The following is a 288,358-nucleotide window of genomic DNA, read 5'->3' as shown; positions in this document are numbered from 1 at the left end:
ACTGTTAACCTAGGTTTTAGAATTCAAATATGAAAATGGCGAGGAGCTGGATTATTGTGTACAGGAAACTGTGGGCAACTGAGACAGCCCTCAAGAATTTCTGATTATTCTGTATCTAAAAAGCTCTTTTGCTCTTGTGAGTAGAAGCATTTCATTTTGTAGTATTGACACGTCTTTATTTCACATCCCAGAAGATGGCAGCAGTCCCGCAGCATTTCATGGATTTTAGAGACGCTGTTTGCTCAAGCCTGGTTGTGCTTTTTTACAGTTAATTTTATTTAACCACTAAAGAAGTAAATATTCCTTATTATCATGTTGCTGCTAACAGTGTTTGTACTTGACAATTTACCACCTATTCACAGTTTTTTTACATTTACTTTAATGAAACTGAAATGAAACTAAACCCACTTGTACTAAAACACCATTAATGGCTTTCCACAAGGACATGCAATACTATTTATTTACTATTTGCTGACACCGAGGCGATATTAAAAAATACGAAAAGTTCTGTGCTTCTCTTAAGCATTACATTCTGTTTCTCCAACTCTCCCATAGAGGTTTAATAGAAGCCTGAGAAAACTGTGAATACCTAATAAAAAAAAAACATTTTCTCCTATTTGCAGTGAAAAAGCATGCACTTTGTTTAAGCAAAGCTCATTCGTTACTTTTGTTTAAGGAGGAATAGTTTACATTAACAGAATATACAATATACAGCCTGTAACAGATCCCCACAGTGATGTCTCCCATCGCTGTTCTCCTTTTCACCCTAACCCACAAGCTCTCTGTTGACTGCTCACCTGTCCCCAGACAGAGTTTCATACTCTCCAGCCTATCACTGACATAAATGACTACTCCCCCTCCTCATCTGCCTGGCCTGTCTTTCCTAAAGAGCCTGTAACCTTCCATTCCAACACTCCAATCATAGGAGCCACCCCACCATGTTTCTGTGATGCCAATGACATCATATCAGAATAGAATAGGCTAGAATCTTACATAACCATCTATGATACATAACATATAATAATATATAATATCTATATTGAAGCAATTACACTTTTCATATCATGAAAGAAGGAATAAAATGTCTATACCATGTATGACCTGTAACTATGACAATCTTAGCACTGCCTATATTTCACCAGTGCTAAATAACAATAAGATACCAAGGCAAGGACAAGTGACAAAAAGTAAAAGTAAGTGATCATCTCCTATTAGCTGCTAGATGGGTCTGACATTATTAATAGAAGTTATTTGTTTGAAGAAGATACATGTCAGTTATCTTCAGTCTTTCTCATTCACAAAGTATAAATATTTTCACATTTTATAATCAGTCAGGAAAATTTCTCTACCACTTCATGAAATCACTTAGCACTAGATAAATTTTTACATATTATTTTCAACACAGAGAAATATTTGGCAGTTATACAACAGCTATCTTACTTACCACTTAGAACTGTTGACATCCTGATACATCAGTTTTACCCCACTAATTGATATGATTAAATAGCATAGTCAAGGGGCTTAACATGAAATGTCACTGTGAGCTACACTAATCATTATTCTCAAACTGAAAGTCACACAGAAGGATTTTTTCTGTCCAGATTAGCCTGAAATTAATTCTATACTGAAGGTACCTTACAAGCGTTTTATCTACAAGAGAGTAATGTAATGCTTCTGCTTGGAATCAGAGGGATATGATAGGGATGCAGATCAATTTTAACAGCTAAAATGTTAATTTTAACACATCCAAGTCATTACACTATTACCAAGCAGAGATGTCATTAAAGTAATGGGCAAAACAACTTTAAAATTGCGAAAGCACATAGAGACTATTCTTTTACCATGTTTCCTTTCGTAGCGAAGTCAACTTACAAAGTTCCTGCTACTCAGTCCTCTCAGCCCTATCTTTCCTTTCTCGTGCAGAAGCCTGTTCCTTACCAGATGGGCTGGTACAACCCTTATGGAGCACTTTGTCATTGCAATTATCTCCATTAAAATAATCCATCCTCAAAAGCAAAAGTGTTATTTTAAGCTGTTCTTTGCACCAGTTTTTTATACAAAAACAAAGAAAAAAAGACTGCTGCAAATAATGGACAGCATACAAAAGACAGCATACAAGTAGGTACCGCAGGAAATTATGTGCCTCTAAAACTGCTTTGCTGAAAATCAAACCATGTTGTGTAGCTCTATGTAATAGGTCATATTTCCTTATCAGTGAGCTCTATGTAATAAGTCATATTACCTTATCAGTGAAAACCAGAAATAGCATTCGCAGTCTGTTTTCTCAGGGAATAGCTTCAATGAAGCCAATGTAGTTGAACTGGTGTGAAAGTGGAGCGATTTAAAAATCATGTAAGTTGAGCTTCTAAATGAGATCATAATCAGTGTGCTTTAGCTTAATCTTTTCAGCCATATGCTCAGCTGTAGCTTTTTACAAGGACAAAATCAGGTCCCCTGAGAAATGTGTAAGCAGCTTCTGGCCCTGGGTACCTATGTGCCACTGGACAGGTCTACGTTGTCCAACAATGCCAGCTACAAGAGCTACACAGCTGCAGTGATTCTGCAAGCAGAGATTTCTATGAACTGAAGACAACTCTTGAAACCTTGCTAGCATCCCATGAAGTCCTGGGATGGAGGACACCGCCATAGCGCCTTATCCTACTCACATTTCAGACTGAATGCATGATCTTGACTTTGCCTTCAGTGAAAGCCAGGTTAGCACCAGGTTATGCATCTATTGCATGCCATTATTCCCACAAGTAAATAAAACAGTTATAAATTTATATATTTCATATTGTGGATACGGTTTTGAGGAACCGTCTGGAAAGAGACAGTTTCATAAGAGCAGCTGTGGGGTTCAGTTACCACAGTCCTGGCCCCCTCAGCACTCCTTTTCTCTGCTGTGCTTTCAACACTGCTTCTTTCTTGCTGGCTCCAGCATTCAGCAGCCTGTAGTGAGCCATTCCAGACCATTAACAAAGCAGAACAGAATTATTCTCTGTAGCTACACTTACAATGTTTAAAGATGGAAAAGAGATTGAAATGAGCTTCAGAGCTTAAGCGCAATACCCACAGTCTCCATTCTCTCTCTATATAGAGAAATCTAATTTTAAACTACTCTTTACAGATCTGCAGAGAACCCACTGTCTTACTTGATTTCAGTTGTTGATAGGCTGCATTCCATAGCACATGCAGAAATAGAGAACTATCGTGAGTACTTGATCTCTTCATAACCAAAACCCCTCAAACAGTTAATCTTTTCAACTTAACTGCAAACTTCATCACTTATATTAGACTTTCTTTCCAAACATTGATAAAATCATTAAGCAGTAGAGGCCAAAGAACTGATCTCTGCAGGGTGTCATGAGAAATACAATCACTCAGTAATGATTTCTTATTTATAATTACTATTGGGACTTGTCACTTTAATCAGTCCTAAATTCATTAGTGCCATGTTGATTTTGTATCACTCTGGATAATCGATCAAGATGCCATGCAACACTAAGCCTTACAGGAACAAGCCTGCTACATCAAAAATATGACCTTTATCAACCAATCCTGCAGTCTCATCAAGAAGTTAACTCCACAAGCAGACATTCTATCACTTTGTCAAAGATCAATCTTATAGCTGATGGACCTCCCAACATTGCTGGTAGTTCTCATCTCCAGCAGCCTGGTTTGGCCTCTGGTCCTCCTCCCTCAACCCACCCCAAGTAATTCTACCTGCTCCTGAAGGACTCCCTCTCAGGTGTCTTTGGGCCACCCCTGGGCCAGCTGTGTGCCGACAAAAGCGGATGCCCCCTCTTATCCTTTCCTGGGGCATTGTGACTCCTGCGTTGCCAGGTGACATGGAGGTGATGCAGACCCCATGCACAGCTTTGCCTGCTGCCTCTCCACTCAACCTCCTTCCGAGGAAGAGCTTTGGGGTGCTGGCCCTGAGGCAGTGCCTGTGCCCAGGAAACAAGGGGACAGTCCCTGCCCTTGGTGGCCATGTACTGGGCACAGCTGCTGGGTGTCCCTGAAGCATCCTCTGCCACTTGGCTCCCAAGAACAAACCTAGTGCTGTTACTCTTCTTTCAGACCATGGCAGAAACCACCCTGCAGCCAGAAACCACCCCTATTAGTTATGCCCACTCTGCCAGAGTTAATGATCATGAGGTCACGCAGTGACAACCACCAAGGACTTGATCTGGCTGGACACAAACCCTTTTCCAGGGATGCAAGAGGGAGATTTCATTAGCTGCAGGCTGGAAGAAAGTCAAAGTGTATCCAGAGCCATATGTTGGGATGGATGATGCCAGGAGACCACCATGGAAATAACACAGGCTTTGGAAAACAAGGGGACAGAGATTAAACTGGTGTGGTAGAAAGGCTGGTCATTTTCAGACATGGTGTAGAATAAGGGAAGATTGAAATAAGGCAAGCAGGATTGTAAACATGCTGAACTGACTTACACTTGGGCTGTAGACAAATATATATCATACTGTTGTTTTGACTTATGTGCTTGACAAGTAGAACATCTGTCTTCAAATACAGGCCTCTGACAGACTAAGGCACCCTACTGGATGTGCTTGAGATTACTGAAGTAATTTGAAGCACAGTAGTGCAAGTAAGCCTGCGTGAATCCCTAATAAACAGGCACAAAACATCAGAATAAGCGACCCTCTAGCATGGATCAAGCTCAGCAGTGCCTGCATCCCTGCTTGTGTGCCTCTGCCCAGATGCTGCTTTCAGGATTCCCTGGTTGGCAAGGTAATGAAACTAATTTCTGATTTCCATTTCATCCATGGTTCTGTGAATGTTCCTGCGCTGGCTCACACAGCCATTATCACTACCCCAACTGGAACCTCATACACAGTGAGGCAGGCTTGGCACTTCATCTCTGCTCTGGTTACAGCAAAGCACGCCTGCATGGAGTCCAGCAGGACAGCAGCATCCACTGATTTCAGACGTGGTGTTCCACTTCAGGAACAGAACATGCAAGTGTTCAGTGTTAACCTGGGAACTAACCACGTTTAAGAACCAAGCGTGCAGCCATGCTCTGCCAGAATTTGTTCCTTTGACAGGTACACACGTTTTTGCAGGCAGCACGCCTTCCTCAGGGGAGGAGTTTGCTCAGGCTCAACTCTTCTGGAGTCTGCCCCATCACAAAAACTGCAATGACTCCAGAAGCAATAATGCCAGTTTTATTTAATGCTGTAACATTAAGCATGTTTGAACAGCCCATGGAGTATTTTTTTTTTTGCTCAAAGCCAACTGTGAATATGCAAAAGAGCTCCCGAAAACCCATCCTGTTGCAGCTCTCCTGTGCAAAAATCTCTCTCTGATTGCACTTCATTACAAATAAGTTCCTCCCTGTGAGGGTGGTGAGGCCCAGGCACACGTTGCCCCTAGAAGCTGTGGCTGCCCCATCCCTGGCAGTGTTCAGGGCCAGGTTGGACGGGGCTTGGAGCAGCCTGGTCTACCGGAAGGTGTTCCTGCCTGTGGCAGGGGGTTGGAACCGGAGGATCTTTAAGGTCCCTTCCAACCCATTTTGTGACTCTGTGAATTAATGAGCAAATCTAGGGGGGGAAATATAATAAATAAAAAAATAAATAAAAAATAAAAAATAAAAAAACAGCCCATACAACAGCTACGAAACACCGCACATAAACCCCTTCCACTCCAAACCAAAAGACGACTGATTTGAACCGCTGATTAACACGCCGGGGCCGGGAGACTGTTCGTGTACCAACTGTACCGGGGACAGGTCGAGGCGTCTGTGCACGGCTGGAGAAGACAGAAGGGGAAAAAAGGGGGTTTCTTTTAAATCTCTGTAACAGACTCGTATGTCGCAACTCTCCCGGTATTTAGAACACAGGAGGAAACAGAGGGTAACGGCCAGAGGGGGCGAGCGATGGCTCTGCTGTCCGCTCGTCAAGGCTGCTATAGGCCGTCTTCCGTAGGCGGCCCGTCACGGTAGCGCCTAATCTTGTCTGGATCCAACATGGCAGCCAACGCCACCACCAACCCGTCCCAGCTCCTGCCGCTTGGTAACCCGCGCTGCCGTCGCGACGCTTACACTCTCTCGCGGTGTCCGGGCGGAGCTGGCGGGGGGGGGAGGCGTCGTCTGCCGGCCGTCTGCCGGCCGTCTGCCGGGAAGGGAGGGAGAGGCCGTCTGCAGGCTCCTCCGGCCTGGCGGGAGGTTTGAATGGGGTAGCGCGGTGGAAGCCTCTCTCGTCAGGCGGGTGTTACTTTGCTCAGCCCTGGGCGGGGGGTATCGGCGGGTGGAGAGCGGCGTTTGGGGGCCGCTTAGGGGATCCTCTGGGCCGTGGCTGGGGACGAGCGCTGGTGCTCAGGCGTCCCCCCGTAAGGAACCGCGCACTGGCGGCAGGAAGGAGCGTGTTCCTGCAGCGTTCATCCTGCTGCCTCGGGAAGTAGTTTATCTGCTAGCAGCAGAGTGTGCGAATAGACTCTTCAAATATGCATTGTTAGTGTCTTTTTAGGACAAAAGACTGCGGCCTCAAGCTGCTCCAGGGGAAGTTTAGAGTGGATAGTGGGAAAAATCTCTTCACGGAGAGGATGATCAGGCACTGGAACAGGCTGCCCGGGGATGCTCAGAAATCTTGTAGATGAAGCCCTCAGTGACATGGTTTAGCGGTGGCCTTGGCAGTCCTGGGGTAATGGTTGCGTTTGAGGTCCAGCCTTCAAGGTCTTTTCCAACTAGTTGATTCTGTGATTTAATCTTTTCCCTATTTTTTTTGTGTGTGTTTTGGTTTGGGTTTTTTTGTTGTTCTGTTGTGTTTTGGTTTTTTTTCACCAGTGTCTATGGCAATCACTTATTTGCCAACACAGTGTCAGGGGGTTTGTCCTAAAAAATGTGCATTCTATAAAATGATCTCTTGTACATGTCAAATCTTTTGTCTGTTTTAATTGACAGAGCTTGTGGACAAATGCATAGGTTCACGCATCCATATTGTGATGAAGAGTGATAAAGAAATCGTTGGAACACTTCTAGGATTTGATGACTTTGTTAGTATCCTTTGGTGCAAGTGCTTAAGGCCATCTGCTTTATGCTTTAGCTCAATTTATATATTGCTTTTGAGAGGTTTGAGTTCACTGGATAGAGCCTTCTTGTCTGGGTTAATTGTGTTATTCTTATATTTTTATTTTATGGATAAAATCACAGTTCAGTATAAAATAAAAATAACATTAAATACTTTAATATTTTAAAGTTCTGGGCCTTATTTTCCTTGAAACTGGATTTTCAGATATGGTGTTAGAAGATGTTACAGAATTGTAAGTACTATTTCTGCCTCTAGTTGCTATTTAGTGGTTTGTTTCCTGAAGATAAATCCTGTGCAAGACCTGTAAGCAAAGTGTTCTTATATTTTGGAAATTTGCTAGCTGAATAGTTTATACCTTGCACTTAAACTGTAGAGAGTGATCTATTTCAGACAGCCATGTCACAGAGTAGCTGTTGCGTGTTTTATAGTTGTAGTCAGGTTCCTAATTTGCAGCCTTAATTTTGCATGGGTTGTGTGATGAACTTTCCAGTAGTTTGTTTGCTTTCACATTTCCTTAAGGTCTGGGCAAAGATCTGAGAAGGTGGCAGACTTAAGGGTGAATATTCATTACTTTTTCAAGCCACACTGTAATTTGAAACCTATTCAGAATATTGGTGGTATTCAAGAAATTGCTGAGATTTAGAAGGTAAAATTGGTATCTTTATGTACTGAGCAGAAAAGTACCATGGATCTTTTTATTTGCCGGGAAGCTGTCTCTGTCCAGGTGGTCAATTTATGAAGATTGTGCTGCAGTGTAGCTAATTTATCTATTAGTTCCAACAAATGCCATCTTAATGCAGAGATTTATATCAGTTCTGCAATTAAAACTGTAATTGTTGTCCCTTGTTATGTGTTCTTACTTACTTTTTCTAATGCTACTTCAGTGAGATTACACCTGAGGGCAGAAGAATCACGAAGCTAGACCAGATTTTGCTAAATGGAAATAATATAACAATGGTAAGTTGTCATTGCTAAAAGGCTGCATGCATTTATTTTCTGTATCTGTGAATCGATAAAACAGTTGAGTTCCACCACTTCAAGCTGAGCTTTCCAGATAGTTCCATGACATAAGCTATTTTCAAGTAGCTTTCAGGGCATATATGTGTGTGAACAGTGCTGGAAAAGCAATCTTACTGCTTTTCTTGGTACATAGTACAGTAAACATGAAGAGAGCATGGCCCTGAATTTATTTGGGTGAATAGGTTTCTGGTCTTCAGGTGTGCAAGGGAATTGCTGACATTGTTGTTCACTGTAGGCTGGTTCGTACAGTGGCTTTCAACTCATGAGCGTTTGCAAAAGTATGTAGGGTGAAATACATCTACATTCATTATCTCATGTATAAATATTTTTGCAGAAGTTTGAATGCGTACAAGCTCATTAAGGCATTCGGCATGTGATGCCCACAGAGCTGTACCTTTTACATGCTATGAAAAACAAAAATCTGGAGATCTGTTGGATTATACCAAACTGGAACCACTGTGATTTTTTTAGTGTATTATGTGCTTATGTATGTATAGCAGTACTGAAACCGTAATTGAATATTGTAATTCTGCAGTTGCTGAATTCTGCAATTTCCTAAGCACCACAAAAGCAGACCCACGGTAGTTTTTTGCTTGTGTGCATAAATGGCTACAAAATGTGGACTTCCTACATAAAGGCATTGCTAATTTTGTGGGAAGAGAAGAGGAAGTCTGTCGAGCCTGTCAGCTCTGTATAAATGAAGAAGAATCTCCATTTTGCTGTCTTAATCTTCCTTGCACCTGAGCAAGTGCCATCTTGACTTAATTTCAAAGCCTTTTTCTGCTTTGGTTATTGTTCTGCATCCTTGAAAGGACTGTGCACGTTCTGACATCTTGTATGGGGTGGAATTATTATCACCCAGTTAAGCTGGTGGTACAATGTCCTTGAAGCAGAAGCTGGTGACTTAGAGTGCAAGTTTTCAGCAAGACATAGATGTGTTTCTATATTAGATCTTATGTCTCTTCCAGAGACATATCTTCCCACATCAGGAAGACTTTAGACTTTTTCTTAACTTCACTCCCCAAAGCAGTGAAGGTCTTTGTCGTTAGAAATGATCAGCTAATTATTAAGAATATATAAAAAAGGAAAAGGAATGGTTAAAATTGTTCAAAAAGAATGTATAAAAAGGAATAGTTATCCTCTTTCTTTTTTCCCTTATTAATGTTTTTCCTTTTCTGTTGTTCAGTTCTTTACTTTCTTTGCAGGAAGGTGCTACTCCCTGCTATCTGTGAAAGGGTTCAGGCTCTTTCTTAGTTTTTGGGCTCTGCTTAGCAATAGGAGTTGAAAAGAGGAAAACAAACTACCGGTATAGCAACAGTCTGGAGAAGAATCAACAATTAGAGAAATTCTTCATGAGAGGAAGCATAATCTTTGTCTTTAAAAACAAGCTGTAGTGTTTCTAGACAGAATCATCTCCTTAAATTGAATAACAAAGACAAAATCCAAATGTCTGTTCCCTAGGATCTCCTTTAGGTTTTGTTAAACATTCTTCCTGTTCTGGAGATTTTTTTTGGCCTTTGCTTCTCTGTCAGCGACTGACTACTTCTGTTTGGAGAGGAAGATAATATTGGATCTAAAAATTCCTTTTGTGGTCTACCATAAAGCCTTCATCTGCCAAAGTATTGTAAAGCAAGAACATGTGGGTTTGTAGAACTGAAACCTGTGGTACTAACATAAAATTGTCTTATTCTTTTATAGCTGGTTCCTGGAGGAGAAGGACCTGAAGTATAAATTGATACAGTGTGTGTACATATATTGTGTATATATTCTAAATAGAGCCTTTGGGATATGGGTGTCAGTGGGGCTTGGTGTGGGTTGGTTGTTGGGTATTTTATTTTTGCACTCTTGCAGTTGACGTTTGATAAAAGGCAAGGATTTCACTGTCAGGAAAGGTACATTGCTAATGGTAATGCTGACTTTGTAAGTTGAATCATGACTTTTTTGTAAAAAACATACCAGTCTGTTCTGAATAAAAGGCTTTCTTTTTGCTAGTTATTGTGTTCTGTTATGTAAGTGCACAAGTTGGATAGTTTTAGAACTGGTTGATGGAATGGAAAAATAATAGTTATTTTTCAATTTCTGTCAGTCTTCAGTTTTTCTACATCTGTTGTGTTTGGTTTTGGTCCATGTGCATTTGGTTTTGGCACATGTCTATCTTATGATTCAGATCCTAAGCTGCATCATTTGTTTGAACACGCCTTCAGGCTATGTAACCAGAAACCATGTGTGATTCTCAACAGCCTTTGGTTCTTCTGGCCTTGAGCTTCAGCTCTCTTGTGCTTCCACTTGGTAGATGTACTTTTCTTATAGTAAAGGCATTGTAATGGTATTTGGCAAGCGAGGATAGACAGACCAGACCTAGTTCATGTTTGGGGTCTTGAGAGGGGCCGGTGTGAAAACTTGTCATTCTTATCCGTGTTGACTACACTTTCACCACTAAGTGGTGCTGCGTATACTTAATTAAATTGGGAGCTGGCTATACCAGCTTGCATAATTCAGAGTAGTCATTTTAGAGTAAATGTTCTTTTAGCTGCATCTCTGTTCTTCCGTGATATAAAAACTTGACAAAGATTTGGAGCAACTACTACTTTAGAAGAATTTCCATGAAAGAATTGCTGGGGGGCATTGTCATGATGGACAAAAATGTAACAGATTCTAAACCATGTCCAGTGCAGCTTATGCTTCCACAATACACTATTCAACTGATTCCTAGCTGTAAATGTCTGAAGAATAATCACAGGTGCCTGCTGTTACCTTAGGGATAAGCAGGGTGCATTATGGACTCACAGGGACAGGAAGTGCTTTGCCTTCCTATCAGCAGAAGAAAGAAGAGTTGAAGAGGGCTCAGGAGCAAGAGACTGTAAGGACGTTGCTGTACTAGATCCTTTTTTCTTGCTTTTTCTGACAGAAAAGATGCCTTCTGCTAAATGGTCTTAGCTCAAAGTCCTGGGAGAATTTGCTTTAGCCTGCTAGAGAAGAAAGAAACTCCTTCCTCAGTCCCAGGGAGTGTGCTACTTTGGATTTATTTGTTCTGAATCTGCAGTTGCATAGTGACAATATGTCGTGGTTTAAACCCAGTCAGGTAACTCGTTCACTCACTTCCCCCCTTTTCTTGCCCTCCCCCTGCTCTCGGAGGGACGGAGAGGAGAATCGAAAAGAATGCAACTCCCACGGGTTGAGATAAGAACAGTTTAGTAACTAAGGTATAACACAAATCACTACTGCTACCACCAATGATAATAATGATAAAGGAAATAACAAGGGAAGAGAATACAACATCTCACCACCAGCCGACCGATAACTCGCGCCCCCCAGCCCGACCAAGCTCTGACCGATACCTCCTCCAACCCTGCAGTCCCCCAGCCCTTCCGGCTCACTCCCCAGTTACATCCTGGGCATGACGTGCTGTGGTATGGAATACCTCTTTGGTCAGTTTGGGTCAGGTGTCCTGTCTCTGCTTCCTCCTGGCTTCCCCTCCTCCCTGGCAGAGCATGAGGCTCACAAAGTCCTTGGCCAAACCAAAACATCGCTTGTTATCAGCTCTGTTCCCGAGCTGAAAGTCAAAACATTGCACTGCACCAGCTACCAAGAAGGGGAAAAATGACTGCTACTGCTGAACCCAGGACATTATCCACCCCTTATTCCATACCATTCACGTCATGCTCAGATCCCACGTTTTCAATATACCATCACTCTTATCTTAGTGCATGGACCAGTCCCTATAAAGCTGCTGTGTCCATTTGGTCCATGATGTCAGGCTCCATCTCTTGTAACAGTCTTCCAGAGCAGGAGAGACTGTGTGCAGTGTTCACACTCGTGAATAACCTGGGCAATAGTGTCCATTGCTAAGTCCACCCCTCGATCATGAGTCCATCTCTGTGTTGCATCTCTCTCTGATGGCCTGAAGTGCATTGGGCCCACCAGGCTCAAAATAATTCACTGTCCCCTTCAGCAGTTTCTGCAGCTTGTTGCTGGGGACTCCATACAGCTGCCTTCCATCTCCGACGCTTCCAAAGCACTGGAGGGGCCCAGTGGACTAGATACTTGCCCATACTGTCACACACACCCTGCCACTCCTGGCTGTCCAGCCTTGGGGAAAACCTCTTGGTCCCCCCATATCCTCGTCTAACCCCAGACAAGACCCAAACCTGACTCTGCTTAACTTCTGAGATCAGACAAAATGGTTGTGGGTAGAACACAGCCTGTGTGTGTGCCAACATGCTGATCCCCATCACAATCAGCAGGCAGGTCCCAAGGACACCCAAAGGCCATTCAAAACCTTCAGCACTCTCAGACGATGCTGCTGTACTTGTCACTGGGGCTGGTGTAGCTGCTGTGCTTGCCGGCTCTCCCACCACCAGCTTCTCTTTTCCTGAGTGCAGCTCTTCCTCCTCTGCCTTGCTGGGAAATGCTGCGTGGTCTCCTGCATCCTCCTGGGGCTCGGCGGGCGGCTTCCGGGAAATGCTCTCGGCCGTCGCGGGGCTCGGCTCCTCCGCGGTGCTCGGCTCCTCCGCCGCCTTCTCCCGCTGCTCTGCAGCCGCCTCCTTCTGCTCCTCGACCGCCCCGACCTCCTCCACCGGCAGCCGTCCCCTCGCGGCCTCCGGCCCCGCTCCCGCCGCCGCTTGGTCCCCGGGGCCGCTCTCCCGGGCCGCTTCAGCAGCCGCCGGCTCCCGGGGCCGCTCCCCCTCGGCTCCCCGCAGCCTCACGAAGATGGAGAGTAGGGTGAGGGCCAGGACGGTGAAGAGCAGCCGGACGGCCAGGTACAAGTCCACGGCCACGTCCGTCCCACCCTGCTGCTGGAGCCCGCCCGTATTACAAGCCCATTGCCATAAAGCACAGTGAGACAAGAACCTTAGCCCAGGCCCCATACTTGATAAACACTAACACAGCAAATACCGGCTCTACGTAAGTTACAACATTCTGAAGCTGTGAGATCAAGCGAAACAACTCTGAGAGCCAATAAATCAGCATTGTGACGAGTGGCTATTAATCCAGTCAAATCTGTCGTTATCTCAACCCTTCGTGCCCCACGTTGGGCGCCAAAAAAGAACTGTCGTGGTTTAAACCCAGTCAGGTAACTCGTTCACTCACTTCCCCCCTTTTCTTGCCCTCCCCCTGCTCTCGGAGGGACGGAGAGGAGAATCGAAAAGAATGCAACTCCCACGGGTTGAGATAAGAACAGTTTAGTAACTAAGGTATAACACAAATCACTACTGCTACCACCAATGATAATAATGATAAAGGAAATAACAAGGGAAGAGAATACAACATCTCACCACCAGCCGACCGATAACTCGCGCCCCCCAGCCCGACCAAGCTCTGACCGATACCTCCTCCAACCCTGCAGTCCCCCAGCCCTTCCGGCTCACTCCCCAGTTACATCCTGGGCATGACGTGCTGTGGTATGGAATACCTCTTTGGTCAGTTTGGGTCAGGTGTCCTGTCTCTGCTTCCTCCTGGCTTCCCCTCCTCCCTGGCAGAGCATGAGGCTCACAAAGTCCTTGGCCAAACCAAAACATCGCTTGTTATCAGCTCTGTTCCCGAGCTGAAAGTCAAAACATTGCACTGCACCAGCTACCAAGAAGGGGAAAAATGACTGCTACTGCTGAACCCAGGACACAATATATACCATCAACTCCCTGAACAGATTTTCTTTTGTGCCCCCATTTCCTTCTCCAGCTTTCTTAACTCAATTTAAGAAAATATATATATTGGAATATCATCTGGACTTTATTTTCTAGAACTAATTGACTATTTTCATTGGAGCACTTAATACTACACTGGCTAGAAATCTTATATTGTCTTGGGTTGTTACTGATGATTCCATTAGGGCCCATGCAGGACATCTCAGGCAGCCACAAACTGGAAGTGTAAACATTATTTACAGCAATTATTTCTACCAGGAAAACCACATGTAACTATTACACACATCAATCTTACAGGAACTGTATTATTCAGTCACACACCCTCACTAGGGAAGACTCTTCCCCTTGGAGATGTGGGAGGAACCTTCCCCTTATGATGAAATAAGACAAATGCCTGGTTTACTGATAGAAGTGAAATACACATAGAAACTGGACAGAAACAATGGAGAGAAGTTGCGTATGCTTTGGTTCCAGGTGTTACAGCAAACAGGTGTATTAATAGATACAAAGATTGAGGATTTTGCTTTTATATGCTCACCTGAAACCACCTGAGAACATTGGTGTGATGGAATTATTGATGATGATATTCTGATACAAAGGAATTACCTTTTTTCATTCATGAATAGAAGATACTATAGAAAATGCTCTTCTAGCACACATTTCGAAATGAGTTCATAAAGCTGATGCAGTTAGTGCAGAAAGTTGACAGCATGTGTCTGTTCATTTAAAGAAGATGAACAGTTTGATGCCAGCTCAGTGGGAAGACATAACAGGCCTTTTGCATGTGCCCAGACATGGAACTGGTGGATCAACAGGCAGAGTAAGGCTAGAGACAAATGCCTTTGTCAGGAGTGCCCACTCCAGAGGGTTTATCAGTTAAAAAAGTTATGATGGTAATTCTCAAGACCAAGTTGACTAGAAATTGCCTGCACCGGCTAAGCATGAATTGTATTTGAAGATACACCATTTTAGGCATGCTTTTTTCTTTTTCAGCTGCCTTTATGTCTGGGCGCATCCTTCTTTGAAGCAAGCAGCCTCCTCTCCATTTTCCTTTCTCTTCAGACTTAATTTCTGATTTGCTTTCTACTGTCCACTTTTGACACAATTTTCTTCCTTCTGTTTTCCTGCCTCATTATGAGCAGCTGTGATAAAAGCAAAATAAAGCCCCACTAACAAGATACTTTCAGAACTGAAAAGCTACCCTTATGGCTGCTATGTGCTGTATTACATTAATTTGGCTTGGAAAAGTGTATTTTTAAAGACACGTAGGTGGCAGTTGGCCAGGCCTCAGTGACCTTTGCTTATGGAGTGTCTTTGAAAATTGTCATAAATGTATTGCTATGGAAATGAATAATCCTCTTTCAAAAGAGGTATATTATTAATAACAGATAACAATACATGCCAGCAGCTGCTCAGCCTCCTCAGAGTGCTCTCCAAAATGTCACTCATGCTTTGCCTAAAACGTTATTGCAACACTTAATGCCATGGTAATGGTTATGATGCCTGTATAATAACAGTCAAATGGAATTGCTGTCAAGTAATTTGAGTAAATCATAGACCTTTCTCTGATGTTTTGATTTAATTTTGCTCATTATATCTATTGCATGAAAAAATCAGCATTATATGTTACCAAAAGCAATTGTGCAAAAGTCTTTGCAGACATATTTAATCTCTTACTGTTTATACATTTTCCTAATAAGTATGGGTAATACACCCATGGCAGCATAACAGTTTTTCATGGAAACAGTACCAAACTTGTGGCATGCTCATGCTACCAAGGTCCACTATAAGGGCAACACAAGTCTTGTGCCTGATTAGAGTTCTGCACACTGCTGCATTGCACCAACTCTGCTTCTAGGATGTTCTTTTCCAAAAGCAGGGCCAGTAACACTACCTGTATAGCTACTGCTATTCTCCACAGTGATAAAACGGGTCGAAAGTGAGCCACAACATCTCATTCTCTGTAAGCAGGTGGTGGAGGGAAAAAAGGGGTACAGTCAGGTTTGTGTGGGGATAGATGGGGTTATTCCCCCATCTCCCATAGGCAGGGAGAAAGAATTCCCATAATCCAGACGGGCACAAGAGGCAGTGAGGTTCTTCAGGTGAAATTTTAGCCTTATCTGGACCTTCGACTGACCTGTCTGGACAGAAGAATGAAGGACTACCACCATCAGTTCAGGGAGATAAGACAAAGATGAAAGCAAGAAATGCAGTGGAGTAAGTGGTGAAAGCGAAGAGCAAATTTTACAGTGAAATCAAGGAAGAAAGGAAAAAAAAAATGGAAAAGGAGAGGAAAAATACACTTACGCATACCAAATTTATTTTATCTAGACTAGCGCACTCTTTACAACATCCTTTAGCCACCAAGACATTTGTGAGGTAAGGCTGGTACTATGTGAGAGCGGACTTAGCTAGATCCTGCTGGAAATCTGACCTGCTCCCTTTGCATGGCTATGACACCACTACAAATAGCAGACAGTTCCAAAGGTAAAGCAAAAAACTCCCCCCTTTAAATAGTTTTCATCACTTAGTAATCTAGCGATTTGACATGTTTTGGGTAAAACATGATCTGTCTCTAACCTCCATTTATGAATTAAAATTACCATGTTGTTGCTAACACAATGATAAAAAAATTAGTCACACTACTGAAGCTGATATGACTGTCACTTAGATAATCCTGCAAGAAACAATTTTCTGTTGTACCTCACTGAAAGAGTTCAATAATTTTCTCTTTCTTAACAAATGTTACTCATAATTCCAGACTGATGAGCATGTCCAGGGTGGGCAGAATCATATTGTTAGGAGGGAAAAAATTTGATGCAAAATTAGCATATGCACAATGTTTGGCTCAGAACCTGCTACGATAAAATCCTCTACAATGTAAGCCAATGCACTAGGTTGGCTTACACTCCCTGCAAGGTACAGATGACAGACAATATGAGATGCTCGCTAAACAGTAATAGAGAATCACAGAATCATAGAATGGTTTGGGTGGAAAGGACCTTATATCATCTAGTTCCAACCCCCTGCCATGGGGATATATACCCTTTGGAAAGAAGAACCCTGCTCCAGTATCAGAAGTTTGTAATAGGTTGAACATCAAGCAAAAAATTATTTACACTAATTCCTCAATGTTTAAATAAGGATCCTTAAAGTATATTAATCTCTAGAAAGGGACACAAAGGCACATCTTGTGTTGAAAGAAATGGCTGAGACAGACCCTAATTTGCATAGATACATCTCATGTTACTCGTACAGGCAACACAAGGAACCCTTCTGATTTATCAAATAAAAATAAATGTTATAATAAGCAAATTTGAGACTTCCTGTAGGTAATGGAAAATAGAAGAACTGGGGACTTTCTTGGGGCCCATGGATTTTACACCTGCACTGCCAAAACTACCTGAGACCGAAACTGGGGTAAGACTGTTTAATTTTGCAAACATCTCTCAAAACAAATAGTTTAAAGACTTAAATAAACCATCAGAAAAAAACACCACTGGTTCATATGTTTTAGGCAAAACTTGCATCCTATTTAATATGCTACTTGACTTTTATGTAATATCTATGAGCTCTTTGGAGGGGATCTTCAGAGGTCTGAGGTATGCAATCTGGCAGGTTGGTATTTAAGCTGGGAAATCAACAATGCTAGGGAAAAACAATTAGTGCTGATGTAAAAAAATAAACTCACAGAATCATAGAATGGTTTGGGTTGGAAGGGATCTTAAAGCTCATCCAGTTCCACACCTCTTGCTAAGGCTAGGGACACCTTCCACTAGACCAGGTTGGTCTAAGCCCCGTCCAGCCTGGCCTTGAACACTGCCAGGGATGGGGCAGCCACGGGTTCTCTGGGCAACCTGTGCCAGGGCCTCACCACCCTCACAGGGAAGAACTTCTTCCTAATACCTAATACAAATCTCCCCTTTTTCATTTTAAAGCCATTCCTCCTTGTCCTGACACTAGATTCCTTTGTAAAAAGTCTTTCTCCAACATTCTTGTCAGCCCATTTATGCTGGGCTGCCCTAAGGTCTCCCTAAGCAACTTCTCCAGGCTGAACAAGCCCAGCTCTCTCAGCCTGTCTCCACAGCAGAGGTGCTCCTGTCCTCGGAGCATCTTTGTGGCCTCTTCTGGACTCGCTCCAACTCAACAAATAAAAATCAGGAAAACAGACAAAATAGATGTATGACTTTGGCGGGGGAGGGAGGGGGAAGGGAGAAGGGGCTGCAGGGCAACCTCTGTCAAGACAGGCTTGGGTTGTCCCATGGAGGAAACAGCTGGTTCCAATGGACCCACCACAGGGCACAGCTGAGGGAGCTGGCAGCATCTCTGAAGGTGTTTTCCCCAAGTATTTAAATATCTGCCTTTGTTTCTGAATAACCAAACCAATAATTATATATTTATATTAATTGGCTATAAATTAAGTTAAATTCCTTAATTAGAACCTGCTTTGCCCACAACAAATTTATTTAAGGATCAGTTAGCTGAATTAAGTGGGATTTGGTCTGAGTTTTATTTTTTATTCTAATGAGAATTTTTCCTTACATTTGAGCTTTCTGGAATTGTCAAGATTGCCATTAATATCTTGCATTTGTATAGAACTTTTCATACTGAAATATCCCAAAATATTTTATAAATTACAACTACTGGTCATGAAGCTTCCTGTCAATTATAGAATATCCAGTAACAGAGGGTATAGAATAATTTTGGCAATGGAGAAGACAGGCACATTTAACTAAATGTACATTTTTCAGCTGCATTTGGAAAAAAACACAAAACAGCTGATTGCCTTCTAGGAACAAGCATTCATCACCAGAAAATTACCCCTGATGCCTGCTCAAAAAGAACATTTGTGGAGCCAGTCCATCCAGAAGCGGTGGCGGGAGCTTTCTTCAGCCACAAAACATCAGCCAGACACATTTTTTTCTTAACTTCTATCAGGAGAAATAGAGCAAAATTTCCTTAGATTTGCTACTTCTGGGGGAGACATAGTTCAGGGGTGTTTTGGAAATTACGTCTATCTGAAACATCTCTGATAAAAACATCAACATTTCCATGTTTGATCTATATTCAGAAGTGTATGATACACTTCTTAATCACACACTGCCATGCAAGGTAGAGTTTTATCATCATGCCTGGTGAAAACAAGTATTTAAACCTGGTTTTCTTTCACTGAAACTTCATACTACAGAAAGCGACAGCTGTTTTGAACATAGCATTGTTTCTTTAAGCATTTTGGGGGTGATCATTACTCTCACATGTATGTCAGAAGAGGTAATATGTCAGAATGAAGTTTCAACAGCTTGTGGCTAGGGAGTTAAAAAACACTGTGACAGAGGTTGTGAAACATTGTGATACTTTTCAGTTTGGTTTTAAAAATTGAGGTTATTATACAGTATTTTTAAATAGAACAATATATTCTGTTTCTTCTTCTGAGTTCTGGATAAGTAAAAAAACCTAAAGAGGATTTTAGGCAGAACATCTTTTTCCTGTTGGCACTCTTTGTCTATTTAAAAGTAGCAAAAAATGCAAAGCCATTGCATGAATAATTAATACTGAAGTTATCCTGGCCAAGATTTTCAGAAGCAGATTTTTCATTATCTTAGTGCTCTGAATGCAAATGTAAATGCCCTTACGTGGTGTATGCGTCTATGTACACTGGCTATACATTCAGTGGGTTCATAGAAACAGAAGCTTTTCAGAGTATTCCCTATATTTTCTACTTAAAAATGTACAACCTAATGATTAAAACCACAAATAGTATTAAGAAATTACCTAAGATTATTATTTTCTGGGCTTTTTACCCTCTGTTCATTATATACAAAATATTTGCTATTTTGGCTTCAGCATTTCTCTTGCCCTGCTAAAGTTTCCTGTCCTCCACAGATCTGTTAGTGTGGCTGACAAAGGATGCTAGGGCTGACGAAGAATCTGTGACTAAAAGAGGAGGTTGCTGGGGAAAGAGGAAAAAAATGTGGCTCTCGTCTGCTTGAACTGCTCCAATGCAGTGAGATGTCCAGTTCTGAACCAGGTTTATGTTTTGACTGTCTTTGAAATAAAACTGTTTCTCATTTCTGAGAATGTTGTTACTGTGCCTGTTACTATAAGCTGTAAAGCTGCAGGAAGTCCCCAGTGCTGACAATGGATGAATACAGGTTGCTGATTTAACTTATGTTATTTGCCTCACATACTGTATCTGAATCTCTATATTTATCTCTGGGTCCTTAAGTAATGTTGGAGTAAATCACACAAAAATTAGAGCAGTCATTTCAAATGAGGTATCTAATTTTCAATCTTTCTTTAGTTAATAACTAGTGATTTGATCCTGATTTTCAAATAAATTACTAAATTGCACATAGTGCTCTAATAATTTGGACAAGTAAATGTATTTTATGCACTGTGCAAATTAATTGTTTCAATTATCTGTTGATAGCCAGTTAAGGGGGGAAGAGAGGATCTTTGGCAAATACACAGTATTTTCTTTAATGATGGAACAGAAAGGCAGAATTAATGAATTACTTTCAATGAAGGAATAGTCAACAATATTTTTCCAATTCCATTAACATCAATGTTAAATCCCTTGGGTGTAGCATTGCAGATACTTTTACCAGTGCTTCAGAGCAATCTGCTTGACAGTTAGGATTATGACCACAGAAACACAGCAAACCACAAGTATTTTACTCATATGAACCTTTCTGACTGACCGGCTGGCTTCACCTGCTCACTGTGGCAAAGCCAGATTACTCAGTAGGACCTGGTGAGCTACTTCTAATTTTTTTCTGTTACACAATGCTAGCATTTTTACACTCTCATTACATACACAGATTCAGACTGAGCATGAAGCCCTTTACCTAGGTATCTCATGAAGGCACAGGAATGGCTAACACTTGCATGCAGTATTCATTTACTCCAAGTTTCCTAGTAATTCAGTCTCTCATTTCCCTGTCTTGAATTGGTTAGTGCCCTTGATCCAGAACGAGTCCCCTGCACACTAAACACAAATAAATCAAACTTATTCTCAAATAAGATATTTGATGTGGACCAGTCTCCTGCAGTTCAGAGATGCCACTGGAATGTCAGTGAAAAAGTACATGAAAGTACAGAGGATGAAAGTACAAAGAATTAATTTACCAGAAAAAGTGGCTGCTAAACACTCTATCACTGATTTATTTTTTTTTCCCAAACATTTACAGCTAGCAGCATTTGGGGGCAGGTTTAATTGGAGCAGCTAAAGGTAAAGGGTGGTTAGGTTTATCTTCAAAATCTCATTCAAAAGAAGGGAAGAACAGAGAGTTATAGGAATGCTTGACCCATTTTCAAATATTCTTAAAGAGTAATATAGCTCTGGAAGAGCTCAGGAAAGAGCAGCTCAAGTGTTCAGTCTGCCAAAATCAAACTCTTACAGTGGAGAGAGATTGCCAGCTTAAATAAGTGTTTCTACCTACCTGTAATGATGGAAGAGCTACAGAAGAGAAAAAGGTCAGCAAATCTGTAGCTGCTGCTTCAAGATTATTTGAAACTAAAAGTAAAATCTAGCAGTTGTTTTAGATTTTTGCTTTTCTGGAAGATAATATTTAGCTTTTCTAGTATTTTTATATACTCTAAATTCTCTTTAGAAAATCTCAGACCATTTGTAAAGAGATGCCAGTGTTGGTTTCATAAAATAACCATTGGTGCATTTTATTATCATATACCTAAATTAAAGAAGACTCCAAGAAAGTACAGGTGAAGTAGCTTATATAGTCCACCAGTTACAAGGCCACATACAAACCACTACTGCAGCAGCCCTTTACAGTAAAGCTTTTCTAAGAAGTAGTTTGGTTATGTACCAAACTCTTACATCAGCCTCAATAAATATCTCCTAATTGGCTTAGCAGCTCAATGTTTTATGATGTGGTAATTCTATTACATAACCATTCCAGCATTATTTCTTCTGTTCCTTTCACTACTGACATATTTTGTTTCTCTAGCCAGTCAATCCCTTTTTTTTTTTCAGGAGCCATCCTTTTCTATAGCTGAGCTTACAGAGTTTTCAAATGTCATTGTAAGTTCTTAGTAAGAAGCAGTAGCCTGAAAAACCTCACTTTCATCCTAACAATAATTAAACCATTGGTCTGCTGTGTTAGAGAAACTAACCATATTTCTCTCTTATCTTTCACTTTTCAAACTTTTCTGTCAACTTGCTAGTGACCTTCACTACTGCTTTCCGAAATGTCTCCCATTTCCTTAAACTTCTTTTTAGCAGTTAATTTGACTGTAGCTATCTCAGTATCTGGCTTTTTGTTATAAAAGCCTCTGTCTGTAATTATCTTTCTATTATTTTTTGACCTAAAGTGGCTTTGTCTGTACCTGAAATTACTGCTGGTGAGTTTTCCTGCAATAAGCTTAATGACATCATGTATAATTGTCATTTATACCAACACCACCTTCTTTCCTTGCAATTACTTCCCAATATCATCTATCTAACATCTGCATTCTTTCCTTTTCTCTGACTTAAAAATAAATAAATAAACAAACTTGTCAGATACCCTGAGCTGCTTCCCAACATCCCAGGGTAAGCCTGGGGCAGTAAGCTAGCATGAACATACCTCCTACTGCCCTTACACTTCCCATTTGGATGCAGTAGCTGGCCACCATGAAGCAAAGGCAGTTTCATGTGTGTTGACCTTCAGATGCAAATTTAATTATCTCACTGCAGTAACCTTAGTCCCCTCTGCTTTGTTCCTGCCATGTTCTCCCACCAGGTTCAGCAGTAAGGACTCCAGACCCATACAAAAAGATACAGCATGAGAATTTAAGGTAAAGAAAGAAAAGATCAAGCATCCCGCATCGAATCTTAGATGTCCTCTCCTCCGTGCCAGCTTCTTCTCAAAGGATGCTGTGTTGTTACTGGATAAAAGTACCCTGTAAAAAAGAAGTTACGTGTCTTTTTTGTAATGGGATTTCACTGACTTCCCACAGCATTTTCCCAAGTACAGCTGAAGCCAGTTGTAGTTTCCTACTGTAGAGAGCAGTCGAGACCAGACGGATTAGAGGACTTTCAAATTCCTTCTTTCAGTCTTCCCCCATTTTCCAGGCAAGAGTCTTAACCTGAGCATCTTACTCAAAACAGCAACAGAAACCATTTTTTATTATGAAAGCATTTTACACAATTTGACTACTCTTAGTCCTTCAGAAACTTGTTTCTTGGATGACATGGGAGAATAAATAGTTATTTCAGAGCCAAACCAAGGCCAGATCAGAATTCAGTAATTTCCTGAATATCTAAACCAGCTACTTACTAAAGAGTATCGTCACAGTGCAAGGATATTTTATTCCTTCAGAGATATACTGCTGGGGAACATTTGCTGCTGTATTTGTATGATGCTAATCTATGTGGGGTGGTACAGGAACCTGCACACATAAGGTGCAGTGAACTGGCAATGTAAGCTGTTGCGCAGGAATGCACAAATGCTCCATGTTATTAGCAGATACAGAAGGAAAAGCTCAGAAAGGAAAAGGCTGAAGAGATATCTCATTTTTCTTTACCATGTTTTATATGTAGCTTGTTGCTTCATGTTTTATAAGAAGACGTAATTCATTCCAAATGATTAATTTTAAGCTAGTATCTCCATGTATTAAATATCAAGTCATATGTCATGTAGGTAGGTTAGATTATCCAGTTACCAAAACACTGTTTTGGTCTCCATGGTTACTCAGGTGATTCTGGCATTTTTCTTCCACACCATTTGTTGCCAAGGATACAAGTTATAAAATACAGCAGCTACAAGTCAAGATTGCGGGTGTATAGTCCTTCTGCATGTGTCAGTTATATGTAATAAATCTTTCTTCACACAACATTTGAATCCTGAAGGCATTTTCAGTGGAGTTTTTTGAGTTAACCAAGTTAGTAAGTTTGTTACAAAAGGAGAGGATGTTTACCAAGGCTATCAAACATAGAAAAGTATACAGCATAACTACACTGTCTGAAATAAAGCACTTGAGTACCTTCTGGCAAATACAGGAATAATGCTGATCCTAACTCTATTATTCTCAAATAGAATTCCAACCCAGACCAAAGGAAACTGATTCAGAGCAGAATGCTTTCTATATTCAAGGCCAATATAACTTTACCAACAGGGATAATCTCCTGCACTGTACAATAGCTACTTGTTAAAAAGAACCAAGCATTTACAAATTTCTGCAGCACTACATAAACCAACAAAATGAGACAAAACTGCCTATAAACATAAAAATGGACAGAATAGGAAATGCACTTAGCTAGGTTTACATTTTTCTGCCCAGAAAACTGCAAACACAACTTTATGCAGGCATTCATATGTTTAAGTATCTAAACTGCAGGGGTAATACACAGCTGAAACCATAGAATTATATTCAGGAACTGAACTGTTAGTGATCTACATCAGATTGCATGTAAAATTAGGTCCTGTCTGTAATGCTGCAATTCATATATTTAAAAAAAAATTTAAAACCTGCATTTTCATTAGAACACAGTTCTCTAAGACCTCAGCTTTTCAGTTCTTTCAAACTGAAGAAATAAAAAATATCTATTCTTTTCAGACGTAAAACCAAATGTGCTGAAAATCAATCACTTCTAGTTGTGCAAAACCTCAGAATTTGCTATAGTATGCTACAACACATTATATTGTCCTACTAGCTATAATACTTACTCTTAAGAAGACAAAGCAAAACAAAATTAAAATACCCTCCTGAATATTGTTGCTGTCGAAAATGACAGATCACATTTCTCTGCCATAATGCGACCTTGAATAAAACAAAACCTTTCCTCCTATGAAAGTTTTATTTTTTTTTAATAGATGTCCATTTTCTGCCTAAAGTTCTAGAAATCCTGTGTATCAAGTATCTAAAAGAAAACCTTGAATTGCTTTTGTTCTGTCTTGTGAGTTTCTGGAACTGTTCCTGTCAATGGATTTCTCTTATTTCCTCATAGCTGCTATATTTAAATCTGATCACTTTTATTCAAGCCATACAGGAAATTTTTAGTTATTTATTCCTATTATTAATAAAATATTATTGACAATAACTTTTTCAATGCACAAAATATATGTAATAATCAGAAAGAAATATATAATTATTGGAACAGTAATTAGAAAAATACATAATATTTTATATTAATATTATGAAATAATTAGAAAAAATAGAAATGGCTTTCATTTCTGAAACATACACTGTCTTCTAAAGTCAGATAAAGTTAATTGACAGTCCTACCATCTGCTTAGGAATATAATATAAAAATAATATCCAGGAACCCAGAGTTTGCCTTTTAAAATATTATATTGCAATTTTAAATGGCTTCTTATACTAAGACATCAGTCAGATGTCTGTGAGGAGAGTCTGATTAGCTGCAGAACAATATGCAGCTTGGGTTTCTTAAATAATTAATTAGAGTAATTACATCATTTAAATAATTAGGTATTTCCTTTTCTTCTGTCAAATTGCCTACTTTCCTTTTTTAAAACAGATTTTACTGACTTACCTCAAAGCCTGCATTTTCAGTTTGTTAGCTGATTGAGAATGCCAGTAGCCAGCTGATTAAACAGCTCCAAGAAGAGAGCTGCAAATTTGTAATCATCATGCTTTATTTAGGACCAAATTAAATTCTGTTAATTGTAGTTGGGGAATGATTTCTTAAGCTATTAGTGTTATAAACCTAAGGTATTAAAATTATGTTTGGAATTCATGGGGAAGTTGCAAGCTTTATGTGAAAGCTAGTCCCCAAAACACCCTGAACCAAGCAAAAAGTATCCTAGTAACACTGACAAAAGTGTTGATATAAAGTATAGTGCTAAATCTTTGCTATCTTTAGGCTTGCCCTGAACATAAAATCTGGATGTTTAGTTCCAACATTAGGGAGCTTTTGAGTCCAGGGGTTTGATGTGACCCATTATTCAAGAGCTGGCTGAAACTATCTTTCTGGAAAAGTTGCCCTCTAAGCCATGAAACATGCTTGTGTGCATTGGAAAATAGCTGCCTAGACAGTACGATACACCTAGTAACAGAAAAAAATATACTGCAGAATTTCAGCAACACTAAAGAAAGCTGTACAAAGCAAGAATATGCTGCATGACGCACAGTGTGGGTGTTGAGGAAATCAGTATATTTTCCCCTAGCCATCTACTTTTGGCAATGATATGGGACAGAGTACTGCATTAGATGAATCTTTGGTTTGACTGCACTTGTGTAAGAAATATTTGATATGTAATTTTAACAAGCAGCTCTCCAACATAAAAAAAAAAAAAAAAAAAGAGTAAAAATGAGTGTTATGTGAAAGATACTGCTCAAGATAAAATTACACTGTGAGATATAAAACCACTTGAAGCTCAGCCTGGCTAATTGCAAGTACCTTGGATTTTCCGTTCTGGGCCCTCCATCACTTTTTATAAAAAGTACAGTGATGGACCATCATGATACCATTCATCTTTTCAAAAACCTCTATCTGCTTTAATATCCCTATTTCCATTGGTGATTTGGAAGGGTGGCCTTGAAGGACCATTTCTGGTTGAGTACCTTTGCCAGCATGGCCATGGTCATGAAGCCAATTGTGAAACCGGAAAGGCAGGAGGGACACTCATTTTACTCTAGTTAAATAAGTGTTTAAACTATGTCAGTGTGTTTAAATCCTTTGTTTCCATAGCTGACCTGTTTTTAAGGAATGATTGATACTACGGGAATCAGCTATTCCAGGCAACAGTGGCAAACATGAGGGAAATACTGCTGCAGTGTGATCAGAAGAGAAAAAGCCCCCAAGTCCTGTCAGCACCACACACTGCCTGAGGAGTTAGTGTAAAGTAATCCGTTCTCTTAGATCAGGAGTCCTGCTTACCTCCTGACCTTGATCAGCTACCCAGGTGTAAAGAAAAAACATCTAACACAGCTCTAAACTACAGCTTTGATTAAGTAAACCGGTAAAAGTATACATCTGCCTCAGTGAACGACAACATACTTCAGCAAAGTAAAGAAGGAAAGGATTATACCATGTCACTCTCACCTTTTGCACTCGTGGGACAGAGAAGCTAACAAAAACCTACTCGGACTACATTTGTCAAGGCAGAAGATTTACCTGGACTGGCAGCAGAAATAACATGTAAATACAACTGTCAACGCTGGACAAATGTGGCCAAGAAGGAGAAATCACTGTGGCTTTCAAAAAAAATCTCACAATTATTGAGGTATCAGAAATCTGTCTCAGATGCCTTGAAGGTGAATACCACCCCCTTTTTCAGTGCTGGGAGACACTTTCCTGAACTGAAACAGATCAGTTTTTTTTTACCTACTTAAGATGGAAGGTAGGGAAAGAATATTTTCAGAAAAGCACAATACAATCTAACAAAGATTAAGTATTGTAACCAAAACAGCACATCTCCCAGACCTCTTTCTTTTGGAATAGATGTCAGAAAACTGTGAGCAAACCAGGTGAGGAGAACAAGGTGACTCCCAGCACTGACTGGGAGGGCTTCACCAGCCCCTGGAATGGGAGGAACCTCCCTGAATGCCACAGTAACATTATATCTGTCACAATACCAAGCTGCTCAGGGCTGTTTGGCAGTGTTGAGGGGTGCCTCCCAGAGGCAGACTCCCAAATACCCCTGGATGTCTGACAGTGAGTTAGTTGTCCTGAGTGATGACAGCTTCACGAGGCTTTTGTCTGATCAAATGAATGGACTTACTATGTATGGGAAGGCAGCTGGAGGGAACCAGATCAACATTTACCTAGAAGGCTACATTTTGAAGTTTTAATGATTTTCAGATAGCATTACAGCACACTGAGCCTAATATTTCATGAGGGCTAAGCCTATTAGTTCATCAGTGATATGAAAGGCAAGAATTGGCTCTGCAAGAATATATCATCTGAGACTCAGCCATCTGCAGCAAACCTGCTCTCACAGTCTGTTCCACCATTTCATGGCATTTCTGGAGTTTGCAGACTGTGAACAGGCACCAGGTGCTGCTGCTGGGTCTCTCAAATGGGAGCTGCCTGCTCTGATGCCTCTGTGCCTGTATCTTGCTCTTTCAATGCAGAAGACAATCTGTATACAAGAAAGTCAGGGGTACCAGATCAGCCACTCCTGTGCAGAGAGGGACAGTTACTACTCTCATCCTTTTCCTCTTGCTTTCACTAAGATAATGGGAGGTACGTCCTGAGAGGACACACAGAAGACTTGTCTTGGTGAACCTGTGCTAAGGAGACTTTTGCATACCTGCATGGATCGTTCAAAAAGTGCTAGTACTGAGTATGCAAGTGAATGATCTTTCCTGCACAAAACTTTAAAACAAAACAAAAAAAAAATAGTGCCACCATATCTGGTGGTTTTGCAGTCAGTAAAAAACCATGCCAAACATTGGAGGACAATCCTCTTCCCTCACTGGGTCAGTAAACCAACCCCTAGTCCTGGCAGGAAGGCTGCAAGGCAGGAGAAATGGGGCTACTTCACAAAGGAAGGACAGCCAGCCTTCCTCTCTCCACACACACTTCCTCCTCAAAGTCAAGTAGCCTTAGGCAATATTGGAAAAAGTTAGCAGTCCTCTCACTGACCCTTTAGTGTTATTAGAATAATTTGTAGATTTCACATGCTCCTTTTTACTTAAATAAGCAAGCAGACTTTAGTCTCCATAAGCTGCCCAAAACAGCCAATACATAGAAATCACAGAAATCAAACACTCAAAATTGGCATAACAACATGGCAGTAAGAAATACTTTAAAAAATGTCAAGACAATTCCTTTAGGCTTCTTCATATATATTCACAAGCAATCCACTATTACAATTCAGAGATTTAATTCCTTGCTTTACAGAGCAAACACATGAGTTATGGGCTCCCCATACCAAGGAAGATTTAAGTAGCTTCAGGAAATGTCATACAGACTGCTGTCAAAAAAAGTTGGTAAGGTAAGAGTCAAAAGAGGTAAAAAGATGAGGTAAAAGCAGCTGTGTGCTCAAGTGATGATACTTTAACATCTTTAGAGCACTTTTTTTTTTTTCATCATTTTATAGCACCTGCAAAATACCACTTACCTCCAAGCACTGGAAATTCATTAAAGACTAAAGACAATTTGGCAATGCACTAGCAGGTGGAACAGAAGATCTGGGACCTTGACAGGCTGGTGCAATTCAGCATGAAACCTGTGCAATTGAAGCTTCAAATTCAGTTTTTTGCATTTTATTTCATTTGAAATAGTTTGCTTAAATTGTTAAGATGAACAAACTTAAACCACTTCTCTATGGCACATGGACTTTGGTGTTGAGTAGAAAAATGCCTCTTCCCAAACGCAAAAATTATTTTGGACTAAAAAACAAAGAAACCATTCTGCATGTTCTGACTCCAAATATGTGAGAGTCCCTCAGCAGAAAATGTGAATGAGGCAAGAACTAGGACAAAGCAGAATCAAAGACACAGAAATGCTGAGTATTTCATTGAAAAGCTGCGCTGAATAAGCTCTGGCTACTCTTACAACTGCTTCAGAGAGAGAGACTTGTCATTAGAATGCTGGGCTTTGACAGCTGAGCAGCATCAGGTCCCTGGCCCAATGTTTTTCATAAAGCTGGAAAGGTAAGAATCGGAAGGTGGAAAAAGGACATGTACACCGGGGGGCTTACGGCAGCCAGGTGCTAGCCCCAGAACACTGCACATGTACGTGGAGCACCTAAAAGCCGTGTGGGTGGCAAAGGTCTGGAGAGACCTTTATCCAGCATGACCATACAACAGTGGTGGGATCCCATTTTCGAGGCCCCTTGGCCGACAAACAGGGATACTGCTGCTGCCTTTGGAGCACCAGTACACAGTCGCATGGCACAGAGGGCTCAGCTACCTTCTCACAAAAGCTTGTTGGTTCAACATCTTACGATCTTAAACCTGGGAGCCTCTTGCTGCTTTACCTCCAGCAGCAGCACCGAGATCGAGACAAGGTAAAACCCCTCTCGGGATAATCCTGTGTAAGGTAACGCGGCTCCACTGCAGCTGGACCCTGCTGCGGAGGGCGGCAGTGGCAGGCTAGGTGGACGTGGACGTGGACGGGACCGGGACCACCTATCCCCTGTGGGGTTAACAGCGGCCCCGCACGCCGGGGGCGCCATTTCGAGCCCGCAGCCCTGCCAGGGGGCGGGCTCACTTGCTGCCCCCAGCGCCCGGCCTCCGTCCCGCGCCCCCTCCTCAAGATGGAGGCGCGGCATGTCCTCTCGTCGCTGCTGGCAGGAAGCCCCCGCGCCCTCTGGGGACAGAGTCAGACCAACCCCACGTTCCCCCTTCCCACCCCTCCCTTCCCCGTGGTCGCTGCCGCTCCCCACAGGTGTGGCTCTTTCCTGCAGCCTCAGGCTCGATGGCCTCCGCGCTGGGGCGGCTCCGAGCGGTGCGTGTTGGGGAGGGGTAGGGGGTGTCTCTGGGCAGTGATCCTGCGCGGAGCGCGGCGGCCGCCTCTGGGAGGTGTGCGGAGGGACGGCGCCTGCTCCTGAGTCAGCAGCGGCGAAGAGGCGGGCGGCACCGCGCCGCTCGGCCCCGCCGAGCTCCCGCGGCCCCTAGCACCGCGCCGGACCCCGGTGCCGAGCACCCGCTAGAGGAAGGGGGGGCGTGGGGGCCCGGCGGCTCCTTTCTCCGCCGCCGCCAGGTAGGCTCACTGCTGCGGCCTGGGCGCGGCCGCAGGTGCCGGTGTAGGTGAGGAAGGGGTGACAAAGGCAGTCGGTGCTGTCCAGCTGCCCGGCTGAGAACCGGGGATTAACTCCGCTAGCTGAGCACTTCGCAGCTGGGGTTGGAGTCTGCGGCGAAGCGCAGCCCGGAACCGCCCCGCAGGCGGGCGTGCTCCCGGTGTGCAGGGCTCCGGGAGAACGAGTGCTGTGAGTGCCGTGCTGAAATGGTAACGGGACAGCGGTAGCGATGGTGCCTCCGGACTAAAGGGAGTTTTCCCGCCCTTCGGCCCCCGTCTGCTTGTGGCAAAATGCGTGTCCTGTGCTTGTGCAACCTGTTAGGCCGGGACCATGGTGGGAAACAACACTGGGGGACTGTGCTGGGGGAATGTGTGTATGTTTTAGTATTTAATTTACAGGTGGATTTATTTATATACATGTATGAAAATAAATATTTGTGTATGAAGGATCAAACAGTTTTGATGGGGTGTTCCCTAACAGTGCATGTATATTTAGCTGTATCTGATCTGAGCTCAGAAATCGTAGCTTTATGTTGTCTTATTTGTGTGTGTATATATATTTGGATATTTACATATGCAAAGTATATAAGAGTATTACTCTTGGCAAGTTTCTCTTCAGTCTTCTGTCAAAGTGTGTGTTTGTTACAGCCTAAACATGTATGTGACTGGTGAGCATGGTGCTAATGTGAAATGCTTTGTCAGATTGTGTTCTGAGCAGTAGAGCAGAGCTTAAACAGAAGAAAATACTATATGTAATATTTGATGCCGTTTCAGGCATAGTCTACATTAGGAATGTTATAGAAAACTAGAATCATTCCCCTGACCTCTTTCAGGAGAATATCACAGATAACCCGTGAAGAATCAGATAGTTGAGGGAACAAAATGAATCACAAGCTGGTTTGCCCTCTGTTCCTCCCTATCTGCTTTTGCTGTAGGAGCACTCTAATGTTCCTCATAGTGTCTGCATGACAAGATAGTGGAGTTAATATAGGACATACTGGCTTTTAAACTCTTTGAAGTTGGTTCTGTATCTGCCTTTGCCCTTACTATATCTTGTAGTAGGAGACTGATTTTCAGTCATGCAACTTTACAGGCTGGATCAATGGGCTGTGTGGCCAGTGGTATGAGGTTCAACAAGGCAAAGTGCTGGGTCCTGCACTTGGGTCACAACAACCCTGTGCAATGCTGCAGGCTTGGGGAAAAGTGGCTGGAAAGCTGCCCATGGAAAAGGATCTGGGGATGCTGATTGACAGAGCTGAACAGGAGCCAGCTTGTGCCCAGGCAGCCAAGAACGCCAGTGGCATCCTGACCTGTATCAGAAATAGTGTAGTCAGCAGGGCTGGGTAAGTCATTGTCCCCCTGTACTTGGCACTGGTGAGGCCACACCTGGAATCCCGTGTTCAGTTCTGGGCCCCTCACTACAAGAAAGACGCTGAGGTGCTGGAGCGAGTCCAGAAATGGGCAACAAAGCTGGTGAAGGCTCTGGAGCACAAGTCTGATGAGGAATGGCTGAGGGAACTGGGATTGTTTAGTCTGGAGAAGAGAAGGCTTAGCGGGGGACCTTATTGCTCTCTACAACTACGTGAAAGGAGGCTGTAGCAAGGTGGGGGTCAGTCACTTCACCCAAGTGACAAGTGGTAGGACAAGAGGTAGCAGCCTCAAGCTGCACCAGGGGAGGTTTAGATTGGATATTGGGAAATATTTCTTCACAGAGGGGGTGATTAGAACAGGCTGCCCAGGGAAGTGGTAGAATCACAGTCCCTGAGAGTGTTCAAAAACCATGCAGGTGAGTCCCTCAGTGATATGGTTTAGTGGTGGTCTTGGCAGTCCTGAGGTAATGGTTGGACTCGATGATTGTAGAGGTATTTTCCAACCTAGTTGATTCTCTGATTTTATAAATCTAGACATTTGCTTTGTTTAATTATTTACTCCTTGTGTTTGGTATTTTCTAGCTGCAGTTGATATTTCCTAGTTGGGCTTTGTCTTGAGTCAAACCTGAATTGTTTAAAACCTGATATAATACAAAGTTAATACGTCATACTGACCATACTCATTTTGATAGCTTAGGTGATGGGGTTGAGCTGCATGTAACGTGTCAAATTATGTGTCTGAGTGGTGCAGGTAAGGTGGGAGTGTATGTGTACAAGATTCATGGACTGATGCTTTCCCCATCAGCATAAGACAATGGAAAATGCAGCATAGCCCGGTTTATACATTATTGAAGCTAACTGGAGTTATGATCATGATCTGTGGACAAGGCTGTGCTCTGGGGATGCTTGTCCAGTTTAGTCTTACCTGTTTTCCTTCAGAGAGTACTGTGGTGGAGAGCTGGAGGTGAACTTCTGTAGCACTTTACGAACTTCAGGTTCCACAACAAACACATGCCGATATGGATCTGTTACATCTTCACTAGCTGCCTATCAGCGAGCTGCAATTCTGTCAATTCTAATGAGCTGCATGGAGTGCAGAAGTTTTGGTGACTTGGAGATGCTGTAGTTTAGTTCATCTTTAGCGGGTTGAAGCAGTTTGCACAGCAGTTCGCACAGGCAGGCGAGCAGGATGGTGAGCACTCGTCGTATGAGCAGGGCCCGGTCCGGGAGCTCTGCTCTGGCTGCCCCGGCGGTGCCCAGCGTAGGCACCCAGACAGAGCCGATGAGAGGGGAGGTTGCAGTGCAGAGCTCGGGGTGTAGAGAGGAGAGTGCCTGCACTGGTCTGGTGAGGGGAGGGTGCACAATGGGCAGGGCTGCGCTCCGTGCTCCCTGGTGGAGGTCCTCCTGCAGCAGGGGCTGAGCTGCGGGATGCTGTTAATAGGCTGCGAGATGTCAGGGAAGCTGAGAGGAAGCAGGAATGCTTGCTCCCGGCCCAAACTGTGCAGGGGCCTCAAGCGTCCCCTCTAGTTCATGGAGGAAAGAAGGAAGCCGTTAACCTGGGAAGCTGGGAATTAGTGACAAAAAAAAAAAACAAACAACAAAAAAAGGAGGAAAAGGACAACCAAAAGAAAGGGGCTTCCCCCTAAATCTGTTGTCCCCACGCAGAACCGCTTTGCTGTCCTGCAGGGGGCTAATGAGGAAACGCACTCGAGCCAGAAACAGCCGGCAGATGCTCTGGTAAAGATCTCTACTGGTGCTGCTAGGAAAAAGCGGCGGGTTGTAGTAGTAGGGGACTCTCCACTGAAAGGGACAGAAGCACTCATCTGCTGGCCAGACCCCATCTCAAGGGAGGTGTGTTGCCTACTGGGGGCATGGATCAGGGATGTGGCAGAGAGGCTGCCTGCTCTAGTAAGTCCCACGGACTATTACCCACTCCTGGTGATACATGTGGGTGCTAGGGATATAGATAGCAGTAGCCTGGGGAACATAAAGAAGGACTACAGAGCCCTGGGGGAGGTGGTTAGGGGCTCTGGAGCTCGCGTGGCCTTTTCGTCAATTCTCCAGGATACAGGGGAGGACCTAAAAAAAGCTAGGAGGATTACCCAGGTTAATAACTGGTTAAAAGAGTGGTGTCATAGTCAGGGGTTTGAGTGCCCTGAACACAGGATCCAAGCTTGTAGGCCAGGTCTAGTGGGGGCTGGTGGAGCTGGTCTGACAAAGAAGGGAAAGAGCAGTTTTGGTAGGAGGCTTGCCAGACTGGTCAAGGAGGCTTTACACTACATGTGTTTGGGGAGGTGGGCATCATTCCATCCCAACACACCCAGTCAGTTGCCAGAACCTATAATAAATGCTTGGAGCACTGTAGAGATATCCCAGCCGCTCCAGCCAATGAGCCGGCTTCATTTGGAGCTCGGCTCAGATGCCTCTATACAAATGCCCGTAGCATGGGGAACAAACAAGAGGAATTAGAGATGTGTGCACGTCTACGGGGGTATGATATAATAGGCATCACAGAAACATGGTGGGATGGCTCCTATGACTGGAGTGTTGGAATGGAAGGTTACAGGCTCTTTAGGAAAGACAGGCCTGGCAGGTGGGGAGGGGGGTTGCCCTTTATGTTAGGGATAGGCTGGAGAGTATGGAACTCTGTCTGGGGACAGGTGAGCAGTCAACAGAGTTTGTGGGTCAGGGTTAAAGGGAATATAGCTATGGGAGACATTACTGTGGGGATCTGTTACAGACCGCCTGACCAAGGAGAACCTGCGGATGAAGCACTCCATAGACAGATAGGAAAAGCCTCACGCTCACAGGGCCTTGTTCTCATGGGTGACTTCAACCACCCTGACATCTGTTGGAAGGATGGTAAGGCCCAGCACAAGCAATCCAGGAGGTTCCTCAATTGTGTAGAAGACAACTTCCTTCTGCAAGTAATAGAAGAGCTGACAAGGAGAGGTGCCATGCTTGACCTCGTGCTCACCAACAGGGAGGGGCTCATTGGAAATGTGACTCTCCAGGGCAGCCTTGGATGCAGTGATCACGAGATGCTCGAATTTGAGATCCTCAGGACAGTGAGAAGAGCGTGCAGCAAGTTCACTGCCCTGGACTTCAAGAGAGCAGACTTTGGCCTCTTCAGGAACCTGCCTCGTAAGGTTCTAGGGGATACAGCCCTAGAGGGCAGGGGGGCCCAAGACTGTTGGTTGATAATTCAAGGATCACCTGCTACAAGCTCAATAGTGTTGCATCCCAACTAGACGGAAGTGCAGCAGGAGGGCCAGGAGACCTCCTTGGATAGATAAGGAGCTCCTGAGGAAAATTCAGTTGAAAAAAGAGGCTTATAATAAGTGGAAGCAAGGACAGGTGGCATGGGAAGGGTACAGGGTTGTTGTCCGGGAAGCTATGGACCAGGTTAGGAAAGCTAAGGCCCAGTTAGAATTAAACTTGGCTAGAGGTATTAAGTATAACAGGAAGGGATTCTACAGGTACATAGCAAATAAAAAACAGACTGGGGAGAACGTAGGCCCCCTCAGGAAGCTCTCAGGAGAACTGGCTACACAGGATTTGGAGAAGGCTGAGGTTCTGAATGACTTTTTTGCCTTGGTCTTCACTGGCAAAGGCTCTGACCAAACCACCCAAGTCTTGGAAGGCAGATGCAGGGACTGTGAGAATTAAGACCTTGCAGCCACTGTAGGAGAGGATCTGGTTCGAGACCATCTTAAAAATCTTAACACGCACAAGTTCATGGGTCCTGATGAAATCCATCTGCGGGTCCTGAACGAACTGGCAAATGAAGTTGCGAAGCTGCTGGCCATCATGTTTGAGAAATCATGGCAGTCAGGTGAAGTTCCCGATGACTGGAAGAAGGGGAAAATGGATGACCCGGGGAATTACAGACCAGTCAGTCTCACCTCTGTGCCTGGCAAAATCTTGGAGCAGATTCTCCTGGAAGGCATGCTAAGGCACATGAAAATCAACAAGGTGCTTGGTGACAGCCAGCATGGCTTCACTAAGGGGAAATCCTGCCTGACCGATTTGGTGGCCTTCTATAATGGTTCTATGGAACTGATGGACAGGGGTAGAGCAGTTGATGTCATCTACCTGGACTTGTGTAAAGCGTTCGACACTGTCCCACACGGCATCCTTGTCTCTAAATTGGAGAAACATCAATTTGATGGATGGACCACTCGGTGGATAAAGAACTGGCTGGATGGCCGCACACAAAGAGTTGTGGTCAATGGCTCAGTGTCCAACTGGAGACCAGTAACGAGTGGCGTCCCTCAGGGATTGGTGTTGGGACTGATCTTGTTTAACATCTTCGTTGCTGAAATGGACAGAGGGATTGACTGTGCCCTCAGCAAGTTTGCTGATGACACCAAGCTGTGTGGTTCGGTTGATACGCTGGAGGGAAGGAATGCCATCCAGAGGGACCTTGACACACTTGTGAGGTGGGCTGATGCCAACCCCATGAAGTTTAACCATGCCAAGTGCAAGGTCCTACACGTGGGTCGGAGCAATCCCAGGCACAGCTACAGGTTGGGCAAAGAAGAGATTGAGAGCAGCCCTGTGGAGAAGGACTTGGGGGTGTTGGTTGATGAGAAAATGAACATGACCCAGCTGCAGTGTGCACTCACAGCCCAGAAAGCCAACTGTATCCTGGGCTGCATCAAAAGGAGCGTGACCAGCAGGTCGAAGGAGATGATCCTGCCCCTCTCCTGTGCTCTTGTGAGACCTCACCTGGAGTATTGTGTACAGTTCTGGTGTCTTCAACATAAAAAGGACATGGAACTGTTGGAACAAGTCCAGAGAAGGGCCACAAGGATGATCAGGGGACTGGAGCATCTCCCGTATGAAGACAGTCTGAGGAAGTTGGGGCTGTTCAGCCTGGGGAAGAGAAGGCTGCGTGGAGACCTCATAGCAGCCTTCCAGTATCTGAAGGGGACCTATAAGGATGCTGGGGAGGGACTCTTCATTAGAGACTAGTGATAGGACAAGGGGTAACGGGTTAAGGCTTAAACACAGGGGAAGTTTAAATTGGATATGAGGAGGAAATTCTTTCCTGTGAGGGTGGTGAGGCACTGGAATAGATTGCCCAGGGAGGTTGTGAATGCTCCATCCCTGGCAGTGTTCAAGACCAGGTTGGACGAGGCCTTGGGTGATATCGTTTAGTGTGAAGGGTCCCTGCCCATGGCAGGGTGGTTGGAACTAGATGATCTTAAGGTCCTTTCCAACCCTAAGTATTCTATGATTCTGTGATTCTATGATCTTTCCATACAGCTGACCTCTGACTGTTGGTTTGGGATGCTGAGCAGGCTGCAAACTTCAGTGGTACCATGGGAGATGGGGAATTTCAATTGACAGCTTTCTGAGCCTGCTAGCAAAATCTCTGTCAGGAATGTTTTCAAAACAATTGATTCCCTTTCCTCCCCATGTGCACAGACATGGGATCTGTTTCAGGTGGAGCCCCTATACCTTCTGTGATGCTGAATAAATTAGCCTTGCTGTAGGCTTTTTCACATATTGGTTGTATGGACTTTGCTTCTAAATCTTTCCTTTAAGAAAGCACATGTGATGCTTTATGTTTGCTGGTTTTGATAGTGGTACTAAATGTATATCCTTAATAGGAAGTACATGATTAAAGGTGGAGTTGTGATGCTCTATATCCAGCAGTCTCCAATTTCAGTGCTGTAGAGGAAGCACAGAACCACTGTAATGGATATTGTACCCATGGGGAGAAATCCTTCCTACTGTCAGGCCGTTAGCTTTCAATTTCTGTCATAAAGTGTCTTTCTGTACAAATTTATAATCTGATTTAGCTGCAGATATAGTTGGATTTTCCATTTAAGTACCTAATATCTTTCTGTATGGTGCCAGGGTATGATTGCTGAGTATTTTTCAGGATGATGTGACCTTGCACAGAGTAGGTAGGAATTCAGTCCATCCAATTGGAGGTAATATGAATGCTGTTAGGCTAATGACAGGTTTCAGTTAGTCAGCCTTTATGAAGGGGCAGTTTTGTGGTTGGTTCCTGTCCTAATGAGTTTTCCTTGATAAATCTGCCCTCTGTTCTTCTGTACAGTTTATAAACTCTTGTACATGTTGCAGAAAGTTCCACTGGTTAAGTATAGATAGATTTTAAAGAAATAAAATGTGCTCGGGGTCTGAGGTGGGGTTCCAGAGGTTTGCATCTCAGGGTGAGGTTGTGTGCACACTTGCACTTTAGCTGTGTATTAACAGACAAGTTGTTTTCCAAACAACAGAGATAGTGAGTGTTCTGTGGATCTGTGTTGTGAGGTCAAACAAAGATTTTCCATTGTCTTTTCATGTGCTTCTACATTTTTTTCCATGTACTCCCCTCTTTCCACAGACTGTAGAGGTGGTGTGATACATGGGCTATATTTTCAGTTACAGAAATTGGTTGACTTGGTTTTTGGGGGGCGGGCTTTTAGAAGTTGATGTTGCAATTTTGTCTTGTCTGGCTTGGCTGTTTTTACAGAAGTTATAGGAATTTATCTGCTGGTAATCTGTTCTTTTGTGGTCAGTGGCTTACAGTATACTGTAAGTGAAAAAGGGGATATACATACACAGTGGTCAAGTAAGCTTTTTCTCTGCAGGGGATCAGACTAACAATGCTAACAATGGATATAAACCTTGGCACAGTCATGCGGGTGACAATTTACTGACTGCTGTTATATCAACACACAAGATCTGAAGTCTAGAAATGGATGAACGGCATCCAGCTGCATTGAGTCTTTTCTTGAAGGTGATAAAATAGCAAGACATAAATGGAGACAGTATTTATGTACTTCACTTACAAGATTTTGGCTGATCTGGCTCCCTGCTCTTGTTCCCACACCATCCTATGCAAGTTCTTTTTCTGCAGTGGGTGTGATTGTGTCTCAGGCAGTGGCTGGGTGTTCAGTAATCTCAAAAATGGTCAGTTAGCTTTGTTGACTAACATTGCTTGAGCTAGTCTCTGCTGATCAATCTCTGAACAACCCTTGAAGGCTACTATAAATTAGATGGCTTAAGTAACTTCTGTTTTTATAACAGGATAGTTTTTCCAATTAAAAAAAAAAACAACCCCATACCCTAAAATCCTAGCACATCCATTTGACATCAGGTGTCAAACTGTTGTTTCCTCTGCTGTATGGGGTATTGTTAATTAATGAAGGTGTATCAGTCACCTGAAGACCATAAACAAGAAAGTTGGATTTTCATTTTTAAGTAGGTTCCAGGAAACTTTTTCAGTAAAACTTAAATTTAAGTGTAGTAGCTCTGTTGTCTTCCTTCAGTGTTTGACATTATTGCAGTTAACAGCAAGAATGCAAAGTGAAATGTAGTAGATGGTTGAGTTGCAACAATTCAAATTGCAGTGAACAATTATTAACAGAAAAACCTCTGCTACCCTTTCTATACCTGGTATTGCTTTGGCTGAAGTTGTAAACTTTTCTTGTTTCAAAACAACCTAATGTTTTATGTGGCAGTAGCCTTTATATTTTGGAGGCAGAGAGTGTCTGCATTTTCCTTGGAACTGTGAACTTTCTGTGTTCAGCGCTTCTGAGATCAGTGTCCTGGTTTTGTCCATAGTATGTTTACAAACTTGGGTCCTCTGAATCTGCAAGTATTACCTTTGATGCTTTGATGATTAGCTTAGATCAAGCTACAAGAAGAGTTGATTTTATTTATTTATACATTTTTAAAGTATTGGATCTTAAATGGCAGTATTAACAATTGCAAGGATTTAAGTATCATAAATGAGATCTCCTAAATCCTGACACTGACTTAAATGGGATCATGAGTTTACCCCATGAAGTTTTCCTTAAAAAATCAGAACCAAACAAATCCAAAGCAAACAACCAAGGCACCCCTACCCTAACCTAAGCAAATAGTATTTAAAGTCTTGACAATCTGTAAAAGGCTCAATCTTGTGGGTTCAAATTGTAAGACTTTCTTTAGAGCAATGAGAGATTTTTTTTTTATTTTTTTTTTCCTACTGAAGGCTGAGACTTTTTCAACAATTACTGTAGTTCAGAAAGTAGCACTTAAGGTAAAATTGCCAAAATACTAAGAACTGCAGTACAACAATGATGGTTTGAATCAATTAATAGTTCCTTTTTATTTTTGAGGGCTTACAGTCTAATTTGAGGGGGGGGGAAATACATAGTTTCAGTGCTATAGCAAAATTTTTGTTGTATTTTCAATATCGTTATTTATGACTTTGAGCAAGTGCAAAATAAATAAATTTTTGTGTTCTGTGTATTTACGTGGTCCAGCTTGAAGTAAGTGAGTACCTTTCTTCTAACTCCTAGTAATTGACTTGAGATTCTCCAGAAACATCAGCTCCCATCCGCAAATTGTACCTCTCTGCAAAAGGATGTCTTGGTATCTAGTTGGTGCTGGATGTGTAGTGCAGCTTGTAGTATTTCTTGCTTTCTGTCAGAATGGCTCTTGAACTAGGAAGTGGTTTGAGACCATACAACTTAGTCATACAGCTCTTGTAACAACTTCAGGCTTTGCAAAGCTGAAAAGGATTTGCACCACCTTTTCTGCATGTGTGTCTCTCTTCCAGGCAGTCTGCTGAATTGCCTTTTCCTCTCCACCCCCACATCCACAGCTCAAAACTCATGCTGTGTACAGCTGTTGGATAGTTTTCTTCTGTCTGTTTTCCTGTTGTAAAAATAGTTAAATACTGGAGGGAGATAGAGAAATTCTGAAATACCCTTCATGGGAGCCTTAGGACAGGTTAAAATTCTGAAGGAGGATGCTTTGTCTTGCCTCTGGGCTGTAGAGAGAGCAAGATACCATCTTGTTCCTTCAGGTTCTGCTCTCCCTTTCCAGGTCTCACTTCGTTTGCACTGCAGAGTGTGTATTTGATGACAGCAGAGGGAACTGACAAGTGAGACCATGTTCTTGTGAAAATGTAAAACTTATGTAAAATAGATCATGTTGTTTTAGAGGAATTGGTCAATAGTTTGCCTCTCTTCTGAGGAGAGATGTTTCTATATCCCTGTGAGTCTGTTAGTGGGGAGTGCAGGGCTCTCGGATGTCTAAACAACCTCACTCTGTGATGCTAACTCTTACTGAGGTTAGTTTTTGGTCTGTGGTGTCCCTCCCTGCTGGTCTAGCTGATAGGTCTAGCTGATATATAATGTCTCTGTTGCAAACTAAGTAGTAAGAGTCCTGAATTATTCTGACCTTATTCCACTTCCTATTGTATGCCATCATATGATGTAAATCCTGACACTGATAATAGTGTTTTAATTTCACCATTAAAATTCCACCATTCATTGGTGAATTTAAAATATTTTCTTCCATGTAAATAATCCTTGACACCATATATGGAGAGCTTTAAACTAGATTCGAAGGGGGATGGGGTTGTAGCTGGGCTTGCCCCAGTGGGGCAGCACTCCAGAATTGATGAAGACTGGGAGGCCTCCCATAATCCTAGGGTGAAATGGGTGTGCTCAGCTCGCTCCCTGGAATGCCTGTACACCAATGCGCGCAGCATGGGAAATAAGCAGGAGGAGTTGGAAACCTGTGTTAAGTCAGGAGACTATGATCTGGTGGCAATTACAGAGACTTGGTGGGACAGCTCACATGACTGGAATATAGTCATGGAGGGCTATGTCCTTTTCAGGAAAGACAGGCCAGCCAGGAGGGGTGGTGGGGTTGCTCTTTATGTGCGAGAGCAGCTACAATGCACTGAGTTCTGTCCAGGGACAGATGACGAGCGAGTTGAGAGTCTGTGGGTGAGAATTAAGGGGCAGGCTGGCAGGGGGGATACTGTTGTGGGTGTCTGTTACAGACCACCAGATCAGGGTGAGGAAGTTGACGAGGCCTTCTACAGGCAGCTGAGAGCGGCCTCACAGTCACAGGCCGTGGTCGTCGTGGGGGATTTTAACTTCCCTGATGTTTGCTGGAAGGACCACTCGGCAACCCAGCCGCAGTCCAGGAGGTTCCTCCAGTGTGTGGATGATAACTTCCTCCTGCAAATGGTGGATGAGCTGACCAGGAGAGGAGCGGTGCTGGATCTCATCCTCACTAACAAGGAGGATCTGGTCGAAGCAGTAAGGGTTGAGGGCTGCCTTGGTTGCAGCGACCACGAGATGGTGGAATTCAGGATCTTGTGTGGTAGGACCAGTAGAATAGCAAGTAGAATTGCAACCCTGGACTTTAGCAGGGCAAAATTTGGTCTTTTCAAGCAATTGCTAGGGGAAATCCCATGGGCAAGGCTGTTTGAAGGTAAAGGGGCCCAAGATAGTTGGTTGGCATTCAAGGATTGCTTTTTCTGAGCCCAAGATCGGAGCATTCCGACACGTAGGAAGTCAAGAGGGCCAGGAGACCTGCATGGCTAAATAGGGAATTGCTGGGTATGCTCAAGTGGAAGAGGAGAGTTTACAGGTCATGGAAGGAGGGGCTGGCCACTTGGGAGGAATATAAGGCTGCTGCTAGAGGATGTAGGAAGGCAGCTAGGATGACTAAGGCCTCCTTAGAATTAAACCTGGCGAGAAGGGTCAAGGACAGCAAAAAGAGCTTTTTCAAATATATGGCAGATAAAACTAACACCAGAGGCAATGTAGGCCCACTGATGAATGGGATGGGTGCCCTGGTGACAGAAGATACACAGATGGCAGAGTTACTGAATGCCTTCTTTGTCTCTGTCTACTCTGCCGCAGGCAGTCCTGAAGAGCCCTGTACCCCTGCGACCTTAGATGAACGGAGAGGTTTGCCTTAGTCGATGAGGAATGGGTTAGAGACCAGTTGAGCAATCTGGACATCCATAAATCCATGGGTCCAGATGGGATGCACCCGTGGCTGCTGAGGGAACTGGCGGAAGTCATTGCTAGACCACTTTCCATCATCTTTACCAAGTCTTGGGAAACGGGAGAGGTGCCTGAGGACTGGAGGAAAGCAAATGTCACTCCAGTCTTCAAAAAGGGCAAGAAGGAGGACCCGGGTAACTATAGACCGGTCAGCCTCACCTCCATCCCTGCGAAAGTGATGGAACACCTTATCCTTGGTGCCATCTTAAGGCATATCAAGGATAAGAGGGTTATGAGGGGCAGTCAACATGGCTTCACCAAGGGGAAATCATGTTTGACCAATCTCTTAGCCTTTTATGAGGAAATAACACGGTGGATGGATGATGGCAGAGCGGTGGATGTGGTCTACCTTGACTTCAGCAAAGCATTTGACACAGTCTCCCACAGCATCCTCACAGCTAAATTGAGGAAGTGTGGTCTGGATGATCAGGTAGTGAGGTGGACTGCGAACTGGCTGAAGGAGAGAAGCCAGAGAGCTGTAGTCTATGGGGCGGAGTCTAGTTGGAGGCCTGTAACTAGTGGAGTGCCTCAAGGGTCAGTACTGGGACCGGTATTATTTAATATATTCATCAATGATTTAGATGAGGGAATTGAGTGTACTATCAGCAAGTTTGCTGATGACACTAAGCTGGGAGGAGTGGCTGACACGCCAGAAGGCTGTGCTGCCATCCAGCGAGACCTGGACAGGCTGGAGAGTTGGGCAGGGAATAACCTGATGAAATATAACAAGGGAAAGTGTAGAGTCCTGCATCTGGGCAGGAACAACCCCAGGTTCCAGTATAGGTTGGGGAACAACCTGTTAGAGAGCAGTGTAGGGGAGAGGGACCTGGGGGTCCTAGTGGACGACAGGATGACCATGAGCCAACACTGTGCCCTTGTGGCCAAGAAGGCCAATGGCATCCTGGGGTGTATTAGAAGGGCGGTGGTTAGTAGGTCGAGAGAGGTCCTCCTTCCCCTCTACTCTGCCCTGGTGAGACCCCATCTGGAATACTGTGTCCAGTTCTGGGCCCCTCAGTTCAAGAAGGACAGGGACCTGCTGGAGAGAGTCCAGTGCAGGGCAACTAAGATGATTAAGGGAGTGGAGCATCTCCCTTATGAGGAAAGACTGAGGGAGCTGGGTCTCTATAGTTTGGAGAAGAGGAGGCTGAGGGGTGACCTTATAAGTGTCTATAAATATATAAAGGGGGAGTGTCACGAGGATGGAGCCAGGCTCTACTCAGTGGCAAACAATGATAGGACAAGGGGTAATGGGTGCAAACTGGAACACAAGAGGTTTCACTTAAACTTGAGAAGAAACTTCTTTTCAGTGAGGGTGACGGAGCACTGGAACAGGCTGCCCAGGGAGGTTGTGGAGTCTCCTTCCCTGGAGACATTCCTGTGTAACATTATCTAGGTGTTCCTGCTCCGGCAGGGGGATTGGACTAGATGATCTTTTGAGGTCCCTTCCAATCTCTATCATACTGTGTATACTGTGTGTATACCTGCTGCTTCATCTTTAAGATTTCCACTGTTGTTTGTTCCCTTCACAGCAGTTGTATTCTTGTAGAATAAAAGTTACTCTTTCCCTCAAGCACTGCTGGTTTTGTTTTTATTTGTCCAGTTGGTGTCAACATTTAACAGAGCTGTGGGAACTGGTAGAGCACCTGGTCCGTCCAGTATATACCATCCAGGGTGTTTTCAGCTATTCAATTTGTTGGTTGATCACCATTAACTTGCAGTTTGTGCCCTGAACTTGACTGAGGTAATTGACATAGAGTTGGAATGTAACAACAATCTAATGTCACCCTTGAACAAGATATGTGGGAGCCCCTCTGAATGAAGCAGAGAGATGTTTGTAATTACAGCTACATCCTGTAGCTACAATAACTTTCCATCAGTAATAGTGGTCTTGCTTTCAGGTACAGATACCTATTGTTAGAAAATTGTGTGAGAGGAAGGTGACTTTGCATAGATCGTAAGTACTGATGACTGTGATAACTTCTATATCTGCTCAAGGGCTTGGAAATTATTCCTTTTATATAGATGCCTAGTGTGTGGCTGTTTTGATGTTGTGTGTGTTCATACAGTACCTGTTAATGTTGAAGCTCCTAGTGCTTGCACATATTCTGATTTTTTTTTTTTTTTTTGTGGTGTTAGACATGCTACTGCCATGAAGTTCTGTTTTTCTTTCTTCTACAGTATTAGTACAATGTTAATGCTCAGCTATTAACGAACTGGCTCAGGTATTAATACAGGTACAAGAGCTAATGAAAAAACTGATTTGAATTCTTCATGAAGGGTGGATTTTCTGAAAGAATGTCTTACGTTTAGTAGAAGCATTGATGTGTGTGTATATATGTATATAGACACTTGCATTAAGAATACGACCACCAAATTGGTAATGTGTTCATTTATTCAGCTGTTCTGCTTTTTATAAGGGATGCTGTCAGTTAAAAAAAACAGGTGTTTTGCTTTAGCTGTGGCTTGAGTTTCAGATGCTGTTTCAGTATTTCTTCTGGCATGTTACCTAGCTCTTCTAATGACCAGAAAGATAAGGACATGAGAAGCCCCTGCTTGTCTTCTCTACCAGTGCTAGCTGTGGCTGTTGAGGACCCTTGTTCTCCTGGAGATTTCTGCTGTCTGGCATTGTTCTCTCTGGCTGCTTTCATGACACTGCTTGTTCCTGTATCTCGATTTTGTTAGCGTGAAGGGATTCTACTACACCTTTTGTAGAGCACTGGTATATCGCCTTATGCTCTATTTGCTTGTATAGGATTTGAACGTATTCCCAGAATGTACAGGTAATTCGGTCTGTACATATTTTTACTGTTATAGTCCTGGCCTAATTAGGTGTAGGAGGTGGCAGGATAACTCTACTTGGCTGACCTGTTTCTTCCTTTGAGGGAGAAAATTACTTGAGTCCAGGTGAACCAAATGCAGGGTGAGATTTGAGTTGAAGGGGGGCAATACAGCCAATTCCTTTCCTTGGAAAGCTGTCGTACTTCATGTGTTATTTAACAAAAGATGTTGTGGTCCTGATGAGCAACTCTGTATGTTTAAAAGATCATAAAGTCGAAATGCTTGTATTGAAGGATCAGTTTAGAATTCCCCCTTCTCCTATTGGCTAAGGCATTGCCAGAAGCTGGCAGCTGAAACAGGAAAACATGGCTTTCAGAGTAGTATATATGTATATGTACAATACCTGTATATTTTTACCACATCTGCCTATAAATGTCTCAAGGCTGCAGTTCCTCATCTAGCTAAGTGTGGGAGTCAGACTTGAACTGTTAAGAGCCAAGCAATTCCGAAGTCATTACCAGCAGTGCTGTCTGCTCCTGTTGTAACAAAGATAATGGGTTTTGTGATGCCAGTGAAGCATAGGAATTCAGCTAGAAAATCTTGCGGCCTTCGTTATTTTTAACTGCTGGAATATCATGGCTGGCCACCTTAAAATTTGATGTCTCTTGTGTTCATGTGATGAAACTTGCGCTTGGGAACAGTACAGTATCATGGGGAAGGTGAGAGGAACATTGCATACGTACACTACAGCAGTGTTTACTGTCATAACTGTTTAAGAAAGCATGCAGGTTTTGGTAATTACATTCTCATCTGTGGATCAGAACCTGTGCACTGAATTGTTACTGTGTGAGCTTTGTGTCTGAGCTTGATTCTAATATCAGGGAATGCAACTTCTGATATGTGGAAATTAAGCATCAATAGATGTGTAGCTGCAAGGAAGCATGGGAGGACACAGTGCTGCATTTGTGCATTCACTGTGTCCTCACATTGTGTGTCTCGTATGGATTCAAGGAAGATTGTGCATGCAGTCCCAAGTCTGGTATTTTGTAGCTTTGGTAATCCATTTTCTTAATAAATAAATAAATAAAAACAACCACCACCAACAACAAAACACCAACCAACCAAGTACTGGCACACAAAAAAACTAACCAGAAAAATAACCCACCACTGTTCACTACAAGTGCTTGTGTTTCTGAACTCAGGACAAGTAATGCTGCAAAAATCAGGATCATTTATGTGGTGTCTTAATGTTTTTCATAGCATTGTTACAAGTAGTCATGTGGACTTATCAGTCAACTATTACGCAGGAGACAGAAGCTGCTCCTTTTAGTCACAGTGAGATAGTGAAGTTTGCCTTGCAGAGGAAAAAGACCTATAAAAATTACTTTTCTGCCTCTGATCAGTGTTCTGTCCTTGTGATATTCTGATACTGAGCCTGATGCATTTTTCCTTAGGCTAAAGGACCGAAAGTCTGTCTTAGGCATCTGGTCCATTTGACTGCTTCTGGAAAGGAGTGAAGGTTACAGCAAATGCACAGTAACTCAGAAACCTTGAGTTTCAATAAGCTTTTCTGCAAATCACAGGTTTTGGTAGCTAACAACCTTTCCAAATCTAGAGAGATTTCCATAGAAACTGGAAAAAGGCTGTATGTGAAATTATGTCTTATCATAATAATAATATCTTCCCTCCCTCTCAGTCTGTTGAGGTATTTGGGGTGTATGTGTTAATAAGTTGGAAATACATACTAGGTTGTCTGTCCTATCTGTGCTCCTCTGTTCCCATTCTCAAAAGCAACAGAAACACTCCAAAATATTGGAGTTCATAGAAACTGTATGCTCTATATGACACTGGTTTGGTTTGAATGTTCTTGAATAAAACACTAAAAAATCATCACTTTGGATAATGTGTTAGAATGGATGTGCAAATGATCAAAATGGCCAGGTGTATGCTGGTGGGTTCAGTTTGAAAGGCTTAAGAAGTCATCTAGAGATAACTGCCTGTATAGCTGAGAGCCAGGATAGATTTGTCAAGGGACAGTCATGCTTTACCAGCCTCTTAGACATTTCATTATAGAAATGATTCTGCATGCTAAGTGGTACTTTTGGAACTATTTGGCTTAAAAAAACAAAAACAAAAAAACATCTTTGGGGCTTTTTATGTGTTATAAAAACCATAACTTTATAGTTGATGGAAGGACAGAAGAGCAATGGGGGAATGCAAGATAAAAGTGGTGCTATTGCTGAAGAGTTTGTCTCATAGGAGTGGTACTTGTAAGCATCCAGACAACCTGTTGATCTTTCTAAGGTGAAGCCTTCCTAAATTAGTCCTATTCAGTCTAAATTAGTCCTATTCGCTAAAGAGGAGCATGCCTGTTCTGTAGCTATTCAGTGTATTCTGTCAGGAACTGTTTCCCGAGAGAACATCTAACTGCAGATACTGAAATAGTGTCATACTAGAAGCAGTGTAATGTGGTGTGATATGTTTTGTGGGGTTTTTTGGTGACAGTTACTTCTCATCAGAGATAAGCTGTTTTAGGAAGAGGAGTTTTATTGATGTTAGATAGAACAAAGGTCACAAAAGTCAAGTAGGATTTTAAATAGGGTACCAGAATTTTGGAAAGTTAGTAATAATCTTTCCTGGTTTTGCAGGGAGCTTGCCCAAATGTGTGTGTATATATATATATATTTATTTTTTTTACTTAGGATTTGTTTTTAAACCTAATCTGTTATTTTCTCCTTGCTTTAGTGATATTCTGTGGTCATTTTGCTTATGTCTTGAGCACAGTTAGTGTTTGTACCACAGACTTGAGGAGTTGTCAGTCCAGTACTCTCTGACCACACTCCTTTAGATGTTCCACGTGTGGAGGGTGTAATGTTTAATATCAGATTTACTTATCTGGAGATGTAATGTGGGATTTCCGATTTAGCAACGAAATACAAGTATGCTGAAATTACAATGCAAATACACATTACACCTGGCAAAATATAGCAGTGGCTGGATACAGTTCAGTTGCAATACCAGTGTGATTCCGATTGCTGGTCTCTATACTCAGCTTGCCATTGTAACACTGGGCATCCTCTGTAACTGGGAAGGAAGGCATGAGTTGAAGCCAGTTCAAGCCCCTTGCACTCTTCAGAATTCCTCTGTTGTTCAGTTTTTATACTCTGTGTTGGGCTGAGCCACATATTCACTTCCCCCTGCTGATCTGGCTAGCTCAGGGAGGCATTCACACTCCTCAGTGAATTCCCTGGGAGAATTGTTTACACCATCAGTTGCTCGGCTCAGCTGTTAACAGCTGTTTAACAAGTCACATAATGAATAATCACGGGGAATTGACTGGGATGCTCTGCCTTGAGAAGGGCTGTTCTCCAAAGAAACCTCACTGTTTTCAATTTACAGAAGTGTCTTTTGGTCAGATATCTACTTAGGATCCTTTATGTGGGAGGGGGTGTGAGTTTGGCTAAATTTTTTTGTCCTCACAGGAGTAATGCAACTTCAAACTATTTGTTGTTAGTAGATCTGTTTCTTGCTTAGGCTGCCTTATTTGGAGAATTCAGTATCCTGTAAGGAGTTTACCTAGGAATTCTGGAGAAGTGTCTGCTTGCATTACCTTGATAGCTGGGAGGTATCCAGCTTGAGGGCTATCTCAAGAGCTGATTTAACACTGCATGAATTTTAGCATGGACATGCTGACCATGATTCCTCAGTTAAGAGTACTTTCTATTTTCTGTTTAAAGTCAGAGCAAAGCCGGGTTCTAGATAACTGAAGACAGAATATCTGAGGGTTTTCAGGTACAGAAACACAGCCATGCAAATCTTTTTGGGACATTTCTGCATCTTCAGGGAATGAGATTTCCAGGTAGGTAATTTGTTCTGTATCTTCACCTTGGCTGGTAAACTGTGTCATCCATCAAGAAGTCAGGAAGTAATAGTAAAGCCTGCATTTAACCTGTTTGTTGGCTTTTACTCTTCTATTCTAATTAATGCTCACATCTGACCTATTTTTTCCTGTCCTGTTTGTTGCAGTGCTTCATGGCTACAGCAGGGTACTAAACAATATTAGAGGAAATCAACATTAAGACACATAATTTCTACACAGCTGGTTGGAAAAGCTGTTGTCACTGCCTTCCTGGTGCAGCATGGCATTTGGACTTGGTGTTCTCTGCCTGTTACTATGGGCAATAACAGGTAGGATATTACTTCTTGTGTGTCTGAGTCATGAACAACAAGTGAGTGCTCCTGGGGTGTATATGCAGGTGTGAATGAAATATGTCCCAGCTCTTGCCTTATTCATCTTGTGACTTCTCAGTGCTAACAGCTACATAACTGGCAGTTGGTGGCAGTGGAGGAACAAAGCTGGGAGCTGTTTGGAGCCAATTTCAATAGGACTGGAGAGTTGGGCAGGGAGTAACTTGATGAAATATAACAAGGGAAAGTGTAGAGTCCTGCATCTGGGCAGGAACAACCCCAGGTTCCAGTATAGGTTGGGGAACGACCTGTTAGAGAGCAGTGTAGGGGAGAGGGACCTGGGGGTCATAGTGGACGACAGGATGACCATGAGCCAGCACTGTGCCCTTGTGGCCAAGAAGGCCAATGGCATCCTGGGGTGTATTAGAAGGGGGGTGGTTAGTAGGTCGAGAGGTCCTCCTTCCCCTCTACTCTGCCCTGGTGAGACCCCATCTGGAATATTGTGTCCAGTTCTGGGCCCCTCAGTTCAAGAAGGACAGGGACCTGCTGGAGAGAGTCCAGCGCAGGGCAACTAAGATGATTAAGGGAGTGGAGCATCTCCCTTATGAGGAAAGACTGAGGGAGCTGGGTCTCTATAGTTTAGAGAAGAGGAGACTGAGGGGTGACCTTATTAGTGTATATAAATATATAAAGGGGGAGTGTCACGAGGATGGAGCCAGGCTCTACTCAGTGGCAAACAATGATAGGACAAGGGGTAATGGGTACAAACTGGAACACAAGAGGTTCCACTTAAACTTGAGAAGGAACTTCTTCTCAGTGAGGGTGAGAGAACACTGGAACAGGCTGCCCAGGGAGGTTGTGGAGTCTCCTTCCCTGGAGACATTCAAAACCCGCCTGGACACATTCCTGTGTAACATTATCTAGGTGTTCCTGCTCCGGCAGGGGGATTGGACTAGATGATCTTTTGAGGTCCCTTCCAATCTCTAGCATACTGTGATACTGTGACTGTTTCAGTGCAGATGCATGGGGCAGGAAGGAGTAGTGGGAGAGTTCAGTTTTCCTTCTTTCTCTTGCAAGAGAACAACTTAAGAATGATGTATTGCTTATGTTCTAAGCTGCCTATTTTCTTCTGGAACATCATAAGATGCTTGATTTATGAGAAGCACAAATGCATTTGTTTACATCTCTCATCTCACCATCTGCTTTACAGACGTGTATTTCCTTTTAAAGCTCACAGGAAAGTCCTGTAAGCTTCTGCTTCAGCCAAAGAGATAGGTAAATTACTTTCTTTAGTAATCAGATAGGTTAAGAAATAGTAATTCTTAGTACTGGTTTTGTGTCATAGGGAGATTTATTCTGGTGCAGGCAGTTTTAGCATGGCAACTACAGAACAATATATTCAAGGATGGTGTGTATTTCTTTAAAGGAGTGTCTGAAATCTGGTTGTGGGGATAGTGGCAGTATTGATGTTAGCAAGAATTTAAAAAATAATGCTCAGTTACCTGGCTTTCATCTCCTGTAGTATAAACAGGATTGGATGTTTCATGAGGATGAACATTGCTAATGTGATAAGGGTTGCATGGACTACTGAATTTGGAAATACTGGATGACGGGGAGTAGGTATTAACTACAGCTGAGGGGTGATGGGCATTAACTACAGCTGTGCTCATGGCTGGTTTGCAGTAATCCTCAAAATCATCCTGGGCATCTTATAATGCCAAGCTTTGTGAGGAGAACATGGAGCTGAGGTTTTTGTTACTGTAGTAAATAATAAGTATGCCTTCTGTAAACAAGTAAAGTGCTCTCCTGTGAGATACTGAGTACCTGCTGTAGGGTCCATGTCAGTATCTTTAAAAAAAAAAAAAACACTTCAAAAGAAAGCAGTAATGTGCAGTAAATACTGAATTTTGGCTGTGTAGAATGTCACAGTTTTATATTTTTGATGATGCTGTTAATTGCTAGCAGGCTAGAATATCCTCAGTGTTCATGTGGAAAGTGGTTTTGTTCTTTAGCTGCAATTTTGCTATGCTTTCTTGATATACCTGAGAACAAAATAATTATGCTCAGACTGCTGGCTGTATTCCAAACCTCTCCCTGGATCTTGGGTACCAGAACACAGTGTTTAGGGGCTAATATATTCTGGTGTCACACATTATTTTAGTATAAATTTTAGTATTTATTTCCATCTTGGTAATTTGCAGTATTTTCCATCCAAGTGGAGCTCTAAACTGGAAGGTACTTGCTGATTTTTCAGGATATATTTGCTGAAATACATCAGTGGATGCTCTCCTGTGTTACGTTAAATGTACTGCTTTTTAGTGCAAGCTTTAAGATGGATTGACTTGGGCTCATGAAGCTGCTAGACGTTCATTCTGCAGTTTTTCTGTGCACATGAGCTTGTGATTCTAAAAGCTACTTAGGAGAAAAAAAGTTTTCTTACCACTTGTTTTAACATAAGATAATGAGAAGACTGGCAAATGAGAAAGGCTTGACATTGCATCTATCAGAGAATAGAGAAATGGGCTTAGTAGAGAATATATTCAAAAGGGTATTGAAGAATCTGCTGCCATTTATCAAAGGAAATTTGAGGAGGTCTGCTCCTTCCTGTTTAGATTATATTTGTTTGTTTGAGTCTTTTATTTTGTGTGTGGTGGCTCTTGGCTAATAGTTTCTGACTGCTTTTCATGAATATGGTGGGTTGATGTTGGCTGGCTGCCAGATGCCCGGCAAGTTGCTCTATCACTACCCCTTCTCAACAAGGCAGAAGATAAAAATATGATTAAAAGCTCACAGGCCAAGATCAGGACAGGGAGATCACATACAAGTTACATTCAAGAGCTAACTAGACTAGACATAGATAAAATAATTTATTGCCAGTTAATTAGAGTAGGATAATGAGAAGTAAGAGCAGATCTAGAAATACCTTCCCCCTGTTCCTGCCAGGAGTCTGCTCCAACATGGGCTCTCCCCAGGGTCACAGCTTGATTCAGGGCTTATTTACCTGCTCTGGTGTGGGGGCCTCCACAGGCAGCAGGTAGATATCTGCTCCTCCATGGACCTCTGTGGGCTACAGGGGGCCAACCTGCTTAACCATGGTCTGTACCACAGGCTGCAGGCGAATCTCTGCTCTGACACCTGCAGGATCTCCTCCCCTTTCTTCACTGACCTTGTGTGTGCTGACCTGTTTCACTCCTCTCTCCTGCCTCCTGCTGTTGTACAGTGTTTTTTATGCCTTCTTAAATATGTCATCAAAAAGGTGATGTGCCAGTGTACCAATGTCGCTGATAGGCTCAGCATTGGCCAACAGTCAGTTCCTCTTGGAAATGACATGGGGAGAGCTTCTGGGGTCTTTCCACAGAAGCATGCCTGCAGTCCATTTCTTCCCACCCTTGACTACCAAAACCTTGCCACATAAACCCAATAGAATGGGTTAAAAAAAAAGAAAAGCAGCTAGAACAGTAGACAGGTCACCCAGTGGATCAGATGCATACCACTGACTCAAGTTTGTGCCTCTCGGGAGGCTTGAGCTGGATGTGGTGATAGATGGTGGGTACCATGTATACCATGTACCATTCTTCTGCCACTCAGCATCTGGTGCAGTTTGGACGAAGCTTCCCAAACCTGCAGATGCAGCTCCTCTTTTCTCCAAGTAGGCAGTCCTTACAATGCCAGTTTCATTTCACTGGCTTATATCCATTCATTGATGAAATCAACTTAAATTGAAATAGATTTAAATTATTCTGGCCATTAATAAAAAGCAATAGTTTTAAGGCTAACGCATCCAAAAAATTACTGACTCCTCCTCCCCCCAGGAGAGATAGAAGACACTGCTTTCCACCACAGGAAGAATTTACTTTGTAACTGGGAATCCAGGACCTTGGAATCAATTAATCTGAAGCAGGCATATTCTAATCTGGCATTTGTGGCAGACCTTCCAAGTAGTGCTACTGCAATGCATTTCTGGAAATACAATAGTGTTCTCCTGACTGGCTTTCAATTTTCTCTTACTGTGTGTTTATATTGTGATGCTTTGTTCTGAAATAAGCCACTCCAACAAAATGCGAAGATGGATTTGCAGATAATTGCAGTCACAGGTGTTGAGCAGCCTCGTCTCGTTTTGAACTCCATGCAGCCCAGCCATAGATTACATGGCCTCACAGAGTCTGCTAGACATCACCAGTGTCCTTTTCTTTAGTCTGGGAGAGAGGATGTTTCCAGACGCATAGCAAGCCATCAATTTTCAAAATATTTCACTATGGTTGGTCTTGGACTTTGAAGAATAATGAGCACCCTTTTCTTACCTCGTGTCTAAGGCATGAAACACATGCCAGGACAAAGGACACTTTAAGATGTAGGCATGTCTTTGAAATCATAGTGGAACCACTAGCCTGTGTTTGCAGTGCATTCTTTCTTACTTATACTGCCATGGCTACGTGTTCTAGTAATGTGTTCTGGTTCACACAGGTCTTTCCAAGGCAAGATGGTTTAGTGTCTGAAAACCATATTTGAGGTTATAGTGAGTTATGCAGTATGCCAGGTTAGTTCATATTGTCCACGTCTCTGTTGGAAGTGTTGAGTGTTTCCCTGTGAAGGGATGTATGTAATGGCTGCACTGGTGCATCTACTCTTGTAAACTTTTTGTTTGGTTGGTTGTTTTTCTTCTTGAATTGAAGTTAATCTACTTTGCAAGCTGTACATTGATCCCAGGCACTATGATGCCTAGCAGGTATTTCAGTAGCTGTATTCAGATCACGTATTGTGGAAGAGTGTACTGCAGTTTAGCCCAGGAGATGTGGTGGCATCTGTAGTGTGGTGGTTGGACGCAGTGCATGGACAAGAGAATCTGCATCTCTGAGGCTCTAGGTCACGACCAGACCTAACCCTTATTGCCATCTTATTCCTATTCTTTGATTTAATTTTTCCTGCTTATCAGTTCAACAGATTTGAGCTGGAATCAATCAGTCAAGCTGCCTTTTCTTTTTGTCCTGCCATATACTGTTCTGAACAAAGAGGCTCCTACTGCCAGAACTTAACTGTTAATGATATGCAGAGCAGTCAACTTTATCTTCCCTTACTGTGTGAGCTCCACAGTGGTCTCATCTTGTTTTCATTGGTTGACTTAGGAAGTCTAGTTTTAAAACATGTTAAGAGAATGTCCTGGTTTTACTCAACTGATTTTTGAAGCATGATAAGATTTTTATTTTTTTTTTCAAGTTGCATTTTGGCGAGAGGAATTCTGAAGAGCAGTTATAACCAGGAAAAAAGCACCTAGAAAAGACGTTAAAAGTTGACAGAGATACACAGTATGTTGATTCATGCTTGATTTGAACACTTCACACTCAGTCTGTGATGTGCTTAAAAATAATTCTGCTGACATACTAAAAGTACTTCACTGCACAGGGAGGAAAGATGCTCTGTATTGGAGCGACCTCTTGTGATTTCTCATGAACTAGTGGTTAAAGTGGCAGAAGTTGGAGAACTCACCCAGTTTTTATATTAAGTTCAGCAGTTAGGTTGGTATGAGTGACTCTTAATGAAGTTCAAGTGAGATGGCAAATGTTTCTTCTATGTAAAATTTTGCTGCCTTCTCCCTGAAATGCAACAATGATATGTTACAGCCTTTTATTTGAGTTTTGTTTTAAGACATGTTTTGTTCACTATGCTATGATAATGGAAATGGAGGTACCCCATGGTTTTTTTTGTGCATGTTTCTTGCTCTGTTCCTGGTTTTAAGTATTGGCAACTCACTTTCATTTCTTACATATTTGTAGAAAGGGAGTAAAAAGTACTTTGCAAAACATATGAAGATCCTATACTGAAAAATCCTTCAAAGTACAAATGCTACTGCAAAGGGATGCATTGGGGAAAAAAAAGTAACGGAGTAGTGATGATGTCAGTGAGAAGAAATGAGCTTATTTTAGCAGGGTACCACCTGTTTTTATTTTGTTTCTTGTGATAAGCCATTTTTGGTCACAGTAAACTATATTATGGCTTGATTGTAGTGTTGTGCCTTATGTTGGTGGTGTTGTTTCAGGTTCCAGTTGTGAGCAGTGCAGAGAAGGAGCGACGTACTCGGGTGCAGTAATATCTCCCAACTTAGATACCACTAAAATTATGCGAATTCCTCACGCTATGTCTGTGTCGGACTGCATCGCCGCGTGTTGTGACCTCTCTGGTTGTGACTTGTCCTGGATGTTTGAACGGCGCTGTTACATCGTGAACTGTCAACACAAGGAGAACTGTGAACCTAAAAAAATAGAAACTGTAAAATCCTATCTTACTTTTGTGCTGAGGCCTTCTCAGAGACCAGCCTCACTGCTGGGATTTGGGCAAGTGATCCCAAGCATGGTCCACTCCGTGGGACTCCAGAATGAGCCATCTGAGGAAGTGAGTAGCCTGAAGGAGCTGTCTCTGCTTGGCAAAGATCCCAGCCTTGAGGAGATACCTGAATACATTGATGATTATAAGGAGCTGGAACAGGACCCCTTTCAGATGAGCATCAAACATGAGCAGAAGGACAGCATGGATTATACTGACTGGGGCCCGGTGGTGGCAGGTGAAAACAGCTTCAACTATTCCATGGGTGATGATGGAGATAACCAGGAAGACATTGTTGAGAAGAAAGGAGAGTCTGGGAAAAGGGAAAGCCTTCTGAATAAAAACAGCTCTGAATTCCACTCTGTCACTGAACACTCCATAGAGAGGTTGTCATCTCTCCCAGAGATTACACCGTTCCCTAGGAAGACATTTGAAAGTGAAGCAGCTGTTCAGCTTCTTCAACAACCTGATGATGCTTTGCAAAAAGAGGTAGGTTTGTCCCTCAGGAAGCAGGCAGAGTATGGTGAGGCGAGTTTGCAATGGTTTTGTTTTTCAAATCAATTTAGGTTATTGCTTTGTAATGTAACAAGTCTCAAATGACTTACAGTCTTATTAGAGTGTAGAAAAGGCTGAAAGCAGTTCATCTGTCTTAATAGGCAGATGAATTGCTAAAGGACTCTTCTGTCAGATAAGGAGCAGAGCTGCTTTTGGGACACTGGGGTTTCCTTGGAAGTGTACAGAGGAGTGTGCTTGGACCTGCTGGAATGGTGCTATGGTATTCTTCCCTTCTGACACTTGGTGACTCGTCAGCAGTAGTCAGCTGAGCAATACCAGTGGACTCTAGTATCCAAAAGCCAAGACCAGTAACTATAAGTTCCTCCATCAATAAAATTAAGCCTATTTTATGGGTTTCATGTTACTAATGCATAGCAGTGTTACAGACATAATGGAGCTGAATACCTTCTATAACGTTCTTAAAACATATTAGAGAGTCAAGGTACATAAGGGGCAGTAGCGGCTTTGGACTACGATGTACAGCAGGATAAAGTGGATAAGTTGTTTTTGTTCTCAGAATCCTTTTCTTGAGTCTGTCAATAATAAAATAAGTTAAATATTTAAAGCCAAATTTAGATAATTAAGTAAGATGCACCTTTTTCTCTATTTATGCCCATCAGTTTGATCAGTTGAGACTAAAGGGGCTCCAGTTTCTTAAGAACAGGGTGGGATCAGTTGGAAAGGTGAAACAGGCTGTAAGGTCAACATTTACTGGGTTTGACACACACACCCCTGCTAGAGGGAGGAGGAAGTTAAGCTCTGTTAGCTGGATTGCTCTAAATTCCACCAGATTTTATGACCAGCAGCTACCTATCTCTTGCTGTAAAAATGATAATTTATTGCTATTACCATAGGGAAGAAAATACTTGTCACAGATTTAATGCAGCTCTCTTACTTAAGATGAGATTCATGGAGGGGATAGCCGAAATGTTCCCCAGGGAACTGAATGACTGTTTTTTTGGGTTGTTTTGAGGGTTTTGTTTTGTTTTTTTTCCTTTGGATATGGGGGTGTTCTTGTTTTCTGTGGGAATTCTCAAGAGATTTACACTCAAGTCAAACCCTGAGAACTGAAGGACATGGGCCTTCATGGGTGGTGTGTTTATTTTGTAACAAGCAGTTGTGGCTGTACAGGTGGGTAAAAGCAAACAAAAAAATCCCACAAAGCTCATACCAACAGAACTGCCTGCCCTGTTCACTCCAAGAAAGAGTCCTTTCTTTTCTTTCCTTTTCCTTTTGGTTCCCAAGCTAGAATTTGGGTTAACCTTGCTTTCTACATCTGCTCAGGAATATCTCTCAACAGTAGTTTCTGTCTGAGAACTTAATTCCTGATATTGCCCCTGCCCCATTGCTGCCTGCTAACGTTCCTAATTTAAGTTATCTTTTTGGCTGTGACACTGCTTTGCATGTGACAGTGCCATGGAGCAGTTTTTTTGACTGCAGTCTTGCCTAGGCTTGCCAACTGAAAAGATGTTTGGTGCCATTGCAGAAGACAGTGATCCAGGAAAGGTATGTTTGAGGTGACTTTGTCCCCATCTGTCCTACAAAGGCAGTATGGCTGCTTCTCAGCTGATAGATTGGAAAAGGGCCAGGAGAGAAGGAAAACCAGAGGGAACTCGGAAAAGTAGACATGCCTCAAATTTGGCAGGCAAGGAAGCGCTTTGGTTTTCCAAAGTGTGTTAAAGCAGATCTTTTTGGAAGACGTAGGATGGAGTGATTATGTAAGGAGAGCTAGCTGTCTTTTGTCAAGGCATGAGGCAGGACAGGCTTGAGGCTTTTACCATGTGTGATAATATTGTCAAGGGCGAGATTCCAGCTGAGGGTATAAGTTTGGTATGCCAAGGGCACTGCCTAGGAGAGCTGCAGTCTCTGATCCTGTTGTCAATGTCCCAGCTGCGCAGAGACATCATATTACTCTCTGCCTATTTGGCAGAGCTGGAGATATGGCCACAAAGGTGCTTGCATCATCTTTTTTTTTACAGAACCATCTTAGTGGGTCCTTTGCAGCCTCACAGGTCAAGCAGCCACAGTCCCCAGCACTGCTGTTACTGTCCCAGCTGCACAGGGATCTTTTCTCTCTGTCCTTAACTGAAGGCAGAGATGAAGTTGCAGATGACTTCCATACACTCTGTTTCCTTGCAGGCTGGGAAGCCAGTCCCTGATGTCACCTTGGTGCTCCCAGCTGCACAGGGAGCTTTTCCTCCTGTCCACATCCAAGGCAGAGCTACTGTGATTTCCTAGGGAGGCAACAGGCTGCAGAATGAAAGTGGAGCAACTGAAGAGAAGCTGAGAGCTCAGACTATTCAGCTTTGATCAGAGAGGGTTCAGGAGTGTCTTACCAATGTGTATAAATAACCATGGCAGGAGTGAAGATGGGCTCTTTTCAGTGCTGTCCAGTAACAGAACAAGAGACAATGGGCATAAATTGAAATGCAAGGAATTTTATTTAAACACTAAAAACATTCCATTTCTTTTTTCTTGTGATGGTGGTGGAACACTGGAACAGGTTTTCCAGAGGTTGTAGATTCTGTGTCCTTGGGGATAGTCAAAAGCTGACTGGACATGGTCTTGAGCAGCCTGATGTATCTGACCCCGCTTTGGGGAGCAGAGTTTATTAGGCCATCTCTAGAGGTCTCTTCCCACCTTGGACACTGTGTGATATCAATGTGCATTTTACCAATCTTCATAATCCTATTCTTCAGTTAATAGATTATGTGTACATATAATAGCAGTATATGTCTTCATGTGCCACACATAGTAGCCCTAGTTAGTAAAATGCTTTTCTCTAGGCGTTAGGTCAGAAATACGTCTCGAGAAGGTAAGGAGAAACTGTTTGCCCTTTGAGACTAATGTGTCATTGAAAGGTGATATGGCTTAAGAGAGAGGGGCAAGGTGTTGGGCAAGGCTAACACAGTGCTGAGTTATTCTGTAAAACTTGCTGTGTTCTTTGCTGAAGTTCTGATTTACCACAAGCTGGGTGAGAGACAACACTACTACAGCTTGGTGACTGATGTGGACAGATTTAGGGTTTTATTAGTAGTGAGAAAACAAGAAGGCATGAGGAAGTTCTGGTCTGAGCAGATACAGTAAGAGGCAAGGATTCTGTTATGTTTGTGTGTAAAGCATGAAGACAATAATACTTACCACACAGACTTCCTGTCATTGGGTTTTAAAGGTTTATGACTGTGTTTAGAGCTGTCCTACTGTTCTTTGTTGCCTTGGGAACTGATAGCCTTAGTTGTGTTGCAGGTTACCTCATTTTGATAACCATATGAGCATTTCTTGTAAAGCTTGTTGGGGGGGTGGGGGTGGAATGAATGACAAAACAAATCACCAAAAGCCCCAATCAAAGTCCTCCTGTTTGACTGATATTCTGTGTACGAATAAAACCTCCTAGTAACATGTATCAGTAAGCTCACCCTACATGCTATTTAAAAAACAGCATAATTCTAAATCTAGGAATGTGAAGAATGGCTCACTTTTACAATTCTTTCCCTATAATTCATTTTTCAGGCTGTTACGCCTTCCCCTCCTTCAGAGAAAGTGGATTTCTCCCCAGGTGTGTCAGAGAAGACCCAGACTCCTACAATGGCCCCAGAGAATGGCACTGAAGGTGGGATTGTGCTACTTCTCACTAATACTGTGCCATCTGAGCCCATGCAGCAGTTCACACCACCTGTTACTGACGCTAAATCAGGTAATGTTTTAACATAGCTGGAGATCTGAGGGGTACCTGCGGGTTGAACAGTGGGTGGGGATGGCTTTTACGACTGTCAAGCTTCCAGACCGTTGTTAGTTATGAGTTCACTCTTTATCCGAACGTAACATCATCCCACTTCAGGCCTGTAGACCTACAGTAACATTGCAAACTTCAGACTCCTTAGCCATCTGAGGCAGAACTCTGACCAAGTCCATTGTTAGCAGGAAATTATAATCCAAGAAAATACAGCAAAGTAAAAGAAGAGATTAAAAGGCTTTTGAAAATGGGTTAATTTTTATACTTGGTGAGAAATATTTGAGGCTTTCTGCAGTTTTAGAATAGTCTCTTCTAGCCATACTGTTGGTTTTGTGTGACTCTTGAGAATATTGTTCCCTCTTAAACTCTTGAGAAGGGTTCCCACTGTAGTTGTCAGATATTGTGCAGGAACATAGGTGGGACCTGAGGAAGCTCAGCCCTTAACAGGGAGAAGCCTAGCCTGTAGTAAGGGGGAATCTGGCCTCTTCATCCTGAGGAAAAAAAGTTTTGCTCTAATTTCAAAGCTGTGAGAAAGCTTATCAGACTTCCATCTGCAGAGCAGCTTTTAGTTTGACAAGGACATGTATAATCACTATATTCTCAGTAGTTGCAGTAAATTCTGTGTGTCTGTATGTTAGAGTATCTCCTTTCTCCTGCCGAGTTTCCTGCCTCCCTGCGCATCCTGACAATTGGTCAGAAGGGCCACAAGTAGCAGAGAAGTGGTGTTTGGCCCTCTGGTATACTGAAGGATGTGGACAGTTAAGCGTTTGGGACACTCTTGGCACCCTCTGCCAAACTACAACCTGCCAGCCAGGATAGCAGTAGCAGGTGACAGGAAAAAATGAGCTGCAGGAGATTATCTCTCCAAGGCAATGGATCATCACTGAGTGTTGGTTGACTAGGCAGCTCCTCGTCCTCCTTCACAAGAGGAGGTTGAAGATGACTCAAAAAGGAGCTTGGAAGAAGAAGCTGAAGGGGAGTCTGTGGTGAATCTCAATGTAAGTACTGCTTTGTGCAAGGAATACCTCAAGTTTGTGTGTTATCAGCCCTACAGTCTTAAAAGTCTGGAAGACAGTCACTCTTCTGTTTTGGTCATCACCCTCATCTAGCCATTTTATTCTCATCTCATGTGGAGGTCCAGGTACAAACATCCACTCAACTGGTGTCTAGGGCTACTCCCATGAGCAATTGTGGAGCCTTGGGCACATTAAAATAGTGGTGACAGAAAGTGTGTTGGCAGTGTGACCTCTTCAGTCCGTTTTTAGGCCTGTCAGCTGGCACTGAATACCACCTTGCTTATCTATTCGGAAGTTGTAAGCTGAACATTTAGACACTAGTAAATGTTGCCTTCGCAGAACCTCTGTGCTGTGGATTCCCAATATTAACAGGAAGACATTTAAAATCTTTGAAATACAGGTGTGTGGGAACCTTTCCTGAAGTTGTGCTTTGATACGTTTTTGTTGGCGACTGGCTTTGTGGACTTTGCATTTTTTGGAAAAGAGTTTCACAGATGAGAATTGGGAGGGTGTTCCTGGATGGCAAGCACTACAGTTCTAGTTTGGACTATGTTACTTCATTTAATTAATTTTGTTCTGGTGCAGATGGCTTTCCTTGTCCTCTGTAATTGTGTATTATTTTTTAATTCCTGCACTTCTATCCAAGAAAATTGTAATTCTTTATGCAGAGCAATGTTACCTGTGATATTCAGGAGTAATCAGAATGCTTTTCCCTAAAACAGAAGTAGGGGAAATGACACTTCATGTTTGGGGGAAGAAGAAAAATTTTGGTTTGGTAAAAGGTGAAAAATTTGACAAACTCTACAATGAACAGGGAAGGACAAGTAAAAAAATAAGAATTCCTCAATACATAATCAAGTTTGTCAAATTTTGTTTAATCCATTACAAGTACTATTCAAAGATGCTGAATTTAAATCTGTCCATCTGTTAAAACATAATGTATTCATTCTGTCTTAGATACAGTAAAAGAACTTATTGTGTCTGCTGGAGATAACATACAAGTGGTGCTACCCAAAAATGAGGTTGAACTGAATGCCTTTGTTGTCCCACCACCACCTACAGGTGAGTTGAATGGCCTTGGCATACAAGGAGGTGCACACACTACCAACTTGTAAATGCAGACAAGTCCTGATTTATGTGAATGTCTCAGGGTAAAATAATCCTTCTCATCTCCTACTGATACATTTTTTTTTTTTGGTGGCTCCAATTACAGGGGGGGATTTCCTCCTTTTCATTTTGGAGGTTTATCCATTTTTTTTTAGTGGCTTTTATTTTCAGAACCTGAACTCATTAGCCAGATGGTTCAATAGAAAGTCTGTAGTTTCTTCCAAAAGATGAAGTGATCCAGGTTATAGTATCTTGCTGTAAAGGGAAGGAGGAAGTTGCTTCTGAATGCAGCATTTACCTTAAAATTACCAGCTTCTGAACTGCAGCATCAAGGAATACACATTTCACAGGTATGTAAAATGCGTTCACCTCACATGAAGCTTGATTTTGTGAAGTCAGTTATTTGTGAAGTCCATTATATACTTGCTGTTTTACGATGTTACAAAGCACTGTGGAAGTATAACATGTTTTCATACTGCTTCATTTTACAGGCTTAAACAGTAGCACTTATGATTTCCTACTGTAGCATTTTATCTGGTGGATAGTGAACTTGATTTCTTTGTTTTCTGGGCTTATTTTGAAGGCAAAGCTGATTACTGTTATGCTATGTTACTGCTCTTAGAAACAGCCTACACCTATGAGTGGAGCTTAATCAGTCATCCTGCTGACTATGGTGGTGAAATGGAGCGCAGGCACAGCCAGACCTTGAAGCTCTCTCATGTAAGTGAGCTGTAAGCTCAGGCTCAGTGTGTTTGTGTGGTCCTTTCACAGGAATCTAACCTGTGGGGAAGGGCACCTGGATTCAAGGAGTCTATCCACTTGCATGTGTCACCAGATCTTTGCCAGATTGGAAGTGTGGTGTGTTTTTTGGTTTTGGGGCTTTTTAGAGTGCTCTAATAATTTTCTAAAGTAGAGTAAAAATTCCTAAGTTTTGGCTTTGTATTTCTCACTTCTGGGCAGTGACTAGTAGCCTTTTGTCTATGTATTTATGAAAGGAGCTCTAGGTTTCAGATATCCAGATTTTTCTCTGTTTACATGACTGGCAGATTTATGCATACTGCTTTTGTATAATTTGACAGGTAACCCAATTTATTCTGTGATTGTTTCAGTTATCAGTGGGACTTTATGCCTTCAAAGTGACGGTTTCTGGTGAAAGTGCCTTTGGCGAAGGTTTTGTAAATGTCACAGTCAAACCAGGTAAATCAGTTGGCTAAAATAATGAAATTAATTTCTTCAATACAAGTAGTTGTACAACATGCTTATCTAATAGTCTGTCACTTACTGTCTGCCAAGAGCATCTGGTAGTCCAATCATGCAGAGATGTTGCCTAACTTGGTGTCTGTAAAGCATTTTAAGGAAGTAGAGTTGCTGACTCATTGTGTTTAAATGCTTTCTGGTCTTGTACCCTCCTCAGGCAAGGCTTGAGATAGCATCATGCCACCTTTTGTGGTCTTCTCCAGTACAGCTGGGAGCAGCAATTAGGTGCTGAACCAGCTGTAGCTGCAAGTTACAGTGTGAAGGTCTAATCTAAATTATACCAGTTAGAAGGGGCTGCAGCAGAGGACTGCTGCATCAGTGCCCTGTTCTTCAGCAGCCTTTTCTCCCCCTTGCCCAGAAAGGACAAACAGATGCTGTTGCAAAGCTGTCAATCCTACATTTAAATCACTGGGGGCTATTGATCTGTAGAGTCAACACATTAATTTGACCTGGGCTTTCGCTACTTTTATTTTTTCCTTTTTTTTTTTTTCCCTTCTCTCATCTTTCTCACAGCAGTCAGAGTTAACCAGCCTCCTGTTGCCATTGCTTCACCCAAAGTACAAGAAGTTTCTTTGCCTACAACTTCTACCTTCATTGATGGCAGTCGTATGTACTGGGCCCTCCTGTGCTTATATCATCTATTTTTTGCATACAGTTATAATGTTGTTGTCAATTACACGTGAAATTCCTTCTTTTCACTCAGAAGTTCCCTGAATTTATTTTTGGGATTTGAGTCTAGTTATAAATTATTTTAATAAATTAAAAAAAGTGATAAAATGCAGCCTTCCACCTGGAGACTGAGATGCAACATGTCAGAGGCTGCTGCGTCCAAACAGCAGCTACTCTTACAGTTTCTTCCTGCCCTGCCCGGAAAACCTGTGCCAGCATGGCTGGTGTCATGGTAGAAAGCAGTTATGTAGGGTATGATGAAATGTGATAATTCCGCTCATAATTACTGAGAGCAGACTGTGGAGAGTCTGAGACTGATTTTAATTTGTGTGTGTGTGAAGAATTTTTTGTTTGTTTAGATAAACTATACCAAATGTAGTTTGGAATATGTGGTTTAACAGCTATGGTACATGAAATCTGTTCAAATGTACTTGAGAAGATAATTGTAGAAAACAACAGGGATCAGTGCATGAAAGACATTAGTATTTATTCCAGCAATTTCTACAGGAAACTGATATGTTTTTCTTTAATGAATATAGAAAGTGTTGATGATACGAAGATAGTAAGTTACCACTGGGAGGAAATTAAAGGTCCTTTGCGAGAGCAGAAGGCGTCTGCTGACACACCTGTCTTACACTTGTCTAACCTTGTTCCTGGGAACTACACTTTCAGGTACCTGCACAGATGCTTTCCTTTGAGGTTTTAACTATTTCTGTGATGTCAGCTAAATGTTTGTTTCTCTTGTGCTCACATGTACCTCCTCAAACAAAAAAAACCTTAATTTTTCTTCTGCATGCTTTTAACCTTCATTTTGTGCAGTAGAGAGACATAGGGAGCAATTTTATTAAAAAGTGCTTGCAGTGATTTTTGTGATACTGGTGTAGCGATACGTTACAGCACAAAGTTATGCAAAACACCCATAACCCCCCCTGCCCCTTCTATAGAAGTTGGCAAGTGTGCTGAGATGAAACTGCAGTCAAGCTGTGAAAGTCATCCCCTGAAGGGTGATGTCAGAGAGAACAATATTGGGAGACTTATCCTTGCAGGGCTTTGTTGTCTGCTTGTTTTAATAAGGGTCACTCTGTTCTTCATAAAAGCCATTGCCTTGCTACTGGTTCTCTCTGTTCATTGCTGAAGCTGGATTGTGTCCAGCAATGGAAGCAACATTTTTGGTTCTGAGTGCTTTAATTAAAATCAGAGTTCATTTTCTGAGCTTTTTAACTTAAAGCCTAACCTGCATAGAGGCAGACTTCCTGCTGATCCAGCCTGGGCTATTTGGATGCCGGTACGCAACAGCCTACTAGTTAATATATTGTTTATCAGTGTAACATCAGCAGAATGTTGAAGTTAGCATACATATATGTTAAATGTGATGCTTTGCATAAGCTTCAACAAAAATTGCATAACTTCAGCTTCTATTCTGTGTTCTTTATTGGTATTGTTCATATTGTACGGTGGCAGAAAGGAGCATAGGATTTTTTTCTGTATTAATAAGGGCAGAGCTTGCTTTTACAAGCAATGCTCTCAAGTGTGTTCTAAACCCTAGGGAATTAAGAAATCACTTTCTGTATCTGTGCACCTCTAGGGAAGGCTGAGGTACTTGAACAATAGAGCACTGTGTTCAAACTTAAAGGAAATGAGCTGGTCAAAAAAATTCAGTGTTCCCAATACACATGGATATGCACCCACTGCAAAAGTAGTTATTCCCTAAAATGGGCACTAGTTTTGTTCTACTCAGGAAAGGCTTCGAGTGGTTCCCTTCCATGTGGACAGCAGTATGTAGTTTTCAGAAGAGGCGAGTTAGAGATATAGTCAGTTACCATACTGCTGAGGGCAGACTTCTCATCACTTTTGGGTGTCTGCAGCAGACTTATGTTAAGATGATTTGTCATTATGTTTCTGAGAAGCAGTAGTGGGGTTTTTAAACCCTGTACTTTTTTAGTTTTGTGACTTGCCATCTTCAGAAGTGTGAGCTGCATTAAAATTAGTGTCACAAAGCAATAAGAATTTAAGAACTGCTAGTGTGCTATAAGCAGGGCTTCTGAACATCAAGAAGAGTAGTCTTGGATGTAGGTGTTAACTGGGACTCTTACACTGTGGCTGATGAGTCAAATCCCTTGTTTTTACTAAGTAAGCTTTTTAAAGAATTTGCAGTGAAATCTGTTTGATGAAGTTGCTGTTGACTTCAGGGAAAGGATTTCATGTGGGATCCAGTATAGCTAGGCCTTTTATTATTATTTTCCGTAAGGATTGAAAGCTGTGGGGAATTTTTAAATCGGTCTTCTGAATTTCTTTCCTACCTCAGTTGTCAGATGTGTTTCTGAAGCAGAAGTTTGTATAGTATAATCATCGGGTCTGTCTTAGGTGATGTTCAAAAAAGTGCCAGGAAAAGTTAACCTTTGGACTTAAAACTTAACAGAAGTCCATCTTAACAGATTTCCAATACTGTTTTTCCTGTTGTAGACTCACAGTGATTGATTCAGATGGAGCAGCCAACTCTACCATTGCATCTCTGAGTGTCAACAAACCAGTGGATTACCCACCTATTGCCAATGCAGGACCTAATCAGGCAGTCACCTTGCCCCAGAACTTCATCACACTGAATGGAAACCAGAGCACTGATGACCATGAAATTGTCAGCTATGAGTGGTCACTCAGTCCCAAAAGCAAAGGAAAGGTTGTAGCAATGCAGGTATGCCTGTTTCTCCTTGCTTAGGATTGGAAGGCTCCTTTATTTTTGCATCTAACACGAGCAAGCATGTATCTAAGTAACTACTCAGAACTCAGAAGCGCTAGAATATCTAGTGTGCTGTTAGTTTTGTTTTTTTTTTGTTGTTGTCGTCATCATTCCTCTCTGATACATTCAGTGCTCATTGTAGATACTACTTTTAATTCCTTCTCTCTCTTATCATACCTTGAGGCTTTTTCTCATTCCTGCTGTTGTTGCTCCCTGGTGGTTTGGAAAGATTTCCAAGTTCACAATGTTTGTCCTTGGACCCTAGAGCTCCACAGGTTTCCATCTTCTGAAACGCTGGACATGCTGAAAATTGGTTTTGTGAGAATGTGGAGGATGGTCAAGGTTTTATTATAACATTTCCTCCTGGAGAAAGTAGGACTCAAATAGAAGCTTAATTTTGCAAGTGAAAGATGGCAAGGCTTTTGATAGTGTTATGCAGCCGTGCTCTTTGGTGGTCTTTATATGCTCACTAAAACTTGGGTTTCCTATGAAGGCCATCTGAATTTATTCTCTTATTTTCATGGCTTTTTTAATCTGAGAAAATGTAATAAAAATTTTCAATGAACTTGCACTCAGTTGAAGAGTCTTGTAACTCTGTAGGCAGTTGAGGTAATTAACGTAATGAAGCCCGTTGAAACTCGGAAGCCATTTTTTTGAGGCCTGATTTCTGCAGTGTTGCAAATGCTTTAGACCTTCCGAAATTGGAAGAGATCACTTTGTAGCTCTGTTTAGGAAAGGAGTAATATTGATGCAAGCCGATACTGTAGAGGTAATTAGGAAACTATGGAATGGCTTATAGCATTTACCATGACAAAGATTTTCCAAAAGCATCCGTGCAGCCTGAATTTGTAATTTTCAGATGCTGTTCAGCCTTAAAGCAACTTTCCTGGAAAAAGGGAATGACTGTTTGAGTACCTCATTGGGTATGTAATGTGGAAATGCAAGAGCATTTTACAGTTTCTTTCCAAGAGCCTAGTAATCTTTTTCATTTCCCTAAAGCTGAGGATGCTGGTCTCAGATGTGTTACATGGTATCCATGATTAGAGGGCAATTTAACAAGTACCTTTGCTGGTTAGTTAATCATTAGTTCTCATTATCATATTTGTAAAAAAACCCCACCTAATTGTGTTGTGATTTGTTATTCCTCATGTGAGAGATGCCACTTTATTTTATTTATGCTCATTTTATTAGCAAAAGGACCTATAGCTGGTCCCAATCATTTTATGAGTTCATAATGGATATTAACTAATATTGCTGGAAGAGTATATTCAGGACAGAGTTGTCTTGTTTAACTTGTTTTTTCCGTAAGCCTCTCTGGCTGGGATCAAATCAAGCTTGATTTTGCATTTAACAATTTTCATAAATATTATATTAAAGAATGTCATGATGTTTGGTTTTACAGTATCTCAAAGGAAATGGAATAAGATGTAGTAATTTCTGTCAGTCTTTAATTTCCTAATTGAAAAGGTTAATATCCCATGTGTTTCACAGTTATTGTGGTTCAGAAACAATGCAGCAATTACACTAGAAGATATTAAAGTTTATTGTCTATAAATATTTCTCTGGGTTGATAGGGACAGTCACAATAGGGAATGCATACATCTGTACATCAGATTTCAGTTTCCTCTTTGTCTACAAGATGCTTAAACTGTTTGCTCAAGCACTGTATTGATGAATTAAAACAAATTGTATTTTTTCTTCATAATTGCTCTGTGATATCTTTCATATTCCATGAACACTTCTGTTTATCTTACGCTCTGTCTTTATAAATGTTGTGTAGGGAGTGCGAACGCCATACCTCCAGTTATCTGCAATGCAGGAAGGAGATTATACCTTTCAGCTGACTGTCACAGACTCTGCGAGGCAGCGGTCCACAGCTGAGGTCACACTGATAGTACAGCCTGGTAAGTCAGCTGCAGGCATGTCTGGGTTCCTCAGGGGTAGTCAGCCTGATGTCTTAGCACTGTCCTGGAATACATCATTTCCCCGCATTGCACCACTGAGATGACAGTCCTAATGTCCTGTATCCCTGCCTCGGGGGCTCCTCCACCTCTGTTTTCTGTCAAAGCAAACATTTAAAATAAGTGTAGGGTCATAGAAAGTCCAGGTGGTGATCCTGAAGGCTCAAACTGGCCTGATTATGTAATGCAGCTGTACAGGTATGTCACTGTCTGTCTAAAAGCTAAAATGGGACTCTTGTAATAGTCTACAAAGTATGTTTTGCAGAGTTGTTCAGAGTATCAGCCAGTGCTTTGCTCAGTTTCCTTATTGCTTTGCAGTTCTCTTTCGAGAATCCTTGTGTAGTTTGAATTCTCACTAGAATTGCATTGTACTTTCGAGGGAAAAGTGTCAAGCAATGAGTTTTCAAAGGCGGCAGCTTTCACACACTTGTTTAGATTTGGGAGCTAAGTGATGAAAGGGCCCAAATGGTCTGGGACTCATGAGATATCTTACGCACGCACTCCCTTTTATTTATTTATTTTTTTTACTGTGTCTGCCTGTTGCATCCAGAGTAGCCTGTTCTGCCCATCTGAAGGTCTCACATTCCAGCATGGGGCAACATTTTATCTTCCTGTTGTTGCTTACATCTTTTTGTAGATGACCCCTTCTGGGAAAACTTCACAGTGGGCATTTACTGTGGAAATCAAGAATGTGAATTGGAAGTACAGCTTACGATTGTGTCTTTTAGACTCATTGTAGGGTGGAACTAGAAAGGTGTTATTGAAAGATGTTATATAGAAGTCAGGTCTAAGGGTAAATAAATATTCAGGAAAATGGTAGAATTATTAGTTTTACAATGCCAGAAAAGCATAGGCTGAAAACACAATAATAGGTTATATGTGTCTCCACTAAATCTAAAAGTCTCTAAACTGGCATTAACTTAGTGGCATTGTGCTGACCTTGAGCAGCAGAAAACTGGGCCAGTATCATCTTCGCAGGCAGAGGCCTATATTTGTGTGGGTGGTTTTGAAGTAGTAGTGGAACCAGGAAAATACCCCACTACTCTTGTTATGAAACATTGCATATGATGCATTGAGCACACTGCAGAACTTTGGGAGCATGTACTTTTAGATATGACTGTAAAAAAGGGAAGTATTTGCTGTGGGATTTGGCTTGTTGCAGAGCTGGTCTCACCCACCTAGTATTTTCCGCTGGCTTGTGCACATTATGCTTGTGATTTGTACCTTTGAGCCAATATATCAAATTTGTTATATAATATTCTGTGTAAAATCTGTTATGATTGACAGTCCTTGCCAGTAGCTACCTAGAAAATGTCATACACCAACTATTACTTTTTACAGAAAATAATAGTCCTCCAGTAGCAGTGGCTGGCCCTGACAAGGAATTGACCTTCCCAGTAGAAAGCACTACACTGGATGGAAGCAAAAGCCAAGATGACCAAGGCATCGTCTTCTATCACTGGGAAAATATCAGGTATCTAGAGATTTTACGGATCTCCAGTAGAATAAAGAAGTGAAAGTGATTGGGTGCCAGAACCTCTTACACAATTGTGTTGGGTAATTCACTGTTGGAGAGCTGTTTTGAGGATGTTCCTGCTCAGGTGGTAATAGGGTGATAGGAATTTTAGGTTCAGCTTAGGCAGAGATTGCATAAGTCTTCCATATTTTGCACTGTGTCACTTTGAGGTTTACTGTTACCAAATTAAGCGAAAATGATGGGAGCTTCCATGTCTCCTGTTAAAAAGCAACTAATGGGTTTGGGTACCCTCCTGAAATACAGAAAGTTTTCCCATCAGTGCTTAGGACTAGGATTTGTTGGTCACTTGTTTGTTGGACAATAAATTGACAATCTGTTTAACCTAAGCTTTCAATAGTCGGTGATACTCTTCAATGATGATTAAAAATGTTTGACAAAAGTTTAGTTGTATGCTTATGTGCAAAACTAATTGATCCTTAATAAAAGGACAAGGTATTAGTGCATCCATGGTACAGGAAGAGGTTTGTTTGGCAACATGTAGATGTTGTGAGTGGCTCTTAAAGCAACAGTCTTTGGATGCTCCCATGAAATAGTAAAGTGGGGAGGTTGAACTTCTGGGGTGCATTTTCTAATTTTCTAATAAATGAGTATGGAATGCTTGGGTGCTTTGTCTTTAAAAAATTGGTTTATTAATTCTCTGAACTAAACTCATGCGTCGTATAGTTCTTTAACCACCAGTGCTTACAAGGGCTGGTAAAACTACAATATACATAAAAGCAAATGACATGATCAATGCTGCTGAAAGAATAATTTGGCTGTCTATGTAGGATTTTTTTTTTTTTTTTTTCCCTTTCCTGGGATGCTTTGTTTCAGTGGACCAAGCTCTGTACAGATGGAAAATGGCAACAAAGCAATAGCAACAGTGACTGGTCTTCAGGTTGGTACCTATCGCTTCAGGCTGACGGTGAAAGACCAACAGGGCTTAAGCAGTGCATCTGTGCTATCTATTACTGTGAAGGAAGGTAAGCCTAGCTGCTGCTGCTTAGAATACAGTAGGCAACTTGCCAGTTAATTCAGTCACTAACAGAATATATTTGGTTGTCATGTTTCAAGGGTATTCAAGAAGAGCTAACTGCTATTTTGTTGTAAAGTGTATTGTGAGTGATTGGTAGCATTAATTTCACTTACTGCAAGCTTTTTTGAAGTTAAATATATGCAGAATTAGTTGTAATAAGAATGCTTAAAAAATATTATTTTTGACCCTACTACACTAGTGTGTGTCTACTTAATTGAGAATAAAATGAAAACATCATTTTAAAGTTAAGCTTTGAGCAGAAAAGCAGTTTTACTGTGGCTTTTAAATGAGGTCTCAGAGTATACCAATTTCAACTTAAAAACAGCATTAGCAGACCTGTATTTATTTGGGTTTTTTTAATATAGGTAAGCTGTTGCTATGGTGCAGGTTAATTATTTATCCTCCCCCACCCCAAGCATGCTGTAGAAGTGGCTTTAGGATAATAATATCTATTGTACAAGATCATAGAATCGCCTAGGTTGGAAAAGACCTTTTATGGTCATGGAGTCCAACCGTTAACCTAGCACAGCCAAATCCACCACTAAACCACTCCCTAAGTACCATGTCTACACATCTTTTAAATAGCTCCAAGGGTGGTTGGCAACCTTTTTAGTGAAAATTTTTGTATTTTTTTTTTTTTCATGTCCAATCTAAACCTCCACTAGCGTAACTTGAGGTCATTTCCTCTCATATTATTGCTTTCCACTTGGGAGAAGAGATTGACATTCACCTCACTACAGCCTCCTATGAGATAGTTGTAGAGAGTGATAAGTTCTCCCTTGAGCCTCCTTTTCCCCAGGCTAAACAATCCTTGTTCCCTCAGCCACTTCTCTTAAGATTTGTGCTTTAGACTCTTTGGCAGCTTCATTCCTGTGACAGAGGTACTGTCAGGTACTCCTCAACAGATTTCATAGTGTGTTGCATTCTCAAGTTTGCAGGTGGTGACAATCCAACCATCTTTTACCTCATGTTGTTCCTTAGGTAGTGATTTCAGCAATCTCCACAGGTCTATACGTCCCTCTAAAGAAGGTGGCATAATATGTTTCAGATCTTGTTTGTTCCAGTGCTTGGCTTTCTGTTGCATACCTTGATGGGTTTTTTAGAGGGGACTGATGTACTCTGGCTCTGCAAGTATCTTACCTATACCATTTATGAAATGATAATAGAGCTGTGTCAGAATCTTAGCTGCTGACTTCTTGAAAATGGAGTAGAGGAGGAGAATCACCTTCCTTGATCTGCTGGCCATGCTCCTTTTGATGCAGCCCACGACACAGTTGGCTTTCTGGGCTGCAAGGGAACACTGCTGGCTCATGTTGAGCTTCTTGTCAAGCAACACCCCCAAGTCTTTTTCTTCAGGGTTGCTCTCAATCCTGTCTTCACCAAGCCTGTATTGGTGCTTGGGATTGCTCCAACTCAGGTGTTGCATATCTTGGAGCAGATGGACTCAGTTTTACCCACGTGCATCATTGGTTAAACTGTTCTAGAATTTCAGTTAGGTGTTTAGTCAGAAACGTATGACAACAGCTCTGCCCAAATGTGTCTCACGTTTTCATTCAGACTGTGACGTGGAGTCACAGTATGTACTGACAACTGTCACAGGTTCAATATTAAAGATATTCACTGGTCCGGTAGCCAAGTTAAATCAACTGGTTTATTTGGAAGAGACAAGATCGTCACTTGTACCACAGAGAACTCTGTGCTGTTCTAAAGAATACCTACAATGCTAGCCAGTGCCCTGGAGATATGTCCAGAATTGAATAATTTATGTCAGTTCTAATATTCAGACTGGCAAGGTATTTCACTCAGCTTCACAGCTTCCTGGAGCTCTGTCTTACCAGTTGTGTTTTAAATAAAAGTCAGTGATGTCTGGTTTCTGGAAAGAGAATGCGTTCATGTTTCTTCATTGTTTTTTGGCTGTACTCCCAATGCATGCCTTCATTTCAGTGCTAGAGGTAAGCAAAAATCATTTGTGAACTGGGTTTACTGTAAGTTTCCCGATTAACATTTGCCTGTGTGAAGATACAATGCCTTCCACAAACTTCTGTTAGGTAATAAGTGTTTCTCAAAATGAGAAGAACTCAGCATGGTGATCTGTGGACACATGGGCTGTGTTTCTAAAGAGGCAGAAAATCTTTTTACTTGACTGAGATCTGATGCTTTTGTCATACTGTAAATGGCTTACCCCACAATGCTTTCTGAAAAAAATCTTTTTGTATGGTACTCTTATTGGTATTGTCCTCATGGTGCAGCTCTGCTTCTGTCAGGTTGTAGTAATTCTGGAGCCAAATTCTATATACCCACTCATTCTCTCCTTGTACCTTTTAAACAAGATTCTGTTGTTATTGCCTGTAATCCTCGGGTAAAGAGTTGCAGTGTGGGTGTATTTGCAATGGCATGTCACATTTCACATGTCTTGAAAGCAAATCCTTCTCCACTATTTCTATGGCTAGAAAACAACAGTCCACCCCAGGCACATGCTGGTGGGAAGCATGTTCTAGTGCTACCAAATAACTCTGTTACCTTGGATGGCTCAAGGTCTGCTGATGACCAGGGGATCGTGTCATATTTGTGGATTCGGGATGGTCAAAGCCCAGCAGCTGGGGTAAGTTTCTTGAAGGTTGTAACAAGTCAAATTCTGCCCGTTATGCATGTAGCATTGCTGCAGCAGGGCAGGGCAGGCAAGTATGACTCATAAAATGCTCTGAGGCATGGTGTCTGTTTCTTGTTTGTCTTCCCTGCTCTCTTTAATGCTTTGGTTCAAGGGGCTTGTGATATTTTCAGTACAGCAACAGAATATGGTGTCTAAGTAAGAGAACTAGTTCAGAAAGACTCGAAATGTAAGAATGAAATTTTGCCATTTGAGGAGTAATGGGTGATAGTACCAAGCTAGTGTGTCTGAGAGAAAAATCTTCTGAAATCCAGATACCCTAAAAGTGGAAAGGTCTGAGATAGCAAGAAGTACCGATAAAAACTAAGGAATTGTGTCTGGTACCAGATGAGGTGAAACTTCCAGTTTAAGATAAAAATGGTGTGTGGTGCTAGATCTACAGACACAACGACTGGCAGATCACAGTGAATAGGTTGGGTCATTAGGGCAGTGGAGTCTGTTAGTCTGCTGTTCAAGGTGGGCAAACAGCAAAAGTACCTCTTGATAAACTGAAGTTTGTGTCAGCTACTATAATGTGATAACTTTTTCTGCTTGTCTGCACAATGTTGTGTGCAGTCCTTTGCAGTCAGGAAAATAGTGACAAATTGGTAAGAACCAGGAAAGGAGAAACAGCAAAATGATAGCAGAGATTCCAGAAGCAATTCGCATGAGGGTATGAGAAAATTTGAAGAGGTTTAGCTTCAGTATGTAGCTGGCAGAGGTGATAGTTGGAAATACATGGACTCCAAGGAAAGAAAGTAATTTGAGAGTGAAGAAAGCAGAACTAAGGATAGTGGAGTAAAGCTGAGAAATAATAATATACCTGTCTCAGATTTTCAAGTAGATGAGTACTTGAGAATGTTTCTGCCTGGTTTGGGTTGGGGTTGGTTTCTGTGATTTTTGGTTTTGTTTTTGTTTTTTTTTTTTTTGTTTTGGTTTGGTTTTTAGGTTGATTTTATTAAAATATTGATACTGTTCAGACACCATACGTGTCACTTCCAAATTTGTATTACTTTGCCATAAAGTGTGAGTAGGTCACATTTATCCCAAAAGCAAAGCAAGAACTCACACTGTCATACCAGATACCTTACTTTGATAGTCACGCCTTCAACTTTCTCTGTAGCTATAATCATCCCAGTACTAATTTTGGTTGGTTTTTTTTCCAGGATGTGATCCATGGCTCAGACCATGAGGCAGTACTGCAGCTAACTAACCTGGTGGAAGGAACATACATTTTTCACTTGAAAGTAACAGATGCTAAAGGAGACTCAGATGTTGATTCAGCAACTATTGAAGTGCGGCCTGGTATGACAATTAAAAGGTCATCGATACGTTGCGAATACCTCATCTTTGCTCTTCTTTTCACTTATTTCAATGTTGACAAGATTCTGTCAAGTTAAAACATAAAGCAAACAGGTCTCTCCCTACTTTCTTCTGTTCTTTCAGTAGGGTTGAGTGTGTTAGATATGTCAGGATTCTTAAGTACCTTACTGGAAGCATTCTGGTTTCTTTTTCGTGGTTATTAATCAGTTTGGACAATAGAAAGAGATGGGAGCTAAACATTAAGTTTGGGTACAAATGCTGCAGTTGTGTATTTGATGAGTGAAAGTGTGTTTTTATGCTTCTTTTTCCTCTTTTCATCTTGAAAGACAAAAACCTCAAAGCATTTCAGGGGTTTTTAAGTTGTCTTTTCATAGTTTTAGTATTGGTCGTGTATAGACTTATTTTCAAAAGCAGCATAAACGCCTGTGTGCTGGAAGGATAAGTTGAGGTTTCAGGAAACGAGCCTGAAATCTTTGGTCTGTTGGAGATTTCTTGTCTGGTTCTTGGAAAATGATTTTATTTCTGTTCCTTGCTTTATTGTTGAATGTAGTCACAATAATTGGCTCAGGATTCTCCATGGATATTTGTGAAGCTTGTTTTGTTTGCAAGGCACTCTAGAAGTCCAAGTATTATTTAACAGAACCCTCAGTTTGTGAAGGTAAACATATTTGGTATTTCTGAAGTTGACCATTCTCATTTAGACTTGCTCACAGATTCTTGCATACTACCATATGATTACATCTTTACCTCCTTTTTTTTTGTGTGTGGTAGCCAGTAGTAGAAAACTAGCAGGGAACTGAAAACTTAGACTCGCCTAGTGCTTCCCTCTGAGACCTTAAGATGACAGCATTTAGGAGGACAAAAGTTGATATTCTGCACAGAAATGTGTTCATGCTAAAGGGAAATACATGCTGAAGTGCTTTCTTTGAACTGATAACCTGGGTTGCTATCTTAGGACCCACCAGGCTTGTTTCAGTACTTTTCTAAGAACACAAAAGGGCTGGGTTACAAGGAGTATGGGCCTTACGCAGGAAAATACTGTATTGTCTTCAGTTAGTACTGAAATATTGTCCAGGCTCTGAAAGAATAGCATGTTCTTTTTTTCTGTCAGATCCCAAAAGAAATGGTCTGGTGGAGCTCATTCTGCAAGTTGGAGTGGGACAGCTGAGTGAACAGCAGAAGGACACTCTGGTGAGACAACTGGCTGTATTGCTGAATGTTTTGGATTCAGATATCAAAGTTCAGAAGATACAAGCCTACTCAGATATAAGGTACAAAGATAACCTGCTGTGCAAGGAAGATTTGTGATTTTCATTAACTCACAGCTCATAATGACTTGTAAAATAATCTTTTCTAAGATGAACAAAAAAAAAAAGCTATGCTCATAACTCTAAAAAGTTAATTTTGTCTGCTGTGGTAGAAAATTGATGAAGCTAACTCTCTGGAGGCTCAGAACTGAAGTGTTTTGATTTTAAAAAGATTAAAAATTCTTTGTATAGTTTACTCCTTTAAATAAAGCACATGCATGTATTTCAAGATCTTTGTTCCATACACTATTTTTCCCAAATACTGGATTGAGTGAGACAGACTTTCTTACAGTGAAGCAAGTACTGCTTATATTCAAAGTAAGGTTCCAGCAATATCTGATCAAACCTGGTTTATTCCCATCTTCTATTTTCTTGCTGGCTACCTTGCTCTGAAGTTCAGTTTCCTAAAGATACTCAAACTGCCTCAGAGTGCTTTGGAACAGGTCCTGGATGAGAGTGAGGAAAGCAAATGTATACATACTTCTCTTAAAGCAGGAGTCAGTAAGACCAAGGAGAGAATTATATTTTCTGTTGTCACCTTTTGTCTGTGAAAATGAGAAGCCAGAGAACTGCTGGTCTCCTGGCTCATAATGAAGTCCATGGCATTTGGATGGAGTTGATTGATCCATGGACGGAGTTCCCCAATCTTTTATCAGTGGTGACATTTGCTTTCCAGAAACAAACAAAACCAAAGGCTATAAACTAATGCCTGACAAAAGTGATCTTTGACAGCAGTCATGACCTTAGCTGTTCTTTCTGCAGCACCGCAGTTGTGTTCTACGTGCAGAATGGGCATCCTTCCAAGGTGATCAAGGCATCAGATGTCTCACGAACTCTGCATGTGCAGCTTTTGAAAGAGAAGGCTGACTTTCTGCTTTTTAAAGTCCTGAGGGTTGACACAGCTGGTACGTTTTGGATTGTACTTGCTCATTTCGGAACTTTGCAGGTATGTGGCTAGCATGGCACCTGGAAACAGTGCATGAAGGCCTTCTGTCTGCCACCTGGTGTCTGGTTTTGGATGTAGCTTTCCAAAAGATGATGTTGAAGATAAAACTGAAGATGCTTGTTCATTTGTGGTAGACTGGTGCCAGTTGTGTTCTTTTAAAAGACATCATCAGTGACAGCATGCAAAAGCACAATATCTTAATCTGGTCTTTATCAGGAAAGCCTGGGGAATGAGGATAGAGATACTTGACTTATACTGTCTTTTGTTGGAAGATGGGAAAAGCTTAATATATCCATATTATAGAATGTTTAATGTTTCTGATTCATTGCAGGCTTTTAGTGTTCAGTAATAGGTTTGTAACGTAATGTCATGGTTTAAGCTCAGCACCATGCAGAACTCTCTCACTCTTCCCCTTTCTTCCCTCCCCCTGGAGGGATGGGGAGGAGAATTGAAAGAATGTAACTCCCATGGATTGAGATAAGAACAGTCCAGTAACTGAGGTATAGCACAAATTACTACTGCTACCACAAATAGTAATAATGATAAAGGAAATAAGAAGGGAAGAGAATACAATACCACCCGCCGACTGATACCTAGCCCAACCCAGCAGTGAACTACCCCTTCCGGGTAACTGCCCCCAGTTCTACATCCTGGGCATGATGTGCTGTGGTATGGAATACCTCTTCGGTTAGTTTGGGTCAGGTATCCTGTCTCTGCTTCCTCCCATCTTCCCCTCCTCCCTAGCAGAGCATGAGACTCAGAAAGTCCTTGGTCAGACTAAATATTTGAGCAGTAACTAAAAACATCGGTGTTATCAGCGCTGTTCCCAGGCCGAAAGTCAAAACCACAGCACTGCACCAGGTACTAAGAAGGAGAAAAAATGACTGCTACTGCTGAACCCAGGACAGGTAACTTGTCTGTTACCAATCAAAATGGTGAGGTGATCACTGGTATAACTACTCTTCTAATACTTGCAATGCAGACAGGCCTCTGGGGTTTCTTATAATGAACTTTTTATTTTGCCCCAAAAGATGCTTGAACTTCTAAGCTTATTTTGAACTTCACTAGTAAAGTCCACCCTTTATGATACTCAGATATTGCATATATGATTTCTCCATGATTTAAAATCAGAACATAATGATACAATCACAAAGTGAGCTAGCTCTGTCAGTAAAATAGTCATTGATTCTGTAGTAAATACTGTCTTCATTTACCTGTTGAAAAGAACTTTTGTTCCATTGTAAATGTACTTGGATTACTAAAATGTGTGGAGTCACTTGAAAATATGTATTAACATTTTTCTTGACATAGCAGATCTTCTACTCTGAGTTTTAAGGGGAATAACTTTTCATTTTAGTCTGATATGATGCATTAATCTAGCAGTAGCTACTACTTATAAGCCTATGAGGCATTAAATGTTCTGGCCTTGGATGCTGTAATTCAGCTTTGAAATACTGAAGTGCACTCTAGTTTATTGGTATGATGCTTGTCTTCTAATACCTGAGAATGCTGTTATTCCCCAGTTCTGAGGTACTTAGAAGTTCTTACAAATTTGTCATAAAGGATCAGGTCTGAATTCCACTTCAACTCTTTATTTCTGGTTAGAGTAATCTGTTCTTGACTTGCATACAGTTTCAATATTGTACGCATAAGATACATATTCTTTACAGCCTGCATTCTGATGAACTGTGAATCTGTTTAGAACATAACATCAAAATAAAGGGAGATTGAAAAATAAGAGAATATTATGAACTAGATGCTTTACCACCAATGTAGCCTCACAGTAAGAGGATGCATGAAAAATTGTGCATTTACACAACTGACCCTATGTTTGGTTTTGTTCTTAGCTTGTCTTTTAAAATGCTCTGGACATGGACACTGTGACCCCATAACAAAGCGCTGCATTTGCTACCAGCTGTGGATGGAAAACTTGATTCATCGTTATCTAAGTGATGGAGAGAGTAATTGTGGTGAGTTTGGGTGGTACAGAATGTATTTCAAGAATAACTCATCATCTTGTGAGACTGTTGATTATTTGCTGTCAGAAGGGGGAGTACTTTGGAAGTAGATGCTGAGGGAAGACTAACAGTCTCTTCGTTTTCCAGCCAAGCAATATCTTTCTGTAGAAAGATGTCTTGAAATTATAATGTCTTTACAGTAGTAGCCCATATTTAAAATATTCTAAAAGCTTAAATGATTAAAAGTACCACTATTTGAGGAAAAAAGCATGAAAACTTTGTCATAGGGGGAAGATCTTGGGACAATGTGGGGCCAGTTGGAAGGGTTGTTGAATAGTGTGGGCATTGCAAAGCTTTTTGAGTAGTAGTCATCTGATTGTTGCAAAGCTGTAAAAGAGACAACAATTTAAATCGTTTTAGTGGGTGGTTGATGCTTCTGTGCCAAAAGGTATGATCTGACCTAAGGAAAGAAAACACCAGTGTTCTGGGCGAAGCAATGTAGTCACCTTTAATACCTCAGCTTTTTAGAATGATTAATTTCACAGTTTCTTTTGGTTTGCATGTTGCACTTGGGAAATGAAGTTTAGTTTCAGCAGCTTAATTGTGTCTGCATTCTGTGGCACACCTAACATACCAGCTAATCCTTTCTATTTCAAATATTTAATAGTTCTAATTTAACTAAACGGGTCTTCTACTTAAGCTCAAATAAAGTACTCTTAGTACTGTGCAGGCTTGGAGACATTTACTTAGCAGTGCGCTAGTCTTCAAGTAAATCTGTAAATGTTTGAGGAGCTTGCTACAAGCCATTAAGTAACCATAGGCCATGTGTCTGTCTGTTGATGAATGAATGCTAATTGACCAACCAAAATGAGACAGTGAGTTTTAAGCCTGAGGCTGGGACCTCCTGCAGCCTTGCCCTAATGCTATTTTGTTCTGTAGTATAACACCACCACTGAAATAGTGAGTATACATATGATGGAGTTCACATTCTCGTACTCTCTCTGTGCCCTTCTCACGTTTTCATGGATTTACAAATGGTAACCATGGAGGTAGAAGGATCTATCTCTAATCAGCTGCTCTTTTAAAGCACTACTAAAATGCCAGCCCTAGAGTACACCTATGTTTATTTCAGTTAGAGAATGACAATTGAGGTGCTAAGCATTCCCTCTTAAGTTTCCACGTAGACTTCAGGTATCTTTGAATGGTAAAAGGTATTGGAGTGGAAGAAGATTTTCAAAAGGGCACTTTTGGTCTAGAAACCTGAGAATTTTTAGGGATTCTTCTGAGAATGTGAAGGTGCCAAGTTCTCCGAAGCTCCTGTTGCCACTCCCCATTCCTCAGGATTGGCTATTCTAATAGACTTGTATTAGAAATTATCCCATTCATATTATTTTACAAATATGTTGTTGTATTCCTTTTTTCAGAGTGGAGTATACTCTATGTCACTGTATCTGTTTTTATTTTGGTTGTGGTCATGGTAGGGCTTGCCTGGCTCTGCATCTGCTGCTGCAAAAGGTATGTGATTTGGGGGGAGGGGTTAATGGGGTTATATGCAAAAACTGCACACAACTACACACAACATTTTAATCCAGCCCTTAGGACTAAACCACTGAACTCTTTTTTACAGACATGTGAGGAGCTTCCAGTGTCTATTTCTTTATGGACACATTTTTACTGAAAAAAGGAGTATCCATTTGTGCCTCTGTGCTCTTCTGCGCTTTGAAAAACACAAAGCTGATATTGTAGTATCCTTCATATTAAGAGATAATTTGCTTTAAAATGTTGGGAGTACACTGCAGATCCTCATGGTCTCCCACTGAGTCTTCCAGTACTCCATGCTAAAAAAAAAAAAGAGGCACACCCTGAAAGTCAGTGTTGTAGGAGTATTGTAGGCTATAGGAAGGGAGCTGCTCCCAACCTGGTGTTTCCCTTAAACAGGAATGGTGGACATGGGGCATGCATCTGGCTGACTGGCAAGGAGTACTGCAGAGATCTTCAGTTACTCTTTTCTTAAACAGTTTTGCCTGCTACTGTTTGTCATTCTCCTCTCTGGTTCCCTACCCCCCCCCCGTCTTTCTTACTGAGCTGATAAGAAATTCTCTTTCAAGTGACAAGCCGCTGCAAGTTCTGTCACTAGAGGAAGTGTTCTTGCTGCTTCTTAAAAAGCCCAGTAAATAGATGTCTTGTTCAGCTGTTAGCAAATATGAAAGGCTGTCAAAATATTTCTGGATTTTCACTTTTTTCTAGGGTTTTGCGTTATGTAAAGTGTGCTCTTTGAAATGCATAAGAGTTGATCCTGGTTTCCTTTTTGTGGTTGAAGAAACAATGTAGTCATTAGAAAGGTTTAAATAGAGGTGTTTTCTGTTCTAGCCCCATAGTGTAGCATGGAGCCTCATAGTCTTGCGTGTTTTGATGAGAAAGGGATTATTTATGGAAAAGTTGTGGGTACCCCATCTCTGGCAGTGTTCAAGACCAGCTTGAATGGGGCTTGGAGCAGCTTGGTCTGGTGGAAGATGTCCCTGTCTGTGGCTGGGGTTGGAACTAGATGATCTTTAAGGTCCCTTCCAAACCAAACCATTCTATGAATCTTTGATTTCAGCTGCTTCTGTCCTTTGTCCTCATGTGGTTTGTGCCAGAGGGTGAGGGCTGGTTGGTACAGGTAAGTGTAAAAAAAGAAAAAGAAAAAAAAAAGGAGGAAGGAAATGCTGCACAGGACAGAATGGCAAGAGATGCCCTTTGCCTTGTGGAAACTACGAGATACCCTAATCCAAGATTTGGCTGGATTTTTGGATGTTTTAAAGCCATTGCCTACAAACCATTATGGCTTTGTCCCTGCATGTGTGTATATGAGGGAGCCAACTTCCATTATTGTTTGGTTTTCTTTGTAAGCATAACCAGACAAGCACCAGTTCTCTCAGTTAAAAAGAAGAGTGGGAGTGGGAACACCTAATCAATTCATGCAGAAATTTTATTTGGAAATGAATGTATGTCTACCTTGTTACCTAGTTACTATACTGACCTTGAACAAACTGAACCCTGTGGCCTAGGAAAGCAAGTCAGTCTTTCTTGCTTTCTTCATTTTTTTAAATCAGAGAGAAAATCAGTCTAGACCAGAGAATATAGTTTTAAGCTTCTTTATAGAGGTATAAGCTGGAACAACTCTTTAAATGCAGGCGAGAAAGTACGATGAGGTTCTGTATATTGGGATACGTAGTTATGTTTATAGAAAGGGAAAACAGCAGATTTATGTGTGTATATGAGAACCAAATGTCTTTCTGGTACATATCTTTTAGCAGAAAGAGAACGAAGATAAGAAAGAAAACAAAATATACCATCCTGGATAACATAGATGAGCAGGAGAGAATGGAGCTACGACCCAAATATGGTAAGTGCGATCTGTTTTAGCTGTGAACTTACCCACCAAGTTTACAGTCAGTATGTTTGAATTGACACCTGCAGTCAGGAGGAGCCCAGAAACTGACCTGCAAATCTGGGAATGGCAGAGGCAACCATGGAGAATTAAATGGTTGAGGGAGTATCCATTTCTCTCATGATGCCTTGGACTCAGCCACTGGTCTAAGCTACTTTGTTAACCTTAATTTAGAACATCTAATTGTCATACAGACTTTCTCCATGTAACCCCTTCCTCTCCTGCACACACTTTTTTGAGCTGGTTTTATTGCTGTGCAGCAGTTCCCTCCTGGCCCAGAAGCATCCTGTTAAATATCAGCAGACTTTTAACTGCTGTCCTCTTTTCACATGTATTTTTTTGTTTACCGGAGTTTCATTTGTTAGCAGGGGAAACAAAAATCACCCTGAGAAACTGGTGTCTTAAAAAGACAGACAATGTTTATGTAGAAATCATGACCTTTCATTGCTGCTTGTATTAATCAGATAGTTCAGTGGACAGACTAATTTCCGGATTCAAGATATGAAAAGTACATAGGCTATGTACCAAGATATCTAATTGGTTCAAATTTAATGCATATTCTCGCATTTCAGAGCTACAGACTGATGAGCCTGTAGTGAAGTCAGAGGAGTATCTGTCTGATACCTCCTAGGCCAGTTTTTATGTTATTGGTGGCAATGGTGCACGCTGTTATGCGGGATTGAAGAGAATGTTTTCACTTGGACTTCATGTCACAGCAGAAGAGAGGATGGTTAGTTGTTACATAAGTTAAACATTTCTAATGAGCTTGTTTTACTTTTTTTTTTTTTTTTTGGTCAGGTATAAAGCACAGAAGTACAGAACACAACTCCAGTCTGATGGTCTCTGAATCCGAGTTCGACAGTGATCAGGACACTATCTTCAGTAGAGAAAAGATTGAAAGAGAGAATCCTAAAACCCTCATGAATGGATGTATCAGAAATGGGGTTTCCTTCAACTACAGCTCCAAAGACAGATAACTGAATGAGGGTAAAAGCACAGAAAACACTGATCCAACACATCTGAAACATGTTGACCCACCTGGTTTTCCAGAACAAAAAGCTTCCTAAAATATCAACTAATTGCGGATTGAAAGGGGAAATTTCTGTCACGGTTAAGGAATGAAAGGAGGAAGAACTAGATGGTCAGCTAACTCCTCTTGTCACCATTACAGGAACAAGGAAGAGCACATCTTACTTCTTGCACGTTCCATGATGAATGTTTGTTTAAAACTTCAGAAGGCCCTTTTACCTGTATCACTGCTACAGACTAGCCAGGGCTGCTATGGAACTAACAATGGTAACTGAAATGCGTAAAGGTTCATGTACTGTGCTCCTGTCTTTTTCTCTCAGAGAAGCAGTGTGATTACGATGCTGACCTAAACCAGCAAAAGCCAATACAGATAAATTCCCTTACAACTACAGAGAGCAATATGTGATCATAGGCTCCATCTTTGATTTCAGTTTAGGTTGAGAACACCAAGACAGAGCATTTTTAGTGCATTGTATTTATATCTGACTGTGCTTTGTGACTTCCTTTTCTAGGTTAGTGCTCATCAGATTGAAGTGTCTTGTTTTCAAAGAAAGCTTACACTTAGTAGTACACTTAATCAGCTGTAATGTGATACATCTGTGTCCTGTAGGATGCAATGTTCCCTGTATTTACATAAAGAAATATGATGCCTGCAGGGAAGTCCAGCTGTCCAGGTTGCTTCTGTAATGATGAAGGTGCTTTGGCTCTCTGGTGTCTGTCACATTCAGCCAGCAAACAGTAACAGAAAGGCAGGAAAGATGTGGTGTAATGCACCTTCAGAAGCATTTTGAGCATCTCAAATAGCCTTTTGCTTAGAGAGCACTTCTAAAGAGCTCTGGACCTTCTAAGACTGAACCATCAGCTGAGACAAGTTTCCATCTGTCAGCCTCAGTGCTCAGTTAAACAATGTGCCAGCCATTTGTGTACTGAAATGCTTGTGGTGAAACACCCTATGTGGAGCAGGAGGTTCAGCACCTACATTCATTGTCATGAGAATTGGTACTGGGAAAGGTTTTAGCTTGAACATTAGGTTGTTTCACTTTTTCCTCTGTGGCTATGCAGCAACTAGTTGTATTGACCTAAAGAGATCCCTTTAGGTGCTTTGGAAGGGTAGGTATATTGGAGTTCCAGTGTTCACAATCTGGATAATTTCTTTACAGTATGCTTGTTTGGCTTTAAAGCCATGCCCCCAGTACTGTTCTTGAAATCTCAAACTGAAGACCTGGCTTTTGTACTTAAGCCTCACTTGTGGCGGCATCTGCGTCAGTGGAACTGGATGGCTTCGATGTCAGCCTTCTCTGGGGCTCCTTTACTGACATGCTGGAGTCTTGGGCTGAGCTGGCGGAACGATGTATTCTGTTGGAGAAAATATTCCTCTGGGAGCATTTTTGGACAGTGTTTTTGGTTTTAACACTTTTTTTTTTTTAATCTTGTGGTACAGAATCCATTAACAGAGAAGTATGGAACAGTATAGAGATCACAGGGAGATGAGAAAGGTCAGGTAGGGGACATAGTTCACCTCCATCATAAGAAATAATTTGGTAGGGAATTTTGGGTCTTTCTCCATCCTTTTGTAGAAGTCTGTCACAACAGATTAGTTGGGTTGAACACTGTGGCTTCTGTGCTTCATTTGTTAGTAAGAATTGGGCAAAAGTCAGACAAACTGTCTAGGTTGGAAGGAATCAGTAGTCAAAAGTTGCAGCAACCTGGCATGCTCGTAACTGGTTTCATACTTTTGATTCTCACATGCAGCCAGCAGAAGTCCCTAAGGCTATTAGGGCTGCACTGAAGAGTATCTATCCTGTGCCCAGCCCTGCATTTCTCTGGAGAGCTGAGTGTGGCTGCAGGAGTCATAGCGGTGGGAGAAGCTCTTCAGAGCTAAAAAAGGCTAATGCAAGCATTTTCCATGTTTTGTCCTGTACCCACCAGCAAGATGCAGTATAAATGGTGTGATTTGTTTTTTTTCAGAAGCCAAGTTTTAACTCTGTGTATGGGGGTTTTAGGCTCTTTATTGAAAAAAATCCAGCTTTATCTCACCTTGCCCCTTCTTGAGTGTGTGAGTGTATATATATATTTTTAAATAACTTGATCAATAAAAGCAAGGTCAGTTTTTGATGTCTTTCAGTTTCTGCTCCAAATGTGTTAACATAATGTATGTGTAAACACATACAGTGTATACTTTTAAGCATTCCTGAAGAAAGTTAAGGCCCACTCAAAATATGAGTTTTGTTTTCTTTTTCAAATTGGGATGTTGGGCTTAATCCATTCCGCACAAATTCCCAAAATGTTCTAGAAGGAATTACATTCCTAGAAACATGCATTTTAAACAAAAGAGTTGTATAAGGAACAACTTTTTATTGGCCACGCTGCTATTAATGCTTCTGCTAAATACTGTATCCAGTGTGCCTTTATCTATAAACTTACCTTTTAGGACATGTCAGCGTAGTCAGCAGCATCCTTCAGTTTTGTGAAGTCAGTCACTTGCGCTCTGTTTATTTTATGTTTCTAAAGCTGCTGCTGAAGCTTAGTAGGTTGTTCTTTCAAGAAAAACAAAAGACAGATTCTCTAGTAAAGCAACGACAGGAATCATAAACCTACTTTCCTCAATGCTGCAGAATTCCCTGGGCTGTTCCTCCTCGCAAACACACTGTGGGGCTCAGATCTTTGGATTGGTGGTAAGCTCATGTGCCATGAGAAAGTACACATGATTTGGCTATTCTCACTTCAACAAATGAGAAACATTAAACCAATTTCCTATACCCAAGGCCGTAGTAAGTGAAAGTTGCTTACTAAATTCTGTTCTCTAAATGATGCTTTGACATCTTTGTTGCTAACTGTTTTAGTTATGTTTTGAAAGTTGAATATGGTTTAGTTTTGAGCTGCTTCTAATTCTACTAGTTTGATCCTTTCATGTCCTTGGAAGGAGAGGTCATTCTTCTTACATAAGATGAGGCTTGCTCTTAATATGTAACTTGCACAGAAGTGAAAATAATAGTTTCTGTGTTTGTGAATTTGTGGTATCATCACTGTGTGTATATCATATTTGTGTCACTGGGCCAAGCATGATTTTGTCAGGACTTTAGGGGAGATTATATAGCAAGCCTCGCTTCTTGATTACATAAAATTTTTCTTTCTAGAACCATTGCTTTCTTGCAGCATGTCATGTCATAGCTGGAGTGAAAGGGTTGGAAAACAAGCTGTCAAGGTGCAAATGCAGTGATGGAGTTCTGACGTCAATTCTGGTTTGGGTTATGATGGGTTTGAAGCAGGTTCTCGGTCCTTACGTTTACTTCCACATACTGTTTTAATTCATACAGAGAGTGCTGGCAGATTCTTTGTGAAATTAGGATGGGTATATTCCCAACAGTCTCATCTGCACTTAAAAGCAGAGGAGACCAGATATAGGTTGTCATATATGGTTCAGAGTCCACTGTGGTGGACATAGCTGTGCTAGGTTAACAGTTGGACTCAATTAAAGGTCTTTTCCAACACAAACTATTCTATGATTCTGTGAAAATAAAGAATATATTCTGTTTGGAACTGGTAAGATACTGCCTCTCTTTGAAGGCAGGCAGTGTGTTGATACTTGAAGTGCCTCGTAGCCTTGGAGTAAGCACTGGATTTTCATTTGCATCTTGTGTCAATTTATACATGCTGATCCATGCACAAGCAGAGATTGTCCCTCTGTGCAAAAGAATTGTCCTTTGTTTGCATTTTAAGGAATATATTTTGGCAAAATATTTCCTTACCATTACTGCCTGAGGCATTAAACAGGTTCAGTACTCAGCAGAGTGTGTACGCAGCATGGAACTGCCATGCTGGAAATGGGTCTAGCCCTGTGGTTTTAATTTTCTTAACAAAACAAATTTACCTTGGCAAATCTGCTGAGATGCACATCCAGATTCTCTGTTCCGTGGTTCAAACTTTCAAGTTAACTGAGTAGATTGTTTAGAAATTCAGCAAAACATGAACATTCTAATTTACAGGTTGCTAATTTGGGGAGGGAAAGAAAAAGATTGTTCTCGCTTCATGTGTATGAGTAACACTTTTGCAGCTGTGTCCTTTTAAGTAAACAGTCTTAGTGTCCTTCTGTCAGATGCATCAGATACAGGTACTGTTTGAGCACTTGTGCTGCCAGCTGTTTCCTTAATGATGCTATTCTTATGATGTTAATTTTCCTTTTCTTTCTTGGTCTCTTGTGGGCAAACGGAAGTGCATACACATGAAAGGAATTGAGAGTGTGTGCACCTCTCGGAGGGAGAGTGAGCACATGTGTTTTCTATGCTGAATTTAAATTTTCCTTAGGCAGTTCTAATGTTCTTGAAATAACTTGAGTGCTTAGGCGTATTTCCTATTACTGTTCTAAGCCTAAGGGAAACTAGTTTTGCCCCTCAATATACTAATAATGGGCCGCAGTCAGCTGGAGCTTTCAGGTGGTGGTAATAAAGTGACAGCTGCTTTAGTCTTCTGAGCTATTTATGAGATTTGAGAGAGGTAACCTTTCTTCTAGAAGAAGGGAAATGGGATAGAGAGGTCAGTTAATATCTTAACCTTTACTGCTTGTCATTGATCACTAACTAGAATACAAACCCGTACTTCTGCAGCAAAGGAGAACCCATTTCATATAACTTTTAGGTCCCGAACTCCCCAAGGCAAGGGAGTAAACCCTAAAGCTTAGAAATACACTTCAAAAAAAGGAGGAAGAAAAGGCAAGTAATTTTTTTTTTTCTTTTGCACAGGCTACAAATCAAGTGCAGATGAGCTATAAATCAGTAGTTTGTCTGTGTATGGAAGTGCTTCCCCCTGTAGGTGGACGGGTGAGGTATTCCAGAATTTATGTTAGGAGTCTTCCTAGAAGATGCTATTTATTGCAAATAATAATGTATTGTAACTGGAACCATTTCTGAGCTGAAATTACTACATTTATGTAACTACTAATAAAGTTTTGTCTTTCATTCTAGGAACTTGTCAGGTACTCTTTTAGACATGGTTTTCTGCATTGGACTTGACACTCAAATCAGGCTAATAGAGATTAGTTGTATACCATAGCTTATGTCTGTATTTAAACATAAAAGGAGTGCTTTTATGTTCCTTTCTACTGACAAAAGCAAATCGGTGTCTTTTTTTTTCAGACAGGTAACATAAGTCAGTACATTAGAGAGCAGAAAAAAATTACTGTCGTTTACAGTATGAGTTTTCATGTGGTGCTTGTCGTTAACTTGGTTTAATTGGCTGTGTGTAAATATTCACCAGTTGCCATGCCAAGTGTGGTTATTTTGCAAGTTTTGTGGCTTATTCTGTAGCAAATACAGTACTTGAGTATTTGTAAGTATAATCACTGCAGTAATCAGAGAAACTAGTGTGCAATATAACCCAAAATACTGCTGTTAGCTAGGGGTAGGTTATGCTGCCTGTTTCAGAACTGGAAAAGAAAAATCCATGCATCAGTGTGTGTGAAGTTTGTGCTAAATCATAATAAAAGGTACTATGAGATACAAGTGTCTTTCTGTAAGGAAAAAACATACCCATAAAAGCAAGAGTAAAAGTTAAGTGTATTTGGATACATGGTGTCACAGTCTACATGGTGCCTCTTAGGTTCATAACTGACTCTTGCAAGGGAATACTGGCTGCTGAATAAGCTGGTAAGAGAACGCATCATTTTTTATTGACGAATGGCATCTGTCTGTTTTTTTCCTGCATCGTACACTTTGGTCACAGCAACAGCCTTCCCCCTCCCCTTTAAGTAGGCTGATGCAAGGTTCTGGGCTTGTGCAACAGAAGGTAATTAGTGATTCCTAAACAACTTAAGCCAGTTGTGCTAAGTAGCTTCATCATTCATTGATAAAGTGAATAAACCACCAACTTCTCATGTCTTGGAAGGTCCTAGGCAGAGAGTTTTGACATTGAAAACACCTTAAGCAAGCATTAAGATTTAACTTGGAACTTCTGAAGACCATACTTAAAACTTTCTCCTTTAAGATGGCCCAATCCTTCCATAAGCAGTAGGGCTAGAACAAAGGGCAAAACCGGTTATGGTTATGACTCTGCCAGTTACAGTGAGACAGTAACGTCAATGCCAAGTGAAAGGATGGAGCTTCTTTTGCTTACAGGATTGACCAACTCCCAACATGTGTCTGACTGATTTAGAAAAGTAAAAACTATTTTACTCTGTGAAAACCATTTAAACTGCTGTTTATTTTGTGAGTTAATCATGAAAGCATAAAAGATGTCTAGAAACACCGTGTCTGGGAAATGGATAGGCTGCAAGAACAGTAGCCTGTTAAAACATTTCCTTGATCTTGGTGACAAGAGGTAACAGTGCAAGCTGCCAGCTACTGCAAACAAAATTAAGTACTAGATGTTGACATACTTCTCAGTGAGACTTACTGTCTATCTTCACTGGTATTGGGTTAGTGTTATTAGCATCAAAAGCCTCCTTCACTGGCACTTTGACAGCTTAGCATACAAACAGACAAGAATTAGCCAGAGTGACATGCCAAAAAAAGTTTATGCACCAGCTGGAGATTTTTGCCTATTTAAGTTAAAAATCTTAGTATCTAGTAGAACAGGTAAATATAGCTTCTTTAAAAGTTTTATTACACAAAGAGGATTGGGGGTCAAACAACAGCTGTTTAAAGGGTAACACATGAAAATAAAATGGAAATTGACTAAGTGAGGTTAGAAACCAGATGGTTTCTGAGGCTTCAGAACCATATTAACCGAATGGAAATAAAACAGCTCCCAAAAAGCTATTTTAAATATTAAGAAATGAAATAATTATTGAAGTAATTGCATCCTGAAGGCAGGGATAGGCACTCTGATCCACAAAGCCTTTATCTGGTGGTAAAATGTGTGATTTGGCATAAAAAATTAGCATACAAAATGACTGATGGCATATTAGTATGTCAAAGTAGTGCCATCTATTTGATTTAGATTCAAGGGACTGTAATAAAGGTAACAAAATCTTACACCTCAACCCAAATCATTCTGTGAACATGTGGATGCAAAGAGGTGTCTTTTTCCAGTGCTGAAGCTGGCAGAACAAAGAAATCTGCAAATCTGAGAAACTGAACTTAATGTGGCTGTCAGTTTGTCAGTTCAGCATTGAATAAGGTAATAAACCACACAATCCAGTACTTTCACTGAAGTTATTTATTAACAGAAAATATTTTTCCATCACATACCCAGAAATTGCTAAACTATCACAAGTGTAATCAACATAACTGAAGTGTGAGAATTCAAGTATATGTTTTGTTGAAGAATCACAGCTTTTGTTATGAAGACAAGTTTATTCTGTGCTTAACTGATGTAGACCTTGCTGACAGATGGATACTATGCTAGAATACAACCACAATCCAATCCAGCCAAAGGTATTTTTGAAGTTTATGACATACCTTATCTTTAATTTTGGTTTGTGCTTGTTATCAGGCATAGTAAAAGGTATTATTTGCTAGGAGAAAAAGTAAACATTTACTCATTAACAGTGCTATTCTCTGAAAAGACATCAAGTTTATAAATGTACCAATGCACCAGACTGGTAACTTTGCAGTGAAGAGAGCAGTGGATTAAAGAATGTATCCTCCAACTGCACTGTCCCAAAAAGTAAGACGCACATTCAAGACTGCACTGTCATAGAGCAATCAATGAAATAACTTTAACTTTTATCTTACACTGCTGTTCACAGGCAGACATATTTTAAGTCTGTACAATTCACTATCTTAAATGTGCTTTTTTGGTGCATTGGAAATTACCAGAAGGGCAGTTAAGTGTCCTTTAACCACCCTTCAGTTGGCACGATGCACAAACACTACTGACAGACAATGTGCTCCAGACCCACCGGGTCTCAAGCGTTACACAAATATAACCATAAAAATACTTAGAAATAATCAGTAGCAGTCAATGCCACCTTATGTGCGCTTTAAAAAAAAACCCTGTGAAACTCAGTCGTGGCTTGTCTTCCCCCCTTCCCAAGTCTTGTGTTACCTGGTACCTCTTTGCCTGATTGGATAAAATAACCCATTCCGTAAGGTACATTCATTAATGTATAGAAAGAAGAGCTCTGCTGCCTTCTTTCATTTATTTTTAATAATTAATGGATTAACCCCATGAAATAAATTTAACCAACACAGGAAACAAAATTTATTCCCTGTAGCTTCTGCAGTGCTGATTTATTTGCCAAATTAACACTGCTCATTTTTCAAGTGCTTCTTTTGACTTCCATGAAAAATTAAGTTTAAACAGCATTGTTTGTTTCATATTAAGGAAGCTTTACATCATCTTTTGAAGATGACAAGTGGTAAGGTGATGCAGAGAAATCTCTCCTCTAATCACTTCTATTTAAATCTTTATTAGGCCACAAGTTAGCCAAGTTTAAAGGTTTTTAGGCCTTCCTCCCTAATGGACATTCACCTGTGTAACCACACATCCAATTCAAGGCACAGAGTCCATAGGAACAGAATCATTTATGTGCTCATGTTCTTTGGAGGTGGTGAGTAATGTTTCTTTAGATACTGAGGAACACTTACATCAGTGACACTACTTCTACCCAAGGATAGTCGCATTCTTTTCATGGAAGGGAGTTTACCTGTATCATCATGTCACCACTTGTGCTTCCTTCACGCAGCCCTTATAGTGTCACAATTATGTAAGTTATTCCTGCAAGTAAGCACCCCATCTTCCTCCTGCTATGCACAAAGCCAGCAGCTCCTCATCCTTCCTGGACTGTCCTGTTCTCAGGGCTGCTGGGGTTCACAAACGTCAAACAAAAGTTATATTTGATCCCAGGTGTGTGCAAACTGTTAGGCACAAATTACAGCTCTTTGCTCAAAAGCCCAAAGCTGAACAGCTGTCAGCTTTGCAACTAGCATTAACATGCACTGAAAAAGCTGTCTGTTCACCTGTGTGGATGCCTAGCTGGAGCTAAAAGCAATTCCTCACCTTACATAAGCATCAGATTCTCTCACAATTAAAAAACCCAAACAAAAGGCACACCTGTCTCTAAAAGCAGGTCATATAACCACGTTAGAAAAGACAAGTATGTACACAAAATTCTGAATGGAGACTGTCCTCCACAAAGCCTCCAACATCATCACTGAAACATCAGAGGCAGTAGAAAATGGTGGTCTAGTTTCCCCTTGCCATAGGTTTTGATCTGTTTTCATTATGCACAATTCCCCTGAGTCTTCCCAGTCACACAGGGGTAATCAAAGAATAATGTATCTGCATTCTTCCCTACTCCTTGCTGAAAATTACAGACACTGTAATCACATTACTGAAAACCAATGTATAAATAACGTGAAAATATATGACAGCACAGAATACTGTAAATATCTCTACGCATACGGAACAGGGTTGCTTAGTTTCAAGGAAGGTAGAAGTTGCATTCATATATGTATCTGGTTCAAGAAGCTTATTAAAACTACAGCACTCTTTTCCAAACTGTTGGGATTGTGCTTTTTGAAGATTTTTATAAGCCTCCAATGCAGACATACTTTATTTCTAAGTATTCATCAATGCCATATTTTGAGCCTTCTCGCCCTAAACCAGACTGTTTTACCCCACCAAAAGGACTCTCCACTGATGAGATTATGCCTTCGTTAACACCAACCATTCCAACTTCCAGCTGTTCTGCAACCCTCCAGATCTGAGCTGGATCCTGGGAGTAGAAATATCCTGCCACACGGAGATACAGGAATGAAAATGAAAACCAGGAAGAACAGTTGGAGAAGACTCTGAAAAAGAGACTTCTTAACATTTAGAAGCATCATTCAGTAACACTAAAGTTCATAAAGCTACAGACACACACTTATCTGACAGAGGCATACCTGCTAAACCCACATTAGCTGCGTTTGCTATGGCAATAGCTTCTTCTTCAGTATCAAATCTGTCAATATAAAGAGACAAAAACCACAAATGAGGTCTGCAGTTCACCTACCATCTTGCTGACACCCAAGCAGCAGCCTTATCAAATACAAGGTCAAGGCACAGGATTTTTCCTAAAGTGTATTTTAAACATCTGATTTCATTTTCACTTTGAAGCAGGGGAGGAGTTTCTACCACCTCTCTTCATTTAAACTGCAGGTAAGTAGGGCTGCCTTTATCTGCGCTAGATACTAATAGGTAAAACATTTACTTCACAGAGGGCAGCCCACCAACCACACATGCACTCTTTAACTATCAGAGAGAACCATATGTTCTTCCATCACATCCAATTGCTCTGGATGTAGGCAGGAAAGGTTTTAGGAGAGAAAGAGAGCTCCAGGTGATCCTGCATCAGAAAGAATTTAGGACTAGCAAATCACATGGCAATCTGCAAAGTCCTGCCTCCTGCTTCCTACCACAAATCATGAAGTTGATGGTGTTGCTGTACATACCTTTGTTTACTGCTGATACAATTTAAAAGTAAATAATTCTCAAAAACTTGCTAAGAGATGCTAAAATTGGATCAAGAGTGAGAAACAATCGAACTACACATCCAGAGTAAGTTTCCATATGTGTACCCCAGTCTTATTACAAGACTTGTGTGATTGTACAAAAATACCTGTCGGTAAACTGTCGTTCAAACCTTATTTATTTTAGATTTCATATTTTAATTGCTACTTTTAACCTGGAAAATTAATAATCTTACTTGATAACTGGTGCTAAAGGGCCAAATGTCTCCTCTTGGGTGCAAAGCATTTTTGTTGTAACATTACTAAGTAATGTTGGCTCAAAGAAATTCTTCCCCAAGCTGTGCCGTTTCCCTCCAGTCACAATAGATGCTCCTTGAGAAACTGCATCATTAATGTGTCTCTCTACCTGAGTATGCAAAACAGAAATCTCAAAGTCAGCATCTGGGAATGAACAACAGTGTATTTTCCACTGAAGAAATAATACTCTCTAGTATTAAAGATTTTGAGAAGTTTATACTTTGCAGAAGACCGTTTGCAGTATTATTCAAAATTTCACCTGAATTTTTATTTCTCTGAGTCTGACATAATTTCTGAGGGATAAATTATGAGCATGATCCTAGTTTCATAGATATTAAAGATTCAGCTTTTCACATTCACACTCTCACATTGTATACAATTTCAGTAAAAGTTCTTGAGAACAGCTAGGAAGTAATCAGGACGAATTAGTTTCTTCTAAAGGAGGAATCTTTTTTTCCCTTAATGGAAATAAGGGAGCAATACATTAAGTGGCCACATCTGTTTTGTCTACAGGTATATGCTCTCTTTTGGCTCACTTTTGGCTACACTGCAAATACATTCTAACAAAACAAGCATGAAAAAAGTGAAATATAAATCTCAAGTTACTTTACAGATCATAGAAAGGAAATTCAGATGTGAAAAATTAAATAATTTATACCTTCTCCACTGCTTTTTCATTAATTAAAGGCCCTTGGGTAGTATTTTCATCAAATCCACTTCCAACGTGTAGTTCTCTCTCTATGGCTTTAGCAAACTTTTCCACAAATTTGTCATGGATTCCCTTTTGCACCAGGAAACGGTTTGTGCAAACACAGGTCTGAAAGCAAACATGAGAAGGAAGAACAAACAGTAGTTTATATTGTATTTAATCTAACAATTAATTAATTCTGGCCTTCAAGCCACATCTTCAGGTTACTACAGTGGTCCGTCCTCTACCTCTTCTCCGTCATCCTAAACTGCTACTCAGCTTTGCAATTTCTTTCATCACCCCTCCCACTTTAGGAATACAACTTCAACAAGCTGTCAGCATGTGTGTGAAAATGTAAGTCACTTGAGATTTTGTGAGTTCTGCTCATGGATGAAACAAGTTCCAGAATCTGCAAGATTCTTCAAGTCTGCAAGACTCTAATTAGCAGTGCTGGACTGAGCAGCAGAACCTCAAATCACAGTTGGTGGGGTGGGATCTTTTTTTCTAACTCCTTCACTAATCAAGTTTTCTTTCTTCATGGAATTTGTTTCTAAAGTGTTTTCAGTGGCCTATTAATTTGTGCTACCACTCTGCTCTGACTGCATCCTGTTTTGGTTGCTACAGTCTCAAAAGTAACAACCACTTGATCCTTCTATACAGCAGCAGAGGTGTCTTTCATGTTAGATCTTATCAGTCTGTGTAATTAATTGTGGTCTAATTAATTTATTGCCAACAACAAAATGCTGACAAAATGCCTTATCACTTTTCACACTCTTGCAAGAGGTTCTAGAGATCTTCCTTCTTAGTGACAAAACTGACTGTCAGGCTTGCTGATAACTGGCTTGAGTGCTCAAAGCCATGTGTGACTCTTCATTGTGAAGCGTTCTATGCTTTCCCTTTACATAAAATAGCTTATTTACAGCTTAAACTGTAAGTACAACTCTTCACTTCCCATAGACAAGGGCAAAAAGATTAGTCTTACCTGCCCTGAGTTTCTATATTTGGAAGCAAGCGCTCCTGCAACAGCACGGTCTACACTGGCGCTGTCAAACACTATGAAGGGAGCATGTCCTCCAAGCTCCATGGAAACTCGCTTCACCGTGCCAGCTGCATGTTTCAGCAGTATCTGTAGGCAACAGAGGAGACACAGAAATCTGTACCTCTACCAGATGTGAACTGTGGAATCAAGAGATGAAAAGCAGTGAAAAACTAACTCTGGCAGGGAATTAATCTCCATCTTCTCTGTAATGCTAGACCATCTGTCTTTTCCTATGACAAAAACAAGGACTAATTGCCTTCATTAAAATCTTCAGAGATTGAATTCTGGCCAGGAAATACTGGAGAGAAGGATTTTCATCAACTTTAGTTCAAGTCAGCCTTTTGTACACTAGTATTGTCACTGTTGTCTTCTCATTCTTTTCTTTTTGGGCAATAAAAAAACTTGACTACTCTTACAAAATTCTTCCAAGATCTGACAGAACTTGGTGTTAAGATTTGCCTCGATACCAGACTTTTTCATTCTGCATACAGCCATCCCATACAATCCCACCATCTTATAGCCACACTCTACAGTTGTAAAGCTTATGTCATTAGAGATGGTGGTTATTGCTTTTTGACTAATGTTGACAGGCAAGATTCAAGGGCCTCACTTCTCTAATACTTCCTCTCAACTGCAGAAGTTGTTCCTGAACAATACCTTTGAAACTCTATTTCAGTGTTCTTATTAGTATGTTGTCACCCTATGATATGAAACAATAGCATCTTGTACAGAACTATTTATAATTTAATAAAGACAGTTATCCAGACCTTGCACACAGGCATCCTTCTGTGAAGTACTGATACTGAAGTAAATAGGCAGTATCTCAAGTACACAATTATTTGGACAATCTGTATACAACAGCCAGAAAAGAAGGCATCTCTGTATAAAGACATGCACTTCCCCCCCCAGCCTTCCCAGCACAACCACCATAATATTCTTCAAGGATATTGTGTGCACTTATGTACCTTTCCTGTTGCTGTAGAGCCGGTAAAAGATATTTTGGCTACCAATGGATCAGTGCACAGGACTTCCCCTACAGCTGGTGTCTGTTGTCTGGAACAAGGAACAACATTATACACTCCTGCTGGAATTCCAGCTTGGTTTGCAAGCTGCAACAAAAGAAATATAGAATTTGCATTATCAGTGCATTTTGCACAAGAAATAGTCACTAATGTATACCATTTCAAGCAAACCAGTCTGTAAGTCAATGAAAACTGTAAGTCCACAGCACAACAAGTAACAGATGCCACAGTGTCAAGAAAGCAGCCTCACTCCAGTTTAAGCTGGCTGTCAGAGTAACCAAAGATAGAAAGATGTTTTTCTTTGCTAAATGGCCAGGTCCTCTTTGAGCCTCTAGACCGTATTAGAGCAACTTTAAAAGATTCTTACTAAACTATATCTCTGGATCAAGCCAGCTTGCCCTTTCTTCACGTATGAAGCTGGCCAGAGGTATCTTCAAAGCCCGTCTTGACTCCCCATTTACAGCTTCAGTCCACTGCTAAGGTAAAGCTTAGCATAAAAGCTCACCTCCCCAAGAGCTAGTGCTGATAACGGTGTGTCCTCTGCAGGTTTCACTACCACTGTACAACCAGCTGCCAGAGCTGCACCAACCTTCCGGGTAATCATAGCGCTGGGGAAATTCCACTAGGATGAGAGAAAAAAGTACAATCAAACTTGGGAAAATTTTGCCTCTGTTTTTGCAGAAATAACTAACCTTTCTATAATCCAGCAGATGTGCATTGTCCTAAGTGAACATTACAGAGAAGTACTGCCAATCCAGGAAGAAGCAAGTACAGGGCAGAAATGAAACCTAACAGGATTGTTTGTGAGGACTGGAAGAGCCATCAGTCAGGCCACAGCCCCATTCTGTGGGCTGTGCTTAAAACCTTCCCATGATTTCAAAACGCCAGCTATGCTTACTGGGGTTATGATGGCTGCCACTCCTACAGGCTGCTTCAGCACCAGGATTCTTCTGTCTTTTGCAGACGCTGGAATGATATCACCATAAACCCGGCGAGCTTCCTCCGCAAACCACTCCAGAAATGAGGCAGAATACAGGATTTCACCCTGTGCTTCCTTCAGAGGCTTCCCCTTTGATTAGATCAAAGAAACACTGTAAGCAGCAGACTGAAGTCATACAAACAAATTCAAGTCAACTGAATCTGAAATCAGTTTCTGTTTTCAGAGTACTTTATAATCCCCTATCATGTACACTGCAATCTCCAAAAAGGACTATATGATTGCAGCAGTAGTAATTGTGTGGCTTCAATCCAGTCATTGTAGAGATAACATTTTGTATGCTGTGCCTGGATTCTGCACCAGCTACCAAGGAAAAAACTGACTGCTACGGCTGAACCCAGCACACCTGCCCAAGACAGGGAGGTAGAATAGCAAATGTTGCATGTCTTTTATTACAAGCTTAGCAGTTAGCTGCTACTATCAATCCTAGGAAGATGAAGATCATGGCACAACAATTACAGGTTTATGCCAGGGGTATTTGTTTTAGGGAGTATTACTTTGGACTACCTCCAGGTCTGATCCTGTGGACTGAATGCCCATTTGCAGCTGGGACACCACAGAGGAGCTGCCCAAGTATCTCCCACCATGGTTTTACCCAAAAGTCTACCAATTGGTGAACTCCCAGACTGCTCTGCTCTGCAATGCAAACCAAACCACACCGAGTGAATTCAATTTGAAGACTTGCTTTAATAATACTGCAATTTTTCAAAGTCAAGGAAACTGAAAAAGCACAACCATTTCTGCCATGAACACTATGGTTTAGGTTGATGTATGCTTTTCTATACCATGAAGCAAAACATGGGGCTGATTCCTGCTGGATTGTTAGGTACTATTGTAATCGAAATAAGAGACTGTATGTGTGTCAGAAACGTTTGAAACAGTATCCATTGACCTAACCGAGTGATGTGAATGCACACAATGTGTCTGATAGGCTCAACTTGGCCACCTGAGGGTGGCTAACCGATGAAACACATACAGGGTGTTTTGACGTCTGCCTGTTTTGTTTTACTTCAGTGTTAGCATCAGTTTACTTTATTTCAGTGCCGGCACCCCTGCGTTTCGTTTCCTGGGAGGCTGAATGCGAGCACGGCGCAGCGCCCACGGCCGGTCAGAGGGGCAGCCGGCCCTGCAGCCCTACTCACGTTCTCGGCCGTGATGATCCTCGCCAGCTCGTCCTTGTTCTCTATCATCAGCTCGTACCATCTGCGGAGGCGCACGCTCCTCTCCTGGGGAGACAGAAGGCTGCCGTGGCTGCCGCCCGCAGGGACGAGCTTCTCCGAGGGGGAAGCGAAGCCCCGGGCAACCCCTGGGACATGGGACAGACCCACAGACCGCCGGAGAACGGGTGGCCCCCGCTGCCCCGGACTTCCCGCTGCGGCCGCCTCCCGCCCCGGGCGGCGCTGGGAGCCGCGCTCTGCCCGGAGCCCCCTCGCTGCCCCGGCGCACGCCATGTTCCGCGCCCGCTCACCTTGGCGGGGAGGCGGCCCCAGGCGGCGCCGGCATCGTGCGCGGCCCGCACGGCCTCCCGCGCCTCGGCCGCCCCGCAGTCGGCCACTCGGCCCAACTCCTCACCGCTGGCCGGGTCCTGCACGGGGAAAACAGTGGGCGCCTCCACCCATCGGCCGCCCACCAGGCCGCCCCAGCGCACCAGCGAGGCGGGCAGCGCCCAGCTGTTGTGTCGCCGAGCTGCCGCCAGGCCTGGGGGCCGCGGGGGCAGGGAGAGGAGGAAGCGGCGGGTGGCGGCAGCCCGCCGTTGCAGTAGGCTCGCCATGGCCGCGCACCGGCGACAGGCGGCGGGCCCCGGGCCCAGCCCGCCCTCTCCGCCCCGGAGGAGGAGCTGCGGAGGAGCCGAGCCAGATGCGGCAGCTCGGCGGGGCGCAGCTGCAGGCGGAGTAGGAGGAGAGGGTGGCGTTTGCTCTGGTGTTGGGAGTGGTGGGGGCATGGCAGTTGGGAGTTTCTGCTTCCTGGAGCCCGCTTACTCTTAACCCCATCGAGACCCTATCCAGACGGAGAGGGGGAAATAGTGCTTGATGGCTTAAACGTAGGCGCACCGGCCTGCAGGAGGCTGTGGTCGTAGTGGGCCAGTGGCCCTCGTCTCCATCGGGCGGGTCCCATGGTGGCATTGGTCAGTCTGGCACGAAGGCTGTATGACGGCCCTGCCCGGTGCCACCATGTTGCTGGGGACCGGTGGGGCTGTGCCACATGTGCCAGCCGTGCCCTGGCATGGTGACAGGGTCAGGTCTGCGGGGGCGCGGAGCTGCAGCACACCCAGCCTTTGCAGTCACATAAAAGTTAATGGCAATGCCTGTGGCAGGAGTGCTGCCATTATTTCCATCATCAGCTGGGGTTTCTGTCTGGATATGACCCAAGCATATGTGTGCAATGTGCTGTCAGCTCACCAAACTTAGGACTTTGTGTTGCCTACAACTTGGGAGCTAGTGTGTTTCTACTAATGCTCCTTTGGCAATTGGCTTTTAAGTTTTCGTGAAATCTGACACGCTTGTCACACTTGTTGTAAGGCAAGTGCACCATGAACTGGGCAAAGTGGGAGGATGCTCTTTGCCGTGCTTTGAATGTTAACAGAAACCTCACTTCTCATGTGCAGTGACGGCAGTTATGCTGCCCAAATTGCACAGGTGGGAGCACACCTATAGATTACTTATTTATATATATATATATAAATTATTTAATTTGAGGTAAAGAAAAGCATTGGTCTAAAATAGCCTTTCAAATACAACATTTACTTGCTGTGTCAGCAATATATCTGAAAGAAAAGGCATGCTCCATAACCCACATTTCAAAGGTCACAGCGCTACTTCTGCAGGCTTCTGAAAAAATTGCAGTTTGAGCTAGCATCATGGGTGGTTTGAAGATTTGGTCTCTTCTGCTGGTTATACTATGCCATTTCTGTCAAAGATGTCTCCCGAGTGGAATTTCAACACACGTTGAAATAGGTAAGATATTCAGAACAGATTTCCATGTGTTTTTGTTTGTTTCTTAGGAAGAAGTAAATCCTGATTTGACTGGAAAGCAAAGGGAGGAAATAATGTTAAAGTAATGAGCATTATATATATATATTATTAAAAAGTGAATTATACATAGAATAGATGAGTAGTTTGGTTTTGGAGTTCAAAACTTTGCTGGTTTTATAAGCAAAATGCTTGAATCGGTGTGGTTGCGTACTTTTCCGTCTTCTAAAACACAGGCATTATGTAACTGGAATGTTTGTGAGTCGTAGGCAGACAGGGTTTGGTTTGGATAAAGAAGAGGAACAGTTTACACAGTTCATGGGATTGTTATATTTAAACTAGAGAACAACAGAGACCATTTGTGGCAGCTCTGTTTTCAAATCACCGTGTACTAATTTTGCCATGCCTGCATGAAATAGATCAAATGCTGTAATGTGTTTGTATCTATGGTTAACATAATAAAAACTGTTCTGTATCTCTTCCTGGTAGGTTGCTATCTGTAGCCTGAACAGCCTAGATTTATAGAGAATGAAGGAAAGAACTGAAGGAACATCAAAGAGGGGGGAATATTCCTGGTTTGAATTTCTTGTTTGCATATGTTACTTTTAATACCTGATTTCTGCTGTAGTTCTTGCAAGAGCACTCTTGAGTAGTGTGAGGTTATTCTGAAATATTTACTCATAATGAATTGACTGTTTTAATTGTTTGCTCTTCTGTTTCTGATTCTAAATCCATTGCTCAACAAACAGAGTAAGACGTATGACAGATGGTAAAATGTATGGTGTTGTCTCTATTGAGGTAATCTTCTCAGACTTTAAATACTAAATGCATGCAACTTTGAACAAATTAAAGGCTGGGATTATTCATAGCATTCATTTGAGACTATGTTCCCTTACTAAGTGTTGTACCCTTGGTCAGTATTCTGCAACCATTTGCTTTTCCAGACAATATCAAGAAACCCATAGGAGAAATTATGGTGCCTGAGGTTAAGCAAGCACAAGCATCTTTGCAATGTTGGGGCTGTAATTACTGAGTACGGGCTTCTGAAACCTTGGAATAACAGATTTGGAAGAATGGAGTGTATCTGCAAGAAAGCTATAAAGAGAAACAAGAGCTTATGGCTCTCTTCCAAAGCAGTAAAATTTTTTCTACTCAAGGAAGCATATTGCAGGAAACCTGCATTTATATGATTTAAAGATCTTGGTGCCTGAGGAGTAGTGTACGCTGAACTATTGGTCATAGTTTACAACCAATTTTGTTCATTTGTCAGAAAATAACATTAAACTGGAATCAGCTCTGATGCTGCTGCAGTCAGTGCCTTAATTAATGTGCAAATAAAAGTCCATGATGGTAAGATGCTGAAAGTTACTGCCAAATCCAAACAGTGAGTATTCCAAGAAAGAAAAACCACAACAAACTGTAGAAAGGAACTCCTCCGACTCAAAACCAGCACTGAAATCTATCGGGGACAGGCTCCTGAAAGTACTTTCAAAAATGGTTAAAAACTGCCTGATCAAAATGTGGATCATGTTCAGTGTACTCAGCAGAGCTGTGCCATGTCCTACTTGGCCATGGCCTTGTGGCTGAGGGCAGGTCTGAGTGGGGAGGCTCCTCCTCCCCAGGGGCTCCTATCAGACCTGCTCCATGGAACTGTGGGGATCCATCATAATATTCAATGTAAATATGAACTTGCAGGACATGGGCCCACTTGAGTAATGAGAGAAGTCGGGGGGGAGGACGGAGGAATGTGAGACACAAAAAGCAAACTGCCAAACTGAGACTCTCCCAGACTGGAAACAGAGATGTGTGTTGAAATGGCTGAGCAGAAAAATGATGACTTTTTTATTATTATTTTTAAGTTGTTCCTGTTTTGGTGCAAGATTGGTCCTTAAGGTATCTTAACATATTTGAGTAAGGATGGTTTAGATTGTTGGGTAAAATTCAAAGTGAAAGAACATTCAAACCCACACAGTTTTGTATAGATCTTATTCCAGAATGAGAGTGGGTTTGGGGATTTTTTTATTTTTGGTGATTTATTTGGTAAGGATCAAATTAAATTCAGCATATTCTGGCTTATCTTGAGCAGTCTTAGTTTGTAAATAGCTTCAAGTGAGAAGTAAAACTTTGTGTGGGAAGGCAAGATGATAACCCATGTGTACAGTTTCAACTGAATAATTTTAGTGGCAATGTTGGGTATTTTTACAGGAGTGTAAGTAGATTATCTCTGGGATCTAACATTGTTAGAAGGAGACTTTGTGAAATTCATGTCAGTTTGCTTCATACTCGTGTTATACTTAATAAATATTTTTTCAGCAAGAATGTCTGGATATTCAGTGAATAGATAGTATTATTTACCTTGCTGACTTTAGGTTTTTGTTGGTTTTCATACATGTTAAAAATTAATCAAGCTGTTAAAACATCTGCATTGATTCCTGAGGTACATCTTTCTATGTTAAGGGCAGCAATGAAACTTAAATACAATTCACATGAGTCCTTTATAGCTAGGACTCTGTTTCATACTCTATAGGTGTCATCATGCAGTTCACTGTGGTAGCTCAGTTCTGGATGTGGAGTGTCTTTTCCCTGCAAAACGTTCTAGTGTGAGGCATCCCTGCCCATGGCAGGGGAGTTGGAAGTAGATGATCTTAAGGTCCTTTCCAACCTAAACCTTCCTGTGATTCTATGATTTCAGCTTTGTTGGTCAGCTTGGGAGCTGGGGATTCGAGAGACTGATGAGACCTCAGTGCCTAGATGTGCCATAGAAACAGCATTTCCTTATTATCTCAGTAGATGAGAAAGGACGCCCTCTCACAAGTACAGAGTTTTTTGAGAAATCATGTTTTATGCACCTTTGTGACTTGGCTTAGGTATAACAATGCAGTTATTCTGGTTTTGATAATGCTTCTAACAAAACCCAGGCCTGGCCACAGTAAATCAATACTTCAATATGTTGTTTTTCAGCACATAGAGCTCTGGAATTTTTCATTAAACACGAAAGGAATGTTAATTATAGACAGGTAGGAAGGATATTATTGCTTAATTGTGTATACCTTTCTTGTGAATGTTTCTTGGTCTGTCTTCTTGCCTTTCATAACTTTATTGTATATTCTCAGTAATATGTGTGTAAAAGTTGTGCCTGGGCTGTATTTTTATCTTTTTTGTTGAACATTAAGTGACTCCTAAATACTATTGCAAATATGTAGCAATTATAACAATGCTTTCTTGCATGTTTTCCTGTCTTCTGAAGTCAAACCCCCCATGAGTAGCTGTATTTGAAGAATTGGTAGAGGACTTTTGGAAAGGCGATTTAATAAACATAAAGTCAGGAAAATGACAGCAAGGTTCGAATGTTGTCCACCACATATATAATTCACTGATTTCTGATTGGTGCAAATAGCTTTTTCTTTCGTGGCCGTACTAAGCAGAGGACTACAGGCATGTGGGCAGTTTTCATAAACACATATACAAAATGCAAATATGTTTTATGTTTAAAACATTTTTAATATATCTTAGAACAATGTAAAGAAGACCACTTTAGATAACTCAGTGTTTCATCAAAGTAGGAGATCACTCAAAGTGAGTATTCACACTGTCCACTGTAGACAGCTGCGCTGTGAGTCAAAGGATGGGACTTAGCCGCCCAGGCTTTTTATCTAGTCCAGGAGGAGGAGAGCGCCTTCAGAAGGTGACTTCACCAGCATCTATGTTAGAGTGTATGAATACTTTCCTAAATGGCCTTTAAAATTAGTGTATACTGATTAGCTTAGATTCTTTTACGGGGGGGGGGGAGAGAATGTTGCAGGATGATGATGACACTGAAATAACATTTACCAAGATAATAGTTGTATCTTGCAGTATTTTATCTTAGATATTGGCAGTAAACTCTGTTTTTGTTCTCTGCAGTAGCATTCTGATTCCTTTTTCCCCCATGCTTTTCCCAGTTATTACTAAACCACCAAGATGCATTTCAGGCTGGGAGCATTTATCCTGATGCCTTTTATCCTTCAATCTGCAAAAGTGGTAAGAAAAATCCCATATTGTAACAACTGTATTTTTATGTGAAAATCTTATTGAATTTAGTAGGGTTAAAAATAGTTGTGTTGTAAGAAATGAAGTAAGGCAAAAAAAAAACCTTCCTGCAAAAACATCCAGTACTTGTGTTAGTATTTGGAGCCTTTTTGTAGAACTTTGTAAGAAACTAATACGTTTGAAAATGTTTTTAGAACTTTTAGTAACTTTTGAGTAAATGTAACTAACAGGTAGGGGATTTTGATAGAAGGATGCTGTTTGACTGAATTAGGTCAGATTACTGAGTACTGTCTTGGGGAGAAACTGAGAGGATAAAAATCTCTTTTTTCTAAGTCTAGGAGAAAGCCTAGAGCTGATTTCTCTACTAGGAAGTATTTGTTCCTATCAAATCAGTCACAAAGATGATAGGAGGATATAAAAAAAAAAGCCCCAAAATGAAATAGCATAGGGCTTGCTGGTCAGGGAATGTTAGTAACATCCCAGTTTAAAGCCTTTCTTTTCCGGACTGCTGTCTTCTGCCTTTTACTGATTCCTGTTTGCAATTAATATCAATCTTAGTTTTGCTGCTTCTAGATCTAAAGAGTGCACTACAAATTTAGCGGTCTGTAGCAATGGCTGTAAAAAGGATGTCTTGACTTGCAGGTGGTCCCCTCATTTTTCAGCTTTTGTAGGTCAGCTCTTGATCATAATCAGCTTCTCCAGCAGCTCTGGAGCTATAAAACAGCTAGCTAGGTCTTGCTTCAGGATATTTGCTACTGAAGTGGTAAATCAGGGTAATGAGCAATTAGCAAATGGGACAAAGACAGCCTGTCCTCCAGCAACAAGGTATTAGGATATTTAGGCAGATACCAGAGACAAGGCAATGGTACATAGTTTGTATGAGGATACTTGGAGTCTAAAGTGCAGGAGGTGGTTTATTTTAGTGGGTCATGCAAATTCAGATCTATTAAATTCGAAGTGTTCTTAGAATCTTTGGTTTGCTTCATCTTTTATATGTTTTACTGCTGAGTGCCAGTGCCTCCGCTTATCTCGGTATTGTTTTTCTCTGCCTCAAACTATGAAATCCTGTGTTCTTCCAAATAAACTTTCCCCATCTTTTCTCATTGCCTGCTTTTCTTGGAGTCTCAAAATCCCACAGTGGCAGCTAGATTTCTCGTAGTTTTTTGGTCCTAGGTGTTGATGCTGGCTGTTGTTTATGCCAACTATAGGCTGCTTTATTTATGTCCTGATAGGCAAGTTTGCCCATTCAGGTTGCTGAACGGGGGATCCTCTCTGCTAATATGTCGTGGTGCTTAGTTCACATCCGCATTGCCCCTCTGCTCTGGCATTTAATGCTGGTTTGGTCTCCCGTCACTCATCAGGTCACTGTTCCTGATCTTCTGCCTGGCTCTGCTAACATCTTGTCACAAAGTTCTGACTCGCTTGCCTTGTTTTCAGGATAGATGTTCTCCTGGGATTTCTTAAATTCCTGCCTTAACTTGGTTACTTTTATCTACCTCATCTTTCCCTTGTAACAGTTGGCTTCTGCCTTATACCAGGCCAGAAATCAGAGCAGCTTCCAAACTGCATTCCTTCACCTAAGCTGGGATATGTCTTGCCTTGTTTTACACTTGCACCACTTACCAGCAGTCTCCTTAGTCAATGTGGAAGAAATAGGTACCTCTGCAGATCTGAGCTGCCTCTAGATCAAGAGCAAAGTCATCCAGACTAGCTTTCCAGGTGTGAGATAAGCTTAGATGTAGAAGTCTGCTCTATCAACACTGAATTTTTATCTAGCAAATCCCATCCCTATGTCACCTAGTTCAGCTGCACTGTAAAATGTCAAGAAGCCAGGAGGTAACTGAATCAACCACAAGATCTTCTCTCTCAGTTTCAGCTTTTAATATACCTTAATCTTCTGCAGTTTCACAGTTCTGTGTGAGCAAACATATACTTGTCCTCATAGTGTATTGATGATCCAAACAATTAACCTCCTGCCTACCACCTTCCCCCTTAGAGAGTTTAATAGTGTGTGTGCTTCTTGGTCTTGTCACATCAGCACCACTTTGCAGTTTATGTAGGTAATTTAAGTGCAGTTTGTAAGTAATTAGCTTTTATGTAGGTACACAGAAATTTTTAGGCAATGTCACTGTTAGATCCTACATAATCTCCTCTGCAGAAATCCAAGTGAGAGTAATAATTGATGCTTCAGAGGAAAACCTGATTTTTCCTGCTTTCCTTTGGACTCTTTCTGCTCCTGCATTGACTATATCTTATCAAGTTTGTCTTTCTGTTAAAAATAATGGTGATGACATAGCCCTCTTTGGCCCTGTGGAAACTGATACCTGTCCCAAAGCTTCAGTTGTCTGCACTGAGTATTTTGAGTTGTCTGCATTGACCATCAGTTTTTCTGCCAAGCAATTTGATGCATTCATTTAGTCAGCAGCTTCTCTGTTAGCTCTCCTTATCCTGTTCACTTGGAAGGCAGTTTTTCATTGTACTGTACCTACTTACAGGCACAGAGAAAGGGAGCAGGGAAAAAATTGTCAGGTGCTTCAAACCCTTAGAAGGTAAATCTAGTATCTCTTTTGACAATATAAATCATATAAAAATACATCTCATTTGGCTTTTCTCATATAAGCGGATTTCAAAATGTATCATCTCTACATATGAAATTGAACAAAAGTTTTTCGTTTTGTTTTGGGTGGTTTTTTTTTTCCCCATGAAGAAAACAAGTTGTTTTTTTTTTAACTCCTCTTTTTCTTTTGCTCTGCTCCTCCTATCCGCCTTTTCTCCCCCCCCCCCCCCCCAAGATTAAATTAAATACTCTATAATTTTATTGCAACAGGAATATTCCATGATGTGTCTGAAGACACTCACTGGACACCATTTCTCAATGCAAGTATTCACTACATCAGAAGGAATTATCCTCAGCCTTGGGAAGTGGTAAGAAAATTTCATTAACTTTTAACATTGCATTCTGCTGTTTTCTTCACCTTCACTTGTTGTTGCAATTTTGTCTTTTGGAAAGTGTAGGAAAAATACATAGTTTTAAATTAAAGTGTCTGCTGATACAGGAAAATTCGAAATCCTGTTTTCATCTTTACCAGACATAAACATTGTGGTTTCCATATGAAGTCTGTCAGTTACCTCTAGTGTGGTCTGGTGCTTGTGATACATTTCTCAGGTCCAAATTTTGTCCAAATGTGATTGGTAGTTTTGCATTATTGTCAGATCTGGTTGAGTGACTGCAACTTGGAAACCAGGTGTCTTCTAGAATTCTCACTTGAGAAATCTTCAATTTAGTCCTGATTTGCTCGTTTACGGTATATGAGCTACATACAAGGAGAACAGATGAGCTTTAAGGTCTCTTCGAACCCAAACTATTCTATGATTCGGGCAGATACTTTTATGAACAGGTCTTGCACCGGAATGGCTGTCTCTACCCTGTGTGCCTGCACAACCCTCATGGTTACAGAGGGGTTCACTCCTTTGAAGTGGAACTGTTTGTCCCCAGTCCAGAGAAACACCTTAGTGCACATCTAACCTGTGGTACACAAATTTTCCCCAACATCAACCATGTAATTCTGGCCTTGGACTGTCTAAAATGCTTAAAGTTTCTCAAGTCACAAAAAGTGACTCCAACAATAAGGAATGAGTGGACAACATTTTGTCATGCTGAGTTCTTGGATCGCAAGAATTTCTCACCTATATCCTTTTATAATGCACTTACATAAAGCGCTTACCTCTTCTTGAAGACAGGACTAAAATTGCTGACATTACTACAAGTGGATTGTTGTTGTGTAGGCTACAGAGAAGCTGGTGGCTTTCTTGTTTGGAATTGCCTCACATATGGTGGCAGACGTTAGCTGGCATAGCCTGGGCATCGACCAAGGATTTCTAAAAGCCATGGGAGAAGTAAGCCTGTGTTATTTTATTTGTTGATATAACTGAATTTATTGGAGTTGATAGCTTAGCTTTGGACTCTGGTGGGGAGGAAAAAGAAAAGCTTGGAGCCCTGTTTTGGGAAGATTTTCAAAGAGATGTAATGTCACAAGCTCCATCAAAACAAAGTTGGTCAGGTTTGGGATCTGTAAACGTCAGAGCTGCTGAAGAGTTTGTTTCAGCTCATATGTTTGTATGGAAGGATGTGTAAAACGGGCAGTTCTCTTGTTTTTCTCCTTCTACAGATTGATTTTCATGGCTCATACTCAGAAGCTCACAATGTTGGTGATTTTGGTAATGTTTCTGTTTGCTGATTGTATGTTCTTCTATTGGAATAACTAGTCTTCTTCAAAGTCACAGTGTGTGATTGTGGCACTTGCCCTGTCTTGATGCAGAAGCCAAGAATGAGTCAAATGGACACTGTGTTCTCACTCTCCCCCATAGCCCTCAAAGCCCTGCTGTAATTGGTCTCATGCTCCATGTTTCAAGAGATGTAATAGGGCATATGGAGACTTGCATTAAAGCCAAAACACAGGCTAAAGGATGCTAAAGTTTAAATGGAGTCACTACTGTGATTCCAAATTTTACATTTTTCTTATCCTCTGGCAGTATAATATATACAGCATGTGTTCAGGTAAACCATTTATGTATTCTAAATGTTTAGCTGAAGGATCTGTCATACATGCATAGATAGCATAACCATATGTAGCTTCGTTGCCTCTATTATCTGTGGTAGATACTTCACGAGTTCGGTTTGTTGTTTTTTGTGTTTTTTTTTCATTCTTCCATTCACAGGAGGAGATGTACTGAGTCAGTTTGAGCTGGACTTCAGTTACCTGGCATTGAATTGGTAAGATAGTGAGGTTACCTTCTTTAATAATTATTTCTGCTTACTCTGCACACTCACTGTGCATTTTAACAAAATGCTGTCCTTTATCTTTCTTTCCAAAAAAACCCTTGTGGCTATTGGAATTTTTCTGAGTTTGGTTGTTTCTTATATTCATATTTACTGTTCCCTGACATGAAAAACTGCAAGGACAGAAGAAAAAAGAGATTTACTTGGAGGAACACTGCAAGAAAGATTAAATTATTTCTCTCTGAAGGAAATCACAAGTAATTATGTGTAAAATAACAAGTGAAAAATGTTTCTGGAATGTCCTAGCAATTAGTTAAATAAATCTCACATTTCTATTTAAATTTTTGGAAGTTGAGGATGCTCATGGTTATAAACGCTGTGGAATTCAGACAGGTTTAAGAGTGTAAAAAGAAGCAGCAGGTTTAGATGTACACATTTTTTTTCTCAGTTTTTAACTGAAATAAAAACTCACATGCTTTTTTTTTCTGCTGATAAAATAGGTCATTTGAGTAATTATGCTTAAGTAGGATGTAGTTCATGTAGGTGCAGAAGGAGCAGCTGGGGGAAATGTCTGTTTGGCTAGGAGTAAGTTTCGTACAGCAGAAGTTTGGAGGATATCCCCCATGATTATGTGATCACCAAGCCAGGAACCAGTGTGGGAATTGTGAAAACTTTACAAGCAGTAGTTGCAGGGAAAGAGTTCTACAGGTTTCTGATTTTGAACTAAACAAGAGGAGAGTGTTGTGCAGCGAATAACTGCACCCATAATCCTGCTCTTTCTGGCATTTGTAAGGGTTCATGAACTTCTATAGTCTTTTGAAATTTAGAATATTTTAATACAGGCTATTGCTATTACACAAGCTTTAATCTTTTATCAGGTGATGTGCAAAATCTCCTGTTATAATACATTCATCTTGGTTTTAGGTATGTACCTGTCAAAGACCTAGCAGCTATCTATAAGGAATTTTATGGAAGAGAGATTATAACTGAAAGCACAATTATTGACTGTACTTACCTGCTGTTTCTTGAACTGTAAGTTGAATAGCTTTGTCTGGGTTTTCATAAGTGAAACATACATAGGAAAATTATGCTAATCTCATTTGAAATGCCTTGTGCATTGAGGCCAGCAATGTAAACTACCTGCTAGACCCTCAAATCACAAAGCGCCTGAATTTTTTTAATAGCTCGAATACACTTTTGGACTGCATAGTGGCTGTTAAATTCATTAGTACACCACAGGTTCAGCATCTTAGTTCTTCAGTGCATTTATGTAGTTAACATACTTACGCCTATTTATTTGAGAGCAGCTGTGTCTTCAACATGCCTCGTGCCATGTTGCAATGTAATATGCATGTACTGAAGGAGTAATGTACATACCTAAATAAATGGCTTACCTACACTTTATGTGGATCCTTTCAAGTCCAAGAATAAGTCAAAAGAGCTTTTTGATATCTGGCAATGTCTACTTTTGAATATCCTATACAGCTTAACTGTATTATTTATTTCAGTTAATTACCAAGTCATGCAGCATTTATAAACACTCTGAATCCCTTCAAATCAAGGGGAGCAATAAAGTTAATATCATTACTCCTCACATTACAGCTTCTAAAAACATGTTAACAACCAACAAGGAAATGTAATGACTTGTGTAGTATTTACCATACAGAAGCCTTAAAAAGAACTGTTGAAATAATTAAATATTAAATGAAGCAATTTTTTTTCTAAAGATTATATTTTTATTTTTTTTAGGCATGGAGAAAGGCTTGTTGTTGGGAAGGTTTGTTTTCCATTTTCTTTATAAAAACGAAGATATATCAAGAAGACCGTGTAATCCATCTTACTAAGAGTGTTGCTTGCTTCTTAGCTTTTTCCAACATATGCTAGTAAATCTCCATTTCTGGTGGAGAAGTTCCATGAGTATTTCCTTGGAGGAGTGGATGACATGGCGTTCTGGACAAACAATATTTTTGAGCTGACGAGCCATATGCTAGAGAATGGAACCAGGTATAGCATGTTTCCTGCAATATGAAACACAGTAACCAGGTTCTGACACCCATTTAATTGTTCTTCTGAAGGCAGGCTCTTTCGTAGAAATGGTGCTGAGCTTTAAATCCTTCCTTGGACTAAGGGATTTCTGTGGCTGTCTTTTACCCTTGTGCGTGGGATTACACAGGCCTTGAGTTTGCATTTGTTACATGTTCACACTTACTTTCTCCAGGGAAGGCTCTGGTATGCCCAGCTGATACGCAATAGGGAAAAATTGGAGCATTTTTTGAGAGATACTCAAAGGCTTGCTTAAACTTTGCATAGCCATGTCCTGAGGTTCTGCCTGGCAGTCTGAGCTGTGGCTGTGGCTGCACTTTCTGACTGCTGTCATCAGCCAGTGAAGATGCCTTCAGACACTTAAGGATGATAAGATCAGAAAGAGTAAGAGTATACATGTTGTAGTGTTGGAAGCTCAGGCTTGGACTCAGAATATCATATTTTTATAGAAGTTCTAACCTTGTACTGCTGTGTTACAAGTGTAATCTTACTGTAAATAACTTTATGAGACCAACAGTGGCAATTAATCCATGCATTTATATGGAAAATATCACTGCATCTATTTTGGGAAATGATGCTTGAAATACAGTATGGCATAATCTGTTGTGTTCTTTGTTCTAGAATGGCACTTTCATTAAAAGTGCTTTAATATAATTAGCATAACATATTACAGTGTTTCCTTTAAGAGTTATATAAAGATGTGAAACTCATACTGAACTTTATCAAGATCATTAAAATAAATATCAAAGGGTTTTGTAAAGATTATAATGATCTGATTTTGAATAAGCAGGTTTTCTTGAGAAAACTAATGACTTCTAACAGAGGAATCAGTAAGGATGAAAGTTGTATTTTTAGTTTTTCACTTCCATTGCGGGAAAAGCTTTACAATGCATTCTGCGTATTTCTTTAGTGACTGCTTCCTGCCTGAGAACCCCCTGTTTATAAACTGCACAAGTGAGCACAAGGACAACTACATGTAAGTATAGTTCTGAAGGTTCAAAGATTTACTGATGATAGGAGAGTCTTCTGCTAATATGGACAGTGTACTATTGAAAATTAGAGATCTTTTATCTTTTTGTGTGAATTTGAGATTCTTCTAACATAAATAAGTTTCGTATAGGGAAACTGTGCAGAATCTAGGAAAGGCTTTCACTTTTCAGCCCAAGAATACTTATCTAGCGCTTGAAATACTAGGTCTTCACACTTTATTTTGTTGTCGCTATTTGTTATGCTAATTGTGAACCTACTGATTCATATTTACCCTTACCATAGCTAAATTCTCTCCTGATTTATATACAGAAATAATGGAACTCAGGTGTTTGTAGCTGAGGATACAAGTGTATGTATTCCTCTAGCAGACATCTCAAAAGAAACTAGCTTAACTGGTATGTCTTGAAAATTCCATTTATACATGGGAGGAAAGGACAGCTGATTGCATGCAATATGTTCAATTCTTCTAGCTTTCTCGTAAAATACTCAAGTTGTTAATTCAGTTATATTAATTGTTATATTACTGCCTTCTTTATTTTAGCAGAAACAAACAATCAAAACATGAACAACAGAAGAATAGAACTTCCTTGCTTACAGAAAGACATGAAAAGAATATAAGTTATACAGAGAGAGGAGTTCACTTCAGTATACAACCTTGGGTAAAAGTAAGTGAGAAGTGACAGACACGAGAGGTAAAATTCAGCTCTTTGTAGAATTGCTTTAATTTCTGTCTGAAATGCTGTGTAATGGAGCAAGGTGGATGTTAACAATAGCCTCTGGCTTCACTTCATGGAGACTCCAGCGCCATATATTTATATGTACATTGTAAATATTCAGTTTTTACACTTTGCTCATTGTATAGTGAGATTAGATTCACACTTTAGTATTTACACTTTAAAGGATCATACAATCACTTTTTGGGGTTGAGAAGTCCCAGAAAAGCACAGCAGTGAATAATTAGCAGTGATCCATTTAGAGCATATATATTTTTCTGTTTCTAAAATGTTTGTGACTCGAATCAGATTCCACTTAGATCGACATGGTGATTTCTACCATTGTTGACTTGTTTTTTGAGGGGCTCCATAATGTTGTAGAGTTTCAGCCTGTGCTTTAACCATTCTTGTGTCTTTTTATTGTTTTTATTTCAGAATTCCTTCCACTTGCTAAACCATGCTTTTAGAACTGATGTCTGGAGAGCTACACATCAGAAGTCTTCTAACCACATCTACAAGCCAGCAGCTTCATATTTTCTGACCTCACCCTATGCTAGACTTGGATGGTTGGTAATCTTTTTCCTCCTACTTCCCTCTTAATTTCTGAAAATTTTGAGTATCCTCGAAAATATTAATGTTTATTTTTTGGATACTCTTTAAAGGTGATTGTCCAAGTCAGTTAGCATACAAATCCGGCTGAATGGCTTACATCATCTGTCCAGAACAAGATAACCTATAAAACCTTTCTTTCAGATGTTAACATAAATTTCTTGTGTTGGTATTGAATAAAACTGTATCAAGAGCAAAATTCCCGTTCAGATATGAATTCCAGTCAGATAACCTTTTTCTTTGGAAGGGTTGTCTTTTCATAGTTTTTTACGTTCCCTCCTTAGCGAAGGAGCTCAATGCTCTGTGTGTGATCAAGCTCGGAATGGAAGGAACCAAAATTGGAACCAGGCCTGCCTCTACTTCTGAACAGTATAGGGACATTTTTAGCCCTTTTTGGTTGTGGGTTGATGTTTGTGCAGAGTTAATTGCCTGCTCTGAATTGATCACTGATGGTGCCTAGCGAGTTTTTTTGGAAACAGGGGACTAGCGGGGAGTTCAAAGGTATATTCAGGACACAGAAAAAGGGGTGTTCTGTCACTTTGACAGAGGGTTTCTGGCTTGATCTGCAGAAAGGAAGAATAATAAAATAAACTTGCATTGCTACTCATCTTGGTTTATTTCTTCTGACTCAAAAGTTGAAGATTTAATTCTTGAGCTTACTTCACACCATCCAAAGTAACAGTTAGTTATTTTCTCTCCACATTCCCTCTCCAAGCTCCAACATGTTACTGAAACCTGTGATCCCTTTGCTTTTCTACTCTTAATTCCATGAGTTAAATCAGAAGTTCAGTTAAAAAGATATTTAATTTCATCTTTTCTATTCTGTGTCGTATTCAAGCAGCCCTTTTCTGTGCTCCTTGCTCTGATTCCTTTCAGGTGCCTTGTGTCAGTGAGTAAAAAGCAGTTCCTACAGATCTCAGAGGCATTAATTTCATATATATAGTATAAAAAATACAAAACCCAAGTCTACTAAGAAGTAGATGTTTTTTTTTTCTGCTAATGTTGTGGTAGTCTGGAAGCTAATGCTATGCTTTTGTTGACTCCCTTGCTGTACAGGGCAATGATTTCAGCTGACCTGAACCAGGATGGATATGAAGATCTGGTGGTTGGAGCCCCAGGGTACAGCACATTGGGCCATTTTCAGATAGGACGGGTGTATGTGGTTTATGGCAACCAGTCAGGGTTGCCACCAGAGGACATGGATCTAGATGAGAAAGCTGACCAGATACTACAGGGTCATCAGGTGAGGGATCAGGTCATACTTGCCACTTAAATATTTTTGCCTGAAAATGTGATAAATTTTGACTGATCAGCAGTATCATTGATACGTATGAGGGTTATTCCTGAAATACTTCTCCTGGTAAAAAGGTGTTGTATGCTTTTCAGGAAAAAGAAGTAAATCACAGGAACAGTTAAAGCAATGGTGATCTGTAGGATCGCTTTTATTACTGTTCCAGATAAGTGGGTATTAGAACATAATCTGCCCTTGAATAAAACTGAGATAACATCTCTGTAAGTCACAGTATAGGTCATTTGGGTCCCTGCATTTAAGAAAATACTGTGATTTTCCCTTCTTTCCTTTCTTTTTAAATTTAAAATTATTAATTCAGTGTAAATGTCCATTCATTTGAAGCATTTTTTCATTAATTGATAACTTCTTACAAAATCATTGTCTTTACTAAGAGTAACTGGCTTGTAACCAAGAAGCAGGATCAAATTATCTTTTTGAATAATGAAAGTCATCCTCTGTAGAAAATACCGTTATTTAGAAAGAAGAGAATAGAGTGAGATGAGATACATTTCCTTTTAATCTGTTTTGTATAAACTGTAGAGTAACAGCTGCTGTCTTCTTACAGAGTGTTTTAGCGGCTCTCAGCTATAATGTTGTTAACAGCAAAGATCATAAGCTTAACATCAATGGTATGCTAGGCTCAGAAGAGGAAATACCCAAGCAGCACCATACGGTGTTCACTTACCTTATATTTTAGCATCTCCACATGCTCAAACAGAACAGTTGACTCTGAGTTAATATGTTAGTATGACAGTTACTACTTGGAAGAACGGTGATGCTAAGAAAATATTAGGAATTGGGATAGATATTTGTCATTTCTGTTTCCTGTTCTCTTTGCTGCAACTGTGAATGTGCATTAAGTTTTGATGGTTTTGTCTTGAAAACGTCTGTTACTTTCATGAGAGCCATCCCTCTTCTTTCAGCCTTCAGGAAGATTTGGTTCTGCCTTGGCAGTCCTGGACTTCAATGAGGATGGAGTACCAGATCTGGCAATTGGAGCACCTTCTGTGGGATCTCAGTTTCTTACTTACAAAGTAAGCCACACACATGGGTGGTTTCGAAATTTTTCTCTCCAAACAGAAAAGTTTGATTGATACATATTTTTTTGAACACTAAAATGAGAAAGAGAATTTCTGTTCTTCGTCAGGATGACATTGTAACTTAAACACAAGGGTTTATAAACTTTATGGGTACTTTGACTAGACCAATGACCACTATCTGTACTTCTCTTTCAGTGGCCTTCTTGCACATTAGAAATCCAAATCAGACTGCAACTTAGCATCACTCATGTGCTGAAAATGTAAGGAGCCATTCATGAAATACAAGTGTACCCTTTCTATTTAGGAACAGAGAGTCTAGAACAGACCTCATGGGTTATTGAGCATTGTCAACTGCTGTCACAGGCCAACAGATGATATCTAAAATGTGATGTGAACACAGGCACACTAGCTAAAATAATCAAGTTACAGAGGCTTAATGACCTGCAGCTTACTAGATAAGCCCATGTAATGGTCCCTGACTGTTTTCAGCCCATGCAAACTGAGAGGCAAAATGTTATGGTTTAAACCACATTCATTAACCTTAAAACTTTTCAGAATTTCAGAAACTAACTTAGCTGCCTAAGTAAAAACATAAATGCTTTTATGTAGACCTATTAGCTTGGAAAATTGTGTGCATCTGTTGTGTGTTGCACTGTGTGTCATTGCAGTAAATAATATATAACAAAATTTAAGCCACATGAGTTGTGTATAATGACTTATAAATATATATATATAAATATATATAAATATATAAATGACCATCCTTGCTCCTTACCCACAGTATGATGAAAATGTACTTCTCTAGTCTGTTGTCTGGTTATAGCAGTACCCATTACAGCATGGGTATTCTGAAATTTGGAGTGAAAAAGATAGCATAATGAGAAGGCTCCGAGAGGAAAATGCAGTTGTGTAAATAGCCCTTGCAGAACTGTTTCACTCCTTGTGCTTTGTCTTGGATTTCATACTTGGTGCTGACATGCAGATGCACTCATGCTGTATTTCCTTTTCCTGTTGTTCAGGGTGCTGTGTATGTCTATTTTGGCATCAAGGGAAGAGGACTGGCATCTCAACCAAATGTTACCATAACATGTCAGGTATATTGATTAGGCTAACACAGGGCTACACAAGCAGGAGGTGAGATAAAGGGGAAAGGGGCTCATGTGCTTAAAAAAGGGAATTTAGATTGATGGGGATCGTGAAAGCAGGTGCTTGCTTATATGTGGGAAATTCATTTGTACTGCCGTGAAGGGAAGGCAGCATCATGAACAGAAAAATGCATAGCCCTCCAAAAAAAAAAGCCCCAAAGAGAACAAAACTGAAGGCAGGGAGTGGGAGGGTAATTTGATCAGAAGCAGACAAAAATAGGTCTTTAGAAGTAAATTGCTTATTTTGCAATGGAATTGGTGGTTTCAGTTCTATTTCAGGCTTAAACTAACTGTTTATTGCAGTATTCCTACTGTAATCTTGGTTGGTCCCTCCTGGCAGCTGATGTTGATGGGGATGGAAATGCTGATCTGGTTGTGGGCTCTCCATATGCACCTGGTGGTGGGCAGCAGAGAGGATTTGTGGTTGCATTTTACTCTTATTTCAACAGGAGTGACCAAGGTAATATTTATTGAGTAAATTAACCCTCTCATATTTTTTGTGACTCTTCATTTGTTCCTAATTAATCAGAGGATAATTCAGGTTCAGAGGGATCTCATAAGTTGTCTAGTCCAGTCTTGTACTCAATAAGGGGACAGCTGTGAAGTCAGACCAGATTGCTCAGAGCTTTATCCAGTTGAGTCTTAAAAACCTGCTGTGGCTGAGATTGCACAGCCACTCTGGGTAGCTGTTCTGCTTCTTGGCTGTCCTCATAGGGAAAAAAAATGTCTTGTTACAGGCAGTGTGAGCCCCTCTTATTTCAGCTTATGCTCATTGTGTATTGTCCTCCCACCATGGAATGGGAGGCACAGAAGGCACCGAATACCCCAGTACACTGGGAAGAACCTCGCTTTATCTACTTGTTAACCTCCTTATAGGTACTGGCAGGCTGCTCTTAGGTCCTCTCAAAACCTTCTTTTCTCCAAGCTAAGTCCTGGTCCCTCAGTCATGCTCACAACTCAAGTGCTCCAGCCCCAACCATCTTGGGGGCCCTCCAGTTTATCAACATCTTTACTGTTTTGGGGTATCCAAGACTGAACATTATGTATTATATGGAGGAGCAGAGGGGGAGCAATTACTTCTCTCAATCTCTTTGTCATGAACCCGCTTATATAGCCTGGGATGCTGTTGGGCTGTTGTCTGTCTCTGCTGTCAGAGAGTCACAGTTGTCTGCTCACCCCAGGACTTTTTTCACATGGCTGCTTCCCAGCCTATCCCTAAGAAGTCTGTCCCCAGCCTATCCCTAACAAGGAATCCCTAGTTCAGGGCAGGCTCAGCTTTCATGTACTTTGTGTAGTCTATTGCAAGGATTTAGAAGCAGGTTATGTTGAATAAAGGCTCTCACCAGCCAGTACAGTTACAGACTTGAGCAAGCAAAGTTGGCAATAATTGTTACCATATCATGCACAGTGAAACAACTTTGCTTATAGAAACTTGTCATAGGATGAATCAGTGGAGTATTGCTAACAGATATTTCTATGCCAGGATACACCAAGTTGTAATTCATATTTTTCTGGTCTGTCAGGACTTCTGTCAGCACAGGATGCCAACTGGATGGTGAAGGGGGAAGAAAACTATGCTTGGTTTGGATTTTCACTTGGTATCTGCCAACTGGAGAATATAACATTGCTGCTGGTTGGCAGCCCTACATGGAAGAGTTGTGCTAGGTGTGTTGTGTAAGACACCTTCCTCTCTCCTCCATTCTCCCCTACTTCTACAGTATTTAAGATTTGTAATAGATTAGACTTCCAGCTTTTCAGGAAGTTTCCTCCTTGTTCTGCTTTAATGTTTTTATTAAATTTGTATTTTTATGCCTTCACCCTCCTGAAAAGAAAGGTGTCTTTAGACCCTTTATAGGTCTTTGTTATTTAGAAATGTTTAAGAATTTCTAGGGTTTTCCTGGGGAGGGGGAGAGGGGACACAAAAATGCTGACAGATAAGCATGCCTAAAATAAACCTATAGATAGCACCTAGTTTGAGATAGCATTTTTAAAAGCAAACCAGACACAAAATGTACTGAGTGATAAAAGAAATACATAGACTATGTCTGTGCTCTCAGTGTTGTGTAACTAGTTAGAAGAAGGATGGGAATTACTAAAACAGATTTCTAGCATTTGACAGCCACTATTATGCCGAGCTAAAGGAGGAAGATATTTTCAGAAGCAATCCTAGCTGAATGTACAAAAATATGTTACCATATACAAATATATTTTGCATTGTAATTCAAGCTGCAATCCCTTCTCATCGGATGTCAGACAGAGTGTTGGGAAGGTGTATGGGTATAACCCACCAAGCACAAAGCTCTGGTTTGCAGTAACTGGAGACAAGGTAGGGCTCCTTCTGTACTGTGGGACTTTATGAATAATTTGAAGTAAAGTGTTATTTTGAAGAAATGACATACGTGTGTTAAAAATCTGACAGGCAATGGGCAGAATGGGTTTGTCTCTGGCCAGTGGTGTGATGTCTGTGGCTGGGATCACAAGGACAGTTTTGGTGGTGGGTGCACCTATGGCAGGTATGTCCTGAAAACTGGAAACCATTTCTGCTTTGGGATGTTTGTTTCTGCATGACCAGAAAACAGTTAAAAAGTTAAAAGTTAACTCCATAAAAGTTTAGTCCATAAGAGTTTAAATTGCTTCATAATTTAAAAAAAAAGAACAACAAAAAATTTCTGTAATCAAGAGTGCTTTACATGTAGATTCCTCTCTGCTATGCATCAACTTCGGTGTTGTTTTTTTTCCCTTCCTTAGAGTTAGCTCTTTAAATTAGTTTAGTAGCATTACCACCTTGCATTATTTATGTAGAAGTGATTTACTAGTAGACTACATATTTCTTGGAATTAAAACAACACACTATTTTTGTACTTTCTCTGGCAGTGGGCAGGAAGGAATTAGGAAAGTCAAAACGTAAAACTGTCTTTAACTTGAAGGCATTTTTTCCCCTGGTACTATTGTTAAGAGGTTGTTTCTATGCTAATTAGTGTTAATACCATATAATGTTTGATCTTATAAACGTTATGTATGCCATGTGGCACACATGTGCCATATGTTAGGTAATGCCAGTATTACCTGTAATTATGTAACATAGATTATATACGTTATATAGATTATATTACATGCTATGTAATGCCAGTATTACCTTTTGACAGTGTAATCCATGTATTAAACTTAACTTCCTCTATCTGATGCGCAACTTCTGTTACTTCTTTTTCCCAGATAGCCTGTCTAGGATTTCCTTTATATCCTCAGTGCTGCTCCAAGCTGGACTGGCTCTGGTATATGATCTGACAGACAGCACCAAGCCTTCTTTGCTCAGCTCATTCAGTGGGGACAGGAGATTCTCTCACTTTGGAGGAGATATACACTTAAGTGACCTGGATGATGATGGACTTGGTAAAGCTTGATGAATCTAGATCAGAAGTGAAATGTTTTACTTTTGGCAGTAGTAAGACTGGTCACCTACGTATTCATACAAGTGCTGAACACTCTGCTTCCTCAATTGACTTGTACCAGTATTCTGTTGTGCATTTTGGGGAGACATCTTTAAAATCCGAAGCAACTCAGTCAGAAATTGAAACATTTTGACTGTCATCATTAATAGGAGTTGTGGTATCTAGATATACGTACATGCCAACTTGTGTGTTTCGGTTTAACATTATTGCACTTCTGATGTGTTATGTCATCCTTGTAATATCTGCAGATGAAATGATTGTGACATCCCCACTGCGAACTAACGCTATCAGCATGATACTGTTTGGTGGGGCAGCAGGCCGTGTTTACATTTACAATGGAAAGCAGGCATCCTCAGGGAATGTGACACAGCACTGCAAATCACTGGTATCTCCCTGTCCAGAGGACTGGGTAAGAAAACAAAAGAGAAATCAGGGCATAAGTTCATAATGACAGCTGATTCATTACATCCAGTACAAGTATCTAGTGCATTCTGACTTGGTTTCAGAAAACAGAACATTTATTTATGTTCTTACGAATCTGTGTGATTCAGCTCCTCCTATTTGTTGTTGAATTACTTTGTTGTTTAGCAGCCAAGGTTATTGCACTGGTCTATGCTCCTAGCCTGGTTCTCTCCACTGACTTTTTATTTTCTCTTTTCTTTTTCTTTTTCAGGCACAATATGTCCTGATTTCTCCTGAGGTAAGTAACCAGAAAATACACTACTGAGAGAAACAAAAACGTCCCATTGCAACAAACAACAGCGTTGTAACAAATAATGTTATTTTACAGGAACTGTCAAGATTTGGGAGTTCTGTTATCACTGTGAAATCTGAAAGAAAGGTGAGAAAAACTACTGGTTTTGGTTGCTTCGTATCATCTTTCTACCTCACTTGCATATGCTAGCCAACACCTCACAAATATATCTTACCCCTTTGCAAAAGTCTTAAAGGCTTTACATAGTTAATTAAGTTTTAATGACTCTCTGCAGCCATAATTAAAACCATTTTATAGGTGGATGAACTGTGGAGTTGCCACAATTCTGGCACCTGATACATGAATTGAAAGATCACTTTAAAATGGCCTGAAATCTTAATAACTTAGGAGTTTGTTGAAAGTTTGCATGGTAAATCAAGTGTAAGTGCCAATTGGCTTTACTGTTCATGCCAACCTGTATGCAAAGTGGATGCTCACCTCTGGAGTAAACCAGGCACTGACCCACATAACATATACAGCTTTGCTGTTCTCGCTATCACTTGCAGTGAACACTGTTTCTGTGTCAAGTATTTCCAAGCACAGAGAGGCCCGGTTCTTAGCCAGATGATTCTGGACATGTTCTGTGTACCCGTTTCTCTCCCTCAGGTGACCATTATTTTTACCAAAAATCAATCCCTGTTTGCATGATATGCTGAGGAACGTTTTTTTTTTCAGCTTGAAGGTTACTTAGTGCTTGTTCAGCTGAGTGGAGTCCAGTGTTCTCTGACATAACCTCTCAGTGTGAGAAGTGAGGCTCTCTGTGATTACTGAGAAAGCCTCAGGACCAGGCTATGGAGGTGTGTGATAGGCCTTCAACAACTGGTGTCTGTCTTCTTGCTGTTAAAACATGCAGTGGAGAAACCACCTCTAAATGTGAATGCTTCTAAACTAGGTTAGGATGCATAATCCAACACCTGAAACACAGGCATCACTGATGGCTTTTGTCTGAGCTCAAGTGAGGCCATTTTCCAAGCAATTGTGTTCTTTTGCTATGGCACCAATCCAGTCCACACTTGAGCTTCATCTGTATTGATCCTAATCCTGAGGAACAGTTTATATTGGCAAGAGATGTATTTGACTGGTTCTGGCTTCTTTCAGTTACCCAAATGAAATAATCTGTTTGCCAGATCATTTTATTAACCACTATTCTGATGAGGTGGGTTGTGCTGGCATTTCTTCTCATAGGTTGCCCAGGGAGTTGTGAATGCTCCATCCCTGGCAGTGTTCAAGACCAGGGTGAACGAGGCCTTGGGTGATATGGTTTAGTGTGAGGTGTCCCTGCCCATGGCAGGGGGGTTGGAACTAGATGATCTTAAGGTCCTTTCCAACCCTAACTATTCTATGATTCTATGATACTAATGATATGGAAGAAATCTGGTTTCCATAAGGCAACCATGTACCTGCAGTTGCATTTTCCTAACCCTTGTTCCATGTCTCTTCAGAAAGAAGTGGTGGTGGCAGCAGAGAGAAGTTCAGCAAAAGCACGCCTTGGTGGAAGGCTTTTTATCTACTCGCTCTGAAAGTCCATGGTAGCCTTTAAGACCAGGGCACGGCTGGTCTTTTAGTGAAGCATATCTGTAGTATCTGCAATACTTCCCTTAACAAACACAAACCAAACATCTGAGAGAGTCAGATAGGGTCCTAGGTAGTTTTAAGGGAGGGAGGGAAGGAGGGACACTGGTTTTAAGTGAAGGGGAACATGAGTATTCGTGGGGGTTTGACTTACAAACCAAAGCTTTAGCAGTTATGTAAAAGCACAAATTAATTCCGTTGTGAGCAGTAGCATCACTTAACCTAGAACAAGCAAGCTGAACCAAAAACTTTCTGAAGTCTGAAACGAGCAGGCAGCTAGATTTTTTTTATAGTAATATTTAGCTGTATAACGAATATTCAGTGGTCACATTCTTTACTGGTCAGATTTGAGTGTTTTCTTGACAAAACCAGGAAAGAATAGCAAATCATTTTCAATTTCTTGTGTACTGTATACAGACAGCGATTCTAAGGTGTCAAAAAGTTGCTGTCAAAATACTAAGCATGGAGGAGGGGCAGCTCTAAGACGGACAGAAAGGTGGGTGCCAAGCAGTAGCACATCTTGAGGTCTGCATTCAGGGTGTGGAACAGCTGGGATCTCCCAGGGCAAAAAGTACAAGCAAGACTGACCAAGTTTTAGGAAATGCTTTTACTTTCACACTCATGGCTGACACTGTTGTGACACGCTTTGTGTTTTTATGTAGAATTCCATGACCAGTGTAACTTAGAACTGTTAACAGCTTTAGTGGTAACAGTATTGTCTTCAACTAATTAACACTAATTTTGTAAGATGTAGGTTTAACAGTGTTCACCAATTATCTATTAAACGACTTGAGCAGCAAGATGTGATGTTATTATTACCATTAGTCTGTTGACACATGTATTTTCTCTCTTGCCTCCTTCACAAACAGAAAGCAGTATTCTTATTTTAAATAATGCAAGTCAGTGGAATAGCACAGAATTCTAAAGGCTATACTTCAGGATTACACATCTCAACTTACCATATTAGGAATTAGCTCAGAGAGGTTGTTTAAGGGGAGAAAAAAAAAGGCAAGATGAACAGCTTGATGTATATTGTGTTCCAACACCTATTTGGAGGCTTATTTGCCCAAATAGCAGGACACTTTAAAAAAAAATTAAATGTGAACTTCATGAAAGTAGTAACTGGATGGAACTGGGAGCAGAGTACCTACAAATCTCTGCACAAGCAGTGTATTTATAAGGGGAAAATAAATAGACTTTTCCTTTTAAAATGAAAATTGGCAAACCCAGTATGTTCTATAGAAATTCCATTCTGAACATACAGCTTTCACCAGTTTTGGTTTTTTCTATGTGTGATCTCATGGTAACTTTATTGTGTGTGAATGCATTTTGATTGCACGAATTGTCAGAAAACCATTACACATTTGTGTATGCCTGCAGGGAGAAAGGCAGTCTTCTAAAAGATGCGTCTTTCTCTCAGTGCTTTTATTGTGCTTTAAGTCAGTCAGGTACAGGAAAAAGAATCAATACAGTTCACAGAAGTCTCCCTGCGCAGAAGCCAGAGCTTGGAAAGCTTACATGAAAGATTCTCAAACAGCTGCACCAACACATTTCTGTACTGGCCTAATGCAACTACAGCTTGGTTGAAAACATCAGCATCCATATCCCTTCACACACTCAGCTTTCCTGGGTTTATCAACCAAGGTATGTGAGCCATTGTTTCTTCCACCAGACTGTTCAGTTTAGAGGTTTCTTACATCTCTACCTGCTTAGTAAAAAGGCTGAAAGAAAAACAACCAAGCTAGAAACCTCAAAAACTTTACAAACCTCATTAGTTTTCTTACCTTCTCATGCCTTTTTATATCTGTAGTTGAAGTCACACACAGAGCAAGAACAACTGTTTAAAAACAATTACATAAAACTGATTTTAACCAAACTAGGATCACAGGCCAGTATAATTTTAATTTATGTACCTTTTCATTTCCATTTTTGACTCATTAGTCCCGAGTGAAAATGTTCACAGCTACCATCTTTTCAGTTCCTACTAATACAGTAATTTATTTGGTGGCACCTAAGGAGCTGCTCACCGTATGTTACAGAGAGGTTAAAAAACTCAAAGAAATACACAGTTTGTGACCTGATTTAGAATGATTTCATGCTCCCTCTACAGACTGAGAGAAACCAGCAGAGAACTACACCCTCAGAGTTCAGAGGTAAGTGCTAAGAAAAATGCAAGTAGTGGGCATAAGACTTTTACTCCTTCCTTCAGTTCACCACAGGACACAAGGCTTCCTACTGTGGTGCAGGCTAGTCCATGCTTTGTCTTGTCTTCTTGGAGAGAAAAAAAAAAGCAGAGCCTAGCTTAGGAGAACCGAACAACTGGTCTGGTGCTTTTTACCAGCATGAGAAGCTGTTACACTGCAGCTGTGTCAATGCATGCAGACTTAGTACCAGAGAACAAGCACCAGGGTGTCTTACCAATAGGCTGCTTTTCCTGTTACTAAAACTGAATACCTTTTGGACCTGAATTAATTGTTAAGGAATACCCAAGATAAGTAGCTACATTTCAAAGCCTGTTATTGCTCTCTTGAAATAACAGAAACATTATTTTTGGTTACTGTCAATCTAGAGGCGATGCTTCAGGACAGATGCAGGTATGCTTTCTGCTTTGGAAAATCTGTTCTCTGCAATTAAAAAGGGCCTTAAAAAAAAAATATCATTAAAAAGGCCATTTTTGGGGTGTTTTTCTTTCTTTGACATTGGAAGTCAGATTCCTAAATCTGCAGCTCAGAACAAGAATTATTAATGAACACTGGCTGCTGCCATCCTTTAAGCTGAAAATACTAAGAAAGGCCATTACATGAAGTATTTGACAGAAATGCCCCCAAAATAAATACATGTATGCAATACAAAAAACTAATGGAACATACATGGGGTGTGAGGTGAGACTACTGTGAAAGCATATCTCCCTTTTCCCTGGTGTTTTTCTCCTTTTGTGTGTAAGCATTAAAATCTCACCATAGTTTTTTGGCATAAAATAATAAATTAGCAAGTTTAGAAATTCTTGCAGTTTTCAGTAAGGAAGAACAAACGGAAGTGTCCAAAGTCCACCTTGTAAGAACAAAAGTCTCTTCATTCCTGCTGTTCTATTGGTTTGTTAACGTACTTCTGTTCAGCCCAAACGTTTCTGATTTAAGGTTGTTCTTTATGTCCACTCTTCCAGCTGCTGGCTGGGATTTTTTCAAAACTGCAGGAACCTAGGCAAGATGATACAAAACAGCCTGTGATTACATGAGAAGCTGTTCTATATGCAGCAGAAAGAAATACATCTTCACAGAGGCCCAAACACTGATTTTTCTTCTCTTAATTTTCAGAACACTGGCTCTAGCTCCCCCCTCCCTAATCCCGTTCAGTGTACTTCTCCAAGGCAAAGTCAGTATGCGCTCGAGTTGGTTTTGAGCAACACTTGAGCATAATCCTGTTGGTTTTAGCCACAGTCAGCAATCCACACAAACTCCTATCTGCTTTAGTAGCAAGGGAGCGGAGGGAAGAAGGGCAGTTATCTGTCACTCCCTTTCTTTTGTCACTTGTAGCAATTTAACTTTTGAATCCACTGGTACTTCCCTACTCTAGTTGTACTAGAGTACCACTAGTAGTCTATTGTACTGTAGCTACAAATAGAGTGCAGAACAGAGTTGGACAATACAATCCCAAAAGCCCTGGGAGGAAATGGTAGTCAATAGGGAAAATAACGCATGTAAAATCTTGCTAATCTGAAGATGGTCTCCTTGGAAATCTTCATACAGCTTCGTACAATGGGGTTCTAAAAACGTCATCAGCATCGATGGCAAAGACAGCTGGTGTGCATGTGAGGAGCTATTACACACTTTGGATTGGGAGTCAGGACATCACAACAATTGCATCATTCTCTGGAGAGCTCCTACACCTAGTACCTGTCCTTATCATCTTTTTATCTTTGCTTTCTTTCCACAAGACAGGGACTACAGATCAAGAGTTGTGTGAGAAGGCAAATTAGGGCTGTTTCTACCATTAGCCTCAGTTTCCCTTGGACTGCCAGGTTAAAGTAATAGTGCGTCTCAAGGAACAGCTTGTAGCTTTGCTTCTGTCAACAGTGAGCAGTATCTCTTAACTGCTCAGGTGTATCTTTGCCAGCGCTGGGGCTTCCCACCTCATTCAGCCCAGCTAGGGAGAACCTCCTCCTTTGCCTAGGAGCAGACACTGAGCTGAATTCCCCCTACTCTGCAGCGCACCCCTCTACAACAGCTTATTTCCTGCTTTAGAAATGGACTGTGCAGAGTGTGAAGCAAAAACCCAGCCAGCCATACATACTTGAGGAGGTAGTGGAGGTTCTAGGTGCCGCCCAAGGAAGGAAAGCAAGCGTCGCCATATCAGACCACTTCCCAGAAACATAATCCCTGTCACCAGCCAAAATATCCTGGGGTCCTACCAACAGAACGTTCCCATTAGTCATAAAATCCTCTCTTCAGAAAAGGGATTATCCAAAGATAATCTCACACTCCCCACCAGAGTTCTCCTCCTTCATGGGAGGAAGTGGTAAACTCTACCATCAACATCCAAGCCCTGCCTTGGGAAAAGGGCTGTTTCATAGCAAAGCATTTTATTTAGGAATCATCCTGTTACTGTCTCATGCAGTTTTCCTTCCTTCATCAGGAAGTTTGAAAATTTAACCCTTCTATGTAATGGATTTGAAAAGAAAGAGTCTTTGCTTTAGTTAGTTTCTTTTAAAGATAGCATGTGCACTTGTAAATTTGAACCCCTCCAGGTGTAAACACGTAACTGACAGCAGAGTATTTCCTGTGGTGTGCTGGAAATGCCCTGAGTACTTGCCAGGTACCCTTGTATATGGAAGACAAAGCTGGTCCCCTTCAGAAGAACAGATGATCGTTAAAGACAACTTAATACTGCTTTTACAGTCAGTCCTTATACAACCATAAATTTGTCTTCCCGTTTCTTTTCCACAGACATGACACAGAAAAAAGGCTGCTAAATTACGCAGTTAGTCACACATAGTAATTCACCTACAAAAAAAGTGATGGTATGAACACATGAATCACCAGAGTAAATTATATTTACACATTAATATAAACCTGGAGCTTTACCTATGGAAAGAAGTTGCACTGAATATAAAATACACTATAAAAGTAGGTCCCATGTATTATGTCACTAATAAAAGCAACACTTGCTCCTTACCTCTTCAAGAGATGACTCCAAGTTCATACCAAATGCAACTCCTATGAGTCCAAAGAGAGAGAGAGAAAAAGTCCCCATAGTCAGCTGCAAATTCAGCCTCATCATCACATTACGGTGGCTAAAGGGAGAAACATCTGTAAGAGGAACCCAAGAACTGATTTGCTGCCCAAATTCTCAAATTCAATATGCACTAAAGCCAAAGAGTGAAAGAGAGGAAGTCATGCTGCAATTAGACAACCCAGGGAGGCATCCACCAATAGCTTACACAGGTAGCTCCCCAGTAAAGAGGATAGTGAGCATTAAATGCTGACCTCAAAGACAGAATGGTAGGTGCTTAGAAATTCAAGCTATTTTTCAGTAAGAAAGCTGACTAGTAGTGAAAACTGTAGCATATAGAGAGAAAATACTCACTCCAAAGTTATTCATTCTTGTCATCACCCCACAGAGTAATAACTTGTGTTACCCAGCCAGATTTAAATAATTCAGGTTTTCTAAATTAAGACTGAACTTTCCTGAGTAAAATTTTATTTTAGCCCTAAATTTGCAGGGGTTTCCTTTAGTGTGTAGCTCCTCAGAAGGATCTAGGGGAAGCCTGGTTTCTCCTGCTATGGATAACTGATGCCTACCTAGCTAGGGAGCTTTTTATACATACAAATTAGGGTGTCTTGTTGCTTTGCTTTGTCCAGTTCACTTGCAAGAAAAGCTGCACATGCAACTTCTTGTGCTGTGACTGCAAGTGCATTCAAACCCCCATGAAGATGGAACTCCCCAACTGTCCTTGTAGGCAGATTTGAGAAAGACTAAGCAGCATTAAATTCTGCTCAGCTGTTGGCAGTCCAGAAGATAGGGTAGCTAACCTGTCTAGGTTGATAAAGATTATGCTTTCTGAGTCATCAATCAACAGTCTGAGTTCACGAGCTTCATTTGCAAGATCTTCTGCTTGTCTGTAATAGTTCTCCAGCAGCAGCTCCATTTCCTCTGCATGGTCAATCCCAGATACACTCTCCTCACTGCGAGCAACAATTTATATTTTTCTGGTTAGCTACACATTGTATAGAAGTGTATTACTGATGTGTTAAAACAAGGCACGTAAGAGTTAAAGGGAATAGCCAACAAGAGTGCTGTCAGATACTAGATCTCAAAATTCAATCTTTTCAGTGAGGAACTTCTATCAATACAAACAGCTTCAAATAAAAGACATATTTTTCTATGTATCAGCTGATCAGCATAGGCGATTGATTCTGAGTAAAGCAGTTAGCATTGGAGGTACTCAAGACACGCACAGCACCACAAATCTTACATGTTCAGGTATTAAAAAGTTATAAAGTTACACTTTTATATTCTTTATAAAGTTTATATTACCGTGTTTGTATTATTATTCAGCTATTATAAACTGCTGACAGTTTTGACAGAATATGCTTAATTTCGTGATGCCCTCAAGTGGTGGAAACTGGTAACAGTACAGTCAAAAATTCCAATCAAGTCAACACACAAACAATTACACAGCGAGGCAGATGTTTTAGAGGTATATTCAAAAAGTTTAGTTGTAAGGTGTTTCAGTTATACACAGTGATTACTGCATGTTCTGGAGCATGAAACAGATGAAGAATGAGCATCAAATGGAAGATGCTGCTCTCCTAGGTGAAGTCTGTCTGAGAGACTAGTCTCATTTCATGGTCCAACTGCTGGTGCAGCAGCCTTCTCTGGAACAGGTATGTATGTTTCTGGTGGTGTACTGGATTGCTATGTAGATGAAAGCTGAGGCACCCAAGTTCCACAAGGGCCTTGAAACTGGCAGCAAAACCAGGAAGATTCATCATTTTTTAATTTTGTAGTATAACCTCACTTCTGCAGAGACTCAGCCTTTTAAAGAATCTCCTCCTTGCATTGCTGACTGTTAAAAAGGGACCTCTCTGAAATGGTTTTCCAAGAAACTAAGTGACATGCTTTAAGAATCAACACACATAAGCTTCCTGAGGAGCTTTAACAGAGCCCCTAGTTTCTGTCTTACAGGGCAGAAGCTTTGAGTTAGCTAGGTTGATTTTAGAGCCCTCCAGATGAGAGGAGTTGCAGACTTAAAAGTCTTAGAGCACTACCTGCTGTATTACAGATTCGGTTCAAGGTCTTACTTGATGAGTATCTTTACATTGGCTTCTTTGTGGATATACAAAGGAAAACGAGGCATATGGCCTCTCCCACCTGATTTGCTTTCATTAACTAGCCTCTATCTGTCTCACAAGTCTTTCAACAGTCTGCCATGCCTCCGCACAGATACAATGCCCAAATCGTCTTTTGTCTTTCTGGGTTCAGCTCACCATTGTGGCTTCAAATGATCACTGATGCCACCTATATGCCTCACTGGGTTACTCCACACCTTCTCAGACTTCTTGAGTTCAGCAAACACCACTTACCACCTGCATCAATTGTGGAGCCAAGAGAGCTCTCCACACACTTCCTGCCTGCAGATGTGCTGCCACGGCTAGTATTTCCTGGTGTACCTTGTACACAGACCACCTCTGCACCCTGTAGCACACCATAGCCTCCCAGTACCACCTCTCCTTCCCATGGTGTCTGAAAGAAAGGATGACTTCAGGCTTCTCCTGACATGAGTGTGTAAGGTTACTTTGGTAACTTTCCTAGATGTTCCCTATACATTATCTACCATGATGCAAGAAGAGAGCTGCCAGCAGCTTGCATTAAGTCCAGAGGAAGGCTGTGAGCAAAACCAGGATGAAGACCAGCTGCTGACTCAGGAGCAGCCCTGAATTCAGAGCCCTCCTGACACTGCTCCAGCAGATACACTAGAAATGGTAAACGTGTCCCACTTCTGGAATACCAAGTTTCTGCTGCACATTTAGACTAAGCTCTGCAGGACAAGAAACTACCTCATGATTTCAAACACATGCTACTGTGTGAATACTACTAATATCCACATGCAGTGTGGTTACACAAAAGTAGCATTCAGCAGCTTCACAAAGGATACTGAAAAGCAGTTTCTGTTATCCGCTTAAACATAAAGCACGTCTGTATGCCCAAGATTTAAATACAGTTCAGCCCAAAACATACTGGGGTCTGGTACACATTCTCTTTTTGCTTTTTACTTTTTGTTAAAGCTACCGGCACTGCTGCTGCTGTCCTTCACCAGAATTTGAGGGAGTGCAATAGGACTATTTCTGCATGTACACCTTTCCTTAAATGTTGCTCTTCAGAAGCACAAGATTGCTTCAGGGCCTCTTTCCTTCAGGTTCTGCTGGTAAGCAAAAAGCTAGAAGAAAGGTGTTCAGAACACTTCTAACGAAGCACAGTGTCTGATATATTTAAGACAAGCTTTAAAATGAGCAAAATTCTTCCAGAGAGTGTTAACATTTGCCTTTTCTCCTTCTGCCATCCTGCTCCCATCCCATTACATACTGGATGAGCTGGCCTGTTATGCCAAGAACTATTTGAAAGTGCATAATATAACTAGTGCTAATGCAGTCCCTCTCTGAAATGGAAAATATAGTGATTTCTGAAGCAGCAAGCATTAGGGCTTTAAAAGTCTTTTGCTTTCTGCTTTTTGGCAGGGAACACCCAGTTTAGTGTTCAAGTTCTTCTAAAACAAATCACACTGTTAAAAAAGTATGTGGCTTCAAAATATACATACAATACTTGTGGATCAGTCCATTTAGATAGACAGAGCTCTTCTATTAATTCTTCTTCATCTAAGATCTCCAGAATTGTTTCTTTGAAAACTTTAAGATCTGTTTCCAGTTCTGACAAGCTGAAGAAAGAACAGGCAAAAAAGGTCAAGTAATCCTCACTGGCACCAGTGCACAAAGGTAATCTCTAACCAAGTTTGCCAGCCAGCACCCTTGCCTGACAAGACCATCCAGGGAAGAATTCCTTGCAGGGTTCTAAGAATTTCGAAATATTCCTTACAGGCCATACACTTTAGAAGTGGCAGTGATCTGTCTGGGGAGCACTGAGTTACAGACACACACTGAAAGAGATTCAGATGTGTTTTCTGGATATATTCCTAAACCAGAGGAAACAAGCACTCTATGAGCATGTAGCAAGCATATACCACAGGGGCTAATACAGAAAGGTATATGAGAACTAGTAACCTTGAAGCATAGATCTGAAGGCTAATCTTGTTTTACATTACAGGAAACATTTTCATGATGTTATTTTGTTCTCTTAGGTATTACTTTGTTCTGTCAGTTGCTATTTAAGAAGCTCAACTGTATTTATGACAACTTGGAATAGGCTTCCCTTTTTCTATTTTGCCCCGAATCACTCATCTTCCATACCAATTTTTACATTTAGAAATAAGATGCACAAGCCAGCACTACAGTTATCTAGGAAATTAATATTAGATACCATTTTTCTAACATTTCACTGCACATAATTTTCTATGGTCATCTTCTCAGCTCTTCATGGCTTACTCTTATTTACCTCTTGCCATTTTGCAGGAGAATGTGTAGTTTACTCCTATCCACAGACAAAAGCTTGGGGTCCACTAGAGCTTCCAGTGTCTCAAGGATCTGAGGCTGCAAAGTGTTAAGTCTCCCCTGTAGTCTGCTGATCTAGGTAACAACATGATCCTTCATAAGAATTAAAGCAATACCTTTAGAATGACTTGGGCTACTGACTCCTGTCTCTGAACACAGAATTCACAGTAACAGGCAGTTAACACAATCTGCTCTCCAATGCCCAGGAAATACTTGCTATAGAGATACCACTTAAAAGATAAAGCCAGTGCAAACTACAGTATTTTATAATAGAGATTTGCACTGAACTGAAACCCAGTGACAACCACAGCAGTTAAGGCTGATAAAGCTAAAGCACTATTTGCCTAGAAATGTCATATTAGCATTAGCAAGCACAGATTTTTAAGGATAGCTAGAAATTGTTACCTGACTCCTGCCCAAGAGGCCAAAAACCTCAGCGTGACTTCCATTTCAGCTACAGCATGTCTCTAGAAAGGTACTCTGTCTTGTTTTTAACTGTCCAAATGATGGTGAAGCCATCACATCCAATTAGCACTTTCTTGGGAAGGGAATGGTAACACATACACACAAACCCATAAAAACTAAAGTAACAAAAAACAAACCAAAAAGAGCTCCCACCGTTAAGTGCAGAATACATACACAAATGCGTATGTATAAATAGTAACACAAAAATAAAATCAATACTGTCCTTTCTATGAAGCAACAACTTCCAAAACTGTTTAAATAAAAATGAGACAGCTCACCCGGTATTGCAGGATTGCTTCTATGGCTCGGAATTCAAAGGGCAGGGAATATGTAACCAGCTGACCTTCCCCAGCCAGCTGAGATGCTAGTTCCTTGAAGAGCCAGTGTTCCAGGTTTAAATGACGATAATCTAGTATCAGAAGAAACTCTGGTGTTATGACAGCCTTCAAGAACTGAAAAAGACAGTACATAGAAGAGTCTGAAAAACCACCTCTTTCAAGATAGTTTGTAACTGTGTAGCGCATTTGATAATTTAGGCTCTAATAAAGCCATTCTTCGAATGTCTTTCCAGGCAGGAAATAACAGAATCTCATGCTAACTGCAAACTAATACATTCCCTATGGCTCAGACACAGCACTGTGCCAGTGGTGGTATGATTGAGCAGAGGCTCCATGTAAGCCTTTACTTCTATGACAACATTAGTAATGTTTCTCCTGTCATTAATATATTGGTGAACACATACCTCTGATTGCTAGGCAGAGCTCCAAAGACACATTTAATGCTAGACTGCACCTCATAGAAAACTGGTGTTAAAAGAACTGTGCAAGAAAATGCGAGTGCAAGGATAAGACATGGTTCAAGTTTACACTCAACTACAGGGAAAATATTACCTCCATTCTCAAGATGATCCTGTTGTTCCTAGCTGCTATGCTCATTAGGTGTTGGAATCTTAGATCTCGAGCTTGAAGACCCAATTCCTGGTACAATTCTGTTTTCTTCTTTTCTATCAGAAAAATATTTTAAAATGAAGACATTTAGGGGACAAGCATGTATGCCCTGAAATGACATTTTATTGTGTTACTAAGACCCACAGAAGGGAAGAAAAAGCTGTTATCTTTAAAACAGTTTTCCTCCCATAGATTCCTCAATATACGAAGTTTATAAGACTGCATCTTAAGTGGGAAGAGAAAAAATTCAGATGTAAGTGAAAAAGTTGGCCATGAAAATTAATATCATGCCAAAAACCAAGAGACTCATTTGGGAAGTCTCAAAGGAAGGAAATACAAGGTGAGGAAAGCTGCGTGTTTGCTAAAAAGGGAAAAGACAAAGTAAAAATGACCACCCGATAGAGATATATTTTTCAAAATATTACTTAAAAATATGTAAAAATTGTAACAATAAAGATGCTATGAAGACCAATAGAAGGCAGCAAAACAAAGAACATGTTGCAACATCCCACACAGAGAAGTATCCCAAATACAATTTTCTATCTCATGCAAATTGCCAATTGGACTTTTCTGTATTGGACAAGAAAAAAAGACAAAAACTAAGCAAAACTGCAATGAAAACTCACCAAAATAGGTAGCATTTCCCTCTTTGTCAAGCTTCATCTAAAGGAGTGGAAAAAAAATATATCTTTTTCACAGAACTACTGTATGTCAAGAAATCAATTTCTAAAACTGTTTGCACTTGCCTGAAGTCAAATGGAATATACATTATGAAGAAAAAACAACCTTCACTCTCTTCACAGTTCACCCCAATTGAGAAAAAGTTGCACCAGACTGCCACACACCAAATATTAGTGTCATCTCTATGACCATGTTCCTATGTAAACCTTGGGGAAAAAGTAATTTACAGAGGATCAGACTTAGAATAAACTATTTCAGTGAGAAGGAACCTGCAATAATTACAGAATCCAACTGCCTGACCACTTCAGGGCTGAACAAAAATTAAAGCCTGTTATTAAGAGCATTGCCTAAATGTCCCTTCAACATGGACAGGCTTGGAGCATTGACCACCTCTCTAGGAAGCCTGTTCCAGTGTTTGAACACCCTCTTGGTAAAAAAAATGCTTTCTCATGTCCAGTCTAAACATACCCTGGCACAGCTTTGAACCATTCACACATGTCCTATCACTGGACACCAGGGAGATCAGTGGGGCATCTTACATTCTTGATCACAGATTTTGCTATTTCCTTTGCAGCAATCTAAAAAACGTACAAATAAAATTTTCAAGTGAAGAGTACCACAAATTGGGGGGTTAGGCCTTGTGCCCATGTCAAGTACTGCATTAATATGCTATTCAGCTAGTAACCTCCACCTAAATCCTTATCTTAGCACTTCTCATTGAGATTTTTCATGTATCACTTGCATCTCATAGGGTAAAATTATTTCACTGTCAGGTGAAATATGTCAGGTTTAATCAGAAAGTTTGCCATTTTGCTCATAAACCATGTAGCTTAATTCCATATTATTGGCTTTAAAAATAACTTTCTGTGAATTAAACATACCTAAGCACACATTCCAGTAGAGCTGCATCAGGGGGATACACGGCCACAAGGACCTACGTGCACGCACCTTGCTGCAGAATGACTGCTTTTCATTCCAACAGAAGGCCTTCCCTTCTCTCATATGCACTAATAATGTCAATCAAGCAGTGTGCAAATGATTTTCAGATTAACCGTTTTAAAAGAATATATAGACCTTGTTTTTCCCAAAATTTTCTGCTTAGAATTGCAGCCTCCAAAAACCAGGAATATTTCTAAAAGGCATTAGCAAGCCTTGACAAGCTTAACAAGAAAGCTTCTGGCTGCAGCACTTCCAAGAATTGACCTGCCTTCACCATTAAAGCAAGAGAACTTCCAGCAGATACTGGTATTAGAAAAACATCTTGACAAACGCTGTATGGAATCACAAAATGGTTTGGGTTGGAAAAGACCCTAAGATCATCTGCTTCCAAACCCCCCTGCCATGGGCAGGGGCACCACACACTAAGCCATATTGTCCAAGGCTCTGTCCCGGCCTTGAACGCTGGCAGGGATGGAGCACTTACCACTTCTTTGGGCAGCCTGTGCCAGTGGCTCACCATCCTTACAGTAAAGAACTTCTTCATTTATACCTAACCTGAACTTCCCCTGTTTAAGTATAAACCCATTACTCCCTGTCCTATTGATACAGTCCCTGATGAAGAGTCCCTCTCCAGCATCCTTGTAGGTCCCCTTCAGATATTGGAAGGCTGCTATGAGGTCAAGTCAGAATACCTTAAATCAACAATTTAGAACTAGGGATGTCTTCTGAGAGATGAAATCTATCTGCTCCTATGATGCTTTAAAGAAAGAGTACCATCATCTTGCACAAGCTGCCCTCGCTGGTGGAAACTCCTGCACATACTTACCACTGCAAAAACAGGAGCCACGCTAGCTAAGGTGGCTTGGGAGGGCTCTGTTGGGACATGTTGATAAAGTTTACCTGAAGAAAGACAAGACATTTCTATTTATGTTTTCCAGCACACTGCAGTTTGCCTTTAACGATGCGGTGCCCTGCTACAAGCCATGCGCATAACCACTGGCACAGAAACTAAGCAGCACCGGTAGTCAGAAGGCCCTCACGAACCTGACACCCTTCCGGCAGGAAGCCGACACGGCACCGAGTGCAGCTACTGCCGGTTTGGTTTCCCGGTCCCCGGCCGGGGTGTCACTCTCTCTCCCTCCCTCCCTCCCTCCCCGCCTGCGACACCACACAGTGAGTCCTACCGGGGCGCACGGGGGACCAAGGACCAGCGGTGCCTGCCCCAACCCACCCCAGCCCCGCCGCTTACCGGCCCAGCGCAGCCCCCGGGCGCACAGCGGCACAGCCACGGCCGCGGGCCGGCCGGAGCCTGGCAGCAGCCCCAGGGCGGCCCCCAAGCGGGACCCGCCGCCCGCCGCGCCCGCCCAGCTGCGGGCCGTGCAGCAGCAGCGGCGGCTCCGCACGGCCCCGCGAGGGCGGCGCAGGGCGCGGGGAATCAGCCCGGTGCGCAGCATAGGCGCGTAGCGCCCGCACGAAGCGGGACAGCACAGAGCGGCCCGGCCCGGCGCGGCACGGTACGATACGGCTCCCAGCGCGCAGCCGCGGCGAGGGAGGAGCCCAGGCTGAAGAGTTACCCTGCGCAGCCTGGCAGGAGTGTGGCCTGTGGCGGCTCGTCGGCTGGGGGCCGGGAGGGGCCACGCGGTGCGGGGTACGGCTGCCGCTGCTAACTGAGCTGTACGTCGCACCCGGATGGAGCTGGTAACGGAGCCGTGGCCGCAGTTGTACTTTGCGGGCGCCCAGCCTGCGCCCGTTGGCTCCTGTCACCGCGGCGTCTGTGGCCTGCTCCGACCTCCGGAAGTGTTCGTAATGCGCGTAAACCATGTGGTGGCGGAAACTTTCATTGTGAGGGTGGGGAGGCCCTGGCACAAATTGCCCCTAGAAGTTGTGGCTGCCCCATCCCTGGCGGTGTTCAAGGCCAGGTTGGACGGCGCTTGGAGCAACCTGCTCTAGTGGAAGGTGTCCCTGCCTGTGGCAGAGGGGTTGGAACTGTATGAGCTTTAAGTTCTTAAGCATATATGAGTAAACTGAGGGCATCGAAGGTTTTCAGTTTCTGGGTAAGCATGCCTGAATGCAAACGTCCCACTTTATAATTAATAAAAAGCTCTAATCAAAAGCTTACATATTTTAGCTCAAGTTTTGTTTAATCACAGCAGGTGGCAGTATGCACAAGACTGTTCTAATTCTCTTGAATGTCAAGAGATACTTAAAATTTGGGAATACCAGACAGCGCAGAGCAAACAACAGGAGAGAGGAAATAAACACACGCTGTTGCTGGCATCTAACAGCAGCTTATGTTGGCTCTGCATGGTTGGAATGCAAAAGCTTGGGAAGCATTTGAAGAGTATCTGCCAGAAATTTACATTTAATGAACTTGCAGTAAGTTTCACACAGCTGACATTTCAGTAAAAAAGGGAAAAGATACTGGGTTGATCTATTTGTTTTCCTTTGTCCGTCTGTTATTCTGGCTGCTTACACAACAGGCCTGTTAGAAATAAGATGACATAACTTCACACCAAATATATATTGATTTGAACTTTGATATGTATGATGCAATAGGCCAGTATGCTAGTGAGTACTGGTATTGTATCTCATTATAGCTGCATTATTAGTCATCATCATAATTGCCTGGAAGGGCAGGGACCAGGTATCACCTCTGTCTTCAGAGGTGAAGGCAACAGACTGGTGTGAATTGGCAGACAGGGCTAAGTTCTGAAGCACAGTTAGAATGTCTAATTTTATACTGCTGCTCAGAAAAGATACCTGGAGATCTCAAACTGCCATCTATTTATTGCAGCTCTAAATACCAATGATCTGCTTGTTGCTTCTGCTGTACACAAGTGCCAGGTACCTGGTCTGTCCCGCAGTGCCAACTGTTGGGAGCAGTTTGCTGTATCTAATAAAAAATTAGTCAAGCTCATCTGCTGTTTGTTGAAGAAGCTCATTACCACAAACAGGCATGATAGCTGTCCTCTGTTCTGCTGAGAGGAGAAGCTAGCTCACACACAGGCTTGCTTAGTCCTGAAACTGCTATCCAAAACACAACTATCTGTGAGCCTGAATGACATGAGCAATTAGTTCCACTGCCGTCTGAATGCCAGTGCAGACACGAGGGACTGGTCTGATTGCAGCTGGGGTATGTGGAAGAGCAGAAACACCAAAGAAAACCACAGAAAGAGAAGGAAATCACAGGTGTCATCAGAGGACTCCTTATAAATCTCTGCTGAAGACCTTAGAGAACTTCAGGGAGAACTGTGGTAGAAAGGCATATGGATGTCTGTCTACGGAGAAATTGCCTCCCTAGTGTATGGTTTGTACATTTAATCAGTCCTGTTTATATACAATAACATGCCTGAACCTATTACCTGTTTCTTCTCCTAAAATACATGATCACAGAAGGGCCATTATACAAACAAAAAAACCCCACAAACAACAAAACACAAACAAAAACCAGATTAACCAGAAAAATGTAAGCTTGCTTCCAGACAGTAGATAAGTGTTCAGTGGATGATGAGTGCAGCTCAATAAGAGAGAAAAGTCCCCACAGAAAACTTAAAAAGTATAACATTCATATTTAGAATAATTTCTATTGCATGAATGAATCAGGAATACTCCACTGATAGTGTCAGGTGCCTTTATCAAAGGTGGCTCCCATGACACACTGAGAAATCTTTGCCTAGAGAGCATACCTTCACTTTCTATACAAAGACCACATGAGAGATATTTTTAAACTTTTTACCTCAAGCTAACCCCCTGGAATGTGCTTCTTCATGGAGAACTATTTCCTCATATGCCTTTAAGGGTTTGCAAAAGCCTTTTTCCTAGGTCACCCTTTATTATCTCAGCTCTCTCAAGAATGGTTAGAACTCTAAGACATGTCATCAAAAGCTGTAGCTTCAACTAAGGTTAATGCTTTATTTAAGAAAAAAATAATTGATCCTGGTATTCTAAGGAGGTTTTGATCTTGCAGTTGTAGAAGAATGTGAAATTGCTAAGACATGGGTTTTAAAATTTACAACTGCCCAACTGCATCAGTATTTTGTTTCTTCCAGTTAGTGCATGTGTCTGAAAGCTGAACTCCCCAGTATTTACATGCATTAAACTGTCAGTTCAGACTGTCTGATCACCCCAGAATTACAACTGGGAATAAAGTGGCTGCTATTGCTTAGTCTGATTTTTAGATAAGCTGCACAAAGGTGTAGTTATTAAGTGTGAGTCTCAGCACTGTGTACAATCGAACAAGCTGAATTTTGTTCTCTGTATTTAGAAACTTTATCATTTTGCATTCTGTCAGTCTTCAGCACTAGGACATGTTCCTGTCTTCATGACCTCATGTTTTGCTGTCACTGAGCCTTGTTGCCAGGGACCTGCAACAAGCTGCAAAATCGCTCCTGATCCTGAGATGCCAGAGACCTCACAGCATTTTGGTGCAGAAAAAGTGACCCTATTTGATGCTATGTCACTATGCCATGGCTCTGTTTTCATGACATCCCCCAGTATGTGCTCATTGACTTCAGGTCCATCATGTGATCCCGACACTTGACCTGACTCCAAGTAAGATGAGAGGTCTGACATTGCTCCATCACAAAGAGATTATGTGTCTCTGGATTTATATTAATTGCGTCAGTGGGTTCAGCAGCTTTTCTTGTTACTGTGGAGAATGTGACAGGAGATTGCTTAGGAACTGAAACAACAGTGGGAATAAGCGCTCCAGCCCTGCAAAGGCTAGAAAGAGCAGATTCTCATAAATGAAGGCTGCTATCATCAGCTGAAGTGCTTGAGATTTTCTTAGCTTTTGGGCAATGGTTGCACTAAGGCAAGACAGAAAACATACTAACACTGGAAATACTCTGAGTTTGTTTTTTGTTCCTATCACTGAAGAAAACGTTTCATCCTGAAAAGACTTGTGTGAGGTAATGGGCCCGTTGTGCACTAGACAGTCATGGTTGCTTTTCAGGAGCTGAATTTCAAGGTCGTGCCTTAAGAATAGGAAAACAGTGAGATTCCACTGTAGCACAAGTAAGGGGACAGATGGCAGAAACGCAAGCAGCTGAATTTGAGAGATGAAGTCTTTATGAGGCATTGCTATCAGCTATGGAAAGCTTAAACTATGGGCAAGATTCTGCATTGCAATTATGCAAAGGATTTGTAATGTGCTCCCAGTTTTGGCCAAAGATTTTGCTTACCAGTTCAGGCTGCTTTAAGTCTCTGGTATCATTCAGGGGATGTTTTACTGCAATCCACAAAAGTGATTGTAAGCAGTACGGCTATAGGTAAAGACCAACAGTATTCTGGAGTAGCGCAAATGTCAAAACAGATGCACAGGTAAAATACTCAGTGGTTTATACCTATGCCAAAGACAATGTGTAATCACAAATTAGGCCTAAGATCACCTTAAGTGGGAAAATCTGGCACAAAATAGTAGACAAATAGTTGGCATATCACTACTTGACTGCAGAATGATGTGAAGGTCATCAGCATTTTTGGTGTTTAAACTTAGGCATATTTTTAATGTATTTTTTCATTTCAGGTTGCAACAGATCAGTGTTAAGCAGTATTAATTTGCGGATGGTAAATGTTTGGTTCTCCCCTTTACTAGACAGAAGCAAACCAGCAGCAAGTAGAGAAATTGAACTGTTAACCAGTAACAGCATATTTGACTTCCCTCACCCTGAAATTGCTTTCTGTAATGCTTAACTGCCCTGTTGTAACTCACAGCAGGGGGGTAATTTTCCCATCAAAGGAACCAAGATAAAAGGGAAGAAAAATTCTTTCCATCACATGTGTTAAAATCCATTTGGAAGAGCAATTGTTACTGTACACTAAGCAATTCCAGGTAGGAAGATCTAGACCAGTTCTAGTCTTGCAACAACCAGAGGGGAAACGGGGTTGTTAAAGGACTTCAGTTCAAATTTAAGACATTTTCTGTTTATTTTCTCTCAGGTTTCACCGCTTCTTGTACCCAAGCTGTGGCAAAAATCCAGTGGAATCAAAGCCTCTGTATTTTATTATGCAGCTTCCTGGAAAGGGCAAAGCAGACAGCATTAAAAAGTATGGCCAAAAGGCATGTCCCAAGTATGCCTAAAGTGTTGTCAAGTAAAAAAACTTTTCTGTAGTCAGAATTTTGGTGGTCTGGACACACCAGAGACTTGTCTGTACATTGAGTAAGCCTGTAAGACCCACTCTTGATTGATTTTTTACAAATTTTATTAATCTGAGATTAAACAGGTCTACTATTCTGATAATGCAATATCCAAAATTACTTCTCAAACACTGGACAATCTGGAGATGTTTGGCTGACAATTAGCAAGAAAATGCAGCTTCAAGTGGATCATTTGTTTACAAAGTTTTTTTAATAGTTTAAGATTAAAATGGTATCAGTATGATTTCATGATCCAATATAGTTATCTATGAAACATAAGGAAGTCTTCTGATGATGGCAGCCATTGGATCTGGTTCTTAATAGGTATAAAAATATATTTTTTATACATGCTATATCATACCTACTATGCAGAATTATAGAAATCGACTTAAGAAAGACTGCAACATAATCTCATTTGACTTTACATCATGTTCTTTGAATCAGGTGTGTTACGTTTTGTTGTCCACGTTTATGTTTTGTTAAACCACATTTGTCTATTGTTTTTCTGTTTCATTTTGTTGATGTATTTTTGTTTAAAATAAATTGTGCCCGAGGATATTCTTCTGATTTATCAGGCTACTGTTCATGCTGTATTTCAAATTGATCTTGGTTTAGTAGGGCAAATCATCGCTGAGTCTCATTAACTGAAATTTTCCAGACAGAACTGCAGGTTTGGGCCAGCTCAGCAGGAGTGATATTACTTCTTGTGACTGATCCTGGATGCTTAAGAGAACAAATTATAGCAGACTTACTCAACCAAAGAATACCGGGAGTACCGAAAAGCCTTCAAATATTCCAATGCAAATAGCAAAATAAAATTACCCAGACACAGGGGAGGTGCAGCTTAGTTCTGTGTTACTAGCAAATTTTGCCCATTCAGATGGTAGACCTGCAGCAAAGATCCAATTTTCAGGAGGAATTTTTAGTAACTGACAAGAAGAAAGAGTAACAGCAAGTATGACTTCAGTGGTTCGTTTGTTTTGTGCATGGACCTTCCTGTACACACAACTGGGAATCGTTAGACGTTAATCATGAACCAAAGGCAATTACCAGGCAGCAAGTAACTAAATCTTCACTGGAGAAAGCATGTGTCAGATTCAGCAAGGGAATACGCAGAAGCAGCCAGGGCAGAGCGCTTGAAGCAGTCACTCGTGTTGTAGAAACTGCCTTTTTGCTGGCGGCTGAACCTTGCCCTTACCTCCACGCCAGGGCACCTGCCTAGCGTTTTCGTTACCTTGATCTAAAAGGTCTAGTAAAAGTCTGGTTTATTCTTGAGAAGGAAATAATTGACCCGTTCAGTAAGAAACCCCAAGAGCTGGCTAGACGTGAATGAAATAACGTGGTTTTCACTCCCTCCTTCTCCTCTACCGGCCGCGGCCCCTGCCTGCCACCGCCTACCTTCCGGCCCATCACGGCGGGGCCAGGGCCCGTCAGGGACAGACTTGCGGGTGGTTAATCCTGTACTCACCACCATGCGAACGGCGGTCCCTCTGAGGCGGCGCGGGGGTCTGTTACCGGCGGTTAACGGCGCTTACCGGCCGCTCGCCTGTGTGGAACCGCCATCTCACGGCAGCTCCGCCGCGCCTGGTCGGACCTGGGCACCGCATTCTCCCTGCCCGGGCTGGCGGTGGGAGCGCTAACCCGGCTCAAGGTTTCACCTCCGCCGCCGCTCCCCGCTGAGGGCAGTTCAGTGGCCGGTACCTTCCTCTGTGGCGGGGAGCCCCCATCGCACTGCAGCGCCTGAGCTGCTGGGGAGGAGGAGGCAGAGCGGGGACTATCCCCCCTCGCTCTCTCGCTCGCTCAGGTGCGGGGCCCTTGGTCCGTTTACATTCTGCCCATATTGCCCCCGCGTCCTTCGCCGTGCCTCTAGACACGACGCCTCCTCGTTCTCCTTCCCCCAGCCCCCGTCCGGTGAATAACTGAGCAGTGCTTTGTGCGGTGGCTCTGGGTCCGTCAGGCTCCTAGTAGGCTGTCGCCTGGCTGGGCAAGGGGGAGGACGAACAAACCCGGGATAAAGTTCCCCGAGGAAACCAGGGTGGCAGCGGCAAGTCGCTTCCCGTAATGGCAAGGCTAGAGGATAAATACCCTGGGAGGCCGTAGGTCCCCTGCAGTCCATTTTCCAGCTGTGTAGGATCTACCTCCATGCAATGTTGTTGTTTTGGTTTTGTCTGTGTTTTTTTGCCTGGGTTAGTGTAATCGGCGTTAACCTCCCCAGGTGCCAGGGAGCAGCAGCAGCAGGAGCTGGTTGCCAAGGAAGAGCCGCTCTCAAGAGGCTGACCTGAGCTGTGCCGCAAGCCCTGGGGAGGCTGTGGTCCCTCCCCGCGGCCCCGGGCTCCCTCCTCTGCCTCCTTGGAGGTGGGCCCTGGTGCCCAGGCCTCGCCTGGGTGTGTGCGCTTCACTCCGCTGTCAGGGCAGAGGTGAGAGGGTTGCTCGAGCAGGAGCCTTCTCCTGAGTAAACTGGTGGTGCAGGCACCGGGAGGTCCGAAGCCACCGAGCATGACTAGTACTGGCACAAAGGGGTCGTGGCTCTCGCAGCCGACGGTGAAGAGCTTGCTGGTATATCGGAACGGGGACCCTTTCTTCCCGGGGCACCGCATTGTCATCAGTGAGAAGAAAGTGTCCAACTTTGAGGTATTCCTGAAAGAGGTGACAGCTGGGGTGAAGGCACCCTTCGGAGCTGTGCGTAACATCTATACCCCCCGGGGTGGGCATCGTGTCCGGCAGCTGGAGGAGCTTCGAAGTGGAGAGCAGTATGTGGCTGGTGGCAGGGAAGCCTTCAAAAAACTCAAGTGAGTGGCTAAAAAGTAATATCAGATACGTATGGAACTTGAATATCAGGATTCGGGGTTTGGCGCTGTGGTGTTACTTTAGAAGGCTCCCACCCCCTTTATTAGGCATTGCAGAAAGAGGACTTAAATGACTGCAACCCAAGGCAAAAGGAAAGGTGCTTGTAACAGATAAAACTGCACAAGAGCTGCAAGACACAGAAAGGCTGCTGTGACCATCAGTCACGTAGTGCCATTCCCTTGACGTGACGGTAGAAAAGGAGAAACAGCCTTTTAACTTGAAGGACATGCAGCAATGGCATGATGTTGTGATACGTGTTTTTAACTGAGGGGTGAGTGGTAAGAGGGAGAAAGCTGCAGAAAGGTGGAGTCTTGACAGTCCTGCTGTGAAGCTGATGAGCCTGGGAATTTAATTCCCAACACTTTCTTGCTTATTTTATAAAGTCTAAACTATTCTGCCTAGCTATCCACCTCTCCATTACTTCTGTTCATTTTGGGTAGGTATCTAGACTTTTTATGACCGCAGTACCTGAGTCCCTCCTGTTACTTAAAGGATGACTATTTGCTTTCTGTTCCCTCCCTTGATACCAAGAATTGAGATGACAGTTTCTCTGTTTTCTAATGAGTGACTGGGGTGGTATCATGGAGGAGATTTGGGCTTTTAGGTGTGATTCCTGAGTGGCTCTGCATGTGATCAGTAATGGTTCTTAATTCTGGCAGTGAATTTCTTTGTGGGCATTTTTCTTACAGTTGAATTAAAAAAAAAAAACAAAACAAAACAACAAAGTCTCAAAATTAACAGTCCCTTTCTGAAGGTGGTTAGGAATTTATATGCTAAACTAGCAGCTTTATGGGACCTTGCTCATCTTGGTTTTGCAGAGTTCAAGACACTACTTCTCCCAGGAGAGCTCATGATGTTTCAGGAGAAAACTGTGTAATGAGCAGGATTTCTGTCAGCACTCTTACTATTTTTGTCACTGGCTGCTTCTGAACATTTATTGAAGCTTCTTGTGCTTCAGTGGCAAAGCAAGAGAGAAAGATGTGACAGGCTAAATATAAGTCCCTTTCCCTCTATACTGTCTTCCATGTCAAATGCAGTGTTCATTTCTCAAGAAAGATCTACCATATCTTTTTGGTATTAAATGCTGTGATTCTGTGGATAGCTTAAAGTTGTTAGCTGTCAGCACATCATGTTTCGCCTCCCAAAATGTATTTTATGTACAACAGACAGGGTAAATGTAAGTAAGTGTTTGGCATTAGCATGTACTGTGTAGAGAACTGAGCGCTCCGGATTTATTTTGGGTGGGAAAAAGCATTCCTTTTCGTCTTGTTATGTTTTATGGTCAGAGTTTTATGGTGGGAGCTTTTTGGACTTCTATGGCTCCAACATCAAACAATATAGCTAAGAATTTAAGGTCACCAAAGAGAAAACCTTAACAAAAGCTAGCCTAAAGGACTTTTTAAGAGAAGGTTGGTTTGTATATCCCTTGATAGTATGCCATAGACCTGTACTGTAGAGAGGATAAATGGGATGACTTGAGATCTTTCCCATCCTTGTGTTCAAAGTCGAGTTCTTCACTATTAGTATTTATTTATTTATATAGTGCTGTAGATGTTGGCAGTGCTATTACCAGCATTATTTATGACAGGATGAAGGGCTTAATGTTGATCTTGTTCTTAACTGCGTTGTAGACAGAATGGTAATTAGGGAGTCATCTTATCCATAAACGTCAGAGGAGAGGATGGGTTAATTGAAGGGGACAGTTTTCTGAAAGATATTGAAGGAATTAAAGAGCGTATGTTTCTGTTATGTGTCACAGGCAAAGATAAAAGCTGTTGCAGCTGCAAGAGACCAAAGTGTCTGCCCTAAAGGATCTGCCTCTGGTCTGACAGCAACAAGAAGTTTGTACATTATTTTTTTTTCCCGAGTGTTGCTTATTGAACACATTCATTGCTGTGATAGACTGAACTTTGGAATGATGGCTTGTGCCACTTATGTTAGGGAATGTAATGGAAAGGAGAGAATATCCAAGGAGAAGCAGAAGCTGAAAGTGTCATTGCTCCACTTCAAGCAGTGCATTTGTTTCTTCTCAGGTGTCTTATACTGAGAAATTAATCTTTTTCTTCCCTGTCTGCAGTGATTTCTAGGCTAAACTTTGCTCTCCTTTAACACTCTCATTCCAAGCACTGAATTGTAACATCTTTAGATGTAATATATATATTTAGATGAAATATACCTTTGAAGGTATGTAGTCAATATAAGCTGCTGATATGTTTAATACTTAAATAAAGTGATTGGCATTTAAACATTTTGCTGTTTTATCACTAACTTGGATAGTCATTGAGTGGAAGTATCTCTGCTTTCTTAGCAAGTGGATATACTGTGGTTAAGTTTTTGATCTGGAATTTTTTTGAATGCCGTTATCCCACAAAAAGCCTTTGGCACTGTCTGAAACTTTTCTCATTTGTGGACCTCTGAAATTTGACAGCTGAATGCCCAGACCTCTGCATAGTGAATTTAAGCCTTTGACTGTGTATTTGCTCTTCTTTGTCACTTTTCTTAGTTCTCCTCGAAATAATTCAGTGGTGCCAGAGAACAAGAACCAGGGTCAGCAGCTTATTTCTTTTTAGTCTTGTAGGCTTTAAGACTTTTTGTTTGTTTGTTTGTTTGTGGTGGGGTTTTTTGTTTGTTTGTTTTTGTTGCGGGGGGGGGAGTTTGTTCCTTTGGAGAAACTTGCAATAGTTGTTTTTGGTTGTTTTTGTTTTTTGAACATGAGGTTTGCACACTTTGTTTTTAAATACTGTCTTGTGTTGCTACATTTACCTTGTCCATATTACAGAATCATAGAATAGTTAGGGTTGGAAAGGACCTCAAGATCATCTAGTTCCAACCCCCCTGCCATGGGCAGGGACACCTCACACTAAACCATCTCACCCAAGTCTCTGTCCAACCTGGCCTTGAGCACTGCCAGGGATGGAGCATTCACAACTTCCTTGGACAACCCATTCCAGTGCCTCACCACCCTCACAGTAAAGAACTGTGAACTCCTTATATCTAATTTATTCTTCCCCTGTTTAAGTTTGAACCTGTTACCCCTTGTCCTATCACTACAGTCCCTAATGAAGAGTCCCTCCCCAGCATCCTTATAGGCCCCCTTCAGACATGGAAGGCTGCTATGAGGTCTCCATGCAGCCTTCTCTTCTCCAGGCTGAACAGCCCCAACTTCCTCAGACTGTCTTCATACGGGAGGTGCTCCAGTCCCCTGATCATCCTCGTGGCCCTTCTCTGGACTTGTTCCAACAGTTCCATGTCCTTTTTATGTTGAGGACACCAGAACTGCACACAATACTCCAAGCGGGGTCTCACGAGAGCAGAGGAGAGGGGCAGGATCACCTCCTTCAACCTGCTGGTCACGCTCCTTTTGATGCAGCCCAGGATACGGTTGGCTTTCTGGGCTGCAAGCGCACACTGAAGCTGGCTCATGTTCATTTTCTCACCAACCAGCACCCCGAAGTCCTTCTCTGCAGGGCTGCTCTCAATCTCTTCTCCACCCGACCTGCAGCTGTGCCACATCATTGGCATGCACTTTCAAGCATTGCCTCGAAGCCTTGCTGTGTCTCACTGTCCTTGCGCACTCAAGCCTTAAAATCCCTGTATCCATTTTGTGGTTCCTTGATAGACAATTGCCATTCTTTCAAAGAATTTCTTCTTTCTTGCTTCTACACCTTTGTTCAGGTCCCATGAATTGTCAACTTCAGCCAGGCAGGAAAGTTTTCTCTAGCAAACATATCTTATCCCAGCCATTAAATATAGAACATGACATTACTGGAGGGCTGCAGATGCATTACGAAAGATTTTTTTGGTGAGCCTGCACTGTTGCTTGCACCTGACATTCCCAGATAGGATCTTCTAGCCTTAAAAGCCTGGCAAAGCTTTCTTACTGAAAGTAGGAATAGGGAGAACCTCTAACAAATGCCTATCACCTAATGTTGAGTTAGATGCTCCCTGCATAGAATAGATGCCCCAGTCATGGGTTTGTTGTTTTTTTTTTAACCTCATGATCAGTTCTTGGTAGAAGGTGCTGAAAGGTGCTGCTGTACTAAGTTGTAACTGCCCATGAAGGTGTCTTTTCCTGCAGCACTGAGAACTGAAAATATCTTGCAGTACTGGAAGATACTGAGAGCTGCATTCATGAGAAGAACCACTTTCCTGGCTCTCAGAGTGCTGACAAGGGGAAGGAGTTAGCATAGTCTGGGTACCTGGACAGTTGCCTGTTTGCCAGTCTGTGGGTTACTCATGCTTAAAGGCTTATTTAATTCCCTTTCATTGGAAAGGCAGCATACAGCTAATCCATCACTGTGTGTTTTAACTAACAGGTCTGTGTTAATGCGGTGTTTTTGTGGAAATATTATTGTGAAGGAGAGCAGTTTTGTTCAAATAGAGATTTTTTTTTTTTCTTGTCCAGTTGAGGCTTGTATTTTCTTTATTCACAAGATAATTGTTCAAATTATATTGGTTCATCACCATCACAAGAAACCAGGATATACAGTGTTTAGATATATCCATGTCCTGTTGAAACACAACTGTAGATCCTTTTAAACTTTAGCAGATGCCATGGGTTAAACTTGGGTATGGAGGAAAGCTTTAAATGTATCAGAGACTTAATGCAAGAAACTGAGAGGCAAGATGCTGAGTTTGAAAACTCTGGTAAGTTGATATTGTGCTGAGATTTGTTGATGCACATCACAATAGTATGTGAGCTTCTTTATGACAAGGGGGCTATTGGTGGTCTGTACTAACCACCAGTGACTTGAAAGTAGATGATTGGTTCTCCCCTGTACTTTGTATTGGCCCACGGAGCTAGCCTGCACGTTTATATTAACACTCCTTCATTAAAATCTTAAATTAGTTACTTTGATAAATTTTAAAATTTAAATTTTAAAAACTTTGTGTATGAAAAATAGCAGAAATATTTGCATTGTGTAAGTTAATTTCTTCTGTAAGTAATCAAAACTCTTTTCCTTCCACAGCTATTTGAACATTGGAGAAACAAAGAAAAAACCTCCTGAAGCCAATAGTGAGGTAGGATGTCTGAAATAATTAAGTAAACTTGCAGTTAATGTTAGTGACATGCCTGCAGGTCTGATTTTTATACATAGATTTATTATGCTTAATAATAGAATTATCGACCATTCTGAAGATATTATTTCAGTGATTATTACTCTGATTGCTCTGAGCATGATGCAGTGATTGTCTTCTGCTCAGCTTTCTGAATTGCCACATCCAGTTGAAAACTTTCAGTAAAGAAAGTCTCTTATCTTCACTGGATCTGGTCGTAAACCTAAGAGACCTTTTTTTTTTTCCTTATGCAAAAAAGATGGTGGGAATGGGAATTTTGGGTGTTTTGGACCAGCAATTGTTTTTCAAAACTTGGTATTTTTTCTGGAGTAGGGATATTTTTGTTTGAAAAAATGACAGTTGAAATACTTTTCCCAGTCACTGCCAGTGTAAGTTATAAACTTCAAACAAGTTCTAGTCCATAATTCTCCAAGCTCTCCTATACTGTCTTCAACAGTGCTATGCTGTAGTCTGAGGAGGTAACTGCAGGCTTCAAAACACACTGTATGTGGGGTTTTGTGAGATATGTGACTCTGCATTATTTTTGCTGTTTTATTGTGTATGGGAGCAATGATTCCCAACAAACATTTGAATTGCAGCTTCTGCCTGGCAGGAAGCATCAGCTCACTTGTTTTCCAGTTTCTTTCACCTTGTGCTGACATGCCACGCTTCCAGCAATTTAATGGTTTGTGTAGTGGATGTTTTCAGAGAGTAGGACACCTTGTACTAGAAGACCCTCAAAACTGAGGTCTTAGTGCCCTAATGGTACTCAGATATTTCTTATTCAGAGGCTATGAAATATGACATCTGCATTTTATAATTGATCATAACTTTGTAACTCATATTTTTTCCCAAGTTTATTTATGCAATGACCAGAACATTGTAGAGATAGTTGTTGTTTCTGTGTAGCCATTCATGTTTCTCTGTTGCTTGGGTCTTTTTTACAAAGAAAAAAGAACAATTTTTTAAAACTGGGAAAAGCTAATTAAATACTGATGAGTCAGCAGGATTATACTATATTGCTGATGTATATTTATTGAGCAAATCTCCTTCACATAGGCACTACCTAAGCTTTCCCATGACATTTATTCGTAAATTCAATTTCTGACCCCCAGCATTTTCTTCTTCTTCCAGTCCTGAGTCTTCTTTGACCAAGTTTTGTGAATCTTAATGAAACTAGTTAATTGCAGTGTGCACAGGCAGAGAATAAAATCATTATCTCACTTAATTATGATCTAAGTAAGAGATTGTAATTGTGGGAGGGAGGGAAGGAATGGTAAAATGTTTGTACGTAGTAGTGTTGCACTTTCCTAACCTCCAACACAGGAAACATAGTTCTGAACCAAAAAACATACCTTTGGATGCATGTCTGTTCTTCAGTATTTTTTCTGAATACTTGAATATGTGTGTAGGACTATATTTTGTATTAAAACAGTATTTGGGTGAAAAAGAAAATTATTTTTACATATCTAGAACAAGAAAAATAACTTGAGGAAGTTGCTTCTAATTATCTCCGAAAATGCAGTGGTTTGGATTCACTATTATCTGTGAATCTCATTAATAATGTGCAGTGTGACTAACTGAATGTGCCCTTGCTGAGAAGATAGTTGTCTTCATGGAAGGCTTTAGCTAAATCTCCTGATGCTGCCAGTTATCAGTACAACAATAGGCTTGCTACTTAAAGGCTAGTTTTAAGGCTGATTGTTTTGCAGCATATCCTTAGAAGATTCTTGATATAATACAAATTCTGTGCAGTTGGAGAAGTAGTTGTAGAAGTTGTGGGTTTTTTACTTACAATTGAGAGAGGCTTCTATTATTTCTTCTGGAATCATTGTTCATTGTAAATTATCTTAATATTTTCAGCCATCTCTCCGACCTTTGAAGTAAACGAGTATAAACCATCTATTATCTCAGCTTTCATTCTTCCTGTTTGACTTATGTTTGCAATCTCCAGTCTCTGTGGAGAGCTTAACTCCCGGTGTTGAGTTTAACTTTATGTGATTGATTTATTTGGGCAAAGGAGTCATAAAAATGAGATGAAACCCTAGTAATAGTCTACCAATTTTTATCTGGGATTATGAGTAACACAAATGTTTTCATGCCCTAATCATTTAATCCTAAAAATGAACTTTCAGGGGGCTGGTTACAGAAGTTTTTATGTCTAAGTGTATTTATGTTAAAATGATGTGAGGAAGCAAGTTCTGTTTTATTTTGTTTTGTTTTTTTTTCAGGCATTCACTTAGAAATAAAAAAAGGAGGAGCAGCAGTATTGTCTTTGATTCTGTCAGATTTTCATCAACAAACAAACAAAAAAATCATGTTTTTCTATGAAGCCTTGTAGCAGTCATTGATGCTCTAGCCCACAAAGGTATTTTGCTTTTGTAAGGCCTTATTTTAGATTGAATTTCAGCAATAAAATCCCCGTTTGTTTCATTAAAAGCCACATCTCTCTCTTCTCACTGCTACGCTGTTACGTGCATTGGACACTTCCTTGCCTGCTTGTAGTTTTTTCACCTTAGCAATAGCAGCAGCACAGCAGTTTAGGCCCTTCATTCTCTTGTGACTTTAACATCAGATTGATGTGCCACTCAGCTGATTTTCACAGTGACACAAATTCAGTTCACTAGGAGTGTTCATGACAGTCAGAAGGGTGAGCTGTGCCTCATGAAGAGGGAGAAAGAAAAGATGAAATCAGAGCTAAAGGCAGTGAGTAGCTGCCGCTGTGAAGAGTGAGAGAGTGCCTGTATTGGCAAATTGTATCTGGCTCAAGTGTTTTACTGACATGGCAATGTTTTTTCCTCTGTGTTTTGCTGTTTATCCCAGCAAATAAGTGGTGACATGTCTCTTGCACTGTGGTACTTGTTCTTTATGGAAGGCTGGAATAAGTTTTCTAGGAAAAATCTAATTTTTCAATTCCTGTTTGGTTGTCTTTGCAACAAGGTAGTTCCATAGAATTGTCACATCCCATCTTAGTTTAGACTTTTTGGAGAGAGATCAGGGGTAGAGAATAAGTTCAGATTTCAGTCATCTTTTCAACCAGACACAGCAGTAAGGGTGAAAGAAGACACTTGTCCTAGAAGCATGGGAAGACTGTGTCAGTCTCAGCAGATGGCCTGGATCTTGGCTGTTTTAAATCCTCTGACAGAGCGCTCCCACTATAATAATATGTCTCAAAACTTTTTACAGTTATGTTACTTATACAGAAAGTAGTAAGAAGATTTCTTTCTGACTCAAGCTAAAGCTTCGATGCAAACTATTCCTCAGGTATTTTTTCATCCATTGCTTATTTTGGCAACTGAGCTTGTTTTGCAAGAGAGATCCCTTTTGTACTGAATGTGATCTGCAAGTACAAATACATTTTAAATGATGTGCTTGTGGAATCTAACAATTAATCTCTTGAGGAAGTATGGACCAACAGACCTACCATTTGTTTATTATTATAAGCTTAATTGTTTGTAAAAGGTATTGAACATTATTTTCCCATTATAATGTGTAAAGCGTGGACATTTATATTTCTCTAGGCACTATACCTGATCTAGATGGTCTCTCCCTGTGCACTCCAAAAGATGTAATTTTACTTGTCATTGGGGCTGAGTAAGCTGCTGAAGAGCTAGCTGAGCTTTTGTATGTGCAAATCCTGTATGCAACTCTTTGAGTTTTTTTGTTTCACAAAACCGGTCAGCTGAAACCTCCTTTCTTCTTTGACTTCATGTGACGAAGGTTTTTGAACACATTGAACTAAACAGTCTTTGCAATGTGTTATTATTATAAAGGCAAAGAATTGCAATCACCAAAGAAAAGCAGATGCATTTTGATATTCAAGAGCCAGTCTCTTGCAAACAAAATAAAAAAGGAACCTTACAGTGTCGTATGAAACAGCATCTATTATCAAAAGTTCATGGTAGGCTTGCATTAAGCTGCTTTACTGACCCATAAAGATAGATTTGGCCTTGGTTGAGAGCAGACAGATTTTCTTAGGTAGTAAAAACATTAAATTTTTGGTCTGCACTTCACTTTTTCCCCTGGGATTCTAGGACAAGGTGATTGCATGGCAAACTCTGACACAAGTATTTTTTGTGCTGCTCAAGTTTCATTGTCATTTGTGTTCTGCTTGGATTTTTTTACCAACTTTAAATTTATGAAGTTATTTAAGAAGTTATTTATGAAGTTATTTAAGAAAACAATGTAAAGCACATTAAGATTTATCTCTATACTATATAGAGATAAGGATGGTGTAGACTCTTTTCCTTAGGTGCAGCACTGTTGCCTATGATGTTTAAACAATGAAAACATCCTGGTCCACAATTTTAGAACACTTGCTGACCTACGGTGTGTTTCTAGCATTATCCATCAGTTGGGAATGGCTGTAGGGCAGTAAGTATGAAAACAGATGTTTCAAGAGCTGGTTGGTTGTAGGCCAGATGTGTGGCTGGTCGAGGAATGGTTGCTTTATTCAGTTTTTAGAATGGTGGGTTCATTCCAGGATGCTGTCATTTAGCATTACAGGTATGGCTCTTAGACTGTCAGATTCGGTGATATGTGTCAGGGACCCTGGTGTGAGGGGTGCAGTAGGGGGCTCTCTGCCCACCACCCACCAGTTCTTGCCCTACTTTTCCAGTTCCTGATTCTTCCCATGTTCAGCCTAGGTACATTTCTTGTGCTATGGTTGCCTCACATTGCAGTAGTTTTGTCCTGGTCACATTTTTTCAGTGATTCATCACTTTTTTGTCACGGTTTGGCTAAATGCATTTTACTGTTCCATAACTGTATTTCAGCTTCAGCTCACACCATGACAAGGGGGTGTGAGGTGGAAAATAGAATATTTGAGACTGGTTGATTGGAACTTACCATCACAATTTAAAAAAAAGAAAGCATTTGAAATGTTGCTGTGAAAGTATTTTAAGGAGCTTCAATTTCTCTGTCTCCTGCTGCTCTTCCGTATTTTAAAATTCAATTCATTTAGTATGATTTATGGCAATTGTTACTTCTGCATCTTTTAAGCTCATCTTTGTTGTGGAGTCACCACTCGCCTGTCAGCAGTGATATGATTGGATTAATTTGTAAAAATTGAATTTTGGAAGTTTATAATGTTTTCTCGATTTCAGAAATTACTTTGATATGTTTATGCTGGATATACCTTGTCTTTAGCATACTTGCATATTTTTTCCTAGTATATTCTCATGAAAAATCTCACTATTTATAATTATATTGTTTATTTCAAACCTAGCATTTATCATCTCTGACAAATAATGTGCATGTCTAATCATAAGGAAAAGCTTTTAATTTTTCAGTGGGTGGAATCTTGATTCACTTTTAACTTTGAATTAGAAATGGCTCATTGATACTTTCCCTGTGTAGGAGACAGTCTCGTGAGGGTGAGAGAGTGCCTGAATAGATATCAGAAATGATCCCAGCATGTTCAAATTACAGCCACTTTATGTCAAAATAATCTATCTTCACAGGATATTTTTTCCTCATTCCTTCCTAAGACTTAGAAACAAACAGGACTTATGCTACTCAGAATTACGCTATACAAAATACTTGTATGACTGGAAATAAATATAATATAAAGGTCCACTCATATTCCTGTGCAGATATGCAAAACTAAACCCTCTTGCTACTCCATATCTGACCAGTTTGAGTTCTTCTACTGCTAGTGTCACAGGCTCAGTAAGGAATTTCTCATTTTCTGGTGCTGAATTAATTAGGAATTCTACTGTAAGCATAGTTTCGGGAATAAGACTGTCAAAAGGTAAAGATAAAAAAAAATGAGATATATGTCTTTGATCTCCTGAGCAACATATTTAAGACTTAAATTTTATATGTCATTGTTTGGTATTTAGTATCCTAGTAACATAATTAGCACAACAGTTCATACAAAACAAATACTCATCCTGAGTGTTCATAATCTGATGCCAGGAGGAATCAGAAGAACTGACCAGACATGCAGTTAAAACATAAGCTGTCTTCTAATAGGGCCTATGAATTAATAAGATTTCTCTTTCTATCATTCTGTATACCTGAATTGTGCAATTTTGAATATTCTAATTATCAGCTTTCTTGCAGATGGATTTAATGGATTTTGGAGCAACAGAAAGACTTGTAGAGGCTTTTGTTCATGTCACTGGAGAATTTCATGGTCTATATTGAGTTTTATATGAAACTTGAAAGTTGATCTCTTCCTTGATTAACACAGCTGCCTTGTTCTGTAGTGTAACTGCTCTTTCTGGTCTGTGAAGAGTCTGGAAGGGAAGAGTTGCCAGTATTGAAGCTTTTAATGAGGCACGTTAGTCTCATTAAAAACTAGTTGCTGCATGTTGCATTGACTTATTGGAAACTTTAACAGTTGCTATCTTTGATTAAAAATGATGAAAAAATTTTTTTTTCATAGGGTTGCTTTTTGTTCTTCAGCTGTCGTTGTTCACAGGTTCACAGGTTCAAGCCCTTCTGAACAGCCATGAAGGCTAGAGGCTTCTTTTTGATTTAAATGAATCTAAGGAATTGGGAAAAATAGAATTGTCAGTATTATGTCAGTGACAGAAAAGAGTCTCAGGATCTATTTTGCTTGAATAACATCAGCATTATTGATGCCATCATTGTGTGTGTTGTAAGGAGTGCAGGGTATAAATAACATCATACAACTCAGAGAAGAAATAGGAGCGATTCTTGGGATCCAGAAGCAGCACAGGTGTGATCAGTCTTGGAGCACTGCACAGGCTAAGTGCCTGTGCAGATAAGGCCATGCCATTGTCTGATTTATCTCAGCTGAAGATCTGGCCTCTAGTCCAATGCCCCAAAACAATGATGGATCCCAAGAGAAACATTTTTCTTTTCAGGGCTTAGCTAGGTGCGGTGAGACTTATCCCCAGATGCACAAGGGATGTGAACTCAATATCACCATAGTTGAAAAGGAGAGCAATTCACTTTGGAGGGGACCAGAGTGGCTTTAAACACTTTGTGAATTTTGTAAGAGTTTTGAGGTCTAAAAGTTTTGAGTCAGTACATGGCAATTTGTTCTGGCATTGTTGTCCTGGCATAGTTAATTTTGTAGAATCACAGAAGAGTTTGGGTTGGAAGGGACCTTAAAGCTCATCTAGTTTCAACCCCCTTGCCACAGGCAGGGACATCTTCCACTAGACCAGGTTGCTCCAAGCCCCATCCAACCTGGCCTTGAACACTGCCAGGGATGGGGCAGCCACAGCTTCTCTGGGCAACCTGTGCCAGGGCCTCACCACCCTCACAGTGAATAATTTTTTTCAACTGTCTAATTTAAATCTAAATTTCTGGCTTATCTATGCTGTGTGTGGGCTGATAAGTTTGTGTACTGCGGTGGTGTTGTGGCCTATTTATGTATGCCTAGAAATACACTCAGTTAATAACAGTTTTAGTGGTGCTTTGTGTCCACACCAGTGGAAAGGCTAGTAGTCTCTTGCTCAAGGCTGTTCTATACTATCCAGTGTACCATCTAGCAACGCAAAGTAGCCAGGGGAATGTAGATTATCCAGCTTAATTACTATGTAAGGATAACTAATGGTTTTGTACTGACCAAACACCTCAGTGACTCTGCATCATCTGTCCAAGTGTATGAAAATGACCATTAAAAAAAACAAACTTGTGTTTCTATGTAATAGATGTTTCCTGTGTTGTAATAGCTTTAGAAAACTTATCATTCTAATTTCCTTTGATCAATGAACCTTGAACATTCCTTTCTTTCACATCACAGTGTGGTGATAGTGTGTATAAATGGGGTTTTGGTTCTTTTGACCCCATTTCTACCCTAAGGGAATGCAAATATTTGTTCTCAATTTTTCTGAGCACATTGATTAACAAACAGACCATTGTAACAAACTGGCAAAGCCATGGCTCATTGCATTAGCTGATAAATTTGGAATGTGACATTGTGTTGAAATACTTAAAAAGAAAAGGTTAGTTATAAACTGATGTAATGAGTGAGATGTTCATAGCACCCAAGACTATATTAATACAGCAAGAAGAAAGGGCAAGTCTTAAACCTGTATAAATCAAACCAGCATATAGTATGTGGTTCAGGGAGGTTATGTTTTTTTGACTGTTGTTTTGCTGCCATCCAGAATAGCTGTATGTGTAAACCTGTACATCTTGCAGTTGCCCAGTTGCTCCCTTTGATGGGAGGCACTTCTGGGAAGAAAAGGAAAGAAATCAGATAGTCATACCAATACTTAGCTCTGGATAGCTAGCTTGTGTCCTCATGGCAGCCTGTGAATGTGCTCCCAGACCTCTGTATTTAGCATGTCTCTAATATAGAAGGGGGGTGGTGGTGGGGGGGTTGGTGGTGGTGAAGCCAAGAATAGTACATTTCTGTTTAAAACTATTCTCAAGTGCATAAATTCATCTTTTTAAAAACTAAATATGCAGCTTTTTCAGAGAACAATGAAAATACATTTTAATGAACTCTATACTGTTCTGATAGACAAGGACTGATTCTCTGAAGTGTCACATGCCTCTTGCAAGTCCCAAGTAGCCAACAGGAGGTTGAGTAGTTTGCTGAGTCTGTCCCACTTTCCAGTCTATATTTGAATGATAAGTGTGAAAAGGATAATGTAGCAGTCATAGAAGCAAAAACTTTATGCACTGGGATCAACTAATAGGTTCATACCAATCAAAATATAATTTTGCTACATCTCCATTTTAGGGATTGTGTTTTTTACTTTTTACTGGTTAACACATTTCTGAACAAAGAAGTAAAAAATATTCTTTTTTTTTTATCTGTATTTCAAGCCAATGTGTGGGTTACTTAGAGCTTTAGAGCATTGCATGAGCAAAAGCCCGTTAACAGTGTTCTAAAAAGGAATAACACATTTTTTGTTGATCTTCAGTCCTTCATGTAGTCAGCTGGACCACATAAACATAATAGAAATTTTTGTATGAAAGTTATAGTAAGTTGGTATATATATGTATGCATGCACACGCTTTATATGCATACATAGATGTGGATGTGCAAGCACTAATTCAAAGTGATTTTCTTACAAAAACTGTTTTTCATATGTGTACATATAGTAGTATTCCTGAGGTAATGGTTTGGTTGCTGATCATTTTGCTTTGTTTTTTTTGCCCGCAGTCAACAGTGGAAGATGTAAGTACCCTGAAGTATATCGTGCAATATGTTGTATGTGTTTGCTAAGTGTTTTGTCTGTGTTTGTTAAATTTTATGCATATTAAGCAATTTTTTTTAGCGTAAGTGAAAAATATAGTGAATGTTGTTATAAAGCAGCTGTGCGGTTGCGGATTTTTTTTTTACCGTATTTCAGTTAGATGCTGATCTGCATCTTGGATTTTTATTTTCAAAGGAATGTTAGAAGGTACTCAGCAGTAGCTAACATTCAGCAACACAAATTCAGCTGCAGTGAATTCCAGCTGAAGAGGAAAGCTGGGCTCTACTAGACTTTTTGTAAAATGTATTCTGAAATTTGAGTGTTTACAGAGATCTCAAACACTGCAGATTGATCCCCACTCCCAGAATCTAGCCTGTGTTGAGTTTAGCTGCTTTGTTTTTCCCAGACTCTGCAAGGTGCTTTGCAAAATTTGACAGGTAGTAACTCCTCTCTGAAGCAAGGATCATCCACACTGCTGTTGGTGTAAGAGGCACTGTGGAAAACAGCAACAAATTCATTGTAGAATAGAGTGGTAAAAATTATGGTAGTTTTGAGTGTCTGTGATCCCAGGGTACATTTCCAACTGGTTTTAGCTCCTTGTTGCACTGCAAATTCTTATCTGATTTCTTGTCCCCATCTTAAAGTTCCCTCTGAGTTTCAAGTAATATAATGCTTTCTCCTTCCTCCCCCAAATAATTTGTGTTGCTGCTGTATGTTATTGTGTAATAACTCAGATGAGTATGCCATCACAAATTATGAAATGTTGGCAGCATTTGTGAGGAGGATATGGAAGCTGCCCTTGAATGGGTCTTTTCAAACAAACTGAAAATGTGCAAAATTCAAAGATAAAATCATAATGGGGCCAGACCATTGATTAATGTGTAATTGCTGACGTAAATGGGAAGGTGCTGATTTACACTGGCTGAGAATGTGGCTGGTGAAATTAAAAGAAAATGAAGGGCTTAGGGGGCTAGTGATGCTGGTATCTTAATGTAAGCAGAAACTTTTCACCCAAGACCACATCACTGTTAATATGTAACTCTTCAGTGGCAGAGGGGTCAGGCTATTCCAGACACTGCAGCACTGTGGTACCTCCTACAAAGGAAATAGGAGCAGAAGCATGAATGCTTTAATTAAATCCTTGGTCAGGTCTTCTGCTTTGGTGGTTTGGCATAACTCCCTGTACTTCAAAAGAACGCGATTGATTTACAGTGGCTGGGCACTTGGTCTTTTATTAATGTATATTTCTGTGCATTGAAATTATGTGGCTTGCTTTTCATAACCATAATAAATTTAACATTAGTCTGACATAAATCATTCTAAATTCTAAGAGTTAGTAACTTGAAGGCTGTGCCAAAAAAACCCAAACCAAACCAAAAGCAACAAAACCCCAAAAAACCAGCAGGACAGTCACATTAATTAGAAGAATGGTGTATAGGGTAGAGGGTTTTGTTTTCAATCACAGTGCTGTGTACCTCTAGCTGAACTGTTTTTTAAACAGGTGGCTTCAGAGCAGGCTAGAGTTGGTTTTGCTGAGTTTTGTGCTTTTGTGCTTGGAGAGCTTGATATACTATTCTGTAGCCAGAAGATACTTTGGGTATCTGTAAGTTCTCTCTTGTGCGTTGTGGAATGCTATACTATACTATGTGGCAGTTGCTTGCATGTTTGCATACTTGCCAGCTTCAAAATTAGAGATGATTTACACAGCTCATTTGCAGTGCCCTGTGCAGGCACTTTCCTCTGTTTGTTGTTTTATTGTGTTTTGGTTTTTAATTTTCTTATAATTCATGTATTTATTTCCTCCTTTCTTCTCTCTCATTTGCAGCATCAGTGTTGTCCCTGTGTCCTGGATGAATATAAAGAGTTTATATGTCTTTTTGCCCCCTGAAAGCAGATCAGGTGTAAAATGTACCTTCAGAAGCCAAGCAGTCCCAAAGACACTAGTTACCCCTCATCTTCCAGACAAACAACAATAGCCTAAACATCAGCTTGAGACCATGTGGACCCCAAGAGCAGTACATTCGTCCTTGCTATTCATGTTGGGTGTGGCAAAAGACTCTTCAATGCTCTGTGCCACTGTGGTCCAGCATCTGCTTAATTTAGTCCAGGCTACTCTGTTCTAAGCTCCCAGAAATTGAGGTCTGGTCTATGCACTGTGGTAAATACTTGTGGGTGTTTTAATAGTGTCATAGTCACCTTAGTGTTTCTATGCACTGATTTTTGTGGTGTTACATTAGTAAATGTAATATTTGACCAATGTATTCTTTTCACCTTTTAAGACAGTTACAGTTGATCTAAAAATGCTTAACAAAACAACACAAAATTGTATTTTATTTTGGTTTAGGCCATGCTTAGGTAGAAAAAACAAACATTGTCTCTGCCCAAGCTGGTCCCATCTTACAGTCACCTGAAGTTTACTTGTTCAAGAACAGGGCTGACTTGTTAGACCACAGAAGGCTGCTGGAAATATTAATGCTCTGATAGATTAACCCAAAAGAAAGACTTGTCAGAAAGCTGATGCCACAGTAGCTATTATTGGGAGAAATACAATCCTTTGAATAATAAATGAGCACTTAACATGGCAAGTTGCTTGTTTTCTCAGGGGCTGGGTGATTGGACTGCATGCAATAACATGATGGCCTTCTTAGGAGCCTACCTTAATGGTTTCATCAGCTGAATCAATGGTTTCATCAGCTTGCAAGAACAACTAAATAATTGGGCACACATGGGACTATCCTAAAGTGCTCCTTCATACTTAGTGAATGCTTTCTAACTAGTTCCAGTAAAGTGTGGATCATTGGAACCTGTGCGTTGCAGACTCGATCAGAGAACTTAGTTTGATGGCCTGTTTGGAGCCTGTGAGAGCTTGAGCATAGGTATCAAGAGCACAAGTATGCATGAGGAATCAACCTTTAGAAAAAGCAATGTGAGGCTTTACTAGTTATATATTGAATACCTTATAGGGGATTGGTCTGGCAATCTAGCATCTATGCAGAAAGGTGTATGGCCAGCCAAAGTTAAGTCATTCCTGGCTTGGATGCAACCTCTGTTTGGAGTCTAAATGTTAGGACCTGGTACTATGGAAGTAAATCAGTATTGCCTTACACTTCAGTAGCATACTTTTTAGAAAGTTACCTTATTTTTTCTGTTTTCTGAAGCCTTCAATTAGGTTGCTTATGTTGGGCAAATAACCTTGATGGATGACAGCACCGGTAGAAATGTTTTCAGATGTTGCAGCTTAAGATATGTTTTCTTTTTCTTCCTAGAGACTCAATAAATTTTCATCTCTAATTTTGGTGATTTAAATGACATGTTATACTCTGAAAAATGTGCTTTAAATGTATCTGCAAGAATGGCTGAGTTCCTAAATTATTTGGCAGTCGCAAAAAAATTTCTTTGCTTCCCCTAATGAGATGTGTTATAGCAACCTCTTAGTCTCCTCTTGCTCTGTTTCCAGGCCTGTAGTAGTAGGTGTGAATCTTCCACCTGATTCAGAGCACATTGGAATTAACAGCAAGTCTATGAATTATAATTGCCTTAGGCATTAATACATAGCATACATACAGTCTGGTACAAAATTTCTCATTGTATGTGGCCAAGACAAACATGTATATGTGAAATAATTATTAAGGAGTAAAAACACTGCCCAGTAAATTGCTTGCATAAAGGAAAGGTCCACTAACATTGTTGTCACAATGTGGCAATAGCATCTTTCTTGCTGTCTCTCCTCTTGTAGAAGACCCACCTGATTGATCTCAATACAATGTCTCCTCAAAGTAATACAGGGAATAATGCTGGAAATAGCCTATGTTTTATTCTGAGAGCTAAAAATCTGCAGTTCACTTCACTTGTGAGTCATCACCCTTTAATAAGCTTAGTATTCAGCAACCTTTATAAATGTCTGATAGATTTGGATGAAAAGACCTGTGCAAGAGGAAAAGTATTTATTACATAATAAGTACTTTTATTATTATTACATAATAATTATTATTACATACTAGCAAAGAGACCTATAGATGACATTTATGGTTAAAAAGAGAAGATGGTTTAATTGCTTGGACCATGGTTATGAGCGTTAAAGACTAAGAAAGCGAAAACAGTGTTTGGAAGTGTTGCTTTGGGTCTCTAGGAACAACTGAGAAGTCACCAAAGATGTCCATACAATAATAACCTCTCAGTGGAAATCATACATTGTGCCATGTTGCACTGTGGTGTACTATGCTGTGACTGCTCTCCAACATGTATATAAAGCTGCAGAAGTAATTACGTATTGCTGTGTGTAGAAGGTGAAGCTGGAAGGGAATAAAATTTGTGGTGTAAAAACAGGAGCGTCTTTCTGCAGATATGCTGTCCCCCTTGCTGGTGGTGTTTGAGGCAAACTCGTTCCTAATGTGAAGATTGAGTAATTTCTAATTCTTTTTTTCCTTGCAGGTCAAGCCTGTTACTCACAGTCGAATCACTGTGTCAGCCCGGTTTCGAAAACCACTCCAGGAGCCCTACACTATTTTGTAAGTAGAATTTTCAGTTAGCGAACTGCCATTTCAGGGCTGGGGGTGGTGGCATCTTAAGTAGTTTTGTTTAAAATGCTCCTCTAAATTATTTTACTTTGCTTTATTTCAGCCTGATTGCTAATGGAGACCTCATTAGCCCTGTAGTACGCCTCCTCATTCCCAGGAAAACACTGAATCACTGGGATCATGTTCTTGAAATGGTTACAGGAAAAGTTACCATCAGAAGTGGGGCTGTTCACAGGTATCAGGAAGCTATTTACAAGATACATTTGATATGTGTAGATATGTTTTTTGCAACTCCATAGGTAGATATAATGGATCATTTCTGCTTCATGGGAAATTCCACTATAAGAAAATCAAAATACATGTAGAAGTCACAAATTAGAATATATTGACTCCCAAGCAGCCTTCATGTTTCATTTTAACTGCCATTTGAAAATGCAAATAGCTCAACTTGTTTCAACTGTTATTTCTTGATTAAATATTTAGTTAGCAGGCATTTTATAATACAATAATAATGCAATATATTTAGTATTAATAATTAAGTTACAGGCCAGAATAAAATAAATGAGCATGATAAAGTTGGTGAAGAAGTTTGTAATGTGCGATAATCGGTGCTATCCATATTTCCTTTTAATTTTGGTATTTAAAATCATTTGGGAAAAAAAAAACAAGAAAAATACTATAGATTCTTGGGTTTTTGAAGACCTGTGCTATGATTAGGATGTGCTCTATACTCAGCCAGCTCAGCCTTGTAATAAGAGCCAAGGCCAAAGTTGGAGTTGGGAGTTTGCCAGTTCTAGTATCTCAGTTGGGCTGAGTTATTGTGTTCTCCCAGGAACAGGAATTGAGCTCTTGAATAGGTAAGTTTCAGTCCCTGCGGCTCTCTAAATAAGCTCTCTAAAGTAGTGTAAGGTAGTTGGTGCAAGTTTTAGAAGAAAATGATATATACAGTTTCCATGAGAAACGTTGTGTAAATGGGCTGCCAAGGTGTGTACAGGCAAATTATTGACATTCCAGTGCTGCCCCATGAGGAGCACATCACAGAAATCCATTCCTCAGATGGGAAAAAGCCTTTTGTAGAAAATCATTCTTCACAGCTTACACAGTGTCTGAGGCTAAGCTTGCAAAATCTTTCTCAACCCAGTGAAGATAAGGTAGTCTTTCAATTCTGGTTGCTTTCCCAGAGCCTATGCTGATGAAGGTCATGCTATCTGTTGACTGTCAGCTCTTGCCTAATTTTTCCTCTCAGCCCTGCATTTCTTTGCTCCTATTATTTGGCTACTTAGCACTTTTACTTGCAGCTAACTAAACTTACACACGTTGCAGCTTTCTGGATCTGTTTCTCAGCTAGTATAGCTCAGAAGTGAGCAAGGTGACAGTGGTTTACAACATACCATTTTTTTCTGCTCTTATGTTGTTTAGCAATTTAAAAGCCTTTTACATTTTATTCTTATTACTTGATGTCATTCCTTGGTGAAACTGTATGTTGTACATGAAAGCAGAAATCATTCTGTACATAGCTGGAATTGCTTTTTAGAAGTTCCCTTCAATGCTCAGATTTAATCCTTTGAAATAAGATAATGTGTATGACATTTTGAATTATTTAATGATTTCCTTTTTCTGGTTTTCTGTTAACTGAGTTTTCATTTTATTTTTCCTAAAAATCCTAGGAATACATATTAAATATGTTAGTAAAGTGATCATTGTTCTTTAATAAGTTACAAGTTAATTGCTGGGGTTTGCTGAAGCTATGTAAGCATTAGGGGAGTGCCTGTAAAACCACTGAAAGCCTGTGTACTTGCTTTATTTTGGTTGCCACTTTCTGGCTTGGATTCAGGAGGGAAAATGGAAGTCCACTGACATCCCACAGGACAAATCCTGGGTTATACCCCAGTGACCAGAAGAAGTGACCACAAGGACACCTTTGTTGTGTAATAGTTGCCAGAGAGAACTCAGCTGGTCTGTGAATGGTTGTGGTCAGGTGGGTGGGTAAAAGACTTCAGAACTAAGTGTCACAAAAGTTTTGTGATGCTTGTTAAGTCAATAGTTGTTTATGTGTTTGAAGTGCCATTTTTTAAAACTGCTTTTTTGATTTCACTTTCATCTTCAGTGGCTGATTATGTTTGATTCAGTTATCATGATTATTATTTTCAGGGTGAAAAATACACTAGAAATTTCCAGATGACCCATAACATTTTGGGGAGTTATATTAAACAAACAACTTTGGTGCATTAAATATAATATTAAAATGCAAGCAAAGTGGAAGATTGAGAACAAAACTCCACAGTCATGTCTGTATGAACCCCTATATACCTGCAGCACCATACAAATATATAAAACAGTTCATAAACTCTGGTACATTGATTTACTGTTTTATCCTGAGTTCCCCAAAGCAAAATGTAATCTAGCAAAACACAGTTAGATTAATTCAGAAATGGGCTTACTGCTGATTTTAGACTGATTGTTTTATTTTCATTTTTGGGTGTAACTAATGTTGTAACACATAAATTGTTCTTTGAATTGCTGGCATGCCTGTGAAACATTTGCACTAAAAAGTAAATGTAAGTAATACAAACAGGGTGCTTCAGAGTTGGCATACTTCTTCACAAGGAAGCAACAATGTGATCAAGAATTTTAAAAGCTGCAATTTCACTTTTAAGAACTTTCAGTCTTTGCACTTAGAAATCCAAGGTACTTTCATATGGCAGGAGGCACCTAGAAAAGCAGGGTACTTTCATGAGGGGAACTTGAGAAAGACATGGACACACTGCGAGCGCAGCAAAGGGTCACAGATCATAGAATGAGAAAATTGTTTAGGTTGGAAAAGACCTGTGAGATTGCAAAGTTCAACCTTTGACCAAGCACTATCAAGTTCACCACTAAACCATGTCCTTAAGCACAAAATCTGTCTTTTAAAAAACTTCAGGGATGGTGACTCACTACTCCCCTCAGCAGCCTGTTCCAGTAATTAACGACCCTTTTGGTGAAGAAATTTTTCCTACTATCCTATCCTGTCTGGCACAACTTGAAGCCATTTCTTCTTGTTCTGTTTCTTGTTATTTGTGAGAAGAGACTGATCCCCACCTCACTACAAACTCCCTTCTGGTACTTGTAGAGAGTGATAAGGTCTCCTTTGAGCCTTCTTTTCTCGAGACTGAACAACCCCAGTTCCCTCAGCTACTCTTCAAAAGACCTGTGCTCTGGACCCTTCACCACCTTCCTGACTCCAGCACCTCAGTATCTTTCTTGTAGTGAGGGGCCCAGAACTGAACACAGGATTTGAGGTGCAGCCTCACCAGTGCCGAGTGCAGGGGATGATCACTCTCTCTGACCCTGCTGTCACACTATTTCTGATACAGACCAGGATGCCTGGGCACAGGCTGGCCCTTGTTCAGTGACCATTAGTCAGCACCCCCAGACCCTTTTCCACCAAGCAGCTTTTCAGCCACTCTTCCCCAAGCCTGGAGTGTTGCATGAGGTTGTTGTGGCCCAAGTGCAGTGCCCAATACTTTGCCTTGTTGAACCTCATATCACTGGCCTCGGCCCATTGATCCATCCTGTCCAGATCCTTCTGTGCAGCCTTCTCACCCTCAAGCAGATCAACACTCCCACCCAACTTGGTGTCACCTGCAAACTTCCTGAGGGTGCACTAGATCCCCTTGTTCACATCACTGACAAAGACATTAGACAGAGCTGGCCCCAGTACTGACTCCTGGGGAGCACCACTTGTGACTGGTCACCAACTGGATTTAATCCCATTCACTACAACTCTTTGGGTCTGGCCATTCAGCCATTTTTTAAAACAGTGCACCTGTCCAAACCATGAGCAGCCAGTTTCTCCAGGGGAATGCTGTGGGAAAGTGTCCACAGCCTTTCTTTTATCCTCTAAGTGGGTCACCTTGTCATAGATGGAGATCAGGCTAGTCAAGCAAGACCTGCTTTTAATAAACCCATGCTAACTGGGCCTGACCACCTGGTTGTCCTGTACATGCTGTGGTAGGTGGACAGGTCCTGGGTTTGCAGTAAGTGGCCATGAATGACCAGAGCACAGATAGGAGGTGCAGCTTGGTATGAGAGGGGTGAGGAACTCATGGAATAGATCCCTTTACAAGGTGTCAGGAGAAAGACATTAAACACCTTCTAAGTATAATTTCTTTAATTTTAGAAATTATGAGAGTATTTCATCTTTCATAGCACTTTATATTTCATTAGTTTTATATAAATTGTGATTTAGTTCATTATTTTGCTCTGTCTTTCCTTGTTTATATTGTGACTGATCATTGTATGTCATCTACTATATTTTATTTGGTTTCATATCTGGAAATTCAACATGATTTAGTGCATTTAGATTAATGTAGCTTTCAACTCTCTTAATGCACCTAACAAGGTTTATTATATTACACATTTTCATATTTTTCAGACTTTACACTATAGATGGAAAACTTGTTCAGAATGGGTCAGACTTGGAGAATGGGCAAATTTATGTTGCAGCAGGCAGAGAAAAGTTTAAGAAGTTGCCGTATGGTGATCTGCTATTTCGCAAATCTGTAATGAGAAGGCCACAGGGGTAAGTTCTGTAGGTGTGTGGTTTAATTCTCACATGCCTGTGTGTGTCAATATCTTTACAAAGTACCACCAGTAAAGTACAAAATCATCATGAGGAATGGATGGAGGGATAGATGGATGGGTTAGTAGGGATGTAAAACTTTATTGACAGCTTCTGAGAAAGTTGAGAAGATGAAAATGAAAGAGAAGATGGAAATTCAGAAGACTATTTCACCTCATAAATATGCCACTGAACATGTATCACAAAACTAATGTCAGAGGCAGTATTATTGTGACTTTTCTTAATTTGTTGTTTGTTTTTGTTTTTGTTTGTTTTTTTGTTGTTGTTGTTTTGTTTTTTGTTTTTTTCTAGTGAGCAACTATAGACAATGTAAAGAATTTGAAAGTGTTTTGGGAAACAACATTTGCAACAAACGAATTTAAGGACATTGAAAAACTATGTTGATCAACTGATGTAAACCAATTATTTTTTTAATTGCTGGAACTTTTCATTATAATAGTTGTAGAGATCTTTCACTTAGTAATTCACTGAATGCTGCTCTGCAAATTTTCTGTATATGAATTATGCATTGTGGGGAAATGTAATGTATTTGTTAGTAAAAATATACGATGAATAAAAGAATTAACTCTGTTGCCATAGCTGATTTGGCATTATCTGACTGATACATAATGTCTATGGTAGTGACAGCATACCAATTCTAAGATATGGCTTATTTCTGCAGTTCTAAAGTGTCTGCACTACCTCCAATTGTGGGATCTCGAAAGTCTAAAGGCAGTGTAAGTATCAAGTGCCATAATAAAACCTGTTTCTAATTTTGCTTAATTCCAGTAGATGGAAAATCCCTGTCCTTTGGGTTTTAATTAAATCTGAAGTGAAAAAATCCACAGCCACCTGGTGGTATGCTTATGAAAGCTTGATGAATCTGTAGTTATTTGCAGTGTCAATTAGGAGAAATCTGAGAAAATATTATTGCAATAATGGCTGCTTTATTTGTTATAAAACCTTCCATAGCAAAGTTCAGCTGCTGCCTTGAGGTCTTTCCCATAAACCTTGGCAGTTATCTTTGTGTGTTTATTTATTCATTTAAGCTAAATACCTAGAGGAAAAACGCAGAACCTTTTACAAAATGTCTTGCAGAAAATGGTGTTTCTGCATGCTGAGTCTGAATAAGGCTCTAAACCAGTTTCCTATCTGATGTGTTTTGTCCTAGCTAACCATTAAATACAGAGCTTGAGCCTCCACTGTTTTGTAGCCTGTATAGCTACTTATATGTGTACAAATGAGTCCACTGTGGATTTAAAACAGTGCCAAATCAGAATATAAGTATCTGTTTGCACAGGCTCTGTACAAGTGCTGTTTACTATACAAGACAGTGGAGAGTCAGATTCACCGTCTGTCATTATAATTGTAGTAGTTGATCATGTCCATTCACTGTTTACAAAACAAAAAACTGTGGAGCCACTGAACAAAATAAGCAATAAAATATACTGTTCCATTCTGTTGAAATTCAGTCGAAGATAAAACCTCAGTAAAGAACATAGTTTCAAGTGCTGTGTGGTTTTAAGATGTGAGCTTTGCAGTTCTAGCATTTGTTAGCTTTAACTTCTTGCCTCTTCTATTGTTATTTTACAACATGGACAGAAAATTATTTGATGTTCAGTTTTAGTCACTGGGATTGTAATACACACTAATAACAAGTTTCAAAACATAAGGAGGCAGGAATACCTACTATTGCTCTTAAATATGTAATGCAACACTTGAAATGGTATAAATCATACAATTGTTTACTTCAGTTTGATATCTATGCTTTCTTACTATTATTGCTTGGGAGTAACAGTCTCCAGTTTGAATTAGAAGAGACTGAAATATTGCCATGCCATTATTTCTCTTTATAGAGAAAGGATAAGTGGTAGATTTGATGGCATTGGTAGATAAATGGTAGATTAGATGATAAAAGCTAGACAGTTATTTAAGTAAGATATTTTAAAAGGAACTGATTTCTACTGATTATGTGAAAACTAGCAGAATCACATAAAAATGTAGTAATGTATGCAGGATGTTTTAAAGAGATGCAGGATTTTGTTCAGGACTTATTCTTCAGAAAGATTTTAATTTTATATAGTATTACCTTTTAACTTAAGCAGTGAGGTGAAATGAATTGCGTATGACCATCACAGAATGAAAGGCCTTTCTAATGGGCAAGTTCTAAAATGACATGAATTGTTCATGCAGCTACACTAAGCTAAATAGTGAAGTAGAATATATTTGTCTTCTGTGATTCAGCTAAGTCAGTGATAGGTGAACAGTTCCAGTGTTTTGTCAGTACTGGATTAGGAAGAAACTGCGTGCACTGTTAGACTGGCAAAAGTAGGAGGCAGTGGTGAGGGTGTTCAGTTGGTAAAGTCTTTGTAAAGCCTGGAATGATATTAAACAGAACTTATACGGTTCAGATTTTTATGATGTTGATTGTGAACAGATTTACACTGAAGAAAAATGTGTACAAATAGTAAAATCTCTGGCTATTACATGCAGGATCATACACACATCAAAGCAGTAAAAGTACAGACCAGGTTTCTGGTTCTGTTTCTAGATACACTATAGAGTAAGCAGAGGAACTGGCTAATGTCTTCAGAGGTGATGCAGAGGTGATGTGTGGGCAAACCCCTTTCTTAGTGTCCACTTGGCAGTCAGTGTTACTGCCATACGAAGACTGTCATCCTCTTCGATCTGCTTTTGACACTTAGGTTAATGCCCATGCCTCATTTAGACAGGCAGTGAATCCTTACAAGTTAAATTTGTTACATCTTGTGACTTTCCACACATATGTGTAAATGAGATATAGCTGTATATCACATGCATGCATGTAGATTCCCCTAGCTTTCTATTCATCAAATGAAACATTATTTCCCTATAACAAATGTATTGTTTTCTTCTGGGCATTGTTGAGGAACATTTAATCAGTTGGATCATATAGTAAGTTGATAAGATAGTTACAGTTTTCTGGATAGCTTATCACTTAACTGTACTGATTTAAAATGAATATGCTTCTTTAACACTTGACACCAATCCTTAGTATTAAAAAGTTGAAATAAAATTGAAACTAAAAAAATAAATGTTGTTGTTTGTATCAATGATAACCATGTACACATCTTTTCAGGGAAGTGATCGGCAATCTAAATCAACCACTGGATCCAGTGACCCAGGAGAAAACAGTTCCTCACCTCAGTTTCCCCAAAAGAAAGACAAAAGAAGCCATAATCCAGGGGATTCTGTGTCCGGACGGCACTTTTCTAACAACTCTACTAAAGTAAAACAGACAGTAACAGCTTCCACAGGAGTCCTTCAAGATAATGGTCAGTACCGAGATAGACACTATTGTACACAGTGGGTTTTGCTCTTCATTTAAAATTCAGTGAAACAGTGAAATAATATGCTTGTATAGTTCTTGAATTGCCTGTTTACTATGGCTATCTGAATTTACAAAGGTTCTTTCTGCTTAGGAAATGTACCTATGCATAACCGCTACTTTCCTGGCTTTGAGTACCACTAATTTTTAGTATACCTTGGAAGTTAAACTAATACAGTCTTATCTTCATGTTTTTGATAAAAACATAATAGAAAACATATTTTGAACATTCTCCCACAGTTCTGCCCTGCAAAAGAAGTAAAGAAAAGGAGTTGGTCTGCCCAAAGGAAAAAATGTCTTGTATTTCACCATTACAATTAAGCACTAAAATGCACCTCTAAGATTCTTAGTGGCATTAATACCACTAGATTACTTTAAAATTAAGTGCTTCGGTGTGCTTAGTATATATTACCCTAGGATGCAATGATGCCTTTCAGAGATAATAGGAAATGTTGAGATTTATAGCTGCAGTTGTTTAAGTTTACCTTTATCTTTGATAATATCTGGAGACAGCATATCTAAAATAATTTTTTGAAATTACAGTGTGATAGCAGTTTTTACGCCTGGAACTGTTCTTGAGCAATGTACTAATTGTAGGGTGTGCGTAACTCGGATAATATAACTTCTCTAGATTTTATGCATGCAGACAGTTTCTTTATTTGTTTTCTATTGAAACTTATCACAGTATCACAGTATGCTAGAGATTGGAAGGGACCTCAAAAGATCATCTAGTCCAGTCCCACTGCCGGAGCAGGAACACCTAGATAATGTTACACAGGAATGTGTCCAGGCGAGTTTTGAATGTCTCCAGGGAAGGAGACTCCACAACCTCCCTGGGCAGCCTGTTCCAGTGTTCCGTCACCCTCACTGAGAAGAAGTTTCTTCTCAAGTTTAAGTGGAACCTCTTGTGTTCCAGTTTGTACCCATTACCCCTTGTTCTATCATTGTTTGCCACTGAGTAGAGCCTGGCTCCATCCTCGTGACACTCCCCCTTTATATATTTATAGACACTAATAAGGTCACCCCTCAGTCTCCTCTTCTCTAAACTATAGAGACCCAGCTCCCTCAGTCTTTCCTCATAAGGGAGATGCTCCACTCCCTTAGTCATCTTAGTTGCCCTGTGCTGGACTCTCTCCAGCAGGTCCCTGTCCTTCTTGAACTGAGGGGCCCAGAACTGGACACAATATTCCAGATGGGGTCTCACCAGGGCAGAGTAGAGGGGAAGGAGGACCTCTCTCGACCTACTAACCACCCCCCTTCTAATACACCCCAGGATGCCATTGGCCTTCTTGGCCACAGGGGCACAGTGTTGGCTCATGGTCATCCTGTCATCCACTAGGACCCCCAGTAAAAGAGGAGTTAACATACTGTGCCATGTTTGGTAACCAAAGTCTGTTGCTGTATGTTCCTTTTTATTGTTCTTTCCCATGTAAATGAACAGCAAGCTTCTCTCTGGAAAAACAAAGCAGTAGGAAATAAACATCTCCATGTGGGATGTGAAGGATTCTTGAATTGCTCCTCTGAGGTTTTTTTGCGCTTATTTGTCTGCCTGTGAGAGACAGCAGCACTTGCAGGCAAAATCTGAGGAAAGAGGACAACTCTTGACAAATCAGAACAAAGGTCTTTTCACTCAAGTCAGACTCTATGTGGGAGCTCCAGTGTAGGCAGAATTTGGATATCTTGTGGTGAAGAAGTTCAAAGAAAATGTACTATATTGACCCCACAGAGACATCTGCACAGTTGTCTTCCAAGCATTTATTCTGGTCACACATGAAGATGTAGTGACAAAGCACAGGCCAGGCAGGCTGTAGGAGCTGTGAGCTGTTAGTGAGGAGTGATACAGCTTCAGTATCTTCCTGCCCAGCAAACCCGCTCTGTCAAAGACTGCCCATGACAGAAAACCAGTTGGACCATAAAAATAGAGGGTTGCAGAGGTCAGCATTGCACCTTATTTCTGTTCTTTATTATTTAAAGGGACTGAACTGCTGTGTAATTTGTGATGATGTTAAATATGACAAAGGCATATTATTTTGTGACTTGATAGCCTGTTTTGCTATTAAATTTATTTTTATTCCTCATTAGCTGAATATTTTTCACCTGTGGGACTATCTGTTGAGTTAAATATAACACTGGAGCTTGATTAAGTACTTCCACCAAATTATCTATCTGCAGGTGGGAAGTGGAAGTTGTTAGCTGGTTGATGTACATTTTTAAACAGAGGTAGGTGATAGTCTCCTTTGAAAGCTTTCCCTAGAGAGTCTCATCAGTCAGATCAATTTTAAGAGCCCACTGACTACAACTCTGTCAGTGGGGGATGTGAAAAACAAGATGTATTGAAGTAAGCAAAGCCCGAAACACTCTGTCCTCATCAGCATTGGCATTGTTTTTTGGTGCATCACATGAGAGTCACCTGGCTCAGTTTTCACCTGTGCAGCCCCTTCTCTACCAGAAAAAAAAAGTTCACAGTGGGCAAGTGTCCTGGGTTCAGCAGTAGCAGTCATTTTTCTCCTTCTTGGTAGCTGGTGCAGTGCTGTGCTTTGACTTTTGGCCTGGGAACAGAGCTGATAACAATTAAGTTTTGGTTTGGCCAAGGGCTTTGTGAGCCTCGTGCTCTGCCAGGGGGGAGGGCAAGCTGGGAGGAAGCAGAGACAGGACACCTGACCCAAACTGACCAAAGAGGTATTCCATACCACAGCATGTCATGCCAAGGATGTAACTGGGAGTTAGCCAGAAGGGGTGGTAGTCTGCAGGGTTGGAGGAGGTATTGGTCAGAGCTTGGTTGGGCTGGGGGGGTGAGTTATCGGTTGGCTGGTGGTGAGGTGATGTATTCTCTTCCCTTGTTATTTCCTTTATCATTGTTATTATTGGTAGTAGCAGTAGTGATTTGTGTTATACCTTAGTTACTAAACTGTTCTTATCTCAACCCGTGGAAGTTGCATTCTTTTCAATTCTCCTCTCTGTCCCTCCGGGAGTAGGGGGAGGGAAAGAAGGGGGGGAGTGAGTGAATGAGTTACCTGACTGGGTTTAAACCACGACAGCAAGTCTCACTACCATGCTTCCTTGCTAATGAAAGAAACAAACTAGTTTGCCTCTTTCAAGCAGACTAGGTTGTGGCTAGCTTCTCTTCCTGCTTCTTTTGACATACTAAGCTGACATTTATCATACCAGTGAAGAAGGAAAGAAATGTTAGAGATCTGCAAACACTGAAAATATTTTCATACTCAGATGACCTAACATATCTGTATCCTACAGCTTGTTGTTCATGGCTCAGTTGGCTGCTTGGATTTAACCTGCCTGCCCATCTCATGCCTTTCAGTACATTTCATAGAATCATAGAATCATAGAATCATAGAATCATAGAACCATAAATTAGGGTTGGAAAGGACCTCAAGATCATCCAGTTCCACCCCCTCCTGCCATGGGCAGGGCCACCTTACGCTTAACCATATCACCCAAGGCCTCGTCCAACCTGGTCTTGAACACTGCCAGGGATGGAGCATTCACAGCCTCCCTGGGCAACCTATTCCAGTGCCTCACCACCCTAACAGGAAAGAATTTCCTCCTTTTACCAATCTAAACTTCCCCTGTTTAAGTTTTAACCCGTTACCCCTTGTCCTGTCACTACAGTCTCTAATGAAGAGTCCCTCCCCAGCATCCCTATAGGCCCCCTTCAGATACTGTAAGGCTGCTATGAGGTCTCCACGCAGCCTTCTTCTCCAGGCTGAACAGCCCCAACTTCCTCAGCCTGTCTTCATACGGGAGGTGCTCCAGTCCCCTGATCATCCTCGTGTACCACCTTCTTGAAAGAAGAATCATAGAATTCTGTCCTTTCCAGTTTCATTTTAGAGTGAGGAGTCTTATTCTGAGATGGAGATATATTATTTGATGGAGAGCAAGAAGCCAACTCCAGTGATAATGATTGCTTTCAAGTATTGTTTGGGTTAATATAGCTCCACCGTCTGCTCTGAAGGCTCCTTGCAATTCCTCAGTCGGCTTTGCAGATTTATTCAAAAAAACTCCTTCAAACTCAAAAGCTTTGGATGGGGTAATGGAAACATTCATCACCATCATATCTTTTTTTTATGTATATTTATTTAATATTTTCCTGAGGGACAGTGAGAAAGACTCTTGGCATTTTAGTTGGCTGCATTTGGCTGTCACTGATGAGGGATTAATTTATTTTAAACGGAAACCCATAAACCACACAATGAGTTTATACATGCACATTTTTGAGTGTATGGAAATAGCTATAAAGAAAAGATTCATAGTAGAAAAAAATGCATCCCATATTCTTCGTTGTCCTTTTCCCTGCCAATTTAGCAGTTATGTCGAATCTTCCCTCTTTTAAGTGCCAGATTGTTTGAAAGTGATTGTTTCCTGGGACTTAACATCTGAAGAATTATGCTCATACCGTATTTAAAGCTTAACCTAATCTTCCAATAGTGTTTAGTTGGGCTAGCTGTGTATTTACTTTGAATTTTTTCTTTTAACACACTAAGAATTTCACCAGCATGCGATTCATATTAAAATTGATCCATGTCATAATCCTCTCAAATCAAGATGATTAAAGAGTTTCTTAGTGTTGAAAACTCTTTGTGCAAGACTTAAATTTACCACTGCTAGAGCAAATCCAGTAGACTGTGAGCTGGTGGTTTGGTTTTTGTAACTTATAAGGTATGCTATTAATGTTATGATTGAACTCTCATTGCACTAGTAGAACCTAATTAATATTGAATATATTATATGTAACAGTAATTGCAGCTAGAAATGTGAGGTTTAGAGCTTAGACTAGTGCAGCTGGTTCGGCATAATTAGGGCTTATGAAAGTGACACCAAAGGCACATTTAATTATCAGCATCTTGGTTTAAAGTTTTGAAAAATACAAACCCCAAACCTAATTATTTTTTCATTTGCGCCACATTCTGTAAAGGGTATACTGTAGGAAGTTGAACAGGAAAGCAAATTCAGACATGTAGTAGAAAATTCTTGTAAGGAAACACCCTCACTTTAAAGCCTATTCCATTCAAGTACAGTAGTTTAATTGTGGTCTCTGTCCTGGATTCAGCAGTAGCAGTCATTTTTCTCCTTCTTGGTAGCTGGTGCAGTGCTGTGCTTTGACTTTTGGCCTGGGAACAGAGCTGATAACAATGATGTTTTGGTTTGGCCAAGGACTTTGTGAGCCTCATGCTCTGCCAGGGAGGAGGGGAAGCTGGGATGAAGCAGAGACAGGACACCTGACCCAAACTGACCAAAGAGGTATTCCATACCACAGCATGTCATGTCAAGGATGAAACTGGGAGTTACCCGGAAGGGCTGGTAGACTACGAGGGTTGGAGGAGGTATCGGTCAGTGGTTGGTTGGGCTGGGGGGGTGAGTTATCGGTTGGCTGGTGGTGAGGTGAAGTATTCTCGTCCCTTGTTATTTCCTTTATCATTGTTATTATTGGTAGTAGCAGTAGTGATTTGTGTTATACCTTAGTTACTAAACTGTTCTTATCTCAACCTGTGGGAGTTGCATTCTTTTCGATTCTCCTCTCTGTCCCTCTGGGAGTAGGGGGAGGGAAAGAAGGAGGGGGGAGTGAGTGAATGAGTTACCTGACTGGGTTTAAACCACGACAGCAAGTCTCACTACCATGCTTCCTTGCTAATGAAAGAAACAAACTAGTTTGCCTCTTTCTTGCAGCCTCTTTCTTTGAGCACATGGTGAGTTTTTTATGTTTGCTTTAGTAGAATGAATATATTGCAAAGCATAAAATGGGCAAAATGAGCAAATGGTACTTGGAGCAGGAAAGCCATGTTGCTTAACTTGTTGCAGAATGGAGTGTAGGTGTACTGATGATCAGTTTGGAATGACGGGACCAGGACAGGCATTTCAGGGCTTTTGCATTTTCTCTGTGAGAGTTTAACCCTTAGGACCCAGCTGTACACATAAGAAGGCTGAGTTTTGAAACAGGCATGGAATTAAAAAAGATATGGCTGAATGGAAGCTGCTTTATTAATTTCAAAATGCAAATGATCTTAATGATCTGTAATTTAAATAAATGAATAAATTAGATGCTTAGAAACATGGAGAATAAATTATGTGAATGACCAAAGTAGGGAGAAGGAAGAAAAAAACCTTGTATTGTGACATGCAGTCCTTTATTTTTGTACCTGTTTATGTATAAGGATGACTGAGCTATTGAAGCTAAGGCATATTTTCTTTTACTCTAGTGTTATGACATTTCCTACCCGTAAAGGAGACAAGGTGAAGCTCTAGAAGCACCTTTTGCAGTTTCTGTTGAGGTAGTCACATGTCACCAATCTATAATTGTATGAAATCTTCTTAGAAATTCAGTATTTTCTAACAGAGGAACTAATTGCTTAGAAGCTTGAGGCTTCAATAGTTGGTGAAGAAAAATACATATTTTTTAATATTCACAACAGTTTCATATGTATATTGCTACCAGTTTCTTTTTAATTCCATTACTTTTTGATGATAGAAGTCACAGGCATACAAACACATGCAAACCTATCACCAAGGTAGTGTCTTTTTGTTGGAAATGGGTCTTGTACAGCAGTGGTGCTTTAAAATAAGAAAAAAAATAAAAAAAGAAAAACCCAGAAAATGATGTTGGGTACAGGCATAAGCGCACCTGTCCTCCCTATTCCTCATAGCAATCTAGTCAATTTAATGAGCCACAAATTTTTTACATTTTGTTTTTAATTTGACTTAACATTTTTATGAGGCAGTCTCTGTGGTAAGTCACATTAATTTTTTTTTTATAGTCAGATTAACTTCCTTTCTTTCATACAGAGCTTGCAGTTAGTAAATGCCTCTGATTTCCATAAAATATTCAGGGCAGGCTATTATTACAATGATTTTTTTTTATCCCTCCTAGTAAACTTCTATCAGTTTAAAATTTGGAATGCATTAATAACTGCATAATGTTGTAATTTGTGCTGCAATAAATGTTTTACAGATAATGCTGGTTAGGAAAGTAGCTTATATAAGAGCCAGTAATTGCTATGCTCAATTATTTTAAATATATAGATTTCTTATGAGCTGGTTCAGTGTGTAACTCAATTACTATTTAATAAAGTCATATAACTTATCAGTATTCCAGCTGCAATACTGAGTGGCATCAGACAGAAAATGATAGTAGCACTTTAGACAAGGTCTGCTTGGTTATACATGCATCAATTCGTTGCTTTTTCTGTACATATAGAGTGACTGCACAATATACTGAACATCCGTGTATTGAGATAACCGGTAACGTGTCAGGTGAAGTGTTGTTAGTCAAAATGTTTTGGGTGTTTATAAATTTGCTTTTACTGGTAATTAATCTGTTCTGTTCTAGACCTATTGGGAGATTAGCCAGAAGTATAAAATACGTAGAAAATTCCTCTGAATGGTCAGTGGACTCTCTTTCACACAAACGAATTCTCAGGAGCTGCAGATCTATCATAGCTGGCATGGGTGAGGGGACAAGACAGAAGGGGTAACTCTGAGGATCCTTGGCTATTAAGAACCATTATGCAAGAAGCACAATTTACAGCAAATAACATTGTTTTAAATTGTATTGTTTATTTGGCCATTTGCAACAAAGTCACAGAGGTGAAGTACTGTAGGAATACAAAACCACCTTGTCTTATCTTTGGTGAAACCAGCTGAGGACCCAGCTGCTTACTTTTTGAAACAGACCTTGGCGAAGTACAAAATCAGAAACTCCACACTCTTATTTATCAGACATCATCCTTTCTAATGCAAATGTGTCCATGCTGCCTTTCTCCTACCCACAGCCTCTGGACCGGCTCTTCAAAGAGCTAAGTCTTCTAAGAATATCCTCCCTCATGTATTGTCACCACCTTTTTCAGATGAAACTGTTCTCTTGATTTTTCTTACTGTTTCTGTGGTTCCATTGCTGATAGCTCTAGAGGTCTGCCATAAAGTAGATGCTAGTGTTTCAACAGCTGTTATCATTCCACTTTGCTTAGGGCAGATTGAGTTGGTTCCCTGCTTTTTTGAGACACTAGCTGTCTCTCTTCAGTGCAGTGTATCGGGCTCCATGTGTTCCTTTTCCTGGTAACCCTCACAAGACTTTGGGGAATTCAAAGCTTGAAGCAGTCTGTGACCTCTTGAGATTCATCAGTCTTTCCCTCTGTGGGATTACAAAACTGGAGAAGAGTTGAGATAGAGCATAACTCTTGAATAAGCTTCGTAAGAAAGCACTTGTGGTTTCAGTTTTCATTCATCCCTTCAGCCTGAAACCAAAAAATGCTGTAAGAATTCTTTCCACAAACTGTAGAACCACTAAATGGAGTCTTAATAAATATTGTTTTTGTAGGAAATAAATAAGTAATAAAGAAAAATACTTGTCTGACGACAGTGTGCATTTTTTCATGGTTGCTTTTTGCTGCACTTCTGTCGCTAATGAGTATGTGTGGGAGCATCTGAACATAGAAATTCAATTGCAGATAAGTACTAGTAAAATGACATTCCTCTAATAAGGCTTTCATGAAGGAAGATTCCTTTAAGAAGCTTAAATTCTGAAGCTTAAATGCTGAAAGCCGGTTTTGCCATAAAACGGAGTAAGGTCAAGGGACCTGCACAGGAGATTCAATTTTGGGGAAAAAAATGGCAAGATGGATGTTGCCAGATCCCCACAGATGTGACCAACAAGATAACAGCAATGTCTCCACCACCGCCATGGTACTGCTGGGGCGATGCCGTAACTCAGATTCAAGCCAAGGTTGCTGGTATTGCCAATGCATTTTTCTCAATTCCTTTGGCAGCACAGTGCATGCCACAGTTTGCTTTTACTTGGAGGGATGTCCAGTACACTTGGAACCAACTGCCCCAGGGGTGGAAGCACAGCCCTACCATCTGCCATGGGCTGATCCAGACTGCACTGGAAGACGGGCAAGCTCCAGAACACCTGCAATACGTTGATGACATTATTGTGTGGGGCGATACAGCGGAAGAAGTCTTTGAGAAAGGGAGAAAAATAATCCAAATACAGCTGAAAGCTGGGGTACCTGCTAGCTTGCTCTTCCTTCACGTCTCATTCCTTTAAGCTTCTAGTCTTCCAATGCACATAACCTATTTTTCTGCCTTCCTGACAGTGTGCTAGACACCATTTCTTCCCTTAGATCCCATTTGTGTTCCTCATTTTTCTGTTTACTCTTGTACAGTTTCTCATTCCACACATTCCTACTAACATTACTGTGCATCATCTCCCTCTGTTTCCATATCCTCCAGCCTCTGGGTATCCTCTCTCTCCAGTTGGCTGCTCCTCTTGAATGGCTTTTCCCTCTTGTGATCTGTTCTTTGCCCTTTTGCAGGTTCTTCTTTCTCCTTCTTGCCTGAATGACTGAACAAGACCCTGCTTTAAAATAATCAGAAATAATGGGAGATCTTTGTTTTGGTTACCTCCTTTCTGTATAGGGTATAAAAAGTAATGATTTTTAGCATCAGACAGTCTGTTTTCATACAGGAACTGGCAAAACCTGAAAAATTCCAGTCTCTTCTGGTTGTCTGGGCACTATGAAAAAATATCCTCACAGATCAAGACTTCTGGTAATATTGTGCTTGGCCTGTTGACAGAAGTAGCACTTTACTGTGGCATGGAGAACTAAAAAAACCTAACTGAAATAAATCCTCTGATTTCCACTTGTCTGCAAAGCTGTAGGGAGACATTTTGGAGCTCAAAGTGCCCTTGAATTATTTAGTGCCATTGTATTCTACTCAGCTTGGAGCAGATGCGTAGACTGTGCCACACCTTGACTATAAGGATTAGACCTACCTTCCTTTCTTACCACATTTTAGAACTTTTCTGACTCAACATTGCCGTATCCCTGGCTGTGGCAAATTCCCAGTTTGAGGCACAGGAAGTCAGAACTAGCTTTTGTATGAGGAGTATATGTAATCTAAAATATTTTGTGAACCATTTGGGGTAGGCATAAATGTTCACTCTAATGGAAATGCTGGGAATTCTCTTTTCAGTAAGGTACACTACTTATTTATAACTTCAGCAGAGATTGCAATATAAGCCCACAGCCACATGGAAGGAAGACTTGCAAAATTTTTTTTTCAAGTAATTTATAGTGTTTTCTAAAATGCAGCCTTGTTTTCTCCTCTCTTAGAGATGTGTGAAGAAACTGACTCATGATTCACAGAGATGTGAAATACTACGTCAATAAGATATTTTTTGTCCTATTTTTCTTTTCCTAAATCAAAAAACACTTCTGAAATATTACCTATAAAAAAATGAGGCTAAATTACCCAATCTAACACATTTGCTTGGGAGGTGCTGAGTAACTCACATCACTGGTAATAATGGTTAATGTGGTCTGCGAACTCCTGCTGAGATCTTGGCACAGAATCACATAAACAAGTAATATATTGGCTTTTTACTCAGCTGCCCTGCTCCAGATATTTTCAGATAAATTCACACATAAAAGGTCTAAATACTTCTGGTTTGAGTAGTAACACTAGTAATGTTTATAATTTAAGCTATTTTCTTAATGCTCCATTTAATCAAGTTTTTTTTCATAAAGTATTTATAGAATCATAGAATAGTTAGGGTGGGAAAGAACCTTTAAGATCATCAAGTTCCAACCCCCCTGCCATGGGCATGGACACCTCATACTAAACCATGTCACCCAAGGCTCTGTCCAACCTGGCCTTGAACACCGCCAGGGATGGAGCATTCACAACTTCCTTGGACAACCCATTCCAGTGCCTCACCACCCTAACAGGAAAGAACTGTGAACTCCTTATATCTAATTTATTCTTCCCCTGTTTAAGTTTTAACCCATTACCCCTTGTCCTATCACTACAGTCCCTAATGAAGAGTCCCTCCCCAGCATCCTTATAAACCCCCTTCAGACACTGGAAGGCTGCTATGAGGTCTTGATGCAGCCTTCTCTTCTCCAGGCTAAACAGCCCCAACTTTCTCAGCCTGTCTTCATATGGGAGGTGCTCCAGTCCCCCGATCATCCTTGTGGCCCTCCTCTGGACTTGTTCCAACATTTCCATGTCCTTTTTATGTTGAGGACACCAGAACTGCACACAATACTCCAAGTGGGGTCTCACAAGAGCAGAGGAGAGGGGCAGGATCACCTCCTTTGACCTGCTGGTCACGCTCCTTTTGATGCAGCCCAGGATACGGTTGGCTTTCTGGGCTGTGAGCACACACTGAAGCCAGCTCATGTTCATTTTCTCATCAACCAACACCCCCAAGTCCTTCTCTGCAGGGCTGCTCTGAATCTCTTCTCTGCCCAACCTGTAGCTGTGCCTGGGATTGCTCCGACCCAGGTGTAGGACCTTGCATTTGGCATGGTTAAACTTCATGAGGTTGGCATCAGCTCATCTCACAAGCGTGTTGAGGTCCCTCTGGATGGCATTCCTTCCCTCCAGCGTATCAACCGAACCACGCAGCTTGGTGTCATCGGCAAACTTGCTATGGGTGCACTCAGTCCCACTGTCCTTGTCACCGACAAAGTTGTTGAACAAGATCAGCCCCAACACTGGCCCCCGAGGGACACCGCTTTTTACTGCTCTCCAGCTGGACATTGAGCCATTGACCACAACTCTTTGTGTGCTGCCATCCAGCCAGTTCTTTATCCACTGAATGGTCCATGTATCAAATTAATGTCTCTCCAATTTAGAGACAAGGATGTCGTTTGGGAGTGTTGAACGATTTGCACAAGTCCAGGTAGATGACGTCAACTGCTCTACCCCTGTCCATCAGCTCCGTAGCCCCATCATAGAAGGCCACGAAATATTGTCAGGCAAATTTTACTTTCTTTCTTTGTTTGTTTTTTTTTCATTTTTGGTACCATAGGATCAATGTATGTATCCTATTGGAAGACTAATTTTGTTCTTTGATATTTTCTTGGAATTATTTATTTGTTCAAGTGTTAAACCTCACAATTTTTCAGTTAGTGTAATTTTTTCCTTCACCTGTTTAGGCACAATTCAGACCAAAGTCCTTTCTTCCCTGACTATTAATGGTACATGTGTTTTGGACATTTGTCTTCCATACTTTCATTTCTGTGCAGAGGTGAATAATTATTTTCCCTTTTGCTGTCAATTTTCTTATTTCCTTAAAGAATTTTTTCTTTTCTGACAACAAAACTTTTCTGCCATCCTTTTAGAAACCAACCAATGATCTTCTGTGTTGTACACATTTGAAATAAGCTATTTTTTAACTACTTGTTTTTTTCAAAGAATATAGTTCCGAAAATGAGATAATTTCCAAGTGTGAAAACACTGTCCCTGAAGTTTTTTTGGTGACTTCTGTGGTCACTATTATTTCCCCTTGCAGGCTGCCATCTGATTTTACCATATCCCACGCTGTGGAAGAGCAGGAATGCTACTTCACTTTAAAGTACTTTTCATGCAAAACAACAGTTGTATTCTTTAGAGATGCTGGAAGGTTGTACAGAACTCTTTTCAACTAATCTCTTTTCATTTATGACTATCTTTCTGAGAAGACACGTGGTAGAAATTGCTTAGAGGAAATCCTGTGAGGATTTCAGTTTTTTGCTTATTGAAATTCCCCTGTTAATAGCTATTTGGATACACAGTTTTGAATGGGAAACTTAGTTTCATGACACAGGTAGGAACTTATTGTCTTCCTCCCTCTCCCTCACTCCCTCCTGGTTTAATGCTTGAGGTTTTTGAAAATACTTGCACATCTACCTCCTTATGCTGGGTTATTCAGCATAGCCCTGAGGCTGATTTAGTCTTCTAAGAAGTGCTTTAAAATTGAAAATCCTAAGCTCTTGAGATGAATTTTGTGGATTTGGCTTCCAGGGTCAGCACATGTTTATCTCCCTTGTACTTCTTTTGCCTGCAGGAGAAAAACCTAATTAGAGTTACCTCTGCACCAAAATCCTTTCACCTCTAGATGCCAGAAAATCCCCATTTTGGTTGAAAGACTTGGGGATCTTGAAGGCAAAGTTGGTATTACAGAGTCTAAATTGTGATACTAAATGCAGTTCTCTCAGAACTGATTTGACTTCTTATATTTCAGCGAGCCGAGGGATCTAGGACAAGGTTCTTTTCTTATGTATTTCAGAGAAAGCCTTGAATTAGGAAAGTCATCACGGTAGCTTTCAAGGAACACATTACTTTTTCCTCTCAGAATATGGTAGCAATCTATATCTCAGTTTAATGTCTATGATGAAAGGCTACAATGATAATATCAGATAAGAGAAACTGAACCTTCTGTCCCTTAGAGAGCTCAGAGAAATGGGGAATGTGAAGTTGTCGTGGTTTAAACCCAGTCAGGTAATTCGTTCGCTCACTCCCCCCCCTTTTCTTTCCCTCCCCCTGCTCTCGGAGGGACGGAGAGGAGAATCGAAAAGAATGCAACTCCCACGGGTTGAGATAAGAACAGTTTAGTAACTAGGTATAACACAAATCACTACTGCTACCACCAATGATAATAATGATACAAGAAATAACAAGGGAAGAGAATACATCATCTCACCACCAGCCGACCGATAACTCGCCCCCCAGGCCCAACCCAGCTCCGACCGATACCTCCTCCAACCCTGCAGTCTCCCAGCCCTTCCGGCTAACTCCCAGTTACATCCTGGGCATGACGTGCTGTGGTATGGAATACTTCTTTGGTCAGTTTGGGTCAGGTGTCCTGCCTCTGCTTCCTCCCGGCTTCCCCTCCTCCCTGGCAGAGCATGAGGCTCACAAAGTCCTTGGCCAAACCAAAACATCGCTTGTTATCAGCTCTGTTCCCGAGCTGAAAGTCAAAACATTGCACTGCACCAGCTACCAAGAAGGGGAAAAATGACTGCTACTGCTGAACCCAGGACAGAAGTGCATTGATAGAATTTGTCAAAAAAAAAAAACCCAACCTTGTCTTGGTAAAGGGGATCTGTAATGAGATATGTGCATAAAGATTGTGCAAGATTTGCCATACTGCCAGCAAATATTGGATGTTCTTAGTTGGTGTCAATGGAACATGCTACAACAGATGAATTATATTTAATAATCTACAAAAGAAAGGGACTTAGGAAAAAAAATATTTCTATGCTAAGTATGAAGATGGGAACTTTTTCAAGATGAGTGCGATGTTTAGAGTAAGAGTACATCCAATAATCCTGAGAACCCTGTGGTATTTCCAACACCAATACTTTCAGAGGACAAGTAGTCTAGATCTTTTGGTGGTTTGGGGAGGGGAGGTTCAATGGGACTGATGCTCAGGAGCTCAAGGTGCTGTATCCATCAGAAAATCTGTCTCCTAAGATGCAACCAGCTGTACCATTCTGGAATATCATTGCGATGTTTCATAGACAGAGACTTTCTTCATCTTAATTTTAAACTATGAGAATGGCTTTCATTTCTGCTGCTTTTGTCAGTGGCCTGTCAGTAGATATCTAAAGCCATCTAGATGAGCCGTCACCTTCCTTCCAGTTAGCCATTTCCAGTGGTATGGTATGTCTTAGAATTTTGTTCCCAGGGTAAATGCTTTGCTTGGCTTTTGTGGTGATGACAAAGTAATTGGAAAACTGTTGTGGTTTAAGTTCAGTCGTAAATCAGCCATGCAGTGCTTGCTCACTCCCCCTCCCTTTCCTGCCCCTGTGCCCGGAGGGATGGGGAGCGAATCAAAACAATGTAGCTCCCACAGGTTGAAATAAGAGCAGTCCAGTAACTGAGGTATAACACAAATCACTACTGCTATCACCAATAATAATAATGATAAGGGAAATAACAAGGGAAGAGAATACAATACCACCAGCCGACCAATACCAGCCTGACCGAGCAGTGAACTAGCCCTTCTGGGTAACTCTCAGTTTACATCCTGGGCATGATGTGCTGTGGTATGGAATATCTCTTTGGTCAATTTGGGTCAGGTGTCCTGTCTCTGCTTCCTCCTGGCTTCCTCTCCTCCCTGGCAGAGCATGAGGCTCAGATAGTCCTTGGCCAGATGAAACATTTGAGCAGTAACTAAAAACATTGGTGTTATCAGCGCTGTTCCCAGGCCAAAAGTCAAAAAACACTGCACTGAACCGGCTACCAAGAAGGAGAAAAAATGACTGCTACTGCTGAACCCAGGACGGAAACTAACTTCCAAAGTAGTCAATGCTGCCTTTTAATGCAGGTATATTCCAGATTTCTCTAAGTCTTGGGGGTTTGTCCATTATTTTTCCTCCTTCTCAACGGTTCTGTGAATGGTTCAGTGCTACACTAGGGCTGTTTATTTAATAGCATGCAGCAACGTAGATCAATTTGCATTGTCAGTTGATGTTATCAAGTTCACATCCTTTTATGGAAAATTAAGAGTCAGTCTGAAACAGCACAAATATATTTTCCTCTTCCTTACTGTTGTTATTTATTATGTTGGATATGAACACATCAGCATAGGACCATCTGCTGTCCTGGGTTCACCAGTAGCAGTCATTTTTCTCCTTCTTGGTAGCTGGTGCAGTGCTGTGTGTTTCGGCCTGGGAACAGAGCTGATAACACTGATGTTTTGGTCTGACCAAGGACATTGTGAGCCTCATGCTCTGCCAGGGAGGAGGGGAAGCCGGGAGGAAGCAGAGACAGGACACCTGACCCAAACTGACCAAAGAGGTATTCCATACCACAGCATGTCATGTCAAGGATGTAAGTGGGGTTGGACTAGGTATCTGTCGGTGCTTGGTTGAGCGGGGGTTGGGGGGGCGAGTTATCGGCTGTCTGGTGGTGAGGTGTTGTATTCTCTTCCCTTGTTATTTCCTTTATCATTGTTATTATTGGTGGTAGCAGTAGTGATTTGTGTTATACCTTAGTTACTAAACTGTTCTTATCTCAACCTGTGGGAGTTGCATTCTTTTTGATTCTCCTCTCCGTCCCTCCGAGAGTAGGGGGAGGGCAAGAAGGGGGGGGAGTGAGTGAACGAGCTGCCTGACTGGTTTTAAACCTTGACACTTTCCTAGATAGATGGAGAGGGAGAGGAGGTTATGATTTGGAGTAACCTGTGTTCGTAATTTCTGGACTGTTTTCAGTTTGGGATGAAGGAAAAGACAAATGTGTCTCACCTGAAATTGTTTGCTTTCTGTATGTACTTATCTTCACTCTCCTAGTTAACTGATACTGAAAGACCTATATTCGAAACTTTGATGACCCCTAGTTATTACTTGCAACTGGGGGAAAAAATACCCAAACTAAATGGTATAAAATCTTTGCAAAATTGAATACTATTGTAACCATTAACCTTGTTAGTTAGCAGTATGCACTTTTTTAATGTGAGTATGGAGTGTCAGCTATAGTTCCAGCATGTGCCCAAGGGTGGGGAGCAGCATTAATCCCAGCTGTTTCTGTTAATCTTTTACTGCTGTCCTGTTTCATGACTTCTGTTGTTGACTCAGAGCCTGAGATTTTTGCTAGATGTGTGTGATAGTGCAAATTACTGGGGGGTATAATCGACTGCAGAAATAGAAGAATATGTATTATGTTCAGATTGACTCCTGACCTTTGTCAGAAGTGAAGGAACTTCAGACCTAGGATATTTTTTAAAGGAAAGAGTTTCCTTTACTCTTTCCCTTTTTCCCTTTTCCCATTTCTTCTTTTCCCCTTTTCCCTTTTTTTACACTTTTCCCCCTTTTTTACATCTTTTTCATTTTTGACCCTTTCCCCCTTTTCCTCTTTCCTTCCTCTTCTCCAAATGGTGTAGCATGTAAGTATTTGTTATTAAAAAAGAAAACAAATTCACAATAATGGGTGATTGAAAACTTCATTAAAAGAACTGTATAGGAAATGGTGGGTCAGCTCAGAAACCTGCTCTCAGAAACAAAATTGAATGCAGTTCAGTAGTTGTGCCACACAGTGTCACAATGGGACTTCACTTCCTTCCACTCTGTATCTTTCCCATTATAGGTGAAAATATTTTCAAAGCCAGTGGAGATGGGTCTGAAATCTGGGGAGCAGCTGAAGTGCAGGAAGATGAAGATACTCATGTAGAAGTTCCACTGGATCAGGTTTGATCAAGCTCTTTAAATAAATGGATTTATTTGGGGTTGCAAGTTGTGTGCTGGTTTTCTTTCCCCTTTTCTTTCAAGTGTACAGTGTAATTATGTAGGGGTAATTGTAACAGCTCAAAGATACAGCTTCTTCTCTTGTTAATGTGTTAAGTATCAGGTACCTTTTCATCAGCTTCAGAACTGCTTTGAGAGCCCTTGCTCTGAGAGCCCTTATAGTGCTTGGAAAATCTGGGCTCCTTGCTGTCACAGCCTACCAAATAGATCCACCTGGATCTCAGTCCATTCATACTGGTGGAGCAGAGTAAAGGCAGTATGGTACAGAATCAATGTCAGAATTCCTGAAGCCCTGAACTACAAACAGGTGTGGATTTATCTGATTTTTATTAAAGCTGTCAGCACTTTCTTCTGTTGGAACAACATGGTACTTAGTTGGCCAAAATTTTATTCATAAGACTTACGTGCAATAAATTGGTCTTTATAACTAAACATAAGATTGTATCCTCTCTCTTTGATTTGTTTTTAAAAGAAACTCCTGTCAACTGAAATAGCACAGGAAGTAGGTAAACTGATGTTTATTTGAATGGGGAGTAGAGCTGCTTAAATTATTTGCTGAAGAATTACTTCTTTTCTTTCCTTTTTTTTTTTTTTTTCTGTTTCCCAGCTTATGAATTGCTGACAAGACAGTTCTCTTTCATCTCACACTTGCAGTAATTTGCTACCTTGTTCAACTTTGTGTCCAGTCCACAAGATGTTGCACTGTGCTTTTGGTGTCTGTTGATAATAGCTTAGAGCCAGCCACCTAGGCCAGAGAATAGTGTTTCTGATACATGCTGCAGTGTAAGCAATTACATTTTACCCAATAGCTTTCTCAGGCTAAAAATGATTCAGAGCAGCCCTGTGGAGAAGGACTTGGGGGTGCTGGTTGGTGAGAAAATGAACATGAGCTGGCAGTGTGCGCTCACAGGCCAGAAAGCCAACCATATCCTGGGCTGCATCAAGAGGAACGTGACCAGCAGGTCGAAGGAGGTGATCCTGCCCCTCTCCTCTGCTCTTGTGAGACCCCACTTGGAGTATTGTGTGCAGTTCTGGTGTCCTCAACATAAAAAGGACATGGAACTGTTGGAACAAGTCCAGAGAAGGGCCACGAGGATGATCAGGGGACTGGAGCACCTCCCGTATGAAGACAGGCTGAGAAAGTTGGGGCTGTTCAGCCTGGAGAAGAGGAGGCTGCGTGGAGACCTCATAGCAGCCTTCCAGTATCTGAAGGGGGGCTATAGGGATGCTGAGGAGGGACTCTTCATTAGGGACTGTAGTGATAGGACAGGGGGTAATGGGTTCAAACTTAAACAGGGGAAGTTTAGCTTGGATATAAGGAGGAAATCCTTTCCTGTGAGGGTGGTGAGGCACTGGAATGGGTTGCCCAGGGTGGCTGTGAATGCTCCATCCCTGGCAGTGTTCAAGGCCAGGTTGGACGAGGCCTTGGGTGGTATGGTTTAGTGTGAGGTGTCCATGCCCATTGCAGGGGGGGTGGAACTTGATGATCTTAAGGTCCTTTCCAACCCTAACTATTCTATGACTCTATGATTCCAGCAGTGTAAGTGATTCTTGGGCATTTTCCTGACTTCTGGTCAGCTCGGTGATGAGGAGCTGCTGTCAGTGTGAGATTGTAAACAAATGGGAGGGAGTTGAAAATAGTTTGTAAATACACTTTAATTACTCAGGGCAACAGGATGGAACACAAACAATCCAGGAGATTCCTGGACTGTGTCAGAGCCAATTTTTTATTGTAAGTAGTGGGATACATGATTAGGAGAGGCATTCTGCTGGGTTTGCTACTCATGAATAAAGAGTAACTTACTGGGGATCTGATAGTGGCAGCCTTAGTGCAGTGGCCATGAGATGACAGAGTTTAAGACACTGAAGAAAGTGGGGATGGCAAATAAAATAAAAATCATAGAATTCAGGAGAGTGGACTCTGCCTTGTTTGGCAAACTGGCAGGCAGGATCCTGCATGAGGCTGCCCTGAAGTGCAGAGGAGCATGGGAGATGTGGTTGATCTTCAACGGTATCTCCCTTAAAGCACAAGAATTATCCTTATGTGCAAGAAAACAGGCAGGCATAGCAGGAAGATGCTTTGAACAGAGGACTCTGGACCTCATACTAAAAGACATGGGAAGGTGAGGAACTGCTAAGGAGCAGTATGGAGATATTGACTGGGCATGCAGGGATGGAACTGGGAAAGCCAAAACTTGTTGAGAAATGGAAACTGATGCATGTGATTCTGAATAACCAGCAATGGATTTGCTATGGGCAAATCATACTTAACCAGTCTCTACATTAATGATGAATAACTGGCTCTGTGGATGAAGGGAGAGTAGCTATCATCATTTATCTTGTTTTCAGCATAGACTTATGTATTTATAGGAGAAATTGGAAGAAATGTGGTAGATATGGGGAGGAAGATATCCTTAAGGAAGGTAGGGACTGGATCTGTGGGCTGCAAACTGGATGAAAAATTGACTGGTTTGGTGGGACTTAAAAAGTCTATTGGTTGAAACTGCAATTCATATGAAATCCAAGAATACTGGAGACGGCTTCCTTACTTCTCCATGGAGATCGTACAGTGGAGGCAACAGCTCTGCCCGTTCTGTGGTGTGTCTCACCAGTTCACTTCAGCCAGAGGACAGTGACCATCATTAGGGAAGGAAGAACAGTTAACTTTCAACCAACACTTCTGTACTTGGCAGTGGTAGCTGTGGTTGTTAGAGTTGCCAGTGAACATGGATGTGCTGGCAAGCTTACAGTGCTAAGAACTTGCTTGATACCTCTAAGCTCGTGTACAAAAGCGCATGCATTGTGCTTGGATGGAAATATTTTTTGGTTGCTATCAACTGATTTTGCTACCTGGACAAGGAGCTGAAAGCAGGTGTGTTTGGGGGGAGCAGATTTAAAAAACCAGACATGTACACTACTAATAGTCTGATTTAAATTTTCAGAAAAGCCAAACAGAGCACCAAAATTTATTTAAACTCAAGCCATGATGTATTTATCATCTTAAAACTTTATATATAGTTTGCTGGGTAATCTGGCAAGAAGCCAGGTCCTTCTGAATAGCACTGAGTACTTTTTGTTCCCAGATAACTTGGATTACTCAGACCTTGGAAGCATTTAGCATATTACATGTTCAGGTTCTTATTAACAATCATTTTAAATTGTTTTAAATTTTGTGATGTAAAGCTTTATAGCTTTTTCTTATCTAAACTGCAGTTTCTGTTATTGCTAGAAATATGGAAAAGGGCAGCCAATCAGGGCTTGACTATCTTGCATTATGCACAAATATTTACATGGCAGGTTTCACTAGAATGCTGGCACTTTTTATATGCTATCATTTCCATCAGCCGCATAAATGAGGTGGTGAAAATAGAGCTTAGTCTTTTTTTTTCTTTTTATGCACCTTCTCTGTGTTGTCATTTGCAGTACACTGTTGAACAAATGCCAGATTAGCCATTAACTAAACTTAGTGTAATACTGGCTAGACAGCTGCTTATGTCCTATTCTGTAAAATGCTGTCTGCCAGCTGAGAACACATTAAAAGAACAGGATTTGCTTTACTCCAGACTAGCTGACAGTTGTAATTGAACATCAAGGAAGAAAAATCAGTGTTTGGCCTAAAACCAAACCAGACCCTTCTGTTCTATATTCTGTGTCAGGATTTCAGCTTCCAAATGCAAAATGGATAGTTTCTTCTTTTGACATGCAGACTTATTCCAGGTTGGTTGTTTACATCTCTGTGTCAACATTCATGGTAATGTATGGCAGACTATGAAATCAGTTGTGCAAATAACAGGGAACAAGGTGGTTTTATTGCAGTTCTTGGTAAGGGCGCAGCAAAAAAAAGATGAGTTTCTTATTTGAGATGGTAATTAAGTGTGTTACTTTGAGTTTGCTGATAATAATATCAATATATTCAAAGAAACTCTGAGATAGAAAATCTAACTTTCAAAGCTTTCGGAATCAACTACTGTAATTTTATACAAGTTGTGAAATACAAAGCCAGCAGTTGGTTGTAATAGTACTGAAATAGCACTGCAAGTTTGCATTGGTTTATCCATTTCCATAAGCAGGGTTGGGGTAGGCATGAAAGTTATGACATGCTGTCCAGTGCCTGACCCCTACAAGGAATTCATGCATGTTGTGCTAGCCTACTTTACCAGGGGGTATATGATACTGGCTATTAAGATTTAAGTGATGGTGAATGAATCTCTTTGTTTGGGATTTGGTTGTGGTTTTGGTTTTTTTTTCGCTCCAGATTCATCATCTCAATCTCCCTCTCTCTGTGTTTATTTGTAAGACTCACTGGATGCTAAATTCATCTAATGGGCACTGATTTGGGGTTTTGTAGATGTTCCCACTCTTGGTTCTTTCAGTAGCCATTTTCTTTCTATTACTACAGACATGTCCACTGATTAACGCAGACCTGATGCCACTCATTATTCCCCATTTCCTGGGCTGTTATGTGATGTGAGATTGTGTAGCCCCCCCTAGGTGCTCTCTGCAGCTGGAGTGTGTCATCAGTTGCAGAAAATTTGCACCTTTCATTTGTAGTTTTCATTATTGAGTGTACATTTTGCTTTAGAAACCCAAGATTCACCTCAGTGAGCAGAACAGAATGTTTATTTTCCCTGTTGCTGAAGGGAAAATGTTAAAGCTTACAGTGATTCAACAGTAAAACAGGCTGACTGCTTGAAGAGACATTCCTTGATTAAAAAGGTTAGGACCTTTCACGAGAAAACATTTTGCATTGCATCAGTAAGTATTTCAAAATGACATTTGCAAAGAATACATGCAGAACTTCATATGCTGAAATTTTGCTACGAATGATGCAGCTGTAATCTAAGCCTTCTGGATGCTGAGTGCTGACAAGCCAGCAGATAAGATTTTCACAGCATATTCTTCTTTCAGCTCCACTGATTTGCACTTTCTTTTTTTTACTGTTTCTCTGTGTGAGATAGGAAACTTGCTCTGGTTGGTTCATTGCATCTCAGAACGAGAAGAGAGATCTTCCATTGGTTTCTGTATTGGATGACTGATTTCTGAAGCTATAGCAACAAGGTCTGATCTTTTCTTTAAAGGCCTGCATGACCAGCTCTTGGAGGGCCTTCAGTTCCTCAGAATGAAGCCTGCAAACACAGTTCTGTTGTAAAACCACTGTTGGTACCACTTTGACAAAAGTTTCTTTTTTCTGTGTGTGCCTGTCTTGAAAAGCTCTAGCAATCATAGAGTAGACAATTTCTCAAATTGCTTAAGATTTAGGGCATTTTTCATTCACTATAGAAGAGTCTTTTTCTGGGAAAAAAAACCCAAAACCAAACAACAAAACAAACCCAAACCAAACGCATTTCTGTATTTTTGCAACCTCAGTAGGGCTTCTATTTAAATGCTTATCAATCTTTCCATTGTCTACAGGGGTGCTCAGCAGAACATGCACTATTGTGAAGCTTCGGCAAATTTTAATGTACACATGGAAAATGTTGTGGAAAAACTAGGCATGGTTGTCAGTGAATAGCTGAAGAAAAATATTGTTGACTTAGCTACATCTTAGAGAAGTAAAGGTCTGATCAGATGTTTTCTTCTCTACCATGTGGAGCGTGACCAGCAGGTCAAAGGAGGTGATCCTGCCCCTCTACTCTGCTCTTGTGAGACCTCACCTGGAGTTTTGTGTGCAGTTCTGGTGTCCTCAACATAAAAAGGAATGGAACTGTTGGAACAAGTCCAGAGGAGGGCCACGAGGATGATCAGGGGGCTGGAGCACCTCCTGTATGAAGACAGGCTGAGGAAGTTGGGGCTGTTTAGCCTGGAGAAGAGAAGGCTGCGTATCTGAAGGGGGCCTATAGGGATGCTGGGAAGGGACTCTTCATATAGAGTCTGTAGTGACAGGACAAGGGGTAACGGGTTCAAACTTAAACAGGAGAAGTTTAGGTTGGATATAAGGAGGAAATTCTTTCCTGTGAGGGTAGTGAGGCACTGGAATGGGTTGTCCAGGGAGGCTGTGAATGCTCCATCCCTGGCAGTGTTCAAGACCAGGTTGGACGAGGCCTTGGGTGATATGGTTTAGTGTGAGGTGTCCCTGCGCACGGCAGATGATCTTAAGGTCCTTTCCAACCGTAATTATTCTATGATTCTATAATTCTATGATTCTATGTCCATACTGTGATAGAGGAATTATGTATGCCTCCAGTTACCACAGATGAAACCAAGGAACACTGTTTGAAAAGCTGTTTTTTCTACACTTCAAGTTACATAGTTTCCATTAATTCTAGTTAGATTTCTTGGTGCTATGTTCTTATGAAAAAATTACACTCTCTGGACTCAGGTGCTATATTTGTTGTTAATAAAAAAATAAAATAATGCATCCAACTGATAAAAAGGTTGGAGTTTAAATATTGTGGGGATGAAGACATTTTGCCCTCAGGAACAACCATTACATTTACTATGTGGGAAATGTAAGCCTGATGAACGCTTAACTATTCATTTACTTGTTTTTAAGAGCCTGGGTTTTGTAAATGATGTGGAAGAGAAGAGGGCTGCTGTCACTTAGCAACCCTGTCTGGTTCGGGAACAAAATGTTTTGCTGTAGGAATCTGTGCAGTGCAGCTACAAAGCATTCCTGACTGGGTAGGAGCAGGGGCAGCTCGTTGTGGAGAGGTTTGGTGCAATCAAAGTTAAGTGTTCCTGATGCTGCATTTGTGAGGTGTTTTCATGTCGGTATGGTGACCATTAAGATTTTTGTTGTCTACCTCATTGTTTGTTGTGACCATTAGCCAAGTAGACATTTCCAAATGGCTTCAATAAAGCAAAATTATGTTTTACTTTAATGGTACAAAATAATTTCCACTTTAAATGATTTGTGATACTGCACTTTTCATATTCTAGTATCAGTCATGTACAGACCTGAGAGGTTACATTAGCATCCCTAGAGGAAAAGAAGCCAAATGCTTCAGTGTCAGCAAATGCTTCAGTGTCTTAAGATTTCCTGACTTTTAACTGCTTTTGAATGATGATGGCATTTGGTAATGTAGTTCTTAATGAATGATAGCATGATGAGTGTAATTAGAATACATCTTTCTTTTTTAAACACTCTGGTTTTGCTGAGATTAAAAGTACCATCAAGCAATCATACTTCTTGAATGCAAAATTAAATTCACTCTGCTCCTTATCAACCTGATAGTAAGTCAGGAGGTTTCCAGAAGGCAGGCTGGGTCCATGTTTCCAGCATGTAGTTGAGAATTACTTCAGTTGTTGTAGGTGCCTTTGGTTGATTATGCCTTTCAATATACATATATTGTGTCAGCAAGTCTTTTTATTGCTTGTCCGTGACAAGCAAAGAATTTTGCTGACATTTGTGAAGGTATGATTTGAAAACTAGTTATTTTAACTAGTGTACTTTCATCTGGGAAATTGCAAAAGCATCATCTTCACTTAAAAGATGCAGCCAACAATACAAGAAAGGTTACTTCCTATTTTCTTGCAACCATGCAAAACACAAAATTACAAACCCTACTAGGAGTAGCTGTCATGTTCTGACTATAGAAAGACTGAGGATAATTCATCACAGTCACTTGAAAAGTCCCTTGTCCTTGAAGGCATTTACTTCTCTGTGAAAATTACTTCAAAGAATAAGAATGTAATCACCTCATGCTTTTGCAGTTTGGTATTTATTGCTGTCATGTTGAAGTTGTGCTGTTGGCTTTTTGTTACATGGACACAGGCCTAAAGTAACACATGAATGCATATTCTGCAGTTCACTACTGTACACATGTTTAGTTACCCTGAGCTACAACTGGCTGGGTGCTTCCAATATGAATTTTTAACGTGCCTCTTGTTCTCTGTTATGCTCCCGGAATCTTTCATGACAACATGTTGATACTAATAGTTGATGCTCATGTTTATTTCATTGTGTTGCAAAGTGGTCATAGATATCAGTCACTTAGGTTTGGAGATATAGTGGGTTCTGTGGATTTGAGATGCCAGGAGCTTTTACAGGAATCCAAATGTAATGTGTGACTTCCTCTGAGCCAACATACTGGCTGAAAGCTGAACTCTGATTTCTTGAGTGCAAAGAGGAGTGGCAGAGTCCCGCATCTGTCTTGGCTATGCAGCCAGTACATTCCACATAGGAAGCTCTTACTCAGAATATTCTGTTTATTTAAAAGATGAGTGATGAAAAGCTAAAAACTAAGATATGATATGTCACTGCTTTTCCTTGCGTATATTGCTGACGTCTAGAAATGAGTCTGATGATTTCTGTATGGACACATAGCTCTGAATCAGCACACCTGTTTTGTTTTCAGTATGCCCACCCTGATTTAGTGACTGAGAGAAAACAGTCTGCAGTAATTTTCTTGTATATGTAATGGGCATTTTTTACAGTTCTAGGTAGAGGGGTGGCTGAAGTGTATCAAATTCAATGAAAAGGTTCCCATTGACTCCAGGGGACTTTGAATTGTACCCTGACCCAGCAAGAACTTTGTTGTAGGCTTTAGCTCACGATTTCAGGTTCACTGAAATCACTGGAACTGTTCTAGAAAATAAAGTATATGCAACATTTAGAGGCTTTAGACCATATGCTCTGTTTTTCTGCCTTTTTCTGTTTTCCTTCCTGCCTGTATATATAAAGATTCTTTTCCCCTAAATATCAAAAATCCAACTTTTGCTTCAGTTTGTCAGTGAAGAAGGTGTACTTAAAATAGTGAATGCTAATTTATGCATAGCTAGTAGATCAATAGAAAAGTAAAGTGTCACACCTTTTATATTAAAAGCAGTGTATGATGTGGTGGTGTCCTTTTACAAGGGCATGTAGTGACAGGATGAGGAGAAATGGCTTTAAGCTGAAGGAGGAGAGATTTAGATTAGATATTCAGAAGAAGTTCTTCCCTGTGAGGTTGGTGAGGCCCTGGCACAATTTGCCCAGAGAAGCTGTGGCTGCCCCATCCCTGGCAGTGTTCAAGGCCAGGCTGGACGGGGCTTGAAGGAACCTGTGTGGTGGATGGTGTCCCTGCCCATAGCAGGGGGTTGGAACTGTATGATCTTTAAGGTCCTTTCCAACCCAAATCATTCTGTGATTTTATGATTCTGTGTAATCTTGGCCTCCATTTCCCTCCCTACAATCCTGTCTTATGTCTGCTGTGCATTCTGGAATGCATTGTCTGTGGTCCTTTTCACATTTCAAAGCCTACCTATGACTCTGGATGCAGTGAGAACCATACTGCATTTTAGATTACCTTGCAGGTCTTCTTTTCTGGGTCAGTGCTGATTTTTAACTTGTTTGAAATGTCCATTCTAATGTAGTGCAGCTTGAATGGAGATTAAATGAAGAACTCATTTTGCTTTCCAGTTATTAGCTGCATATATGCCTTTTTATTTTTTTCTGTAGTAGTAGTAACCGTTCTAGTAACGTGCTCAGCTGTCTTGAAATTTTCACCTACTAAAGAAGCATTACACTTGTACATGCACTGATGGGATTTGGTTTACTGGTCTTGTTTTGTGCTATTATTTTTCAGGCAATTTAGCTTGCCTGGTCAATTAAATTCGTTGAAATTTGAATGTTATTTCATGCCAGTTCCTTGTGAGCTTCCAGGAAGTTTCTGGGTAGAGTTCAGTAATACCATGTTGATCTTCCATATTAGTTTTAAGTCTTAAAAAATTTGCATCCACACCCATTTTAGGCAGATGAGGTCTAATGAGTCTAGCTAGTGTAGCAGCTTAGGAGGTTACTGCCCCTCAAATGTCCGTTGTTCTTCTATGCTAAAGACTGCTTCCACACCAATATAACCAGTAAGAGCATATCTATTAGGATACATGTATTTACACCATAGTGTAATGTCTACATACCTTCTTCTGCAGTCCAAAATGAGTCACCATACTAAAGCAGTTCAGGCAAGGGCAGATACTCTCTTCTGATTGTACCCACTACCAGGCAGTGACAAAAACCTGGAAATAATAATATCTTGGATGACTACAGCAGTTAACTGAGAAAGCCTCTGTTTAGTTTTCTTCTTTTCTTACCCTCTCTTCATTTAATGTTTGTAACATCATAGCAAGCAGTGCCATTAAGCAGAACCGAAACCACTTATTATAGCTAGTGGTGTCTGGTGCATGTAATTTGTCCCACCTTCCCCTGTTTCTGGTCAGAATCCAGAGCTGCTAATTGCCTTAGCAAACTGAAAAGAAAACTAGTAGGTCACATAAGTAAGACCAGCAGGTAACTTCTGAGAACTTATGGATCTACAGATTCTTTGCTATCTTCATGTGCTGGAGGTTACCAAAGTTGGCTCAAGTTTGCTTTAGATGGTGCCTTCTTTGAAGGTGTTTCTTAAGATTTGTCTTGTTTAATTTTTATTTTGGTGGTAATATGCCCAGCTTGATGTTACCAGATGAAAGTGAGTCAGGAAGGCTTGAGTAAAATACACAGAGACTACTGTACTTCAAAAATTACTTATGGAGCTGTTATTTATCTGGTCAGGTAACCATGTAATATTTCTAGTAATTTGTCATTCTGTGCATTATTACAACACAATAACTTGTCCTTTCTGAAGCTGTGTCAATGTGGTGTTGTGCACTGGCATAATAAAGTTGTCTTATGTTGCTACTTAGATATAAAAGTAAAAGCAAGGCATTCCATCAGGAGGCTTCAGTCAATTGTTGGTATGGTTGAAATGGCTTTTACTAGTATGTTGAAGGTGATGAGGCAATTCTTTTGAAATGTTAGTGAGGGAAAGAGATTTTTAGAAGACGTAATTTACAGGTCTGTAGCAGATAACTGCCTGCATAAAGGAGCTGCTAATGATAATAAAATTCCAAACGCTTATGATTAAAAGAGAATCTATTGTTCTCAGCTTGTTTGCTTTAGATTTAGTCTGATGAGTCTGTGTGGGAGGCAAACACCCTGTCACTCCTGTGTGATTTTTTTTTCTCTTTATTTTCATTTAAACCTTAGCACAAGTACCTAAGTCATCTTGGAAGTGGGGGCATTGGTTCACTGAATAGTCAGGCAAATCTTCAAGGCTGAAACTGGAAGTAAAAGGACAGAAAGGAGATACTATGTGCATGAGTCTTCCAGGTGATCGTGAAATGATGCTGCTAGCAGCTCCATCTATAGTGACTTTTTGCTTACGCTTCTTCAATGCGGGACAAGATCCTGTTCCTCCTCTTGGTTGGTCAATTGCTAAATATCAAACAAATCCTAACAATGCCACCCACATAGGGGTCCTTGGGAAGGACAGTGATGCTGTAGAAGTGACTAGTAGGTCTGCCTCATCTCTCTTGCTACTTTTCTGTGGGTGTGAAGAAGGAGGCTGCACAACAGGGCCAATTGGCATGGCATGGCCTGGTCTGTGGGTAAAATGGTTCTTGGGGAACAGTGACATCATTGAACATTTTATTGTTGCAGGATTTTATAAACAAGTACATGCTAAATGCTAGAATGTTGGAGAATCTGGAATAGCAGGAACAAAATAGCTCTTGCTGTATTAGTTAAATCTAGTTCATTCCAGTTGTTTTGGGTATGGTCAAATGGATTAACCCAGTGTAATTCATTTAAATCTCACTAATACTTTTTTTAAAATGTAGAATATCAGTGCATTATGGGATGTTAGTACAGGAGCATCATTTTCTGTCCACATAGACAAACCTCAAATTAACATTCGTACTCCCCAAGTAATGATGTAATTGTGATTTTGACGTCTGTCACGTTTCAGAATTTTGTGGAGCATTCTGATTAAAAACACCTCATAATGCTGCTGCTTTTCCTTTCACCAGAGGCCAGCAGAAACTGTAGATGAAGAAGAAAATGCAGAAGAGGAAAATGACTGTGGAGAGGAGGTATATAAAGGAGAAGAAGAGTATCCAGAAGTGAATGGAGGTGAAAGTGAGAAAACTGCTAAAGAAAGAAGTGAAGTGGAAGAAAACAAGAAATTAAATGAGAATTACAAAGATGAAGCAGAAGAAGCAGAAGATACAGAAGAGGATTCTGGTAGTCAGAACCAGGTGAGTGTTTATACTTTCAGTTTGTTTTTCCTAAGTTATTGATGTTCATTCATCTCAGCCTTAGGCTTCTCAGCTAGTCTCTAAATAGCTCACTCCTGATAAGTTGATGCATTTACAAGAACTTCAGTTTGAGGAAAAGCTGTTTTCCATCTGTATAGATCAGTTACATCAGTAATTACATTATATGCTCTCCAACTGAGAAAGCAGATGTTCTTGCTCTTTGATGAATCTGCATCTCTTGCTTTCCTGAGAATGCTGAATTAAAAAAAAAAGAAAAAAAATAAAGAAAAAATTCTTGCAATTTCCAGAAAATGCATGGTCATTTATACATTTCCACCTTACATTGTCCTTTAGAACAGAACAGAACAGTGTTCATGAAACCACCATGCCTCATTGTTTTGATGAATTGACATTCACAGAAGTTTCATTTCATAAAGGCTCTTGCCATTGCTTTGTGGAATTTTCATCTCCTTTTCTTAGAAATATGAAAAGACAGTGGAGATGAACACAGTCCTCAAAGCAGGGGGCTTTTGTTGGTTCAAAAGCAAATATCCTTTTAATTTAGGAGCTATGGTAACATGCTGTTGGCTTAGATGGAGGCATACAGCCCAGAAAAATAAAGTGGACTGCCCTGGCTGTCATGTGAACTGACCAGCAAACAGAATGTAGGAATGAAGTATTTTGTTTGATGGGGAGAATCCAGATCTGGAAAAGTGGGATCCTTGAGCATCAGAAGCAGAACAACTTGCTGCATATTTCATGCCTATAGGCTGCTGAAACCAGACTCTTCCTCTCTTTGTGACACTGGGAATGGCTTCTTGTACCTTGCAACTAGGCTTTCTTCTGTTTCTGTATGACACACAAGAACATCTTTCAATTAAGAGAGCTACATAGTGTGATGCTTTCTTGGGCTCTGAATTTATTTAGTGCTCAATATATTGATCTTTTGTTTGTTTTTAGAAAAGCTGAAGTTATTTATGGGAGTGGAGAAAGTGAGCATTTACTTTAAGTGGGTATGTGGGTAACTGATGTTTAATGAAAGAACTTGGGGGGAACCTCTAATCTGAGTAAATTATCCTTTGGAAGGTATACATGTGTAAGGTAAATAAAAATGTTAATGTGATCATTATCAGAAAACATTTTTTTCACATTGATACCTTGTGGAAACTTTAGTATGAGGTGATAGCACTAGATTGAAATGAAGTGAAATCTTTGTTACCTCGTGAAGTTAACAGTACCTTTTCTTTTTCTCTAGGTTGATTCCCATCTTGAAAAAACATCCACAGCTCCAAGGGTGACAATCACCAGCCCACAGGAAAGTGAAAAAAACAGACCAGAGCAATGACTACAGTTGCATAGATAGAAAAAATGTAATGAGCAAAATTGAAAGATTATAATACTTTAAATATAAAGCATGTTATTTTTTGGAATTGATAACTTGTAATGGAAAGATAGTTCCCACATACTGAGTCTTGAAATAGTAATGCCATATGGACTGATTTAGAAAACAAACATTAATAGCTACTGGAAGAACATAGAACTATTTTTACAGGGTGAGATTTTCCAAATGGAGGGGGGAAATACAAGCGTACTGTATAGTAGTGTTAGAAATAAATTAACTATTCTATGGTATAAGATGGCTAGCAGTAATAGAATAGCTGCAAAAATGACACTGTTCCAGAAGAAGGAAAAGTCCATCACCCTAATTCAATATCAAAGCTTTTTTGCACATTCGTTCGGAAAAGAGAAACATTTTTTACTTTTAATGAGGACATGCATAGTTTCTCCTTTAGAATTCCACAAATATATGTTTTCCAGGCATAACATTAAGATATAATTAGAATATGTTCCTCAGTTAGTGGATTTATGCCCCTAAAAGCTGGTGTACTATAATGAGGTGTCAGTCCTAATGTTACTAAATAGTGGATTTTTAATATATTAATTAGAATTGTTAGTTTTTAGATTCTAAAATAAATAGCTCATATTTAGCACTATGAATGTATGTAGACAGCCCACAATACTGCTGCTTGTTCTCATTTACAACATGAATGTTGATTGTCCTGCACCAGTTTACTAAACAGTGACTTGTTACCATAGTGGGGAAAAAAAAAGTAGAAGAAAAGTATTTAGCAGATTAGTTTAAAGTTGAGTTTCAGTAGATTTGTAATCCAGTACTGTGTGAAACTTAATTTATTAATGGGAAAAAAAAAAAAAAGTAGGAGAATAGGCCTGAATTCAGACTGAAATTACCATGAAACCATTCCTATCAATGGAGCCATTTAAATATGAAATACATTAGTATGAGCCCTCCAGTTTTCTGTAAAAATCGCAACAATTGCTGCATTTATGAATCCTTTATGTAGCCTTAATGGTTGAAAGTGTGTCATCATCTTTTGGAGTAAACTGGCTCCTTATCAGCTGTGGCTTAATTTGCATTAGTAAATAAGGCATTGACCCACAGTATTAGTTCTCTTAATGACACCAATTCTGTTACTCTTATTGTTTCTCTATTAGCAATGGGGATAATTTGTATTTTATAGAAATGCAGCCCTGAGCATAATTTCATTAATTATACAAAAGAAATAATGAGTTTCCATATCATTAATGCTGATAAATTATTACTATCAGAAGCTAAATGTCATTTTTGTTGATTTCATGCCATTAAGACAAAAACTACATTTATGAACAAATTGAACTTGAAGCACTTTGAGGAATGTGAAGAACCACTCTTCATAACTGAAATTCATCCATACATCTTCTCTTTTTCAGCAGAAAAAGTTGAATATATTTCCAATAACTATTGAATATATTTTTCCAATGGAATAGAAACACATAGAGGTCCTTCAGGATGTTTCTAAGTATTGGCAATATAAGTATAAAAAATATAATGTCAAAACCAATAGGAACAGGGTTAGAAAAGTCTGTCCTATGGCATCTCAGAACTGCCTATGATTCGTGTCTCTTTTGTTGAACTGTCTGAGAAAGATCTGAGGGAATATTGAGTTTGTGATCAGTTCAAAATAGGCTCCTAGCTTAGCCAAAATCTTAAGCATGTGTGCATGCTTCATTTGATACAGCAATTAAGCCTATGCTCAAATATCTTAATTTCACTGGGGTTTAAGAAGACATTTAAAGTTATGCAGAAGTAAAAAACAATCAACCCAACCAACACCTCAGAAAAAAAAACCAGAAACATTATGAATAAAATAATTGTATGTTCTAGTAAGGAAAAATGAAAGAAATCCCTAGGTACCTTTATAGTTAATCCCGTACTGGAATAATAATATGCAGTAGCATTAAAAGCTCTCAAACAATACTTAACCAGTTAGAGAAGGCAGCTGTCTCCTCAGGGAGCTTAGGAGAATTTACCTGCTGACACTTCTGTGCAAAGCTGACCTAGGAGACTGACTAATGCTGCATCTCTGCTCACTTTAAGCTGAATAGCTCGTATGCTTATTAGCTATTCATGAGTAAGCATGGTCTTAAATGTGTTGCTGAATCAAGACAAACAACAGTAATCTTGTACTGACATTACTCTGAATGGGCTTTTCACTAGCAGTTAATGGTGTACCAAATACAGGACTCTTCTTGTTGTCATTTTATTGCAGATTAGGACATCAGCAACCTCTGAGATGTTCTTCATCCTCAGAAATTTTAAGTTAATTCAACACCCAAAAATATCTGATGGAGAAAATTAATTTGGAGAACATTTGCCTCAAAATGTTGTACCTAGAAACAATATTTTGAACTGATGGATTTGCATGATGATTCTCTTCTCCTTTTGGTTTCTATTTATTCTGTCTGCCAACAGTTTCTGTCATTTCTTCCCTTTTCCCCAAGTGTTCAGTGTCTTCTGTGCTTAAAAGTCTTAAAGATATCAATAAGAGTAATTTAAAAGCTGAAACTAAATTCTAGGGAAGTATAATGGGATCGTTTTCTTTCATGGGAACATGAAATCCCTATGAGTGTTATTCAGCTTTTTTAAATGTTCTCCCCTCTGTTTTTTTGTAAGAAAGAAAGTATATATTTCTTTGGAACAGCTAATCAGACTTCTTGGAAATAGAGATATAACCATTTTATTGTTCACCTTTACAACACTGACAACATGAATCTTGTATCAGGTTCTTTTGTATAGAAAAAACAGTTTATCCATAAAAAACAATGCTTATGTTAAAATAGAAATTAAGCAAGAAGTCTTGGAAGGCAGACGCAGGGACTGTGAGAATAAAGACCTTGCAGCCACTGTAGGAGAGGATCAGGTTTGAGATCATCTTAAGAACCTGAATGTGCACAAGTCCATGGGGCCTGATGAAATCCATCCGTGGGTCCTGAAGGAGCTGGCAAATATTTGAAAAATGTGGCAGTCAGGTGAAGTTCCTGATGACTGGGAAAAGGGAAATGTAACCCCCATTTTCAAGAAGGGGAAAATGGATGACCTGGGGAATTACAGACCAGTCAGTCTCACCTCTGTGCCTGGCAACATCTTGGAGCAGATTCTCCTGGAAGGCATGCTAAGGCACATGAAAATCAACAAGGTGCTTGGTGACAGCCAGCATGGCTTCACTAAGGGGAAATCCTGCCTGACCAATTTGGTGGCCCTCTATGATGGGGCTACAGAACTGATGGACAGGGGTAGAGCAGTTGAGTCATCTACCTGGATTTGTGTGAAAGGTTTGACACTGTCCTGCATGACATCCTTGTCTCTAAATTGGAGAGATATCTATTTGATAGGTGAACCACTTGGTCCAGAACTGGCTGGATGGCCGCATGCAAAGAGTTGTGGTCAATGGCTCAATGTCCGGCTGGAGACCAGTAACGAGTGGTGTCCCTCAGGGATCGGTGTTGGGACCGGTCTTGTTCAACATCTTCGTCGCTGACATGGACAGTGGGATTGAGTGCGCCCTCAGCAAGTTTGCCGATGACACCAAGCTGTGTGGTTCGGTTGATACCCTGGAGGGAAGGAATGCCATCCAGAGGGACCTCGACACGCCTGTGAGGTGGGCTGATGCCAACCTCATGAAGTTTAACCGTGCCAAGTGCAAGGTCCTACACCTGGGTCGGAGCAATCCCAGGCACAGCTACAGGTTGGGCAGAGAAGAGATTCAGAGCAGCCCTGCAGAGAAGGTCTTGGGGGTGTTGGTCAATGAGAAAATGAACATGAGCCGGCTTCAGTGCGCACTCACAGCCCAGAAAGCCAACCGTATCCTGGGCTGCATCAAAAGGAACGTGACCAGCAGGTCGAAGGAGGTGATCCTGCCCCTCTCCTCTGCTCTCGTGAGACCCCACTTGGAGTATTGTGTGCAGTTCTGGTGTCCTCAACATAAAAAGGACATGGAACTGTTGGAACAAGTCCAGAGAAGGGCCACGAGGGTGATCAGGGCACTGGAGCACCTCCCATATGAAGACAGGCTGAGAAAGTTGGGGCTGTTCAGCCTGGAGAAGAGAAGGCTGTGTGGAGACCTCATAGCAGCCTTCCAGTATCTGAAGGGGGCCTATAGGGATGCTGGGGAGGGACTCTTCATATAGGGACTGTAGTGATAGGACAAGGGGTAACGGGTTCAAACTTAAACAGGGGAAGTTTAGATTGGATATAAGGAGGAAATTCTTTCCTGTTAGGGTGGTGAGGCACTGGAATGGGTTGCCCAGGGAGGCTGTGAATGCTCCATCCCTGGTCAGGTTGGACGAGGTCTTGGGTGACATTGTTTAGCGTGAGGTGTCCCTGCCCATGGCATGGGGGTTGGAACTTGATGATCTTAAGGTCCTTTCCAGCCAAAACCATTCTACGATCCTTACAGGTGGTCTTGCTAATAGTTTTTCTGTTTTCATTTGGTGTGTGTGATACCTTAACTCGGTTTTACATGAGAAATACATTATTTTGTTAAGCTTATATAATGTTATTTTATTAAGCTTATATGCAACATTTCTGAGGGCTTTTTTAAGACTTGTTTTCCTGTTTTGGTTTTATTTTTCAAAAGAATTTGCTATTAAAGAGAACTATCATACTGATATTCTTGTATTTTGTCTCATATCAAGACCTGTTATGCTAAGTCTATCTTTGGGTGACTGGCTTTATAAACCTAGTGATTTTGCAGCTTGATAGGATTCTCTCATAACTAGAACTTTAAAAAAAAAGTCAGATATTTTAGTTTTCATGTTGCAGCTGTGAAAGGAAATATGCTGATAATTTAGCTATTACATAACTATAAATCTAAGTTACAAATCTGAGAATAACAGCACAGTTAAATTGGCCACTGGTTTTTAATGACATAGTTCAGGTTAGGACTGGATTACTGTTATGTGTATACTGTTGAGCTGGTACTGAGTAAGTAATGTGGGTTTTATCTGTTCACTGACAATACTTGAGAAAACTACCAGAACTTCTAGATATCTCCCTGCTGAAATGCCCAATTTCAGTAAAGCATTAAAGCATATGCTTAAATCCCCTGGGACTGCAGTTTTCATTGAAGTTTATCTAATGCTTTGGTGCTTTAACATATCAGAGTCAAAATAAAGTTAGTTTCCAGAAAGAAATGGGTAAAAATAAAGAAAATATAATCCCTGCTCAGTCTCATCTGGAGTAAAGAAAAATAATTGTGCATGCAGAAGAAAAAGAGTAAGTGTAAATATTCTGATTACTTGAAAATACGGGGAAAGAATTGTCGCTTGAGTACTTTGATTGATTATCCAAAAGGTACATTAAAATAAGCATTATATAATAAATACAAGTACAAAATGAAGTATCTTGAGGAAGGGTGTATTTATTAAGTAGTAGCAATCAGAATTATTTAATGGGATGCAGCTTAAGGATGTGTGGTTTTGGGTGGCCAATAGCCTTCAATTTAAATTTTAATCAAAAGAAGTGCTTTACAGTGCAATAGGTAATGAAGCTGTCCACTATCTTTAGATTATCCTGAACGTGCATATTTGTATGCATTAACTTACAGGCATGTGTGTGAACACTCTAACAATGCATTTGCTGTGTGTCCACACATACTGCACATATAAATAATGTGCATATACTATAATCTAAACTTGTTATATTGTTAGTGATGGGAGAAAATGTTATTGATTGTAGCTGAAATTTGCTATAATTATACAAGAAAACATAGCTAAATCTAGTCATAACTAACCTCATAAAAAGGGTGACATGTCTTTTTAAGTTATTGCATATTTTGGTGCTTTGCTGAACCAAGCTCAGAATTGGACCCCTGAAGTAAAACAGAAATAGTAGCCTAGAACCAAGTGTGAGCTATGTTGGTCATAAAGCAGTGGACAGGATTTGGAAAATTCAAGAGAGAAAGTGGAAGTCTTTACTACAGCATGTGATACCAAAACTCCCAAAGGTGTTTAGTACCAGCTACAGAGCTGGGAACATCTGATTTAAACAAAGGGGTATTTGGAAACAGTAGGCAGACTTCCAATAACCTATGCGGTTACTAAGAATGCCTTTAAATATTAATATTTTTCTTGCAGTCATCTACAGCTCTATTATTTGTAATTTTATAAATGAATCTCTCATTCAGCTATACTTTTCCCTTGTTCCAAATGGGACCAAAATTTATTCAAAATACAGGTGTTATTAGTTGAAAGCTTCTACTCTCCAATCCTAAAACAGTTTAAAAATCTCGTTTGGTATAATCTAGAAGGAATCCTCTATAAAATGATTCACAGTTCTGTATGTCAAGAACATGTAGACTCATGATTATGGTTAATGGATTTTCAAAAGCCCCTCTTCATCTCCTTCCTGTCTGTGCTGCCTCCCCTCTGTCACCATGTCAGGCAGGCTCATTTTGCACCCACTCCAAGACATGCCTGGGGCAGGCGTCCCTCTTGCCTCACCCCTGCTGCTGTCCTGAAAATAGACAGGGAGGCTTAGGAAGGAAATATCAGGGCTCAAAGTTCCTTACAGTGTCAGGGCGAGAAAGGGCAGCAGATGCTGAAGTCATTAGGTGAGCAGAAGCATGGAAATGAAGGCCTTCTATGTGTTCTCCTGCTGAAGAACACGTCCTCCTAGCCTCAGGCTGTGGGGTGTCTCTGGCTAGGCAACAGCCTGAAGCTGTAAGGCTTGAGGCTGAAATTGCTGGAGCAGCATATCTAGTACATAGTTAAACTGACTGGTTTATTAGCAAGTGTTTAAAAATGATCTCCTTTATTTGCAAAAGCCTGTGAGTGGTAAATTATGTAAAAAGCGGGCCTTCAAAAAACAGCTGCAAATGATTAGACAAAACAGTAAGTTACTTGATGCTGTCTCTTCTGTCTACAGGGATGTTAGAAGTATTTGCCTGACCTAGTGTTAATATGCAGAGATTATTTTCATGCTAATCCCTCTGTAAATTATCTGACATCAAAACTGAGCTTTGCCCTGCTTAATGTATATCAAGTGAACTAATGCAGGAAACGCTCACTGTGTGGTCTGCCACTCATCCAGATAAGAGCTGAATAAAAATCAGGGAGTGGATGGATTGTTTGCCCACAGATCAGAAGGCTCCAGAAGGAGCACACATGGTCTCAAAGTAATAGAAATAGTAGGAGACTATGTGGGTCTCCCCATTTGCCATGATATTCCTCGGACACATTGTGCCACAGGGATGACCTGGCAAAACTCATCATTTCTGTAAGTGGCACGTAGGCATTAACCCCAAATGACCAGTGCAGGATAATGCTCTGTGGGGATGCCAGTTCTCAGCTGTGAAAGTGGTGGGATGAGGAGGGAGTGAGGCTATACCTCCAAAGTCTGCTCGGCAAGCATAATACTGTCTCACTGCCCCTAACATACAGTGAGCTGAGAGGGCAGCCTGCTATGTAATGGCAGGATGACCAGTCAGTGCTGAATGAGCCAAAGTACCAATTCCTTTATTTTTCCAAATTTATTCTGCTATTAGCCCTTTGCTAGAAAGCTGCTGGTAAAGTGCATCCAACTAAGGTACTTGCAGTCTTTTGCTTCCTCCCTTGGATCTCATGTTCTTGGGGGCTAAACAGCCTCCCGGGTGTGCAGGTTCTGCTGCTGCTCTCCCCCTACCAAACCTCTCTCTCTGACGGCCGCTGATGAGGATGCTGCAGCCTTCCCCACACTGCTGCTGCTTTCATGAAGAGCTGTTTTCTTGCACTCACGCATGATTAGAACTCTCATATGTGGAAATGGCAGGCTGAGGCTGTGGCAGAAACTGGGAATTAAATCTGCTTATAGGCAGCTTGGGAGGAGGGAATGTTTCTGCATCTGTGCCTTTGCCTGTGATTCACTGTGCACTGGAAACAAATGGAAAATAAAGGTGTCAAGACAGCCTGGAGGGGGAAGGACAGAACAGATGCTGAAGAGAAGCCTTATCTGTACAGTGTGGTGGGGGAAGCAGACCTAATCTTCAGAACATCTATCCACCAAAATGAAGTTGGTGATTACCACTTTGACTAAAAATGTGATTTCTTTTACCACAGTTGCAGAGAAAATGGTGTTGGGCTAAGAGGGGTTGCATTGTAATTTTAAGCCAAAAAAAGACTAGAAGAGGGAAAAGAAATAAGGTGAATGTGAAGAAAATTAAAGACTCTTGAGCAGGGAGGTCAGAGGGTTGGAAAAAAAACAGCTTGGGTCCTTAAGCTGTATTTTATTTTGTGCTCTTTGGAAAGGTGATGGCAGTCAGTGCTGGGATGTGAAGTCACGGGCAGTGCTGGGGTGGAACATGCCCTGCAAGGGGAAAAAGATGCATGATAGGGGAATGATATGTGCAGGGACAGAATGCCCTCAGCTTCACTAGAAAGTACCCAGGGAGCTTAACTGCCCCTCACTGCTCCTCAGCTGGAGGCTGTACCATAGGTTCTTTCAATGAGAACAGCAAAAAGCATATCTCTGCTGCTCTTCTGCTGATGCTTCAGTTCCTGCACCAAAGGGTGAAGGTGTTAAAACACTACAAGGAAATGGATCTTGAAAATGTTTCTACAATGTCTTAATCTTTCCAGCTTCTTAATAGCAACAGAGTAATTTTCTGCTTAGTATTTCTACAAAAGCCCTGTGAGGCACTGATTCTCTGCTGTGAAGGACTGCAGCCTCTGGAGGTCTCTATTGTGGAAAAGCTCTAAGCAACTGAAACACGATTTAGTGAGATGAAACGTGTGGCAATGTTAGCCATGACAGCATTACCAGCTTTGCTGCTGCTGCTGCTAAATTCCAAACCCATTTCCTATCCCAGCAAGCTTCAGTAAGTTCCTCAATGTTTTTTTTTCCCCTAACACCTGGGTAATGCCATGCCGTGACTCATCCTCTCTCATACTGCCAAAGCATGTTCAGTTTTGCAGGAGCGATGCACAATGTGACAGAGTGCCTGGCTTGCATCAGCTCTATTAGGCCAGCCATCCTCTGGACAAAAATACGGCGATGCTTGCATGTGTGTATCTACCTGTGGGGTATGTTTTAAGAAGGACTGTATACCCATATAGCTACTTTGGGTAAACAAACCTAACCTCTGCTTTCTTTTCCAGCAGGATTTTCATTCAAACTTCCAGTAGTGTTGAGAAAAGGTAGGTGGAGAGAAGGGACTCAGTAATAGCTACAGGAGCCAGCACTCTCATCTCTTTCAGTGAACTTCACTGTAGAACTGAAAATGTCACATTTCTGCCATGCACGGTTTTTAATTCAAAGCTCTCCATCGGAAAGGTCAGGGCAGCTTGACTCTGCTGCCCACACACCGATAGCCAGGCAGCCATGAAAGCTCATCACGGTAAACACAAATCCTCTCGGCCTGAAAAGCAAGTGCTGAGGACTCTCTGCCTGGAATAACTAACGAATGGCAGCAGTGACAACCTGTCCCCCATGTCCCAGCCCTGCCACATGCCTTGTGAGGAATCATTACCCACCACCCCTCTTCTTGCTGGCTTGCTTTGTAAATATTGCAGAGCTCCTAACTTACCCATTTCCTCATCTTTTCCTGTTTAGCACTGCTTGATCTGCTTCTCCTCTGAGATTAGAGTATTATTTTTAAGCACCAGGTGCAATGTGCTTTTGCACTTCTAATGTATGGGTGCCAGTGAGTTGTTGGACGCCCCAAAACTCACTTTGTTTCATTCTCTGTAATCATGTGCATGTGGCAAGCTCTTGATTGTCCCTCTTTCAGTGCTAATGCCTGTACACTGCCATCGAGTTGCTAAGACAGGCACTTTCTTTGAAGAAGAAAATTTTACTTCTGCTGCTGTCAGCCACGATAATTACTGCAGATTCAGCTGAAACTCCCAAAACATGTATGTTCTGGTCTATTTAAGGTGTGGAAGTATGAACCAAGTCACAGCCCACAAACTGTGGGAAAGAGGAAGGGAAAGAGCATAGATGTTACCACGTACCTTTGTTAGTGCACTGGAATCTTTTTGATTGAGCACCAATGCGATTTCCTCACCTATGAAAGCTGAAAACACAGACTGCATTAAGAGACTCTGAGTTTCAACTACTGATTTCTCCTTTCAAAATATCTTACTAAATTTATAGAGAAACCTGTTTGATAAGAAAGAGACTTTTCACAAAATCCATCACTGGCTCACGCCAAGAGTTTTATTCAATCCATTCAAAAAATAGACAGAACTATAAGGTGGCACATATTGTCAGAGAGTACAAATGTCACATCTTTCTTTATACGGTTTAATTTAAATCCATAGATTAAGACAGTGAAATAATTGCCCTGTGTGGGAAAATAACTGAGGGTCTTCCATGAAAGGACAAGTCTTCAAGTTAGCATTTACACAAATGTATCTGGTTAAGCATAACTTTTTCTATCCTCTATAAAAATATAAACAGCATTTCAAAATGCCTTTAGATAAGTGTGTTAAGGTCATCTAACATGGCATCAATGTACTGACAGAATATGAGGCCTGGGCATGTCAAACCACGTTTAGTAATCCATACCCATCCAAAAAGAAAACATTGTATGAGCTTCAAACATAACACAACATAATGAAACAATATCAAACAAAAGATACACAAGTACATATTCCTCCTTCCATATGAATTCCTTCTATTTATTTTTGTTAATACGGCAATAAACAAGACAGAAGTGGCAGTTACGCACAGGTTAATTGTAACTTGGGATCAAGTATAACTTGCCCTTCCCAGAAAGTAACATCACTGGGAAGTGAGATGCACCAGGATCACATTAAGGGCACTCACTGCCATGTGTTTTACCTGGGCAGTATTACTTTGATGAAGGCTGTAGAATGTGGCAGGAGGACAAGTGCAAATTACAAGGGCAGAATCTTTGCTTCCCAGACAGCAGAACCAGGAGCTAAAGTTAAGACTAAACAGTATTTTACTGGCAAGAAGAAACTTAAACAAAAAGCCAGCTCATCTAAACTTGAAACAGTGGGATGTGGGGTGTTCTCGGTACAGCTGTTGTAAATGCACCCTATGTTTTCCAGGGATGCAATCTGATAAGCTAAACACCTAATCGTCGTTGCAAGGACTTACTGGTTCAACACAGATTAAAATGTTCAAATACACTGAATATACTGGTCACAGATCTAATCACATCATTTCCCTTTTCCCCATCCTAAATTTGTATTGGAGCAGCTTCCCTCTCAGCTGTGTGTTTGTATAGCAGAGCACTGGATGTTGTAATCGACTAGCACGTATGCCAACAACGGCTGATATTTTCCAGTTAAAGTGATCTACAGGTGAGAAACAAAACCTAAGGGAAGGGTCAGGTTTCAGATAGAGGTTGGACATTTTGAACTTTGGACAAAGTGACAGGTATCTTTGATTCTCCTGGTGCTGGAGCTTTTGTGACTGGGTTTGCATGGGCTTTTATATCAGCTATTCTCTCTTTGAATCTCTGCTGGAGGTACTTTTCTTCTTTGGAGTAACTTTTAGCAAAAGCAGACATCAGCAGACACACTGCCACGCTGGACCCTCCAACGCAAAACAGGATTGCTCCTGCCAGCTTGCATATATCAAGGGACCCATTAAACTGAATGGCACGGGTATCTACCACAACAAAATCATCTTTCCCAAGAGCTTCGATTTTCGGTGGCACAAGAAAACCCACCACAAGAACCGTTAAACCTATGAGCATAAAAGCTGTCCCAGAGATGAGTCCGACCTGGAAAACAAAGAAACAAAACAAATTAATATGAATTTCCAGTTTTTTACAGGTAAGTGGTCCTAGAAGGCATCTAGCTTTCACAGTGTCTTGCATGTAGAGTTTTCTCTTCTAGGAGAAGGATGATATTTTTCTTTCAGGTCATTATGTGACACTACCAGAAGTAGAATATATGGAGAAACTGCCTTTTTACAACTTTAATTCAGCATTTACATTTCTGGAAACAATGGAACATGCATTTATACATCCAAAGAGCATTTCACGTCCAAAGGCTCTATCACATACAGGATCACAGTTTAAGCCCGGTGCTGTGTGACAGATTTATTTCTTTAGTTTTAGGTGGTGGTTAGGACCAACATTTCAATCCCTGCTGACAGTCATATAATCATAGTGTCATATTCACTGCTTGCTTTTACACCATGAAATTCCTTCACAGAGATTAGAAGGAAGTTGCTATTGCTATGAACAGATCACAGACTATTTCTAGCACATTTCAAGTGTAAAGTGCAAAATCTGGGTTGCACAGAATGCCCCTACCATCAGAGCAGAGGGGTTGAATTAGATGGCCTCATGGGCCCCTTCCAGCCTCTGATGTTCTCCAGTTCTGTCAAGTTCCCTGACCTTAACAGAGACCTTGCAGTTTTCTTGATCCCTAAGTCACGCAGTCCTAGAGTTACTGCTGTTAACCTACCAGTCCTACTCCCAGTAGTTTGGCAGGACTACTGTGGGTGCAGACCAAAGGTAAACTACACTTTCAAGCTATGTGTGGAATTTCCCAGGCAACACTGTGATGTTTCAGTGATATGGCTCCTTGTGACACAGAAACTAGAGGATCCAAAGACCCTAGAACTCCCTTGAAAATTGATTCACCTTGGTAAGAGCACCCTGCTTTCAGAGAGATTGTAACTCAATCATCAGGGAAAACTGAGCAACAGAAGGCCTTAGTTATTTTCCCATGTAACTTAACTCATGAGTTACACGAGAAAGTACTGCAGTGTGAGTTTCTAATGCCAGTAAACAGCAACATGCAGTACCTTCCAGAACGTAGAGCTCCACCTGCTAGGCGATCTCTGGATCTGAAAATCATCCTCATACTCCCAAATCGAAGCTGTGCAGTCCTCATAGAACTGATGCAGGTAGGACCGAACTCCATAGCGTTGGTACCCTCCCTCAGTGCCTCCCTGTGCATGCTTGGAACCACAGATGTCAGCATAGGAGCTCATCCTTCCTACCTGCAATGAGATGTTTCATGCAAAACAGATTAATAGTGATGTGGCAGGAGAGGAAAACTAGAAACTCTCCAGCTGACACGAAGAAAAGCATCCCAGGAGAGACATTTCCTTCATGTTTTTCCAAACAAAAAAATGGGCCTGGTAAAGTTGCATGCAGTGATCCAGCTCAAGAGAACCCAAGGCACTCGGTGTCTTGGCACAGCACAGCCTAAAGGTGCTGAAGGGAACAGTGCCTTCCATATGCAGGGTGCCCACACCCCATCTTTTGTACCAGCATGCTATTACGTTTCTATGCAGACTGAGAAAAGCAGAATATATCAGGTGACGTCCGACACCTGGGTGGGAGCAACCCCAGGCACAGCTACAGGTTGGGTGGAGAAGAGATAGAGAGCAGCCCTGTGGAGAAGGCCCTGGGGGGGTCAATAAGAAGATGAACATGAGCTGTCAGTGTGTGCTCGCAGCCCAGAAAGCCAACCGTATCCTGGGCTGCATCAAAAGGAGCGTGACCATTTAAGGGAATGGAACATCTCTCTTATGAGGAGAGGCTGAGGGAGCTGGGACTCTTTAGCTTGGAGGAGACTGAGGGGTGACCTCATCAATGTTTACAAACATGTAAAGGGTGAGTGTCAGGATGATGGAGCTAGGTTTTTTTCAGTGATGTCCAGTGATAGGACAAAGGGCAATGGGTGTAAACTGGAGCATAGGAGGTTCCATGTGAACATCAGGAAAAATTTCTTTACTGTGAGAATGACAGATCACTGGAACAGATTGCCCACGGGGGTTGTGGAGTCTCCTACGTTGGAGATATCCAAGGCCCGCCTGGACAAGTTCCTGTGTGGTGTACTCCAGGTTACCCTGCTCTTTCAGGAGGGTTTGATGATGATCTTTTCAGGCCCCTTCCAACCCTTAGGATTCTGTGATTCTGTGACCAGCAGGTTGAAGGAGGGGATCCTGCCCCTCTACTCTGCGCTTGTGAGACCTCACTTGGAGTATTGTGTGCAGTTCTGGTGTCCTCAACATAAAAAGGACATGGAAATGTTGGAACAAGTCCAGAGAAGGGCCACGAGGAGGATCAGGGGACTGGAGCACCTCCTGTATGAAGACGGGCTGAGAAAGTTGGGGCTGTTCAGCCTGGAGAAGAGAAGGCTGCATCGAGACCTCATAGCAGCCTTCCAGTATCTGAAGGGGGCCTATAGGGATGCTAGGGAGGGACTCTTTCATTAGAGACTGTAGTGATAGGACAAGGGGTAATGGGTTCAAACTTAAACAGGGCAAGTTTAGATTGGATATAAGGAGGAAGTTCTTTACTGTAAGGGTGGTGAGGCACTAGAATGGGTTGCCCAAAGAACTTGTGAATGCTCCATCTCTGGTGGTGTTCAAGGCCAGGCTGGACAGAGCCTTGGGTGACATGGTTTAGTGTGAGGTGTCTCTGCCCATAGCAGAGGGGTTGGAACTTGATGATCTCAAGGTCTTTTCCAACCTTCACTATTCTACGATTCTAATAAAATCCAGCATCCCCAAAGGGCTCACATTGCTTCTCATGCAGACTGCTTCTATGAATTTGATAGGGTTTGCAGCCTCAAGAACTAGGAACTGGGTAAGGTTTTTCAATTATTTTTTTTTACCAAGCTTTTGAAACACAGGACTAAACACTGATAGAACATTCATAGCCATGAGAAACAGAGGCAAAACAAGCCCCAGACAGACTGAAACTGTATATATCTTGTACTTAAATATGGATAATTAAAACTGAAAAAGATGGAATGTCATAACAGCACCAATCTGCTCACTGAAGGGAGTGAAATTAAAATATTAAACCTGTGGCAAACCGCTGCTGCCTTAGAGAAGTCAATGTCCAACTCCTGCTGACTTTAATAAAACCACAATTTTGTCTGCTATGAAAACTGCCAACAATGTTCCCCACTCTTTCCACTTCATGGAAGTTCTCATAACACACAAAATTTATATTTAATTATGCAGGTCCCAGGTGTGAACTTGCTTCACAGGTGTGATGCTATGGAATTCATTAAAGTAATACTAGCCCCTAAAAACTTGAGCAGCAGGTCCATGTTATTTAAATTGACTGATTTGTCTTTAAAGAAGTTCAGAAAGTCTTAGTCCCAAGGGAACTGTTAATCAGTACTTGCATCTGAATGTCACAGCTCAAATTATATCAGCTTTAAGCAGCTCATCTGATTGCCACAGCAATTTTACTTAAAGGGAAGGAAGGAAGGTCTGACGTGCTCACAGCAGCTAGGGCCTCCAAATTTCACGCTCTGCAGGCCTTTGCTCTTCAGGAATGAGTGATCTTGGTGGGTACATTTTGAGGTACAAAACTAAAAAAAGAAGTGGTATGGATATAAGTACATAATCTAAAGTCTTGTGTGCAAACACTTAAAGTAATTCTACTTTTGGAGCCTGTTTAAGCAGAAAGGAAGTCTTTTTCCCCCTAAGGTCAAAAAAGGGGAGGACCAGACATAACATGACCAGATAGTGTGGCCCATCAAAGCTCACTTGCATTACTCCAGCTGCCACCAGAAGATAATTTTAGAGCTTCTCTAGTTACTCCAGAAATCAGATAAGGCACATTGCAACTGTAGTTATTGCAATCAATTTAAAAAAACCCTTGACGTTATGTGACAGAAAACTGTATAAATATGATCTTGCATTCACTGCACTGTCTGTAGGTTTAGTAACAAAACGCCCTCCTTTCTCTTGACTAACAGTTTGAAGAAGAATTGTCTATAGGAACCACAAAGCCTGGAATCACTTACATTACAGCTTGATTCTTTAGCAATCTGAAATGCTAATAGGTGGATTTGGTCAGGCATATGAGAAAAATGATAAATAGGAGCTGAGAGATGGAGTAAAAACAAAAATAATGATCTTTTGCTTGTAAGATTTTTGATAGCATCAAATAGTATGACCTTCTAAAATGGAAGGAAAAAAGAGGACTGCCAACATCACTAATTCTTCTCAAGTACTGTATATTAGTCCTACTGAACATTTTCCTTATGCTCAGACTCTTCCACTTATAAGTGATCTCCCATCTTTTGCAAAATATCTTGTCCACTAGAGAGAAGGGAAGAAAGCTTCCCAGCCCTATATGACTCATAGAAGCAGCCTGATAATTTGGCCTAAGATGGTATCTCTTCTCAGCTGCAATGCAAACATAATGTTGGTGTTCTTGCTACTTACAGATGGGGCAGAGGAACTGACACAGTCAGACTATGGTGGGAGTAAACAGCTCTCCATAAATAAGAAGGAAACATGTGTCACAGCCATCAACTTACATCAGATGAATAAATACTGCAGTAGCTATGATCTCTTAAGTGTTGATGTATATTTGCATGTCTCACCTTTATGGCTGCGAAATTAAATGCTGAAATGTTGGACAACTTGCTAAACAGAGAGTCACAGTTATCTAATCCCTGTAACACACAAGATCAGAACACGCATCCAGTGGTTTAATCATTAAAAGTTCTTCTGTGCCTAAACCGGAGGTGCCTAGGAACACGTGGGATGTATGATCACAGCTTCAAAGCACACCACTGCATAGTAGCAATCCATCCCCTAGCAACTTTTGTTTCCATGGCAAAAGCTTGTCCTGTTTACTTTGAGCTTTACTATTCTCCACTGATCTGGGGAGATGTGACTGGGTTTGTGAGCAGGCAGATTAAAAGATGAGCAAGCTCTAACAAAAATCCCTCAATAAATTTCCCAACTACTTTGCTTTCCTACTGCAGGGTTGGACACATTTTAAAAAACCCTAAAACATATGTAAGAAATTGACATCTGAAAGGCCGGAAGAAGCAAACGAGGTTGTGCCATTGCTCTGCAACACACAGCACTAGATGTAAGCCACAGATGCTGATGGGTTTGCATAGGTGAAGTCCCCCTCTCCAGATTTACATACCTGGACCCTTCTGTTCAGAGGGCCGTGTTTCCTACCGAAAGCAAGTTCCCTGGAAGAGTGAACACTGGAATAAATAACCTCCCTTTGACCGCAGCCTCCGAGATGGCCCTTTTCATACCTCAAACCCCTGTCATACCAGCCTCCGGCACCTCCCCAGGCCAGACGCTGGCCCAGGCAGTGCTCAGGCTCACCCTGAGCTGTGTCCCTCACGGCCGAAGCAAGCCTTCCTGTGGCCGCGGCTCCGGCCTCGCCGGGGCTGGGGGAGAGGGACGAGCTGCTGCCGCTGCTCCCTGAGGGCGCCTGGGCTGCCCGGCTGCCTACCGGGGCGACTCCTGCGCTGCTGTCGTCCACCGGGGAGCCAGTGGGGCCTCCCCTGTGCGGGGACAAGGCCCAAAGGGGGGCGCACGGGCCAGCGGCCGTCACCAACGGCCGCGCAGACCGGAGCGCAGGACGCTGCTCCGGCCGGGCGGTACACGCTCTCCATCAACTGTCTCCCGGGCGAGGCGAAAGAACCTCGCAGCGCCCGCACTTGGGCAGGTATCCCGGTCCCCGCTACCCACCGGCACCCTTCACCCTACAGCCCGCCGCTCCTACCGGGGCCCCGAGGGCAGAGAGGCCGGCCCGGCCGCGGCGCCCCCTAGCGCAGCGCTGCGCGCATACCCCCCTCCCCGGCGGCAGCAGCCTCCCCCACGGGATGCTCCCTCACCGGGGCCGGGGGACGAAAGCCGCAGGTCCCGCCGTGCACACAGCTCTCCATCCCTTCTGCCGGGCGGCCGATGCCCAGCCGCCACTTTCCCCACGGGAAGCTCGATGCCGTACGCCTCCCGTGAGGAGCCCCCCTTCCCGCCGCCAAACTGCGCGGCCGAAGTTTGCGGAGAGGCCCGGTGACACGGGCCGGGGTTACCTGTCCCTCCCGCCGCTCCCCTCAGCCGGCTGAGCAACCGCAGCGGCGCTAGCTGCGGCTCTCCCTCGCCGGTCCCATCTCCGCTCTGCGCCGCGCCGGCCCCAGACACCACGTATTATGTACGGCCCGGAGCGCCGCTCGCTCCCGCTCCGTGCCTGCGCACTGAGCCGCCGCCACCGGGAGCGGAGGGGCGAGGGGAGAGCGCGGCGCGTCGCCCCCGCCCGGGGCGGCTTGTGGCGGGGACAGAGAGGGGACGCCGGGCCCAGCGGAGTCTGCGGTGAGGAGGGTCCCTCCGGCCGGGCCGCTCCTGAGGCCGGCGGGCGCACTGGGTGGCTGCCCCAGGTGCCCACCAAGGTCGCCGGTGTGTCCTCCCGGGGTGGCGGGAGCTGGAGGGACCTTGGGGCAGGTCTCTAATCGCCACCCCCATCTCCCATCCCCTGTTAAACAGCACTGAAAAATGCAGACTCAGTGTCTTGTCCGTTGGAGCCGATAGACGTTGCAAAAATACGAGCTGCAGAGAGTAAGGCACTGAGATCAAAGGGTTGGAGAAATAAATCAGTTAGTTGGCAAGGAGACCCAGGTTTTCTTTTAGGAGAAACAGTGACGCTGAGGGCCAAGTGTTAGCGTGTCGGATCTGTCCTGATAACAATAGGTTGGCTGTTCAGTGAGGAAAGATTTTAAGTAAGCAACTTAGGAGTTAAGGCAGCTGGTGAGGGAAGAGTTAGAAAGCATGACAAGGCAGGGAGAGCTGGAGATGCTAAAACGTACTCCACAAAGAGGCAATATGTAATTCCTCTGAAAAAAAGAATGAGAATGTAAAAGGCAAGAGTGATAGTCATTTCAAGGCTCTGTACTGAAGTACGCACAAAAATATTGTTGCATGCAGAAGAATGGAAGTGCATTAAAGCAAAATGGGGTAATATTAGCCAAAGGAAAAACAAGGTCTTTCTAAAGTGCTTAAATCATTACAGCACATGAAGAAGATGAGATTAATGGTGGTTTCATTAATAATAATAATGCCTAAGCTCCTTTTAAAAAGAAACCCAACCTGTAATTGGTATCAACAGTGAGTTTGGGCAGTTGCAAGCTAGGAATCGTAAAAACAGCTATTAAAGAGCAAGTAAGGGATTACATTTAGAGGAACAAACTCTTGTTTCAGTGGATTTCATCTTGTCCTTCCAAAGCTGTTATGCTTGTTTCAAGTAATGAGTAATGCCAACCAACAGTGGTTGGCCTGAGCTGAGCAGAGATACTTCCACAGCAGTATTTGATCAGTAGCACTGGTGTACCTCAGCCCAAGGTGACTAACAAGTTAATAAACTGACAATTACTTGTGAACAACCAGGAAAATACAGTGAAGTGATAAATGATTGGAAAGCAGGATGGAGTATTGGTCTTAAAAAAGATTTCCTATTTATTGTCCTGTAAGACTAACACCAGATTTACATGTTGTTTCGCAGTTTGGAACAAATGCTGCCTTATCCCAGATGAGGAAGATGTCTTCTATAGAAAAAGCAATTAATCTACCCAAGCTGTCCTCTCTCTATTCACAAAGCTAGTTTCTTTTTGATTCCTTATCTGCTGACAAAGTGAATAAATAAAAGGAACACAAAATACCTGAGCTGGCCCAGTACATTGTTTCCTCACAGAGAAGTGATGTGCTTTGTGAGCCAAGACAAATCAGTACTGTAGCAATGGGAACATTTGCACTAGCACTAAAAATTATCTGTGAACTCCAAATTAACAACCCTGAAGGATAACCACTGATAATCTCAGAAGCTGCTTCTAGTGCACTTTTGGAGCATTAGGAAAACTGTAAACTCAGTCTGAGGTGAGGGCTGTTCTTGAAGTATAGCTGAGGTCTTGAACAGAAGAATGTAAATGGCCTTTTTAGCCTTGAAATGGGTAACATCAGTGTAAAGACCATTTAGACTGTTTATCCTGAAAGCTTCAGCTGGGAGTGGCATGAAGAGCAAGTGCAGTATTCTACCTCAAGTAAGTTGTTAACTTGTTGGGGTCTCTTTTTCCCTTGCGGAAAGGAAACCCAAGCCTAGTGCTTTCCTTGTCTTCCACCTGCTGTGCTAGAGGTCTGTGATGGATAGTAGTGAGCATACTGAGGAAACAATCCTCTATTATTGAAATCCTTTGTAGGTGGTGGTGTTGGTTGACATAGATTTTACAAGGTTCTCTCTTACTGAGAGGTGATCAGCCAGTTTGGTGAGCACAGCTTAGTTAGCTTCTGGGAGCCTGTCCTGAATAGGAGAAATTACCACTTCTGGAAAACATGCTTCTCTTGTAACAAAATGCAGCAATTGGTATGAGACTCATGTTCACTGACTTGCAGATGTCTGTTCCTATTTGCTTAATGGTGATGGCAAGCTTCCAGAGGCTCTGCTTCTGTTTCATGTGTTGCAGAAAGCTGTGGCCTTAATACTTCTGCTGTAGTGACATTGATGTATTGCCTGTCCTTCGCTTCCTGCTGTCCTGCTCACCTTCACTTGGAGAACAAGGCTCATAGCGTACCCACTTCCCAGGAAATCTTCAGTTGACACAGAACCTCAAGGAGCAGCTAGGGCAGATAAAGGTGATTCCACCTATATTCCACACTTTTGAGGGTAGCAGAAGAGAGGTGCAAGAGCTCCTTCCACCGCAGAAGTGTGTGGAGGGGCCCGTGAAGAGCAGGAGCTAATTGTTGTTTTCTGCACTGCCTGTGGCTCTGAGTCTCCTAGGAATTGTTAGTTCTCTTTTTCATTCTTGTTGCTGCTGGGCAGAGGGATAGGCAGGAGGAATTAGAAGCGTTCCAGGGACCCATCTTCACTCAGAGACTGCCTCCATTCATCATGTTTGTGTTTCCAGAGCTCACTAAGAGACTTGCTTTCTCTTAGGCCCAGTTGTTTACAAATAAGCTTTGCAGATGCAGTGTGTGTGCAGGGTTCAGAGGCAAAAAGCCTCGATTTAGATCCGAATGAAATGGCAACATGTCAAAAACACCATTTTCTAGCAGTGCCAGGCATTGGACAGCAAATGTGTGCACAGCATTTGCAGCAGCTACGGCTACCGCTAGACGGCTGTGTTGTTTTTAAAATACGCTGCCTGTGAGGATCAGTGCCTAAGAGCTTGGGTTAATTTATGAAATTTGGTTTCTCAGGGGAAATGTAATTCAAAGTCAAGGGCAGGTGGGGATGAATCAGCCCAAGAAGTTCAGTTTTCTTTAGAGGAGATGTAGTGTGAGGTATGTTCAAGTGCTGAGCACCCTGGTCAAGAGCAGCCTTTCAAGAGTGCTCAGCTCCCAGTGGGACAGCCAGTTTCTGGGCATGCTGAGCTGTGCCTGCCACGTGTGTGAGTTACTGTGTTTGGGTGGGTTAGGCCACCTCAGACGAGTTTCTCTTTTTGCTGTATTCCTGTCTCCTGTGCCTATGAGGAAAATGTGTGAAGCAGAGCATCTTTTGGTAACCCTTGCATGTCTGTGCTTACCGTTCCATACGTGAGGTTACTAATATGCTCCACATGCCATATATGAAATTTTTCTGTGTTTTGTTGCCCATGTCGAAATGGAAGTATATGAAAACTTGACCCCTACTGTGAATGCTGAGGGTCATGAGGGTGACATTAAAAACTCCTCTCAAAATGGCCTTGAGTCTTCAGCTTTTATCTGGCTGATCATATCCCAGAAGTCATTATACTCCTTCCTATCAGCTTTTGATAAACTGGAAGGATTTTATAAAACACCCATTTTAAGTTTATAACGCAATTACTCTGTGATTGGTCTCATATACCTTTATGTACAATCCAAATGTTAACCACACGACAGAGTGAAGGTAGTACACAAATACAGTGTAATCCATGTTAATGGACTTTTAAAAGGCACATTTTGAATATAAGGCCAGAGATGGGAAGGATGACACCGTGATGTTGTTGCTGCACATGTACACTGGAAGTGTCTGTGAGTGGCTGCAGTTAGGCGGCAGAAGCTGCATTGTCTGGTGGTTGCTGTACAAACCTCCATGCAAAGGCATCTTCTGGTTCAAGGAGTTACTTGTTTTTGTTGCCTAAAGAGTGTAATCACACTATATTTGTAATGTGTTTGTAATATAATTATCCACTATATTAAGTGCCAATTGCCAGACTGTCATAGATTGTCTCTTAATCTATGTTGCTTGTTCAGAAAACACTGCTAGATTTTAGCAATGAAAGTCACTTCCCAAAAAATTACTTCCCTGGGAGCAGTGAGGAGGATTAGGTGAATGCTGTCTCAGCTTCTGCAACCAACTATACATTGACTTTTAAGAGAACACACATCCAATTGCAATCCAAAGACAGTCCCTGTATTGCTACGAGGCTCTCCAGAACTTTTAACCTCTATTTAGATGGAAAACCCCCGAACTGAGGAGAGCACACACTGATTGTTCACATGATTTATAGATGTTATGACAAGATAAATGTGTCATAGGTGTTTGAATAGAGATACCAAAGATACGTTATCTTCTTTTTAGCCAGGCCAGTAAAAATTTGGTTCTGCCACTGACTGTGATGCACTTTCACAAGGCATGGGAAGGGTGGCATGACAGGCAGGTACCCTCAAGAGAGCAGAACACAATCTATTATCTCTGAACTAAAAAATAATTGACATTCTGTGATGACATTGTCCACTTTAATTAATTGATGGTGTTCAAAAGTAAATGGGCAACAATCACAGGCAGACCAGTTCCACTCTTTTGGACACCTGAGAGTGAGAAGAGTAAACATATGCTCTCTTATGTAAGGTTCCAATGCAAGTATCATCCTTTTGACATTATCCTTGGACTTTCTTGTGGGACATTTAAAGCATTGCTGCCTTTGTGAAGAGGTCACAAGGGCAAATTGGTTGATATAAATCTGCTTGTGCCTATAAGGATTTAAAACCCTTTTAATTTCTATAACCATATTTCAGTGGGATGTTGAGCTCTGCGCTTGATAGAGCTAATTCAGCAGAGGACCTTCCTAAAGTTGTTTTTTGCACTGCCACCAAAAAAATTTTTGTTGGTTTTTGTTGCTCCCCAGGGTTGATTTACCTGCATTTATCTTGATTAATATTGTTTTGCTTACAAAAAGAGCATGATAATCACTCAGTAGTTTGAACAGAGCAGAATGACAATTGTGTGCGGAGTGCATGAGGAAAGAGCACACATGTTCAGATTACAGATTACAAAATCTGTTTCACTGTCTCCTTCCTGCTGCTTGCTTGCTTGCTTGGTGTTATATGCTGTTATATGCTGGCTGTGTAAGGGTTGAAAGAGGAATAATTCCTTTTATGTCAAGGATCAGTTAAGGGTACTGAGCAGTCCTGTGTCCCTCTAGCCACCTCTGTGGCCATTTGCAGGTGCACATGGAAAGATTATAAAAACAGGGCAATCACATCAGTTTCTCAAAGCTCTTATCTTCTGACAACATGCAACTTAGGGATGCATGCATATGGACTAGAGGAACTCTTTGTGCTTAATAACCATTAATGAACTTTCCCTTGTGAATTTAAAAGTCCCACTGCTTTTTGAATCCACTTTTTTTGGCAGCTGCTGCAATGTGTTGAGGTCTCAATTCACTGTGAAAGTGAATTTTATTCCAGGTATTTTTGCAGAATGAATTTTTCACTGGGAAGTAGGTAACTTTTTCATTCTATGCTCTTAATAGCATGCTCTAGACAGCTGCTTATTCCATATGTTTTATATATAAAAGATTGAAGGCTAAGGCCCGAGTCTTCAAATCTGGTTTGGGATCTACTTATTCAGGAAGTGGTATCTCACTGAAGAGAGCACCACTTTGACACCACCGAGATGCACTTGTCTGAATAATACATTTGAGTGCCCTTTTTTTTTAAAAATGTGAGGAAATTAATATGTGTATTTTTTTTACCACTTCACACTCTACAATGCATTAATGTCCTGATCATTTTTTTGCTTGGTAATAATGTGATCATAGTGTTACTGCCATGGTTTGGTGGGTACTGATACAGCTTGGAGCTTTCACTGAGTCACCAGCTATGCCTCTTTAGTTAGCTAGTTTTAGGGGGTTTGAATGGAATCCTAATGCTCTACAGCTAGAACTGGAAAAAATAGCATATTTTATTCATGACTGATATACCTGGTACTCAAAAAAATTTTTTCAATTCTCTTTGATTATGTTACCAATTTCAAGGCTGAAAGATAAGATTATACTTTTCTATTCAGCACCGTTCATAACCAAGAACAAGAATTCTGTTCTCCAATTTTTTAAATTATTTTTACTTATTACATAAATGAGTGGATATTTTGACAGATTGTAAATTCACTGAAAAAAAAAGAAAGGTTTCTGGAGAGTCAGGAAAAGGAAATTTGGTTTTGGTTGGTTTGCTGGAGAAAAAAAATGGAAGGAGAAAGGAAAGATTTTTAAAACATATTTTGATAAAGTGCTATTCAAAATTAAATATTTCAAGTGACATTTGAAATGTAATAATATTTCTATTTTGAAACTTAATCCTTTGAATCTTCCATTTAAAACAGTGGTTTGGTTTGTTTAATAAATGGGCCAAGAAGGAGAGAGAAAAGATGAGACAAAAAAATTAAATAGTCCCAAAATGAAACAAAGCCTCTCATTTTATGTCAGTCCAAAATAAATATTTGTGGTTTGCAACCAAAACAACCAGCTCTTTGTTTCTCCAGCTACAGTGGGTGTAATGACTTTCTTGGTTACTTATTCCAGTTGCTAAATGGTCTTGCTGTTGTAAAGGTGCCTCTTGGTCATAATCTGTTTAATGACATGAATAGAGTATGGCTTTTATAGGGGAGCTTTTGTAGTTGATTTATGGCATTTTCATTGCTGTAAACAGCACTGTGGCAATTGTAGTGGCGGCAATTTCTGGTAGTTAATGACTGTAATCTAAGAGAAAATAAGGTATTGTGATAAAGGGTTTCAAAGATAATGCAGTGCTAATGCAGGCTAGAAATGAGGAACATTATTCTGAGTGTGAGGCTAACTAATTTTTTTAATAGTTTGACTAGGAGTTTACTAGATTCTTCTCTCTTTTATTTATTAATCAAGATTGGGAATCTTTTTGGAAGATGCATCTGTTCACAGGAAATAGCAGGCTTCATTCAGAAGTTGTCTGAAATCTTATAGCCTGAATTATGAAGATGAGAAGATACCTTTGTGCTTTCCAGTATTATCTTAAAAGATAGTAAAAGCTTCTGTTACCTACTGTGCAACAGTGTAGCTCCACTGAAGCCAACAGCAAAATTCCCCATAATGTCAGTAAGGTTCATGTGTTACCACTGACTCAGCAGTAAGTGCTTCCTTGGTTTAGGTGGCTGTGAGGAATAAAACTGGAGGCTCTCTTTGTCTGGACCTTAATTGTATGGGTGGGGTGATAAAAGCGTTTTGCCAAGATGTCTGACTTCCTACCTGACTGTTTTAGCAATGGCATCCAAATGCAATTTCAATGCAGTTATGTGAAAGAATCGCTTTGTAGCACTCCTCAGTCTCAGATTCCTTCAAGCTTTAGGCCAAGGACATTTTCAAATGCCTCTAATACCTACTGTAATGAAGCAGCTTACCATAAAGCATCTAGAATTACTACACAAAGCGGTGCAATGAGGTCTTCCAGACTTTCTTGGGCAGAGAGGTTAGGTAGTTTCTTCAGACTTCTTGTGTTATTCAGAGTAGAGGTTTTGTGTTGTGAGGTGTTTCTTTTTTGTTTGTTTGCTTGATTTTTTTAAATTAAGCTAATGCTAGATAATGAATTAGCATTTCAAATAAGACTATTTTGTTTTTTCATGATAAATCACAAAGGAGGAATTGCCTCAACAGAAAACCCAATTAAAACCTGTTTCCATGATGGCTCAAAGGTCTCCTCAATGCGTGATTAACACTCTTGTGCCCTTTGACTTCCAGTTAATAGGTATTTAATATATTACCCCATTTAAACCTAGCTTCAGGAGTGCATTATAATGAGGTTCATTCATATGTGTTGCCTGGGTTATGAAGGGAAGAGAAACTCAACTTCTTTTCTGGTAAAGTCAACATGAAGGGCTGTAGACCTGCAAGGTGGTGAGACAGCTGGTACCAGTTCTTTCTGTTCTTTGGGTGTGTAATGGCTCCCAATTAATTTTTCAAGCTTTTCCTTAAACTGGATGTTGCAAAATAAAAGCGAAATTACTTTCAAGAGCAAGCTTTGCCCTTGAGAGTGCTAGATGGAAAGAAGCTGGTCTGCTAGTTGTGTGAGTTGGCTATGTTTTCATGTACTTCTACACTGAATTTGTGCACTTGACAATAATACCCCTCAAGAGATAATGCTTGCATTGTGAATTGACCATTATGTACATATGCTAAACTGGATAAATATTTCTTCAGAAATACCAGAGGAGAGAACTGGGTCTTGCCAGCATCTTTAATGTTTACTGCTGCCTCCATCTGCTGCTGCTATATTTTTCTCTCTTGAGATCCAGTTTGTTTTGATTCTTATTCCCCTTGCATGTTAATTGTATTTATGCTCTGCTCTTATTGATAAGCAAAAAGTTGATATAGGCCAGCAAGGGATTTGCTTTTTATGTATATCTGTTTTCTTTAGAAATGTGTGGGCATTCTATAGTACTTTTTGCATGTTTCTCTGATCCTGATCTTGGAAATTGTGAGGTAAATTAGGGGAAAAACCACCAAACCTGTACTGAAATCCATTAATGCCAAGACAAACTGGATTTTGTTAGCAGTTATTGGTTAATTTAACCAGATCTTTTATAGACTTCTGTCTCTGGAACATATTGTCTGTTGGTTTGTGTCTTTTACTCAACAAGCCTTAAATGCATTTTGTGAGAGTTACTGGGTGCTGGTCTCTGTAACTGTGTGTGGGGAAATAGTCTATTGTTCTTGGCTTTTGGTCTGATGACTGGTTTGGTGGCTTCATTTATTAAGATACTTTTTTGAGGTAATGGGTTCTCATATCCAATAGTCTTTAATGTGAGAACATCCCAAAACCTGGGTGACACTGAGGCAATTAATGTACTTTCCAAGAAGGAAGACATCTTGCCAACAATGCGGTCATACTTCACAGTAGACAATTAGCTCAACAAATAGCTACAAACAATGTACTCAGTGACTTAAGAATGCAAACTGGAAGAAGATGCAGCTATGAGGTCTTTTGGGTATTTTAGCCCACATCCTTCAAAAATCAATTCCATACTTCTACAGCACATTTTTTTTGGTATATAAATACACTCAGTGTCTGGTATCTTTTGAATGAGATAAGACTAGAAATGAACAGAGAAGCAGTAATAGAAATAGGCCTAAGTGATTTGATACCCATGGATTTGGAGGCCTGAATCAACCTATAATTTGCTAAATTATCTGGTTATTTGGCTTTGTATACTATAGTGATTTGTCATTATATGTTAGCAACTGTACAGCTTTATGAAAAACAATGGCCAAAATTGAAGTCTCAAATTCTTTTGAAAATTCATGGAAATATCTCAGATTTTTATGTTGTTGTATCAGGCAAGGAGTGAGGGAGTAGAATATGCCTGAAAACTTCCTCAGGATTATATGAGGTGGTAGTTATTGTAGATAGCATAATTTATGTTCAGCATTATGTAAGGTTATTAAATTCTATTCCTAAAATCTAGTTCTTTTCTGCTTAATACTGAATGTTACAAGAAACTTTGTTAAGCCACCCTTCTATTCAAATTTGCTGCTGTATTCCAGTGTGAAACTCAGCAGTTTACAAAGTATTTAGGGTGTACTTAAGAATGATGTTCACTTTACACTATGACTCTACACAATTTAGCTGATATTTATGTTCAAAAACAGTTCTACAGCACATGATTTTAGGGTCTGCTGGTTGCATTTTTGTTTTTATAAGAATATTCCCTTTGTTGGTATGTAGACACCTTGCAAAAGAGGAAACTGCCTACATTGTAAAACCCTTTACAAAATAATTGCTCTTGAATATTACTGAAGGTAATTTAATTTTTGTGCTTTTAATGAGAAATATGTACAAATGCTAAACAAGTTACAAAGATAATGATGTCTCCAAAACTCTGTAAGATATGATTTCTGGGCAGATGAAAGACAAAGAAAATTTGATCTCAGAATCTTTGTAGCTAACTCTTAGAAACGTTTTTTTTTTTCATGGACGTTTCATCAGAGAGGACTCCAAAAGTCCTCTTCATTAGAGAGGACTCCTGCATCATATCCCTCTGTGGAGTAAATTTATACGGCTCTGCTTGAAGTTGATAGATCTGTGATAAATTTTGTCTTCTGGTACCTGTGGCCACAAAGCCAGAAATTCTCAGAAATTTTAATTGTTTTGCAATGTTACTCTTTATCTTGCAGAGAGGCTTATGTTTCATGGTGAGTGGATTGTCTGAGTACTGCTTCAGAAAAAGGTGGCAATCCAGGGACTGGCTATTGGACTGCTATGGGATTGTTATGTCTCACAACACGGAAATACAGCCAACAGTTAGAACAGACTTGTAGTTTAACAGTTTTCAGTACATGGTGCTGATGCTGAGCAGTGTATATAAAGTATCTTCTCTGGAGTGTCTTTCCAAGAAGCCTTTCCCAGGGAAAGATCAAAATGATCCAGAGAAGATGCTTTTAGAAAGAGACCTGCTTAAAATCAGGTACAGTGTGGCAATACAGATAGCTACCTATTTGGTCACTGATTGTTCTTGTTCCAACTGGGTACCCCAAGGCATCTTAGCCTTGATCAGAAAGTCTCCCAGCTACCTGTTTGGAGATCATATCATATCATATCATCTCATAATCATATAGTATCACATCCTCATCTCATATCAAACGAAATACTCTTTTCTTTTGCTCACTGTTTGAATCCTTTAGGAATGTTTTATGGAAGGGCTGGCAATGGGCAATGCTGTTTGGCTGATGGGGCTCATCACAAGTTATGTATTGATGTGATATACGTGAAAGGAGGAGGCCTGATCAAATTTTCTTCTTGCTGTGTTCTCTGGCGTAAGGTGCTATATTTGGGAACTGCCTTTCCTATCTGCTGACTCATCTGTGTCTTAAAATAAAAGAATGTTAGGCTTTTTTTAGATCAAGGAAACTTGTAATTTTTATAGTACTTGGCATCTCTTAGAAGCAGAAGCAATTCATAGTATCATAGACTGGTTTGGCTTGGAAGGGACCTTGAAGATCATCTAGATCCAACTCCCTTGCCATGGGCAGAAACTAGACAAGGTTGCTCAAAGCCCCATCCAGCCTGGCCTTGAACACTTCCAGGAAGGGGCAGCCACAGCTTCTCTGGGGAACCTGTGCCAGCGTCTCTCCATCTTCACAAGGAAGAGCCTCTTCCTACTCAGATTAAATCCATTCCCCTTTGTCCTACCACTACATCTCCTTGTAAAAAGTCTCCTTCCAGCTTTCTTGTCTGCCCCTATTTTCACTGAAAGCTGCTCTAATGTCTCCCTGGAGCCTTTTCCAGGTTGAACAAGCCCAGCTCTCCCAGCCTGTCTCCATAGGAGAGGTGTTTCAGCCCTTCGATCATCCTCGTGGCCCTTCTCTGGACTCACGGCAAAGGTCCACATCCTTCTTATATTGAGGTTCACAAAGCTGGAAGCAGTACTCCAGATGGAGTCTCACAAGAGCAGGACACAGGGGCAAAATCCCCCTGCTTAACCTGCTGGCCACATTTCTTTCGATGCAACCCTTCATATAGCTGGTTTTCTGGGCTGCAGGTGTACACTGCTAGCTCATGTTGAGCTTTTCATCAACACCCCCAAATCCTTCTCCTCGGGGCTGCTCTCAATCCAGTTTTGCCAGACTGCATTTGTGTTTAGGATTGTGCTGACCCATGTGCAGGACCTTGCACTTGGCCTTGTTAAGCTTCATAAGGTTCACATTGGCCCACCTTTCCAGCCTGTGCAGTTGCTCTGGGTGGCATCCCTTCCCTCCAGTGTGTTGACAGCCCCACTCAGCTGAATGTCATTGGCAACCTTGCTGAGGGTGCACTCAATCCCACTGTCCATGTCGCCAGCAAAGATGTTGAACATTGCTGGTTCCAATTCCCAGTACTCCTATAAAGTACATATTTATCAGTAAATAAAACAGACCTTTATTGTGGTCTTGAGGGCAACTTGGCCTGATATGGCTTCTGTCTGTGGGGCTACATGCATGTCTGTCCCTTCTTTTCCTCTCCATCCGTACTGCATATGAGAAGCATACTCTGTGACCATGTCCTTGTGTTGTCAGGGTGACATGAGCCATAATGGGGTCAGGTGGCATGGTAACAACAGGTATCATGAGACAATGCTCATATCTGCACCCTGGCTGGTTCCCTAGTATAGCCATGGCTCATGCTCCAGAGTAATTTATTCAATGACACCCCCCTTCTGCTACTCCTGTGTTCACATCCAGATCTGTCCAGACCAGAAGGAACTTGACTTTTGGCTCTGTGTCTGGAAGAGCTTGTCAGGCAGCTGTGGCTGGATAAAATAGACCTTATGGCCAGGGTGTATTGGAGGAAGCCGTGAAGGACTCCAAACCCATTTTTGGCTATATGTAGCCAGAGGATGAGGTCTTTGCGTGTTTGACTTTGCCAGTTGTACAGAGGGGGTCACCTTTCCCTCCTTAAGATACTTGCCAAGGACTTGTAAAGGTTTCCTGGCCTGACTCAGTAGAGCTGAGCACAACTTGCTACATAAATTAATCAAATAATTAACGCCTTAATTGACACACTTTTCAGAAGCCTGCACTTTCATATTTTCTTCTGTGTCACCTGTGCTGGTTAAATTCATTGCTGATTGAGAAAGAAATTGCTTAATTGCACCAAGTTTCTGCCTGAATCCTGGAAGTACTGAAGTTGTAAATTATCTGCTGCAGGCTGCTGTGAGGTTATAATTGCATTTTAAGTGCTGACTGGATTACCACAGAGATGTCTTTCGTTAGGCATTAACACCTTCCTCAGGTGGTAAGGTCACAATGCAGCATTTCTTATTGCTTTCCTCTGTCATTGTCTCTGTTCTTAGATCCTTTGTGTTTGAATTTTCAGTGATGTGGGCAAATACATTTACAGGCATATCCATTTTTAAATCTTGTAATGACATGCAATAAATGTGAGATTCTTTTGAAAACATATGCACTGTTTTATGTTTTCTCTTCCCTAGACACATGAAGGAAGAATATATAAACACCATGGATTAGTGCTCCTCCATGTTTTGTGGTGTTCAAACATCACTACGGATCTCACATGGTAGACCCCATTTCCAGTGGCTCAGCAGGTATCTGCTGGAGAATCTGGGGATAAGTATTATAGTGTTTGTACATCAGGAGAAATATGTAGCCATGGTAACCTAGGACCTAGTTTCAAAGCCATGAAGCAGGTGCCTTGTTAAGAACATGGTGGCTTCTTAGGACCATGGAAACTGAGCCAGATAACCAGGGTTAAGTCTGTCTTGAGCACATCTATAAATCGCAATCACATCTTGAGATTGCAATGGGGCATCTAGCATTGAATAACTGTCCTAAACAGTGTTTATTGTAACGATGTTTTTTTAAAGGCTAAATCAAATTCCTTCAAACTAGCACATGTTGATTTTGGGGTGGTCAAAAAGCTAGCAAGTCTGGTACCATTAGCAGCTACCTCATAAGGACTATTAGAGGATAGGCATCATCTTGGAGAACAGGGAGAAAGGATAAGTGTGAGGCCTAATTTTTAAAATGGTTGAAGAAAACTGAAGGGGGAATAGAAGTAGAGGGTCTGGAAAAGAGCCAACAGACACTAGAAACATAACTAATCGTCAATATGCTGCTCTTGCATGGGAGAGATACCATTCTAAACAGGACAGTTGTGTACAAGGTAATGCTTCTCTAGGCGATGTTGAGGCATTGCTGAGCTCTTGTTTAGTCTGCTAATGTCCAGGAAGAGTGTGTTGGAGATTCAAAGGTAGTAAAACTAAAGCTTTCGTAAATATGCTCTTCTTGTGGTTTAAACACAGCCAGTAACTCAGCATCACACAGCTGCTCACTCACTCCCCTCTTCCTTTTCTCTCTGGATGGGATGGGGAGGAGTATCAAAAGAATGTAAACCCCACAGATTGCAATAAGAACAGTTAAAAACTAAAGTACAGTATACTACTACTACTGCTAATGATAAAGAAAATAACAAGGGGAGAGAATATAAAACTAAAAGGGGGAAGACAAAAAAACAATACACAGCAGTGATGCACAATACAATTGCTCACCACACCCAGCCTGATCTGAGCAGCGATCTGGACCTTCTGGGTGACCCCCCAGTTTATATCCTGGGCATGACATGCTGTGGTATGGAATACCCCTTTGGCTAGTTTGGGTCAGGTGTCCTGTCTCTGCTTCCTCCCAGCTTCTTGTGCCCCTCCTCACTGTCAGAGTGTGAGAGACTGAAAAGTCCTTGATCGGGGTAAGCGCTACTGAGCAACAACCAAAACATCAGTGTGTTATCAGCGTTGTTCTCAGACTAAAGCCAAAACACAGCACTGCACCAGCTACTAGGAAGAAAATTAACTCTATCCCAGCTGAAACCAGGACAGTCCTTCAAAGGAAGTATGCAGGAATTGTTCTGTGTTTAAAAAAGTAACTGAAGTTGGGGCATAGTATTTCAAGACTGCTACAAAAATGGTGATAATCCATTGCCTGTTAACATTGCAGAGAAGAAGACATACTGAACAGCAAGAGTTTGTCTTGAGCAATAGGGACTATTTTTTTCAACTGTGAATTTAGCTATACCACTAAATATAATGTTCTTAAAATTGCTATTAAAAAAAAAAATCCTTAAGATAGACATCTGTCAGGTTGTGTTCTTTACATAGTCTTGTCTTATGTATGGGTTTTCTTTTTTCCTTTGACTAACTCCCCAGGAGCCAATGGGAGAAAGACATGCTTGAAAATCCCTGAAATTGCGTGCTGAGGTGCTGATCTGTGAAAGCCCCATACAGGATAATGGGATTTAAATAACTAAAATACCCCTGAGAAGTATGGGTATGAGGCCTTCCAAGATTTTAAAGCAATGATTGAATAGCCCTGGATTAGAGCATAAATTGTCTCTATGTTTTGTGAAAATGGAATTCACAGAATGCTGAATATCTCAGTGAGCTGTTCCAGCCCCTTTAGATTCACCTCTGCCTCCTCAAGCACTTCTGCAGCATAAACTATGCTGTCTTCATCCCTGGCAGTTTGCAGCATGGCTCACCTGCACTGTTTAAAAGTGTACACATCCTCCATTGGAGTCATTTGTGCTGGTAGCCTCTGTGTTCTTGGTGATTAATCAGTCTTATGTGTACCTGAGTCAGCCTCAACTCCTGATTGTTTCTCTCAGATACGTTTAAGGGAAAAGGGCAGAAACATGAAAGGTGTAAACTGGGAATTCTGTATTCAGAAAGTCAAAGGGGCACATGCTTCTGCAGTATTCACTGGCAAGAAAATTAAGCAAGCAAGCAAAATCAACTACTCATGTGATAGCTACTCCTTGGGTTCAAGGGTAAGTTGACAACTTTCTAAAATTAAAACAAATTAAATGCATGCAGCCTAAATCTGATAAAAGGACAGGTTGCAGCCTACACACATATATCAAGGACGTGTAATTTATTTGGTTTACTTAACCTAAGGAATATAAAGAAGGAATCTCCATAAACCATGGAATCTCATTCCAATGATGCTATTTTTACAGAAACCCAGTGCTGCTTATATGTATCATTTTGAGATATTTAAATCCTAGGATGCTTTTCAATTCCATTGCAAGTTTTGAAAAATATAATCATAAGGCCTTCTCCCTCAAGCCCTACAATGATATTCTTGGTTTCCCTTTACTGCTACTTTCTGTTCTTGGGGATGGTAGCATACACAATTAATATCTGTCTTGATGTTCTGGCTTTGTTACTTAGTGAAAATCTCTCTCATCTGCCTGGCTAGGTTTTGTTCTTCAAGATCCTAAGAGACCAGTTTCTTAGGAAAGCATGAAAGTGAGATTTTAATTATATCCTTTAAACTGTACCTGGCTATTAATGCCCTTTTAACTCCTAAAGAAATATCATGTTCTTGGAGTCTTTAGACTATATCAGGCAAATTGCTGCAGTAACATGAAGCTGTTTGAAAGGTTCAACTCTATTACTCAGACAATAATTAGTGAAGTGCTAGAAACTACAGACATACCACTTTTTGCAGTCCGCTTGATATTGCTAATTCTACAACTATGTCTAGGATGGTGGTGCCAAACTAAGGGGCATATAGAGGAAACCAGTGTGGCTTAAGTTTATGAGTTGAGTAGGGTGGTATGGTTGGGACCCCTGTCCTCAGGCTCTGCTTGCTTTCCTTCCACAGTTGAAGCAACAATGAATGAAGTAGATGTTGTGTTTAGTCCTCCTTAGTAAATCACAGGCTATTAGAAACCACTTGGAAGAAAAACAACCAACCAGAAATAACTGGATTACCAACCAAGCTCAAAAGTCCTGTGAGTATAAAGGCTTACTGACTGTCACAGGGCTAATACTACAAATGAAGCTACTACTCTGCTATTGCAGTCCTGTCCGTCAGTTCACTTTCATGATAAACTCTGCTTGTACATTGGTCTGGAAAGGAGCAGGCCACCTTTCTGAGGTGATGTATTAGAGCTTTTAATGCACAAATTAGAAGTTACATGTGCTGCAAAAAACACAGTGGGAGAGCAAGTTTCTCTTTTTGAAGTGAGATAAGTGGATTGGCTAAATGGTGGCACCTCACTTTTGTGATGGAAAGTCATCTGATTGCTGCTGCAGCTGGAGTGGGAAATTGCTGCTTCTCACAACACTTTTTTAGATACTATGATCCCCACCTTTGTGTGTTCATTAAGTTCTGCCTATAGACCTTTTTTTTGGACACTTGAACATGAAGAGGTCACGAGGCTGATGTGACAGCAGTCTGGAAGCTTGCAGCGTTACCCACTACCCTGGCTTAGACAAACTATGGCTATAAGCCTCTTGGCTGGATATGTGAGAGAAGGAATGAGCAGCTTTGAGAGTTTAGAGTGTGATTTAGAAAGAAGCTAATCTTAATTTGGGATTTTGGAGGTGAAAGACTGAATCCCTTTCTAAAAGAAGTACTGCTGTTTGTCTTCACATACAAGCCTATGTGAGGATGCTCTGAAGGGAAAGTGTTGGCTTAGGTGTGTATGCACATGTGCAGCTGTTAAACTGCTACAGTATATCAGTTTAAATTCATACCTTGGATTAAACAGAACACATTAGATCTTGCACATTTTGGTGAACTTATAATGAAGCTTCATAGTTTTCAATGGTAGTCATCCGTATCAGTTATGGTAATCACCTGGCAAGCAGTAGTGTATACAGAAATGCTAAATTACAGTTATCAGCAAGCCTTCATGTTAGAAACTTTTGTGCAAGGCTTGGTGCATCCAAAGGCTTATACCCTGTAAATTGAGGAGGATTTTGAAAGGAGAAGCATTTTTATAGTTGACCAAGCATTTCAAATAATAGTGAAAAACATTCAGATGAAAATATGCAACCTAAAGGCAAGGGCTGTTAAACAACTGCTGAGGATCTGAACTTGGCTGTTGAACAAGATATGTGAACCTCTGCGCTCTGGGGCATAAGCTATTTTAAACTGATTGAAAGAAAGAAAAAACCTCAGTAGCTGAGCATAGTGTGGCAGCCAAATATGGACTTTACTGAACCTTTCTCTGAAGTGCTTATAGACTGGGACTTGCTTCCCATGCAGGTCTAGATGGACCACTTCTCTGCTGCATGCTGGACATTTCACTGTCCCTGTGTGGAACTTCTAACAGCATGCATATCTGGATTTTACTGCATTCAACATCTTCCAGTCTATATATAGTTTGATTGTTTTCAAAATAAGCCTGGGCTTGCTGCTCATTCTGATTCACCTATATTTAGATTATAAACCTAATCATTTGATGCTCTTACTAAACAGACACTGTAGGAGGCAGCTGGTGAATATTTTAAAGGAAATCACTGCAGGATTCCAGGCTATCATCATTAATTCTTTGGGATATGATTGTGCCACTCTCTCCCTTCCCCACGCCCTCATCACAATCTCATAACAAAAGTTACTTAACATCAAACCAACACTCCATACCCAAAAGTCATATCCTTAATTGCTGAGAATTTTGAATATTTGGTGTCCTTAAAATTTTCCAGTGTAAAAATTTCAGTGTTTCTTTCAGCATGAGGAAGACCGTGTATTATACATCTTTATCACAATAGCATCTTGGACAGCATGTTGACTCAGGTATTATTTGATGGCTAATGTGAAGGCATCTATTTATTCAAGTTTATTGTCCTAGAATCTTTGAACATGCCATTAAGGTGCATCCATATGCTTACAAGTGTAAAAAGGCCAGACAGGCTTTTCGCCATGTTCACAAATTGCTCTGGCTACCACAGTGTGTCAAGAATGTGCAAGAGAGTATAAGAAATGCAGTTATGCTTTTTGCGTCTGTGGCGCATCTTATTACATTTGTGATAAATGTTGGCAGGTTTCCATGGTTAGGGAGCTGTTCATGACCACTGTCTAGCCTGCTGCTATTTCTATGGATGTTACCATGGGCACTGATGGAAGGAAATTCATATTGAACGGAAAACAATCATGGAGAAAAGGCAGGAGGCAGAAAATGAGGGACAGTGATAATTTTAGGTGTCAGGACAGTCTTGTAGCTGTGGAAGAGCTGTGAAGCTGTAATGGTGTTGCATGGTGCAGAACTATTCAATGTATATATGCTGCAATTATGAAGGGTAGAGAGAAATAATAGTCTCAGCCCAAGATCAAATCTGTCTGTCATCCTAATCATCTGGGAGCTCTGACTCTTAAGCTCACAGTGCTATAATTAAAAAAAACGGAACTCCACAGACAATAGTTACAGCATGAGTGCGTGTCCATAATTCACTCCTTTAGGAGCAGGATGTCTATATGAAAATACAAATAAATCTAAATATTTAATAATTAAATATAAATAATATAAAATTACATTTGTATGCTGCATGGAGCATGTCATCCTGCAAGTACTACAGCACTCAGACAGCTTCACTGATGTGAGAGCAGCTGTTTTGTCCTCATCTCTGCCAGCACGTTTGAGGAAGGCTAAAAAAGCCCCAAAATGTTCCCATTCTTCCTTCCCTCCTCCCAGGAAAAAAAAAGTAACCGATGAAAAACTTCAAGCTTCTTTGTGCGTTCCTTTGATCCTGGTGCTGCTGTGCAGTGTTGATTTCCCATTCTGCATTCTAGTATTTGAGATATAGGATGTAGAAACCTTATGGCCATGGACCTTGGCAATTCCCATAGGCACAAGCAATTCTCATGTGATTTGGTGTATTGAAATTATCAAGGCCACAGTCTAGGATTTCTGATGAGCTCATTTTCAATGTAGAAGTTCATGTTACCAAGTTTCAGTTCCAAACTGCCCCTGTCTTTCATAGCCAGCATCTCTTCTGCCTTCAGCTTTTCCACTGATGTCATCTTTGTTTCCTGACTCAAAAGCAGACCGCCCTTTTGCATTGTGCCAGGAATAAGAGCATGTCCTTCTGAACACTTCTGATTTGAGTTGCTGTGAAGAATACGAACTATCCAGGGATATATACAATTTGTTTTATTACTTTCATGCTTCTGTGCTTCCCTTTTTAGGGAAGGAGAAGTACTGGAAGTCTGAGGTTTTAAATGTGAAATCTTGGAACAACATTTGCACTCTTCATTTTTTTTTCTTTCTGAACAAGAAGTATTTGTGACGTACTGCCCTTCTTATTAAAATTTCCTATAACAGGAGCTAGTCAGTATGGACCAGTGCAATGCTCTCCTGATGAAATCAAGTCAGTACTTCCTTTGATGGCTTTTTCTCTAATTTATTTTTAGGAAATAGAGGAGAGAAGATTGCTTTTCTAGTTGGAAACTATGGTGGCATTTTAATAGGCCAAAGGAGATAAAAATATTCATGTTTACTTTTCTTGTCTGGGTTTTTACGAGAAATAAGATTTAGTGCTTCTTTCTGTTAAACATGTAAGCATAGTTCTCCCTGTACATTGAGGGAAAATAAGGCATTTTTGCTATGTCTCAGTCTAAAGGCAATCAGGGGAAGTAAACAATTTTGCCTTGAGGGGTATCAAGTACCACTGTAGCAAGCTTCCTCCTTGCTGGTGTAAGATGGGGTAGGTGCTCTCAAGATTATTTTCAGGAGTACTGTAGACTTCTCATGTGAAATGTTTCTCTTTGGTTTCCTGCTTTTACTTCACATTTACTTGCTTTATCGCTACTTGGTTTTTCTATTATATTTGCTCATCACCCAGTTTATAAAAATGACTTTTGAGATCAAGTCACAGTCCTCAATGGTCATAAAAATGCGTGGAAAGAGAAAAGAATCCACGTGTGTCTGAGTGCACGAGCGAGGAGTGAGAAAGTGACTTTTTTTATGATTCCTTTTCAGACCAAACCACTTTCATATCAGTCACTCAGTAAGAGCTGGGACCCTAAATCTTTTTCTTCACACTGGGAAACCAGCAGATGGAGGCCCAGTGCTCCATGTGCATGGGGAGTTCATGACTCCTCATTTTCTGTGACACTTGCTCAATTAGCCTTTGCCACAGTAGAAATAATGCTATGGAAGGGGCACGTAATGGGGCAAGAAAATAAAAGAGAAACTGAAGGGAGATGAAACATTGTGGAATGGAAAGGACTGGAGTTTGCATTGGACAGGTTACTTCTAACCATAGCAAAGGCAGGAGATTAGTCCTGGTGTTTTGCAAATTATTATAGGAAGAAATATCAGTAAACCTATCATATACTTTATATAGTTTCAAAAGAAGTAGGCTGCCTTGGGAGGGCCTGTTCCATCTTTCCAGCTCCCACAAGGACACTTTCCTCCCTGTGGGGTGAGGCTCTGCCTCTTGCCATAATGGAAGGACTTGCTGGTATGATCTTGGGGTAGGAAAAGTTTTATTGTATAAGCATATTTCTTCTTATGCATCTTTCAGAAACACTTTTAATAGTAAGGGACTCTGACAACAAGTAAATTGAAGAACCTTCTTAAATGATATGGTTTTAAGCTAATATAGCTTCCACTTTGACCATTGAGTTGTGCCATGTCCCTAGTGTCTCTCTCTTGCTGGGTAGGTCCAAAGCAGTTCTACAATATACATTGGCTCTTTTCTTGTCACATGGCAGAGTAGTGGGAACCTGTGTTTGCCCAGCATCCAGGGGCCATAGTGAATGTCCCACAGAGGACATTATCCAGAGTCTGTACAGGCTTTCTGATTCCTGGTTTCCTCATCCAGGCAAAATTGTAGAGGTTTAAAAACTCCACTTCCAAAACTTAACTCAGAGCATAGCTTCTTCAAAAGTACTTTTAGGTCTTTGTTTATTTATGTATTTAAATGAGGCTTAAGATTTAACATGAGGTAGGACTCATTGATCCAAAAAGTAGTTTTCAGACCAGTCTTGCTAGAGACATTAAATATCTTATGTTTTGGGTTCGTTTGGGTTTTTCCCCTTGGTTTGTTGTTATGAAGGACAAATGTGCTGGAATGTTACTGAATCTTTGCATTGTATTTGGCTAATAAAATGACTCTTGGTAACGTAATCACTATAGTGCTGAACTAGAAACCTATATTCTGAATTATTATTAATTTTTTCTCTATTTGGATTTATAACGACCACAGTTGTAACTAGCAATGAATTACACGTGTGGTCTCCCTCTGGGTCTGAGATGTTGTCACTTTCAACATCAGATTGAGCTGCACTTATAAAAGATGATCTCTGTGCCTCTAGGAGAAATGGTAAATGCTTAGCAAATGTGTGGAGGGGTTCTCTTGGTAGTGGAAATACAAGCAAATATGTTTTCTTTTTTTGTCTTCTCTTAACTGATTATGTAATAGTAGAGCCATATGTGATCCATTTTCTGCCTCTTTTGAATTAATTAGAGCATGACAGTGTTTCCTGACTAATGAGGCAGACACATTTAAGTTCATATGTGGAAAGGTTTCTGTCAATGTACAGGTTTTTACACAGCAGCAATAGCAGTTGCTGCAGTGTGATCAATAGAAGAAACTTGCATTAAGATCAGCAGTTATGCAGGGGGATAAACAGACCTAATTGAACATTAGAGGTTTTATAAACACAGACCTGCAAATGGTCATAAATGCTGGTGGTGCATTTCTGTTACTAGAATATTTTTTTATGATTATTTTAATGAGAGATCTTAATGTGTATGTCTCTCTACTACTCAATGTCCAGGATGTCCTAAATAAAGATGCTCCTCAGAATAATCCTGATATACAGACATACTTAAGACCTATTGGATTCAGAATATGGATTAAAGGGCTTGCAGAATTACTTCCTTTGCTACCTGCCTCTCCAACAGCCATCTTGAGCTTGTTGGGAAGGGGGGATGTATTCTTCTCATGTCATAGTCTGGGTCAGATGCAGCAGCCCTAGAGCTAGCAGCATGGGGCTGTTCTCAATTGTGATGGACTAATGCTATTTGTTTTGCAAAGGCCACACTGCAGCAACTGCTTCATGTTATGCTTAAGGGAGGCAGTGACATGTGCTGCGTTTTCACCGGGAAAACCTGCAGTGTATACCCCTTCTGCCTGGGACAATAGCCTTGGGAAAATCATTTTTGTGTCTTTCAAACTGGAAAAATTTTATTTACAAAATGCCTCTGTGGGAGGCAAAGCACTAGTGCTTTCTGGTCTGTGGGCCAAGAGAGGTGCTAAATTTCAGTCCCAAAGCACACTGTTGCATGACCATCAGTCTGTACTCATGTTAAAAAATGTGTTTTCTCAACTTCCTGTCCTTTCTGGCTCAAAGTGTGACTAGAGTTGTGAAGACAGGCAACTTGAAGAACAAAACATGAATACTAAAGGATATATTTTCTGGGGCAGGTTTTCAAGATATCATTATTTATTCTAGTTAATTTACACTATTATCTATTCTTGGTTGCATGTGTTTGTCCTGTTCCTGGCAGAGTTTGTACAAAGGGAAAGCTTAGCAGAGTTTAACCCTTGTAGCTAAAAGGTTTGAAGTGCTCATAAAAGGTCCAGAGAGAGGTGGAAAAGAGGAATCTAGAAGTGACTGCAGAGCTAACGAACATTTGCAACACAGGGCACCTTGCCCGTGAGTCCTGTTTGTGGTACCATGGCCCTGGACTTAAAATGAACACAGTGAAGGCAAACCCCTCAGTGAACAGGTATGATGACCATGGGGTCTCTGGGGCCGAGTACTGAACAGTACTGTGAGATACTGTCACCTCTGCGAGATGTGTGCTGTTGTGTCACTTTTGTGCTTGGAGTCTGTTGTGGTTGTGCTCTCTGACCCTAGGGAATTTGTATGAGTGACACCGGGTATTGGTGTTGGGAAGTGGATGTCTATACTATGTTGGAATACACAGTGTGTGTATATACACATGCTGTCATCTTGATTTCATCACGATAGTGTTACCTTCTGTGTCTCTCTTGCTGCATGCTTGTGTGTTGTTGCTCTAAATACATGATGTTTCTGTCCTGTTCTGTTTTTTCTGCCTCGGTGGTTAATCCCTTACCCTGGATGACTGTTGCTAGTGTGTGTGTGAGTAGGTGGGTCGCAGGGAGCAGTTGTCTGCCTCAGTGCAAAGATCAGGTTAAATAGGTGACAAAGTACATTAAAGCCCCAAACAACAGGACTTTACAGATACATGTGTTTGTATGTGATGAGGAGCCTCTCTAAGGTTGTCTTATACTTGAGGGGTGAGCCTCATGCGCAAGTTGTCTAAATGTTAGTCAATTGCTTGAGCTTTGGTAGTGGAAGAACGTTAGCTCTTTGCCTCTGTATGGTAAAAGAAATCCAAACAAAAAACCAGAAAGTGAAGCTCACAGTGTCAGACAAAATAATAGGGCACGAGGCTCATGGCTTGCCAGGAGATGCTGTAACTTGCAGCAGAATGTCTGAATATACAGGAGAGTGCTCAAAGCGTTCCTGGTTATAAGGCAAAGGTTGTCAGCACAACTTCCTCTTCACTGCTGTTGCAGGCAAAGATCATACTGATCTTTCCTAACAGTAGTTTATTGGATAGATTGTTTTATTTCAGAATCCCTCTCCCCCCAAAACCAAAATCCAAAACCTCACCTCAAAAACATAGAGGAAACAACCAAACAAAAAGGCCAAAACAAACCAACAAAGAAAAGGTGCTGGTGGGGAACATCATTGCTCATTCCTTTCAAAGGAGGAACATAACAAGCCATGCTGTGGCAGAGGAACATTCTGCCATTTCTGTGCTAACAGGCTACACAGCTACCAGGGAGCTGTGTGACATTTCTCATTTCATACCTGATAAATTTCAGGACACATTGTTGTGCCCTGGAGTAATAACCACATCTTCTTTGCCCTATGATACTTCCTTAGCCAAAGCAGTGTTTCAGCTGGCTGTATTTTTACAGAGTGACAGGCAGTACCCCTGCTTGCCTCATCCAATTTGGGATGATAGCTTTTGGCATCTGTCTTTCAAAAAAGGCTGGGCTCTCTTCATATAGTCTGTTATTCTTTTCTGCCTCCTCTTGGCTTGTGTTCTTCACTGCTTATCACTACTTCAGATGTCTCCTTTCCAGCTTCTACTTAGCTGCTCTTTTCAGCTACCCTCTTGACATGTTAAAAAGGAGTAAACCTATCTATATTACGGAGAGAAAAGTTACATTTAATACTGCAGGCAGATCTGCTTATATGAGCCTTATCATCTGGTCTACCTCACCTGTCACCACCAAGCAGCGTTGTACGACACTGCTTCTTAGGACAGCCCCTACGTGTGTTCCCTGAAAGCTCTGATTAGAAAAAGAATAATCCATGAAGAAGTGTGCAAAATGCTCCTGTGGGATAGTCGCCTGGGGCTGTGTTTCTAGAGGTGCTGACAGAGTTTATGGAGAGTGAAAAATGTGTCACGGGGGCTATTGGCTGTCTAAACACCTCTTCACCTGACAGCAGTGAAAATTCCTGGGCTTTGTGGTGCCATTTGGCTCAGATGTGTCAGATAAAAATATACTCAGTGAGGGTGTCTCTATCCACTTCTGCTGGAAGAAATGGAAAGCAGCTTCCACAGAGGTCTCATCCTTCCTGGCACCCCTTGGGAGATTAGGATTGTCAAATTGAACAGAAGACTTATAAACTAGTGGAGAGTACAGTTAATTGGGAAGATTTATAGGCTTGTTAGAAGGAATGTTTCTTAATTTAAAATGTCAATGTATTCCCCGAAGGGAGACATCACTTCTTGTTGAAGCTTCTTAATTGGAGCAGGCTAATTTTCAGGGTTGGAAGTAATAGTAATAATAATAATAATAATAATAATAAATCCTTCATCCTCAACTGGGAAGAGAGCTATTTGAATTTCACCAGCTGTAAAAGTGTCAGGAACACTGTTTTTAGCTTTCTTTCCTGAGGCCACACAGGAGACTAAAAGGTAAACAGCAGCACTAGGCAATAGTGGGAAGGTGTTTTCTTCAAATCTTTTGCCTATAGCTGACTTAGAAATCTCGTAACTTTTACTGCCCCTCCCCCCCTTCATTTAAACTGTAAAATGGTCTCATACTGAAATAGCTTCAAATATGTATACTTTGATAGGCTGCAGTTCTAATGCTCATAAGCTGGGTAAAATTTAGATATCTTTCTTGAAATGGAATTATGTGCTTGCATGGAAAGCAATCAATAAGATTATTCAGTTATTTTTGTTTATGCTTTGAAATATCACCAAGGGTCAATTTCTGCAACCAGTTCATGCCAATGGAAGTATTCTATTTGTTATTTTAGTGTCCTGTATCTGTTTGAATGGCATAATGGACTGTTGTCCTATATTTCTTCTAATAAGCTTCCTGACTCCTTAGTTTTCTAACTGTTACTGTAGGCCTTTGTTCTTATATGCTATATTAGAATCATAGAATAGTCAGGGTTGGAAAGGACCTTAAGATCATCAAGTTCCAACCAGCCTGCCATGGGTAGGGACACCTCACACTAAACCATCTCACCCAAGGCTCTGTCCAACCTGGCCTTGAACACTGCCAGGGATGGAGCATTCACAACTTCCCTAGGCAACCGATTCCAGTGCCTCACCACCCTAACAGTAAAGAACTTCCTCCTTATATCCAATCTATACTTCCTCTGTTTAAGTTTTAACCCGTTATCTCTTGTCCTATCACTACAGTCCCCAGTGAAGAGTCCCTCCCCACCATCCTTACAGGCCCCCTTCAGACAGTGGAGGTGCTCCAGTCCCCTGATCATCCTCGTGGCCCTCCTTTGGACTTATTCCAACAGTTCCATGTCCTTTTTATGCTGAGGACACCAGAACTGCACACAGTACTCCAGGTGAGGTCTCACAAGAGCAGAGTAGAGGGGCAGGATCACCTCCTTCGACCTGCTGGTCACGCTCCTTTCGATGCAGCCCAGGATACGGTTGGCTTTCTGGGCTGTGAGCGCACACTGAAGCTGGGTCATGTTCATTTTCTCATCAACCAATGCCCCCAAGTCCTTCTCCGCAGGGCTGCTCTGAATCTCTTCTCTGCCCAGCCTGTAGCTGTGCCTGGGATAGCTCTGACCCAGGTGTAGGACCATGCACTTGGCATGGTTAAACTTCATATAATGGCGAAGAGCAACATTCTTCATGCATGAACAGACATATGATTCTGGAGTAGAGAGTCATCTAAAGTCCTTATGATGCTTTAGACTGGGGTAATGTTTAAGAAGTACTTAACTGGCCATCAGTAACGGTGTATAGAATAGCCTTCCTGACAGAAAGCAGTATTAGGCTGCTCTGTGCTACTTGAGTGCTTGACTGTTGGTGGTGCAGAGCTTCCTGGTGAGCATTTTCCGGCTCTGTAAGCTGTGGACATCACTGGAAAAAGCTCTACATGGTTCCCAATATCAGGAAAATGAACCTTACCAGGTTCAAGAAGGCCAAGTGCAGGGTCCTGCCCCTGGGTTGGGGCACTCCCTGGTATTACTACAGCCTGGGAATGAACAAATTGAGAGTACCGTTGAGAAAGGCATACTCGTAAATGAAAAGCTGAACGTGTGTTGACAATGTGTGCTTGCAGCCCACCCAGAAAGCCAACTGTGTTGGGCCACACAAAAGGAGTGTGACCAGCAGGTCAAGAGAGGTGATTCTGTCCCTCTATTCTGGTGAGTCCCCATCTGGACTCCTCAGCACAGGAAAGACATGGACCTGTTGGAGCACATCCTGAGTAGGGCCATGAAGATAATCAGGAGGATGGAGTCCCTCTCCTGAATTGGTGCTATTCAGCCTAAAGAATAGAAGGATTCAGGGCAACCTTATTGTGGCTTTTCAGACTTAAAGGGGGCTTATGAGAAAGATGAAGACAGACTTTAATAGGTCCCATAGGGCAACTGTTTTATACTAAAAGAGGATAGATTCAGATTGGACATAAGGAATCAGGGCAGTGAAACATTGGAACAGGTTGCTCAGAGTGGTGGTAGATGCCCCATCCCTGGAAACATTCTTGATCAGGACTAGATGACCTTTAAAGGCTCCTTCCAACACAAACCATAAATTTTAATTTATTTTTTTTTTGAGGTGTGCTTTGTTTTGCCTTTTTTTTTTTTTTTGGTGGTTGTTTTGGTTTGGATGCACCTTGTGAGCTCTGTTACTCAATTGCCTCTATGACTGGATCTTCCATGACAAGAAGCAGACATAGGATATTGTTTCTTTTTCCTTCTCCTGGGAACAAAATCTTGATAATTGGCTGGGATTTCCTACTATCTTGCCAGCCCCCATATCTGGCACAGGAGGACATTACTTTCTGCAATTACTTCTCTGCAACACTCTGATTAAGCAATAAGACACAACTTCAGAGACCTCTGTGTGCATGAGGATGTGAGTTGTCAAATATCATAAGCCTAAAGATTCACTTTCTGGATCTTCTTGTAACTGGAAGTGCCAGCAGGGTTAAATGTGTTCCAGTCCTGCCAGCAGTTGCTGCCTGCATAGGATGGGGGGCCCATGACAGCTGTGGCAGGCAAGGATCACAAGGGATGCAAGGGAGGATTTTGGATAGGAGCAAAGCAGGGGGTGATGGTGTGAGATTTCCATGGCAACAAGGTGCCTCACTATGGGTCATCTGTGGCTCCAGTGCAGAAATAACTCCTCAAGCCTTCTGTAAATAAATATATGCCTGGAGCTTGATCCTTCACTAGTTCAAGTTCAGACTTGTGTGGTTGCTTTTGATATATGACTCATGCTGTGAACATATAGCTTGTGGAAAAAGAAAAAATAATTTACAGTTCCCTGGTACTTTCTTATGTTCTGGGGAAGTCTGTCTCTATTTAAATGAGATTTATTTTTTTTTTAATACAAACATATGTTCCTGAAAATGTAATAATTTATAACATGTAGGTTAGGTTTATGAGCTCTGCCACATCTGTCAGGAAAATCTTCTATAGCTTACAGTTCATGAGAGCAAGGTCAGAAGCATCTTAAATCAAACATCTGTGAATTAAAAATTCTAACTTCTGGAGAGCATTACCAAAGTCAAATCCTATTTTGCATCATATATGGTGTTTTTAAAAAAGCTTAGACTCCACTGCTAACTAAGCTAACTTCTGCATTTGGAAATAAAGCTGGAAAAATGATCACAAAGTGATGCCAAAAATCAAACCAATTGGAGTGCATAAAGTCTTAAGTATCTGACAAAAAATAGAGGGAAGCAAGAGAAAAAGTCCTATCTAGTTATCTTTTCAGTGCTAAGACTCAGGTAGTTTCTAACTAACTTGTGACACCCTGCTTTTCATGTCAAACAGTATTATTCCTAAGCTTTTCAGTGTTGTAAATAGTATCAATTAGCATCATCTCTTTAGTTTCCTCGCCAACAAAGCCTATCAATTCAACAGCAGTTTCAATAACATGGAAAAGCACCAGCTTCCAGAGTTACGGACAGAAGTACGTAAAGCAGGTAGGCTGGTATCTATTGTGTGCAGACCAGCTGTATTTTTCTCTGATCCTTTCTAATTCATGAGTTCTAAGGTGTGTGATTAAGGACAAATCTCTTCAAACTGTGCTGTACTTGTGCATCGGTGGTGCTTGATGCTGACCCTAAAGGATCCTCAGATCCACGCAGCCCAGCTGTGAGCAGATTGATATTTGAGCTTTACAGCCTGAAAACCTTCTTTATCTTCATATTTTGTATTGGGTGTGTATTTGTTGGAGAATTGATTTGAAACTCTCGACATCAAGGTCATGCCATCACTTGTTCCAGTGGGCAGAGGAAAGGGGCCTGGTTGCTGCTGCTGCTGCTTCTTCTACCCGTTTCCAATATAAAGGGACAATGTGCAGTTTGGGTTTTCTGTCACTCGCAGCCTGCCTGAAAAAGAAATTCAGAAAGCCAATAGCAGTGGCCAATGGCTAATGTCTGTAAGTTGTCCTGCAGTCTTCATTTATGAAGGAAGATGCTCTGGAAGGTAGATGTATTCCTTTCAAATGTCTATTATACATATACTCCTATTTGATTTATTTATTTTTCTTAACATTCTAGAGGGGCTTCTTTAGAGTCCTGCTGAAGCTTCAGTCCAACTCTGTAAATATGCTTCTGTCTGTAGAAATGCTTACTTAATTTGCACTGCGTTTGTCAATACCAAAGTAACAGTGAGGAGGGCAGTAGTGATATGGTGGGGAAGTATTGGAAAGGCTCTATACTCTTTTCAGGAAAAGGCTATTTTTCTTCATATAGTTTTTCTACATTTCTTCAAAGTCTGATAGCTCAATGTACTCTGAAGAAATACAGCATATATGATGAAAACGTGACTGTGTCATACTCATAAAGAACAGACAGAAATGTTGTTCTGATGTTTCTGTTCATTTAGACCCTTAAAAAAAAAAGGGAGGGAGGGGCTTATATCAGGCCTCTTGAAATGGATGCGGAAGGTCCTGTGGGACCTGACCCAAGCTAAGCAGAGAACATGAAAAGTCATTAAACAAGACATGTATTGCATGCTTCACTTAGTTCTGATGACCACTGCTGTTAAATTCCAAGTTTCTTAGTTCTACCAGTCTCTAAGCCCATGAGCATTGCAAGCATGAGTAAGGTTTCTTGCAGGTTTCTGAGTTCAGAGTTTAGAAAAATAAGATTGACGAGTCAGGCTTGCTCATGGTCATGAGTGCTGGTAATAGTACTCACCCCCTGAAGTAGCAAGATGCTGTAGAATGAGTCACAGGGTTTTTTTGGACTCTGCTTTCCCCCAGATGCTTCATGATTCAGTTCCTACAGTTGCCATGAAGATGTGACAGAAGCTCAGACTGATGGCCAGGGAAAACTTTAATACTCCAAACTAACAGAGTCCATGAACTTTTTAAATGTAAGAGTGTTCATAGTTTTGCTAATCTAAGTGTTGAAAGATGTTCAACAGTCTTCCAGCACTATCACCTTAGTTGTAATGGGACTCCAATATGACACTTCCCTGTTAGGATTTGTGCAAGCACAAGAAAGAAAAGAAAGGTAGAAGTATTCAGTGCATGTGCAGGTTTTTCTTTTCCCTCCCTGAGTGTAACAGGTAACTAACTTTCATCTAGATCACCTGTCATGATCAAGTCTTCCCTTATGACTGTGAGAGCATTTTTTCCCCTCCTCCTCCACTTTTATTCCCCACCTTAATGTTTTTTTTAGCAAAACTCAGCACAACAGATCTGAGTGCAGCCTCTTTGGTTTTCTCGTCCCTTTCTACTGATCATCACCGAGACGAACAGCAGTTACAGGGAATTGCATATAATGGATTCAATGTTTGTATGCTCAATGAATGTACAGTTAAATGCAATTACAAACAGACTATAGACAGCATGAATGCTTGGCTGATAAATATGGGTGTCCCTCTAGTAATTACCGTGCCCAGAATTAGGTTTTTGTGTGTGCAGAATCTTAGGAGTCATTTGCAGATATGGTACTTAAATGTTCTCAACATCTGTACTGTTCACAAGGGTGGTGTGGGAGAAAATGCAATTCTGACACCAAATTAATTGGGCTATGAACAGAGAGATTTTAGGTATTTGGGAGCGTTTGGGAATTTATTCGCAGACAAACTTCCATGTACTTGAAGGGGCAAAAATGATGCTTGGCTGAGAGAATTTGTGAAAGTTCCCCTAAAATTCAGAGCAACTGCCAAAACCTAATAATTATTTTGAGATGAGGTGTGCTTAGAATGAACACCACTGACACTTCAGGTTTCTGCACTGTCCCTCTTGACAGGGAAGCAGAGTTTATAGGCAGTTGATCCAACAAGGTGATATTGACAAAAGCAATGTTAATGTACATTTTCACTTGACACACAGATACCATAGTGATGGTACAATTCAGTGGTTGCTCCTAAGAAATAGCTACATATGAGTTAAAATGGGTCTTGACCTTCAGTGCAATCCATATGCTTAATTAGCACATTTTAGTGCTGTGCAAGTAGAGGGTGAAAGTCTGAGCAGCATAACAGCAAGTGACTCATTCTCTGTTGACCAAGTGACATAGAATTGTGTGTATATCTATGTTAAAATAAAGGCTGCAGAAAGAACTTCAAACCAAATTAATTGAGCTAATATTTTTCATCCTGTTAAAGACATGGTTCATGAATCAACCATCACAATACTCATTATTTCTTATAATTAGGACAAACCACACACTATGAGTGTTCTGTTAGGTTTAGATACCTAGTGATGTGGAAAAGAATTCAAAGATATAAGCAATAATGAAGTTTTTAAGGACTTTTACAGCACGAGAAACAGATGTTTTTCAGACATGGCTGTGTAAACAGCTGGAATGAGTTCAAACGTGATAGTCCCAAGTCAAAAACACTTTTGGAAAACAGGAGGACAGAAGTTCTGTGAGAATTGTTCAAACTCTCTTCCATTTTCATCATTAATGCTTAAAAAAAATCTTCCTTCTAGTAGCTTTGTATAATCTTTAATTTCCTTACATTATAAATGTTATATAAACAATTATATACCACATAAAGTCAGGACATATGCATTGAACTGATGGTATGAAGTGATTTATTTTCCCCTTTTCAGGTGGTTTCCCTGTAAGGAAATAAAGTGGAATAATCTTATACCACATAAATATCAGTGGGAATATTTTAGGAGTGTAAGGACCAAAAGAATTGGAAGAATGTTAACTAATATCACATGTGAAATCTTTGCCCAGCAAATTGATCTTCAAGCATAGTTACATTTGCTGTAAATGAAATGCTGTGTGAAATGGTTGTGTTTGAGAAATAGCTACAGTGTCAAGAGATGCAATTGGGCTTTCAGAGACGGGAATGTTGATACAAGGTTTTATGTCTTGTTCCACTCCATTAAACTTTGTAAGCTATTTTGTTTCTTGGGAACTATGTTATATATCAGGTACTGTGCAACACTACTTGCGTCAACCACCTCAGTATAGATTTGGTCACCCGAAGTGCTTTGAGCAGTCATACTTATCATGAGAGGCTCTGTTACCTGTACTGTGAAATGAGCTTGTTGGAAATAAACAGTCTGGAATAGGGAATAAGTTAGTTGCCTGCCATCAGCCCTCCTTTGACAGCATACTTGGATTGAATTCTAGTCTGGCAAAGTGTGGTAGAAATATACAGCTTCCTTGTCTAAAACTGTTCTCAGCCACTGTTTTTAGCAGAGAGCTCTGCTGGGAAAGAGATGTGATTAACAGAGCAATGATCCTGCAAACAGCTCTCTTGTAAGCCATCTCCCATGTTGCTCTCTAAAACATGTTTATTTTAAAAAAAATGTGGTGGATTTAAAAATAGCAAGAAAACAAACTTTTTTCCTTATAGAAAGTCATTTTCTGGCAAAAATGTGAATTACTGCACTCCTACTGTTAAGAGCCTGCTGGATGTTCTGCTGCTGGATGAACAAGCTGTGCCCAGGAACCAGCAGACACATCTTGCTGCTCCTGTGCTCTCCGGCAGTGGCTGTCTTGCAGTCTGATAGTCATTTGCTGGGGTGTTTCTGCTCTATCTTTCATGGCTTCCTTTCTCTTCATCCTGTGCCTGGGTGAAGATTGTCATATACCACCCTGAGCTGCTTGGGGAAGGAGCATCTTGCTGGCTCTGTTGCCTCCTTCCTCCCTGCAATATAGTATCTGTCATTTTTGCAAACAGAGAACAAAACAAGGACAGTCCCTTGTTTTAATTGTATTGCTGTCAGGCTGTCAAAGGCCTTTTCAACATATCCTGTCAATTAATCTCATTGAAACTACTGGTGAAGGTTCAACTGTGTCCTCAGACCTCTGTTAGTTAATTCATTTCTGATTTGGAGATAGGTTAATAGAAGTGGCAGTGGCAAATTCCTTCCCATGACCACAACAGAAAGGGTGAAATTCAATGATAGGTTCTCTACTGCAACCTAGATAGTCTTTTGTTAAAGAAAAACCACGCTATTTGAAATTAATATTTTGACCTTTAAATCTGTGTGTCATATCCATAAGGTGATTTCATCACTATCTATTCACGACCTTCTTGGTACAGAGTTGATTATTCAGCACCTATTTGACAGGCAGGAACTGAGCAAGGAGACTTTCCTTATGTAATGTTGGTAAAAAAAGATTAAATTAATGGAACATTCAGGCTGGTAATCCAATACTTAGTCATTATAAGATTCATCAGTTTTGGTTTCTGAGACCCTGTTTTCCTACGGATAGTGCTAAATTCAGCATTCAGCTTAATTCCTTTTTCATTCGTCTTCAGCCCCCAGTGAAATATCATTGCTCTCCTACAGGTTCATTTGACAGCATGAAACAGCAAAACAATACATTTTCAGAGTAAGTATTTTAATTTTGGATTGCTAATAACTGCAGTGCATTCATGACACAGTGATGTGAAAGTGCCTGTGGTCTCGGCAAACCACAGAAACCATCAGTGTTTTACGAGTTTACGAGTGCTAACCTGTAACTGCCACAAGAATTTCCTGCTCCCTTTTTAGAATAGGATTTCAAAGAACACTAGTACTTACATTTAAAAACGAGCTTGGAAATGATTAAAGGGACATCTCTTGTTGGGGAGGGTGGGCAAGGGATGCTGCCTCAGTCTGGGCTCTAGACCAAGGAGACCTGCAAGTCTGTTGTTGGTACCTTATAGCCAGCCTGAGAATACAGTGCTCTTGCTCAGACTATGTCAAGGTTCATTCATGCTTGTGAACCTCAGGGACATGGTTTGCAGAATAACTTGAATGAAATGAAGCATTTTCCAACAGAGGTTTCTAACAGTCCTTTCTGAAATAGATAGAATGTCTGATGTCTCTCAGAGCTGCAATTGGTGAGACAGTCCATTTTAGATAATGTAATGGCGGCTTTTACCTTTGTTTTCTATTACAACATATTGTCGATGTTGAAGTATTTAGTCAAGAAATACTTTACAAGTATCACAAACACTATTTAATCTCTCTGCCCTCCCAAAGAAGCTTGCATTTGTTGTCTGTAAAGACTGGCAATGGCTACCACACATAAACGTGTATTTGGTTAGCAGGAGAAACTTCCTTATTGACCATTCTTCAGTAGCTTTTTCTCCACAGAAGCCAAGATAAGTCTACTTGGAAACATTTAGTGAGGATAACACACCTTTATGCAAGCAAGAATTGTCAGGTATTCGTTAGAAATTGCCTTTTATAGAGTTTAATTTATTCTCTAACCTCAAGCCAATACAAAAGCATTTCTCAAGGGCATTGAACTTTGTAATGTTGGAAGCAATTGCATAAATGCACCCTTTCAATAGTGACATCTGTTGCCATTTGGTTATACGTGCCTGTAAATCTGTAGCAACTGAGAGGCAAAGGTGTCTCCTGAGGGCTATCTGACAATGCACTGTCACAGGCATGTACAAACGTGATGCACTGGCAGTGCAATTCCTCTTGGCGTTAGACCCAACATCAGGGTATGAAGAATGAAGACACTTCTGACAGGACAAATTCAGATTATTTTTTTGGTAACAGATGTGGAAGACAAGCTCTTCTGTTAGCTTCTGGTACTGATGATAGCTAACTTTATGCCATTTCTGTAAAACCTAGTAAACTTTGTCCAAAAAGGTTAGATTCCAGTGCGCCACAAGTTTGACTTACAGTTGACTTCCACATAGTCCCTATATGTAGTATATTTGTTCATGCTTTTTATATCAAGCTTATGGCAGGAAAACAAAACAAGGAAAAGTATGATGTCAAAGACGGTATAGAGACTAGCAGTCCCTTGGTGCAGGGAGGGGCCAGACCATATCGTGTTGGACAAAATGGTGTATTTCAATGAGAATCTCTCTCTCCAGGTGGAAGCTGAGGTTATTAGGACTGATATTTTTTGTGAAGTACTTCAGTATCTACTGATGAAAGAAAACTGCTGTAAAACTTTGGAATGGAATTATGCCTCAAAATGTTTCATACGCCTTACTTTTCTGAGGACATAAGTTCTGCTGAGGCAGATGTATATTTAAAGGAATAGATATAATAGCTCATTAATTACCAAATTAAGTTTCACTGTTCCAAACTTACATTTTTCATTAGCTGAAGCACCTGGTAAACACACAAAATGTATTCTTAAACAAATGAGCTGTTGGAAATTTTCATGTTGCATCAAGGGACTTGTACTTTATTTCAGAAAGAAACAGCAAATTGCATCTCCCCAGGCTAAAAAGAGGAAAGAACCTTTACGTGCTTTTTTAATGATGTAAAAAATGTCCTTAAATCTTCTCAGTGAACATTTTTACTCTGTTTCAGAAGAAAAAGAATCTTGATGTCACTTTTTGGGGGGATTTTTGTGTTGTTTGGGGGGGGGAATTTTTTTGTTTGGGGTTTTTTTGGGGGTGTTTTTGTTTTTGAGTTGTTTTTTTTTTTGCTTTAAAACATAGGAGGATTGAACTAGAGTAACTGTATCCCAATAAACAGAAGTTGGAACTTCTAGTACTACGTAGTCACAAATGAGTGATATGAAAGGAGAGTCATCCTGTTTTCATCAGAAGTCTTGGCTGACCTAAGCATTTATTTAGAAGTAGTAGAAATGAAGCCTGCTCTTAGCTTTCACTGTGTGAATTGTATCTGTATCTTGTGCAGTTGAATAGTGTTTTGTTAAGTATAGCTGCAAAGGAATGTAGTTGGGAGTAAAGAATCTTTCTACTAGAGCTGTTAGGATGGGGAGAAAACCTCAGTGAAACATTTTTATATGTCTTTCATCGGAGTTTTTATAAAGCCATAGCAAACAAGCTAAGATCACAGCCAGTTCAGATTGTTTGTGTAGGAGCTCCAAGCAAATGCAAACCTGAAAAGCCTTTGAATGATTAAAAAGTTAACATATCCACCTGAAAGTGCTGCTTCTATGAAATATTGAAGCACATTAGACTTAAATGAATTGTGTCGCAAATGAAGACATTCAAATGGATTTTCTAATTGCTCATACAGTATGTACAGTATGAAGCATTCAGTTATTCAGAGGAAGACTAGAATTGTGGGGGGAGTGACACTGCCTGTGGGGAAGTCAGCAAAATGGAAATCTACTGTGGATATATATTTGAGGACTAATTAAAGGATAATTCATGTTAAGGTAGATGGATGATTTGGGTTACTTTCATGTTAAAGCTACATAAATGCTGACTCACTTTATTGCAACCTTTGGTTTTTGGGTAGTGTTGCTGATCCATTTTTCTTTGTCTAGGTAGCAATTATGCTAAGAATAAGTCTTAATCTGCTTGCTAGGAAAGATTTGATCTACAAGTTATATTTGGAATTCTGATCACCTTAATGAGATTTGTTTAGCTTAGCTCAGTCTTACTGTGTGCCATTGGCTCTATTTCAGTAAAATATTTTAATATATAGTGATTAAAACCCCTTACCTCTGACAAATCAGATCCAGAATATTGCCTCAGCTGACCACATTATGAACAGAACTTTAATTACCCAATGCCTGATATTGGAAAGTTTTTCTTTGAGTTTTCATGTTATTACTTAGCCTGTGAAGGGTTCAATTCTCTTTGCTGCTAAGCACTGGTAATAGTACAAGATTTTAAGCTAAGAAATGAATCCAATTATTTTGGGGAGCATTCTGGGCCCATTACAAATAGAAGACATAAGATTTTTAGATTCATTATAGCATAATATCTTTTCCCATCAGAAACGTGGAAAACAAGATGGTTCTGGCAGTGTACATTTTGCACTGAGAAACTGTCAGGATATAGGAAAAGATTGTTTGGAAGATGGTACCTAATTTTAAAAATGTAATATTTTTTCCCTAAGGCACTGGTATCTTCATGATTTCTTTTTTATCTTAACCATTTCCCTTTTCCTTTCTCTTCTTTGGTGTTTCTGAATCTGCTGCTTTAGACAGTTCTTGATCATAAGCAAGTGACTGTTTTAGAACTATTTTTACTATTCAGGTTTCCAAAAGTGATTAATTTTTTTGCCAAGGCCCCAGCTCCTCTCCTTTCTTTAGGGGGTGGAGAGTGGAGGAATTTCATTAAGCACTCTGTTCAGATGAGTCAGGGAAAGAGCAGATCTTACAATGCTGTTCAATAAAATGGCATCTGGATGTTCTACCTCATTTTGAGTCATTAATTAGCAGTAACCTGATGAGGACTAGTTGCCATAAACAAACTTCAGGATTTTCTTCTTTATCCTTTTGGGAGTAATCTCTTTAAGTGTATTAGCCAGCACTGACTTCTATTAGATGCACCCAATGGTTTGGTCCCATCCTAATCTACAGGCATCATTAAATTAAGGAAAGCATAATCAATTTTGATCACTAGCTCTATAGGATAACTGATAAGACATTTCCATGCTCATTCTGTAAATGCAAGCATAAAGACAGGAGGCTGAAAACCTCATGGTATGGGGTGCTATTCTTTTTGTAATTATTTTTGAATTTCTGTCATGGAAACTCTTAATGCTTCAAACATGAAATTTCCCTGAAGAAATTCAAATGTAGTATTTTGTTTCCTGACTTTAATCTGTGTAGCTCTAATCTTAGATGTTGAAGTAGGAAATGGGAAAAATGGGAAAACAGAGTTTAAAATCCAACCATGAAGTGCAAGATCATCTTTAGTACTTTATTTTTTATTCTGTTGGGAATAATCCATTGATTTGCAAGCATCAGGCTGTCTGTAGGCAGTCATGAAAGTAAAATCAGTACTGATGTTAGGGCATCTCTGTACTTTGGAGTAGTGGCTAGCACAGCTGGGTGCTAGGCAGCTATTGGCCTGGTTTTGCAACCTGAGCTAGAAATTCTGCTCCTTGCTCTGCTGTGTCATACAACTTGCTCTCAGGGTACCCCTGCAGGTGGGGTTTTGTGGTGTGGCAAAGCCAGTCCATCATCTAACTGCAATGAAAAATGGTGGTTTCTCTGATTTGTTTACTGGCTGCAATAAGCCTATTAAACCAGTGAAAAATTAGGTTTGAAGTGTAAGGTGTCAGAAGTATTTGCCATTTAGCTTTCAGCCTGTAGAAGGGAGACTGTGAGAACCCATGGCCAGTGATGAAGGACAGGAAAGCAGGGCCAATTTTGGTGGCACCTTGAATACTAGATGGCTTAGATAGAAGTAAAACTGCTTTTGAAAGGCTTAGCTCAGATAGCTGCAGCAAGATGAGAAAGTTGCATTTAACAGCTTGACTTTTTATTCTTAACTTAGTGTTTCTTCTATCCTCTATCTCTTAGTAGCTCCTTATACATTGTGTTCCTAGAACATCACAAACTGAAGAACTGGCCTTGGATATGATATGATAAATTGCAGGCTATGGGACAAGTAGATAACTGTAACCCTGGCCAGGGCAAGTTGCAATACACATGTGGATAACATTTTTCTGCATATTATCAAGCCCATAACCTCGACTGATTTAGCAGATTGTTTGAAATTGTCAGATCTACTGTCACTTAAGACCCCTACACTAGAAAAGGTTTTCTGGTAGACTTCTGAGCTTCTTTCAGGGTTCAACCACCAAAAACCTTTCTGTATGTAAAACTCCTATTGTTATGCAAACAAAAGCATCTATTTGGGCCATTTGGCAGACTGTTGATAATCCTTTCTACCTCTGTGTACTTTACTTATTACCATAAACCCTTTGTACTTGGACAAGGTCTGAAATGCCAGCTAGCTCACTTTCCTTCTAATAACTGCTGTGTTGTATCCTTGAAGTTCTGTATCAGGGATTCTGCCAGTTCTTCCTCTCCTCTCTCAAAGATGCAAGTGAGATTTGTTAGTTCTTAAGCTTATTTACAGTATGGGGAGTATAGCCCTCCCCCCTTGAATGCAAGTAGCAGATTTACAGAGTTCTGCTCTGCAGTTCTCACAGGGAAGGGAACTGTTAGCTACAATGTCGTGATCTGTAACTGTAGCTGCAGGGGGAAGGCACAAAGCAACCCAAACAACAGCAAAAACCCTCTAACCCTCAGGTTTTCCTTAAATTGTTTGTTTTCTCAGTGCTTCAGCCTGAGTTGAATAAAGGCTTCGGTTGCAGGAAGAACTGGGGATTTCTAGGCATTTTATACCAGCTGAGCTCATGATGATGTTTTAATAGTCTATTGGAGATGACTCAGCCAGCTCAGACTGTGTAAAATCATCAATTATTTATTTCTAAGTTTTGTGCATTGCTGGTCTGTGGAGATCATTAAGCCTGGATGAAAAATTACTGTGGAAAGGTCATGCTTTGCCTCTCTCTCAACATCATTAAAAATATTCAAGTAAAGGTTGTAAACAAGGATGTTTCCTCTAGAGCAATTGCAGACTGAGTGCTTAAGGTACTATTCCTTATTTAGTGTTTTATGCTCACTCTTCCTCTCTAACACTTACCTAGCCAAACAGCAATGCTTGTCGTCACAGTTGACAAGACCTAAATTCATCCACATTTACTTTGCGTATTATGGTGGCTTGGTTTCCTTAATAATTCTTCCCTGCTTTTCATTGCACAAAATCATGTTACTCAGCTATGACTCACTGGATTCCTGTTCACGTGTCATTTTGCAATTAGAAATGAAATCAGATCAAAGGGTGCATTCTTTTTTTTTATCCTCTGGTCTAGGTGCTATTATCATTTGGAGGTTTTAAGGTGTGATGTGAGATTTTTATCTTTTTTCTACTTTGGTAATGATTTGCAGATATAGCAGTGATGTGTTTGAGGAGAGGTTTGTAAATGTGCTACCCTTTTATTTAGCCAACTGATGCAGGTATTAAAAACAGTACTCTGTTTTCTGAGTGCAATGAGTCTACATGCAAGCCAAGAAACTGGTATTAGTAGCTGCCAAGAAAATCCATGCAAGCCTAGCCCCCCTTGCATATAGAATTCATATATGTAAGAAATGTGTTTAATATCCTTCCCTGTGTTCTTTATCTGCAGCTCTTTTTGTATATACTTTCACTTTTAACAGAGCATCTCTTGTGTAAAATAAGTGGAATTTTAATCTGACTGTGACAAAATGGGAACATTCTGCTCAAATAGCAATGCCCAGTTTGTGTCAGATATGTGTTACAGATAGGTCTTGGAAACATCTTGCATCTCTGTCAAATATTTTAGTCTGTTATCTGTCAATAAGACTTATATCATAGCACACAAAAATACAACAGTACCTGAAAATTATTCTCTAGGTTTCAGGATGGCACACAGTCTAAGTCTTCAATAGTATTATCCTGGGGAACAAAAGGTAAATAAATAATAACAACAATAAAACCCCCTAAATTGGGGATCTGGCTTATTTTCTACTGCATCCAAGATGACTAGTGGGTAACTCAGCAATCAGGCAGTATTTTCTTAGATTTGACACTGTGTTTAAGACCAAATTCAGTTCCGATTATGTAGCATTAAAATGATACTTTGCATATGCTGCCTGTGGGTGTTTGTAGAAAAGAAACTGTCTGGAGGATCTTATAGTACCCTGAGACTTGGAGATGTCTAAATAGTGGTGCATGAGGATAGATTTGAAATATGAAGATAACTGATTAAGATATTGGCTTTGAGCAATTTCACATACTCCACAGTCTGCTCCCGAGGGTAGAAGGTTCCATGCTCTCCCGCAACTTCACAACTTCAGTCAGGCATTGCCAGGATGATCCTTGGTATTGTGCTAGGTTAGTGAATGCTGTAAGGGATTTCAACCTTACCTCTGAGTTTTGTCACTAGGATCTTGACTTACCAGATTTCATGTTGGATTAGTGTTGGGAAGCTTTTTCACATAAGGTAAACTCACTGTTCCCATCCCGCCTTGATTTATACTAGTGAATCTAAAAGCCATTCATATTTAGGAGAAGTTGGAAAACAGTAATCAAACCTGATGTTTCCAAAATTAATGGAGTGACTTAAGAAAGTTAGAACAAATATTATCAGAGAGCAAGAAGAGCTATTTACTTTCTATGTGTATGCTTCCCCCCCCCCCCCAAGCCTGCAAAAAGACAAAAGCTCATCAAAATGTGCATAATCAAGTGCTTCCAATGAATCACCAAATGCCATGAAATGTTGTAGCAAAAAAAACGTTCCTGTGACACTTGCTAAAAACATTTTGCCACCTGATTTCCACTTCTAGGCATGTCTCAAGATAGAAACATGAAGGAAAATGGACTCCCACTTTGTGGGACATTTGTTTTCTCTCTCTTCAAATCTCCCAAGTATTGCTGTCTGCCATAAAAATGGTCATGCAGTCAGAGGGGCTGGTTCTTTCACTCTGCATTACTGACCATCCAGGAAGGTGGAGAAAGATCCCAGAACAGGTTCACTTGGACTGATTTCTTTGTAGGCAGAAGTTGACCATTAATGCTTTTGCACTGATGTAAGCTTGATGTTTCATGCCCATGGTACAGATGAGTAAGTTGTGGCTGAAAAGCTGGACAAGGATCACTTATTAGCAAAGAGTATATTGAAACATTACTGCATTTGCTTATGAAGAGCCACCTGTCTTTGCTTGCCATGGTGCTCTTAATGTCATATTTAAAACCAGGCAGTGTTCTTTCTGCAAAATTTACCATGTGTGTGATTTCAAGGACTCTCCATTTGAGTCACATTTGATTATAACTCAGAATTACCTTATTGCACCATTGATGATTTATTTTTGTTTTATAAGAAACACAAACCCTCAGCCCTTGTTCTTTCTCTGCAGGCGACTTACTCTAATGCTGCTGATTGTTCCCACTCCAAAGTCTTTCCAGTCTGCTGCTATGGAGCACCTTTATCGAGGCAGATGCTCTGTACACATGTATACACATGCTCTTTCACTTGCTTTAGGTTCATTTGCTCACTGTGTTGCAGGACTGCTGCAGGGCAACTTGCTCCTTTAATTACCTCTGTTTGCCACTCAGGCCCAGGACTCATGTCCTAGCTGGAGAGAAGATCAGAGAGCCTGTCTCTTCAGGAACAAGAAGACTAGCAGAGGTTATAGGGTCTCCTTGAAGCCCTCAGGGTGTGTGGACCAGGCAGGTCTCCATCAGTATATTGATAGACCTAGCGGAAAGAATGATGTCTTTGAAAGCTGACTCTTGCAGGGCTTGGGAGCGTTTTGCACTAGTGGTGTTTGAAAGTGTAAATGTAACCAAGTCAGAAGGTCAGGGATCAGGAGCACAGAGGAAGAATCAGCAGGGGGCAAACTATGGTGATGACCTGTTGGTCTAGTGTGTACAAAAATGACATTTCACATGGCTTCACTCCTGGAATGCCTCATTTTGTTTTCTCTGGTCTTTTGTGCTTGCACCTGTCTTTGGAGACCTGGGTACTTGTGCAGCAGCATGTTTGTAGTGATCTCCAATGTTGTCAAATTTTTTGCAGCAGTATGTGTTTGTAGGATATAGTTTCTTATCAGTGCTGTAGTGTGGCACCAAAACAGGGCTGTGAAGGGAGAGTGGAAAGCAGCAGCATGACATTTTTCATTTTCATCATTTTTGACAGCTCCTTCATACTGAGAGCAAATAAGAGTACTAATGAGGGTATTTCTAGCTGAATCCAAATGTAGCAACTATTTCAGGAGCAATTCTGGTTTACAGTTGTTTTTCTCTAAGTTTTTCTGTTTCAGAGGATAAGTAAACAAGTGATACTCCATTTAGGAGGATGAAAGTAATTTGTACTCTTCTAAATCTGACACCCTTATCAATGTAAAGCAGCACCTATGTGCTCAAAGTTCAGGCAATCCTCCAGTCTTCCTGAAATCTGGGTCATTTGTATAAATGCCTGGGTAAAATGGTTTTGCCTCCAGTGTTGAAATATGACTGTGCCTGCGCCCTCTCCAGCCATTAGCATGCCTGACCATTCCTGTCTGAGTGTATGGCAGCAGGTGCTGTCAGAGGAGCTGGCTGGCCAGCCTGGAGCCTGGTGGTGAGCAGTTGCATTTTATCTTCTCTGCTCTGCCTCTTGTTTCAGCTGCTTCAGCATTTCAAAAGGACAAGCTTAATGAGCTGTAAGGGGGGCGATATTAAGACAAATGTGGAGAATATGTTGTAATTCACTCAAGAACTGAAGGTAGCTAAAAAAAAACCCGTGGTTTTTGTGTTTTTTTTTTGTTCATTTGTTGTTTTTTTTAATTTCTTTCCTGAAGTCCAGGGTATTACTTATATTACTTATATTACCTTTAACAGCGTATTGTATGTAAATACCTTTCAGTAGTGCACAAAGGGAAATGGTTAGCAAGGAGTACATCTTTCCACTGACTTGAAATGAGTATTAGGCTTTAAAGTAAAATCAGGTTTTCCTTCCCTCGGAGTGGGTATCAAAACAAACAAGCAAAAACCCAGGCACAAACCAGTCAATTTCCCATTAAAATCAATTTGAGAATTAGGTACTTTCCTGAGGCTTACAAACTCAATGTGAATTCAATTACACCAAGTATTTTTCCCATGCACTGTTCAAAAGTACATTAATTTTGTTTCCTCCCTGGGCTGTCTGCTCTTCAAACCTGGTCAGACCCAAAAGCGCTTTTACTCCTCTTGTACTACGTGTGAGTGGACCCAATTGTTTCTGGGTCTGTTCATTCAAATCCTCTTCACAAGGCCAATGGTTTTAGGTTTGTGTGATGAATTTTTGTTAGGGGCTGGGTGTTTGGTTCTTCCCCTTCTGCCCATCCCCCCCCCCCATCCCCCCCCCTCCTTGTATGGTAGCTAGTACACATTTGCTCCTAGTAGTAGCAGACAAAGTAAAAGATGCCTCCTTGCAATCTGAATGTCACCATAGTGACCTTCATTGTTTTCTCCTTGCTCAGGTTTTTCTTCATGTGTGAGTTTTTCTGTTTGCATTTTTCTTTGTTTCTTTAACCTACTGGCCTTTTATCTGCTGCTTCAGTTAACAACTTTTGATAAGCTGAGTAAGCCTTCATTTTTTGCTTTTTTGTATATTTAATGTTCAGTGGATTAAACAGATTCAAGTTTCTATCTAATGTAGTTACAAGCTTCAGGATTAGTGTGAACTATTTAAAAACCTAAAAAATGAAGGACCTGGAATATGAAGCCACGTGATGGATTGGAGTCAGGTTGTGCATGCTGTCCAATTGGCAAGACTGTTTTTTGTCTCTAAGCAGTTGTTGCTTTCTAAAGGATTATTACTAATATAAATGCTGACACTTGCTGCTCTCATTCTGCATGACTATGTATTATTCTACTTTTGCTTTGTGAGCTCTTCCAGAGAGACCAGGATGTGCAAATATAAAAATTGTGTTCAAGGTTCAGATTATGTTATTTCTGATAATGGCTGATGCTTTAGTTGAATCAAATGCAGCCAATTATGAGATAACAGTGTAATCTGATTTTTTTCAGAAAGCGATTTATGCCCTGAATAATGTGAACATTTCTATTGTTTTTTTTTTTGTTTTGTTTTGTGTATGTCGGGTTTGCCATCTTATTTTTTTTTCCTATTGAATGTAATTTCATGTATTCTTATTGGGATTAGGTGGTTATATAACTTCTCTGAAATCTTCTAACTCTTGGCCTCATTGATATGTTTTATTACCAGTTTTCATGGACAAATTCCACAACTTTCCACCTTTCCTCACGGGACTCAAGCAAGCATCAAGCATAGTTTGCTGAACTATAACAATTGTGTATCCCTGTTAACACAACTGTTATGTTTCAGCAAGCTATGCTTGATGCTTGCTTGAGTCCCATAACACCAGTTTTCTTGGTGGTTTGTCTGTTTTCTCTCAATATTTAGTAAGCCAGATTAATTTTTCTCCTTTGTTTGTGAAGCATGTGATTTTCAAGTGTTGAGCTCTGTATTCTGAAGAGAAATTGTATACAAACAACTTGGATTGCAAGGGCTAAACAATGTTTTTCTGGCTGATTGTCAGGCTAGGCGAAAGATGTTGCACTTGCTTCTAGTCAGTATCTTAATTTGTGTCCTGGCAATGTCTCAATCTGTCTATGTCCAAATAATACAAGCATTTTAAATGCATGTTTATATTTCAGTCCTGTGGGAAGAGATCTTTAAAGCTGGTATCTTGGTTAACTAAGAAGTGTATGTGTTATGTAGGTGATTTGACTCTCAAACCCTGGACAAAAAATTTCTACACAAGAATAGGTGGGTCCCAAATTGACATCTATAGGGTTGAATGAGAACAAACAGTGCTGAATGAATGTATTTGACATTGCAGTCTTACTCAGGCAATTTATTCTCTAGCTGCTGGCAATCCTTTATGGAAATGTAAGCCCACCTTCAATCTGCTGTGAGAACAAGGGGACGAAGATACTGTGGAAAGTTTAACTGAGCTACATGGACTCTTTTCAGAGCTGATAATATTTTCAAGGGGAAAATCCTTGAACAGAGTACCCATTACAGAGAATATGTTAACATGCATCTAAAAAGTGGGACCTGGGGAGAGAGAATGCACTGCGTGGTTCTAATGTCTCCTCAAATTTGCACCTGCCTCTACTATGGGGATGTCCTTTGCTTCATAATAAAGTGGTATGCCAGAACTAAGTGTAATGTTTCCTTATTGACCATAATAGTTTGCAGCCACCATCTTCGGTTGGAGTACTTGTAGGTATAGCAAGAAACTCTGTGCTCCCTCTTTTGTATAGTTAAAAGAAAACAACGGTGGGTATCTGTCAGGTTTATTGTCTATGTTTATTTAGAGATCGTAAACCATTCCAACTTTCTCTACCAAGGATTTAGAACATTAATTAGCTTGAAGGTACAGTTTTCAATATTTACCATATTTACAGATCAATTGTCTGATGGTTTTATCTTATGCCGTTGGGCCTAATGTTGTTCATGCCTTTTAGTTTCTGTACTAGTGCCCTCTGGTGACTAAATGTTGTTATGGTGTCCTTTCTGAAGGATGGGTTTGGCTCATGACTGAATTCGAGGCTCAGGAGAAACCCCTTATGAGGGAAGGCAGAGTGGATCTTTGCAGAAGGATGAAGCATGTAGCTAATCATCCATTTCTGGTAAAAGCAGTCCCAAGACTGATGCTTTAGAGAGGATATTCACCGTCGATTAATTAATTTTAATGCTTGAATAATTAGCTGAACTACTGGGGTTCATAATTTGCCAGAGCTGGGTAAGCCACCTTCAAGATGATTTGGGCTGAGGCACCGATATGGTTTTGGAATCAGTGATCATCACCTTGTATTTCAGTTTGCTGCTGTCAGGCAGCAGGTTTGAAGGATGGACTCCTTGCTGTATATTTACAGTATGTTTTTGGTACAGGAGATAACCCTCTAAGCCCTTAGTTAGTAGTAGTGTTAGTATGTATGTGTTGTTACAGTGGTGTGGAACCAAACTAGAGACCTACTGAAGCCTGGAAAAGGCATCAACTAGTGAAGATACTCTGTAGGCCAAAGTTGTGTGCTGAGTTCAAAATTAGAAATGGCAGCTTACAAATCCTGTTTGAATGTAGGCCAGGATAATGCAATAGGTATGATCACACAGTTTCTGTGTTTTATATTGTTTTATGCTAAAATTCAAGGGAGCTTTCTGTTAGTTTTGTGCAGTGTTTCTAAGAAATCTCTGCAGATCAGTGGGAATACCACTTACCCAAGAGGAATGTACTACGTTTCTTAATTACAGGGGTTCTTTTCAGAAATTTATCATTTTACCTGAAAACATCAACAGTGCTTACTGGGTTTAAATAAAAAAGAATTATTTTTAAAACATATTCGAGTGTGATGCTGAATGCATTACAGTAGAAGTTTTTATTGCATACTCTGTACCTCAGCTTAGTCTGATCTTCATTTCTTTCTTCTTCGGGCTTACGTGGATTGTAGGGATATAGCAAGTCTTCAGGGACCGAGTTTTGGGTTGTTTTTTGTAAGCATTCTGATATAGCTATATATAAGGTTTGTTTTTCATTTATTGGCCATTATAAGTAAAAGTTGGGGGAAAAAACTCCAAGCCAGCACACTTTGAAACAGATATTGGTGTCTTTTTTATACATATTGAGAGGACTTTGTGGATGATAATGCAGTGATATTTAGTTACTTCTGACATACAATGAATGCTAGAATACTTTGCTTCAGATAAGGTGGTGTGAATAAGCACACTGAAGTGTCCTGAATAGCCATGCATTTAATTAAAATATACTGGCTTGATGTTCACTATCTTCTTTGTGTGCAGCTGCAGAATTTTGAGTTTGTTGTACATGATGTAGGGATTTGTATTGTAGAAAGCCTTTTGTGGATATTTCACTTGAATAAGCCATATCCCTTCCGCTTGCAAAGATTCTTTGGGAGGAGAGGAAGGTGCTTCAAGAGACAATGCATTTACAGAATCAAGCATTTTAATCCAGTGCCACAGAGAGCTAGGAGGTAGGACGTAATTTCAAATCACAAGTGTATAGGATGTTGTATGTTGGGACTACCATCATCCTGACAGTCATCTTACACTTCAGAAATAACTTTCCTCTTGTGCAGACTTGAGAATGTGGCTTTTGCATTGGGTTTCTTCTTGCTGTGCATCACCTTGTTCCCATCTCCCACTGCCTAAAAACAGATGGAGCACAGAACTGTTTACATTAAAAATGAGTTGCTTGTGAAAGGAATGAGTATATATGGGAAACTGTATCTGATTACTGGCAGAGGCTAATTACGCATAAGGTCCCTTCCTTTCTTTTCTCCCTCCTCCCCTTCTTATGCCTTCCCACTGCAGAGTTTACAGTCCTTCAAATATTATATGTCTGCTGATTGACCATGGATGAATGCCGAGGATGTCCATTTCCTTGTGCACCTCTCATTCACTACATTCAGCTGCCTGCTTTTATTAGGCTGTGTTGACAATGTGGGATGGAGCCTACATCTGTCAGATGAATTTCCCTCACGATTCCCTGAGGAATCATCAGGTCACAGTGAACATGTGTAACAGACTTCTGTCCCTGCTGAGCTGACTCAGCCCTGCTGGTTATCAATGGAGAGCTTCAATGATGGGGGGAACGAGCAGCTGTTGCTATTTTTAAGATATTTACAGTATAAGTTGCACATATGAATAAATCAATATTTATACAAAGAAAGAATGAGAGCAAGAGTTTTAACCCTGGTTTTGAAGCTATGTTGCATTCTGGGTTTATTCTTCCTTTTACCTATGCATAAATAAATATATAAATAATAACAAGGGGAGGAGCTCCAGCAGATGAAAACAAGGAAGAGACTTTCTGCCTGTCTGTGAGCAGATATGGGGAACAGTTTTCTAAGGTGAGAATGCTCAGGTTCAATCCCATTTTCTTTATCTTTCAGGACAAGGGGTCTGAACTCCTTTCTTTGGTATATGCTCTTATCAGCAAATCTATAGGTATTTCTTCTTTGTCTTATTAGGCGTGGTTTGCCTCTCATAACTGTTAGGATATTTTGATCCAAACCTCATTGAAACATGAGGTCTATAAGTTAAGAAGTCTGTAGGCAAATTCTGCATTCTTATAAAAGAACACATTTTAGCTTAAATTCAGAAATGTGTTGCTTGAAAAGGCTGTACCTCATCAGTTTAAAAGTACAGTTTTATGATTAACTCTTAGATCTACTTCAGAGCAATTGTGAAAGAAGCAGAATGTGGGCAGGTACCAATTTTCTGTCACAATTAATGTGCATCTTATTGTACATATTTAAGAAATTAATGACAGTGGGTGGTTAAATCTGTCTCATTACAACTAATTAATATGATAAGTCTTCAGTAGGCCATTGGCAAAATAAGAATACCAATTAAATGTGATGTCAATAGAGTCATTAATTATAGGAGAGCAGATACATTTGAAGTCCAGTAACAATAGCAGGAAACAAGCTAAGCTATTTTCAGAGACATTTCAGCGCATCTCCTACTTGAAAAGCAAGTGTATATTTTTCTCTTAAATATTTATTTAATGGAAATTATCCTGAGAAGTGTATTCGGTTGTTCTTGAGTAGCAGAAAATGTATTTTGAAAAAATACTTTTGAAATAATTTTGTGGCTGCTTGATAGTTTTCTGCTCTCGCTTCCTGTATTTGCACCTTTTTAATGTTTTCACCAATAGCACAGAATAGCATATATGGAGAGCCTACACTCGTAAAGGTTATCGTAATATAAACCCAAGTTAATATTTCTTGATGTATCTTGAGTTATGATCTCCTCTTTCTAGTATTCACCTCTTCTTTCTCTAGAGTAGCTGCTATTAAGGGTGGAAGGAACAGACCTATGCATACACTGCAAGCAGAGCTTTGGGCAGGTTGCATGGAGGGTGTCCTGGATGCTGCTGTGCCTGTTGCTTGATGTTGGTGCTGGTTTGTACCTGCTTGACCAAACCTGGGTGTTTGGCTCTGTTTGGAAGCATGGGACTCAGAACCTACAGAGGTGGGGTGTCACAGAGCATTTGACGGAGCACTACACTCAGCAAGAGACATGAACCTTGAGGGACCTCCCAAGGAAGGACACACCCTTACAGGTGTGGGGATGCAGAGATGCCCAGGACCTCTTGCTGAGGCTAGGGCAGAAAGAGGTGAGACCCTTGCCTGCAGGAGGTGAGTACTGATTGAGATGTGTCACCACGCTGAGGTCAGTCTGGAGGAAGTCAGCTGAAGTGCACCATTAGGAAAGATGAAAGCACAGTGGAGAAGATCTTCAGAGACCCTGCAGAGATGAGACCCTGAACTCCCAAGTTCACAAGGAGAGGCAGCCAGAAACTGTTTGGATTTGGGGTAAATAGACTCCCACTGCAGATAAGGAGAGTAGTAACTTCTCCATCTGTAGATCTGCAAACTGCAGGGTAGATAGCTCCACTGCCCTTGTAGGTGATGAAGGGTAGAAAACCACATCTGAGGAAACATTGGAGTTGCCTGAGACTGAGCTAGGCAGTGGCATCAGCAGGAAGCATAGCCAGTAGATTGAGGGAAGTGATTATCTCTCTCTACTCAGCATTTATTAAACCAAATCTACAGTCCCGTTTTCCTGCTCCACCTCAAATACAAGAAAGATGTTGATGAACTGGAGCAAGTTTAGCAGAGGGCCCTTAAGATGGTCAGGGGCTGGAGCACTTGCCCTGTGACAAGAAGCTGATGGACCGACCCCTGTGCAGTCTAGAAAAGAGGGAACTTCATGAGTAGACAGCCCACTAGTAGCCTGTCAATACATCTGGGGAGCTAATCAAAAGGATGGAGTCAGGCTTTTCTGTAGTGAGTCATAGAAGGACGATACAGCAAATATAAATTGACTGGAGACCTACTGATGTCTCTTCCGATCTTAATTTTCCCACAACCCATTTTCTGTGATCATGATGAGCTTCCCCCCACCCCAGGGACCCATCCTTGACATACTGTGAACTTTCAACTGTATGCCTTGTGCTGATGTGCAGAAAGTGATGGAGGGTGCATAATTGATTGGAAAGGAGGAGAAACATTGAAGCAGGAACAGAAAGGTGAATTATGAAGGTACAGGGAAAAGACTTGGACACTGCAGGATTTTGGAGGTAGGAAGAGAGAAGGATAGTTGAAAACCATCCAATAAAGGAAGTGAAATGTTTCCTTTGGGGAAATGCATACTGCTAACAAAAATCCTCAGTCTCTGTGAGGGTTATAACAATCTGAGTTGTTATGTTTGAGACTACATTGTTAATATTCTGCAGGATGCAAATGATTTGTCATGAGAGAAATAATTGAAGAACTGCAAGTATCATCTCCTGATGGAGAGGCTGCCTGAAAAGCTTTATTCCAGCTGGCCTTCCAGCTGGTGTTGTTTCATGAGGGTGTTGTTTCATGTAATGAGGAGAACTTTGGGTTTTCTCAGTTTATTTCATGACTTTATTTTCACTAAAGAGCCTTCCGTTTGGCCTGGTAGCAGAATAACCATCTCTCCCCTTGGGTTACTTATTGCACATGGTTTTGAATGCTGTTGCGCAAGTGTTGATGGCTCTTATATTAATGAAGTTTTTGCTGTGAGGGCAGACAGCTCTGTCTAGGTGCTTTTTAGTATTTGATTAATTGTCAAGCAGGGTAAAAGGCACAGTTTTTCCAAGGACTCAACGTATAAATCATCATTCCTTTTCTGTGTTATATTACAGCAAAGCTGTTATTGGAAGTGGATCAGCAGCCTCCTCCCAACATCTTGAAAAATCATTTATTTCCTGCTATGACCTCAACAACCCCCCTCAATCTGTCAGGTTTTAAGTGATCAAGTGTTGCACCACTTTCACTTCTGTTCTGTACTGCCTTCAATCTGATGGCTGCAAATGTTCCCAAACACTTGCAAGAGAGCTGACTATTGCCATTTTAGAGGTATGAAGTGAGATAAGTACTGAAAACAAGGCATGATTAATTTAAGGAAATAATTTAGGGCACAAATTAGAGAAGAAGATGGATTTTCTTTTATTCCTGTTGCTGAAAGTCGTTCTGTCTTTGAATGTAGCTTAAATAAAGGCATTGAAGGTGGAAAAAATACGACATAGCAACTGTAGCTTTTGTGACTGCTGTGGAACTTCTTTTGTAAGGCAAATAGTAGGGTGGTATAGAGAAAATAATATCTGTGCATGCATAGACTAGACATTATTTTTGAAGTAGAAAATCAAACTCAGCTGAAGCTATTTCCTAATGAAGACAAAAGCCAGTGCACAGCAGGACAGGCCTGGAGGTGATACAGATTCAAATATTTCAAAAATATTTGGCTGCTGCCTCTTGCTGGACCAGTTAGAAACCCAAAAATGTTTGCTAAAGTTTTGACTTTTCCTTACCTCTTTTCTTATCTTCCACATATTTTCCTCCATCCTTCTACTAATTTGTTATTTTCAGTTTCATATTCAAATAACATTTGGACGTGATTGTACAGCAGAATCATAGAATGGTTTGAATATAACTTGGGAATTTTGACTTGGGAGAACTTTTCCCATGCTTTTTTTTTTTTTTTTTTTCCAAAAGAATGAACGTAAATACTTGTATTAAGGTTTATGTACTGAAACTTAAAACATCACTATAAATCTAGGTTGCATTAATTCCCTAATTTGTAGCAATTTCAGTAGTAAATGGTACATTATAATAGATGGCTATTGTGAGTTTTATTTTATAGGCTAGGAAAACAGACACAAATTGGATTTGAGATCTAGCTCCAGCCAGGACAGGGAATAGATGTGTATCTTTTCAAGTCCCAAATCAGTGCTCCATGCCCCAGCTCCTTTATTCAAGAAAAACAAAAACATGAGATGAAAAAGTTAAAATTGTCATCTACATGGCTTTGACATTTATACGCAAACTTACTTATTTTTAATATCGCCAGGAGGAGGAGAAGTAAATCAGTATTTTACAACTAATGAGAGATGACAAAAGCAAGGTAGGGAGGGGAAATAGCAGTGTAGGAAGTCAGTAAAGGAGCTGCAGCCAGAGGTATTAAGGAGGAAGTAATGCTCAGTTCTAATTTATCATTGAATGCTTCTGCTGTCTGCTGCAGCACAAAAGCTACATGAAAGGAATGAAACCTGGCATGGGCAAAACTCTTATTGTTGAGTAATTGAGGTGATCACATCAAGACACTTTTCTAATCTCTTAATATAACTAGTTAGTGGTTGACAGTTATTATTAACTAACTACCAAGGGGATAAGAGTAGTCAGGTACTCACACACTTGCTCAAGAAAGTAGAATTCTGGATGTGACAATCAAGCCAGAAGGACATCAGGTCCCCTGGGTTTGAAGGGAGCTATGCAAACATACAGATGTTACCAGTCAACATATACCAAGCACATCTGCAAGGTGGCTATCTGGTTTGTGTATAACTTTCCCTATCCAGGGAAGGGCGAGAAAAGCTTGAACTGAAGCCAAAGGGAGGAGAGAATTGGTGGGTGATATGTGAACTTGTATTACTACAGTTACAGAGTAACTGTACTACAGAGTAGTATTATTGCTGTATAGAAATGGTTGAAACAAGAAGGATTTATTTTCTGAATAGGAGAAGGGGGAGCATTTTCAGGAAATGATTTCTGGGCAGAAAACTGAATGTATCAGAAATGTTCATAGGTGAGTTAGAGCACATGCTTTCCACACCTGGAGAAGCGATAGAGGTGCTTAGTGATGGGGCTGGTTAGGGAAACCTCTTTTTCCCTGCCTGAGGAAACAGAAGGGGATCAGCTCCTCCTTGCAACTGGCAAGTTTCAAATCTTGAACAGTGATGAGGAGCCTGGTACAGAAGCAGATGTTCCTGAAAAACAAGAAAACTGTTTGCATACTGATATTCTTCACAACTCCATCTCAACTCACTGCATATGGTGCAGATTTGAAGCTTGGTTTTGTGTCTTCCTTCTTCCCTGTAGTTTTAGCAGGCACTTAGGATGAACCTGTAGGGTACTTACTTTAAGTAGAACTGTGTCTTCCTTGTTTTCAGCTCAGAGTGGAAAGTCTGCCATCTTGTATGAATGCTATTGCTGCTCTAAAGAGGATTCCTCAGACTGCCTGAAATGTATTAGAAGAACTTCGGTGACACCAGGCTTCTCTAGAGAACTTTGTGCTGCACTTGTCACTCTGCTCTGTAGGTGCATGATTGTTTGTCTCCCTTCATTTTCCCTGCCTTTCAGCTTTCACTTGTATCTATTTGAGCCACAAAGACTGTGAACCCAGCATTGCTAGGGACTAGTGAGTCCTTCCTGTTGGCTGGAGCACCATGATTTTCCCCTCAGTGTTACATACAAGCACACAATTTTGGTTTTGTAACCAACACTTGTGATTTCCAACGCTGGTAGGTTCATAGATAGCTTTTAGCTGTTGAGCCCATGCCAGGACATCTGTGCATACAATGTAAGCCCCTCCTAGAAAGATCCTTCTAAGGTGCCTTCACTATAAGTTAAGCCTTCAAGCCTCAATTAAGTGACTTCACTATAACTTTTCTAGCACTACACAATATTTTTCCACATTCATTGATTAAATAGTTGCTGCCATCTACCTTTCATCACTGGATTTCTTAATTCCCTAATATTTGCTTACATAAATCAACCTATGCACTGTTCTATCATATGAATCATTTTATAAATTATTTTAAAACTTAGCTATGTTCTGCATTACTTTCTCCTTTCTCAGGAGGTTCTTCTGGTTGTAGGCTGAGTTCTCATGAGTTGCTAAAGCTAATTCTGACCTGAGCTTTCAGTGTTTTGATTCTTAACAAAGCCTGCACTAAATGTCTAGTTAACTTGTCCAGTGACAAATTCTGAGATGTGAACCATAATGCAATCCAGAAACCTTTAATCTATTTAGCTGTTGAACTAACAGCCAGTGAAAGATATCCAGGTTTGCATTTTTCTCAATTTTTACTTCTCTGCAAGCTCTCATTACTCTTACTGAATTGCAGTGTTGAGATTATGAATGGTTTTGATCCTTGTATCCTCTTCTTTTACGCTTGTGTGAAGCTGCTTATGTGTAGTATGGAAGTGGAAAAAACAAATCTTGGTTGCCTTGTAAACAACGCATTTGTTGTTAAAGAGTGATTTAAAGGTGGTTTCCCAGGCTTCATCTAGGGAAGATATTTTCTCTAGGTCTCTGTCACATCTGCCCAATCCATGCTTGGTGCTTCTGTCCATGGGGGCTGGAGAAACCTCACTGGCACCAAATGCTGTGTGTCTCCAGTGTTTGTGAGTGGGTCTAACACGGTTTCTTCACTTGCCTAGTACTAGCTCACTGGGCCAAACAAGTCTGCTTGCAAAGCAGCCTACTCTGTGCCAAGCTCTAGGGGAGCTATCAGAGACTGTAACCACATCTTCAGAGGAACGCCATGAGAATTTTTCCTCTTCATGTTCATGTAGCGTGACTTCTTGTGACCCTGTTATTTTGGCAGATTTTTGTAGTTTAAAAGGAAAGACTCTTCTGAGAAATCTTTTTCTTCTCTTCAACCACCAAAAAACCAAATGGTCCTGAGAAGACAGACTACTGCTGGCCTATATCAACTTCTAATGGAGACTTGGTAAATGATCTAGAGTGGCATAGTATTTCTTCATCCAGTTTCTAACAGTTAATTATTTAACTGCTGAACAAAAAAGCATTACTGAATTCTGCCTAATGTTTTGCCTTCTATAAGTGTGAATTTTTATGAAGGTATGCTCTCTTGCTGCAGCCATTTTTCTCTGGCTGATTAAGCGATAACAGGTGAATGTGAAAATGGGATAGTTACATTAATGTTAGCAATGAAAAATCGGTTTCTAAACAGCTTTAAGATAGTTAATGAGTTTGACTGCAGAGAAGTTTGTGATATTATTTGTTAAAACTTGAAAAGCTCAAGATCCTCAACTCTGCTTTGTGCATCTAGCACTTGCCTGGAATTACTGGGTACCTGATACAACATAGGAAACTGAATCCACTATAGCCCCTTTTCAGCAGAGCTGTACTCCAAGTGTTGGAATAAAATTGAAGATTAATCTAAAACACGGTTAATTTTCTGCATAATATTAGCTATTTTGTGTTGTTATGCTTGTGCTGCTATTCATGGTTTGTTCTTTTGGCACTGTTTTCTCTCCAGAAGGTCTTTTAAACTCTCCCAACTCGAAATGTTCTGTGAAGGGCAAAAACTCTCATATCCTGGGCTCAACACTCCCCTTGGCAATTATCCACCGAGTAACTCTTGTAATGGGGCCCTAGGTTAAAACAAAAAAACATTTAAACATTCATTTGCTTGAATACTTTCCAAAACACAAAGGCTCATCATGAGCATCTGAGCTGAGAAGATAATCTTTGGTTTGCTCATCAGCCATCAGCTCTTCATCAGAGCCCTACTTGTGAGTGGTTTAGCTGGATGCACAGGGTACATAGACATAGCCTGGCAACTGTCTTGTTCCATTTACTCATCTCACAAATATTCTTTGGTGTTAACTTGAATGACTGCAGACATAGTAGCTTGGCCCTCTGCTTGCTATTGGGAATTTACTAAGGCAAAACAGTTCGGTGGTGACTAAATTGCCCAACTGATCCTGCTGAGTTGGAGGGGAAAGGCAGGGGTATTATCTCAATGCTGACAACCCTGGAGCATGAACCAAGTGTGTATAACACTTTATTGGATTCATATGGGTGCTAAATACAACGCTTGACAAGATTAAAATGCTCTATTACTGGAAGGCAGCTGCTCTTAGGGCAGCTGCAAAAAAATCAGCCAGTTGAACAACCAATCAAACAGAAGTACATGGTGATTGATGGCACTTACCAGGTGATACATACCAGTCATAGTGTACCATTGGTCTTACGGAAATGAGAACTAGTGGAGTCATTGTATCATTGCCAGCCGTTTTTAGAAAGTCTTACTGTAGGTACACATATGTTCAAATCCAGTATGCACATCATCTGCATCTGGTGTGCTGCTCTTCTCTTCTATGTTTTCTTTTATAGAAAGAAGTATGAACTTCCCAGAAAAGTAAAATGAGATCTGGGATAGGGCAAATTAACATCAGTCTTTTAATCAGTGCATGTTGTTCACTTCTGGATAATGTTATCTCTGTTTTTTAATACCAAGTCATTAATAAGTGCTGGAGTTTTCTTGACTCTCTTAGCTTTACTTGGTGCATACTGTGTCTAGGCTGCAAACAAGTAACATCCAAAGAACACTTCTACATGCACGTAATTGACCTTTGTCTGGTGTTAATTAAAACTGGTGACTGAGCTATTGAAATACTATAGATTATAGAAATCACATGAATCTATTGAGTAATAGCTTTGACTTTTATGCCCATAAGAGGGCAGCAACAATTATATTTCTGCACAAATAATAACATTTTTTACGTGAGTACGTATAAAACTGTACAGTAGAAGGTTGCAATAATTGTGTGCTTTAACAAAATTTCTTAACCTTAGAAACTTTGGACAAGAGAAAAGGCAAGTTGTGGCCTAATGCATTTCTACCTCTAGCATGGCATTCAGAAATACTTATTCCTTAACATAATAAGCAATGTTTCTTGCACAATATATCTGATATATATTCAGACGTACTAAAGGAAAAAGGATTGACTGGTAACCCAGGCAACACTAAGCCATTATTAAAATAAAAGAAAAAGAGTTAGGGGGAGAAGCAATGAAATGTCTGGTTCAAGGTAGACGGAAACATTATCTGCTTTCAGAACAGGAATTAGAGAGCAGATAACCTTTTCAAACTAAATTATGTTCCATGGTCTGGTATATAGCACCCAAGTTGACTCACAAAGGAGTCTGAAAAAAAAACATCTATCTGGCAAATGTTTGCCAAATGCCTGGAGAGGCATGATAGAAGATGATGACTGCTGTTGCTGCTTTCACAGCAGGAGCTCAGTATTGACCAAAATCCATGGCAGCTCTGAGCTAGAAATGGCTCTGTGGCAGTGCAGCTAGTTGGTACTTTGCTGGAGGTCTCTTTGACCTTGACATTTAATTCAGTTTTAACTCTGCTTTTGCTGTTCTTTCCCCCACCTCTCACTCTCCTCCCCCCATTTAATGGACGGAATGGAGGAGAGGTGGTAAGAAGGCTGCAGGAATTCAGGAAGAGCTCCTTTGGCTCACCCTCCTGCAGAGGACATTAGTGTTTATAAAACTGTTTAAGTACTGCAGCCTGTTCATAACTGAGCACTGTGTCTTTGAGAAACCCAAACCACAGCTTTTTGTTATTTGAAGAACTGCAGAAAACTGTTTAAAGCACAGTTATATCCAGAAAATGTTATTCTATCAGGGTATATAGTCCTTTATTAGATCTCTCTTTGAAAGTGATTTAAGACATTGCTGTTTACTAAGGACACCCAGAACATGCATAATTTTTTAAAGCATCTGCTCCTGTAGCAGGAATTCTCCTGTATGCTAAGTAACTTTTCTTTAGGAGGTGAAAGATTGTAAGGCTTACCATGGCACAGAAAGCACAGCCTTTCTTTTGCTAGTGTGGTCATTCTTCAGGTGCTGCTGCTTGGGATGGATCTGCGTGCTCAAGGCTGTCTTCCACATCTGCCTTACAAAAACTGTTTCCCTCATGTGCAATGGCTAGAACCCAACAGGCAGGCTATGATGCCCAAGCTTTCATGATTAAACATGAACAGATCAGTAGAAACACATGGTGAGGGTGGGAGGTAAAATTTCAATTGTTTCTTATTTACCAGTGTTTTAAAAAATGCTCCAAATTCATGTGCTATATTGCACTGGGAACCCAACTTCTTCCAGAGGCTAAGGCTGAAAAACCAGCTGCTTGAATTGCTGACTAAATCTGAATGAACTGGTTTTGTTCTCATGCCTTACAGAACTTTTTGCTTGTTTGCCTGTTTGTTTTGTAATTCCATTTTTCCTTATATTTTTTTCTTCTATTCTGCAATTGTCCCTTCTTTCTTGCTGCCTCATATGCCTCTTTCTTACCCGGCCCATTTGTCTCACCCTTTAATATCAGAGAGGGGCTGTATATTGTTTGGGTGTATTTGAGCATAGAGACACCATTCATACAGTTTCATATACAGTGATATGCATCATGGCAGGGGGGTTGGAAATAGAATCATCGACTCACAGAATCATAGAATGATGAGGGTTGGAAAGGACCTTTATATCATCTAGTTCCAACCCCCTGCCATGGGAAGGGACACCTCACACTAAACCGTATCACCCAAGGCTCTGTCCAACCTGGCCTTGAACACTGTCAGGGATGGAGCATTCACAACCTCCCCGGACAACCCATTCCAGTGCCTCACCACCCTCACAGGAAAGAATTTCCTCCTTATATCCAATCTAAACTTCCCCTGTTTAAGTTTTAACCTGTTACCCCTTGTCCTTTCACTACAGTCCCTAATGAAGAGTCCCTTCCCAGCACCCCTATAGGCCCCCTTCAGACACTGGAAGGCTGCTATGAGGTCTCCATGCAGCCTTCTCTTCTCCAGGCTGAACAGCCCCAACTTCCTCAGCCTGTCTTCATACAGGAGGTGCTCCAGTGCCCTGATCATCCTTGTGGCCCTTCTCTGGACTTGTTCCAACAGTTCCATGTCCTTTTTATGTTGAGGACACCAGAACTGCACACAATACTCCAGGTGAGGTCTCACAAGAGCAGAGTAAAGGTGCAGCATCACCTCCTTCGACCTGCTGGTCACAAAGTCCTTTCCAATCCTAGCCATTCTATGATCCTATCTGAAGAGGCTGCATTAACTGTTTCACACAAGAGCTGCTTCTAAGTGCATTGCACTTGATCCCCAGCTTTTGTTGCTCACTCTTGCCTTCCCTTTCAGTGCCAATGTTACTGTTGGTGACACTCATTCATGCATTTGAGATGAACTGAAAACTTAACAAACCTTCTGTTTTATTTTAAGAATTTGCCCCACACCACCTTCACTTTTACAAGTGTAGAGTTTCTTTAGTCTGGCAGGTTCTGTGAGCATGCCGTGTGTGCTGATAGAGCTAGTGAAGTAACTCAGGCTTCATCCTCCTTTCTCTTTCTTGTATGGGATTTTGTATAAGCTCATTTGACTTGCCTTGGCATACCCAGGTCTGGATGGATGCCAGTACTTAGTCCTCCTTCAGCTTCATCAGGGACTCTGTCACTTATGCTACTCAAATTCCAGCCATTAAAGCTGGAACTTGGAAATGATCTGCCTGCCAGGTCTGCAGTGCTGGGGTTTCCCCCTGAGCATCCTTAACCCTTTTCCTCATTAGCTTTCACATTTGTGAGATAGGCTGCTAAGCTCTGTAGCAGCTTGTGTCTGTTTTGTTCTTATATTTGTGTCCCCTCCAAAATGATTTGCTTTCTGGTAGCATGCAGTGCTCAAATTCCTGCAATTCTGTTGCATAGTTTTTGCCTCTTGTCTGACTTAGAAAGCTGTTAAGAAAAACAAGACAGAGCAAGCTTTTATGCGCCAGATACTGTCAGAAATGAATTTATCTTGGTTTTGTTTTTCTTCTTGCTTAAGGGTACAGCACTGTTTTCAATCTGTTTCTGTTGTCCTGGGTGTTCTCAGAGACCTTCAACTCTTTGGAAGCTTTTTACTGCTCAATTACTCTAATCAAGATGTTTCCTTGGCCATGTCTAGACTATGAAACAGGGAGATGCCTCTGAGTCCACCTCTCACAAATGAAACTGGTGACGTGGCCTGCACCATGTCTGTCTCTTGGCCTAGGAACAGGTTGTCAGCTTTGAAAATTAAGGGCAGGAGGAAACGATAAGGGGAGAAATGCTGAGATATTAGGTCTCATTTTCACAAAGAGTTGGGATATTCACTCAGGATGTTTTTCTGGCTTCTTCATGTAGCTATAACCTTTGTTTTGTGTTAGTTCTACTGTATGATTGAGAGCTGGGGAGCTTGTCTGAGTCTTAATGGGTTATCACTCAGTTACCATCTGCAGAACATAACAAGGCTTTCAACTGACTCCTGCTACAATCTTGTAAAGGTAGTATTTTTTCTGCCAAGTATGGTCACTGACAGATACACAGAAAGAAGTTCCAGTGCTGCTAATCCTTCAGTGCATTTTTTAGTTAGTACAGATGATGAGGCAGGAGCATGACATGCCCTCTGGGTAACTTGGCAAGAAGCAGTATCCCATGGCTTCTGCATTCTACATAAACCTGTGAAGCTATCCTTCAGTCCAGCATGGTGCAAACAGCTTATGGGGCACTTCCTCAAATCCAGTCTTACATGGAACTTAACTTAAAAAAGCTACTGCTGGTGTTGCTCTAATAAAATGAAATAAAATGCCCTTTTCTCATGTCCTACAGATATTCTTTTGCTTCCATCTGAAATGAAAACAGAAATGTGAAAAGCAATTCAGTTCATCTATATTTTTCTTTATAAAGTGCTGGAATGCATATAAAATCACTGCAGAACACTTTTTGTCAGTAACTAAATTTCTGAATAAAATTGGAGATCTGTTGCATTACCTGTTAACCTACAAAAATTCCACTTGAGGGGAGAAGACAACAAAATCTTATCTGTTATAGGAAGAGCTATTTGCTCTTGTAGTTACATTTCTAACCTCTCATCACAAATATTTTTGCCTCTTAAAGTTTTAGTACAACCAGTATTAGAATATAATGCTACAGCTATTAGTGCTGGTTACAGCTACAGAAGTACTTTCCCTTGTCTCACACAACTTTGCTCAGATATGAGCGAGGTGTACACTCATGGCTTCCCTTCTAGCAGCTGCATGCTCAGCAGTGCCTGTGGTGCACTGTTTAGCTCCAAGCAGGTACTGAAGTAGAAGTCAATGCTTGTGCCAAACCATGAGCCTAAATTTCAAAGTTTTTCTCCATTGTGCATACACAGCAATAGGACTATGTGGTCATGTCACCAAAAGCTGAGAGAATAAAACTCCTTAACACCAACGTAGCATTAAGAAGCAGGCACTTCTTTATTGCAGCACTGGGTGCTAGGTGAGATTTCCACAAATCAAGCATACCCAATGCCTATTTCATTGTTGTATTTATTCACAAAAATTACAAGGTAGTACACTCCCAGTTACAATGATTGGTTAGTGATTCTAGTGTCTGCAGAGTCATTCTCTTCTGCAAATACTCTTGTATGGGGGCAGCGTCTTCACTTGGGTGAGGACCTTCTTGGTCCGTGGGTGTGTTTTTAAGTATTATAATGAAGGCAGTTTACTTCAGGTCACCGTAAAAGTAAGTTTTGTTGCTCTAAAGAGTAAGGACTAAGGCTAGCATGTCACAGAGAACAGGGACTTCAAGGTACACAGCTTCTAATTTCTAAGTTAACACAGCACCTCATGCTAACGTAGAGACTTACTTCTTGAATCAAGGTGTTTCTCTAGATAATTGCTTCATGATCATACACAGCATATAGAAAGATTTAATAAAACTTAAAATAATGTGCAACAGTCACATTCTATGTATTCTGACGCTTCCTGTCCCCTTCAGCACTTGAGCCAGGGTAGATGAAATACAACCAACGGTTCATTGTACCAATGATCTGTACTGTGACTGTATCCTGAAAGGAAAGCTGTCATGAGAAGACACCTGGTCTGTTGTGTCCCCCAAAATCTGAGTTTGTTTGCTAGCTATGTTTGCTGGAAAAATGTACTTACCTTTATCAGTATCATTTACCAAATAAAAGAGGGTAAGGGCATTATTCTCTGATTTCTCACTGTGTTATTTTACACCATTCATAGAAAGAAAAGAGCTGCTGCTTAAATGTAAAAAATATTTTTCTTCCAGTATATCATAAACAGCACTTTTTGGGAAATCTCAGCTATAAATCCAGCTCATAACTCTTCTGGAAAGATGCATGTTATATTTTTACAGACTAAAGGTAGATTCAGTGCTAGTTTGAACACAGAAAATATTACTAATTCTCCTTACCTGTGTATGATTTGCTAATGTATCATTGCACTGATAGATTAATAATGTGTTGGAAATCATTAAAAACAGACTTGATATTCAAGCGATAAAGACCTTTTACAGATACTTTGCATTTTCTGTTTTCCTTAAGAAAAGCATTTTGATACAAAAGTGATATATGTAAATATTTCTGAATTAGTGATACAGGGTTTAATGGCTCTGGTATTGTTTTTAATTTGCATGCAGTTTCTGAAAAACAATGAATGCATTTGATGGTGTTATGGTGTAGTCAGGCTTGATTCTTCTGCTATTCTTTTCTTATTTTCATGGTTTGGCTTTTAGTGTCTGCCTTCAGAAATTATGACACAATGCAATATAACTATTTTGGTTCCTTCCACCCTGCTTCCATGGGCCCTTTTGCTGAGAGTGACAGCATCAGCCAGACAGATTGTTTCACATCTGCCCTTTGGGTCTGGTCATCTCTTTTCTGTGGATGTTCCCAGCTTGAGAGCTGCTCTAAGCTGTACATTACATTGATGCTTAGTGTAACTCTGCTGAGGTTTTAGGTGTAAAAATCCTCTGGACTAAAAAGACAGGTAAGAGAAGTCCTATCTGTCTTCCTCACCCCTCTGACTTTTTGTTGTTATTTCCCACTCCCCATCAGGCTAGGTGTTGCCCTCTTCTTCCTATATCCCAAACAGCAGAAGACCAAAAGGAGGAGCAGGTATGGCCTTGATCTCCCATGAGCACATCTGTGCTTTCCCCGTTCCAGACTCCCAACAAAGTGCTGCTGCTGTGCCTGGGTCACCAGCAGTGTCACAATCTGATGTTTTAATTGAGTCAGAAATGGCCTGTAGAAGACTGTCAGCAGCTGATTCAAAACCATGGGCGATTGTTGTGGGGTTTATTGCTTCCTTTTGGTAAGCAGAAGCTCTCGGTGCCAGAGACTCCACGGACTCCTCACCAGTCTCATGCAATGCATCCATGGGTGTTGCATACTTCTGTTAGCATTGGGCAGCAAGTGGTGAATTAAAAGATTCATCTGCCAAGAAGAAAAATATTTATTTTCTTCTTCCCTTTTCCCATTGTTTTGTGACTGGTGAGGAGGAATATATGGCAGGTGCTAAAGCCACTACTATTGCCCTGGGGACTCTTGTCCTCTTCTGTTACTGCCCTTACTGTCTTTCTTGCTGTTTGTTGGCTTGATCCGGCTGCTTGCATAGCAGTCTTGTGTTTGCTAGGATACTGCCTAACACATTTTTGGGGGTGGAGAGCTGACAGTATTTTGGAGCTGACTAGAAGGCAACAAGGATAGTAGCCTTCTCCTCTTGTTTCTCTTTAGTGTTTTTGTTTTCTTCTTCTCCCACAACCCTCCCCACCCCACCCCCTGCCTTTTCTTTTCCCCCATATGTCTCCCCTGGTTGTTTTTGTTGTCACAAGACTGTCTCACACTGTCTCCAGCCAAATTCATGTTCCCTAAAGATTTATTCCTCCAGACACCATAATGCAACTGAGAAAGGCTTCCTTACAATTTTGCTTTCTGTCTGAACTAATTTCTAAATATCAATATTAATGGTGATGCTAATTCAATAGATTAAATTCTGTATTTTCACTCCCTTTTCAATGCCTGTTTCTGAAATGTTCCCCAGTATTCTAAGCAAATCTCCTTTCCTTCCCTTCCATTTTTCCTCTCTGTTTAGGTTAATGGTTAAATATCCGAATTCCTTCCTATCTCCAGCCAAGTAAGAAGACTTCTTTTTTTTTTTTCCTTAAGAACAGCTGTTCAATTATTTTAGCTGGTGATAGCTATAATTATATTCTGTGGTCACAGTTACAAGCAAGTGTAATTAGATTTCCAGTTTCATGGTATAAGTTCATCACCATAGAAATGAGGAAAGACTTCCTATGTGTAGGATGTTGGGACATTGATTACAGTAGTATTTTATTAAGTATTTAAACATGGTAATTCCTGTCCTGTTGTTATAGCTGGTGCACGTATTTATCTTACAGAGTCAGATGCTATACATGTTTGTGTTGGCATATTCTCCAGCACTTTTCTGGAACCTGTTTAATTGCTAGTGATAATTTTGCATTAGGATTTTAGGCTTTACATGATTTGATGTCTTTCTAACATCATCTTCCACAGGAAATTAGCTCTGATTAGTAGCTGATTTAAGACCATAGAAGAAGAAGAGAAAAATAATCTGTATGGCTGGGGTGGAGGGGTGGAAAATGACAGGAACAGACATTTCCTTTGTACTGTACATGCGTGGCTTTCCCCCTGTGCAAAGTAAGTCTGGACTTGACAGAGCCTTGCAGGCATCAACAGCATAATGCAGAATTAAATCAAACCTTCCAATAATCCAGTGGTTCTGGGATTGGTGTGGATTTGAATATCAAAACCCCAGTGATATCCACATGAAAGATTCAGCCCTTTCTGTCTATGGACAGCAATCAAAACTACTTGGTAAAGTTTTTAAAATCAAAAAGACACTTTGTAAAGATACTCAATTTTTCTATAGCTGTGCTCTGAACGTGCCGTTGAACAGCTTAGCATTTGCTTACTTTCCAATTCTCTGCTAACTTAACCTGAAACATCACTTTAAATATCAGGGAAATGTGCCTTATCCTACTCCAATGAAAAGAGACAAAATATCTCTGAGCCTTCTGACTTATAAACAAGGAAGCCTGAGAAGTGGTAGTATGTTTACAGTGCATAGTTCATTTGCATGTTTGTTCATGTTTTAGTGAGTGAAGTTCTTAGACCCTTAAGAGAGTGTAAATGAGCCATAAGAAAGACAAGAGCTCTGTTTCTCTAGTGAGATGAAATTCCACGTTTTTTTTTTTGCATTGATTCTACCAAAATAACAGTCCTCTGTGTTGCTATGTGATGGCAAAATGAGGAACCTGGAGCTCTGTCTTCAGAGCTGCTCCAAGCAAGGGAGTCTGGGGTTTTCTTCCTGTTGCAATGATGTAGTTTCTTATCTATTCCTAGTACAAATCTTCAGAGCTTTAGCATGCTGATGGTGGTGAAATTAATGATTAATGATAAATTGTATACATGCAGGATTTGTAAAACCCTGGATTGGTAATTTTATGAATACATTGGGGTCTCTTAACGCAAATGTACTTAGTGGACTGAAAAGTAAAATCCTCTTGGGCTGAATTGTAATCTCACCCATAGCAAATAAAAACTGTAACAAAACTGGCATTATAAGAGTCCCTGAGAATCTATGCTTGCATATTTGGGTCTGCCTCAGCATTACTTTCTGGCTTTATGAACTGGTAGGTGGCAAGGTGTAGGGACAATGCCAGTGTTCTTCCTTTCCCTTGCTCCAAACTACCTTGGCCAACTTTGTTTTAGTGGGCTGCAGGGAGTGAGTGCAGGATCTGTGAATAAAAGCTGTTATCTGGTTAGCAAGGGTACAGGGAAAAAGGTCCTAAATTTGTTTTAGCAGATCTGCTCTTCAGCTGATGAGTTATGTGTGCACCTGTAGTGTCTAGTGGATAAATGGAAATGCCAATCCTCACCTTCCCTCCTGAAGTTTGTGATGTGACATGACTGGAGATCTGTTCCCATAGACATTGCTCACAGAAAGGGCACCTTGATGGAGTTCGTCCTGTGAACAGAAATGAACCCGAGTGATGAAACTCCTCTTAAGAGAGGGGTAAATAAACTGCTTGCTTATACAGGGCTGCCATTGTCCTTGTTTTCTGTCATCATATCCCTGACCATTTTCTGTTGTAGTATGAGTATCTTTGCCAATATATTAAATGCACCACAATTTCATTTCACTTAAGGCTACTCTGAAATTGGAAAAGTTTTACTGATGTTATTAACTGAGGGCAAAATGAGGCCTTCAACAAAGATCTGAAAATTCCAGGATAAAAGAATGGAATTCATTCTTCCCTTCCTAGGCAGCACAGAGGTCTGCAGCATTATAAACAACCACAAAAAAAAATTTGCTTATTTAGAAAATTACTTTTTAATTCAAGAGTTTCAATGGTCTGCAAAACTCAGCACCAATACTGAGTTCACCCCCATGTGCTGAGGGAGGCATTTTATCCTCTAGGGTCTAAATTTTTCATGAAACCTAAAAAGTGCACAAGTCAAGACAGACCAAGGAAAGCAAATTTATGGCAAGTTCTTGGGAAAATACCTTATGCTTTTTAAACATTTCCTAGAAATAATTTCATTGTACTTTATTATTAACTGTAGAAAGGAAAGGTCTTAAGTTTTTGGATGGACACACGCAAAGAGTTGTGGTCAATGGCTCAATGTCCAGCTGGAGATCAGTAACGAGTGGTGTCCCTCAGGGATCAGTGTCGGGACTGGTCTTGTTCTACATCTTTGTCAGTGACAAGGACAGTGGGATTGAGTGCGCCCTCAGCAAGTTTGCCGATGACACCAAGCTGTGTGGTTCCGTTGATACGTTGGAGGGAAGGAATGCCATCCAGAGGGACCTTGACACACTTGTGAGGTGGGCTGATGCCAACCTCATGAAGTTTAACCATGCCAAGTGCAAGGTCCTACACCTGGGTTGGAGCAATCCCAGGCACAGCTACAGGTTGGGCAGAGAAGAGATTCAGAGCAGCCCTGCGGAGAAGGACTTGGGGGTGTTGGTTGGTAAGAAAATGAACATGAGCCAGCTGCAGTGTGTGCTCACAGCCCAGAAATCCAACCGTATCCTGGGCTGCATCGAAAGGAGCATGACCAGCAGGTCAAGGGATGTGATCCTGCCCCTCTACTCTGCTCTCGTGAGACCTCACTTGGAGTATTGTGTGCAGTTCTGGTGTCCTCAACATAAAAAGGAATGGAACTGTTGGAACAAGTCCAGAGAAGGGCCACAAGGAGGATCAGGTGACTGGAGCACCTCCTGTATGAAGATAGGCTGAGAAAGTTGGGGCTGTTCAGCCTGGAGAAGAGAAGGCTGTGTGGAGACCTCGTAGCAGCCTTCCAGTATCTGAAGGGAGCCTATAGGGATGCTGGAGAGGGACTCTTCATTAGGGACTGTAGTGATAGGACAAGGGGTAATGGGTTCAAACTTAAACAGGGCAAGTTTAGATGGGCTATGAGGAGGAAGTTCTTTCCTGTGAGGGTGCTGAGGCACTGGAATGGGTTGCCCAAGGAAGTTGTGAATGCTACATCTCTGGCAGTGTTGAAGGCCAGGTTGGACAGAGCCTTGGGTGACATGGTTTAGTGTGAGGTGTCCCTGTCCATGGCAGGGGGTTTGGAACTTGATAATCTTAAGGTCCTTTCCAACCCTAACTGTTCTATAATTCTATGATTCTCAGCTGCAGAGGTGTGACTAGGAGATATCCAGAAAAGCACTCTTATTAAAACACGATGGTGTGGAAGAATAAAAAAAAGGATTGTCCCGTTCCAGCAAGACCAGATCAGTTTTGTAGGTAATATGCAGTATTTTGTCCTGATTAAATATATTATTCTT

At 40.9% G+C, this 288,358-nt stretch overlaps 7 protein-coding genes and 1 long non-coding RNA gene across 17 annotated transcripts; 5 read left to right on the top strand and 3 right to left on the bottom strand.

The window, feature by feature from the left end:
* The first annotated feature begins 5,962 nt into the window (after positions 1-5,962).
* LSM5 (LSM5 homolog, U6 small nuclear RNA and mRNA degradation associated) lies at positions 5,963-10,057 on the top strand. 4 transcript variants are annotated; one of them, XM_062618043.1, is made up of 5 exons: positions 5,963-6,032; positions 6,920-7,015; positions 7,251-7,278; positions 7,931-8,003; positions 9,765-10,057. In XM_062618043.1, exons 1-5 carry the CDS (start codon positions 5,987-5,989, stop codon positions 9,795-9,797), a joined length of 276 nt encoding a protein of 91 aa, XP_062474027.1. In that variant the 5' UTR covers positions 5,963-5,986; the 3' UTR covers positions 9,798-10,057. The 4 variants fall into 4 exon arrangements, with proteins under 4 accessions (XP_062474027.1, XP_062474026.1, XP_062474028.1 ...); XM_062618045.1 differs by lacking the exon at positions 5,963-6,032 and adding an exon at positions 6,128-6,184; XM_062618042.1 differs by lacking the exon at positions 7,931-8,003.
* A 19,932-nt stretch (positions 10,058-29,989) lies between these two features.
* Positions 29,990-86,281, top strand: KIAA0319 (KIAA0319 ortholog). 4 transcript variants are annotated; one of them, XM_062618050.1, is made up of 21 exons: positions 29,990-30,326; positions 49,357-49,518; positions 55,553-56,325; positions 59,902-60,085; positions 62,098-62,202; positions 62,870-62,967; positions 63,357-63,444; positions 64,021-64,110; positions 64,713-64,845; positions 66,637-66,865; positions 68,691-68,814; positions 70,213-70,345; positions 71,222-71,370; positions 73,874-74,025; positions 75,237-75,375; positions 76,505-76,664; positions 77,463-77,605; positions 79,494-79,616; positions 81,029-81,119; positions 82,898-82,989; positions 83,833-86,281. In XM_062618050.1, exons 2-21 carry the CDS (start codon positions 49,470-49,472, stop codon positions 84,009-84,011), a joined length of 3,234 nt encoding a protein of 1,077 aa, XP_062474034.1. In that variant the 5' UTR covers positions 29,990-30,326; positions 49,357-49,469; the 3' UTR covers positions 84,012-86,281. The 4 variants fall into 4 exon arrangements, with proteins under 4 accessions (XP_062474034.1, XP_062474033.1, XP_062474030.1 ...); XM_062618049.1 differs by having other exon boundaries at positions 64,018-64,110; positions 82,901-82,989; XM_062618046.1 differs by having other exon boundaries at positions 29,992-30,326; positions 64,018-64,110.
* A 4,916-nt stretch (positions 86,282-91,197) lies between these two features.
* On the bottom strand, positions 91,198-100,300 carry ALDH5A1 (aldehyde dehydrogenase 5 family member A1). Of its 2 annotated transcripts, none has more exons than XM_062618053.1 (10): positions 99,966-100,300; positions 99,640-99,723; positions 98,399-98,569; positions 98,006-98,122; positions 97,444-97,587; positions 96,422-96,565; positions 95,410-95,568; positions 94,691-94,860; positions 93,888-93,946; positions 91,198-93,735 (listed from the first exon to the last, which is right to left on the bottom strand). In XM_062618053.1, exons 1-10 carry the CDS (start codon positions 100,266-100,268, stop codon positions 93,530-93,532), a joined length of 1,557 nt encoding a protein of 518 aa, XP_062474037.1. In that variant the 5' UTR covers positions 100,269-100,300; the 3' UTR covers positions 91,198-93,529. The 2 variants fall into 2 exon arrangements, with proteins under 2 accessions (XP_062474037.1, XP_062474038.1); XM_062618054.1 differs by having other exon boundaries at positions 100,070-100,202.
* Positions 100,301-101,170: 870 nt separating this feature from the next.
* Positions 101,171-124,683, top strand: GPLD1 (glycosylphosphatidylinositol specific phospholipase D1). Of its 2 annotated transcripts, none has more exons than XM_062618052.1 (25): positions 101,171-101,451; positions 104,428-104,483; positions 105,408-105,486; positions 108,323-108,420; positions 109,282-109,392; positions 109,665-109,713; positions 110,215-110,269; positions 111,200-111,307; positions 112,025-112,052; positions 112,140-112,279; positions 113,229-113,294; positions 113,853-113,973; positions 114,457-114,587; positions 115,687-115,873; positions 116,845-116,955; positions 117,981-118,055; positions 118,410-118,566; positions 119,630-119,771; positions 120,333-120,432; positions 120,526-120,619; positions 121,320-121,496; positions 121,804-121,964; positions 122,229-122,255; positions 122,346-122,396; positions 123,752-124,683. In XM_062618052.1, exons 1-25 carry the CDS (start codon positions 101,355-101,357, stop codon positions 123,827-123,829), a joined length of 2,499 nt encoding a protein of 832 aa, XP_062474036.1. In that variant the 5' UTR covers positions 101,171-101,354; the 3' UTR covers positions 123,830-124,683. The 2 variants fall into 2 exon arrangements, with proteins under 2 accessions (XP_062474036.1, XP_062474035.1); XM_062618051.1 differs by having other exon boundaries at positions 101,172-101,451; positions 113,850-113,973.
* A 537-nt stretch (positions 124,684-125,220) lies between these two features.
* Positions 125,221-138,052, bottom strand: MRS2 (magnesium transporter MRS2). The gene is made up of 11 exons (XM_062618057.1): positions 137,825-138,052; positions 137,402-137,475; positions 135,582-135,618; positions 134,899-135,011; positions 134,287-134,460; positions 133,488-133,618; positions 132,697-132,813; positions 129,911-130,063; positions 129,054-129,171; positions 128,172-128,285; positions 125,221-127,078 (listed from the first exon to the last, which is right to left on the bottom strand). The coding sequence occupies exons 1-11, from the start codon at positions 138,027-138,029 to the stop codon at positions 126,968-126,970; spliced, it is 1,347 nt and encodes a 448-aa protein (XP_062474041.1). The 5' UTR covers positions 138,030-138,052; the 3' UTR covers positions 125,221-126,967.
* A 7,156-nt stretch (positions 138,053-145,208) lies between these two features.
* Positions 145,209-205,000, top strand: DCDC2 (doublecortin domain containing 2). Of its 2 annotated transcripts, none has more exons than XM_062618055.1 (10): positions 145,209-145,503; positions 150,532-150,583; positions 164,182-164,258; positions 164,371-164,502; positions 168,685-168,831; positions 169,553-169,607; positions 171,989-172,184; positions 189,104-189,204; positions 201,025-201,252; positions 202,508-205,000. In XM_062618055.1, exons 1-10 carry the CDS (start codon positions 145,211-145,213, stop codon positions 202,595-202,597), a joined length of 1,371 nt encoding a protein of 456 aa, XP_062474039.1. In that variant the 5' UTR covers positions 145,209-145,210; the 3' UTR covers positions 202,598-205,000. The 2 variants fall into 2 exon arrangements, with proteins under 2 accessions (XP_062474039.1, XP_062474040.1); XM_062618056.1 differs by lacking the exon at positions 202,508-205,000 and adding an exon at positions 201,818-202,474.
* A 7,756-nt stretch (positions 205,001-212,756) lies between these two features.
* On the bottom strand, positions 212,757-220,649 carry NRSN1 (neurensin 1). The gene is made up of 3 exons (XM_062618041.1): positions 220,375-220,649; positions 215,357-215,554; positions 212,757-214,322 (listed from the first exon to the last, which is right to left on the bottom strand). The coding sequence occupies exons 2-3, from the start codon at positions 215,543-215,545 to the stop codon at positions 213,924-213,926; spliced, it is 588 nt and encodes a 195-aa protein (XP_062474025.1). The 5' UTR covers positions 215,546-215,554; positions 220,375-220,649; the 3' UTR covers positions 212,757-213,923.
* Positions 219,298-219,563, top strand: LOC134163103 (uncharacterized). The gene is made up of 2 exons (XR_009964576.1): positions 219,298-219,410; positions 219,491-219,563. It is a non-coding gene; the product is annotated as an uncharacterized LOC134163103 (long non-coding RNA).
* Positions 220,650-288,358: the final 67,709 nt, after the last annotated feature.

The sequence above is a fragment of the Pezoporus occidentalis genome, unplaced genomic scaffold (assembly GCF_034315485.1).
Source record: "Pezoporus occidentalis ecotype Australia unplaced genomic scaffold, CSIRO_AGI_Poc_V1 ctg2, whole genome shotgun sequence".
NCBI lineage: Eukaryota > Metazoa > Chordata > Aves > Psittaciformes > Psittacidae > Pezoporus > Pezoporus occidentalis.
Note: the sequence above shows the minus strand (reverse complement) of the source record. Positions and strands in the feature narration are given on the sequence as shown.

What these genes read in the sequence shown, in the direction of transcription:
- LSM5 (XM_062618042.1), top strand. Translation starts at nt 5,987, where the DNA reads ATGGCAGCCAACGCCACCACCAACCCGTCCCAGCTCCTGCCGCTTG. An exon ending in AGGATTTGATGACTTTGTTA is followed by an intron (nt 7,016 to 7,250) that starts GTATCCTTTGGT and finishes CTGGATTTTCAG; the next exon opens with ATATGGTGTTAGAAGATGTT. An exon ending in TTAGAAGATGTTACAGAATT is followed by an intron (nt 7,279 to 9,764) that starts GTAAGTACTATT and finishes ATTCTTTTATAG; the next exon opens with CTGGTTCCTGGAGGAGAAGG.
- KIAA0319 (XM_062618046.1), top strand. Translation starts at nt 49,470, where the DNA reads ATGGCATTTGGACTTGGTGTTCTCTGCCTGTTACTATGGGCAATAACA. An exon ending in ATGATGCTTTGCAAAAAGAG is followed by an intron (nt 56,326 to 59,901) that starts GTAGGTTTGTCC and finishes TTCATTTTTCAG; the next exon opens with GCTGTTACGCCTTCCCCTCC. An exon ending in TACCTTCATTGATGGCAGTC is followed by an intron (nt 64,111 to 64,712) that starts GTATGTACTGGG and finishes TAATGAATATAG; the next exon opens with AAAGTGTTGATGATACGAAG.
- ALDH5A1 (XM_062618053.1), bottom strand. Translation starts at nt 100,268, where the DNA reads ATGGCGAGCCTACTGCAACGGCGGGCTGCCGCCACCCGCCGCTTCCTC. An exon ending in GGGGCCGCCTCCCCGCCAAG is followed by an intron (nt 99,724 to 99,965) that starts GTGAGCGGGCGC and finishes CTGTCTCCCCAG; the next exon opens with GAGAGGAGCGTGCGCCTCCG. An exon ending in GCTCTACAGCAACAGGAAAG is followed by an intron (nt 96,566 to 97,443) that starts GTACATAAGTGC and finishes TGTTGCCTACAG; the next exon opens with ATACTGCTGAAACATGCAGC.
- GPLD1 (XM_062618051.1), top strand. Translation starts at nt 101,355, where the DNA reads ATGGGTGGTTTGAAGATTTGGTCTCTTCTGCTGGTTATACTATGCCAT. An exon ending in TCACAATGTTGGTGATTTTG is followed by an intron (nt 109,714 to 110,214) that starts GTAATGTTTCTG and finishes TTCCATTCACAG; the next exon opens with GAGGAGATGTACTGAGTCAG. An exon ending in ATGTCCTGATTTCTCCTGAG is followed by an intron (nt 122,256 to 122,345) that starts GTAAGTAACCAG and finishes GTTATTTTACAG; the next exon opens with GAACTGTCAAGATTTGGGAG.
- MRS2 (XM_062618057.1), bottom strand. Translation starts at nt 138,029, where the DNA reads ATGCTGCGCACCGGGCTGATTCCCCGCGCCCTGCGCCGCCCTCGCGGG. An exon ending in TGGCTCCTGTTTTTGCAGTG is followed by an intron (nt 135,619 to 137,401) that starts GTAAGTATGTGC and finishes CCACTCCTTTAG; the next exon opens with ATGAAGCTTGACAAAGAGGG. An exon ending in TGGACTGATCCACAAGTATT is followed by an intron (nt 130,064 to 132,696) that starts GTATGTATATTT and finishes TGTTGCTCGCAG; the next exon opens with TGAGGAGAGTGTATCTGGGA.
- DCDC2 (XM_062618055.1), top strand. Translation starts at nt 145,211, where the DNA reads ATGACTAGTACTGGCACAAAGGGGTCGTGGCTCTCGCAGCCGACGGTG. An exon ending in CAGGAGCCCTACACTATTTT is followed by an intron (nt 164,259 to 164,370) that starts GTAAGTAGAATT and finishes GCTTTATTTCAG; the next exon opens with CCTGATTGCTAATGGAGACC. An exon ending in TAGAAGTTCCACTGGATCAG is followed by an intron (nt 189,205 to 201,024) that starts GTTTGATCAAGC and finishes TCCTTTCACCAG; the next exon opens with AGGCCAGCAGAAACTGTAGA.
- NRSN1 (XM_062618041.1), bottom strand. Translation starts at nt 215,545, where the DNA reads ATGAGCTCCTATGCTGACATCTGTGGTTCCAAGCATGCACAGGGAGGC. An exon ending in GGAGCTCTACGTTCTGGAAG is followed by an intron (nt 214,323 to 215,356) that starts GTACTGCATGTT and finishes TTTGTTTTCCAG; the next exon opens with GTCGGACTCATCTCTGGGAC.